General features: G+C 39.7%; 2 protein-coding genes, 1 long non-coding RNA gene, 1 other non-coding gene and 1 pseudogene across 4 annotated transcripts; 3 read left to right on the forward strand and 2 right to left on the reverse strand.

Annotated features, from left to right (window-relative positions):
- Nucleotides 1-38,644: 38,644 nt before the first annotated feature.
- Nucleotides 38,645-189,048, reverse strand: LOC139180918 (uncharacterized). Its single transcript, XR_011565112.1, has 8 exons — nt 188,867-189,048; nt 183,146-183,266; nt 118,367-118,428; nt 110,216-110,288; nt 109,596-109,667; nt 106,725-106,788; nt 105,786-105,875; nt 38,645-38,950 (listed from the first exon to the last, which is right to left on the reverse strand). It is a non-coding gene; the product is annotated as an uncharacterized lncRNA (long non-coding RNA).
- TRNAG-UCC (transfer RNA glycine (anticodon UCC)) lies at nt 84,100-84,171 on the forward strand. Its single transcript has one exon. It is a non-coding gene; the product is annotated as a tRNA-Gly (tRNA).
- LOC139181194 (BAG family molecular chaperone regulator 4 pseudogene) lies at nt 123,660-125,166 on the forward strand (annotated as a pseudogene).
- Nucleotides 189,049-189,131: 83 nt separating the features above from the next.
- Nucleotides 189,132-194,965, forward strand: NR0B1 (nuclear receptor subfamily 0 group B member 1). The gene is made up of 2 exons (XM_070783527.1): nt 189,132-190,324; nt 194,399-194,965. The coding sequence occupies exons 1-2, from the start codon at nt 189,154-189,156 to the stop codon at nt 194,641-194,643; spliced, it is 1,416 nt and encodes a 471-aa protein (XP_070639628.1). The 5' UTR covers nt 189,132-189,153; the 3' UTR covers nt 194,644-194,965.
- Nucleotides 194,966-247,655: 52,690 nt separating this feature from the next.
- MAGEB1 (MAGE family member B1) lies at nt 247,656-252,995 on the reverse strand. The gene is made up of 2 exons (XM_070783878.1): nt 252,917-252,995; nt 247,656-249,173 (listed from the first exon to the last, which is right to left on the reverse strand). Exon 2 carries the CDS (start codon nt 249,113-249,115, stop codon nt 248,102-248,104), a length of 1,014 nt encoding a protein of 337 aa, XP_070639979.1. The 5' UTR covers nt 249,116-249,173; nt 252,917-252,995; the 3' UTR covers nt 247,656-248,101.
- Nucleotides 252,996-256,234: the final 3,239 nt, after the last annotated feature.

Below are 256,234 nucleotides of genomic sequence, written 5' to 3' on the forward strand. Positions count from 1 at the left end.
CTCATACATTCTGTTTCCCTATGGGCACATGAAATTATTCATATTGAGTTATCCACATCAGGAAGACTTATATTAAAAACATGGATAACATATGTGAAAAGGGTTTAAAGTGATGAATATTAAGTTCAAAAATGGTAGTACAGAGAATCTCTTTCTTTGCAAAAAGATCAGTTCAGTTGCTCAGTCATGTCTGACTCTATATGACCCCATGGACTGTGGCACTCCAGGGTTCTCTGTCCATCACCAACTCCCGGAGCTTGCTCAAACTCATGTCCATCGAATTGGTGATGACATCCAATCATTTCATCCTCTGCTATCCCCTTCTCCTCTGCCTTCAATCTTTCCCAGCATCAGGGTCTTTTCTAATGAGTCAGCTCTTTACATCAGGTGGCCAAAGTATCGGAGCTTCAGTTTCAGCATCAGTCCTTCCAGTGAATATTCAGGGCTGATTTCCTTTAGAATTGACTGGTTTGATCTCCTTGCTGTTCAACGGACTCTCAAGAGTCTTCAGTACCACAAATTGAAAGCAACAATACTTTGGCACTCAGCCTTCCTTCTGGTCCAACTCTCACATCTGTACATGACTACAAGGAAAAACCATAGCTGTTAATATGGGATACCTTTCCATTTATTTGCATCTTCTTCTTTCATCAATGTCTTGTAGTCTTCAGTGTAGAGATCCTTCACCTCTTTGGTTAAATTTATTCCTAAGTATTTTGTTGTTTTCAATGCTGCAGTAAATGGGACTGTTTCCTTTACTTCTTTTTCAGATAAAACAATGTCTTTTGCCATCAGTGTGTGATTCAATCCACCAGGCACACAAATCTCACACCATGATGCACACAGAGATTCTTAGAGCCATTGCCACTGTATGGAATAAGGAAACTTCAAATAGATGTTACAGCAGTTTTGATTAGGCCTGTGGGGGAAATATGTCATTAAGTAATAATGATTGCTAATACTAGGTGCTTGGCACTCTTCTCAGCACTATATATATGTCATTTCATTTAACTGTCACAGCAATCCTGTAAGATAGGTACTATTATTATTCCCATTTAACAGGTGAAGAAACTGGGGCAAAACAAGATTAGGAAACTTGCCCAAGGTCACACAGCTAGTAGTGATTAAGCCAGATTCAAACCCAGTCTGATGCCATCCTCTCTGTGCTTAATCTCTATTTCCTACTGCCTTCACAGTAACATGAACCCAAAGACAGCTATTTAATCAACATAAGGAAGGACCGTACTCAAAACATGGCTAATAGAAATATGTGCTCTTAATATTAAGTGCACATACTCTATACTTATATTAAGTGCTCTTAACATTTAAGTTGCTTAATAGCCATTTGAAAGGGGAAAAAAGGCAAGTTTTATCCTATACTGCCTCTCAGAAGCCTGAAGGAGTTCAATGTTGACCTAAAAATGACTGATTAAATTCCTATCATCTGGACTTACTGGTGGCACAGAGGATAAGAATCCACCTGCCAATTCAGGGGTCATGGGCTTGATCCCTGGTCTAGGAAGATCCCACATGCTGTGGAGTAACTATGCCCGTGTGCCACAACTACTGAGCCTGTGCTCTAGAGCCCAGGAGCCACAACTACTGAAGCCTATGTGTGCCTAGAGCCCGTGCTCCAGAAGGAGAGAAGCCACCACAGTGAGAAGCCTGCACACCACAACTAGAGAGTAACCCTTGCTCTCCGCAACTAGAGGAAGTCCGTGCAGCAGTGAAGACCCAGCACAGCCAAAAATAAACACAGCAGTGCTTATGTGTCAAAAAAATGGTGCTTTGTTTAAAAAAATTCCTATCATCCTGTAAGTGAAGAGCCCATTCTATTACTAGTGAAATGGCTAACACCAAGAGTAGTGGCTAAGAAGGCATGAATGCTTACACAATTCAGTGAAAAATTGCTCTGAAGTATGTAGAAGGAACCAATTCTAGTGTTAAATCAAGAAACTAAGATTAATTGGAAGCCACACATTTTGACAGAATCTCAAATGATCTCATTTCCAAGACCTGAAATATTCTTCTATGGATGATTAAACAGAGCTTGCACTTTCATCTTTAAGGCATGATTATTACCTTTTATTTGATTAGTATATATCAAGGACATGATGCTTTTCATGTTACTATGGAGCTGGGGTAGAAAACTTGTAGACATATCTCCAGATTATCTGGTTCAATTCTTGACATTTTTTTTTTCTGTTTCACTAATGCTCTTATGAGTAAACGTTCTCCAATGTGAGTTCTTCACTCACTCACTATTAATAAAACATCATGCTATTCTTCCCCCTCTCTGGGAAATTTGGCATGCTATTGTAGGAGAGTGCTGTTACTGTAGGAATAAACTTAAATGCCTTCTTATTTTTCTAAGAAAATTTATCACTCATGGGCAGTATTTTTTGTTGGTGTATACACTATGCCCTTTAATGCTCTCTCATGTATCCCAAGGGTGCAATCTTGGAAACTATTTCTCACACTCTTGTGAACAGGGCTTCAATTAGACTTCATCAGAGAGAAACAACTGCATGATATTTGGACACTGAAAGAGAAGAGGAAGCAGTTCACAGCCATCTGGCTGTCCCGGATCATCCTTGCTGATGAGATGAGAATGCTGAGGGCCCCAGATCAACTGTTCATTGTCTCAGCCCACAAATAACCATTTCTGCTCACAGCCCATTGTCCAGCTGTAGTTGGTTGTGACTCTGTCCAGTTAGAAAGTGGTCAGGAAATAGAAGTGAAAACATGTGGTAAGAATTCCATATCAGTGCCACAGGGGTGGTATTTTATATATTGGAAAGATTTACATTCGGTTCCATCTGGATCACCATTGGGCCCCCAAAGAAGTAGAAGGGTGTGGGCTGGAATGCATGTGAGCTCTTGAATTGAACCAGTCAGGTAAGAACAGTGAGTGAAAGGAATGAAGACTTCACAGTTAAGAAACAACAGGAAGCAGGACACCATGGCACGGGGAGCACACGAGCCAGCATGGTGTCTCAGTGCTCCAGGGAGGTGCAAGAAGTCAACGAGAGTTGACTGGGAAGAAGCCAAAATGGGAGGAATGATTCTTGTGAATAAATCTTAGCTGATGATCTGGACCAAGGGGAATATCTGTCAGTGTTCCTGATTTATGTGAGGTTGTTAAAGAAGATATGTTTTTAAATGGCCATGATGAATTGAAACAATGATCCTTAAAGAATACATTTTTTTTCCAAAAGGAGAGGCCTATTTTTAACAGTATAGAAGCTGATGATCGTTTTAGTAAACATTTGAGCAACATATAAGCATATGAGGTAGAAAGTGACAATTGCCCACATAATCCTAAGCCCAAGTAGAGCTATTAGTAATGGATGTTATCTACTGTATATATAAATAAATACATGGATATATCAATATTTATCTAAATATAGACCATATATGCTGTTCTATCAGAGAAGGCGATGGCACCCCACTCCAGTACTCTTGGGAGCCTGTTGGGCTGCTGTCTATGGGGTCACACAGAGTCGGACACGACTGAAGTGACTTAGCAGCAGCAGCATGCTGCTCTATGCTGCTGTGCTGTGCTCAGTCATGTCCAACTCTTTGCGACGTTATGGACTGTAGCCCAGCAGGCTTCTGTGTCCATGGGATTTTCCAGGCAAGAATACTGGAGTGGGTTGTCATTTCCTACTCCAGGGGATATTCCTGACCCAGGGATCGAACCCGAGTCTCTTCCATCTCCTGCATTGGCAGGCAGGTTCTTTACCACTGCACCACGTGGGAAGCCCCCATGCTGTTCTATAATCTATTTTAAAACATTACCTCTTTCCTTGCCATCATATATGGCTCCACCTAATGCTTTTCAAAGATGACAGGATATTATACTCTATGACGGTTTACTTGCTAAGTCATGTCTGACTCTTTGCGACCCCATGGACTGTAGCCTGCCAGGCTCCTCTGTCCATGGGACTTTCCAGGCGAGAATATTGGAGTGGTTTGCCATTTCCTTCTCCAGGGGATCTTCCCAATCCAAGGATTGAACTCAGGTCTTCTGCACTGCAAGCAGATTCTTTACTGATTGAGCTATCAGGGAAGATTCCTATTATACCCTAAGGATTACCAAAATCAATTCAGCCAATCTTCTGAAAACAGACAGGTGTCTTGTTTTGTTCTCTTGCTACTAAAGAAATGCTTTAGTAGCAATTTAGCAAAACATTTCTGAATGTACAGCTTTGTGTACATATGAAAGTTTATCTGTAGGATAAATTTTTAGAACTAGAATTGTGGGGTCAAAGAGTACATGCATATAAATTTTTATGTGTATTAACTATTGCTTTTCAGAAATAGTGCACTCATTTCTATTTCTACCACTGGTATATAAAAGTGAATTGCATTTTTTCAGAATATATTCTACAAGGTTCTCAGATAAGAACTCATGCAATCAACAAAATCAAGGGACTTCCCTGGTGGTTCAGTGGCTAAGACCCCACGCTCCTAATGCAGGGGGCCTGGGTTCAATCCCTGGTCAGGGAACTAGATCCCACATGCTGCAACTAAAGATCTTGCATACTGCAATAAACAATGAATATCCTGCGTGCTGCAACTAAGACTCAGTACAGCCAAATAAATAATTTTAAAACATCAAATCTTGTAGAAGTTTTGAGCAATTAATAGAGAATACAAGTGGGAATTCAGCAATATTTATGATACATCACACTGACATTTTCCACAGCCCACATATACAGGTGGGCTATGATTGGCACAGAAATTCCAAGAGCCTGAGGGGTTGGTAAGGGTAGGTTTGAATCTGCGCTTTGCTGCAGTTCTTTCATCTTCAGATGAAGAATGTACCTACCACCTTCAGAATTTCCATTTAGGTCACTGGAGATAGGGACTGGAGTCCTGAGCTTTAGGAGTGCATTAGTAGCTTTTATTTGTTAAATGAGTATGATATTGTAACATTACCACCTTCACCTTTTGAATAAGGACAACAGTTGTTGAGTCAATTAAAAACATGGCAGGGAATTCCCTGGCGCCTTGGTAGTAAAGAATATGCCTGCCCATATGGGAGACATGAGTTCAATCCCTGGTCTGGGAAGATCTCACATGCTATGGAGTAACTAAGCCCATGCACCACAACTGAAGCCCATGTGCCTAGAGCCTGTGCTCTACAACATGAGAAACCACCGAAATGAGAAGCCCGCACACCACAACTAGAGAGTAGCCCCTGCTCACTGCAACTAGAGAACAGCCCACGCAGCAATGAAGACCCAGCACAGCCAAAATAAGTAAAATTATATATATTTATATAAAAATGTATATATATTATATAATTTATATATAATATATACAATAGACCCAGCACAGCCAAAAATAAGTAAAATTATATATATTTATATAAAAATTTATATATAATATATAATTTATATATAATATATACTATAGACCCAGCACAGCCAAAAATAAGTAAAATTATATATATTTATATAAAAATTTATATATAATATATAATTTATATATAATATATACTATAGACCCAGCAGCCAAAAATAAGTAAAATTATATATATTTATATAAAAATTTATATATAATATATAATTTATATATAATATATAATATAGACCCAGCACAGCCAAAAATAAGTAAAATTATATATATTTATATAAAAATTTATATATATTATATATAGTTTATATATAATTATATATATTAATATATAGTTTATATATATTATATAATTTATATTTTATATTATATACAATTATATATATAATTTTATATACAATTATATATATATATAAAAATAAAACATGACAACCGTTTGAGACAGTATGCCTGTTTCAGAGACAACACATCACAAACTTAGCTCAAGTTCCTTAAAGTCTAGTGTTAGAACAAAAATCCAACCTAAAGACTTCTAATGATATATCCCGTGCTCTTTCTGGGCTGTCCAAACCTGCTTTTTAACTTATTATAAATTTTGGTTAGACCCTAAATACATTCTGTTGGAATCCTTTGTCTTAAGCATGAAAGTCATGTACTTATTAACTTGGGTTTTAAAAATTATACTTTACTTCTATACTTCTACTGCATTTCTTAGAGGGGAAGGTACAAAGGTCCCTAAGAGAGAAAACTCTGTGCTAGGCTGTAAGCAACTTAAAGCAACAGACTGCAGTTTAGTTATCATTGAATCCCTAGTCTAAAACAATGTCAGGAACTGTATAGGACATCTATGAATACTGGTTAAGTGAATGCAGTTATTAGGCAGGTTAATTAACCTCCATGGCCATGATTGCTACACAGCAGATAACTGACTACATATGTCCGGAGACATATGTGCATGACAATTCTGCTGTGATCTTAGTCACTATGTTATAATGTTTTTAGTGTACTTACTAAAATCTTGCACATTTTCGTCTTTCTTCTATTGACCCAGAATTTCCAATTGTAGGACTTATTGAAGAGAAACATACTTATGTACATGTATGAGAATGCTTATTACTCTCCAAGTAAAAATGACCAAAATGTCATCAATATGGTAGATTACAATGGAATAATGCATAGCCATGCAAATGAACAGCTATATACAGTAGCATGGATACTTAGTCATTTTGAGAAAGTTCAGTTCAGTCGCTCAGCTGTGTCCGACTCTTTGCAACCCCATGGACTGCAGCACATCAGGCTTCCTTGTCCATCACCAACTCCCAGAGTTTATTCAAACTCATGTCCATTGCATTGATGATGCCATCCAACCATCTCATCCTCTGTCATCCCCTTCTCCTCCCACCTTCAATCTTTACCAGCAACAGCATTTTTTCCAGTGCGTCAGTTTTTGCGTCAGGTGGCCAAAGTATTGGCGTTTCAGCTTCAGCAGCAGTCCTTCCAATGAATATTCAGCACTGATTTCCTTTAGGATTGACTGGTTTGCTCTTGCAGTCCAAGGGACTCTCAAGAGTTTTCTCCAACACCACAGTTCAAAAGCATCAATTCTTTGGTGCTCAGCTTTCTTTATAGTCCAACTCTCACATCCATATACGACCACTGGAAAAAGCACAGCCTTGACTAGATGGACCTTTGTTGGTAAAGTAATGTCTGTGCTTTTCAACACTGTCCAGACTGGTCATAGCCTTTCTTCCAAGGAGCAAGTGTCTTTTAATTTCATGGCTGCAGTCACCATCTGCAGTGATTCTGGAGCCTCCCAAAATAAAGTCTGTTCCTATTTCCATTGTTTCCCCATCTACTTGCCATGAAGTGATGGGACCGGATGCCATAATCTTAGTTTTCTGAATGTTGAGTTTTAAGCCAACATTTTCACTCTCCTCTTGTGACACTTTCATCAAGAGGCTCTTTAGTTCTTCACTTTCTGCCATAAGGGTAGTGTCACCTGCGTATCTGAAGTTATTGATATTTCTCCTGGCAATCTTGATTCCAGCTTGTGCTTCATCCAGCCTGGCACTTCACATGATATACTCTGCATATGAGTTAAATAAGCTGGGTGAAAATATACAGCCTTGGCTGGTCCTTTCCTGATTTGGAACCAGTCTGTTGTTCCATGTCCAGTTCTGTTTCTTCTTAACCTGCATACAGATTTCTTAGGAGGTCAGGTGGTCTGGTATTCCCATCTCTTGAAGAATTTTCCACAGTTTGTTGTGATCCACACAGTCAAAGGCTTTGGCATAATTAATAAAGCAGAAGTAGATGTTTTTCTGGAACTCTCTTGCTTTTTTGATGATCCAGTGAATGTTGGCAATTTGATCTCTGGTTCCTCTGCCTTTTCTAAAACCAGGTTGAACATCTGGAACTTCACAGTTCACGTACTAGTGAAGCCTACCTTGGAGAATTTTGAGCATTACTGTGCTAGCATGTGAGCTGAGTGCAATTGTGTAGTAGTTTGAACATTCTTTGGCATTGCCCTTCTTTAGGATTGGAATGAAAACTGACCTTTTCCAGTCCTGTGGCCACTGCTCAGTTTTCCAAATTTGCTGGCATATTGAGTGCAGCACTTTCACAGCATCATCTTTCAGGATGTGAAATAGCTCAACTGCAATTCCATCCCCTCCATTAGCTTTGTTCACAGTCATGCTTCCTAAGGCCCACTTGACTTCGCATTCCAGGATGTCTGGGCTCTAGGTGAGTGATCACACCATCGTGGTTATCTGGGTCATGAAGATCTTTTCTGTATAGTTGTTCTATGTATTCTTGCCACCTCTTCTTAATATCTTCTGCTTCTGTTAGGTCTATACCATTTCTGTCCTTTATTGAGCCCATATTTGCATGAAATATTCCCTTGGTATCACTCCTTTTCTTGGAGAGATCTCTAGTCTTTCCCATTCTCTTTCTTCCCTCTGTTTCTTTGCATTGATAACTGAAGAAGGCTTTCTTATCTCTCCTTGCTATTCTTTGGAACTCTGCATTCAAATGAGTATATCGTTCCTTTTCTCCTTTGCCTTTACCTTCTCTTCTTTTCTCAGCTATTTGTAAGCTCTCCTCAGACAAGCATTTTGCCTTTTTGCATTTCTTTTTCTTGGGGATGGTCTTGATCACTGCCTCCTGTACAATGTCATGAACCTCTGTCCATAGTTCTTCAGGCACTCTGTCTATCAGATACAATCCCTTGAATCTATGAATCTATTTGTCACTTCCACTGTATAATCATAAGGGATTTGATTTAGGTCATACCTGAATCGTCTAGTGGTTTTCCCTACTTTCTTCAATTTAAGTCTGATTTTGGCAATAAGGAGTTTATGATCAGAGCCACAGTCAGCTCCTGGTCTTGTTTTTGGTGACTGTATAGAGCTTCTCCATCTTTGGCTGCAAAGAATATAATGAATCTGATTTTGGTATTGACCATCTGGTGATGTCCACGTGTAGAGTCTTCTCTTGTGTTGTTGGAAGAGGGTGTTTGTTATGACCAGTGCGTCTTCTTGGCAAAACTCTGTTAGCCTTTGACCTGCTTCATTTTGTACTCCAAGGCCAAATTTGCTTGTTACTCCATGTAGCTCTTAATTTCTTACTTTTGCATTCCAGTCCTCCATGAAAAGGACATCTTTTGGGGGTGTTAGTTCTAGAAAGTCTTATAGGTCTTTATAAAACCATTCAACTTCAGCTTCTTCAGCATTAGTGGTCGGGGCATAGCCTTGGATTACTGTGATTATGAATGCTTTGCCTTGGAAACGAACAGAGGTCATTCTGTCTTTTCTGAGATTGCATCCAAGTACTGCATTTTGGACTCTTTTGTTGACTATGATGGCTACTCCATCTCTTCTAAGGGATTCTTGCCCACAGTAATAGATATAATGGTCATCTGAGTTAAATTCACCCATTCCAGTCCATTTTGGTTCACTGATTCCTAAAATGTTGATGTTCACTCTTGCCATCTCCTATTTGACCACTTTCAATTTGCCTTCATTCATGGACCTAAAACAACACAAATGATTAACTACTGAAAGTGTGCATATATGTATAAAGTTTAAAAGGTAAAACCAAGCTACTGTGTTAGAAAACAGGATACTGGTTACTTTGGGGAAAAAGCTTAGGCTTAGGCTAAGTACTGTAAGGCCGCATGGAGGGGGCTTCTGATATGCTGGTAATGATTTATTTCTTGATTTGGGTGGTAGTTAACATGGGTGTGTTTTATGTCTATATATCAATTGTATAATAACTATGATTTGTACCTTTTCTCTGCATATGTGGAAATGCAAATTTGTGCAGCCACTATGGATAATAGTATGGAGGTTCCTTAAAAAATCAAAAGTAGAGCTACCGCATGATCCAGCAATCATACTCCTGGGAATATGTCTAGAAAAGACAAAAACTCCAATTCAAAAAGATACATGAACCCCCCAGTGTTTATAGCAGCGCTATTTATAATAGCCAAGACATGGAAGAAACCTATATGTCCACTGACAAATGCATGGTTAAAGAATATTGTGTGTATAACACACACACACACACACACACACACAATAGAATATTATTCAATCACAAAAAGGAACGAAATAATTCCACTTTGAGCAACATGCATGGACCCAGTGATGATCATATTAGGTCAAGTAAGTCAGAGAAAGCAAATATCATATAATATCCCTCATATGTGGAATCTAAAAAAATGATACAAGTGAGCTTATGTACAACACAGAAACAGACACAGAGACATAGAAAACAAACTCATAGTTACCAAAGGGGAAGGCGGGAAGAGACATATTAGGAGTTTGGGATTAACAGATACACACTACTATATGTAAAGTAGGTAATCAACAAGGAAGGAACTACTGTATAGCACAGGGAACTATATTTAATATCTTATAATAACCTATCATGGAAAAGAATATGAATAATAATATATATGTGTGTATGTGTGTGTGTATATATATATCATTGAATCATTTTGATGTACACCTGAAACTAACACAACATTGTAAATCAACTATGTATTTCAATTTAAAAAATCAACTGTATTTCTTATACAACCAGAAGATTATTTGTAGTAGCAACTAAAATAAAAATAAAAAGAGGGACTTACCTGATGGCCCCAGTGGCTAAGACTCTGTGCTCCCAATGCAGGGGATTTGGGTTCAATCCCTGGTCAGGGAACTAGATCCCATATGCTTCAACTAAGAGTTGGCATGCCACAATGAAGACTCAGCACAGCCAAATAGATAGATTAAAATAAATATTAAAAAGATAACATAATTAAAGATTATGTAGCACATAAGAATAAATCTAAAACTCCATTCCCCAATTTTAAGGAAAAAAACCAAAGATGATCCAAACAAAACGATATATATATATCATTCATGAACTGACTCAATATTATGTATATGTAAATATATATAAAGAAATTTTGAAAAGAATATAAATATATAAAATTATCCCAAATTGATTGACAGATTCAATAAAATGCCAGTGAAATAGTCAACAAATTTTCTGTGTAATGTTACAAGATGATTCTCAAATCTATATAGGAACACAAAGAGCTGAAAATAGACAAAATTATCTTGATGGTTATTAGCAAGAAGAAAAGGCTTGTACTACTGGATATCAAAACATTATAGACATACAATAATTATTATCTTGCTAATCAGATAGATAAGTTGGAAAATGAAACAGATTAGAAAACCCAGGCATAGATTCAACAAAAATGGACACTTGATTCATGACAAACAAGGCAAGGTAGTGGAGAAATAGTAGTCTTATCAACAAGTAAATGGGACAACTTGGTAATCATGTGACAAAAAAAGGAAATGGGAATCTCTTACTTCAAACCATACATAAAAATAATTTCCAGGTGTATCATGGGTTAAATGTAAAAAACAAAATAAAAAAAACATTAGATATTAATATAGAAAAATATCTTCATGACTTTAGAGAAAGGCATATACAGTAAAACATAACACTAAAAGCACTAACCATAAGGAAAAGACTGAATAAAAATTTTATCAAAAATTATTGCACACATGGAAGAAGAAGAACACAGTGGGAGAGATCTGTAACACATACAACCAATGAACAATTCATATTGAGAACATATAACAAACTCCTACAAATAAATAAGAAAACTACAAATAATCATAAAATAGTCAAAAGTCGTGAATAGGCACTGAACAAAGAAGAAATCGAATGATATAAGCATGTGAAAAATTGTTTAATTTTACTTATAATCAGGGAAAAGCAAATTTAGACTGCAATAGGACACCAGAATACAGCCATGAGGTTGAGGGGAAAATCAACAATGACAATACCAAGTGTTGGTGAGATGTAGAGCAGTTCTAATTCTCATATACTGCTGGGGAGAGTGTGGCCTCTTGTTGTTGTGTAATTTTGATTGCTTAGCCAAATCCCCAAACCATCAAGAGCGAGCGTGACAAAAACTGATAGTCAAGTTTTGAGCATGGGGGGAGTGGTGGGGGTGGTGGGTGATGGTATTTTGATAGAAGCAGCCAGAGTTCTTGATGAGTACTGAGTGGCCATACCAGCACTGGACTGGTAGATGAGCAGTCATTATACTATACTTTGGGACTTTCTTTACCTGAAAGTGATATAACCTTCTTTTCAAATTTAAGCTACTGTTAGTTTGCGTTTTCAGTCTCTTGAAGCTTTAACTAACTCTAAGAAAATGCCTTTTTATTGTGTAATATTTCTGAGTGCTTTGTTCAGTTGCTCAGTCATGTCTGACTCTTTGCAGCCCCATGGACTGTAGCCTGCCAGGCTCCTCTGTCCATGGGAATTCTCTAGGCAAGAATACTGGAGTGGGTTGCCACTTCTTACTCCAGGGGATCTTTCCCGACCCAAGGATAGAACCTGTGTCTCCTACCTGCATTGGTGGGCAGATTTTTTTTCTTTTTTGTTTTTAACCACCGAGCCACCTCAGAAGCTATGTGCCATGAACCATGTTAAAAAGAATACTGCAGTGGGCTGTCATGCCCTCCTCCAGGGGATCCTCCCAACCCAGGGACTGAACCCATGTCTTTCACATCTCCTACACGGGCAGGCAGGTTCTTTACCACTAGCACCACCTGGGAAGCCCAAAAGGTTCACATAAGTTACCACATTCAATTAACTCAGCAACTGTACTAGGGTTCTCCAGAGAAACAGAACCAAAAGGAAACAGATATAGATGAAAAGATATCCATTATAGCAATGGTTCATGTGATTATGGAAGCTGACTCAGGAGAGCCCATGATATAGTTCCGGGTCAAGTTCAATAGCATGTGAAGTTAAGAGAGCCAAGGCTGTAAGTTCTAGTCCAGGTCTGAGTTTGAAGGCAGGAAAGACTGATGTCCCAGTCTTTGGGACTGAGCTGGTGTCTGACCACCAGCCAGAGAGAACAAACTCTCCCTTCCTCAGCCTTCTTGTTCTATTCAGGCCTTCGATGGACTAGATAAAGAAGGCAATCTGCTTTAATCAGTCTACTGATTCAAATGTAAATCTCATCCAGAATCACCCTGACAGAGACACTCAGAATAATGTTTACTTCTGGGTACCCTGTAGCCCAGTCAAGCTGACACAAAATCTACCATCACAACAGTCATGAGGTAAGCACTGAGACACAGGGGGCTTCCCTGGTGGCTCAGACTATAAAGCATCTGCCTGCAGTGCAGGAGACTCGGGTTCGATCCCTGGGTTGGGAAGATCTCCCGGAGAAGGGAATGGTCACCTGCTCCAGTATTCTTGCCTGGAGAATTCCACACCCCTGACTGATTGACTGGAGATCCACTGATGGGTCCAACCCAAAATCAAGTACTCCAGATGACAATCTTTGGAAGGGAGCAACAGAGGACGAGATGGTTGGATGGCATCATCGACTCAATGGACATGAGTCTGAACAAAGTCCAGGAGATGATGAAGGACAGGGAAGCCTGGTGTGCTGCAGTCCACAGGGTCAAAAAGAGTCAGACACGACTGAGTGACTGAACAACACTGAGACACAGAGAGGTTAGCAACTGCATGAGGAAGTCACATGGGAAGTTTAACAGCAGAACACACAATCTTCATTATACTTTATGCTACTGCCTGTCCACCCACATATGAACCTTACTTATCTTTGAGTTCCTCATAATACCTAAGAATACTCTGCACACAGCTCTTGACTTGTATACCATCATACTGACTTGGATTAATCAGATCAAATAAAGTACTCAGAGGCTTCTGATCTAAGGACACTTTTGTTTGTAGTCATTCTAGATGGGTCCTGAATAAGCTTTCAATTCTCAGTTTTATATAGCAAAGTGAATTTTCAGTACAGCCTGAGATGTTTGTTTGTAGAAACTATTAAAAACATATCTTGATGGTAAGTTTTGCATTTCAGTAGTTGATCTTCATGACGCAAACAAAAATATAATAAAGCTTATACAGAAAACCATCCCAAAGGAACTCAGTAATTCCGATATGAAGTATTTTCTAAAGTTTTTTTTTTTTTTTCCCCTTTCTCAATGAATGTAAATTTAGGGCAAAGACCAAAAGTACATCTGTTAATGGAATTAAAATTGTTAAATGTCAACTACTTTTCCAAAAGAGGTAGTTGAAATCATTACCATTTCTAATAATTCATTTCCTAGTTATCATAGGTGGGAAAAATGATGACATAATTCCTAATAATCAGAGGTGAATGTGTATCTCATTAGTAAGGTGGTACAAAAGTAAATTTGAAATACAGGTTTTCCCTGCATTAAATACAAAACCATTCCTTTTCTATTTTGAAAAACAGTTACTGAGTACTTACACATACCAGGTACCACTCTAGGATCTGGCATATATGACCACAGGTACATCTTTGTTGGAAGAGACGGACAAAAAGCAGATAAATGGAAAGTACATTTCAGAATGTCAGGTAGTGATAAGCACTGCAGAGAAACATGAAGCAGAGGAAAAGAGACTGAAGAGTGGGTGAAGATGTGGGATTTGGGCAGAGAATTGAATGAAGTAAGGGGACAGTCAGTCCTATACATATAGGAGGTATGTTTTAGATAGCTAAGATCAGGTCCTGGGGCAGGCTGGCAAGCCTTAAATGAGGGGAGTGTCCGGCAATATAGTAAGTGAGATAGCCAGGATTCAGAGCTCTAGAATGACAACCATGTGTGGAATACAATGCACATGTATATGCATCAAATTATAGAAAAATTAGAGTATTTGATGATAAACTTCCAGTGATAATATTAATCCAAGATGGCGAACAGAATAATTGTTACACAAGTGCCAACATTTCTGCTGAACTTTCCAAATACGGCTTTAGGACTTGCGGTAGGCAGCTTCTGAATATGGCTCCCAAAGGCCCCGTGCCTCCTGGTATTCACACATCTGTATAATCTTCTCCCCTTGAGTACAGACTGAAGCCAGTGACATGATTCTAACAAGGAGAATATGGCAAAAAACATGGAATGATATTTTGGCAACTAGGTTCCAAGATGGACTTGTGTCTTCCAAGCATGCCTTCTCTTGCTGGCACTCTCTCTTGCCCTTTCACTCACGTGCTCTGATGAAACCTGCTGCCATACTGTGAAATGCCCTTACACAGAGGCCCATGTGGCAAGGAACCAAGGGGGACCTCTAGCCAACAGCTCATGAGAAACCAAGACCTAAGTTCAAGAGTCCATGAGGAATTGAATCCCGCTACCAACATAGCAAACACCCTCTTTCAACAACACAAGAGAAGACTGTACACATGGACATCACCAGATGGTCAACACCGAAATCAGGTTGATTATATTCTTTGCAGCCAAAGATGGAGAAGCTCTATACAGTCCCCTAAAACAAGACCAGGAGCTGACTGTGGCTCAGATCATGAATTCCTTATTACCAAATTCAGACTGAAACTGAAGAAAGTAGGGAAAACCACTAGACCATTCAGGTATGATCTAAATCAAATCCCTTATGATTATACAGTGGAAGTGAGAAATAGATTTAAGGACCTAGATCTGATATATAGAGTGCCTAATGAACTATGGAATGAGGTTCGTGACATTGTACAGGAGACAGGGATCAAGACTATCCCCATGGAAAAGAAATGCAAAAAAGCAAAATGGCTGTCTGAGGAGGCCTTACAAATAGCTGTGAAAAGAAGAGAAGTGAAAAGCAAAGGAGAAAAGGAAAGATATAAGCATCTGAATGCAGAGTTCCAAAGAACAGCAAGAAGAGATAAGAAAGCCTTCCTCAGAGATCAATGCAAAGAAACAGAGGAAAACAACAGAATGGGAAAGACTAGAGATCTCTTCAAGAAAATTAGAGATACCAAGGGAATATTTCATGCAAAGATGGGCTCGATAAAGGACAGAAATGGTATGGACCTAACAGAAGCAGAAGATATTAAGAAGACGTGGCAAGAATACACAGAAGAACCGTACAAAAAAGATCTTCACGACCCAGATAATCACGATGGCATAATCACTCATCTAGAGCCAGACATCCTGGAATGTGAAGACAAGTGGGCCTTAGAAAGCATCACTATGAACAAAGCTAGGGGAGGTGATGGAATTCCAGTTGAGCTATTTCACATCCTGAAAGATGATGCTGTGAAAGTGCTGCACTCAATATGCCAGCAAATTTGGAAAACTCAGCAGTGGCCACAGGACTGGAAAAGCTCAGTTTTCATTCCAATCCCAAAGAAATGCAATGCCAAAGAATGCTCAAATTACCACACAATTGCACTCATCTCACACGCTAGTAAAGTAATGCTCAAAATTCTCCAAGCCAGGCTTCAGCAACACGTGAACCATGAACTTCCTGATGTTCAAGCTGGTTTTAGAAAAGGCAGAGGAACCAGAGATCAAATTGCCAACATCTGCTGGATCATGGAAAAAGCAAGAGAGTTCCAGAAAAACATTTATTTCCGCTTTATTGACTATGCCAAAGCCTTTGACTATGGCAAAGGCTTTTTATTGCTTGCTGTTCTAGTTTATTGTGGATCACAATAAACTGTGGACAATTCTGAAAGAGATCGGAATACCAGACCACCTGACTTGCCTCTTGAGAAATCTGTATGCAGGTCAGGAAGCAACTGTTAGAACTGGACATGGAACAACAGACTGGTTCCAAATAGGAAAAGGAGTACGTCAAGGCTGTATATTGTCACCCTGCTTATTTAACTTATATGCAGAGTACATCATGAGAAACGCTGGACTGGAAGAAGCACAAGCTGGAATCAAGATTGCCAGGAGAAATATTAATAACCTCAGATATGCAGATGACACCACCCTTATGGCAGAAAGTGAAGAGGAACTCAAAAGCCTCTTGGTGAAAGTGAAAGTGGAGAGTGAAAAAGTTGGCTTAAAGCTCAACATTCAGAAAACGAAGATTATGGCATCCGGTCCCATCACTTCATGGGAAATAGATGGGGAAACAGTGGAAACAGTGTCAGACTTTATTTTTTTTGGGCTCCAAAATCACTGCAGATGGTGACTGCCGCTATGAGATTAAAAGACGCTTACTCCTTGGAAGGAAAGTTATGACCAACCTAGATAGCATATTCAAAAGCAGAGACATTACTTTGCCAACAAAGGTCCGTCTAGTCAAGGCTATGGTTTTTCCTGTGGTCATGTATGGATGTGAGAGTTGGACTGTGAAGAAGGCTGAGCGCCGAAGAATTGATGCTTTTGAACTGTGGTGTTGGAGAAGACTCTTGAGAGTCCCTTGGACTGCAAGGAGATCCAACCAGTCCATTCTGAAGGAGATCAGCCCTGGGATTTCTTTGGAAGGAATGATGCTAAAGCTGAAACTCCAGTACTTTGGCCACCTCATGTGAAGAGTTGACTCATTGGCAAAGACTCTGATGCTGGGAGGGACTGGGGGCAGGAGGAGAAGGGGACGACAGAGGATGAGATGGCTGGATGGCATCACTGACTCGATGGACGTGAGTCTGAGTGAAATCTGGGAGTTGGTGATGGACAGGGAGGCCTGGCGTGCTGCGATTCATGGGGTTGCAAAGAGTAGGACATGACTGAGCGAGTGAACTGAACCAACCTTGTGAGTGAATCAGGAAGCTGCTCCTTCTCAATCAGCGCCTTGAGGTGACTTTAACTTTTGGAGAAACCCAGAGCCAGAGGACCCAGCTAAAACATGCCTGGATTCCTTCCCCATAAAAGCTATGATATGATAAATGTTGTGTAAGCCACCAATTTTTTACATACTTTATTATGCAGTAAAATATAATATAGGGCTGCAATTTTGTTTCTATGTTGAGCACTCAGGGGTAAGTTTTCCCTGCAAGTTTAGCATTCGTGTGCATGTTATAGAGACAGAAGAGGGTATTAAAGATCCTTTGGGATTTCTCTGACAGTCCAGTGGTTAACACTCCACACTGCCAATGCAGCGGGTGCAAGTTTGATATCTGGTCAGGGAGCTAAGATCCAACATGTCACATGGTGCAGCCAAAAGATAAAAAAGAAAAAGACCCTTTGGTGAGGACATTATTTGCTACTTAGAGTACAAGCTATTTAGTTTTCCCAATAGGGAGATATTTGATAATAATGTTAAGTTATTTTGTCCTTTGTTCCACCTGCTTACACGTTTCTGTTAAATCTTATCATGCCCAATGCCCTGGGACTCACAAATTACAAGAGAGGGCTTAAGAAAATCCTTCCAAATATATGTACATTTATTATAAATTACATATACAGTTGTGCTAATATGTAATATATAATATAATGCAGTCACAAATTCAGATGTTACAAGAGAATGAGGTGAAAATAAATACTACCTTGAAGAACACTGGCTTAGCTGACGCCTATTAGATCCTTCAGTTCTCAGCTCAACAGTTACTCCTCTGGAAGTCCTCCTTTTCCCCTGAGAACTTACTGCAACTTGTAAACTACCAGAGTTATTATCTCTGTCTTCCCTCCAAAATTAAAAGTTCCATGGTTGCAGGGAGCACCTGCACTATTTCTCTCAAGTATAATTCCCATAAAGGGACAAAGTGCCTGGCACAGAACTAGAATTCCATTCAGTTTGTGGAACGAATGGACAAAAATGTCTCATGACTTTCTTTTTTCATTTCCTAGATCTGAGTCCCAGGCAGTCAAACTGGGAGACTAGAACTTCCCATGAGTATTCTGCTGAGCCATTCAGCACATTTGGGCTCTTCTCTGACCTCTTCTATCATTTCAGTTGACAGTTCAGACTATGGACTTAATCAGGTTACCTCCACTGGAATCCTGGGTGTTGATACTCTATCTGAACTGGACTGTGAACCCCAATGTAAATGGGTTACAGTGGAGCTCATTCCCACTTCCTAAGCCAACTGCTCTTAGCTCCAGTCTTATGTCTACCTTTTCACCCATTCCTGATTCTACTTAGAAGTATTTAGCTATGGAGAAAGTCACAGTGTTAAACTACTTCCTAGGGATCCCAGGAGAATTAAATGACAAAACACACATGAAAACACCTTGGAAACCATAAAACATTACTCAAATATTTGTTCTTTTGTTTGTAACACAAAGAGATTTTCTTCCTTAAGAAGAAAATACAATTAAATGATTAGGAAATACACTGTTGGAAGTTTTGCAATTCACGGCCATTAAAAACTGATAAAGAAATATGGCCAACAGGTAAGCTTACTTACACAAGCTCTCCAGTGTGCGTGTTAGACGCTCAGCCATGTCAGACTTTTTGCGAAACCATGCACTGTAGCTTGCCAGGCTCCTCTGTCCATGCAATTCTCCAGGCAAGAGTACTTCAGTTGGTTGCCATTCCCTTCTCCAGGGGATCTTCCCCACCCAGGGATCGAACTTGGATCTCCTGCATTGCAAGCAGATTCTTTATTACCATCTGAGATACCAGGGAGTGATTTTTTTTTTCCTTCTGAGCCAGATTAAAGTAAACCAAGCTTTACTGATTCAGCTGTTGCTGCTGCTGCTGCTGCTGCTAAGTCACTTCGGATCAGTCAGATCAGATCAGTCGCTAAGTCATGTCTGACTCCTTGCGACCCCATGAATCGCAGCACGCCAGGCCTCCCTGTCCAGCACCAACTCCTGGAGTTCACTGAGACTCACGTCCATCGAGTCAGTGATGCCATCCAGCCATCTCATTCTCTGTCATCCCCTTCTCCTCCTGCCCCCAATCCCTCCCAGCATCAGAGTCTTTGCCAATGAGTCAACTCTTCACATGAGGTGGCCAAAGTACTGGAGTTTCAGCTTTAGCATCATTCCTTCCAAAGAAATCCCAGGGCTGATCTCCTTCAGAATGGACTGGTTGGACCTCCTTGCAGTCCAAGGGACTCTCAAGAGTCTTCTCCAACACCACAGTTCAAAAGCATCAATTCTTCGGCGCTCAGCCTTCTTCACAGTCCAACTCTCACATCCATACATGACCACAGGAAAAACCATAGCCTTGACTAGACGGACCTTTGTTGGCAAAGTAATGTCTCTGCTTTTGAATATGCTATCTAGGTTGGTCATAACTTTCCTTCCAAGGAGTAAGCGTCTTTTAATTTCATGGCTGCAGTCACCATCTGCAGTGATTTTTCTGTGTGACCCCATAGACGGCAGCCCACCAGGCTCCCCGGTCCCTGGGATTCTCCAGGCAAGAACACTGGAGTGGGTTGCCATTTCCTTGTCCAATGCATGAAAGTGAAAAGTGAAAGTGAAGTTGCTCAGTCGTGTCCGACTCTTAGAGACTCCATGGACTGCAGCCTACCAGGCTCCTCCATCCATGGAATTTTCCAGGCACAGCTGTTACTACTAGACACCATCTGTCTGACATGGATTTTCAGCTGCTAAACTAAGCACATTTAGCTCCAACTTTTTTAATATTATGTATTTATTTTGCACTTCCCAGGTGGCTCAGCGGTAAAGAATCTGCCCACAATGCAGGAGATGCGGGTTTCATCCCTGGGTCAGGAAGATCCCCTAGAGAAGGAAATGGCAACCCACTCCAGGGTTCTTGCCTGGGAAATCTCCTGGACAGAGGAGCCTGGTGGGCTACAGTCTGTGGGGTTGCAAAGAATTAGACACAACTTTGGGACTAAACAGCAGCAGCAGCATTTCTTTATTTATGGTTGCACTGGGTCCTTGTTGCTGCATGTGGGCTTTCTCTAGTTGCAATGCCTGGGCTCTTCACTGTGGTGGCTTCTCTTGCTATGGCGCATAACCTTAGTTGTCCCTCGGCATGTGGGATCTTCCTGGACTGGGGATCGAACCCCTGTCCCCTGCACTGGCAGGTGAATTCCTAACCACTGGACCACCAGGGAAGTCTTCAGCTCCAACTTCTTCATGAAAGACAATAAGGTGAAGCCTAGATCTTCTGTTTCAAAATTGATGAGAAATTAAATCTAGAAACAACAAGTTCTGTACACCATGATCTAGGATGGAAGATTGCAATGCATAGTCTGAAGCAGATTTTAAGAGTTTAGTGTGAATAGGTTTCACTCAGAGATCTTGTTACAGCTCAGATTGCTGGGCTCCACCTCCAGAGATTCTGACTCACGGGGCCTGTGAATTCTCATTTATAACACACTATCACATGATGTCAATGCTGGTCATCTGTGACCCAGCCACTGAGTAGGAGGGAGCTACTGAACTGCTTTCCTGCTGAGTGCAACATATTCAAAATGGGCATCTTTATAACCCAATTTGAAGATATTCTTTCAAAAGGCATGTGTCCAAAAAGATATGTGAAATGCTTCTAGTTTACGGTAATTTTCTATGTTGAAGTAGCAGCACATGGTCTACCTAAGGGAAAAATGAAATAAGCAACAAGAGGTGATCTTTGGCTTTCTATAGAAATTAGATATAATCTGGAGATAAAAATCATATCCTGCTTCTTTGTCAGTCAAAATATTGAATGTGAGTGAAATAGTTTGTAGGATTAAACAAAGAATGTTACATCACTTTAAATTCTCTGGGTTGGAGTTGAGGGTTAGGTAACAGGTAATTCAATTCCCTTAGTTTCTAGACAGTGACAGGGGAACTGTACCCACTGAAGATGAATGACACAAGGTCCCATAGATAATGAAAGGGAGGGCCAAGACATAACCCAAGTCTTCTGGCTGTGAGCACAGTAAGCTTTTCCATCCAATATTTTCCTTTCCTGGTAGAAAAAGGGCTTCTCAGGTTGCTCTAGTGGTAAAGAATCCACCTGCCAATGCAGGAGATGCAGGAGACACAGGTTCGATCCCTGAGTCTTCAGGAAGATACATGGAAAAGGAAATGACAACCCACTCCAGTATTCTTGTCTGGAGAATGAATCCCCATGGACAGAGGAGCCTGGCAAGTTACAGCCCATGGGGTCACAAAGTCAGACACGACTGAGCACACACACACATTGCTAGAAAAGAGCAGTTTATGCAGCTGGTTCGAACTTTTTCTTGGCTTCATCAATGGCAAAGATTGCAGTGATTTGTGTAAAGCTTTTCTGCCACTTTAGAAAACATTCTGGCAGTTCATTAAATGATCAAACACAGAGTTACCACGTGACCCAGTAATTCAACTCTTACATTTATATACCCAATGGAAATGAAAACATATGTCCTCCACACAAAACTTGTACATGAATGAACACAGCAACATTACTCATTAAGGCCAAAAGTGGAAACCCAATTGTCTATCAATAGGTGAATGGATAAACAAAATACAGTCTACTCCTACAATGAAATATTGTTCATAATATTGTTTATATAAAACGGAATGAAGTACTGATACATGCTACAACATGGATGAGCTTTGAAAATATTATGCTCAATGAAAGCAGTAAGTTACAAAGTTACCACATCCTATATGATTTCATTCACATGAAAGACCAGCAGTAGGGAAAGCTAGAGAGACAGAAACAGTAGATTAGTGGTTTCTCAGGGCTAGGTTGTTGAGGGACAAGGGAATAGGGGAATGGCAGCTAAACAATATGGGGTTTTTGGAGAAGGTACAAGATGGTGGCATAGGAAGATCCAAAATTCATCTCCTCTCATCAACACAACAAACCTACAACTACATATACAATAGCTCCCTTAGAAAAATACCTGAAATTTGGAGAACAAATTCTCCACAACAAAGGGTAAAAGGACAACACTGAGATGCATAGGAGAGGGAGAAATTACTTTAACAACACTTACTTTAAATGTAAATAGACTAAATATTCCAATCAAAAAACTTTACTTTTTTTAAATTACTTTAACAACAATTATTTTAAATGTAAATAGACTAAATATTCCAATCAAAAAACACAGAGTGGCATAATGGAATAAATAAAAGACTCTTCGAATCTTATTGCACTGTCGGTGGGAATGTAAATTGGTACAGCCACTATGGAGAACAGTATGCAGGTTCATTAAAAAATTAAAAATAGAGCTACCATATGACCCTGCAATCCCACTCCTAGGCATATATCCAGAGGAAAAACTAGACCCCCCAAAGATACATGCACCTCAATGTTCATTACAGCACTGTTTACAATAGTCAAGACACGGAAGCAACCTAAATGTCCATCAACAGAGGAATGGATAAGAATATGTGGTACATACATACAATGGAATATTTCCCAGCCATTAAAAAGAATGAAATCAGGCCATTTGCAGCAACATAGATGGGCCTAGAGAGTGTAATACTGAGTGAAGTAAGCCAGACAGAGAAAGAGAAGTATCATATGACATCCCTTATATGTGGAATCTAAAAAGAAGTGATACAAATAAGCTTACTTACAAAACACAAAGAGACTCACAGAAAACAAACTATAATCGAAAAATACTATTGCCACTTTTATTCAACATAGTACTGACAGTCCTAGCCATGGCAATAAGGTAAGGGAAAAAAGGTATTCAAACTGTAAAAGAATAAGTAAAACTGTCACTATTTGTAGATGACACGATACGATATACAGAAAACCCTTAAAATGGATGAAAGACCTCAACATAAGACCTGAAACCATATAAAACTCCAATAAGAAAACAGAGGAACATTTTTTGATATTAGTCCTGGAAATGATTTCTTGGCTTTAACACCAAAGGCCCAGGCAATAAAAGAAAAAACAGACAAACTAAACAGCTTCCACACAGCAATGGTAACAATCATCAAAATGAAAAGGCAACATGGAGAATGGGAGAAAATATTTGCAGACCATATATCTGAAAAACAGTTTACGTCCAAAATATGTAAGAAAGTCCTACAATTCAATAGTAAATAACCAAATAACCCATGTAAATAATGTGCAAAAATTAACTACTGTTTTTCATCTACATTCAATTCCCAGTCACACCGGTGAACTCCATGATGGTTTCAATGTTACGTGAGGACAGTAGTATACAACTGGGAATAGAGTGCACAGATAAGCAGTTTAATGGGTTTCTTGTCACACTCTCAGTTCTTTCTTTAATCTGGCTCCTTTCAATTCACCTTCCTTAGCTCTCCCAATTCACATTAATTCTCCATTGCCCTCTCACTTTCTAAACCTTTGCTTCTATTGGATTATACTGTCATCCTACCTGAGCAATAAGCAGTACGTACGTTTGCAAATAACTGATGACTTCATTGGGTATCTCCTATAATAATCAAAAAAATTGATTCACATCAAACAGAAACACCAAAATTTGATGGCTTCAAGTTGATAAAAATGAATAAATTATATACTGTGGTAATCTCAAAATTCTGTTTTGAAAAAACTCCTGTATATATGCTGCATATTATTTTTTTGTATCTTTTCTAAGAGATATTTATACTACATTCTGTTGGCAATATACTTTAGGAAACTGCATAGCTTGTTACTATCTAAAATAAAATATTTGAAAGAAATCTTCAGTCTTAAGAACCCAACATAATAAGCCACACAAATGATTCTAACATTTTATAATTCTTACCTACAGGAAAACACTTATGCCATGATAGCCAGAAAGCTATGGGCTCTACATTATATCTGGTTTGACATAATAAAGAACAAACATTAGGTAGAGAGCAGGGACAATAAGCCTGTTTTTATTTTTAGCAGCTTTAAATACTTTATTAGAAATGTCAGAAGCTTGGTGATAGACACTAGGAAAAAATAGCCCAGTTTGGTATTTACATAACATAAACATTAACAGGTCAAGTAAACAGGGATCAGTAACATACACACACATACACACGTTTATTACATATATAACATATTATGTATGTATGTAATATATTGTTGTTCAGCTGCTAAGTCATGTCCGACTATTTGGGACCCCATGGATTGTAGCCTTCCAGGCTTCTCTGTCCATTGGGATTCTCCAGGCAGGAATACTGGAGTGGGTTGCCATTTCCTTCTCCAGGGACTGAACCCAGGTCTTCCACATTACAGGTGGATTCTCTACCATCTGAGCCACCAGGGAAGCCCAACCCTGTCCTTCATTGTCTCCCAGAGTTTGCTCAGATTCATGTCCATGTGAGTATAACATGTTATATATGTAGAATTATTCATGGTATTACGCTTAACATTTTTCATAGAAGTAAAGCTGTTGTGTTCCTTTTTGCTTTGATATGATTGATGAAACAAAAGTATTTAGATACTAAGAGTCAATTGTCAAGTAAGATTTTACTTTTCTATTATTTTTATTATCCTTAGCAGTATGGATAGCATTAAAGATAGTGATTTAACAAATATCTTAACTTAAAGCTAATGAACATGGTGACAGACACTAGGAAATGGTATAGTAATGTGAATGGTATAGTAATGTGAATAAGAAATATATGCCTTTCAGTGCAATTTGTTTACTTAAATACTTTGTCATTTCCTTTTTCCATGTAAGTGTACAAGTGCTGTTTTCTAGCTAGTGTTATAGATTTTATTAATGCACTACTGTCACCAAGTAATTTTTGAAATGGTTCTTGTGATTAGCTAAAATGATCAGCTAAAATTACACAAGGTAAAGGGTACTTTTTTAGCCCTCAAATCTTATCATTAATCATCAGATTCTTTACACATAACATTATATAAAAGAGAATAATACAGCCACACTCATACTGAATTATATGTTAATGTATAATCATGCATAGTTGTGTATGACATGACATTTTATGTGTCTGACTGTATGTAATTATCTGAAAACAGAGGGCAAAATCAATAGAAATTATCAGATGTCAATCAAGTAATTATATTTAAAATTGAAGAGAACTAAAAATATGCTATTTTGAAACATCTTTAATTTTCATTTTCCACATGTAGACTAAATAGCAATGTTTCCCCAAATCTGATGTTCATTAAAACCACTTGGGACATTTTATAGATGGGGATGTCCAAGTTGCCTGTCTTAATAATTAAATCAGAATGCCTGAAGGTAGGTGCATTTTTTTTCTCAAAGGCTGCCTGGTGATTTCAACATACAGCAAAGTTTGAAAAAAGCTGATAAAAATATATAAAATTTTAGCACATGAATTTTATTAGTGTCAGTTTTCTTTAGATGATAATAAAGGCTACTGATTTTTTTTCCCTTTCAAATAGACTTTGTAAAGGTGATAGTTTGGGAGAAGTTCCACATGGAAATCCTTCAAGTGTCTTCAAGAAATCTTTGTACTGTGAGCCAGTAAAGAGGACTTGACACATAAATGCATGTTTGAAAATTTATATAAGCCATTGCTTTTCAGATTATTTAGGTAAACTGTTAGATTTCCACTTCTGACAGAAGACTTCAAATCAGAGAAAAGACTATTATGCAATAGTCAATATTTACAGCAGGGGTGAGGATCATAAGCCTTGAGAAACATTCTCATGTAAGAGGGAGGATGGTATGGAGGAGAAAAAAATGTATTCTGAGTCCAAGTTATTGGAGTAGTGCTCTTTGCCCCCTGCCATTACTACATATGTTGCTGGGCAATTTATAATCTTGAACTTCAGTTTTTTTCTCATCTATAAAATGAGAGACTAATATCACTTTTGCTCTCCGGGATCAGCACTGGGAGAATCATGTAAGATTATACGTGGGCTGGAACTATAAAACAAAACATACAGACTAGTTATTTTCATCACTGAACTAGTCTGATGATTCATGCAGCTAACAGATTTAGGGTACACATTACCTGGTCAATACTATTATTCTGCTCCTCACATTAGTTTTAAAAACACCCTTCTCTTGATTATGAGTCTCAGCTGGGTAAGGATACAGTATTAAACATCAATACTCTGGCCTAAGAGATGAAAAATGACAGAAAATAAAGGGAAAGTTAATTACATTGTTGTGTGCTGCTAAGCAATGTCTAAATTGTAAACCAATCTCTGAGGTGAAATGCAGGCCTGAGAAATATCTCTTAGAGGAAAATACGTGACTGTAAAATCCAAGCTTCAATCATGAGAGCTATAAATATTAATTATATCAAACACTCCTTGAACACTCCAAATCTCTGCAAATGGCACTATTTCGTTCCTTTTTATGACTGAGTAATATTCATATATATACTACTACATATAAAATACGCTTCCCTGGTAGCTCAGACTGTAAAGAATCTGCCTGCAATGCAGGATACCCAGGTTTGATCCCTGGATTGGGAAGATCCCCTGGAGTAGGAAACGGCAACCCACTCCAGTGTTCTTGCCTGGAAAATTCCATGGGCAGAGGAGCCTGGCAGGCTACAGACCATGGGGTTGCAAAGAGTTGGACACAACTGAGTAACTAACACACACACATATAAAATAGGTAACTAATGAAAACCTACTGTATACCACAGTTCAGTAATTCTTGGCTGATGCTTATATACACGTGACACTGGCACTACAGTGTTGGCCAATAGCCCCGCACATGTGGGTAGAGTTTATTGAGCGGTGGTCTCTCTATGCTCACCAGGCGGAGATGCTATGGGTCATTTTTCCTTTGTTTTCAGTGCATCTGCCTGGTACCCCAACAGTGGTTTTCAACCATAGCTGCCTACTGTAATCATCTGGGTAGCTTTAAAAATAGTAATTCATAGGGAAGCATCTTCAGATACACTGATTTAATTGGTTTTGAGGTCAGCCTGGGTATTGGGATTGTTTTAAACTCCCAAGATGATTCCAGTGTGCAGTCAAGGTTAAGAATCACAGCAATAGGAAGTCCTTCTGGTTCAACATCGCCAGGGAGTACAACTCCTGTCTTCCAGGGGTCCTGGCTGCACGGAGTATGAAGGGGATCAAGGTGTCTGTAGAGCTTCACATATCTTTTGGTTTTCAGTCTTACCTGTATCTATGCCTCAATTAGTACCCCTAACTCTATAGTTTCTGAACCTTTATGGATGGTATTTTTGTATAGCTCTTATTTTTTTTTAACTCTAAACTTAAAAATATTTTGGAATAGACAAAGCAAAGATTCAGGAGTATGAAATGGAAAGCTTTGCTGTCCTTGAACCACTCAGATTCCTTCTCTAGAGTCAACAAGTAAGATCAATTTCTTCTAGAGACATTTAAACTTACAAATGTTTATACTTATTAAACACAAGTGGTGGCATACTACACACATATAGTATAGTATTGGGGGGGCTTTACCTTTTATACTTTACAATATATCTTAGAATCCATCCCACATTCTTACAAAGTTGATTCATTTTTCTAATGGCTGCATCAAATTCCACTGGGTGGCTGTACCATGATTTCCTTAGCTGATCCTTTATTAATATACACATTTGGAAACACTGCTTACAATACAGCTACTACAAATGACATGGCAATAATAAAGCTGAATAAGATATTTCATATATGTAAGACAAATTTTCATTTTCATTAATCTCATTTACTCTGTAATATACCTTATGAAAGGAACGATGACATTCTTTTTTTAAAAATCGCTATGGCTACAACATGGTGAATAGATGGTGGAAAGTCAGGGATAAGCAGAGAAATGAGTTAGGAGGTTAGTCCAAATGAGAGAATGATGGTGACCTCTTCCAGCTTGATAACAGAGGGGTTAAGTTGGACATTTTGTTTGAGATGGGTTAATTTCCCAAGGCCACTGGATATACAAAACTAGAGCTAAAAGGTGAAACCTGTGTTGGAATTGCATATTTTGAAGTCATTGGCAAGTATTGGGTTGGCCAAAAAGTTCATTCAGGTTTTCTATACGATGTCATGGAAAAATTCAAACAAACTTTTTGGGCAACCCAACAGATGGAAACTGAACCTGGGCAGTGGATGAGATCATAACATGAGGTGAGACAGGAAGAGGCCCTAAGACTAGGCTCAGAGAAAGGACATTATTTGTAATACGTGTAATAGAGAATACATTATCTAAGGAGTATAGATATATTTTGAAAAGTAGGAATAAAAAAATAAATAAATAAAAGTAGGAATAAAATCATGAACTACTGTCATGAACTCCAATGGAAGAGTTCAAAAAGAAGGAAATAGTCAACTTTTTTCTTTTTTTTACATTTCCCAAAAACTGCTAAGAGAAAGACCTCTACTGTACTTATTTTCAAGGTTTTCATGGTACACTTAAATTTTTCTTTCATATCACTTTATTTTGGTTTGTACCTCTAATTTAAACATATTATTTAAGTAATTCTGTTTCCCCACAGAATATAAGTTCCATAAAGGCAATAACAGTAAGTGTTTTATTCACCAGTACCTAGCTGATGATGAGTATCTGTCTGATAAGCATTTCTCAGCAGTACCTGGAAGACCTTGGCAAAAAGTAGGTATTAAAATATTTATGGAAGAAATGCTAGATCTAGATGAGGGTAGAAACAATGTCAGTGGATGTAATCATGGAAGTCATTGGAGGGATTCTGGTAGAGAGGTTAGGATGACAGACAGGTAGAATAGATGAAGGAGAAAATGAGAGATGAGGACACAGGAAGCAGGTACAGACAACTGTAATGAGAAGTTTGGCTGAGAACAAAGAGAGATGGGGCAGGAGCTAGAAAGTGAAGCAGAATTAACAAAAGAGTAAAGCAATCATTTTCAAAAAAAAAGAAAGTAAAATAGAGCTGAAGGAGGCAGAATGGTATTTTCACATCAAAATTTGATATCAATTCACAGAGCAACTTGTTCTGTCCTAGAAATGATGTTTTCCACTTCCAAAGTAGGAAGAACCTGATGGCTTATGTTAAGTTTCAGAAATCCTGCCACTTTGAGTTTCCCTTCACGTCAGTTATAACAATTACTTAAAATGTGAACTTGCATCCTTTCCCAGTAGAGACATTGCAATCAGATGTAGTCAGACATTAGAGGCTCTGGAATAGTGCTAGTGTAGTTCTCTCTGGCCCCTGGAGGCGGGCATGGCAACCTACTCCAGTATTCTTGCCTAGAAAATCCCATGGACATAGGAGCCTGGAATGCTACAGTCCACGGGGTTGCAGAGTTGGACACAACTGAAGCAACTTAGCACACACACAAATTCTGGATGTTCAACCTGAATTTAGAAGAGGCAGAGGAACCAGAGATCAAATTGCCAACATTCGTTGGATCATAGAAAAGACGAGGGAATTCTAGAAAAACATCCACTCCTGTTTCATTGACTATGAGAAAGCTTTTGACTGTGAGGATCACAACCGAACTGGAAAATTCTTGAAGAGTTGGGAATGCCAGACCTGTCTCCCAAGAAATCTCTATGCGGGTCAAGAAGCAACAGTTAGAACCGGACATGGAATAATGGACTGGTTCCAAATTGGGAAAGGAGTACTTCAAGGCTATATGTTGTCACCTTGCTTATTTAACTTATATGCAGAGTACATCATACGAAATGCCAGTTTGGATGAAGCACAAGCTGGAATCAAGATTTCTGGGAGAAATATCAGCAACCTCAGATATGCAGATGACACTACCCTAATGGCAGAAAGCAAAGATGAACTAAAGAGCCTCTTCATGAAGGTGAAAGAGGAGAGTGAAAAAGCTGGCTTAAAATTCAGCATTCAAAAAACTAAGATCATGGAATCTGGTCCCATCACTTCATGGCAAATACATGGGGAAACAATGGAAACAGTGACAGACTTTATTTTCTTGGGCTCCAAAATCACTATGGACAGTGACTACAGCCATGAAATTAAAAGATGCTTGCTCCTTGGAAGAAAAGCTATGACAGACAGCGTATTAAAAAGCACAGACGTCATTTTGCCAACAAATGTCTGTATAGTCAAAGCTATGGTTTTTCCAGTAGTCATGTATGGATGTAAGAGTTGGACCATAAAGAAGGCTGAGCACCGAAGAATTGATGCCTTCTAACTGTGGTGTTGGAGAAGACTCTTGAGAGTCTCTTGGACCGCAAGGAGATGAAACCAGTCCATCCTAAGATCAATCCTGAATATTCACTGGAGGAACTGATGCTGAAGTTCCAATACTTTGGCCACCCGATGCGAAGAACCGACTCATTAGAAAAGACCCTGATGCTGGGAAAGATTGAAGGCAGGAGGAGAAGGGGATGACAGAGGATGAGATGGTTGGATGGCACCACCAACTGGATGTACATGACTTTGAGCAAGCTCTGGAGTTGGTGAAGGACAGGGAAGCCTGGCATGCTGCAGTCCATGGAGTCGCAAGGAGTCGGACACGACTGAGCCACACAACAACAGTTGTCTCTGGAGGAGTATATTAAATATCCTCAGGCTATACCATTTACTTTCATTTTTCTATAATTTAACTATCCAACAGTTCTAAATGCTTTTTCTTTTCATTTGTAGTAGATAGGCTCTAAGTTAATGCACTTGAGATTGTTTTACATTCACTAATAGTATACTAAAAGACTCGAACTTTCAATAAATTTGAAGGTAACTGATTACATTTATGTGAATCATTTTCCTGAGTCTCAGACTGAAATCATCACTATACAGTAAGGAAGAAAGGAGACCATCTCAGAGTTATTTTCTCTTTCTATTGTAATGTCTAATTTTGAAGCTAAAATCTATTTTGTGATTTCCTTGGTTGTTACACATTCAGTTTGAAACACTCATAAGGGTGCAAGGAATTATCTCTGGGACTATAAGAATACCTGAACATAGCTAATACCTCATCAGGTATTAAGTTTGTGTCTGTGATAGTTATAAATTAAGCAGGTAGGACCCAGATGCAATAGTATCTGACCTATTTGGAATGAATCAAATTCTTGGAGGATCATGAGAATTATATATTCCAGTAACATGAATCATCTTTAGCTCTCTTTTGAGTTAATTCACCTTTACCCACTTTTTTCAAAGGATACGTTCTTCAAATATTTTCCTCTCCAATTAATCATGACTAGCACAATGGCAACCCACTCCAGTACTCTTGCCTGGAAAATCCCATGGGCAGAGGAGCCTGGTAGGCTGCAGTCCATGGGGTTGCTAAGAGTCAGACATGACTGAGTGACTTCACTTTCACTTTTCACTTTCATGCATTGGAGATGGAAATGGCAACCCACTCCAGTGTTCTTGCCTGGAGAATCCCAGGGACGGGGGAGCCTGGTGGGCTGCCGTCTATGGGGTCACACAGAGTCGGACACAACTGAAGCAACTTAGCAGCAGCAGCAGCAAACTTTAAGGTGAATACCATAATAGCTAAATGCTCAAGCAGGTTTCAACTTCACTTATTTTCTGAATTGCTTATGTATCCTGCCAGCCATGACTGTTTCCGTTCAGATACCATTACTATTAGACTTCCTGCTTTCAGGGGATGGAGATACATATTAAAGCTATAGATATGATTGTTAACAACTTTTGCAAACATATTCAACCTTCATTTCCAGATCTGTCAACAATGAATCTGAATTTTATCATTTTATTTTTTTCTTCTACTTTCTCTGATGTTATACAGTTCAAAGACAGAGATTATGGAACTCGCTACACATATGTCCTCGAATGAGTTATTCTAATGAATCTCATTCTCTAAAAATTAAGATATAATATCAACCTCAAGGAATTTCTAAATGAAATAATGTGTACAAAATAATTAGAACTTGGCTCCTAAAAAGTATCAGGAATTTCACAAACACTTAACTCAAGATGGATTATTTCCTGGGAAATAAACATATGTTCAACAGTTTTACTGATCTTAAAGTAATATATACTCAATGTAGAAAACTTGATAAATACAAAAGCATACATTTGTATCACCTGTAGAACCACCAGACAAAATCATTATTAAGATATAGGTGTGTTGAAGTGAAGTCAAGTGAAGTGAAAGTCACTCAGTTGTGTCTGACTCTTTGTGACCTCATGGACTATACAGTCCATGGAATTCTCCAAGCCAGAATACTGGAGTGGGTAGCCTTTCCCTTCTCCAGGGGATCTTCCCAACCCAGGGAGCAAACCTAGGTCTCCCGCATTGCATGTGGATTCTTTACCAGCTGAGCCACAAAAAAAAAAAAAAAAAAAGGTTAAGCCCTGAGCTCCAGAATCTAGTACTTAAGTGTTAAATATATATACACATATCTATCTATAAAATAGATAACAGATACACACACACACAGTAGAATAAGGTGATAAAATCAGCCCATTACAATATCTACATATTATCTAGGCCTTTCCTGATGGCTCAGATGGTAAAGAATCTGCCTGCAATGCAGGAGATGCAGGTTCAACTCCTGGGTTGGGAAGATCCCCTGGAGAAGGGAATGGTAACCCACTCCAGTATTCTCACGTGGAGAATCCCACGGGCATAACATCTATACATACATTTCTGTAACTATAAATATATCTACATCTTTACCTACATCTTTAGAGATAATATGATTTAAACTGCCAGGAAAGCCTTTTTTTGTTTGTTTGTTTGTTTGGTTTTTGAGATTGAAGGTTTACTCCTACCAGTGCACGCATGCTAAGTCGCTTCAGTCATGTCCAACTCTTTGTGACCCCATGGACTGTAGCCTACCAGGTTCCTCTGTCTATGGGATTCTCCAGGTAAGAATACTGGAGTGGGTTGCCATGCCCTCCTCCAGGGGATCTTCCTGATCCAGAGATCCAATCCACCTCTCTTACCTCTCCTGCATTGGCAGGTGAGTTCTTTACCACAAGCACCACCTGGGAAGCTCCTCTTCTACCAGGAGTACTGATTTCTTCAAGCTAACACTGGCAGGTACAACTCATAGCATCATTCAAGGCGACTAATGGGCCAGCATTTGAGTAACAGGCATATTCTCCTCTCCAGTGTTCCTTGACAATTTAGAGAAATGAAAGTGCTACCTGACAATAGCGTTTTTGCCTACAAGTATTTTGTGAAGGCTATAATACTGGAGGTAGGCAGGATAGTATGAGTGTAACTTTGTGGGGACCTTAAGTCTGCAGTGATGTAAAGGGACCATAAACAGAAGTAGATGTCGGCATGGCAGACAGTACTGTATTTTCCACATCCAGTGGGCTTGCTTTGACCAGTAGTAACTGAATAGGCTTCTGCCATTTGTAGGATCCTTGAGTCTCAACAATCTATCCAAGGACCCCAGAATCATGACATCAGTCATCTGCGTTTCTAGAGATATCTGCCACTCATTTTGCTGTATGGTATCAGGCAGGTTAAGTCATCTCTCTGGGCTGCAATTTCTTTAAATCAAGATTTTTACTTGCAAGTAATGGAAATATAGGACAGGGAAATGGCAACCCACTCCAGTATTATTGCCTGGAGAATCCCATGGACAGAAGAGCCTGGTGGGCTGCCATCTATGGGGTCACACAGAGTCGGGCACGACTGAAGCGACTTAGCAGCAGCAGCAATGGCAATATAAAAATGCGTTTTAAAAAAAGGAAATGTATGCCTCTAGGATAATATGAGGAAACTAACATCTGTTGAGAACTTTCTGTTTGCTGAAGCCTATTTCAAATACATTTGCTTATTTAATATGTCCACAGTTTATGCAACACTGTCAAACTCACGTTATGAAGCCACCAATACCCTGATACCAAAACCAGACAAAGATACCAGAAAAAAGAAAATTACAGGCCAACATTACTAATGAAGATAGACATAAAACTCCTCCACAAAATATCAGCAAGCAGAATCCAACAAGACATTAAAAGCATCATACACCTATGATCAAGAGGGATTTATCCTAGGGAGTTAAGGATTTTTCAGTATCAATCAGTGTGATATACCACATCAACAAACTGAAGAATAAAAACCACATGACCATCTCAATATATGTAGAAAAAGCTTTTGACAAAATTCAACACTCATTTATGATAAAAAAATTATCCAGAAAGTGGGTATAGAAGGAACATACCTCAACATACTAAAGGTCATATACAACAAAGCTGCAGCTGCAGCTTTTCCATGGTGAAAAGCTAATATGTCCACAGTTTTACATATCAGGTATTGTCATTTCCATTTTACAGATAAGGAAATTGAGGCACAAAGGAGCACTCAAGGACATGCAGTTATTAAGTGTGAAGCTGGGACTCACATTGATAGCAGATGCTCAACAAATAGCATGAAGAGCCAAAAAGTGACAAATGTAAGTAGATCAATTAGCTGGAAGTAATAAAACATTTATGAAGCCAAAAGCAGATTTTATTTCCACGTGATTCACTTAGTTTCTCTCTCATGGTTAATAGTGGCACCCTTATCCTCACTTATCTCTGGCTTCTGGTCACCTGATAAGCCAATGCATGAAGAGTTCTATGTCATTTCTGGGATAAACACCTTAGGCAGGTGTTAAATAGGCTACGGGGATCCATAGCCTATTTCATACATGAGATGGTCAGCACACAAATTATCCAATCGCTATGTAATTTTCTTTCAGAATGTATTCTAACAGTGACAAAAATATGTACTCAGTTAAAAATAGCTAGGAGGATCTGCCTCTACCCGTAAAATGATCTCTATATTTCATTCAACATATCCTCACGTATTTATGCTTTGTCTTCTTTTAAAAGGAAACTGAAGTGATTGAGACATCTTTTTAAAGTTCCAAGTCTCTCCAAAAGTCCACTTTATAGATAACCCATCTAGAATACAAAATAACAGAAACTTATTATAAAGTCAAGCTTAAAAGTGTACATAATAAAAGTACGAAAGAGTAACAACAAAAAGCAACCACAGTAAAGACATTTCATTTCAAACAAACCAGATTAACCTATCCAAAGGGGAGAGAAAAACTTATCTATATTATAATAATTAACAAGAGTAAAGTATTCCCTGGGGCTCAGTACTGCTACAATTGATTGAATGACTCCTGTATCTTAGGTACTTTTCATTTCTCCAATTTTTCTTCATGTCTTTTATGTGCCAGGCCCAGTTCTGGGTGCTAGGAATACAAGAGTGAACCAAAGAAGGTAAAATTTCTTATCCTCATAGAACATTTTACTGGGATGTAGAAAATAAACAAGCTAAAAAGGTTAGATACTTATATGCTAGGTAGCAATAATCCTCAAAACACTCATAAGAAGTGAGAGTTATCTTTTAATTTTTATTTTACATTGGAGTATAGTTAGTTTCAAGTGTCTAACAGAGTGATTCAGTTAAACACACACACACACACACATATATATATTATTTTTCAAATTATTTTCCCATTCAGGTTATTACAGAGTATTGGCCAGAATTCCCTGTGCCATACAGTAGGTCCTTGTTGATAATGCTTTTTAAACATAGCAGGGGATTTTTTCAGACTTTTTTTGGACATTACATGTCCAATTCAAACTTTTAATCTATCCCTTCTTCCTACCCTTCCCACTGGTAACCATAAGCTCCTTCTCTATGAGTCTGTTTCTGTTTCAGAAATAAGTTCATTTGTATCCTTTTTATTTTTAGATTCCACATATAAGTGATATCATATGATATGTCTCTGTCTGACTTACAAAGTGAGTCATTACCTAACATTTCAGAAGAGGAACACATGAACAAGCTTAGCTATAATTTCTGTCATCTCTTCCCTTCCCCAAAAGGCTCTGCTCATCACTTTGACAATGCAGTGAGTATAAAACATGTCCTACTGGAAGGGATTAGAGCTGCTACAAGGCTGTGGCAGGTCATGACATTGTGGCACCTTCTATCCCCCCATGGTAGAACAACTTGAGGCCCAGAGAGTAGACCTAATGTCCAAATGGTATACAATAACAAGTCTGAAACTGAGTCCTCACTCAAAGGACTGGGCAGAAGATGGCAAGAGAACCTTTAAATGAGGGAGTGGTAAGCGTATCATAGGGATTGAAAAAAATTTCTGCTGGAGTTTTCAAGTAGGAAAAAGGGAGTATTTTTTGAAGGCCAGGCTCAGTGATGTGGAAGAGGCAGAAACCAGAATGCAACAGCTTGAGCATCGGCAGAAAAGCATGTAAAGCTAGGTAATATCTAATAAGAGTAAATACATGGACATAGGGTGAAAACATGTAAATTTGATTATGATGGGAAGAACCATGGAACCTCTCATGAAAGAGTAGGCACTGAAAAACAGGATTCAAATGATAGAGAAGGGAGAGGAAGAAAAAAAAATGAGATGATAGGAACAGAGTATGTAAAGATGAAGAAGCAGAAGTGAAGAGAGTCAGTACTTTGACTGTAGGGTAGAGAATACATTTGGGATCAGAGGCCAGTAAGAATGGGGAAGTAGGCTAGGGACCAGTCGTGAAACTCCTAGAATACCACAGAAATTTTAACAAAATAATTAAATTCAGTCCTTAAGAATTATAGTGCGGCAAATTTTATTTATTTTGAAAACACTATTATTTCAAAATGTTAATATGTTTTAACACAACATATTAGCTTTGGAGTAATACATATTTGGTTAACAATCCCCCAAATAAGAATGACATTTCAATGGAAAACTTGATGAATTGTAAAGCATTTTTACAGGGAACACGAAGTGTCTGGTGGTGTTATTAGCACCAATTATACTGTCTATCACAAGATATTACTATATATGTTTCTGTGACTCTGGCTTCCAATTTCATTTTCAATTATAGTATTTTAACACATACACATTATTCCCTAAACATTTCCTTGGAACTTAAATGAAAGGATGCCTTATTTATATTGGAAATGTCACCTATACATCATTCAATAGGATTCTTTTATTCCAAAGGGCACTGAGAACTCATTAACTAATCAAGCATAGATCATTAAGTATAAACCAGCACATCATATCTTATTCAGGATTTCACCTTCATCTAACAACAGGATTGACCCTCAGTACATGGAAAGTACAGCACTCAACTGAACAACTGCTAGACTTCCTGTAAGTTCTAGAAAGTTAAATAACTTTTTATACTTTTTCAAACATCCAGTGGCTTTATTCAATTTGTGGAAAAGATCACTGTAAACATAGGCCATAATGTTAACTTTAAGGGTACTTAAGGCCTGAAAATATTTCCCAACAACATTCTTAATGTTTTCACAATGGCAAATACTACTGCTGGCCTACCCGATCCCCACCACCCTCCCCAGTGTTCCTTGATGGCAAAGCACGACTTAGGTAACAGAGCTTCAGAGATTTCATTAATGCTATTTATTGACCACAGAATACAGTCTGTGTCTCATGTCTTGTTTCTTCTTATTTTGCCTATATTCTAGCCATAATGAACCTTTTGAACTTATCTTCTCTCATGTCTCTTTGTGGTTTCAAATGCTGTTTCCTCTACAAGGAATACATTTTCTTCTACATCTTAAGTGGGCTATATCATAATCATCTTCAAGACCCAGTTCAGGCTTTCAGTACTTCAGGTTGGGTTGGGTGGTCTTAGTATGTACTCCTACAATTCACAGTGCCTAACTCTCTTCTGGTATGTAAATTATTTAATGCATGTGTTCATGCTCAGTTGCTAAGTCATGTCCCACTCTTCCATGACCCCATGGACTATAGCTCACCAGGTGCCTTTATTCATGGGATTTTCCAGGCAAGAATACTGCAGTGGGTTGCCATTTCCTCCTCTAGGGAACCTTCCTGACCCAGAGATCAAACCCTCAACTCTTGCATCTTCTGCACTGACTGGCAGGCAGATTCTTTACCACTGAACCACCTGAGAAGCCCTTGACATCTCTACCCCACTATTATCATGCTGTTTTATAATCACTGGTCTTTGCTTACAATCTTCTCCATTCTACTACAGGGCCTGGATTATGGTAAGAGTCATCTATGAGCCTAGCACAGTGTCTAACCCATAGTGAAAGTGAAAGTCACTCAGTTGTGTCCGACTCTTTGTGACCCCATGGACTATACAGTCCATGGAATTCTCCAGGCCAGAATACTGGAGTGAGTAGCCTTTCCCTTCTCCAGGGGATCTTCCCAACCCAGGTATCAAACCCAGGTCTCCCGCATTGCAGGCGGATTCTTTACCAGCTGAGCCACAAGGGAAGCCCATAGTAAATATTGAATATATAGTAAATATTCAATATAATCTTTAAAAATTAATATATTTGTTCATTGTCTATGGAAAGAGTTGTTCAGAGTTAAGTTTGGATGGGATTAGAGTAGAGCATCGAGAGAAGGCTAGCATGTGTTTCTGAGGGGGAAAGGAAGACCCTTGTCAGAAGACCTTTTGCAAACAGGTGGTCTTGTGCAGGCACTGGCTCCCCCAAAGGTCAAGAAACAAGATGAGGGAGCAGCAAATAAGAACAACAAAAGAAACAAAAGCATGACCTACTTCATAGTTTTGTCCAGCATTGTTGCCAAGGACAAGGCTGAGGAATTCAAGGCCAGGGAGTTATATTTCCTAGGTTGCCAGGGAATCCAAAGACCTTCAGTCTGTAACAAACAAAGAGTTATCAGGTTGAGGGAATTAGATGCCACTTTCACCCTTTGGTAAGATGGTAGCTTATCTGCTGAAGAACTGAACATCTTTCCCATCATTAAAGACTTCTGTGAAGGGCAGTGTACCACTTCCCTTAAGGGACTGTTTCAAAATCTCTTCTTACTAGTAGCTAACCTAGGTTTCTGATAAATTTCTGGGCTCCTTTCTTTTAGTAACTTTTGTAGAGATGGAAAACAGATGATTGATATATTCGATAAATCTTCCATAGTTGCAGAGGATGTTTCCCTGAGCTCTTAGTATAGGTAAAACCTCTGCTATTCACCTGTAAATTAGTATTAGCTAATATTTATTTTCAGTTAGGCACTGCATTTACATGGAAAAAGATTTCATTTAATCCTTATATAATTGTGTGAGTTAGGTACTGTTATTAACCTCAGTTTTGTAGATGAGAAAACTTAGCCACAGAGAAGACAAGCAACTTGAACAACTTGCCAAATAAACACACAATTAACTTTTCCCTAATTCTTACTGCCTTCACCTTTAATAAAAACGGAATCGCTGATTAGGGTTAAAGCTGACTGGTTTTGGGAATTTAATTATTTGAAATGATTGATTTCTTTTTTTTTTAATTTTATTTTTAAACTTTACATAATTGTATTAGTTTTGCCAAATATCAAAATGAATCCATCACAGGTATACATGTGCTCCCCATTCTGAACCCTCCTCCCTCCTCCCTCCCCATACCATCCCTCTGGGTAGTCCCAGTGCACTAGCCCCAAGCATCCAGTATCGTGCATTGAACCTGGACTGGCATCTCGTTTCATACATGATATTTTACATGTTTCAATGCCATTCTCCCAAATCTTCCCACCCTCTCCCTCTCCCACAGAGTCCATAAGACTGTTCCATACATCAGTGTCTCTTTTGCTGTCTCGTACACAGGGTTATTGTTATCATCTTTCTAAATTCCATATATATGCGTTAGTATGATTGATTTCTGAATCCTAAACCCAGATATTCTCTTGTGTAATGAAATGTCTTCTTATGAAGACTGGGGATTAGATAGTGTTATTAAAATTTTTAGCAGCCTCTCCAAACATGGTCTACCCAGGAATTAATGGAACTTACACCCTCACTTTTTACATGTGGGTGAGTTAGAGATATTTTAAGAGTGCTTATCCTTAGAAATACAAATCGAAACCATGGAGACATACTACTTCAAACCCACTAAGATGGCTATAATTGAAATATGGATAATACCAAGTATTGATGAGAATGTGGAGAAATGGAAATCCTCAAATATTGCTTATGGGAATGTAAAATTGTGCAGCCATTTTGGAAAACAGTTCAGTGGCTGCTCAAGCAGTTAAGCATCGAGTTATGATATGACCAATCAATTTCACTTCTAGTTATATACCCAAGAGAATTGAAAACACATGGGAACAGAAAATGAGTCCATGAAAAGTTCATCACAGAATGATTCAAAATAGCTGAAGAATGGAAACTAGTATCTATCAACTGATGAACTGACAAAAAAATGTAGAATATCTGTACAGTGGAATACTATTCATCTGCAAAAAACCTAAAGTATGATATATGCTACCATACACAGATAAACATTGAAAATATTATGCTAAATGAAAGAAGCTTGTCACATAAGATCGCATATTGTATGATTCCATGTATATGAAATGTCCAGAATAGGCAAATCTAGATATATGGAAACTAGATTTTGAGCTTGCCTAGGGTGGGAGAAATGGTAGGAGACTAGTGATGGGTATGGGGTTTCTTTTTGGGAGTGATGAAAATATTCAAAGATTGATCATGACGATGGAGGCACCGCTCTCTGAATATACCAAAAACCAATGAATTGAACAATTCAGTGAATTTATGGTATGCAAAAAAATTGTTTTAAATAAAAAGAGCATTTATTCTCTTTTACTCCAAACATAACTTACTATCATTAAGTCATTTGATAGGTTACTATGGCACTGATATGAGAGTTTAATTGTATTCTGTTTTCAGTACGACTCACTCACTTCAGTGAGTTGTTGCACATGAAGCAAAACAATAAAAATAATTCTCCAAAGGGAGCAGAAGGCCTGATGTCCTGCTTGAATTGTAGAATCATCAACCGGTCCCCCAGTAACGCAGAGGGCTGACCTGTCTATAACTGAATTGTTATTAAGAATTCACACAAAGGGGAAGAAGTTCAGACATGTGCTTTCTTCCACCTTCCTGCTCATGAGACAGCTGCATGCCTTAGATTCTAAAGCTTAGAAGCTTAAGTTGCTTTTCCTTGACCCAATAGCAGCAAAGTAGTAAGTAACGCCAAGAACTGGTTTTAAGAAGGAAACTTCATCTCCAGGGAATTAGATCACAGAACTGGCCCGACAACTCCCTTGCCCCTCAACATACATCCCATTTCCCAAAGGATAGGAAACTATTTCACGACTTTATCTTATCAGCCTGCAGATATCCCCTTGAATACCAAGTTCTCTTCTTGTTCTTAAGAATGCAAGCCATTCCGAAAGTCAAAAAGATATGGGAACTGTGTTTACACTCACACTTGTATTTAACCCAACTTCAATCAGTGGAGCCCCAAAGGAGAATATACATCAGTCCAGGGATGGTTCTCAATTACATTTCACATCACAGCTTGATAGTTGAGTGGTCTTTCTCCAACTCAACAGCTGACAATGTGGGAGGCATAGTCTGAAATGAACAACAGGAGTAGTTATCCAGCTCCAGGTGGGCAGAATGGAAAGCATGAGAAAAGAAATATTCTTTATATTTTCAGAGTGTGTAGAAAATTCCAGATTTTCCAGAGAGATGAGTGAGAAGCCAGGGAGATAGGCAACAGTTTGACAAGCAATGGGTAGCACCTCTTTGAGCATCCGTGCCTCCTGAGGTCAAAACAATAGTGCTTTCTTAACAATATGTACCCAGACTGTCAGGTTTTTTTTTTCTTCTCCAGAATGTGGCTTAAGTGTCTCATTAAATGAATGCAGTGCACGTTGAATTTTTTTGCCAAGACTTTCTACGTTTATTGATCGTTCCTCCCTTGCCCTAGGATTGTTGGATGCTAATTTGAGAAATGCTTAATTGGAAGAATAGTTGGAATGTGAATTCATTGGAATTGCTGATGGTTTAGGTGTAGAGTGAGAGAGAAGGTGAAGAGTCACAAAGATTCCTCTATTTTCAGTTGAGAGCCTGCCCAATGCAAAGAAGCTTAAATGAATTGTACATGAAGATCAGCTCACTGGAACATAGTCTAATGCCAGTGGGTGGTGCTTTTGTGTGAAAGAAATAAGATTTATCATCTGTGGGATGCTGTTTCTGTGTTGGTCTCCAAGCTGATACTTTACATACCAATTTCTACTTAATACAAGAAAAATCCTTCTGTACAGCACAATTGTTTGAAAATAAAATGTGCCACTCTGGGAAGAAGAAAACATCTTACCAGAAAAAGGGTATGAGGAAAGGCTTACTATTTGACCGCCCTTGGGGATGATGTAGTAGACTATGCTTTTCAAACTTTAAGGTGCTGGGAAGCACCTGGGGATCTTGGTAAAATGTGTATGCTGGACTTCCCTGGTGACCCAGGAGTTAAGAATTCGCCCACCAATGCAGGGGACACAGATTCAATCCCAGGCTGGGGAGGATCCCACATGCCAAGGGGCAACTAAGCCTGTGGGCCAAAGCCACTGAGCCTGTGTTCTAGAGCCAGGGCTCTGCAACAAGAGAAGCTGCCACAATGAGATGTCCACACACCAAAAGCTGCAAAATGCAACAAAGATCCAGTGCAGTCAAAAATAAATATATTTTTTAAAAAATAAGATGCTTATGCTGATTCAGTAGTTCTGGGCTGGGGCCTGAGACTACACTTCTAAAAAACTCCTAGGTGTTGCTGCTGTGGCAGGTCCACGGGCCACAGTATACCAAGGTTGTAGAGCAAGTCTCAATCTATTTGTGGTCATGAATCTATGTAATGGATTGTTATGAAGATTAAAAACATAAAATGGGAATTCCCAGGTGGTCCACTGGTTAGGACTCCATGCTCTCACTGCTGAAGGCCGTTGTTCAGTTGCTGGTTGGGGAACTAAAATCCCACAAGCTGCATGGGATAGTCAAAAAAAAAAAAAAAAGAAAGCAAAAACAAAAACTCCACCACATACAAAATAGAAAAAGGAGGAAACATCTGAGTTCACTGCACACATACTGCTTCATGAGAATTTTGTTTCAGTTATGATCCAGCTTGTATGTACTGTATTATGATGTAGTCTATGTACTTCTTGTTTTTTTAATACAGGGTCACAAATGAAAAGATTGGAAAGCTATGACTGTGGAGGAAACTTGTATGAACAGATTGAATTAGAGAACTGCTTAGGTTTCTCCTTACTTTGAAATTCTAAGATTTGGTGCAATCTTATGCCTCTTATCCAAATCTCTCATTCCACAGTTCAGAGAATATTCAAAGAGACTTGAGCATCAGTGAATCCATTAACTTCATCTTCATACTGGCAACCCAAAATGTTGAACGCAGGCCAAGCATCACGTAAAGGTGTGTCATTTCCCTGTGGTTATCAGTGCTTTGATTAAAAACAAACAAACAAAAAACCAAACCTGAGATAGTACCTTCTTTCAGGGTGGGTTTCTGTAACCGAGCAGGACCCCATGGGGCCTTCCCTGGGACAGGCCTTCCCCCATATCCTCTGCTTTAGCTCCTCTCAAGTTCCTTGGGGCTTCACAAGTGGCTCAGTGGTAAAGAAGCTGCCTGGCAATGCAGGAGGTGCTGGTTTGATCCCTGGGTCGGGAAGAACCCCTGGAGAAGGAAATGGCAACCCACTCCAGTATTCTTGCCTGGAAAATCCCATGGACAAAGGAGCCTGGGGCTACGCTCCATAGGGTTGCAAAGAGTCAGATAGGACTGAGCACACATGTTTAAAGCAGAAGTACCTAGATAACGGGATCTGATGCACATTTCCTAAGTTGTTTTCCAGATGTAAAAAACCTCCCCCTATTCAACAAACTGAAGATGTTAAGCACTTGATGACTGGAAACACATAACCCCAGCCCTCCCAGAATCTAAGGATGTTAACCCCAGGACACCACCCTGCTGTACCTCACCATCAGCCAAACAGTGAATTGTGCCACGATGATCACAGACCCTGGGGACACCTCTCCCTCACTTGTCTATTAAAAATGCTTTGCCATCAGCAGATGAATGGATAAGAAAGCTGTGGTACATATACACAATGGAGTATTACTCAGCCATTAAAAAGAATACATTTGAATCAGTTCTAATGAGGTGGACGAAACTGGAGCCTATTATACAGAGTGAAGTAAGCCAGAAAGAAAAACACCAATACAGTATACTAATGCATATATATGGAATTTAGAAAGATGGTAATAATAACTCTGTATACGAGACAGCAAAAGAGACACTGATGTATAGAACAGTCTTTTGGACTCTGTGGGAGAGGGAGAGGGTGGGATGATTTGGGAGAATGGCACTGAAACATGTATAATATCATATATGAAACAAGTCGCCAGTCCAGGTTCGATGCACAGTACTGGATGCTTGGGGCTGGTGCACTGGGACGACCCAGAGGGATGGTACGGGGAGGGAGGAGGGAGGAGGGTTCAGGACGGGGAACACGTGTACACCTGTGGTGGATTCATGTTGATATATGGCAAAACCAATACAATATTGTAAAGTTAAAAATACAATAAAATAATAATAAAAAGAAAAAAAAAGCTTTGCCAAAACCTTTCATGGAGCTAGGGGCTTTTTAGGGCAAGAGTTACCTCTCTGCTTGCACGGTCTTGCAATACACCTTTCTGCTCAAAACTCTGACGTTGTGGTTTGTTTGGCCTCACTGTACATTGGGCACACAAACTTGTGCTAACATTTTCAGTTATTTCTGTTAATTGTTTTGATGCTGGGTCATTTGCCTAATTACAAGGGACTGTTAAATACCAATTTGTGAATTATAGGCAAAGCTATTTGAAAGTAAAATAAGAACCTAAGAGAGTTAATGTTATTTTCAAATCTACCTTATTTACAAGGTCATAATTCAAATTCTAAATAAACCCAGTTCATTATTTTTTAATTGAAGAAAGATTGCATTTGAAATTCAGTCCACATACAGTGTCACTTGTTGCTGTAATTTATAATTTGTACCCAAAAGATCTTACTTAGAAAGACTGTAGACTTCCCAAGGGTGCCAATGTGTCTATGAACATACAGATTCATATACACACTGTTTGCAAATTAAGTTTTGGAGCAGAGTAGCCAAAGGCAAGCGAAAACAGCTGAAAGTATTTTAATGAGATATTTCAGTTTAGAGTTTTACTACAGCAAGAGTCAGAAGGGTAAGTTTGCTCTCTGAGTCATTAATATGACTTTTCTTGTTAACATTTGCATTGAAGGAGTTAGATCCTATCATATTAATTCACATGACTTCTCTAATACATGCATAATGCTATGCAAATTACTTTAATTATGAAAGTAGTGGATACTGCATTTTAAAAACCTGTAAGATATCCACATTTTTGTATTTTACAGTTGTTTTCCTGCATTACCAGATAATTTTCATTTAAAAACATGAGCTGTTGTTGCAAATAACCCATTGGGTAAAATCAACACAGTATTTCCTTCTTAGTTAAAAAATAACTTAAGTCCAAGTCCATTCCAAGTAATGACTACCAATACTAGAAACAGCTAATTTGATCTTAAGGCATTTCAACGATATTTGAATGTTGTGAAGCAGAAAATGGAGCTTGGGACTTCTAGCCACTGAAGCTCAAAATGAAGCAACTTTGGGGAGAAATACAAATAAGTGAATGCCCTCAACAATATCTGAACAGAACTCAGAAAACTTCTCTTCATTTTTTCTCAAGCATGAAATTAAATTTTTATTTTTAATACATCCTTTTTTCTTTTTTATTTACTTTTTTAAAAAAACCTTTTATTCTATATTGTGGTATAGCTGATTAACAAACAATGCTGTGATAATTTCAGATGAATACCAAAGGGACTCATCCACACATATACATGTATCCATTCTCCCCCAAACTCCCCTCCCATCCAGGCTGCCACATAACACTGAGCAGAGTTCCATGTGCTATACAGTGGGTCCTTGTTGGTTATCCATTTTAAATACAGTAGTGTGTACATGTCCATCCAAAACTCCCTAACTATCCCCTTCAGCCCATCCTTCTCTCCAACAAGCATAAGTTTGTTCTGTAAGTCTGTGATCCACTGCATTCTTACCTTCATCTACTAAGCCCATACTCAGCTGGGTACTAGATGTGTTAGGAAATACAGCATAAACACAAACTAAGCCCTGTCTAGAAATCCTTTTCAGTTGGTTTTTCTAAATTGCTAGAATTCAGAGATGCAAAGTCAAATGGATATGCATTCAATTGAACAAATCTGCATTTAGCTCATGGTAGATCTTGACATTCTCTTCTTATTGAGTTAAATTACTATTTGGCATATTTTTAATGTGGCTAAAAAATCAAATTAAGTGCAGTCCATGTTCTCAGGGATCAACAATTAGCAAGCTAATAAACTGTTTTCTACTGACATTTCAAATGCTCAAGTTAACTGTTTACATGCCAAGCTATGTCTTGATTACAGGTCAGCAAGAACACATAACAAAAAAAAATGGGACTGCCATTGTATGCTTGAATTTCACAAGTTTCACCTTTTATATCAGTGAGATAAACTGAATTGGTATTTTCATATTGAAACATCAGATAACACATGGAACACACAGTTTCATTTGAACATACAGCATGAGAACTACTTGGAGTCTGGATGACAACTACTTGGACTTTGGATGGAAGGAAACTTTATGTATATCTTAACTGTACTACCCTACTTCAGGCAATGGCTAGTCCTTGGATGCAGTACGTGTACCTGTTCCATAGTTGTACTATTTACCTTCAGATAATACAGTATTTTGAATTTCACTTGTTACTTTGAATTATAGAAAGAAATGAAAGCAGCAAGTAAATTTAGATTTATCACTAATAGCACTTCTTCTATCAATGTACTACTAAAGATGATTTGATGATTATGCATGGACCAGGCCTAATCCCATTTTTCAAAAAACAGACTGGTTCAAAATTGGGAAAGGAGTGTGACAAGGTTGTATATTGTCACTCTGCTTATTTAACTTATATGCAGAGTACATCATTTGAAATGCTGGGCTGGATGAAGCACAAGCTGGAATCAAGATTGCCAGGAGAAATATCAATAACCCTGGATACACAGATGACACCACCCTTATAGCAGAAAGTGAAGAGGAATTAAAGAGCCTCTTGAGGAAAGTGAAAGAGGAGAGTGAAAAAGCTGGCTTAAAACTCAACATTCAAAAAACTAAGATCATGGCATCTGGTCCCATCACTTCATGGCAAATAGATGGGGTAACAATGGAAACAGTAAGAGACTTTATTTTGGGGGGCTCCAAAATCACTGCAGATGGTGACTGAATCCATGAAATTAAAAGACACTTAGTCCTTGGAAGAAAAACAACGACAAACCTAGATAGTGTATTAAAGCAGAGACATTACTTTACCTTCAAAGGTCTGTCTAGTCAAAGCTATGGTTTTTCCAATATTCATGTATGGAGATAAGAGTTGGACTATAAAGAAAACTGAGTGCCGAAGAATTGATGCTTTTGAACTGTGGTTCTGGAGAAGACTCTTGAGAGGCTCTTGGATAGCAGAAATCAAACCAGTTAATCCTAAAGGAAATCAACCCTGAATATTCATTGGAAGGACTGACGCTTCAAAGGTCTGTCTAGTCAAAGCTATGGTTTTTCCAATATTCATGTATGGAGATAAGAGTTGGACTATAAAGAAAACTGAGTGCCGAAGAATTGATGCTTTTGAACTGTGGTTCTGGAGAAGACTCTTGAGAGGCTCTTGGATAGCAGAAATCAAACCAGTTAATCCTAAAGGAAATCAACCCTGAATATTCATTGGAAGGACTGACGCTGAAGCTGAAGCTCCAATACTTTGGTCACCTGATGTGAAGACCTGACTTACTGGAAAAGACCCTGATGCTGTGAAAGATAGAAGGCAGGAAGAGAAGGGGACAACAGAGGATGAGATGGTTGGATGGCATCACTGACTCAATGGACATAGGTTTGAACAAACTCCGGGAGATGGTGAAGACAGGGAAACCTGGCATGCTGCAGTCCATGGGGTTGCAGAGAGTCAGACACAACTGAGTGACTGAACAACAAAGGCCTCATCCCAAGAAGCATGGTGGTCAGTAAAATTAAGCTTTCACTTCTGCTGGGGGTACAAAAATAATATTAGATCAACTGGGTCTTAATTACCATATCTAAGACTCTATGAAGATGAATAACCAAAGAAATGTCACACATTTTTAGCTAATTCATGCTAGAGTTGTTGATGAATAATAATGAAATATTAAACTCAAATATCATTTACAGTATGACCTAGCACAAAGGTATAAAGTACTAAAAATTTTAATTACTAGAAGATACCATTGGTGAAGATATTTGGGGCAGGAAATCTTTTCAAATAACATATGTATATATGTTTAAGTAATAGATTGCCTGGAATTGTATGTAAAGGAATATTTGTTAATTGAAAACATTCAAAGCTAGGAAGGAGAAATCCGTATTTAACATTTCACTGCCAAGATCCAATCACTTGACATAAATGTTAGATTAAACTCTGCAATATGTTATGTGTTTATGTAGATGATCGCTAAATATATAGAAAATATATTTCTTTTTATTCTGCTTTTTCTTTCTCTTTTCTGTCATCTAGGTGAATGAGAATGACACATGCCCCATGTATGTAAAAATCATTTTTTTCTCTTCTCCAAAATTAGTTTCTAAGGTATTTTTCAGTTTCAAGTCATATAAGAGGTAGAAAGGAAACCATGCAGAATTCTTTTTATTTTCAATTTTTCCCATTCTTAATTGGAGAAGCACCACTTTATCATCTTTCACAAATAAAAGGCAATAAGAAAAATGACTTCTGTTTATCATTACAATTTTCCAGGTGCTATAAAAGAAACATTTTTCCCCAGATAAAGGGTGTACACATACTTGTATACACACACTGAATTGTAACTCTGACTTCCATTCAGGACAATAGTTCAATATAGCTGAACAAAATGTTCACAATGAAAGTCCCTTAGCAGATTCAGAGTACTAAGCCACTATGGACTTAGCTACGGTTCATTCATCTTTCAGGGAAGCACAAGAGCAAAAGATAAATCAGGAGCCATTAAAGACCATAAAGTTTCACTTTTTTTAAAAAGCTTCAAAATGACACCAAATTTAAAAATGACATGTTCAATGGCATCCAAATCCCCAGTTGACGAGTGGATTTATTATTTGGTCATTTGTTACAGATGAAGAAACTGAGGCACTGAGACTATGAACTAGGTCACAGGGCTTGAGAAGTGCCAACTCCTGACTTCAAGGTTAGTGCTATTTCCTCCAGGATCATGGAAGAAATGACCAGAACTTAGGAACTGAAGCTGCGAGGAGAATGAATGGCTTTTAAATAGTACTGGAGCATATATTAATGTCTTTTGCAGAAATAGGAAGATCATGTTGGGATTAAAATTATGGTTTTAAAGGCTGAAATGCTCCCTGTAAGATGAGGGGTGGGGATATGAGGGGGGTAATAAAGGCCAAAATCAAACTTGGCAACATCTCTGTGTGTTGAAATAGTCTCCTGTAATGTGAAGTAAATAAAACAGAAAATAGAAAGACCTTGATCATCCTTGGCCTGTTATCTGAAATGAGTTCATTACTAGTTATCATTTATACAAATTAATTCACATCCCTAACTTTTCTGGATAATGAAGGTTATTACACACTTATTACACTTTTGCAGAGATCTGGCAACACAAAGAATATAGCTTTATGCCACTTTCCATTAAAAGAAGGTGATTATGAACTCTGTACATCCCTTTCCATTTGTATTCTTTTAAAAGTTAACCTTAGCCTTGTACATGTTGTTTTGTTTAATGTCCTTGTGCCTGGTTTTAATCTTAAATAAAGGGACAAGAAATGCGACTTTTTTTCCTCCAAAGTGGGAAAAATCTGAAAAGCCATTTCATCAAACCCAAATACTGCAAGTTTCATTCCACTTCAACTAACCTCTCCTACTTGTTAGGCGCTTTGATTTGAGCTAACAAGGTTATCAGACTGTCTGTCTATTGTCCTGTTATGACTTCCTTGGCTGGGTTCCTGTGGTAAACAGTGCGGATGTGATGTTTTGTTCAGGCGGCAGCACAAGAGGGAGGGGAGGAGGAGGGTCTAGGAAGGGGGGCAGGGTCACCCAGCTGTCAAGGCCTTTCCAGTGGTGAGGTTGTAGCAACTGCTACCTCCGGTCAACTCTAATCAGAGCTTCACTGTGCTGACCTTAGGGGCAGGTCCAACTCTGGCGGCCTGGAAACAGGGACTGAAACTCTGTATGCTTCATTCTTTTGAAGTGAATGCAGACAGCAGGCAGGAGAGGAAATAGAATGAAAGAGCATGAGGAAGAAGGAGCAAGACAAACACTGAATCTGCTCAAGGCAAAGGGAGCTCAGGCCTCAACTCAGCACTGACCTATTTTTCTATTAATTCCCTACTCACACAATCACTCACCACATTGCTCTAGATAAATCCTTCAAGGGATGAAGGAGATTGTGTTTAGCAAAGGACGTTTAACAGAACATTGCATGAAACCTTAAATAATTAGCTAATGAAAAATTTTAAAAATGTGTTTGTCCAAATCTCCCCAAGGTTCTTGGTTGTCCTATTGTGTCCCTGTTGCCTTTGTCAGAAGTGAAGTCTTTGCAGTATGAATAAAACAGGTGGTTAAGTAGAGGCAAAGTGTTTTAGACACCTCTTTAGGTGTCAGTGTCTGGTTTTACTAACAGTCTTAAGTGACCATGGTCACATACATGATGTGTAACTTTCCTATGGCTTCTACAACAACTTGCTATGAAACTTTGCAGCTTAAATCAACATACGTTTATTTTCTTACAATTCTGGAGGTCAGAAGTCCAGACTGGGTCTCACCGGACTAAAATCAAGGTGTCGGCAGGGCTGTGTTTCTTCTGGAGGTCCCAGGGAAGAAACTGATTTCATGCTTTTTCCAGACTCCAGAGGTTGCCTGTATTTCTTAGCTGATGGTACCCTTCCATCTTTAAAATCAGAAAGGTTCAGTGGATTTTTTTCATGTTGCCATCCTTTGGGTTTTGACTTTTCTATTTCCCACTTTCACATTACACTGGTCCTTGTGATTACATTGGGTCCACCTATGAATCCAGGATAATCTCTTTATCTTAAAGTTTGATGGTTGTAAACCTTAACTCCACCTGTAACCTTAATTATCTGCTGTCAAGTAACATAATGGGCTTCCCTGGTAGTTCAGCTGGTAAAGAATCTGCCTACAATGCAGGAGATCCCAGTTTGATTCCTAGGTCAGGAAGTTCCCCTGGAGAAGGGATAGGCTACCCATTACAGTATTCTTGGGCTTCCCTGGTGGCTCAAACAGTAAAGAATCCACCTGCAATGCGAGAGACCTGGGTTCAATCCCTGGGTTGGGAAGATCCCCTGGAGGAGGGCATGGTGACCCACTTTAGTATTCTTGCCTGGAGAATCAATCCCATGGACAGAGGAGCCTGGCGGGCTGCAGCCCATGGGGTCTCAAACAGACTAAGCACAGCACAGTACATGTAACATAACATATTCACAGATTCTAGGGATTCAGATGTAGACATCTTTGGGAGGCGGTCAGTATTTTCCTTACCATTCATGAATATTTACAGAATTAAGAAGTAACGAGTACTATTAGGCAATTTGTATAGGATAAATATTAATTAAATTAATGCTATGAAACAAACCTCCTAGAGCAGATGTGGACAAATAAAATTAGGTCATTTTCAAACATTCATGTATATTATTCCAGACATTCATACATTATCCCCTGTCTGGTTCTTTAGGATTCTCATAAGATGCAGTTTTCATACAACTAGTTGACTACTGTTAAGTTCAACTATGTCGTTGTTTATCATGCTAAATAGCTATTGGTAAGGAAGAAGTCATTTACAGAAATCAGTTTCAAAGTTGAAAGAGAACCTACTGTGTACCACTGAACTGCTTGGTATGGGGCATGTGATATGATCATGGCAAACAGATGCCCTCACAAGATTGATGTGTCTATTCACGACTAGAAAGGTAAGCCTCTGTTGAAACCTATGTTACTTAAATCTTTATTCAAATATCTAGGATGGAAGAGGCAGCCTTTTGTCCAAAGGCAGTCTTCTTTCTAGGATATACTGTATAATCAAAGGGTTTGGTTATATAACCAAGGTGCTTGATTCTTCTTTTATTCCATCAACTATTTCAAAGCATAGTGGAGTTTATCTACTTATTGAATTATTGGTACAAAATTTTACCTCAGATTAATTAAAGACTAAATTCCAATGCAATATGTTTATCTTCATTTTTGAGATAGCTCATTAAAACTGTCATTCAGAAATAGATTTATGCTGACAATTTTGAGGTAGAAGCTTCTGCCTGGACTAGAGTGATAGACGCCTAAGAAACAATCCTGATTCTTGTCTCATAGGCTTCCAACTTCTCTTCTATACTGAGTGACTTAGCAAAATACAACTTTTTAGCACAATATACATCTGCATGACCTGGTCCTTGCTGGGAATTTCTCTGCAGACATTATTTCCCACCACTTCTCACTTCACACGTGATGCTTCCTAAGTTCATATCAGACTTCCTATAACTCTCTGTACAAGTCAAGTCATGCTGTGTCAAGTCTTTGAGCCTTTGCTTTGTTGTTTCTTCTCTTTGGAACACCTTCTCTAGTTTTTCATTTGGCCCATCCCCTGGACAGATATGACGGCTTTACTTAGGTATGACTTTTTTTTTTTTTTTTTTGTCTTTTTCTTAGGTATGGCTGCTTCTTAAAAAATTTCCCCTAACTCCACACAACCCTTCTTGGGTGGTGGTGCCCCTCTTGACTTCATGAATGATGTCATAATCTCTTGTTTTCCCAACAATTAGGGAGGAAGTCTACAAGGTATTTAAGACATCAGGGATGATTTACATGGGAAACTCTATATTTTCCATCAGAGTAACACGCAATAAAAGAGATTTGGCAAATGGACCTGAGCTATAACTGTGCAATCTGACCTTCAGTCTCGAAGGGACCAGAGAGATCATGCCTGTTTTCCTGACATCAGAAAGGTCAGGGATCCAATCTTTAGATTTTTAGCTTGTACTTTCTCTTTAAGATTGTTGTGTGCTTTTTCACAAAAACAGACATATGGATCAGTGGAACAGAACAGAGGGCCCAGAAACAAATCCACACACCTATGGTCAATTAATATTAAACAAAGGAGGCAAGAATATACAATGGAAAAAAGACAGTCTCTTTAGCAAGGGTTATTGAGAAAGCTGGACAGTCGCATGTAAATTAATGAAGTGAGAATACACCCTCACACCATACACAAAAATAAACCCCAAATGGCATAAAGACCTAAATATAAGACATGATTCATAAAACTCCTAGAATACAGGCAAAACATTCTCTGATATAAATCACACCAATGTTTTCTTAGGTCAGTCTCCCAAGGCAATAGAAATAAAAGCAAAAATAAACAAATAAAACCTAATCAAATTTACAGGCCTTTGTGCAGCAAAGGAAACCATTAACAAAATGAAATAACCACCTATGGATTAGGAGAAAATATCTGCAAATGATGCAACCAATAAGGGCTTAATTTCCAAGATATACAGAACAACAAAAAACAAACAGCTGAATCCAAAAATGGGCAGAAGACCTAAATAGACATTTCTCCAGAAGACCTACAGGCACATGAAAAGATGCTCAAAACTGCTCATTATTAGAGAAATGCAAATTAAAACGACAGTGAGGTACCACCTCACATTGGTAAGAATGGTCATCATTAAATATCATATATGAAACGAATCGCCAATCCAGGTTCGATGCATGATACAGGATGCTTGGGGCTGGTGCACTGGCATGACCCAGAGGGATGGTATGGGGAGGGAGGTGGAAGGGGGGTTCAGGATGGGGAACATGTGTACATCCGTGGTGGATTCATGTTGATGTATGGCAAAACCAATACAATATTGTAAAGTAATTAGCCTCCAATGAAAATAAATAAATTTATATTAAAAATAAAAAAAAATAAATACTCTACAAATAATAAATGATGGAGAGGGTGTGGAGAAAAGGGAACCCTCCTGTACTGTGGTTGGAAATGTAACTTGGTGCAGCCACTATGGAGAACAGTAGGGAGGTTCCTCAAAACAACTAAAAATAGAATTACCATATGATCCAGCAATTTCACTCTTGGGCATATATCTGGACAAAACTTAATTCAGAAAGATACATGCATCCCTGTGCTAACAGTAGCACTATTCACAATAGCTAAGACATGAAAGCAACCTGAATATCCACCAAAGATGAATGGATAAAGATGCAGTACATACATCCAATGGAATACTACTCAGCCATAAAAAAGAATGACATAATGCCATTTACAGCAACATGGATGCAACTTGAGATTATCATACTCAATGAAATAGAAAAAGACAAATATCACACAATATCACTTGTATGCAGACTCTAAAACATGACACAAATGAACTAATCTATGAAACAGACTCAGAGACATAAAATTTTGGTTGCTGAGGGGAAGGGGAAGTGGGAGAAGGATGCAGTGTGAGTGTGGGGTTAGCAGATGCAAACTAGTATTTATATATAGAGAGAGAGAGAATGGATAAGCAACAAAGTCCTACTGTGTAGCATGGTGAACTATATTCAATATCTTGTACTAAACCATAATGTAAAAGAATATGAAAAAGAATGCATATATATAAATGAATCACTTTGCTGTACAGCAGAAATTAATACAACATTGTAAATCAACTATACTTTAATGAAATAAAATTTTTTTAATTTAATTTAATTTTATTTTTAAACTTTACATAATTGTATTAGTTTTGCCAAATATCAAAATGAATCGCCACAGGTATACATGTGTTCCCCATCCTGAACCCTCCTCCCTCCTCCCTCCCCATACCATCCCTCTGGGTCGTCCCAGTGCACTAGCCCCAAGCATCCAGTATCGTGCATCGAACCTGGACTGGCATCTCGTTTCTTACATGAATTTTAAAAATATAAAGTATGGCCTGGACAAAAAGAAAAACAGACTGTTGTGTGCTTTTATCGCTGAACTCTATCCTTCAACTTTCAAGTGGGTTCTGCTATATTACCACTGGGTCAACAGATTCATCTTCATAGTCAATTAAAAACTGGGGTCCTATGTGCTTCTCTCAGCCTTAATTTTTTTTTTTTAAGTTGATAATACGAATCATAGACTTGCTGACAAGGTGTAAGTAGGAGGTTCCAAATTCTTCTATCTAAACTCACCTCTTTCATTAAACGGTATGTTCAACTAGAGAAAAATCCCTGCAACAGATTTTCGGTTTTGGATTTTCCCGATGGCGATTAACATGAATCTTATAATGAGCCTGCCTTTATAGGATCACGAGGCTACTAGCTAAATTAGACGATAATTTAAGTGTTTGTGTGAAGGCTGGGACTGAGTGGAAAGTGGAGAATCTGGATATATAACTGGTGACAACTGATAAAAGCCATAGTTGCTCTTAGCTTCATTAAAATTCTCTCTTTTGGCTAAACATACACTCCCACACTTGCTGAGGCCAACTGACAGAATTTCTATCTCATGGCCACAGAGAACACACAGTTCTTCCAGTAACTAAGGTACTGGAGAGAGTACTAATTCACTTCCATCAGTAATGCATCAACCCATGTTAGCAAGACTGTGGGACAAAATTTGACCAGGGTCTTCTCTTTTCCACTTTCTAAACCAAGCAGTGGAAAGAACAACTATTTAGAAGTGTGTGTATGTAAATTCTTCTGTTTTGCAAAGGCACATCTGATCTAAGAGAATCTGAAAGAGATATAACCAGAACTGCAATCCAAATAATGGTTATTTTTTAAAGACTTTTTTGATGCAGACCATTTTTAAAGTCTTTATTGAACTTGTTACATTATTGATGGTTTTATTTTTTGTTTTTTTGGTCATGCATCATGTGGGATCTTAATTCCCCAACCAGGGATCAAACCTGCACCTCCTGCCTCTGGAAGGTGAAGTCTTAACCACTGGACTACCAAGGAAGTCCCCAGATAATAGTTTTTAATTACATAATAATAGGAAATGAAATCATGAAAACTGATTTCTGAAAACTGATTTATGTTAGTGGTGTATACAGAAAAATATTTTGTGCTGAAAGAAATGAATAAAAAGTACAGGAAGCTGAAACCATTTTTAAGAAACTGAATTTCATAGAATTTTTCCTCAAGCTTAGATGTATGTGAAAATAAAGGTTGTAGGAAATTTCTTCGATTATTAATAGCATGATTCATTTTTGTTCATTCAAATGTATTTTGTCTGCTGCAATCATATGAGGAATTTTATAGTCTTGCAACATAATCATGAATAATGGGAACATTTCACCTAAATTAAAAATAAAAGTTTTTATTTAATGGAAGCATTAAATTCTGTGGGACAGCTGAATGTTACTAAGCCTTATTTTTAGCCCTTGGCAGTGAAAAAGGCTATCTTTAGAAGGACTGAAATGGTCACTATGGACCTAAGAGATGTCTCTTTTGCACAAACCTGGGGTTCAACTTCAGTCATCCTGGGAAAATTTAAAGACTTTTCCCCTCTTTATAGAATGGACTAAGGGGAGCAGGTTGAGGCAAGGAATTCTGAATACCAAGAATGAATTTCATGCAATATAATCATAGTTGTTTAATAGAAAGGTCACTAGGCAAATTTCCAGTCACTTCTATGAAAATCAACCATAATAAAATACAGCAAAGTCCAGCTTTTATGGTATCCTATCAACTAGAAATTCCCATTCATGGGTTCTCCTACACAGATCACTGAAACCAATATTCTCATTAGTGACCCTCAGGCCCTGAAACATTCTGGAAGATTTCCCAAGTTATCAAAGAAAGATGGAATGACTTCAGCATCATTTGGATGCTAAACATATTTTGTAGTATTTAAATGCTTTTAAAATTGAGGATTCAAGCATGCACAAAAATATAGTACCTTCAATTCCACGTATTATTTGATGAATGAGAAATATAATTTTTAAGTAATATACAGATTTTATATAGAAGCTCCTCTTGGCATTTAATATACATTTACTGGGCATCTACAATATGCTAGAAAATGTACTAGGTTAGGTAAAAGCTAACAAAAGAAGAGTTCAAGGCCCTTCAGACCTTTAAACTCTGGTAAGAAAGAAAGATATGTACATAGGGAACTGCAATAAAGCATATTTTTAAAAACATGCATGAAGATATGTGTAAACCACTGCTGCAGAATCTCAGAAATGAATAAAGAAAATTTTAAAGTATCACTGGTCAGTATAGCCAATGGTTGTAACATTGCAATATTTGATATATTTGATGAGAACACTATCACATCCACCACAGTGGTTCAGTTTTGCCCTGACACATAGGCTAATAAAATCCTTAGATTTACAATTTAACATCTGATATTTGATAAGTGTTAGCTCCATGAAGGAGAAGGCAATGGCACCCCACTCCAGTACTCTTGCCTGGAAAATCCCATGGACAGAGGAGCCTGGTAGGCTGCAGTCCACGGGATCGCAAAGAGTCGGACACGACTGAGCGACTTCACTTTCACTTTTCACTTTCATGCATTGGAGAAGGGAATGGCAACCCACTCCAGTGGTCTTGCCTGGAGAATCCCAGGGAAGAGGGAGCCTAGTGGGCTGCCGTCTATGGGGTCGCACAGAGTCGGACACGACTGAAGCGACTTAGCAGCAGTAGCAGCAGCCAGCAGGTCTGTGAAAGGAGGGACTAAATGTTTTAACATGGGGATACCTGTAGTTGAGGGCTTCCCTGGTGGCTCAGAGGTTAAAGCATCTGCCTGCAATACGGGAGACCTGGGTTCGATCCCTGGGTCGGGAAGATCCCCTGGAGAAGGAAATGGAAACCCACTTCAGTATTCTTGCCTGGAGAATCCCATGGACAGAGGAGCCTGGTGGGCTACAGTCCAAAAGAGTCCGACACGACTGAGTGACGTCACTTTCACCTGTAGTTTAATCATATCCAATTTCCAGAGCTGATTTTCTGATTGTTTATCTACATAGGTATTCTCTTTCTCTGTGAACCAGTGAACCCTTTCAAAGCTGTTAGCTGCTTAGAAGAGGCCAGTATTTCCAGTTGGAGGAAAGACCATCTTCAGTCATTGGCAAAGAGGACCTATGTGCCCCTTTTAGAATGTTACTATGCACACTCCAAGAGCATCTCTTAGTTAACTCTATATACTTGACATCTGACATATCATACTTACATAGTCATATTTCTTATGACTTATCATACTCATATTTCTTATGAGTTCTTGATTTTGCTGTACTTTAGACTGGAAATGAATAAGGGTTTAAGTAGGTATAGAACATTTTAATACCTGAGCTATAGCTACATTCTAATTTTAGCTTTTAATTAAAATGTCCTCAATTTGTCAACTGATAATTTTTTCCCCAATAAAAATCCTTATTAGCTGTCAGGAATTTCCTGGTAGTCTGGTTCATGGAAAGAAGGTTCCTCTTTTATTGCCAATAGATATGTTATACAGTCTATCACAATTTTCATTAGATGTCTATTCAAAATAGTGATGGATAATATTATGTCTCAGATTATTTCAGCTATGATATCATGTTCATCGGTAGACTGGTTATTCTCTGTTGGCCCACAGATACATACTCTGCCCTTTTCTGACCTATTACTAACTTATGGCCCCCAGAATCTGACTGCTGTGAGTGCAAATGAATTTCCTAGACTCCTTTAATGGATGGCTTTAGGCTGGTTTTGCCAATGGGTGTCATCAGCAGATCAGAGATGGGGAGAAGAAAAAGAACAAGATCATAGTATTACTTTTTTGCTTCATCCCTGCTTTGGCAGGGATGCTTTGGTTCTAGCAGTACTGTATCCCTCTGCATCTGTTTGGCCAGACCTCTTCCTTAATCCCAATCCCTTTGGGTTCTGTTTCCTTCTCTTACCCCTTTAGCCCTAGAAGTGGTAATGGCTTTCCACTGTTGCTAGCTTCTGGTGCCTCATCATGCCTAATTTCCTCCCTTAACTCTGTATTAAAATATCTTAATTTGGGGACTTCTCTGGTGGTCAGTGGCTAAGACTCCCCACTCCCAGTGCAGAGGCCCAGGTTTAATCCCTGGTCAGGGAACAAGATCCTACATACCACAACTAAGAGTTCACATGCCACAACTAAGACTCAGTGTAGTCAAATAAATAAATAAATACTTTTAAAAAATCTCTTAATTTTGAATCTTGTGGGGGTAAATTATATTTCCTACTGGGATCCTGAATAATAAAACTTCTTTTAAAAATGTTACAATCCCTTGGAAGAAAATATTAGGCTTTTGTAAGAATCTTGTTTTCTACAAAATAGAACAAAACTTTAACATGATTGTTTAGTATTCAAACACAAGTTATTATAATAAGATTAATAACCATAAACAAAATGAACAGACAATCTACAAAATGGGAGGAAATATTTGCAAACAATGCAACTGACAAGGGCTTAATTTCCAAAATGTACAAACAGATCATACAGCTCAACAACAACAACCCAATGCAAAAATGGGCAGAAGACCCAAACAGACATTTCTACAAAGAAGACCAACAGGCACATGAAAAGATGCTGAAGACTGTTCATTATTAGAGAAATGGAAATCAAAACTACAATAAGGTATCATCTCACACCGGTCAGAATGGACATAGCTATGCTGCTGCTAAGTCACTTCAGTTGTGTCCGACTCTGTGCCATTCCATAGACGGCAGCCCACCAGGCTCCCCCGTCCCTGGGATTCTCCAGGCAAGAACACTAGAGTGGGTTGCTATTTCCTTCTCCAACGCATGAAAGTGAAAAGTGAAAGTGAAGTTGCTCAGTCATGTCCAACCCTCAGCGACCCCATGGACTGCATCCTTCCAGACTCCTCCATCCATGGGATTTTCCAGGCAAGAGTATTGGAGTGGGGTGCCATTGCCTTCTCCGGGACATAGCTATAAACTCTACAAATAACAAATGCTGGAGAGGGTGTGGAGAAAAGGGAACTCCCTTACACTGTTGGTGGGAATGTAAGTTGGTGCAACCACTGTGGAAAACAGTATGGAGGTTCCTACGAAAACTAAAAACTGAGTTACCATATGACCTAGCAATCTCACTCCTGGGCATATATCTGGGCGAAACTATAATGCAAAAAAACACACGCACTCTTATGTTCACAGCAGCACTCTTCACAATAGCCAAGATGTGGAAACAACCTAAAAGTCCATTGACAGAAGATGTGGTGCATATATACAATGGAATACTGCTCAACCATAAAAAAGAATGAAATAATGCCATTTGCAGCAACATGGATGCAACTAGAGATTATCATGCTAAGTGAACTAAGTCAGAGAAAGACAAATACCATATGATATCACTTAAATATGGAATCTAAAATATGACAAAAATGAACCTATCTATGAAACAGAAATGGAATCATGAACATAAAGAACAGACTAGTAGTTGCCAAGGAGGGGGGTGGGAAAGAGATGGTGTAAGAAGTTGGGGTTAGCAGATGTAAGCTTTTATACATAGAATGCATAAACAATAAGGTTCTACTGTATAGCAAAGTACATACAATATCCTATGATAAGAACATTTAAAGAGAATATATATATATATATATGTATAACTGAATCACTTTGCGGTATGCAGTAATTAATACAACATTGTAAATCAACTAAAAAAATTTAAAAAATGAACCACCACAACAGATTAATGGATAAAGGTGTGATAAACACACACACATACATACACACAATGGAGTATCATTCAGCCATAAAAAGAGTGAAATAATACCATTTGCAGCAACATGGATAGCCCTAGTGATTATCACACTAAGTAAGCCAGAGAGAGAAAAATAAATATCATGTGATATTGCTTATATGCAGAATCTAAAAAACAAAGATACAAATAAACTTATTTATTTACAAAACAGTAAGAGACTCACAGACATAGAAAACAAACTTCTAGTTACCAAGGGGAAAGGGGCAGGGGATATATTAGGAGGTTGGGATTAATATATACACTCTACTATATATAAAATCACCAACAAGACCTACTATAGCACAGGGAATTATATCCAATATTTTGTAATAACCTGTAAGGAAAAAGAATATAAAAAATAATATATACACATACGCTGCTGCTTAGTCACTCAGTCGTGTCTGACTCTCTGTAGTCCCACAGACTATAGCCTGCCAGGCTCCTCTGTCCATGGAATTTTCCAGGCAAGAATACTGGAGCAGATTGCCATTTCCTTCTCCAGGGGACCTTCCTGATCCAGGGATCAAATCAGCGTCTCTTGCATCTCCTGCATTGTCAGGTGGATTCCTTACCACTATGCCACCTGGAAAGCTATATACACACATATATAAAATTGAATCACTGTGTTGTACACCTGAAACTAACATGATATTGCAAATCTACTCTAAAAAAAAAGCAAACAACAATGAACCACTAGGAGACTGTGGGAGTCACAACAGTCAGACTTGTTCTCTTAAAATTTGTTATAGACTTCATTCTAGTCTTGGTACATCTAGTCTCATCTACGCCTTTAAATACACACTGATGTCAGAGGCAAGGATTAGACATGGAAGTAATGTCATTTCTCTGCTCAGCACTTTTCAAGGACTGCCCATCATTCCCAGTTAATGATACACAATCCTTCAGGATGTGCTTGCTACCTACACGGCCAGTATTATCTCCAGACACTTCCTCTGTCACACTCAGCGGAACCACTTAGGGCTTTCTGAGCATTCTCTACTTCCCTCTACAACTTGAATGCTCATCATATTTATTGCTGTTCAGTCACTCAGTCATGTTCGATTCTTTGTGACCCCATGGACTGCAGCACGCCAGGTTTCCCTGTTTCACCATCTCCTGGAGCTTGTTCAAACTCATGTCCATTGAGTCGGTGATGCCATCCAACCATCTCATCCTCTGTCATCCCCTCCTCCTCCTGCCTTCAATTTTTCCCAGCATCAGGTCTTTTCCAATGAGTCAGCTCTTTGCATCAGGTAGCCAAGGTATTGGAGCTTTGGTTTCAGCATCAGTCCTTCCAATGAATATTCAGGGTTAATTTCCTTTAGGATTGATTGGTTTGATCTCCTTGCAGTCCAAGGGACTCTCAAGAGTCTTCTCCAACACCATGGTTCAAAAGCATTAATTCTTTGGCGCTCAGCCTTCTTTATGGTCCAACTCTCACATCCGTACATGACTACTGGAAAAACCATAGCTTTGACCTTTGCTGCCTAATTCCCTGAGATGTTTTTCCTGATCTCTCAGGGCAAACTTAAAGAGTTCCTTTTCCTAGCTTACATAGTTATTTATAGACTCTTCATTACAATATTTATTTTAGGTTACTGTAATTGTCAGTTTATTTGCCTGTCCCTCCACAAGACTATAAGATTCTTGAGGGAACTTATATTGGTTTGTCATTGAATTGCCACGCCTAGTACTGTCTTGCACTCACTGAAATCTAATTAATCAGTGATTCTGAATTTTGGTTGCATATTACAATCACCCAGAGGGAATCTGAAAAATCTCTATGTCCAGGCCTTACTTCATCCAGTTGAATGAGAATCCATGAGGATGGGGTCACCACATTAGCATTTTTAAAATTCCCCAGGTGAGTCCAATGTGCAGCTGATTGAGAACTATGCTAAATGGCTGTTGAATGAATGAGTCAGTAAATGTTAATAGAATTTTAGAACAAAGAAAGGAATACACTGGAGTGTTAACAGTGATTTTCTCTAGTTAATGGGATAATTTGCTAGCTTTGCATTCTTTATTTATTTTCTAGACTTACTACAAAGAATATACATCATTTTCTTACTAGAAAAAATTTTACTGTTGACTTTATTAGCACCATAAAGGCCAAAGGTTTCATAAATCATGATATTTAGGGATTAAGACAGAGATTTTACTTATAAACCTTAGTCCCATTACCTGTGTGTGTCTGTGTGCTCAAGAGGTTAAAAGGATAAGTTCATGCAATCAGTGACCTAGTGTTGCTCCATCGTTCATATTTACTGTTCAGTTCCATTGATCCTTCACAAAGAAAATTATTCCAGAAATGAAGAGACAGTTCTAAGTAATGAATATGATCTCATTGCTTTCACATTTTATTTCACTAACAGTAAATGGTAAGCAAATGTCCTTTGCTAGGCAGGACTGTGGGATTTGCCTTTCTCAGCGATCAATGCAAAGAAATAGAGGAAAACAACAGAATGGGAAAGACTAGAGATCTCTTCAAGAAAATTAGAGATACCAAGGGAACATTTCATGCAAAGATGGGCTCGATAAAGGACAGAAATGGTATGGACCTAACAGAAGCAGAAGATATTAAGAAGAGGTGGCAAGAATACACAGAAGAACTGTACAAAAAAGATGTTCATGGCCCAGATAATCACGATGATGTGATCACTGACCTAGAGCCAGACATCCTGGAATGTGAAGTCAAGTGGGCCTTAGAAAGCATCACTACAAACAAAGCTAGTGGAGGTGATGGAATTCCAGTTGAGCTATTTCAAATCCTGGAATATGATGCTGTGAAAGTGCTGCACTTAATATGCCAGCAAATTTGGAAAACTCAGCAGTGGCCACAGGACTGGAAAAGCTCAGTTTTCATTCCAATCCCAAAGAAAGGCAATGCCAAAGAATGCTCAAACTACCGCACAATTGCACTCATCTCACATGCTAGTAAAGTCATGCTCAAAATTCTCAAAGCCAGGCTTCAGCAACACGTGAACCGTGAACTTCCAGATGTTCAAGCTGGGTTCAGAAAAGGCAGAGGAACCAGAGATCAAATTGCCAACATCTGCTGGATCATGTAAAAAGCAAGAGAGTTCCAGAAACACATCTATTTCTGCTTTATTGACTATGCCAAAGCCTTTGACTGTGTGGATCACAATAAACTGGAAAATTCTGAAAGAGATGGGAATACCAGACCACCTGACCTGCCCCTTGAGAAATCTGTATGCAGGTCAGGAAGCAACAGTTAGAACTGGACATGGAACAACAGACTGGTTCCAAATAGGAAAAGGAGTACATCAAGGCTGTATATTGTCACCATGCTTATTTAACTTATATGCAGAGTACATCATGAGAAATGCGGGGCTGGAAGAAGCACAAGCTGGAATCAAGATTGCCAGGAGAAATATTAATAACCTCAGATATACAGATGACACCACCCTTATGGCAGAAAGTGAAGAGGAACTAAAAAGCCTCTAGATGAAAGTGAAAGAGGAGAGTGAAAAGGTTGGCTTAAAGCTCAACATTTAGAAAACGAAGATCATGGCATCCAGTCCCATCACTTCATGGGAAATAGATGGGGAAACCGTGGAAACATTGGTGGACTTTATTTTTTGGGGCTCCAAAATCACTGCAGATGGTGACTGCAGCCATGAAATTAAAAGACACTTACTCCTTGGAAGAAAAGTTATGACCAACCTAGATAGCATATTCAAAAGCAGAGACATTACTTTGCCAACAAAGGTCCGTCTAGTCAAGGCTATGGTTTTTCCTGTGGTCATGTATGGATGTGAGAGTTGGACTGTGAAGAAGGCTGAGCGCCGAAGAATTGATGCTTTTGAACTGTGGTGTTGGAGAAGACTCTTGAGAGTCCCTTGGTCTGCAAAGAGATCCAACCAGTCCATTCTGAAGATCAGCCCTGGGATTTCTTTGGAAGGAATGATGCTAAAGCTGAAACTCCAATACTTTGGCCACCTCATGCGAAGAGTTGACTCATTGGGAAAGACTCTGATGCTGGGAGGGATTGGGGGCAGGAGGAGAAGGGGACAACAGAGGATGAGATGGCTGGATGGCATCACTGACTTGATGGACATGAGTTTGAGTGAACTCCGGGAGTTGGTGATGGACAGGGAGGCCTGGCGTGCTGCGATTCATGGGGTCGCAAAGAGTCCGACACGACTGAGCGACTGAACTGAACTGAACTCACATGCTAAATAAAGACGAGAGGAAAACCCTGTAATGACACTGATGTAGTTTCATCAGCATTTACACCACAAACAGTATTTTTTCTCATCGGAATTAAAAATAGACATTGTAAGAGGTAGTCAGGCGTGAAGACTGCTATGCCTTCATAGGATGAAGGTGGCTGATCTCTTGACGCTTTGTTTTAGGTACTGGGCACACTCACTGCTCAACTTCTGGAGAAGGGGTGTGTGGTTTGATTCCTGGAGCACACTCCTTGGATACAGGATACAGGTGTAGAGTGCAGGGCCACCTTTTGTGTTCTCAAATATGCCTTTATTGGGGACTTCCCTGGTGGTCCAGTGGTTAAGACTCTGTGCTGCCAATACAGGGGACATGGGTTCACTTCCTGGTTGGGGAACTAGATCTCACATGCTACACGGTGTGGCCAAAAAGATTTTTTAAAAATTAAAAACACCTTCATTATTAACTCTGTAGTGTGCTATCCTTTTTCTGGATTAGCTTAGAGGTATGGTGTTAGTAGGGATGGTGAATGTAGTAAAACAATTTTTCTGAGTTCTACTCTCAGATTTGTTTAAAGAAAAGCACAGCCCAGTCCTTTTGTTTTGTATGAAGAAACCATGGCTCTGGGAGAAGGAGCCAACTTCCCAAGGTTGCCCGGCTTGTGACAGTATCCTGGATGCCAAAACACCAGATCAGGCTCAGATGCCACTGAGGTCACATGCCACTTAGGATGCTCTGGGAGGTACTCAGGTGGTATGTGAGCATGCCCTCTTTCACTCAGTGGACTGTGTGAAGAAGGAAGATATCCATGGAGGTCCCAGGGTGGAGATTTTACTTAACAGTAACTCTTGCTTCATTTTCAATTTTACAATCTTGATGTGTATACCTTTCATAGGGTACCATCTTAGAGCTAGAATAAAGAATAAAACCAAGGCCTAAAGCCACTGGTGAGAGCATGTGGAGACTTGCTTTCCGTTCTGTATTTGTGGGATATGTGTGTGCATCATTGGAGAAGCAAAGAAAATGAATTACAGAGGTAATTCTCAAGTATTTGAGGTAAATCTCAAGTATTTGAAGAGTTTCATAGCCTTGGCCAGATAACCTATTGCAGAAGTATTATCTGCATACTTATACTGAAAGAAAAATTTTTCTGTATCATTAAAAGACATGCACAAAAATGCCTAACATTATACCTAGAACAAACTGGGAATGTGACAATTGTAACTACTCTTATTTTACAATGAATCAGTTACCTTTCAAAGAGTGGGCACAGTAGAAGTGAACCAGTGCCTGTTATCAACTACATATTGAAAACATTATTTAAATGATGATTTACAAGCATTTCAAGTAAAACCCAGAAAATCTGGGGGGTGGACTTCAAGGATGGCCACCAATAGAGAAAAGTTGTGGTGAAGGGTTTTGCCAGAATATCGATAAGAAATACTTAAATCAGTCCACAGGCTTCAAGATAAAAGGTCAACTAGACTCTTTAGGGATCAGAAATCCAAGGATAAAGTGGGGCTATAGGTCAAATACAAACATTTTTCTGGAGCTCTGAGTTGAGCATGTTGTTTGAACAGCTCCCCCCGCCAGAACATTAGGGAATCACAGTTTCTGTTTTTCTTTATAATTTTTTTATAATTGATTGCAACTAGACACATCAACATTTTTCTTCTCTCCTCCTCATCTTTCTCAAACATTTGAAATACTTTACAGGTTAAAGTGTATGTTGTCCCAAGTAAAATTCTTTAGTGGTCAAAACTGAAATCATGACCTTTACTATAAAACTGGTCAACTAAGAAAACTTTTGGAGGAAAACATAGGCAGGACACTCTGACATAAATCGCAGCAAGATCTTTTTTGATTCACTTCCTAGAGTAATAAAAATAAAACCAAAAATAAACAAATAGGATCTAATTAAAGGTAAAAGCTTTTGCACAGCAAAGGAAACCAGAAAATCAAAAGACAAACCACAAAATGGGAGAAGATACTTGCAAACAAAAGCAACCAACAAGACATTAATCTCCAAAATATACAAATAGCTTGTTGCAGCTCAGTATCAAAAGAAAACAAACAACCCAATTAAAAAACGGGTAGATCTAAACAGATATTTCTCCAAAGACGACACACAGATGGCCAAGAAGCACATGAAAAGATGATCAAAAGTACTAATTATTAGAGAAATACAAATCAAAACTACATTGAGGTACCACCTCACAACAGTCAGAATGGCCATCATCAAAATGTCTACAAACATTAAATGCTGGGGAGGGTGTGCAGAAAACGGAACCCTCCAACACTGTTGGTGGGAATGTCAATTGGTATAGCCAATATGGAGAACAGTAAGGTTTCCTAAAAGAAACTCAAATAGAGATACCACATGACCCTGCAATCCCACTCCTGGGGAAAAACATGCACCCCAATGGTCACTGTAGCACTGTTATCAATAGCCAGGATATGGAAGTGACTGTAATGTCCATCAAAAGAGGAATAGATAAAGAAGATGTGTTATATATACACAATGGAGTATTACTCAGCCTTTAAAAAGAATAAAATAATGCCATTTGCAGCAACATGAATGAACCTCGAGATTGTCAAACTGAGTGAAGTAAATCAGACAGAGGAGACATATTGTATGATATTTCTTATATGTGGAGTCTAAAAGAAATTATTCAAATGAACTCATTTACAAAACAGAAATAGAGTCACAGAGATATAGGAAATATATTTATGGTTACCAAGGGAGAAGGGAGGTATGGGGTAAATTGGGAGATCAAGACTGACACATACACATTACTATATAAGAATCTACGGTTTAGCACAGGGAACTCTACTCAATACCCTAATACTATACAGGAGTAGAATCTAAAAAAGAGTGGACATATGTATATATATATAACTGATTCACCTTGCTGTACAGCAGAAACTAATACAACATTGTAAATCAACTATACTCCAGGAAAGAGGAAGAGTGCTTTTGTATATATAAAATTTGAACCAGAGTCTTGATTACTGAAACTATTAATAGCATCAGGCAGAAACTAACTAGAGCGCTTTTACATATTCAGAATGCTTCCATGACAATTATTTTAAAGGAAATGATGTGTATGTGTGGGTAAAGCTCACCAAAGCTAAAAAGAGCTAGAAAATTATGAGAGGGCACTGCATGAGTAAGATACTTCTTTATAAAATTATACAGATGAAGGTCAGTCTATTCTTTTGTTTGTTACACGTGTAACAACTTAGGTGATCATGCTGACCAGTAGAAACAAGAAGGGTAGTTAGATAAATCATAATCCCTAGGGTCTTCTTAACCAGAATTTAGACTAAATTGTCAAGAAGAAAAAGTCTGGTTGGGGTTCCTAACTATTCACATTCTGAATTGGGGGTTTAATGATATGAAATGTGGAGGATACAAAAGTGAAAAATAACCAGTCTCTGATCCTAAGTTCTTTACTGTTTAGAAGGAAAGATTAAGACATGATTATGCCATCAATATATCCCACTTGATTAGCTTGGTTATAAAATGAGGTTTTTTTTTTTAAAAGTCTAACATAACTGTCTTGTATTCATTAACTTCTGAGACAGTGCAAGGCATTGAGTAAATGATAAGAAGTTTGTGACTCAGTTATTATCTGTTTCAAAGATCTTACAGTTGGCTATACAGGACTAGGTCTTCTCAGACAGTATGAAATGAGTTTAAAGGTTTGTCCTCTACCTTCTAATACACTGTACACTATTTATTCTTCTTGAGGAAAGCAATGGTAGTGAAATACTTAGGGGGAAATTTTTTTTCATTTAAAAAGAATCAGACCAAGATATGGAAACAACCTAATGCCTATTAACAGATGGACAGATAAAGATGTCGCATATAAATACACAGTGGAATTATTCAGCCATGAGAAAGAAATTCTGCCATTTGTGATAATGCAGATGGACCTGGAGGAAATTATGTTAAGTGAGATGAGTCAGACAGAGAAAGACAAGTACTGTATGATGTCACTTGTATGTGGAATCTAAAAAGGTCAAACTTGTAAAAAGAGTAAAATTACCAGAGGATGGGGGGTGGGAGGGATAAGACTGACATATTCAAGAGTACATACTTGCAATGAGTGGAAAATAAGCAATAGAGATCTAATGTAGAGTATAATGAATATAGACAACAGTATTTTACTGTAATTATGTAATGTGAAAAATATCACTACAATGAGAATCATTACAATGCACAAATGTATCAAACACATTGTACACCTTAAATTTACAATGTTATATGTCAAAAATATGCAACAAAAAAAATAAGAAAAGTGTCTTACATGTAGCTGAAAAAGAGAAAACAAAATTCTCTGCATATTAAATTTTACAAACTCCAACAAGAAAATGGCAACCTTTTTTACTGTCTGACACTATAATCTCAATTTTATGATAAGACTTTATCTTTTCCCTTAAGTTTTAGAATTCTTCCAAGCAACTTCTCCTTTCCAAATGTTTTTATATCTTCCTGTGTTTTATTCTATTTAAGGCAGCAAATTTGTGAACTGTCTATGTGATCTTAATAGAATTTTGAACCCAGAGTTAATTGATAAAAATAAAGCTCCATGTCACTTGAACATGCCTTTTCAGAATTTAATTGACCTAGTGAGACAAAACAAACTCTGAACAAGCACAGAAAACAATCAAAACAGAGAGAAAGACCAAGTTATTTCTCCTGAGACAAATTCGTATACACAACTCTACAAAATGCACACAATTCTTTGTCTTACAGCTTTCTATTCAGTTTTCAAACTGCATTTTCTTCACAATGCATTTCAATGAAGAAACTTTCTTTTCTCCAGCTTTCTTGAAATATAAATGATATAAAGCATTGTATACATTTAAGGTGTAGGTGTTGATTTGATATTTAACTTATATGCAGAGTACATCATGAGAAACGCTGGGCTGGAGGAAGCACAAGCTGGAGTCACGATTGCGGGGAGAAATGTCAATAACCTCAGATATGCAGATGATACCACTCTTATGGCAGAAAGTGAAGAAGAACTAAAGAGCCTCTTGATGAAAGTGAAAGAGGAGAGTGAAAAAGTTGGCTTAAAGTTCAACATTCAGAAAACTAAGATCATGGCATCTGGTCCCATCACTTCATGGGAAACAGATGGGCAAACAGTGGAAACTGTCAGATTTTATTTTTGGGGGCTCCAAAATCACTGCAAATGGTGATTGCAGCCATGAAATTAAAAGACGCTTACTCCTTGGAAGGAAAGTTATGCCCAACCTAGACAACATATTGAAAAGCAGAGACACTACTTTGCCAACAAAGGTCCATCTAGTCAAGGCTATGGTTTTTCCAGTGGTCATGTATGGATGTAAGAGTTGGACTATAAAGAAAGCTGAGCACCGAAGAATTGATGCTTTTGAACTGTGGTGTTGGAGAAGACTCTTGAGAGTCCCTTGGACTGCAAGATCCAACCAGTCCATCCTAAAGGAGATCAGTCCTGGGTGTTCATTGGAAGGACTGATGTTGAAGCTGAAACTCCAATACTTTGGCCACCTGATGCGAAGAGCTGACTCATTTGAAAAGACCTTGATGCTGGGAAAGATTGAGGGCAGGAGAAGGGGATGACAGAGGATGAGATGGTTGGATGGCATCACCGACTCGATGGACATGGGTTTGGGTGAACTCCGGGAGTTGGTGATGGACAGGGAGGCCTGGAGAGCTGCAGTTCATGGGGTCACAAAGAGTCGGACACAACTGAGCGACTGAACTGACTGATGGACTGCAAAATGATTAGCATGCCATGGCTTAGTCAACAGCTTCATCATGTCACATAATTGTCATTTCTTCTTTGTGGTGAGTTCATTTAAGATTTACTCTTAGCAACTTTCAAGTGTACATAATACTGGATTATTAGCTATAAAATATTTCCTGAGAAATATTATAACATAAAGCAACCCCCAACTACTAATTTCACACTGTTCATTGGTTATCATAAAACTGCCATGCAAATTTGTATTCTTATATTCATGAATAAAGAAATGGGATATTTATAAATTTTGCATTTTTAGTGACAGAGTTTTCTTTGGTAAGCAAAATATGTAATTTGTTTTCTAACACCTTCAAATTAACTAGAACATAATTGGATGCTAATAATCTAGTACAAAATACGATGGATAGTTTCCCCACTCTTTAGACAAAGGATAGGTTGCCACAGGGAAGTAATAAAAATTAGCTTTAATAAAACAAATTTTAAATAGGCAATTACACAAGTATTATGAATAAAATAAACCACTGAGTTAATTGAAGTCTTTAGCAATTTAAGTATTATGGGGTGGTAGTAAATATTTGCTAAATTGAATAGAATGCTATCACTTTAGATAATATTTTATTCAGTCATTTTATTAACCCCTTTGATCAATATGATCTTGATATAATTGACCAAGTCCAGAAATAATTTTTTTTTTTTTACAGAATCTAGGTGAATAAGGTGAAGTTTAAAGATGTCTGAAAAGTACATAAATTTAAATCCTCCCAAGGACTGTTGAATAATAACCTAAAGAACTTTAGAAAAGCAAGGAATTCACCACTCACAAATGTGAGTGCTTGATTTGTTGAGAGGGTCTGCAAATAGTTGAACATTACCATGATTTTAGATCCAGGCATTTTCTTGGATCAGATTTGTTATATATCAATGATCTCAATTTTTTCTTAAGTGTATAATTGTTTGATTGTTCAGAACTGCTGTCAGTATTGATTTTGTTAATATTTACTGCATCTACTTCAATGTACATTTATCTAAATCTATCACTACTTTGGATTATTTGGAGAAGACTAATGAACTCTCAGCACTGTTTGACTTTGGAAAAGTAGCTGATTCTTAGATACAACTGGTAGCACATCTACATTCACATTCTAAGGATGGGCTATGGGGGAAATACACTTGATTCCTAGCTACAATTCTCATTTATAACATGAGGACAGAAAATCTTACTTCTCTTACCTGAGTTTATGCACTGCAGTTAATGACAAAAAATATCATCTGTTTTTATCTTTTATCCTTATTACATCCTTTTTGCCTTAATTTTCATTAGGCATATCCTTATCCAGCTCATTGGAAAAGGCCCTGAGGCTGGAAAAGATGGAAGGCAAAAGGAGAAGGGGGTAGCAGAGAATAAGATGGTTGGATGGCATCACTGACACTATGGACATGAATTTGAGCAGACTCCAGGACATAGTGGAAGATGGGAAAGCCTGGCATGCTACAGTTCATGAGGTCGCAGAGTCAGACATGACTGACTGACTGAACGACAACAATATAAGGGGCTTGTAAGGGGAGATCAAAGGAGGTCCTCTCTTGAGGACCATCTGGATGACTACCTGGATTCTGACCCAGGCTATGTATAATCCATACAAGGAACAAATGAGTGGTTTAATGCAGGAATCAACAGAGATATTTGACTTCTACTTCTGCATAATTTTAAAAACAGAATAGTATTCAAGCTGAAGGAAAGTGCAGCAAGAAGTCCCTAGACAACAACAACAAAAAATCCAAAGAATAAAATTACAACAGATTCATTCAAATAATTATCGTTCTTTTATAAAAAGGACGAGTTTGAGGTTAATGTGACATTATCTATGAAATACTGCAAAATCTCTCGTCCTTGAAAGGTATGTCAACATGCTGCCAGCTTTGGGTTACCTTAGTAACTAATAGAATAAGGCCTTGTGAGTATTTAGTGACCAAGGAAAGTGGAAAGCCATTTAGACGTTCTAAGTGGAACTGAAAGATATTTTTTCATTGTGTTAAACTAGTTTGTTTTTCCCTTTCCTCATTTCTGAGCTTTCAGGACAGTTAAAGAGTTTTTGAAAATAATTTGGTTAAAAGAGCAAAATTAGTATCAGGAAACCCAAGGCAAATAATTGTGCTTCAGATATAAATGGCAGTTTGGATACAATCTTGATCTTAAATTCACATTAAAATAGAGAATAATTAACACAGAAAAAGGTGACATGAAATTCTTGAGCTCTTTCTTGGCTACATGTATTAATTTTAATAAATTCTCTGGTTTAAAACAGTCAAGATAGCATTTTTCAGTGATATCTTGGTATAATCAGATACCTTGAATGCCATTTCCATGATTATCTTTGTATACAGCATCAGGTTGAATAAAATAGTTAGAACTGTTAGTGATTGGGAATTTGTCTAGTTCAATCCCTCCTCATTTTCCCCTAAGCCATAGTGAGGTTAGAGAGATCACCTAGTTCTTAGGAAGAAAGCAAGGATAAGAAGAGTCATGACTTGGCTCAGTGGTAAAGAATCTGCCTGCCAATGTAAGGGACAAGGGTTCAACCCCTGTTCCCAAAAGATTCCACATGCCGCAGGACAATTAAACCCATGTGCCACAACTACTGAGCCCAGGCACTGCATGTTCTGAAGCCCATGTGCCTAGTCCATGCTCTGCAACAAGAGAAGGACCACAACCAGAAGTCCACGCACCACAACTAGAGAAAAGCCTGGGTAGCAAAGAAGACCTCAGTACAACCAAAAAGAAATAAATAAAATCTTAAAAAAAAAAACCCCTCACAACTTGACAATGGATGCTTCTCCCTCTGCCACATGACCTTTCTAACACCATGAAATGTATCAGATCTGGCCTCTGAGTTATGCCAAACAGAGGACTCATTTTTTTTTTTTTTTGGGGGGTCTACTTTCTATAGAACACTTGGTTTCCTAGCATGGCTCGAGCAAAACAGAAGAGAAACTAGGCTTAAAAAACAAACAAACAAAAAAAAAAAACAGGTTAAGCAAATAGTCTTCATCCTGTAAAAATTCACCTATCTTACATGTACAGTTCAACAGTTTTCAGTGTATTTACAGAGTTGTGCAACCACCACACTACCATTTCCCTCAGAAGAATCCCTGTGCTACTAGCAGCCACACCCCATTTCTACTTCCCAACCCAAGTAAACACTAATCTACTGTCTCTTCATATAGATCTTCTGACGCTGGACCTTTAATATAAATGGCATAATACAGTATGTGGTCTTTGGGGATAGGCATCTTTCACCTGTTGTAGCATGTATCAGTACTTCTTTCTTTTTTACTGCTGAGTATCATTTCATTACATGGATGTACCACAATTTACTTATCTATTTGTCAACTGACGGACATTTGGATTATTCCCACTTTTGGCTTTTATGAATGATGTTGCCATGAACATTTATGCACAAGTTTTTGTGTGGGTATGTCTTCATTTCTCCTGGGTAAGAGGGAAATTGCTGGGCATTATGGTAACCCCATGTTTAATCACTTGAGGACCTATCAGACTGCTGCACCATTGTACATTTCCATCAGCAACGAATGAGGGTTCAGATGTCTCTGCATACAGCCATCCTAGTGAATTTAAAGTGGAATTTCACCATAGTTTTGATTTGCGTCTCCCTGATGACTAATAATGTTGAGCATCTATTTTTTTTTGTACTTATTGGCCATTTATCTATCTTCTTTGGAGAAGTATCTATTCAGAATCTTTGCATTTTTGGGTTACTAGTCTATTATTGACTTTTAAAAGCTCTGGAAGTATTCTGGATACAAGTTTCTTATAAGACATACAATTTACAAATGTTTTCTCTCAGTTTATAGGTTGTATTTTCACTTACTTGATAGTGTCTTTTGAGGTGCAAGGTTTCTGTAGAGGATTGTCAACCTTGAATGTAATAGGTTGGCCATGGTATGCTATTTCCTTGGAAATTTTGTGTATTAGTTTTATCCCCATGTTTAACAAATCACAAACTTAGAAGTCTAGAGCAACACAAACTTATCTCATAGTTTCCAAGAGTCAGGAATTGGACACATCTTAGCTGGGGTCCTCTGCTCAGGGTTTTAAAAGGCTGAAATCAATATGTTGGCCAGCTGTGTCCCTATTTGGTGACTTGGCTAAGGAAATAGCCCCTTTCAATCTTCCTCAAGTAGTTGGAAAAATTCATTTCCTTGAGGTTGTATGATTGAGATCCCAGTTTTCTTGCTGTCAGCCAGGGGTAGCTCTCAGCTCCTAGAGGCCACTTTCAGTTCCTTACCATGTGGATCCTTAGTTTGAATAGGCTAGTTTGAAACGTGAATATTTGCTCCTTCGATGCCAGAAGAATCTTTCTCACACCATCAATCTCTCTGATTTCAAGAAGGGGCAAAACTCTCTTTTAAACACTCACCTGATTAGGTACAACCCACCCAATTAAAAACCAACTGATTAACAACCTAGCCATGGGAGTTATTTCTCATTATATTCACAGGTTTCACCCCATACTCAAGGATTGTAAAGGGTGCAACCACCAGTGGGCAGGAATCTTGGGGGCCATTTTAGTATTCTGCCTACCATACCCTGAAAAGGTAACTTTTCTATCTCTATATGGGGAGAGATTTATTGGGTTGGCCAAAATATGAGAAGTATTTTAGTTTTTTGTGATTTTCACTTTTTCAGAATAAAAAATACAGTAACATGGAGTTTTTGTACCTGAATTATGTTATATTCACTTATTTTTGTCTTTGAGTAAACAAAAGGTTAACAGTGAACAGGTAAATGAAAGATTTGTCAAATATACCATATTTCTATTCCCACTCCCACCCCTTCCCTCTTTCTCATACCTGCTAAGCAAGAAATGGAGTAGTTTGCTTATACAGCCTCAATATAAATAAGGCAGAAAATATTAATGGAAATAATCATCTTAGATAATGCACAATATGATTTCTATTATTATTGCCTTATGTTGTATATTATTTTTAATTTCACCATGCTCTGTGGCTTCAAACTATGGAAGCTTCTGATAACAATCTTCATGGCAAAATCCCTCTGCTATTTCTGGGTTAGAGCAATTTGGCTGATAACACTAAATTTTATAGTTGAAATATGCTAAGAGAGTAGAACTTAAATATTCTCACCAAAAAGGGAAAAGAAAAATAATTGTGTGAGGTGATAGATGTGTTAATTAACTAGATGGGGGGGGGGATTCTTTCACAATGTATGCATGCGTGCTCACTCATTCATGTTCAACTCTGTGAGATCCCATGGACTGTAGCCTGCCAGGCTCCTCTGTCCATGGGATTCTCCAGGTAAGAATACTGAGTGGGTTGCCATTTTCTCCAGGGCATCTTCCCAATCCAGGGATGGAACTCGAGTCTCTAGCATCTCCTGCACAGACAGATGGATTCTTTACCACTGAACCACCTGGGAAGCCCTTCACAATGTATTAATGTAAATCACCATGATGTACACTTTAAATACCTTACAATTTTATTTATCAATTATACCTCAGTACAGCTGAAATTAAAAAAAAAAGTAATTTGGGCTGCAGCATGGGTACAGGAGGATGGACAGTGTGAGTCAAAGCAGAATTCTATCATGACTGGTGAACTGGTGGAGTGATCCTGCCAGATGAGGGCATGTCCACAGACATATCTGAATGCTTCTGATGAGCATGCAACATGACCAAAGAAGAGTCTACTTGTAGGGGCTACTAGAAGCTTCTTGGAGAGAGCTCATTTGAAGGTGTTTGGCTTAATCCACCCCCCGCCCCCCGCAAGATTTGAATCCTGAAGTAAGAATTCAAGTTTAAGTAGCTCAGTCGGTAAGTAAGGGCAGGTAACAATGGTAGAGGAATTGGTGTCATGAGACAGGGCAGGGAGGGTAGCTAAGACATTAAGCCAATGACCCTGGTGGGCACTTGGGAGCTGGAATCCTCTGGCAAACAATGTATAACACCCACTCAGAGGTGACAGAGCGGGGAGGTTTACACACCTATCCTGAGACTCAATGGTTGCAGATGCTCCCAAGAGATGTTACATAAATTCCTCAGCATTTCCTTGTACAGGGAAGATCCTAAGGCATCTATATCCTAAGGGATACAGATTTAGGTAGTTGGATGTCTATACACATAAAATTTCAGGGACATAGACAGGACATTGACAAGATCTGTCTTAAGAACTAGGCTGAACCTAGTCTTATGTACTCAAAGGGAAGAGAAATATTCTGCATTTAGTTGGAATCCATTTCTCCAGTCAGTTGGCTACTTATGTAAGTGCTAATATATAAGGACATTTTAAGACTGAGGAAGATATTTCATTAAATGTCCCTAACCACGTATGGACTAGAAGCAACCCTGCTTCAGAACCCAACTTAACAGAAGGAAAGGGTCTACTCTCTCTTCTCCACTCAGAATAGCATGGTCCTGGGAGAGCCTTGTCACAACCTGAGAGTGAACTTGCTCTTGAGCACAGCCCTCTTGGGGTTTCCTAAATGTCCTGGAAAAGTGGATCAGGCCTAGAAAATGTTACTATTGTCAAGGTAACCACATTTCCATAGCTTCCCAGGTGGCTCAGTGGGTAGAGTCTGCCTGTAATGCAGGAGATGCAGGCAATGTGGGTTCAATCCCTGGGTCAGGAAGATCCCCTGGAGGAGGAAATGGCAACCCACTCCAGTATTCTTGCCTGGGAAATCCCATGGACAGAGGAGCCAGGTGGGCTACAGTCCATGGGGTCACAAAGGGTTGGACACGACTGAGCACACACACATGAATAAGGCCTGGGAACATGATCTAAGCAATGAAACATTTACAGCAGCCTTAGTTGTCACCCAATTCAAAAGCAGAGACATTACTTTGCCAACAAAGGTCCGTCTAGTCAAGGCTATGGTTTTTCCAGGGGTCATGTATGGATGTGAGAGTTGGACTGTGAAGAAAGCTGAGTGCCTAAGAATTGATGTTTTTGAACTGTGGTGTTGGAGAAGACTCTTGAGAGTCCCTTGGATTGAAAGGAGATCCAACCAGTCCATTCTAAAGGAGATCAGCCTTGGATGTTCTTTGGAAGGAATGATGCTGAAGCTGAAACTCCAGTACTTTGGCCACCTCATGCTAAGAGTTGACTCACTGGAAAAGACTCTGATGCTGGGAGGGATTGGGGGCAGGAGGAAAAGGGGATGACAGAGGATGAGATGGCTGGATGGCATCACCAACTCGATGGACGTGAGTTTGAGTGAACTTCCGGAGTTGGTGATGGACAGGGAGGCCTGGCGTGCTGCAATTCATGGGGTTGCAGAGTCGGACATGACTGAGCAACTGAACTGAACTGAACTGAATTCTCTCCTAGGTCTACTGCTCCATGTATCTCCATGTATCTCTGTTTTGGTTTGGGTTCATGTTGTTCTTTCTGCTCCATTTCATCTCCTGTGGACCATTTTTGGTGAGAATGTATAGCTGTATCAAATCACCATGAGGTACATTTTAAACACCTTACAATTTTATTTGTCAATCATACCTGAAACCTTCTGGTTGTATTACGACATCTGGGATAAGAGACTCATCCAACAGTCCTTTCAGGAACACACAATCCGGGGTTTAATCACACCTACAATTTTTGTTCCTTTTGAGCTTTTGGTATCCTGTGGCTCAATTAGAGAGAACCAGGCAGATCTCAGTCTTGCAGTTCATTTATCTGCACGAGTACATAGGATTATATTCCATGCTATATACAAATATGTCATCTCCATGTGCTCTTGCCACTGCCCTCCCCTTTTTTAAGACTGATTCTTTGTCCTCTATTCTCACATATTCCACCATTACAGGCCTTCAATTAGAGAGTACAGTCCTTCTACTGCAATGTCCCTCCCAGCAGGCTCTGCCACTCAAGGCCCTTGCTGATACTCATGTCCTTGGCATTTACTGTCTAGCTTCCATAGATTCCGATAGTCATCCTCTCTGTCTGGGCCACTGTGGAGAACAACCCAGGGGGCCAACATTTTGCAAAGCAATGCCTGTTATTCTCATCTGGGGAAGGTGAACCCAAATCTGAAGGAGATCAGACTTTACTACTCTCTTTATGGTGAGGGGAGACTGGAAAAGGGAAAATCCTACTTGTTTATCCCTGATGAGTCCTTCATGGGAATGAGACTTGGGTTATTCCTTGGAAAGCTAATCTGCCCTGTGATGCATAACTGAGTTCACTGACTTCTCACCAAGGCCAAATTTAAGCTTTCCTTCTGGATTAGGAAAATGAGACCAAGAGAGGTGAGACAACTCAATCCAGTCTGCCCATCCAGGAAGAAAGAGGGCTAAGATGAGAAACAAAGACTGAGACAGAGGCACATGTGCTCTGCATTGTTCTACCCCAGTTCTCCCAAAAAAAGAGCCAGCCATATCTTTTAAAAGTTTTTATTTTTTTCTTCATACAAGTCTATACTGCATTCTGAAGGATTTTTACAGTTTACGGGTTGGATACATTACCAACTTAAGAAAAAAATAAAGTGAAACTATTAAGAACTAATTCTTAGGAATAAAGATGTAAAAATGGACTGTATAAGAGCTAAAGCAAAAAAAAAAAAAAAAAGATAAAAATATTTTTACCACTATGAGTAGGAAACAGATCCATAAGGAGCCATATCCCTGACTTTTTGGGTCCGAGACATTGCTGGTCAATTGCTACTGAAAGTCAGATCATTTGTTGACGATACCCTTCAGCCCACAAGAAAGATTACATTGACAATGACTGCTTTTGGGACACAGAGTAAAATTAACTTCTAGGTTATCCCCGTCAAGGACCATTAAGTCCTGAACTATGAGGGACATCGTGAACAAGTCATATTTTAACCTCCCATGAGCACAGAGCCGGCAGATTTCGCCCCCTCTCCTCCCTTCAACAAATCTGACCTTCACTAAAATTTATGGGAAAATGAAAAGAGAAAAGAAAGCTGTGGCCCTGCCAAATTCTGACGATGTTACTCATTTTAATTACTGGTATTTGGAAATTAAATGGCCTAGGGCTTGTTCGGCAATTTGTTTCAGGAAAAAAATGATTTAAGCAAGCCACAGAGTCCCAGCATCTTTTTATAGCAGGTGTTGAACAAGGCGTTCATTTTTCTTTTTACAGAGTGTCCTTGTAAGCATAATAACAATTAGGAAGTGAGGCCTTCACATGGAAACCTCAGGCTCGCTCTGACATTCTTTCTTCGGCTACTTCATTGCTTATAGTTTCCTTCAGCCAGCTTTGTAAATGCCTGCACTTGAACATTTCCTTTACATAATGTCACACTTAGAGGACTTTTTTTGTAGAGGTAAAGATTTTAAAGGATAATATGAAGAGTACTTTAAAGTTAATTCAGCTGCTTTTTCTGTCCTCAGGTTCTGTTCTCTAGCTCTGGATTTAGTTAAATGCCACTAATACAAATAAACTGAAGCAGTTTAAAATCAAGGAAGGGGGGCTATAAATGAAATCTGATTTGAATACATGTTTCTATCCATCGAAAGGGGCCATCCGCTCATATTTTCCTGTGTTATAGGTTGCATGTGGACTCTACTGCAAAAATAGATTCGTTAAAAAAGCTTGGAAAGTCATTTGTGAAATCCTCCCAAAGACCAACTGGTTTTTCAGATCCCTTTTACCTTTAATCAACTCTTCTCATTCACTCTAAAAATGTGCTCAATCAAATGTGAAGTGCTGTGTTTTCTGCTACCCTGTTTGGTTTAAGACCTGCTAATAAACAACTGTGTATTTCTGAAATGAACCATGAACATTAGCTAAAACTGAATCTTTTAATACCAGCATGTATTTACTTACAAAAATACTTAAGGTAAGATGAAAATAGTTTATTTTGTGCATGTATATGCATGGTATAGTAAACTATTAGGTATTATACAGTAGCTATCATGAACTATAGTCTTTTATGAAATTATGACACAGTGGTGGAGGCTGATGAGAATCAGCCAGGAAGAAGTATTAAAACAATGTGGCACACTCCTTTATTTAAAATGGATAACCAACAAGGATAATCACAGGGCACTGTGTTCAATGTTATGTGGCAGGCTGGATGGGAAGGGAGCTTGGGGGAGAATGGATACATGTATATGTATGGCTGAGTCCCTTTGCTGTCCACCTGAAACTATCACAACATTGTTAATCAGCTATACCCCAGTAGAAAATAAAAAGTTTTCAAACAAAACAATATGGTAACCCCACTGCCCCAAAAACCCCAAACTAGTGGAGGCTGATGAGAATCAGTCAGGAAGAAGTATTAAAACAATGTGGCAGGACTTCCCTGGTGGTCGGGAATCCACCTGCCAGTGTGGGGGACACAGGTTTGATCCCTGGTCCAGGAAGATTCCACATGCTGCAGGGCAACTACTGAGCCAGTGCTCCACAACAAGAGAAGTCACTGCAATGAGAAGCCTGGGAACCACAACTAGAGGAAGCTCGTGCACAGCAATGAAGACCCAGCACAGACAAAAACTATTTTTTTGAATGTGGCACCCCCTCAAAAAAAACCCAAAACAAACAAAACAATGTGGCATCCAATCAGGTGGTAAGAGTACTGACTATGTTGAATCAGGTCAGAGAGAGCCAATACTACAAGAGAGGGCTCCTGTGTCCTGGCTTTGACTTCTCTGACAACAAATTGAAATTATGGCCTCAAGTCTTAGAAACTTTAGTTGCATTTTGCAGCTATACGAGAAAAAAAATAACTAAAATCAAAACCATAGCAATATTACTTTGTATTAACTTTGGGATTATCTTTTGTCAGTTCAGTGTATTCTATGTTTTAAGATGCTTATTGGCACATTTAAAAGGATGCTTAGGGCTGGTGCACTGGGACGACCCAGAGGGACGATACAGCGAAGGAGGAGGGAGGGGGGGTTCAGGATGGGGAACACATGTACACCCGTGGTGGACTCATGTTGATGTATGGCAAAACCAATACAATACTGTAAAGTAATTAACCTCCAATTAAAATAAATAAATTTATATTTAAAAAAAATTAAAAAAATCTGATGTACTGGAGAATCTGACATGTGAGCTGATTTTAATTTGAAATGGTTAATTAATATTAGACTTGTGACTTTGACTTGAAAGGTGTAAGACAATCTCATGGAGTTTAAAGATTATTTAAATATGTAAGTGCTCCTGCTCTATTAATGTTTCTGCTTTATTTGATTCAGAGGAGTTGCTTAAGTGAACAGGAAGATTTTGTTTCTACTCTTATCCTGGGAGGCTTTTGAAGAACTTGTGAGAATCAGATATATTAAATTTGTAAATGGAGATTCTTAGACACTTTAAATAAAATTGAGGTTAATTGTTTAACATAATTTAATCTGTTAAGTGTGAGCTAGAGAACACCCATCAAAGAATATGTACCATGACTACTGATCTGCAACAGTACAACAAGTATAAATTAAATGCCTAAGAAAAATCAGGGTTTTAAATTTAACTTTACAAAAATATTCATTAAAACATGCAGCAACAAAAATTTTCTTTTATAAATGAAAAACCCTGCCCTCAGATGTTTAAAAAAAATCAGAGTCCCTATGTGATGAGCATTAATTTTTATATTCATAATTACATTCTAAATTTTGTGACAACATGGATTTTATATAAATTTTTTCTTCATTCTCCCCCTTTGTTCCAAATACTCACCATCTCCTACAAGGACATAAGAAATATTCAAGGTGAATGTTTGTTGAGACAAACTGTCAAATAACTAAATGATAATTATCACTTTTTGTAGCATGTAATGGAGAAAATCAATTCAGTTCAAGAGCTATGTTTGTTGAAAATCAGTTTTGAGATGAAATCAAGACCATTGAAGTTTTCCGTGTAGGAGTTGTATAAAAAGGGCCACACACAAGACACTAATAACTCCAAAAGTAACTCTCTGTTCTCACCATTATGAGATTTTTGAGTAACAAGAAAAAGATACAATTATGAAAGAATACAGGGATACAGAACAGGAAGAGAGCTGTTGCCTTGGATGGAAAACTGCAGTAAATATTCTCTGAAGTTCTTTCTAACATGGATATATCTTAATGCTAAGGGAGAAGATGGGCCAACAGCACTATGATGTGGATACTGAGGGAACTAAAAGTTAAGTAACCTGCCCAAAGTCACCCAATCAGTAAGGCATAGCACTGGGACTCAAATCCAGGCAGTCTACTCTAATCCATCTCAATATGTTACTAATAAAGGATTTACTGAATAATTTTGCTCTTATGTTTAGTTGCTAAGTCCTGTCCAACTGTTTTGCCATCCTATGGACTTAGCCCGCCAGGCTCCTCTGTCCATGGGATTCTCCAGGCAAGAATACTAGAGTGGGTTTTCATTTCCTACTCCAGGGGATCATCCCAACCCATGGATCGAACCTGTGTCTCCTGCACTGGCAGGCAGAGTCTTTATCACTGAGCCACCAGGGAAGCCGTACTGAATAATTACTATGGAGTAAATGGCAGGCGGCAGTTCTTTGAAGAACAAATTTTTGGACAAAGTGGGAAAAGGAGAGGGTGGGATGATTTGAGAGAAGAGCATGGAAACATATACATTACTGTACATAAAACAGATAGCCAGTGGGAGTTTAATGTATGACACAGGGAATGCAAAGCTGGTGCTCTGTGACAGCCTGGAGGGATAAGGTGGGGAGGGAGATGGGAGGGGAGTACACGAGGGAGGGGTCACATGTATGCCTATGGACGATTCATGCTGATGTATGGCAGAGGCCATCACAACATTGTAAAATAATTATCCTCCAAATGCGGAGGGAGGTGGGAGGAGGGTTCAGAATGGGGAACACACGTATACCTGTGGCAGATTCATTTTGATATATGGCAAAACCAATACAATAAAGTTAAAAAATAAAATAAAATTAAATTAAAAAAAAAAAAAAAAGGCCAGCTAAAGGGTACAGAGAATGACAGAGTGAAAGGAAACACATTTAGATACACTGGTCCTAAAAGATCTCTCTGAGGGGATGAGTGGAGTTCTGAAAGAAAAGAAGAATGTGACAATCAGGAATAACAAGATCCAGGTAGGTGGGTTTGCCAGGGCAAGGCCCCCTGAAGGACCTGGCAGAAGGCAGTTTCAGGGACTACAAGGAAGCCAGTGAAACTAAGAGAAGGGAGCAGTTAAAGAGTAGGAAATTGGGGCTTCCCTGGTGGTCCAGTAGCTAAGACTCTGTGCTTCCAATGCAGGGGTCCAGGTTCGATCCCTGGTCAGGGAACTAGATCCCACATGCCGCAACTAAGGATCCTGAGTCTAAGACCTAGCATAACCAAATAATGTTTTTTTTTTTTTTTTTTTTTTTTAACAAAGAAGTAGGAAATGAAGTCTCAGAGATAGCCAGGTACCAAATCACACTGAACCTATAGGCCATAATAAAGATTCTATTTCAAAACAGTGATGGTATTTGTAGCTATAAGCTCTTGACTGTATTTTACGGAAAGTAAATGACATTTATTTGCCAGTCAATAAATATCTGGAGAAGAATTCAACAGGAAACTTCTTGGAGTCAATGCCATGTGAGGACAGGGTGATGTATATTAGTAACTGTGACAGCAGAGCTGGCATTCTTGGCGGGGTGGGGGGGACTTAGTGCAATTTGTCCAGACGGAGAAAATTCAAGTCAGTGATAGGAAACTGTCAATTAATAAGTCAAATTAATTCACAGAATTCATAAAATTCATTTGTAAACTGTATTTTATCATAAATAACAGAAAGTGATTAATATTTAAAAGTTGGTTTCAACAGAAGCTACTCATCTGTAAATGTAATAATCAAGTACAACTAAAATTGCTTTCTCCACTATAATTAAAATTATCTTCAAAATTCAATTTATCTGTCATTTCAAAATTATTCTGTGTGTTTCTAATGTCCACTGTCTGACAAAAACCTAGATCTTATTCCAACTTTAACATGTAGAATTTTTATTCCAGTGGTTCTCAATAGTGGGTGATTTCTAGTCCTAAAAAAAAAGCTGTTTGTTACAATGACAGTGGGTAGGGTCATTAGATGGCAAGGCAGGTGTGGCTACTAAATATCCTGCCCTCTGAGAGAGAGGGTTCCTCACAATGAAGTGTTCTTTCCCAAATGACAATACTACCCTAGTTGAAAGCACTGCACACATTTGTGATTCCTTTTATCAAGGGATATGAATTTTTACACCTGATGTATTTCTCATGATGAAGATTTCCTGTCCAACTTTTTACTAATTTTAAACATTTTCCCACTGCCCATTTTAAGCTGCCTCACATCAGTAGCTTCTTTTAGTCTTCTATCGAATCCATTAGAAAATGGAATGGTTTTTCTAGAGCAGATTATACAGAAAATACTACTGGAAGTATTTATTTGATCTGACTGAACAGCTATTTGTGGCTCAGATGGTAAAGTGCCTGCCTACAATGCGGGAGACCCGGGTTCAATCCCTGGGTCGGGAAGATCCCCTGGAGAAGGATATGGCAACCCACTCCAGTACTCTTGCCTGGAATATCCCATGGATGGAGGAGCATTGTAGGCTACAGTCCATGGGGTTGCAAAGAGTTGGACATGACTGAGCGACTTCACTTTTCACTTTCATATATTACACAGCTCTATAGAGAACAGCAAATCCATTCCACTTGAAAAGGTCAAGCAAATATTTACAATATAATTTCATCACAGGCAATATATTTTCATCAAAGATGAAGGATCCAGGCACATTGGTAGTTAAGTATGTGTGGACATTTGTTTTCTAATGGCTGGAGTTCTGTGCTTTCTGCCTAAGTGTTTAGTAGTTGGAACAGATTGGCAGGTAAAAAATGGATGATGAGACAAACTCTATATAGGAATTAATCTTCAACATCCTCCAGCATCTAACTATTAACATAATTAGCCAACATGGCTCCCCCAGGTTTTATAACTTATAGGGCAATACTGGGGACCATTTCCACTTATTAATATGCAGAAGAATAACCCATGAGCATATTTTCTTGACCTTGATTTTTTTTCCATTTCACAAATTGCCAATGGCAGACAAAGTAATTTATAGAGAGACATTCCACGCCAAGAGAAGCAGAAAGGCTGAAATGCAGCTACATCTATTCCAGCTTGCTAGTTATCACAATAGTACTTTTTATTTGGGGGTTTTAGATTTCAGAAAGCATTTTCATCCACATTGCCTCCACTCCTTCTTACTAATGCCCTGTAAACAAGGCAAGCCAAGTGTTACTGCTTTTCAGTATTGGTTCTGAGAGGTAATGTACAACTAATGTACTACTATATTTCCTGGAGGTCACTTGGCTGGTAAGGGTGAGCTCGAAATAAGATTTTTTTGATTCCCAACCCATTCTTTCTGTGTTTTTTAGATCACTGAAATAAAAAAAAAATAAAACTGGGACTGGGAACAGTATGAGACAGTATGCACCCAAGACTATAGATTATTGACAATTTACTAGCATGAGTTAAAAATATAGGTGGATGTTCTCAGTTGATCATTTAATGCCTTAAGCTTATCTTAAATGAAAACTAAGAAACTTAAATGAAAAACTAAATGAAACTTAAATGAAAACTAAACAAGTCCAAAGTGCATTTGGACTTATTTCAGAAAATAAAAAGGACCTTTTAAGTTTTGTGACTGGAAGAGATTTAAAAATTAAAAGCCATGAAAAGAGTGAACGATTTCAGATAGGCTGACAAATTACAAAAAGGCCAATAATAGTCCACAGAAGGTTTCTCTGGATGAAAAAGGAAGGTCTGCAGAAGAAAAAGCCTCATATTCAGTCCAAGTCAGTCAATCCATTAAACAAGAGGGCAACAAAACAAAGTTATGTTATTTTCCTCAGTGGATGGTATCTTTTTTCTTTTTTTCAGATGGTGGTTTTGCATCCCAGTAATCCTAGTAGACCCATCAGATATAAATATATAGTTTGACTAAAGCTACTTGTTACAGATACCCCTTTTCAGAATACCATGCTTAATTCCTGTATTTAAGGGAATACATAAATGTGTCCCTTGAAAATGAACATGAGTTTCTAGGTGTGGGACTCAATATATAAAAAGAAAACAAAATTTAAGTTTTAAAGAAATATATAAGAAGAGTGTAACAATGTATTTGAGGAATGAAGACACAGCAAAAAGGCAAGGACAGGCATAATTTTAAGAATGAACAGCTTACAATGATGTTTAATTTTTCTGAACATTAAAACATGGGTTTTATTAGTAATAAAGTCTCAGAAGAGGGCATTACCCAGGGAAATTATTGACCATGTGAAGTTAATGGACCTCTCCCTTGCCTTGGGCTATGAAACCTTTTAGCTAGTTATCCATCAATCTTAGAAAATGCCTATACCAGAATCATTAATGTGCAAAAAGTTAAGAAAAGAGTGATGTGGAAATTTTAAAAAAGATCCAAAAAGGATACAAAGATTACATATAAGTATTTATCATGAGGAATTTGTACAGAATGTTATATCAAGTTAGTATGGAGATTCCCTGGGCCTGCCTGTTTCTATTTCTCTCTCTCTGGCTCTGAGACTCATACTAAATCAGAAAAATGCAAAGACAATTATTTAGACTATATGAGTCCTAAGAATGGTCAGATATTTGGCAGGGCAGGGAAAGAGGAGGTGGAGAGGGTACAAGGGATGAGGATGAATTGGGAGAGAAATACGGTTCTTGATAAAGGAATAAGCACCAAGCTGGGGTATACACTGCAGCCAGCACCTTATTAGGACTTGTTTCCTCATCAGTATGTTGTTTAGACAGTGTGAAGTGACACTAGGAAATAGAGGGTCTAATCTTACCTTGCCTACTACATTCTTTAGATCTGTGTTTGTTTTTAATAAATAATGAAATAAATATTTACAGAAAAACCTGAACAAACCGTTTGGCTAATCCATTTTAATAGACCATTTGGCAGTGGAGGGGTGAGCGCTATAAAAGTATAGTGTATAAAAGACACGACATGGATGTCGTGTAAAAGACACGACATGGACTTCCCTGGTGGCTCAGTGGTCAAGAATCCACCGGCCAATGCAGGAGACACAGATTCAATCCCTGGTCTGGGAAGATCCCCCATGCTGCAGGGCAACTGAGCCCGTGAGCCACAAATACGGAGCCAGCACCCTAGAACCCAGGAGCCACGACTACTGAAGGCCGTGTGCTCTAGAGCCTGTGCTGCACAAACAGAGAAGCCACCACAGTGAGAAGCCCATGCAGCACAACTAGAGAGTAGCCCCATTCGCCACAACTAGAGAAAGCCCACACGCAACAACCAAGATCAAGCGCAGCCAAAAATAAATAAATATTTTTAAATGCATGACACCAGCATTTTCAAATTATTTCTTCAGCTCAACCTGAAAATTCCAAATGGCATCTGAAATGTCTTAAAGCAACTTGTTATTTCCCCATGTTTTACATTTACTGTTTTGAATAGGGAAATTAACCTAATAAGAATTACTGTTATTATATTATAAAACTGAAATGTAGAATGACTGATGGCTAACATTCAGTTTCAGTCTGTGAACAAATCCTCATTGGGAAAAGGTCAAAAAAAGGAAAGGCTCATTTAAAGCAAAAATAACGGTTAAACAGCCAGCATTTATTGTCATTTACAATGGGCTTATGACTGTGCTAAGAATTATCAAAGGCATATAAAATATGGTACTCGCCCTCAGGCAGCTCACAATATGTTTTGGTAAGAATGATTAACATCCATCAAATAATGATGACAATATGCTAATACTGGGAACTGTATGACAGAAAAATTGACAGGAGAGGAAGGGCAGTGAGGATAGAGTGAAGGGGGCTTGTGGGACCCCTGAAGATGAGTGGGATCTGAATCTCCAAGGAGACAGGGGTATTCCAATAAAGGGCTAGGGTGAACAAACGTACCAGTGTGTTGTATTTGTGGAGATACTGTGGATATCAGAATGACCAGCACCAATCTTATGTGTAGAAAAGCAAGAAGAAGTAAGGTTAGAAAACTAAACATAGGCATATGACGCAGCTGAAAGAGCACGTGATGAGTAAGGTTAGAAAACTAAACATAGGCATATGACGCAGCTGAAAGAGCACGTGATGGGGCTTACACAGGGACAACCTGAAGTCATACCCCTTCTCTGCCAGACACAGGTTGGTTGTAATGTCTTGCATGTCACTTTCCACTCTGTGTCTCAGTTTTCCTATCTGTAAAATGGTACCTTTGCTGAGGATTAAATACACATATGTGAGCTCGTACGCGCCAGCAGAATTCTTCTGATGATGGAAAACTGGCATCAGCCCAGAAGGACTGAGCCTCCGTGTGGTAAGACATTTGTTGAGCAGGAAAGAAGCAAAATTATAGTAGCCCATAAGAAAAGTTATTTCTGCTATTGACAAAACAAACTGGCTGGCTGGAGACCAGACTTATGAAAGCGTGCCATAAAACTACTGCAGAAGTCCCAGGCTGAGATATCAAATTCTGGATTATGGCAATAGCAAAGGAATAATGAAGAAGGGTCTGGAGTGTTGGCCATCATTTTGGCTTTCCTCATCATAGGTATTTCAATAGCATAGGAAATCAACCTTGTACAAAAACTGTATTTGAAAGTAGATGGATAGGAACCTTCTCTGGGGCTGTAGGTTGATGATCTTATTCTAGCCTTAAATTGTAGACAGTAATAATTCCAATTAAATAAATGCACCTTATTGAGCTTGCATATACAAGATATAATGACAGGCACTAACTTGCACAGAGTACCGGGAGGATATATTTTCTAATCTCAGGGTCAGCAGTAAGCGCTTAGTTTATATCAACACACACATACTCACAGTGTGTTAATAATATTGTCAGATCCAAAGTCTAGTAGCTAATATGAAAGACAAAATTCTCAGACAGAAAATATTAAATGGTGTGATATAATACACATTAGAGTTAGTTGTCGAAGAAGGCAATGGCACCCCACTCCAGTACTCTTGCCTGGAAAATCCCATGGACAGAGGAGCCTGGTAAGGCTGCAATCCATGGGGTCGCAAAGAGTCGGGCACGACTGAGCGACTTCACTTTCACTTTCATGCACTGGAGAAGGAAATGGCAACCCACTCCAGTGTTCTTGCCTGGAGAATCCCATTGACGGAGGAGCCTGGTGGGCTGCCATCTATGGGGCTGCAGAGTCGGACATGACTGAAGCGACTTAGCAGCAGCAGAGTTAGTTGTGAATAATTTTCCTTTATTTTGTTGACAAACAGCTGAAATCATTTCACTAATCATCTATGATCAACCAGAACATCAGTTACTGTCCAGTGAAATTACAGAACGCAGTGACCACCTACCTTCATGGAAATACACAGTTGTAAAGAATATTTAAAGCAACACCCAATTTTATACTGAGTAATGAAATCCTTTTAGATATATAAGAACAACTAGCTACACTAGAGAATATTTATGTTCTAATTCCCATTTAGCACTCCCAACTTTGGTCAAGAGTAGAAAAGTGCAGTGGATACTTATGATACATTTTGGGGGTTTGACTCTTTAAAACACCATCAGATTTGGAATCAAAACACCTAGCTCCACTACTTACTGGCCCTGTGACTCTAGATGAGAGTTTTGTGGTTCCCACAAAGCAAATATATTTAAGAGTTCTAGGTTTTCTGCATAAAGACCACTCATAACCATGGAACTAGTCCTCATTTTTCTTATTCTAAGTATCTAGGTATTTATCCCAATTTCATGACAAAGTAGCTTCCAGGGATGAATGGGGCAGATATATGAACAAAATAACTTCATGGAGGAACAGAAATGTCTTTTAAGAAATTTTGTTTGGCAGAAAGCCACCAGTGACCCACAGTTCTTTTTAGACAAAGCTGCCTATAGCATCTCTGAACAGACATCTCTCTGAAGACATACAAATAGCCAACAAATAAATGAAAAGGTTCTTAACACCACTCATCATCAGGGAAATGCAAATTGAAACCACAAGGAGGAATCACCTCACCACTGTCAGGATGACTATCATCAAAAAAGAGATAATGAAACGAAAATAAAAAGACACAAGTGTTGGCAAAGATGTTGAGATAAGGCAACCCCTGTATACTGTTGGTGGAAATGTAAATTGGTGCAGCTGCCATGGAAAACAGTATAGAGTTTCCTCAAAAAATTAAAACTTTAACTGCTGAATGAGTGATTTTACTTCTGGGTAGAATTATAGGACCAAAGCAATCAGTATGACCCATACCTTGAATACACCTGTACTCCCATGCTTACTGCAGCATTACTCACAATAGCCAACGTATGGAAACAACTTAAGCAGATGGATAAGGAAACTGTAGAATACACATGTGATGGAGTAGTTTTCAGCCCTGAGAAAAAAAGGAAATCTTGTCATTTGTGACAACATGGATGAACCCAGAGGACATTATGCTCAGTGAAATAAATGCAGAAAAACCAATAGTGTATGATCTCACTAATATGTGGAATCTACAAAAGTCAAACTCACAGAAGCAGAGAGTAGAATAGTGGTAGCTGAGGGCTACGTGGTGGAAATGGGAAGATACTGGTTAGTGGGGATCAACTCTAAGTTATAAGATGTGTAAGTTGTAAGGATCTAATATAGAGCATGGTGACTATAGTTATAGTGTATTGTATACTTGAAATTTGCTAACAGAAACTCTGCAAATATGACTTTGTTAATTGTTCCTTATTGCCTCATCAGATGTATAGAAGGTATCATTATATACAACTTACAAAGTAAACTCTGCAAAAATGACTCTTAGTTACAGAAGGTAGATCTTAAGTGTTTGATGGTAATTATGTGGGGTGATTCATGTGCTAATCAGCTTGACTGCAGTAATCATATATACACATACTGAATCATCTAGTTGTATACCTCGAATATATATAATTTGATCGGTAAATTATATTTCAATAAAGGTTTCTGAGATTTCTAAAAAAGAAATTTATTTATGAATACAAGACAGATATGAGGCCTACAGATATTTTAAAGATTAAATCTGAGCAATGCTACCCATGCAGACCATTTCTTTCCAATCCAACTGAAAGAAAAAAAGGTAAAACAAAGCCTTCAATTCCTCTGAGAATTACTAATTATTATAGTAAGAAAACGTCATAAAATGCAATTGCATAGCGTATATAAAACTCACATAAGTCATCTACAGTAAAGCTGTCTTCTTTAACAAGAGATCCTAACCTGTTTCATTTCCTTTTTTAGGTTTTTAAAAAATGTTTCCTTTTATTTTTACCAGTTCTTACTTTTCGCAGATTGACTGAAACATCACTTCTCACTGACACAGTTTGTAATTCCTATCATTTCCTTTAAATTGTGTTTAAAACGTGAATGCCCAGCCTTCTCCAACCTCCAAGTAATTTAGACACACACACACAGACACACGCCTCAAGTCACGCAATAGCTGCCTTTGTCTCATAGCAGTTTGTCCATTTGTCATAAATGAATATAAACATAGGGCTCTGAATAAAACGGCTGCCCTTCTGAGAAAGGTTGGCCTGCTTGTGAGAAAACACCAAAGAAGTCCCATTGGAATAGGTGCAACTTCACAATTTCTCTCATTAAAGGGAAGACACTAGGCTGATGCCTTGACTGGATCATTTATAAAGAGTGTGACTGAGTGGGAGAGAGAAAAAGCCTGTCATACTTGCCTTCTATATTATACACTGCCATCCTGTCAAGTCAAATCTAATATAAATGAATCACATTAATCAGAAAATGTGAATTTTTACATGACAAGCTAAAGGGGCATGCCATTTCCAATTAGATTAGTGATCTAAAATTAGCTACTGACACAAGCAAGTATACATGGTCAATTTGCCTGCCTGAAACCAAAAATTAAATAAGACATATTGGATAATAGATAGCCCTAGAGGAGACATGCAGCTGTAATTCACTCATGTTGCTCAGCTGATGTCACAAGCCACCAAAGAATAGTCAATCTTGTGCTCATTTTGAGATGGATTTAACTCAAGAAAATACTTGGATCAATTGTCCATTGATTGGGCTCTGTGGAATGTTAGGGGGTGAGTACAAGAAAGAACATTCTCTATCATTTCCGTAGTGAAGTAAATTGAGGTGGCCGATCAATAGCTCATTGTTGATATGTAGCAGTACTTTTGAAATTGAGAAACATGTCTTTGTACACACACCGAAGCTTTCTCTTCCTCAGTGTTCAATTTTACATGGTACAGAATATACCCACCTCACCCTTCTCACAGGTTGTCACCAGTCTTGGTGAAAATAATGCATGTAAATAGGGTTTGAAAAATCAAAAGTGTTTTTTTTTTTCTTTCAGTTACTACCATTTGTTACTTCAAAATGTAACTAAGTCATTTTTGCAAAGTTTACTTTATAAATTGTGTATCGTTATACCTTCTATCCTGAATATTCATTGGAAGGACTGGTGCTGAAGTTCCAACACTTTGGGCACCTGACGCAAAGTGCAGACTCATTAGAAAAGACCCCAATGCTGGGAAAGATTGAAGGTAGAAGGAGACGACAGAGGATGAGACGGTTGGGTGGCATCACCAACTCAATGGACATGAATTTGAGCAAGGTCCGGGAGATGGTGAAGGACAGGGAAGCCTGGCGTGCTGCAGTCCATGGGGTCACAAAGTGTCAGACATGACTGAGCAACTGAACACCACCACCTTCTATAAATCTGATGAGGCAAGAATGCAATTAACAAAGTTATATTAGCAGAGCTTCTGTTAGTTGTTCTGATGTGAATAATGACTATCAAATTAAGGTTCTATGTCTTGATATCAGGCTCTAGAAGCAAAATGCAAGGCAGGAAAGTCTGGAAGACTTTGGTTCATCTTTTCAGACTATTTTTAGACCAGTTTTATGTTTACAATGAAACTGGAAGGAAAGTATAGCTAGTTCATACATAGCTGCTGTCCCCACACGTGCACAGGCTCCCCTACTATCAACATCACTGACTGCTAACTGGAATGGTACACTATTTTAAAACAAGGTTGAACCAACAATGACACATCATAATCACACACAGTCCATAGTTTATCTTAGGATTCATTCTCGGTGTTATATAGCCTATGACTTTGGATAAAAGTACAATGATATATAGGTCCATCATTATATATCATACAGAAAATTTTGACTGTGCTAAAAACCCACTGTTCTCTATTCATCTCTCCCATACCATCTTCTACTCCTGGCAACTACTAATTTGTTTATTGTCTCCATAGTTTTTTTTTCCAGGATGTCAAATAGTTGGAATCATATAGTATGACAACACCCAGTATTGGCCAAGATATGGAACAACTGGAACTCTCAAACACTGCTTCCAGGAATGCAAATTGGTACAACCACTTTGGAAAAATGTTTGTCAATATCTACTATAGCTAGACATAAGGTTGACCCTATGACTTAGCAACCATACATTTAGATTTATTCTTAAGAAACTGAGGGTGAAAGTCAGGTATGCAAATGTTCTTAGCAGCTTTGTTCTTAATAGCATCAAACCACAAACTCAAATACCTATCGACAGTAAAACGAATAAACTATGGTATATTCATTCAGTGGAATACTACTCTGCAATAAAAAAGAATGAACTACTGCTATACTCAAAACAACATGCATTTGTGTCACAGACATAATGATGAAAACAAAAAGTCAGACATAGAAGAGTAGATTCCATTTGTCTAAGTTTCAGTAATGGGCAAACAAAATGTACAGTGATAAAGTGAGAGGAGTGGTTAGCTCTGGGCATATGCTATGAATGACAAGGTCATGAGGGAACCTTTCGAGGTATTGGGAATGTTCTCTATCTTGATCTGAGTGGTGGTTATCCTAGTGTGTGTGTGTACGTGTAGTGTGTCAGAGCAAAAGGTCATGCAGCTGAAAATTTGAGATTTGTGTGCTTTACTGGAATATTTTATACCTCAGCAAAAATTTTTAAAAGAATGAGCAAATCTTTTTTTTAATTTAAATTTATTTTAATTAGAGGCTAATTACTTTACAATATTGTATTGGTTTTGCCATACATCAACATGAATCTGCCACGGGTGAGCAAATCTTTAAGACCAATTAAAGAAAAAGAAGTTAATTGCTGACAATGTACAAAATATTAACAAAGAATTGAAATTCCCAGCACTATCTATGAGCCATACTAAAAACTGTCAAAGTAATACTCAAAATGATAAGGTAGTTTTTAAACCTCTGCCAGTATCACTATTCCATCTTCACATGTACTTTCCCACAAAAAGCTTCATCAATTCAAACAGGCTTGCCAACTGTTTCTGATGTCCTTGAAGCATTTCAGTTCCCATTCAACATCATTTAAAAAATATCTTCATGCACGTTTTATTGATGAGTGTACTGGTTTCTCTCCAAACATATGTTTATGTATGCATGCCATATTCAATTATGTAAAACCTGGGTGATTATTTGCAGCATTGTTGAATGGAAAAAGAGAGCTATGAACAGACCTACAAGGTGGAAAATTTCTCTTTGTTCTTGGGAGTCCTAATGTAATTAGGACATAGAGTTCTCTGAAAACACAGCTAATGTCCAAATGCTCAATAAGGATTATTAATTTGTAAATGGTGCTAATTATTTGCCTCCATACGTATGGTTATATCAACTGACGTCTGAAAAACAAAAATAATGCATACAGACCTTTCCAAAGTATAGGCTATTCCTTGAGTTCCATTAAAAAATAGATTATTAAGACATTAACCCTCCAGGGACTTCCCTGTAGGTACAGTGGCTAAGACTTCATACTCCCAATGCAGGGGGCCCAGGTTCCATCCCTGACTGGGAAACTAGATCCTGCATGCCACAACTAAGTAAATAAATATTAATTAAATTATTATTTTAAATATTACAAATAAATAAATATTACAAAAAGAGACACTATCCCTCTGACTCTGATAGCACTGAAGACCAAATCTCACAGAAAAATAAAGCCAAGAGCCCTTCCAAATACTGTTTATGGGCAGATTGTTTTATTTTACTCCATCTATTCATTCATTATATTTAGAATTCTGTTAAGACATTTCTCCTACAAAAGGCATAAGTTATTTCACATAACTTACTCTCTTTCATTATAAACATATTAAGGCCCTACTGGCCAGTCTCTGAACATTTTAAAATTTGATCACACACACAAATTTTAGGCCCAGAGCAACACCCTTTGAAAGTGGCAGGGGCTCTTCACGTTGTGGATAACATGTTTGGGAGATCTGGAATGAGGAGGGATTAGACAGGGCCATTGGTGGGTGTGTTCACTTAGGAAAGAGACAGAAAGCAAAGGATCATGTTCTAGTGAGATGTCATGTGGGAGAAGCACTTTTAATCATAAAAAAAAAAACTGTAGTTTTTACGCCACTGACCTTCCAAAAGTGCCAAGAAGGAGCTAACACACAATCTCACTTCATTATAAGATTAAGAACCTGAGATACAAGGAAAATAAGTGTTCACCCAAAATGAAGATGTAAACCGAGTCCCAGAAAATCCTGAGTTCCTGATCTCTAAGTACTGTTCATTCATTACCCTGGGGAGCTTTAACTTTGGTTGCAGGCAGAATTAAGATTTTTAAATGATTTTTTAATACATAGTATATTCCCATGTTTCAAAATTGAAATGATTTAAAGGGTCAACAAGTAAAATTCTCTCTTCTATTTCTGTCCCTCAGCCACCTTGCTCACCTTCCCAGAGGCAATTTAGTGTTACCACTTTCTTGGGGATCCTTCCAGAGATATTTAGGAGAGAAAATACACAAATGCATATACAAAGATTTTCAAATTTGACACAAATTGCAGCATACCATACACGAGACTCTGTACCCTGTTGGTTTGATTTCATTTAAGTATACCATGGACATCATTCCAGATCAGCAGTATGGTTTCTATATGTGCTATTTGTATGACACCAGTATCATCTATTTTTCCCATTTTCGGGAGAATTATGTGGTGAACTAAAATCACATAGAGGGACATCCCTGGCGTTCCCGTGGTTAAGACTTGGCACTTCCAATGCAGGTGATATGGGTTCCATCTCTTTTTCTGGGGGGGGGTGGGGCGGAGCAGAACTAAGATCCCACATGATATGTGGCAAAATGAAATAAAAGCACACAGAAACTGGGTTTATACAGATCATGGCTCCATCACTTACCAACTAGCTTTGAGATTGGGCAAGGCACCTAATTCTCTGAACCTCAGATTCTTCACTCAACGATGTTGATAATGCCTTCCTCACAGGATAGTTGTGGGAATTCTAAGAGCTTGAAACTGGAGTCAGGCAGCCTGGCTAACTGAACATTTATATGATCTTGGGCAGTTAATGTGATCTCTTGCAGCCTCAGTTTTATTTGTTCCATGTGCACTTCCACAGACAACCATAAACAGAAAAGTTCACTGATCTTAAGAGTACTGTCCAAATTATCAAAAAAGAAACAGATTCACATGATCCTGACATAGGTGAAACAATACATGACCAGAAACACAGAAGCACAATCTTTGTGTTATTACTATTACCTCTCCAAAGGTAACAGCATCCTGACTTCTAATATAATCTTACATGCTTTTAAATTTTATATAAATAGAATGAATAGGTATATAATTTTTACTGTCTTTTGATCAACATTTGGCTTGATACTCATCCATATTGTTGAAATAGTGGTAGTTCTTCAATAGTTCTTCAATGTCATTGTTGTAGAGTTGTAAGAATTTTCCAGAAATTATTCATTTTACATAATTAACAAATATTGATTTACTTTTACAAACACAGACTTATAGATCAATGGAAAAGGACAGAAAGCCCACATACCTATGGTCAATTAATTGATGACAAAGGAGGCAAAAAGATACAATGGAGAAGAGACAATCTTCAATAAGTGGTGCTGGGAAAACTGGACAGTTCCATGTAAAAGAACGAAACTAGAACATTATCCAACACTGTACATAAAAATAAACTCGAAAATGAATTAAAGATCTAAATGTAGGACCTGATAGTCTAAAACTCCTAGAGGAAAACATAGGTAGAACACTCTTTGACATAAGTTGCAGCAGTCTATTTTGATCCACTTCCTAGAGTAATGAAAATAAAACAAAAATAAACAAATGGGATCTAGTTCAAATTAAAAGCTTTTACACAGCAAAGGAAACCAACGAAAAGACAACCTACAGAAAGGGAGAGAATATTTGCAAACAAAATAACAGACAAGGGATTAATTTCCAAAATATACAAACAGCTCATGAAGTTCAATATCAAAAACACAAACAATCCTATAAAACATGGGAAGATCTAAACAGACATTTCTCCAAATAAGATCAGTTGCTCAGTGGTGTCCAACTCTTTGCGACCCCATGAATCGCAGCATGCCAGGCCTCCCTGTCCATCTCCAACTCCCAGAGTTCACTCAGACTCACGTCCATTGAGTCAGTGATGCCATCCAGCCATCTCATCCTCTGTCGTCTCCTTCTCATCCTACCCCCAATCCCTCCTAGCATCAGAGTCTTTTCCAATGAGTCAACTCTTCCCATGAGGGGGCCAAAGTACTGGAGTTTCAGCTTTAGCATCATTCCTTCCAAAGAAATCCCAGGGCTGATCTCCTTCAGAATGGACTGGTTGGATATCCTTGCAGACCAAGGGACTCTCAAGAGTCTTCTCCAACACCACAGTTCAAAAGCATCAATTCTTCGGCGCTCAGCCTTCTTCACAGTCCAACTCTCACATCCATACATGACCACAGGAAAAACCATAGCCTTGACTAGACGAACCTTTGTTGGCAAAGTAATAGCTCTGCTTTTGAATATGCTATCTAGTTTGGTCATAACTTTCCTTCCAAGGAGTAAGCGTCTTTTAATTTCGTGGCTGCAGTCACCATCTGTAGTGATTTTGGAGCCCAAAAAACTAAAGTCTGACACTGTTTCCACTGTTTCCCCATCTATTTCCCATGAAGTGGTGGGACCGGATGCCATGATCTTCGTTTTCTGAATGTGGAGCTTTAAGCCAACTTTTTCACTCTCCACTTTCACTTTCATCAAGAGGCTTTTGAGTTCCTCTTCACTTTCTGCCATAAGGGTGGTGTCTGTATATCTGAGGTTATTGATATTTCTCCCAGCAACCTTGATTCCAGTTTGTGTTTCTTTCAGTCCAGCATTTCTCATGATGTACTCTGCATATAAGTTAAATAAACAGGGTGACAATATACAGCCTTGACGAACTCCTTTTCCTATTTGGAACCAGTCTGTTGTTCCATGTCCAGTTCTAACTGTTGCTTCCTGACCTGCATACAAATTTCTCAAGAGGCAGATCAGGTGGTCTGGTATTCCCATCTCTTTCAGAATTTTCCACAGTTTATTGTGATCCACACAGTCAAAGGCTTTGGCATAGTCAATAAAGCAGAAATAGATGTTTTTCTGGAACTCTCTTGCTTTTTCCATGATCCAGTGGATGTTGGCAATTTGATCTCTGGTTCCTCTGCCTTTTCTAAAACCAACTTGAACATCAGGAAGTTCACGGTTCACATATTGCTGAAGTCTGGCTTGGAGAATTTTGAGCATTACTTTACTAGCGTGTGAGATAAGTGCAGTTGTGCAGTAGTTGACATACATGTGGCCAAAAAGCACATGAAAAGATTCTCAACATTGCTAATGATTAAAGAAATGAAAATCAAAACTACAATGAGGTTATCACCTTACACCAGTCAGAATGGCTATTATTAAAAAATCCACAACCAATAAATGCTGGAGAGGGTATGGAGGAAAGAGAAGCCTCTTACACTATTGGTGAGAATGTTAATTGGTATAGTCACTATGGACAATACTATGGAGGATCCTGAAAAACTAAAAATAGAGTTACCATATGATCTAGCAATCCCACTCCTAGGCATATATCTGGAAAAAAGCATACTTTGAAAAGATACGTGCAACCCGATGTTCATAGCAGAACTATCTACTATAGTCAAGATATGGAAACAACCTAAATGTACATCAACAGAGGAATAATAATGAATATGTGGTACATATATACATAGCGGAATATTACTCAGCCATAAAGAAGATCTTTAGTCTTTCCCATTCTATTGTTTTCCTCTATTTCTTTGTATTGTTCACTTAAGAAGGCCTTCTCATTTCTCTGATATTCTGTGGAGCCCTGCATTCATTGGGTATATCTTTCCCATTCTCCCTTGCCTTTTACTTCTCTTCTTTCCTCAACTATTTGTAAAGCTTCCTCAGACAACCACTTTGCCTTCTTGTATTTCTTTTTCTTTGGGATGGTTTTGGTCACTGCCTCCTACACAATGTTTCAAACTTCCATCCATAGTTCTTCATCTGTCTTGGATGGCCTTGCACAGCATGGCTTATAGCTTCATAGAGTTACCCAAGAAAGGATGGGCATGATATAAGACAAAAACAGTAAGGACCTAACAGAAGCAGAAGAGATTAAGAAGAGGTAGCAAGAATACACTGAAGAACTATATAAAAAAGGTCTTAATGACCTGGATAACCATGATTGTGTGGTCACTCACATAGAGTCAGATATACTGGAGTGTGAAGTCAAATGGGCCTTAAGGAAGCATTACTATGAACAAAGCTAGTGGAGGTGATGGAATTCCAACTGAGATATTTAAAATTCTAAAAGATGATGCTGTTAAAGTGCTGCACTCAATATGCCAGCAAATTTGGAAAATCCTGCAGTGGCTATAGGATTGGAAAAGGTCAGTTTTCATTCCAATCCCCCCAAAAAGGCAATGCCAAAGAATATTCAAACTACTCTGCAACTGCACTTATTTCACATGCTAGCAAGTTTATGCTCAAAATTCTTCAACTAGGCTTCAGCAGTACATGAACTGAGAACTTCCAGATGTACAAGCTGGGTTTTAAAGAGGCAGAGGAATCAGAGATCAAGCTGCCAACATATGTGGAGATAATGGAGAAAGCAAGGTAATTCAAGAAAAACATCTACTTGTGCTTCATTGACTATGCTAAAGCTTTTGACTGTGTGGATCACAACAAACTGTGGAACATTCTTAAAGAGATGGGATGACCAGATCATCTCACCTGTCTCCTGAGAAACCTGTACGCAGGTCAAGAAGCAACAGTTAGAACTGGACACAGAACAACTGAGTGGTTCAAAATTGAGAAAGGAGTATGACAAGGCTGTATACTGTCACCATGTTTATTTAACTTCTATGCAGAACACATCATGTGAAATACCAGGCTGGATGAAGCACAAGCTGGAATCAAGACTGCTGGGAGAAATATCAACAACCTCAGATATGCAGATGATACCACTCTAATGTCAGAAAGCGAAGAGGTACTAAAGAGCCTCTTGATGAGAGTGAAAGAGGAGAGTGAAAAAGCTGGCTTGAAACTCAACCTTCAGAAAACTAAGATCATGGCATCAGGTCCTGTCATTTTGTGACAAACAGAAGGGGAAAAGTGGAAGCAGTGACAGATTTTCTTTTCTTGGGCTTCACAATCACTGCAGACATTACTGCAGCCATGATATTAAGATACTTGCTCCTTGAAAGAAGAGCTATGACAAACCTAGACATCATATTCAAAAGCAGAGACATCTCTTTGCCAACAAAGGTCTGTATAATCAAAGCTATGGTTTTTCCAGAAGTCATGTGCAGACAATAGAGCTGGATCAGGAAGAAGTCTGAGTGCCAAAGAATTGACGCTTTCAAACTGTGGTGTTGGAGAAGACTCTCGAGAGTCCCTTGGACTGCAAGGAGATCCAACCAGTCAATCCTAAAGGAAATCAGTCCTGAATATTCACTGGAAGGACTGATGCTGAAGCTGTAATACTTTGGGCAGCTGATGAGAAGAACTGACTCACTGGAAAAGACCCTGATGCTGACAAAGATTGAAGGTAAAAGGAGGAGGTGGTGGCAGAGGATGAGATGTTTAGATAGCACCACCGACTCGACGGTCATGAATTTGAGCAAATTCAAGGAGACAGTGGAGGACAGAGAAGCCTGGTATGCTCCAGTTCATGGATTCACAAAGAGTTGGATATGACTTAGTGACTGAAGAACAACATTAAAAAGAATGAAATACATTTGCAGCAACATGGATGGACCTACAAATTATTATGCTCAGTGACGTAACTCATCCAGAGAAAGACAAATATCATGTGATATCACTTACATGTGGAATCTAAAAGATGATACAAATGAACTCATTTACCAAATAGAAACAGACTCAGATTTTGAAAACAAATTTGTGGTTATCAAAGGGAAAAGGTCGGGGGAGGGATAGATCAGGAGTCTGAAATTAACATATACACACTACTATATTTAAAATAAATAATCAACAAGGACCTACTGTGTAGCATAGGGAAGTCTACTAAATACTCTGTAATAATCTATATGGGAAAAGAATCTGAAAAAAAAAGAGATTATGTATAACAGAATCACTTTGCTATACATCTGGAAAAACAAGACTGTAAATCTTTATACCCCTGTATAAAATACAAAAATTTAAATGTAGATGTTTTTGCATTGCTTTCAGTTTTTATCTTTTATTATAATGACGCTATAAACATTCCAGTACAATAAATGTATGCATTTCTGTTCAACTTATACCTAGGAGTGGGACTGCTGGGTGACAGGGTAAGCTTGCATTCAGAATACTCAGAATTGGTGGTAGGAATTTAAGCTTCAACCAAGGTTTACAGTTCAAAGTACCAGAAGCCAATTCTGGCAGATTTAAGAAGAAAGGAATTTATTGAAAGACCATTTAGTAGGCCATAAAATCACTGGGAGGATTTGAGTAATAGGCTCAGGAAAAGGCAAGTAGAATGGAGGGCCACATGGGTTGAAATGCAGCCTACATCACACTACGGAACTAGTACCAGAACACTGTTTCGGTCATGCTGTATACCAGACCCCACAGTTCGCACAGTCAACACTGAACTCTTGCCAACAGACTCATAACGCTGCATCCCCCTATTACTGCCAGAGAGAAATGCCTTAGTCTCAGCTTCTTCACATCTCTAGCTACTGATTTGAAGTCTGGTGTGTTCACAGCTCATAGGCCAGGCCCAGGTCACATGTCCAGGTCACAGCTGCAAGGGAGCCTGGAAAAGTGAGGCAGGCACTTTCCAAACAGAAGAATAGAATAGGGTGCAGCCATTGGGCATAAAAACCTGTTTATAATACTGATTATTTCTTCCTAAGTTAAATATCTTGGGAAAAAACAAACAGGTATTGATTTCAGTCCATTAGGAAATAAAACCACCACCTAAATTCAGCTCTTCAAAAATCATGAGTATTTTCCTTGATTACATATTTAATAAATATGACCTCAGTACCAATCCTGAACATACGTTTGAGGTTTCTAAACTAACTTAATGATTCTGTAGCTCCTAGTAAGCAGATATCTAGTATTAGACTATACAAGAATTCTTTTTGGGTTTCCCAGGTGGCTCAGTGGAAAAGAACCCACCTGCCATGCAGAAGACATGGGTGTGATTCCTGGGTTGGGAAGATCCCCTGGAGGAAGAAATGGCAACCCACTCTTGTTTTCTTGCCTGGAAAATTCCATGGACAGAGGAGCCTGGTGGACTACAGTCCATGGGGTTGCAAAGAGTTGGATGAAACTGAGCATGAACACACACACAGAGCCTTTTTTATAATGAAGAGAAACACTTTCTTCCTCCCATGTTTATCATAGTTTTTTAATATATGCATATGTGGCTTTATTAACCATCTCACTGAGGCAGATATTGCCTGGGAGTCACCTAGTTCTGGCCCCCAAACCACTTGGTACAAATTCAGAGCATCTAAGGCCAGTTCTTTGCCCCTATATACTCCTTGGTCAACTTCCGAACAATAGGCCTCTTTTGTTCTCTCCTATATCTTTACCTTCTTGCCATTACCTGTTTTACTTTCCTGATTCCTGTAACTACTGACCCCATTCAACTGTGGGTCCTTTTGAAAACTTGATTCTATTGTTATCAAACTCCTATCCATCTTAAATTTGGAGGAAACAAGCTCTCTCTCTTTTTGCCTTAATTATATCTAGCCCCTTCCCAAGCACCTTACTTTCTCCTGTTTAGTTCATTTTAGTAGAGGCTGCCAGGTCTCTTGGCAGAAGGCAATGGTACCCCACTCCAGTACTCTTGCCTGGAAAATCCCATGGGCGGAGGAGCCTGGTGGGCTGCAGTCCTGGGGTCGCTAGGAGTCGGACACAACTGAGCGACTTCACTTTGACTTTTCACTCTCACGCACTGGAGAAGGAAATGGCAACCCACTCCAGTGTTCTTGCCTGGAGAATCCCAGGGACAGGGGAGCCTGGTGGGCTGCCGTCTCTGGGGTCGCACAGAGTCGGACACGACTGAGGTGACTTAGCAGCAGCAGCAGCAGCAGCCAGGTCTCTCACCCCGTGAGCAGTGAATCCAAAGGTGAGCTGGCATTACAACAGATTGTCAATGTTGCTTCTGAACACGATTTTCCCATCCTCTTATAAAATCACATTCTATGCTTGTTTGTTTGTTTTAACTTTACTGGAGTATATGCTTTACAATGTTGTGTTAGTTCCTGCTCTGCAGCTTTACATATATATACGTCCCTCCTTTTTGGACCTCCGTCCACACTCCCCCCCACCCACTGCAATCCTACCCATCTAGGTCATCAGAGAGCACTCAGCTGAGCACCCTGAAAATTGCATTCTCTTTAGAGATTCACTACAATTCATATTCCATCCTCGAGCCATTCTAATTTGTGGCCAATCCACTTGCCAACTGGTTATCCATTTACTCACCAAAGGCCCAACTCACAGTCTTCCTCTCCTCACATAATTCTAGGAGATTTTAACATTCATGGACATAGATCATCCAACTTAAAGGCCTTGCAATGCCTTTAGCTCCTTATTCAAAAACCCACACCCTCAATCTTTTCAGGGCTTAGTAACTGCTCCACTTGAACACAACTTTCCGATTTCTATCTTCCTCATCAACTTATTCCCATCTGGTAGCTTCACTCTGTTCAATTTTTAAATTTTCACACATGATGGCTCCACACACATTTACTGTCTGCAAAAGGGGTGGCTTCCCAGGGAACCTTCCAGTCACTTTACTCAGTCTCGGCCAGCTCCCTTTTCGATTCCCATCAGCAAACATCCCCAAACTTACCCTAAGTCCTTCCTCCAAACAACTGCTGATTTCATTCCCAGCAGGTGACCTTGCCTTTACATCAGTGGAAAAATTGAGGTCATCAGGGAGGTCTCACTCAATTTCTCTGTAAACATATCTATATTCATTGCTTTTTACTTTCTTTCCTTCACTCTGGAAGTCGGCAATGTCCCTTACCGGTTCAAGGCCAACCCATGCCACTGGCCCACCTCAATCTCCCTCTGTATCCGCCTCGTCCTTGCCCTGTCAGTCATCTCTTCCTCGGCCTCTTTACTGGATCCTCCCCTCAGCTCATAAACACCTGAAGACCTTTTCATTTTAAAAGGCCCTCACACCTGCGTCCTAGTCAACACTCATCAAGCTTCTGTTCCTCCATTTTCTGCTCTTTTGAAATCACAGAAAAACTGGCTTTTTTAAAAAAAAAAATCTTTTCACCTCACTTTTACCCCTTGAGCTCTGAAATCCTCCTTCCTTCCACATTCCTCTACTGAAACTTTTCCCTAAGATGCATAATGACCTAATTGCCAAATCTAACACACATCTTCCAGCTTTATGTAACCAGACTTCGCTCTTTGACTCTAATTGCTTTCTCCTTTCAAAGCGTAATCTTGTGTGTGTGTGTGTGTGTGTTTTTTCCTGATAATAAAAGCAGTGCTTGTTCATTACTGTTTTATTCTATTCAGGGCTATAACAAAATACCACAGTCTAGGTCAACTCTGAACAACAGAAATTCATTACTCACTGTGCTGGAGGCTGAAAGTCTGAGATCAAGGTGCCCAGTGGTCAGGTGAAGACCCTTTTCCAGGCTGTAGACTTGTCACTGGATCCTCCCCTGGTGAAAGCGGCAGGGAGAGCTCTGAAACTTCTTTTATTATATAAAGCTTTTATCCCATTCTCAAGGGCTCCACCCTTGGGACTTGACCACCTCCCAAATCGCCCCAACTTCTAACACCATCACTTTGGGGGTTAGAATTTCAACATATGAATTTTGGAGGGACACATCATTCATACCATAGCAATTACAGTATATGTGGAAAATCTAGGAGAGTACAAAGAAGAAAAATAACATCATCTGTAATGGCACTAATTGGTGATAACCACTGTTAATATTTTGAAGTATATAAATATACAAAGATACAGATATAAATACATAAATATAGATATATACAGGCACAATTCTGTATAGGAGCTTTTACCTGCTTTTTATATAACCCATATCCTTAAATATTTTTGAAAATGATTATAAACTGCTGCATAATATTCTATAAAGTGGATGAATTGCCATATATTAGCCATTTCTCTGCTACTAGATATTTCACTCATATTTTAAATCTTTTCTATTGTAACTAAAATTACTATATACCTCCTAGTACCTAAGTCTTTGACCATTTCTTTTGGATTATCTCATTAGAATTATTGAAAAAGAATTACTGTGTGCAAGCATATAAATATTCTCTAGGCTTGGCTGCACAATGCTGAGCTGCCTCCCAAAAAAGTTGGAGTGACTCATGTCTCACTTGCAGTGAGTATAAGGGCTTGTTTTCAAACTTTCTGCTCTATGTACATTATAATGTTCTTTGTTTATAATCTTTGGAGCTGTGCTTGCCCAGCTTCCAGACCAAAGAAAGGGCCTGAAGTCAGCAACAGAGACATCACTGGCTTAATGGATGGGGGAGCTTACCTGTCTGAAGCAAGGTCCTAGAGTGACACCCCAGCGAGCGCAGGAGACAGGATCACCAAGCAGACTTTGTTCCCAGGGGTGGGAGAGAGGAGATTATCAGTTATAAGGGAATTGACCTCAGATGGACTCATTAGTTACCAGGGAAACCAGTAGATGGCACGCCCCTCACCACCTCATCTCAAACGGGAAGAGAACAATCTCCAGCTGGGGCCTGGGGCAAATATGTAAGATGGTCAGAACTTTGCAGTTAGATACAGGTGAAGAAGGCACTAGTCGGGCAGGGGGTGGTTGGTGGTGGACAGAGAACAAGACAACACCCATCTTGAGGGGCCTGACCACACAAATATCCTCTGTTCTATTTCCTGATAATATCCTCTTCTAGTTTTCCTTGTATTTATCTGCTTTGTGTGTGTGTGTGTTTTAATCTCACATTTAGGACTTTATTTTCCTATAACTACCCCTTAAAGTTGACGTTCCCTACACTTATATCCTAAATTCATTACCTTTCCCTCTTATTCCCTAGGAATTTTCTTATTCTACTCCTAGTTTGAACTACTTCCACTAGGCAAGAGATTCCCAAATAGAAGACACCAGACCTGACCTCTCTCCTGAATTTTAGACTCATGCGTTGAACCATAGGGCTTCTCTGGTGACTCGGACAGTAAAGAATCTACCTGTAATGCAGGAAACTCAGGTTCGATCCCTGGTTGGGAAGATTCCCTGGAGGAGGGCATGGTGACCCACTCCAGTATTCTTGCCTGGAGAATCCCATGGATAGGGAAGCCTGGCAGGCTGCAGTCCATAGGGTCACAAACAGTCAGACACAACTGAAGCAACTTAGCATGCAAACAATCATCTGTTCTCCATCTCTTTTTTGTTATTTGAAAAAAACCCAAAATTCAACCTGTCAAAATGATAAGTTGGGGGCTTCCCTGGTGGCTCAGTGGTAAAGAATCCGCCTACCAATGCAGGGGACACGGGTTCAGTCCCTGGGTCGGAAAGATCCCACGCCGCAGGGCAACTAAGCATGCATGTAGTGCATGCACTACAACTGCTGCTCTAGAGTCCATGGGCTGCAACTACTGAAGCCCGCAGGCCTAGAAGCTCTGAAATGAGAAGCCTGTGCACTGCAACTAAAGTAGCCCCCACTCACCACAACTGGAGAAAAACTCTTGCAACAGCAAAGACCCAGCACAGCCAAAAATAAATAAAATTGAAAAAAAAATGATAAGTTGGTAGTACAACCAGCCAAGGAGTCACACAAACTTGAAACAAGACGAATTTGCCTTTTCTCTCTTGGTCAACCTCCCTACCACAGGCCCCATCACAAGAAGAGAAGATTCTCAATTTAATTGCCATGTACCTGAGGAGAAAACATACTAAAGATAGAAACATTCTCAAATTTCTTATTCTTTTTCTTGTTTAAGAGACAAACCTTTGAAGGATTTTGTTATTGGTAGAAGTGATATAAGGCCAAAAGTAGGGCTAAAGCTTTTATTTCTAACTTTCAATCCAGAATAGTACTCTTTTCTTTGAAAGTTGTGGGTTCTAACCCATGTGTGTAAGCTTTTAAAAAATCAGCAAACCATACTATACAAATAATATAGAATCATATTCCTTCTGAGCTGGAAGGCATAGTTGACACATCCAGTTGAATACCATCACTTTGTCTCTTAACAGTCTAGGATGAATGTCCCTGGTGGGCAGTGGCTAAAATTCCATGAAACCAAAGAAGGGGACCCAGGTTCAATCCCTGGTCAAGGAACTAGATCCCACATGCTGCAACTAAGACCCAGTGCAGATGGACAGACAGATAAGTAGGTAGATATTAAAAAAGTCTAGGACCCAGAGATGTTTCATGGCTTACTCAAAGTAGCATGGTTACTTAGTAGCAGATATCGCTAAAATTAATTCTTGTAACTTTTGTTCCAGTGTTTCAGTACATACATATTTCTACGTGTTAACCCTTGTCCTCTGAGAAACTCTACAAATAGATACTCATGCACGAGTAACTGTTGGAAAATCCTGCACATCACATCTTTTAGAGAATCTTAACCAGGGCTACAGTATGATATTTGTGGATTCTAGACACTTTTGCCTTTGTGGGCTACTTTCTCCATAGAAAATTACTAAAATATTGCTTATGACTGTGGGCTTCCCTTGTGGCTCAGCTGGTAAAGAATCGGCCTGCAATGTGGGAGACCTGAGTTTGATCCCTGGGTTGGGAAGATCCCCTGGGGAAGGGAAAGGCTACCCACTCCACTATTCTGGCCTGGAGAATTATAGTCCCCCTGTATAATCCATGGGGTCGCAAAGAGTTGGACACAACTGAGCGACTTTCACTTCACTTTACTTCACTTCATTGTAAAGTAATCCAGGCTGGATTCATTATTATCTTTTCATTTTTCTTCTTATTTGAAAAGACATAAAAAGATTTTTGTGTACTCCTAAAAGTATTGTGGATCTTAGGCACTGTGCCTATAGTGCCTAGTGGATAAATCTTCAGTCATGTCCAGTTCTTTGCGACCTCGTGGCTCCTCTGTCCAGGGATTCTCCGGACAAAAATACTGGAGTGGGTTGCCACTGCCTTCTCCAGGGGATCTTCCCGACCCGTGAATTAACCCTGGTTTTCTGCATTGCAGGCAGATTCTTTACCGTCTCAGCCACCAGGGAAGCAGTGCATAAATCAGCCCTGTACATAATACATGGTAAAGACTCGCAGAAGTCTTGCAAAGAGAAAACCTAATTACCTAGAATTTCCAAAATTGTTGTTCACAGGGTCCCATTAACATCTCAAAGATCAGTAATGTCCTATAAAACACAGTTTAGAAAAAAAAATGTTCTCTGCTCTCAAACTGCAATAATACTCACTTTGCAGAAAGGAAGATGGTGATGCAAAAATCAAGTTATCCTTCTTGGCTGTGGTTGAGATCTCTGAATTGGCTGTAAAATATCCATAAAGGCCTGTTTAAAATGTTTTATAGACCAGACAAGCACATCAAATTTTCACATATGGTTCATATTAATGTATGGAATACATGACAATTATATTTCATTAACACATCTTTCTAGTACATGGGAATGGTAGTACACCATTAACTCGTGCTTTTGCTTCTTATACTAATCAAATAAAATTAGGATGTCTATAAAACTTGATTTCCAATTCATTTTCAGAAGATGGATAATAGAAATTTCCCGAATTAGCAATCAGACTGTATTTATTGCATATGGTGACTGCTTTAAAATGTGACTGCATTCTCTATACTTTTATGAATATTTTGACACATTGCTCTGGAGCAATCAACCAGGATCACTTGTCTTTAACAACTGCTAATATTCCTTTTAAGAACAAGAGTATCTTATGAATATCACCAGGGAAACTTGGGGCTTTATCTGACGTCTGGAATGAGAGCTGCCCCTGAGAATCCAGAGAAGTTATCTCTTTTCTCAAGGGTATGAGTTGGAGATTGGGATTGACATATATACCTTACCATGGGTAAGACAGATCGCTGGTGGGAAGCTTCTGTATAGAACAAGGAGCTGAGGTTAGTGCTGTGTGATAACCTAGAGGGGTGGGATAGGAAGAGGGAAAGGATATATGTATACTTATGGCTTATCACTTCAATGTACAGCAGAAACTAACACAATATTGTAAAACAACTATATCTCAATTTTAAAAATTTAATCATGCAATCTAGGGTATGAGTTAGAAACAGATGCCATTTGGGGAGCTGCATACAACCTTTATACATGTGATTCAAGCAGTTAGGTTCAGTTCAACAATATTCATTGAGTGCCTTTAGTGTGCGAGGTAACAGGCATAAATGAGACATGAGTTATGCATACCTCTCACCATGGGGTATTAAAACTTGCTGTCTACATATTAGATTTGAGCCTTAAGTCACAGAGGCTGTGTAAAGGAGAAAAGGAAAGATATACCCATCTGAATGCAGAGTTCCAAAGAACAGCAAGGAGAGATAAGAAAGCCTTCCTCAATGATCAATGCAAAGAAATAGAGGAAAACAATAGAATGGGAAAGACTAGAGATCTCTTCAAGAAAATTAGAGATACCAAGGGAACATTTCATGCAAAGATGGGCTCAATAAAGGACAGAAATGGTATGGACCTAACAGAAGCAGAAGATATTAAGAAGATGTGGCAGGAATACAAAGAACTCTACAAAAAGATCTTAATGACCCAGATAACCTCAATGGTGTGATCACTCACCTTGAGCCAGACATCCTGGAATGTGAAGTCAAGTGGGTCTTAGGAAGTATCACTATGAACAAAACTAGTGGAGCTGATGGAATTCCAGCTGAGCTATTTCAAATCCTAAAAGATGATGCTGTTAAAGCACTGCACTCAATATGCCAGCAGATTTGGAAAACTCGGCAGTGGCCACAGGACTGGAAAAGGTCAGTTTTCATTCCAATCCCCCCAAAAGGGCAATGCCAAAGAATGTTCAAACTACTGCACAATTGCACTCATCTCATAAGCTAGCAAAGCAATGCTCAAAATTCTCCAAGGCAGGCTTCATTATGTGAACATTATGTGAACCAAGAACTTCCAGATGTATAAGGTGGATTTAGAAAAGGCAGAGGAACCAGAGATCAAATTGCCAACATCCGTTGGATCTGAGAAAAAGCACGAGTTCCAGAAAAGCATCTACTTCTGCTTTACTGACTACACCAAAGCCTTTAACTGTGTGGATCACAACAAATTGTGGAAAATTCTTCAAGAGATGGGACTATCAGACCACCTCACCTGCCTCTTGAGAAATCTGTATGCAGGTCAGGAAGCAACAGTTAGAACTGGACATGGAACAACAGACTGGTTCCAAATCAGGAAAGGAGTATGTCAAGGCTGTATATTGTCACCCTGCTTATTTAACTTACATGCAGAGTACATCAGGCAAAATGCCAGGCTGGATGAAGCACAAGCTGGAATCAAGATTGCCAGGAGAAGTATCAATAACCTCAGATATTTAGATGACACCATCCTTATGGCAGAAAGAGAAGAAGAACTAAAGAGCCTCTTGATGAAAGTGAAAGAGGAGAGTGAAAGAGGAGAGTGAAAAAGCTGGCTTAAAACTTAACATTCAGAAAACAAAGATCCTGGCACCCAGTCCCATCACTTCATGGCAAATAGATGGGGAAACAATGGAAACAGTGATAGACTTTATTTTCTTGGGCTTCAAAATCACTGCAGATGGTGACTTCAACCATGATATTAAAAAAATGCTTGCTTCTTGGAAGAAAAGCTATGACCAGCCTAGACAGCATATTAAAAAGCAGAGACATTACTTTGCTGACAAAGATCTGTCTAGGCAAAGCTATGGTTTTTCCAGTAGTCTTGTACGGATGTGAGAGTTGGACCATAAAGAAAGCTCAGAGCTGAAAAATTGATGCTTTTGAACTGTGGTGTTATAGAAGACTCTTGAGAACCCCCTGGACTGCAAGGATATCAAACCAATCCATCCTAAAGGAAATCAGTCCTGAATATTCATTGGAAGGACCAATGCTAAAGCTGAAACTCAAATACATTGGCCACCTGATGTGAAGAACTGACTCACTAGAAAAGTCCCTGATGCTGGGAAAGATTGAAGGCAGGAGGAGAAGGGGACGACAGAGGATGAGATGGTTGGATGGCCTCACTGACTCTATGGACATGAGTTTGAGCAAGCTCCAGGAGTTGGTGAAGGACAGGAAAGCCTGGCATGCTGCAGTCCATGGGGTCACAAAGAGTCGGACATGACTGAGTGACTGAACTGAACTGAACTGATATGGGGGCAGCAAAGGAAGATGTTTTACAGTCCAGTCTGTGCAAAACGGAAAGTAGGAAAGAAGGTGAGGAGGTGGATGGGCTTACTGAGGGGTGGAGGAGGAGAATATGTCAGGAAAGAACTCCTAAAGAAAGTAGTGTCTGAAAAATGTGATGCACTCTGTTTCTATTTTGTAATATACATAAAGTAGAATTTTTGGAACATGCATGCAGCCAAGTTTCCCTTTATATTTAGAGAATAATTTGAAATTGCAGACTTGAGCGAGATGAGTTGTTGCACGAGAGTTGAGTTACTTGTTTCTATAGCAAGAAGGCACTTCAATATGGGGTAAGAAGTCTGAAAATCAGAGTTAGAAACTTGCAGTGATCAAATCTCTTCCAGTTCTATACTTTTATAGAGACCCTATGATATACTCGCAGGTGATGAGTCAGGATAGGATAAGCTTAGGCCATGGTAACAAACAAATAAAGATAAATCTCAGTGGCTTAACACAAAATTTATTTTCAGTCACAAAATCTGATGAGGATCCGGAGACTCTCCATGGTAAACAATGCCATGAGATGAGCAGAGATGCAGGCTGTTTTGATCTTCCATCTCCATCAATTCAACATGAGACCTTCTCTACAACTGCTGTGGTGAGGAAGAAAATCCTAGAAAGTCAAACACTGGCTGTGAAATACTTTGGTCTGAAAATGACAACTAATATGCCTGCTCACAATTCATTGGCCAAAACTAATTGGTCAAAACCCAAGGTGGAATATTCCCCTATATTTGAAGGAGAGGAAATTTAGATATGGAAGAACAGAGATGTCTCTACCACAACAGTCTTTAGACAGGAACTACACGCTCCAAGACTCTCTGAAAATAATAGTGGATATTTTTTCAAAAGATTAAAAAAATAATAGAGTCAGAGTATTTAAGTTTTCTATGTGGATTTTCAAGCAGCTTCTTAACTGGTTCTGTACAGTTTGAAGCTTAAAGATCTATGACAGCTTTTAGGAAGTAACCATGGAATCACCAGAAAGCTAAGGTCAATAGCCTCTATGAATATTTAAGCTTTCTAGAGTAAAAGAATGTTTAGTATTTTTTATGCTGATTTAGCTTTCTCAACATGGAGCACGCTCATTAATTTCAGCACTTGCTAAGAATGAAGATTTCTAGCTTCACCTACAGAATGAAACTCTCTGGAGGTAAGCAAGTCCAAGCTTTCCTGGGGATTATTATGTACACTAAGGCCTGAGAACCTATACAGAGGAAGCAGATGGCCCATGCTGGGGAAAGGAAAGAGTAGGCTTTCTTGAAATCCAATTGTGAAGCAGAGCTTACCTTGAGGCTTCCCTAGTTGAAGGCAAGGAGTTCTAATTTAAGTCATCTTGATGCTGGTGAAAAGAAATCTCAACAAGCAGGACCCTCCTCCTAGGAGCAGCCCAGCTATCCATTCGGCAGGAAAGGGCTCCCATGCTCCTAGTCACTGGACCTAGTTTGAGCACAGAGCTGATTGAAGACTTGTGCTTTTCACTCTGATGCTTTTATTTTCACCTCTTGTATTTTCTGTGTACCTTCATCTAGTCTTATTGCTTTATCTTCTGTATGCTAACTCCTTGCAAATATATATTCCTAGAGTGAACTTCTTTTCCAGAAGTTCAGACTTCTGGAGTCCAAAAAGTCCAGAATTTCAGACTATTGCTGTTCAGCATTTCCATTCAGATGGCTAGTAGGCTTTTCAGAGTTAACATGTCTAAAATGGAGCCCCTAAGTGATCTTCCCCTAAACATGCTCCTTCCATGGACTGACTGGCTCCATCTCAGTTTATGGCAACTTTGTTGGTTCAGGCCAGGTTCTTGGGAGTCATACTTGACTTCCCTTTCTCCAACGTATACCATTTAATTCCAATCTTCTAACAAATATTAACTTTGCTTTCAAAATAAACCCAAGATCTCATCACTTCTTCACTTCCACTGTTACTGCTCCAGTCTGAGTCCCCAGCATCTCTTATCTGGCTTAAATGGTCTGTCTTCTTTCAAGTCCCCGTTAAGTCTATTCTCTACATGGCAGTCAACACAACCCTGTTAAAATATGATAGATCATATCCACTTTTGTGTTCAATATTCTCCAAAGGGCTCCCCACATCACTCAGAGGGAAAAACAGATAGAAGTTCTGACAACGTTCTGCAAGGCCTTGAAGGATCTGGCCCTTCTTTCCAATCTTATCTCTTTATCCATTTTCCCCTTTTCACTCATTTCAGATACACTAAACTTTTTTATGTCCTTTAACACACCAGTCCTGGTCTCTCCTTTGTTCCTGCTCTTTCACCTTCCTGGATAATCTTCCTGGGATATGTGCAGGTCATCCTTCAGGTCTTTTTCAAAGGGCATCTTCTCAATGAGAATAGAGTGATATGTGCTCAGGAGAAAAATGGAAGGGATATAATTTGCTGTATTGGAAGAAGTGTGGTCTAGGGTAGCTAACATGTCACCCTCCTCTCAACCTAGCACATTAGATCCCCTTTCTTTCACCCTAACACTTACCATGTCTTGTTACTATCTTCATTCTATTTGGGTTGGCCAAAAAGTTCATTCAGCTTTAACCAGAAGCTGGTACAGAAAACCCCAAATGAACTTGTTGGCCAACCCAATACATCAATTTATAAAGGTTCTTGAAAGCAAGCTTTTCTGTTCGTTTGTTTCCTACACTGATGTGTCTTAACATCTAGGACAGTGCCTAGCACACAGTCACTCAAAAAATACTTCTTTTTTTTAAATTTTATTTTATTTTTAAACTTTACATAATTGTATTAGTTTTGCCAAAAAATACTTCTTGAAAGAATGAAATAATATTTGCCTTTTAATGACAACCAGCTCTTGGTACACACTGTTCTGATATCAATATTTTATTGAAGTTTTGTGACTGGGGTATTTTTCCCAACTTCCTATATATCTTAAACACTTTTCCCTCAAAATTTCTAAGTTGGAAAGAATAAACTCAGACAAGTGACACAAAGTGAGCATGATGACCAGTGCTTTGGCTCCCAAGAGAAAATTCCAGGAAAATAAGACAGAGTAAAAGGAATGGGACAAAAATGTACACAAACATGGAGGCATGGACCTGTGGTAGGCAGCTGCTAAAATGGCTTCCAGTGATCCTTGCCTCCTCGGATTCAAGAGAAATCTCCTTCCCCTCAATTTGGGCTGGACCTAGTGACTCACTCGTAACAAACAGAATAGAGCAAAAGTGATGGCATGTCATTTCCAAGATTTGGCTACCAGATGATATACTGTCTATGTTGCTCAACCTGTCTTCTCTCTCATCTTCTCACTCTGCTGAAGCAAATTGCCACGTGATGAGCTGTTGCATGGAAAGGCCCAGATGACAAGGAACTAAGCCTCCACCAATAGGCAGTCCATCTGGAATCTAGAAAAATGGTACTGAGGAACCTATTTGCAGGGCTGGAAGTAGAGACACAAATGTAAAAAATGGATTTATGGACACAGTTGAGGGGGAAGGAGAGAGTGGGATGAATTGAGAGACGAGCATTGATATATACACACTACAATGAATAAACTAGACAGCTAGTAGGAAGCTTCTGTAGAGCACAGGGAGCTCAGCTCAGTGCTCTGCGATGACCTAGAGGGGTGGGTTGGGGGGAGGGAAGGAGGCTCAAGAGGGAAGGGACATACGTATATTCATAACGTAAACATATGGGATATATATATACACACACACACACACTCACACACACCCCCCCCATGATTCACTTTGTTGCACAGCAGAAACTAACACAACATTATAAAACAATTTTACTCCAATAAATAAATAAATACTAATAAATAGGCAGTCTGATATGGCTTTCATTCTGACTGCCTATGAGAAGGTGAATCCTTCCAATAGCCAGAGGAAGTCTGGAAGCACACACTTACACTTTGGAGGAGCCTTGAGAAGATGGCTGCCCTGGCCAATACCTTGGCTGGTTGCAGCCTGAGAGACCCTGAGCCTAAGGACCTAGCTAAGCCATTCCTAGTTTTCTGATCCACAGAAACTGAGATAACTATTAAAATGCTATTTTAAACCATAAGTTTTGAGGGCATTCTGTTACTGATCCATAAATAATAAATACAATGGACATATAGTAAAAGGTATGATTGTGTATATGACTACCTTTTTAAGGAAATGTGAAGCATTGATAATAAACTAGTGATACTTTTGAGTGAGGAACTATATCCAGAGTGAAGAAGAGATGTGAAGTGAAAGTCGCTCAGTCGTGTCCAACTCTTTGTGACCCCATGGACTATACAGTCCATGGAATTCTCCAGGCCAGAATACTGGAGTGGGTAGCCATTCCCTTCTCCAGGGGATCTTCCGAATCCAGGGATTGAACCCAGGTCTCCCACATTGCAGGCGGAAGAGCATTTATCAAACTAGTTGTATTTATTCATTCATACCAGAACTATTTTATTTAAAATAAACAGGCAGAATTCAAGATGAAAAAAATACCTACTTTAATAGAATTTATAATCTAGCATTGGGTGAGAATGATGACGGCAAACATCAAGTCCAGAAACACGTGATTAATAATTTCAGGAAAAATAAAACTGAGTTACAATCTGTGGACACCCTGGCCATGGGAGTGAAGCATCTCCTTTGAAAGCCTCTTGCAATCTGTAACCACTGAGTTGAACTGACACTGATATGGCCATGGTAAAATCTGTGGGCCAAGCACTGCAGGCAGAAAGAATGGCCAGTGCTAAGCTAGGAATAAGAAGATTATGAGCTAGAGGGTGGATCATGTAGAGTGTTTGATTCTAAAGGCAGTAGAAAGCCTTTTATAGAGTTTAAACAGAGTAGAACATTGCATTTTACATGTTTAGATGGTCACTCCGGCTTCTGTAAAAAAAAAAAAAAAAATGAGTTGTGGTGGATAGGAGGTTAGGGAAAGGGAGAAAGTTAGGAGACAATACAGGGTTAGGTACTTTATTGGCAATGGAGCACCGAGCCAACAAGTTGTTGTACGAGAGGAGGCTGTGAGGCTGTAGCAGATTCATAAGCCAGTCTTAACGTCCTGTCAATATAATCTTCTGCTGCTGCTGCTGCTAAGTCACTTCAGTCATGTCCGACTCTGTGCAACCCCATAGACAGCAGCCCACCAGGCTCCTCCGTCCCTGGGATTCTCCAGGCAAGAACACTGGAGTGGGTTGCCATTTCCTTCTCCAATGCAGGAAAGTGAAAAGTAAAAGTGAAGTCACTTAGTCATGTCTGACTCGTAATTACCCCATGGACTGCAGCCTACCAGGCTCCTCCATCCATGGGATTTTCCAGGCAAGAGTACTGGAGTGGGGTGCCATTGCCTTCTCCCAATATAATCTGAATAACTGGCAAATTGGTTCCTGCATGGGGTGATGTTAGGGGAATAAAAAGAAGTCACATTTGCAGGCAACTCATTTGTTCTTGAGGACAGGGTCAAGTTTACTTCTGCTAATCAAAAGAACACTTAAAAATATATTACACTTGGTATTTTGTGCAAGTAACAACTCCTCATCGCTCAAGAAGAAAATGCAACTTTGATGTTTTTAAAACAGCTGTTAGCATTTTTATGGATATGTTCATAAGTAAGATTTTTATGACCTTGAAGACTAGCCTCACAGCACTATAAACCAATTAAATGTTAAACATAGTGTCTCTCAACCTTGGTAGTAAGTATTCCACATAGAAACGACTTTTTAACTGCCTTTATGCTAATTAGGATTCTAAGTAAAAAACAAATTACAAGAAGAGATATACTCTGTTGACTGGCCTTATCAACTGCCATGAAAAAGAAAGAAAATGATCAAATGTGTCATGGGATGGGAAAGTTGAAATACTTACAGCTGTTACTTTGACAAACTGCTAGCTTGATGCTGACTCATAGTCCAATGGGTTATGGAAAACTAAAGTGACACAAAAGACAGGCAAATTAGGAAGTGGGTACAAACTTTACAAAGAAAGTTACAAAGAAGAGAATAAAAGATGTAATTTAATTAAAAACTATTTGGGAGAACTTCCCTGGTGCTCCAGTGGCTATGGCTCTGTGCTCCCAATGCAGGGGGCCCTGGTTCAATTCCTGGTCAGGGAGCTAGATTCCACATGCCACAACTAAGACTTGGTGTAGACAAACAAAAAGATATCTTTAAAATTATTTTTGAACCCGATAGAGAATAAGCCACTTAGATTTGACCACTAAAAGAACCATTTTAAGGAGTACGAAATTGCAACTCACTCCAGTATTCTTGCCTGGGAAATCCCATAGACAGAGGAGCCTGGTGGGCTACAGTCCACAGGATTGCAGAGTCGGACACAACTGAGTGACTAAACAACAACAATCCTAGTTACTACCTGAATCCCTGAGGGCAAGCACAATGCTGACTTCTAACACTCTGATTTCTTCCTGTCTTATAAATGAGTCATAGAGTATATTACTGTTTTATATCTGTCTTCTTTTATTCAGTATTATTTATGTGTTGCAAACAGCAACAATTCTCATTGTTGTATAGTATTTTATTTTATGAATGTATCACAATGTATTAATTCATTCCACTGTTGATAGATATTTGGATTACCTCCAGATTTGGGTATTATAAATGACAACACCTTCCCTACCCCAGCCTGCATGCTTAGTCACTCAGTCATGTCTGGGTCTTTGCAACCCCATGGACTGTAGCCTGCCAGGTTCCTCTGTCAATGGGATTCTCCAGGCAAGAATACTGGAGTGGGTTGCCACTTCCTCCTCCAGGGGGTCTTCCTGACCCAGGGATCGAACTCCAGTCTCCTACATTACAGGCAGATTCTTTACTGTCTGAGCTATCAGGGAAGCTCAGACACTTCCAGATTTGGTTATTATAAATAGTGCTGTGATGGATATTCTTATACTTAGTCTTCTCTGGAGCATATATGTGAAAGTGGAGGAGTTGGATCACTGAGTGCACATATGTTCAGTTTTAATAGACAATGCTAAACTATTTTCTCAAGTACCTATACCAACGAACACTCTGGCCAGCAGTATCTGAAAATTCTAGTTGCTCCACATTCTTGACATTATTAGGTTATTTTTTAAATGAACTTAAATTAAATGGAATATAACTGCTTTACAATACTGTGCTAGTTTCTGCCACACATCAACATGAATCACCCATAGGTATACATATGTCCCCTCCTTCTTGAAGCTCCCTCCATACCTCCTCACCCTTCTAGGTTGTCACAGAGCAGGAGGTTGAGCTCCCTGTGTTATACAGCAACTCCCCACTGGCTATCTATTTCACATACAGTAATGCATATGTTTCCATACTACTCTCTCAATTCATCCCTCCCCCTCCTTCAAAATAGTTGTGAATAGAAGAGAAGCAAAAGGCAAACGGAAAAGGAAAGACAGACCCATGTGAATGCAGAGTTCCAAAGAATAGCAAGGAGAGATAAGAAAGCCTTCCTCAGCGATCAATGCAAAGAAATAGAGGAAAACAATAGAATGGGAAAGACTAGAGATCTCTTCAAGAAAATTAGAGATACCAGGGAACATTTCATGCAAAGATGGGCTCAATAAAGGACAGAAATGGTATGGACCTAACAGAAGCAGAAGATATTAAGAAAAGGTGGCAAGAATACACAGAACAACTATACAAAAAAGATCTTCATGACCCAGATAATCACGATGGTGTGATCACACACCTAGAGCCAGACATCCTGGAATGCAAAGTCAAGTGGGCTTTAGGAAGTATCACTACAAACAAAGCAAGTGGAGGTGATGGAATTCCAGCTGAGCTATTTCAAATCCTAAAAGATGATGCTGTGAAAGTGCTGCATTCAATATGCCAGCAAACTTGGAAAACTCAGCAGTGGCCACAGGACTGGAAAAGGTCGGTTTTCATTCCAATCCCCCCAAAAGGGCAATGCCAAAGAATGTTAAAACTACTGCCCAATTGCACTCATCTCATACGCTAGCAAAGCAATGCTCAAAATTCTCCAAGGCAGGCTTCAACATTATGTGAACCAAGAACTTCCAGATGTATAAGCTGGATTTAGAAAAGGCAGAGGAACCAGAGATCAAATTGCCAACATCCTTTGGATCCTAGAAAAAGCAAGAGCGTTCCAGAAAAGCATCTACTTCTGCTTTATTGACTATGCCAAAGCCTTTGACTGTGTGGATCACAACAAACTGGAAAATTCTTCAAGAGATGGGACTACCAGACCACCTCACCTGCCTCTTGAGAAATCTGTATGCAGGTCAAGAAGCAACAGTTAGAACTGGACAGGGAACAACAGACTGGTTCCAAATCAGGAAAGGAGTATGTCAAGGCTGTATATTGTCACCCTGCTTATTTAACTTATATGCAGAGTACATCATGCAAAATGCTGGGCTGGATGAAGCATAAGCTGGAATCAAGATTGCTGGGAGAAATATCAATAACCTCAGATATGCAGATGACACCACCCTTAAGGCACAAAGTGTAGAAGAACTAAAGAGCCTCTTAATGAAAGTGAAAGAGGAGAGTGAAAAAGTTGTCTTAAAACTCAACATTCAGAAAACTAAGATCATGGCACCTGGTCCCATCACTTCATGGCAAATAGATGGGGAAACAGTGATAGACTTTATTTTGGGGGGCTCTAAAATCACTGCAGATGATGACTGCAGCCATGAAATTAAAAGACATTTGCTCCTTGGAAGAAAAGTGATGACCAACCAAGACAGCATATTAAAAAGCAGAGACATTACTTTGCCAACAAAGGTCCATCTAGTCAAAGCTATGGTTTTTCCTGTAGTCATGTATGGATGTGAGAGTTGAACTATAAAGACAGCTGAGTGCCAAAGAATTGATGCTTCTCCAACTGTGGTGTTGGAGAAGACTCTTGAGAGTCCCTTGTACTGCAAGGAGATCAAACCAGTCCATCCTAAAGGAGATCAGTCCTGAATATTCATTGGAAGGACTAATGCTAAAGCTGAAACTCCAATACTTTTGCCACCTGATGTGAAGAACTGACTCATGCCACCTGATGCGAAGGCCCTGATGCTGGGAAAGATTGAAGGAGGGAGGAGAAGGGGACAACAGAGGACAAGATGGTTGGATGGCATCACCGACTCAATGGACATGAGTTAGCGTAAACTCCGGGAGTTGGCGATGGACAGGGAGGCCTGGCGTGCTGCAGTCCATGGGGTCACAAAGAGTCGGACACGACTGAGGGACTGAACTGAACTGAATGCTCCTTCCCCCACTGTTCGCACAAGTCTGTTATGCCTGTCTCTTTCCTGTTATGCCTGTCTCTTTCCTGCCCTGCAAATAGCTTCATCAGTACTGTCTTTCTAGATTCCACATATATGCATTAATATATGATACTTGTTTCTCTCTTTCTGACTTACTTCACTCTGTGTAATAGGCTCTAGGATCCTCCACTAGGTTTTTAAATTTTAGTCAAGCTAATAGGAAACTTAAAAATGTTTTTATATGTTTTGAAGCAACTGATGAACTGTAAGAAATGAGACTAGAGTTTACCTTGCTCCTAGAACACTTCTCTTTAAGGGATCCAAGACTGATGGCATTCAGTCCATGGAAAAGTAAATATTAGTTGATGGAAGAGTTAATAACATTTTCATCACCATGAAAAAGTTTTTGCTATTTACCTTTTACAATCTTTACATGAAGCATGAAATACTTAAATAGGACTACAAATTGGACTTAAATAGGACTACAAATTGGACTTAAATAGGACTACAAATTTAGCAGCCTTGACAATGTAAAATAAAGGAAAAGCTGATGATAGGTGAGAAGTGGAAGGAAGAAACAGAAAAAAGGGGGGGATATATTATAATCTCACAATGTAGAAAGTAGAAGGATGACAGTTAAAACTTAATAGGGCATGACAGAGTTTAAGGTGCATTATTTAAAGTTGCAAAAGCAAACAATAAAAACAATAATAATAACATGGGGAATATATGGAGTATGTGGAGTTTTATGTATATTATTGAAAGTTATAATAACAATCAATTGTAAATCGTACAGTTTGCATAATTAATAAAAAACAGAAGTAAGAGATGGGGAGTTAGGGTTAATAGTATTGAATAAAATCTATACTTTTTCATAGAAAGTTGTAAATAGACATAATTTAAAGTTGATAAGACAATAGATGCATAAGCATATTATTTAGACTTACTAAGATAAACACCCAAAGAACTAAAAAAGGTTAAAGAGGTTGCACCTGGAAAATGCCCCTGAAGGTATGACAAGCAAGGCCTAGAGATGGTTGCTTTTTATTATAAACTTTTCTGTACTACTTAACTGTTCACTACCATCTATATGTATTGGGTTGGCCAAAAAGTTCATTCAGGTTTCCATAAGCTGTTCCCCAGTGAACTTTTTGGCCAACCCAATGTTACTTAGCTATAAAAGAATGAAGTTTCAAAAGTAAGATTTATTTGGGGAAATGATCAAGTATAATCCTCTTGCTGTGAGTGATTTCAGCTTTTACTTTGGAGAGAGAAGAAATAAAAGAGAGAATCTTAAATGAGAATGAATATGCATATGGGATCCAGAAATTGGGAAGCCAGAAAAGAAAATTGAGGAAGATAAGTTAAGGGGACAAAAAGGATCATTACCAGGTTGAAAATAAATGGTAAACAAAGACTCTTATTTTACTTAGAATGTTTCCTTCAAAATTCCTTCTGATTTGAAATAATTCATGGTTTGAAAACTTGGGTAACATATTCAGAAATGCTGGTATTAATAGAATGGGCTGACTTTCCAATCTCTCAACTTCCTAGGTCAATTTATGGTTTACACTATTTCCAAATAAATTCTAATGTCAATCTGATCTCATCACATCCTCCTCAAACTCTCCAGTGGCTCCTCAATACCTATTCAGTTAACTATTACATCCTCACCTTGATATTCTGGGCCCTGAATAATATGGATTCAACATCTAAGTTGCCTATGGTTACACTACTGGTAAGTGTTAACGTGGAAATTTAAACAGAAGCAGCATAGCCTTTGAAGCCTGCGCTCTTTCATCAAATACATACAGCTTCTCATGTGAAACTCACATGTGCACATATAAAGCCATGTAAGAACGGTCATGGCAGGCCGACCATGGGGGACGTGGGGGGCAGGGCAGGAAACGCCTGGGGGCAGTAGAGCCCATGTCGGCCTTGAGGCGCTCTGGCTACAACCCTAGTGACAGCCTGTCTTATGGCCACTACTACGGGCCTGGGGGTGGAGATGTGCCAGTGCACCCGCCTCCGCCCATCTACCACCGGCCCTGAGCCTCCCCAGCCTCCCATTTCCTGGCGGGGCCGTGGGGGTGGCCCGGCGGAGACCACCTGGCCGGGGGAATGAGGAGGAGGCAATGGCTACTAGGTGTCTGGAAGTGCCTGGTCAGAGCCAGGTCGTGCTGGCAGAGGCCACCAGGAGCAGCCACCATATCCTAGTTACAATTCTAACTATTGGAATTCTACTGTCCGACCTCGGGCTCCTTACCCAAGTACATACCCTAGAAGACCGGAAATGCAAAGCCAGAGTTTGAATTCTTATACAAATGAGGAATATGACCTACCATACCCCACTGGCCCGGAGACAAATACTGCCTCATACCCTGGGGCCTATTACACACCTGGGTATGCTCAGACCAATTACTCCACAGAGGTTCCAAGCACTTAGCATTCATCTAGCAACAGCCCAACCCCAGTCTCCAGTTGGATGTACCCCCAGCAGGACTGCCAGACTGAAGCACCCCCTCTTAGGGGGCAGGTTCCAGGATATCCTGCTTCACAGAATTCTGGAATGAGAGTACCCTATTACCCTTACGGGGATGGTGATCATAGTGTTCCACAACCAGGACCAACCATATGACCCCAGGAGGACTCATGGGCACCTCCAGGTGCTTATGGAATGGGAACCTGGTACCCCTGGCCTTCAGCTGCGCCCTCGGCACCACCGGGGAGTCTCTACATGAACGAAAGCACTTCATCATGGCCTAGCAGTGGCTCTCCTCAGCCACCTCCTTCACCACCAACCCCACAGCCTAAGGACTCCTCCTATGCCTACAGCCAAGCAGATCAAGGAATGAGCCGGCACAACTTTCCTTGCGGTGTCCATCAGTACGAGTCCTGGGGATCAGTGGACGATGACAGTTCGGAGCTTTTGGATTCCCAGGTCCAGTATAGTGTTGAGCCTCATCTGTATGGTAATGCCACTCACAAACATCCCAGCACTCAAGACCAGGGTATTCATCTTGCTGAAGAGTGTTTATCTTCAGATGAAGGGACTCCCTCAAGCATTAAAAAAACCATACATGTGCTAGAGAAGGTCCAGTATCTTGAGCAAGAAGTATAAGAGTTCATAGGAAAAAAGACAGACAAAGCATACTGGCTTCTGGAAGAGATGCTAACCAAGGAACTTCTGGAACTGGATTCAGTTGAAACTGGGGGCCAGGACTCCATCCGGCAGGCCAGGAAAGAGGGTAAAGAGGCGGTTTGTAAAATCCAGGCCACACTGGAAAAACTGGGGAAAAAAAGTATGATGAAGGGATTTAGAACAAAGGGGAAGCCTATTACTAACTTGACCAAAGAACTCTTGATTTTGGTTAATTACCCTCTTTTTGAAATGCCTGTTGATGACAAGAAGCAATACATTCCAACTATCCTTTGATAGAAAGCTTGAAAAACTGGTACAGGACTTGGAAAAACAGTTGGGTTATGAGTTGTTTTCAGACCAGTGAATATAATAGGGAGCTCTCGAGTTATGGATATTGCCAAGTAGACTTGCCCAGTAAGAAATACGTGGGTGTTGGCAAGCTGCTGCTTATCAGCAGGAGGCGAATTCATCTTATTGAACAGGCTTCTCAGAAACCTACAGGATAAGACTGGATGTTCTTTGGACAGGGTCTGTTTTTTGTAAACATCTGGATTACTTGTCACATTTTTATACATTGTAACTGCTTTCACCATACACTTTGTGTGCAAATTACAGCTTGGACTTTAGCATCCTTGGACCTCTGTTTTGTTTTGTTATTTGCAGTTCACAAATATAGTATGATTCTCTAAAAAATAAATGGTCATGGCAGCATTGCCCCAAAACTGGAAGCAATCTAGATGTGCATTAATAGAGAAAGGGATCAGCAAGTTAGGTAAGGTCACATAGTTCAAAGATCAGAAATAGTTAAATGAATCAGATGTATACGTTTCCATATGAATAAATCGTTAAAGAAAAACGTAGATTGAGAATAGCAACTTGTTGAAGATTAAGTACTATATAATTCTGCTCAGGTGATGTTTAATAATATACCTATCTTATAAAGAAGTAACAAAAAGAGTATCAGCAAAAATACAAATAAAAATCAGGATGGTGATTATCTTTATGGAGTGAGGGTAAAGAACTGAGAAGGGTCAAAAGAGCCATCAACCAGTTTGGCCCCAAGCGACAAGAGCTCTTATTGGCCCTGGCTTTTTCATTTCATCTCTTAGCTTCTCTTGGCGTAGGTGGGGTATGGGGTGAATTCACTCTGCCTGAGACAGAGTGGCTTTGGGTTGTATGAATTAGCATGAAAGCTCTGATCTATGTCTAGATCTACTTATTGATGCCCTCAATAAGTTCATGTCTGCACTGCTATATTTAAAATGGATAACTAGCAAGTACCTACTGTACAACACAGGGAACTCAGCTCACTCTGCTCATTATTATGTAACAACCTAAATGAGGAAAGAGTTTGAAAAAGAATAGACACATGTGTATATGTATAACTGAATCATTTTGCTGTACACCTGAAACTAACACAACACTGTTAATCAGCTATACTCCAAAATAAAAGTAAAAGTTAAAAAAAAAAAAAAAGAGCCATCAACCAGAAAACAACGGGACAAATAATTAACATGGGTATACAGGTAATTATAGTATTCTGTGTTTTATCTGAATGTTTATAAAACAATTATATAGGTATAAAAATAATTGGAAAGATATTTAACATTATTCTAACTTTTTAATCTCACAGTGATGAGAGTATGGGTGATTTTATTCTTCTCATTGTTTCTTTAATTTTCAAAAATAAACACTTCTGACTTCTGGTTTCTAGTCCAACGTATAAAGAGCTTGGAAGTCATCACTTCCATCTTTATAACAGGAAAAATGCTCATAAACAAACTAAAACACTACAACTCTTCTTAGATCCATCAGGGAATGGTAAACTGCTGCCCCCAGAAACTAGAAACACACGTGATACACAGAATAACAGTTTACCAGGAACAGAAGCTGCTACAAGAGTATCGTAAGTTTAAAGAGTTCCCTGATAATGAGTGATGTTGAGCATATTTTCATGTGTTTGTTAGCCATCTGTATGTCTTCTTTGGAGAAATGTCTATTTAGTTCTTTGGCCCATTTTTTGATTGGGTCATTTATTTTTCTGGAACTGAGCTGCAGGAGTTGCTTTTATATTTTTGAGATTAGTTGTTTGTCAGTTGCTTCATTTGCTATTATTTTCTCCCATTTTGAAGGCTGTCTTTTCACCTTGCTTTTATAGTTTCCTTTGTTGTGCAAAAGCTTTTAATTTTAATTAGGTCCCATTTGTTTATTTTTGCTTTTATTTCCAGTATTTTGGGAGGTGGGTCATAGAGGATCCTGCTGTGATTTATGTCAGAGAGTGTTTTGCCTATGTTCTCCTCTAGGAGTTTTATAGTTTCTGGTCTTAGAGAAATGCAAATCAAAACCACAATGAGGTACCATGTCACGCCAGTCAGAATGGCTGTGATCCAAAAGTCTATAAGCAATAAATGCTGGAGAGGGTGTGGAGAAAGGGAACCCTCTTACACTGTTGGTGGGAATGCAAACTAGTACAGGCACTATGGAGAACAGTGTGGAGATTCCTTAAAAAACTGGAAATAGAACTGCCTTATGACCCAGCAATCCCACTGCTGGGCTTACACACCAAGGAAACCAGAATTGAAAGAGACACGTGTACCCCAATGTTCATTGCAGCACTGTTTATAATAGCCAGGACATGGAAGCCACCTAGATGTCCATCAGCAGATGAATGGATAAGAAAGCTGTGGTACATAAACACAATGGAGTATTACTCAGCCATTAAAAAGAATACATTTGAATCAGTTCTAATGAAGTGGATGAAACTGGAGCCTATTATATTGAGTGAAGTAAGCCAGAAAGAAAAACACCAATATGGTATACTAATGCATATATATGGAATTTAGAAAGATGTTAATGATAACCCTGTATGCGAGACAGCAAAAGAGACACAGATGTATAGAACAGTCTTTTGGACTCTGTGGGAGAGGGAGAGGGGGGATGATTTGGGAGAATGGCATTGAAACATGTATAATATCATATAAGAAACGAACTGCCAGTCCAGGTTCGATGCAGGATACAGGATGCTTGGGGCTGGTGCACTGGGACGACCCAGAGGGATGGTATGGGGAGGGAGGTGGGAGGGGGGTTCAGGACGGGGAGCACGTGTATAACCGTGGCAGATTCATGTTGATGTATGGCAAAACCAATACAATATCATAAAGTAATTAGCCTCCAATTAAAATAAATAAATTTAAAAAAATAAAGGGTTCCTATTGAAAGAATAACTATATAATTGCTAGAAACTCTGTGTATGTGTACTCCCTCACTCAGTTGTATTCAACTCTTTGCGACCCAATGGATTGTAGCCTGTCAGGCTCCTCTGTCCATGGGATTCTCCAGGAAGTAATAATGCCTGAAAATTTTCCAAAATTAATGACAGGCACTAAGCCATAGATGCATGAAGCTCCATGACCATGAAGGAGGAAAAATATAAAAAAATCTACATCTACACATACGTGTTAAGTTTCCAAGGGCTGCCACAGCAAAGGGCTCCCTGGTGGCTCAGATGGTAAAGAATGTGCCTGCAATACAGGAGACCTGGGTTCAATCCCTGGGTTGGGAAGATCCCCTGGAGGAGGGCATGGCAACCCACTCTAGTATTCTTGCCTGGAGAAACCCCATGGACAGAGGAGCCTGGCGGGCTACAATCCATGGGGTCACAGAGGGTTGGACACGACTGAGCAACTAAGCACAGCACAGTACAGCCATAACAAAACCACCATAAACTGAGTGGCTTAAAACAACAAATTTATTGTCTCACAGTTCTAGGGGCTAAAAGACTGAAGGTGTCAGCAGGGCTATGCTCTCTCTGAAACCTATAGAAAAAAACTTTCCTTACCTCTTCCTCATTTCTGGTGGTTTCTTGGCAATCTTTGGCATTCTGTGGCCTACAACTGGATAACTCTAACATTCACCTTTATTACCACATGGCATGGTACCTGTGCATCTCTGTGTCTTCACATAATTAACTTTTTATAAGAACACCAGTTATATTGGATTAGGGCCTCACCCTGCTCCAATATGATCTCATCAAAACTTAACTGATGTAATAACTAATTATATCTGCAATGATCTTATTTCCAAATAAGATCACATTCTGAGGTGTTGGGAATCAGGACTTCAATATATCTTTACTGAGGGGTGGGAGGAATGACATAATTCCATTTATAATAGCATATTATATCCAAATTACAAAAAAGCAAAGACAAAGAAAAGTTTGAAGGAAGCCAGATGGGAGGAGGTCCAACTTATACAAAGAGAATCAAGAATAAGAATTTTATCAAACTTTCCTTTAAAGCCATGCAAGTGAGAGAGTGAGATGAAATATTTAGTTTTGAAAGAAAAAACCAATCAGCCAAACTAAAAATCTGTACTTTGCAAAATTATGATTTTCTCAATCAAGTAAAAATTGAGGGAATTTGTCACCACTAGACCTACTTTGCAAGAAATGTTACAAGAAATTATTCACAGAAAAGAAAATTATAGAGGGCAGGAACAAAGAAAGGAATTTGTTGTTATTTAGTCGCTAAATTGTGTCTGACTCTCTGTGACCACGTGGACTGGCGCCTGCCAGACTCCTCTGTCCATGGGATTATCCCAGGAAGAATACTGGAGCGAGTTGTCATTTCCTCCTCCAGGGGATCTTCCCAACCCAGGGACTGAATTCATGTTTCCTGCACTGGCAGGTGGATTCTTTATTACTGAGCCACCAGGGAACCCCCAAAAGAAAGGAATATATGAAGGCAAAATAAAATCTTTTAGTTCTCTTAATATTAATTAATCTAACATACAATAGTTTGTTCAAAATACTAATAATAACAATGTATTTGGTGACTATAGCTTATGGATAAGTGAAATGAACAACAGCAGTATAGAAAGGGACAGGGTGGAGAAACTGAGCATACTGTGTTATAAGATATCTGCACTACCCGTGAAGTAATACAGTGTTATTTGAAAGTGTACTCTATTAGTTATAAATGTATACAGCAAACTCTACAGCAACCACTAAAAATAAATTTTTTTAAGGAAGTACAATTGACACACCATGGGAAGAGATTAATGGAATGATATAAATGCTCAATTAAAACCCAAGAGTGCAGGAAATAAAAGTGGAACACATACCCATGCAAAGAAACAGACAATTAAAATAGTTAAAATATGATCATTATTAATCTATATCAATAATCACTTTAAATGCTACTGAACTAAATACATCAACTGAAAGAGAATGTTAGAATGGAGCAAGAAAAAATAAGGCCCAACTAGATTTTGTCTATATGAAACCCACTTTAAATATAAAGACATAGATTAACAGTGAAGGGAAGAGAAGATACACAATTGGAACACTAATCAAAAGAAAGCTGGACTAGCTACATTCAGTTCAGTTCAGTCACTCAGCAGTGTCCAACTCTTTGCGACCCCATGGACTGCAGCACGCCAGGCCTCCCTGTCCATCACCAACTCCCAATCTTGCTCAAACTCATGCCCATAGAGTCAGTGATACCATCCAACCATCTCATCCTCTGTCATCCCCTTCTCCTGCCTTCAATCTTTCCCAGCATCAGGGTCTTTTCAAATGAGTCAGTTCTTCACATCAGGTGGCCAAAGTATTGGAGTTTCAGTTTCAGCATCAGTCCTTCCAACGAATATTCAGGACTGATTTCCTTTAGGATTGACTAGTTGGATCTCCTTGCAGTCCAAGGCACTCTCAAGAGTTTTTTCCAACACCACAGTTTAAAAGCATCAGTTCTTTGGCATTTAGCTTTCTTTATGGTCCAACTCTCACATCTATACATGACTACTGGAAAAAACATAGCTTTGACTGGATGGACCTTTGAAGGCAAAGTAGTATCTCTGCTTTTTAATATGCTGTCTCAGTTGGTCATAGCTTTTCTTCCAAGGAGCAAGTATCTTAATTTCATGGCTGCAGTCATCATCTGCAGTGATTCTGGAGCCCAAGAAAATAAAATCTGTCACTGTTTCCACTGTAACTACATTAGTGTCAAACAAAGCAGACCTTAGAGCAAGGAAATTTATCAAAGATAATGAGGGGCATTGTGTGTGTGTGTGTGTGTGCACGGGTGCTTAGTCACGTCCAACTCTTTGCAAACTGCTGGACTGTAGCCTGTCAGGCGGCTCTGTCCATGGAATTTCCCAGGCAAAAATACTGGAGTGGATTTACATTTCCTTTTCCAAGGCTAACCCAGGGATTTAACCTGCATCTCTTGTATCTCCTGTATTGGCAAGTAGATTCTTTACCACTGCAGCACCTGGGAAGCCCCAAAAGAGGGGCATTACTTAACTGTAAAGGGGTCAATTCTCCAAAAAGACATAACAATCATTAATATGTATGTACCTAACAACAGAGCATCAAAATGCATGAGGCAAAAAATGACTGAGTGATTAAGAGAAATCCACAAACCAATAATTATAGTTGGAGATTTCAATACTCCTCCATCAGTAACTGACAGATGAATCAGCTAGAAAATCTGTAAGAATATAATTGAACTGAATAGCACTGTCAATCAACTGGATTTAATTGACATTTACAGAATACCTGACCCAAAGACAGCAGAATACACATCCTTCTCAAGCTCACATGGAACATTCATCAAGGCAGACCACATTCTGGGTCATAAAACACAACTTGACAAATTTTAAAAATAGAAATCATACAAAGTATACTTTCAGATCACAGTGGAATTAAACTAACAATCAATAATAGAAACATAGAAAACCCCCAATATTTAGAGACTCAACAACACACTCCTAAGAATAAACATTCTCATTTTATAACAAGAAAATAAATAGTAAGCCCATTTAAGTATATAAACTCATGCATCAATTTTTTTAGGAATAAAACACACTTTATTCTAACAATTAAGAAATATTCCCCCCCTTTCCAGAAGAAGTTAAAAGCCATAATTTAAGTTTCTCCAGGGTACTAGTATAAAACACTATTTTCAGTTTCCCATAATTTTATTGAAATTTCTTCTTTGAGGCTTAGCTACATCCATTTGACCTTGAACCAAAGGTAATACACAGTTTAGAAGAGCTCACATTATCAGGGCAACACTAATTTTTAAACTTATATGTAAATTGGTAATCTGCCCTAGTGAATCTATATTTTAAATACTTTCCTATGTGCCTCTGGATGAAAGGTAAGACATTATCTTTAAAAATACGTAGTGGTTCTTTAATCTTTTCTTTCTCTGCTCACCTATAAATGTATTAGCAGTATAGGGACATGAATCCCGGAGCTAAGTTTCAGTCCATGTTAACACATGTCCCAAATCTAACCATTTCAAAATCTGACTATATGGTCAAATCAGTTGTTAACATGAATTATGGTTTAGGTCCTTAATTTAGAAGGAAACCAAACCATGCAGAATAATTACTGGCTGGTTAATTACAGAATGAAGGGGAGTATATTATTTAGAATAAGTCCAAGTGCTATGGTGGTTTAGTCACTAAGTCGTGCCTGACTCTTGCGACCCCATGGACTGTAGCCCACCAGGCTCCTCTGCCCGTGAGATTCTCCAGGCAAGAATACTGGAGTGGGTTGCCATTTCCTTCTCCAGGGGATCTTCCCAACTCAGGAATCAAACCCGGGTCTCCTGCATTGCAGGCAGATTCTTTCCCAACTGAGCTATAAGGGAAGCCCTCCAAGTGCTATAAGAATCAACATTAAACCTTAAAGACAGTATGTTCAGTTCTTATCAATACAAGCTTCAGAATAGCTATTTCTAACTATGCGGTTACTCTGGGACCAAGGCATCTTCTTTCATAGACCATCTTTGGAATCCTCCACTGAATGCTCTCTATCCATGTAGGAGACAAGAGAAGAGAGTTTAGAGGATCTCACTGAAGATTTAAGGGGCCTTGTCTCCAATGAGGATATATAACCTTGCTTACAACCCATTGTACAGAACTGGTCATATGTCTTCATCTACATATAAACATGATAAGAAAATATAGTCTTTCTGTGTGCCCAGGAAATAATGAAGTAGCTTGATGAACACATAGGATTGTTTCTGCCACAGTAGGCAAATACTACAGAACTGAAATGACGACTTATAGCCTATGTCTCTTCCATGGTCAATTGGTTGCAGAATCCCAAATTATAGTCAGCCATGTTTTACTTCTTTTGAGTTAAAAGTAGCCTGTCAGAGGCCTATAAGGTCTCTAGAGAGAAAGTCAAGAAAGAACAAGCAATGGCCTCTTTCACTGACAGCAATGTGATAACAATCTAATGAAAGTCATTATTCATTCTATATTTATTACAGTTAAAGAATCAGAAGTCAGAGGCACCATAGGACAAAACTCCACTGAACCAGAGTACCAGCCTTCTAGTCTCCTAGCCCAATAACTGACTTTTCACTGACTTAGTGGACAAAGGTCAATAAACATCTGTGGAAGTTGGGAAAAGAGATGCTGCTTTCCAGTGTATTTCTGAGAAAACCTAAATTTAAGTCACTACTGACCAAGATAATCATGATGGTGTGATCACACACCTAGAGCCAGACATCCTGGAATGTGAAGTCAAGTGGGCCTTAGAAAGCATCACTACGAACAAAGCTAGTGGAGGCGATGGAATTCCAGTGGAGCTATTTCAAATCCTGAAAGATGATGCTATGAAAGTGCTGCACTCAATATGCCAGCAAATTTGGAAAACTCAGCAGGGGCCACAGGACTGGAAAAGCTCAGTGTTCATTCCAATCCCAAAGAAAGGCAATGCCAAAGAATGCTCAAACTACCGCACAATTGCACTCACCTCACACACTAGTAAAGTAATGCTCAAAATTCTCCAAGCCAGGCTTCAGCAATATGTGAACCGTGAACTTCCAGATGTTCAAGCTGGTTTTATAAAAGGCAGAGGAAACCTATATGCAGGTCAGGAAGCAACAGTTAGAACTGGACATGGAACAACAGACTGGGTCCAAATAGGAAAAGGAGTATGTCAAGGCTATATATTGTCACCCTGCTTATTTAACTTCTATGCAGAGTACATCATGAGAAATGCTGGGCTGGAAGAAGCACAAGCTGGAATCAAGATTACCAGGAGAAATATCAATAACCTCAGATATGCAGATGACACCAGCCTTATGGCAGAAAGTGAAGAGGAACTAAAAAGCCTCTTGATGAAAGTGAAAGAGGAGAGTGAAAAAGTTGGTTTAAAGCTCAACATTCAGAAAACTAAGATCATGGCATCTGGTCCCATCACTTCATGGGAAATAGATGAGGAAACAGTGGAAACAGTGTCAGACTTTATTTTTTGGGCTCCAAAATCACTGCAGATGGTGACTGCAGCCATGAAATTAAAAGATGCTTACTCCTTGTAAGGAAAGTTATGACCAAACTAGATAGCATATTGAAAAGCAGAGACATTACTTTGCCAACAAAGGTCCGTCTAGTCAAGGCTATGGTTTTTCCAGTGGTCATGTATGGATGTGAGAGTTGGACTGTGAAGAAAGCCGAGTGCTGAAGAATTGATGCTTTTGAACTGTGGTGTTGGAGAAGACTCTTGAGAGTCCCTTGGTCTGCAGGGAGATCCAACTGGTCCATCCTCAAGGAGATCAGTACTGGGTGTTCATTGGACGGACTGATGCTGAAGCTGAAACTCCAATATTTTGGCCACCTGATGCGAAGTGCTGACTCATTTGAAAAGATCCTGATGTTGGGAAAGATTGAAGGCGGAAGGAGAAGGGGAAGACAGAGGATGAGATAGTTAGATGGCATCACTGACTCAATGGACATGAGATGACATGGGAGTTGGTGATGGACACGGAGGCCTGGCGTGCTGTGATTCATGGGGTCACAAAGAGTCCGACATGACTGAGCGACTAAATTGAACTGAACTGTATGACTATACCACCAATGCTAAAATTGACTGTAATTCCTGAAGCAAGGACTCCACAGAAACAAACTAAACTTTAGGATCAAATAATTAAAATGAGAGTGTTTAAATTTTGTCCTAAAAAACCCATAAGTACACCTGGCATTTTACTGTCATAATTTAAGCTTCTATCCATTATGTAGTAAATGAAATTTAAATAAAAGATGGTGTCACCAACTTAATGGGCATGAGTTTGAGCAAACTCCAGGAGATAGTGAAGGACAGGGAAGCCTGGAGTGCTACAGTTCATGGAGTAACAAAGTGTCAGACAGGGCTCAGCCATTGAACAATGACAACAAAATAAAAGAAGCCAAAGTAAATAATTTCTTAAAAAAACACTGAATTGTTATCTTTATCACATTTCTGAGGAGTACATAAAAATTTCCCATCTTCCTCTCATAATTTAATAATCACATTGGGTTATTTAGGTTGTTTTTCTTTTCCCCTCAGAGTCTTCAGAGTTTTCCCAATTTTCAAAGAATAAACTCGAAATGGCAACCCATTCCAGTGTTCTTGCCTGGAGAATCCCAGGGACAGAGGAGCCTAGCGGGCTACTGTCTATGGGGTCGCACAGAGTCAGACACGACTGATGCGACTTAGCAGCAGCAGCTAATTAAACATGACACTATTAAAGGACATATTTGTATTTACTGGTCTCATTTTTAAAATCATGTAGAATGTCATTATTGGTGAAGTTAGCTCTTCTAGTAACACAGACCTAAAATCTTTTTAAACATAGGTTAACATTGGAACAAAATAGAAATTGGAAGCATTTGCTATGGAATGGTAGAACTGATAAGGACAATTAAAATTCTCTTACTCCAGCCTCTCAAGTTACACACTAACATATACATTCATTCACTCGACAAAACTTTTAATGCCTCCCATGTACGGGGCACTGCTCTAGATCCTCAATAGAGAAGGGAACACAATAAACAAAACCCCGGCTCTTATGGTGTTTATTAAAGAGGGGAGAAAATATATACTACACAAAAAAGTAAGATAAACAGCATGGCAGGTGGTGATAAGTAACCTAGAGAACCAGAGAAGAAAAGAGTTGCAGATTTAAGCACATGTTCTAAAAAGTCCTCACTGAAAAGTCTTCAATAAAGATTTGAAGGATAAGTGAGCCATGCAGCTTGAGGAAAAAAGCGTCCCAGGGAGGAAGAACTCAATATTAAAGAGAATAAGGAACTCTTTTAAGGTCAAAGAGTAGCGAAGCTGGAACCCAGATATCCTAAAGCCTGGATTCATCTTTAAAATAATAGACTATGATATTGATGCCAAATCACTTATCATCTAACAATCATTTCTTTAATTACTGAGCTCATATTTATGTATCACCATCTGTGTGCAGAGCATGGTTCTAGATGTTTCGGCAGCCGGAGAACATTCCTCTTTTTTGAGTTTTGATGTATAGATTCTCATTTAATTTCTACAGTGGCCCTTTGAGGTAGCAATTATTGGGTTGGCCAAAAGATCATTTGGAGTTTTCTGTAACACCTTGCTGAAAAACCCAAATAAACTTTTTGAATTATCACTTATTGAACTTATTTGCATTATCACTTACAGACAAGAAAATGGGCTCAATTAGGATAACTAACCTGCCCCTCAAGCCAACAGCTATTATGTGATACAACTAGGATCTTAACTCAGTTGACTCATTCCAAAACCCATGCACTTTCCACCATATCATGCTGCTTAAACTGAACTTTAACTTCCCCATGTACATATGTGTTTTAAATTTATTTTTGTTGTTGCTGTTTTACATGGAAACATAGAAGATAACTTCAAGTAATTTCATATTTACATCACTGACAAAATAAAATTAAACATCAATTATTCACTGATTGCTATATACAGATGGAATTAAATGAGACTCAGAATTAGTCAATTTGGCCTGGAAAATTAGATGCAGAATTCAAAAATGCAGTTCAGCCTGTTTCATCTGGGTTCTTTCCTCCTTCCTAGCTTCTTTTTTTTTTTCTCTTGCTTATTAAATTTAAATGATATTATTAATTTTTGCATTGATGATACATTCACATTGTTCAAAATTCAAAAGTTCCAAAGGCCATATGATTAACTATCTCCCCAGCACTTTGTTCTCTAGCCAAGCAGTTCTCCCAAAAGGAATTTTTTTGGGGGGCCCAATTCCTCATATTTCCTTCTAGTGGTATATTATGCAAGTACATCCAGCTTCTAGAGTATAGGTGAATTTTCAAAGATCAAATCAGAGTGAGGCCAAGAAAAACAGGGTGTGACTGATACTGCTGCCAGCCCACTAGATGAAAGTTCCCCAAAGAGAAAATAATTTACACTGATTTACTTTGGGACTTCTCTGTTCTAGATTTTACACACCTCCCTCCGGATCAATCTTCCTCAAGTGCGTCTCCAATCACATCAACCACCACTCAGTCTTCCAATGATCTCTTACTTATCTAGTCCAACAATCCAAATGCCCAGTTTGGAATTCGTTGCCTTGTGTTTCTTATTTATCTGTAGTTTTTCATTTTTACTCTACCCTCCAGCAGCTATAGTAAAGTTTTATTGGCATTCGACATGTATTAGTACTATAATGCCTAAAAGGATTCCAGATTTGAATGCAATCCATTGGCTCTTTTACTTTGGAGACCATCTGGGGCATGAAAATCCTCACCCCTGGGAAACCATTTAGTGGTTCCTAGAGTTTCCCAGTGGTACTGGTTTGCATAGGACTGGGGTCTTCCAGGATGTGGGGCCTTTTGTTGTTGTTGTTGCTAAAACCAGGAGACTCCCAAGCAAACTAGAGCAAGTTGGCCACCCAACCTGGGACACTGGCAAAAATGCTGCTTCCAGGATTTTCCAAGACACTGAAAGAACATAATAAACTCTTTTTGCTCTTACTCTTACACAGTGAGGACAGAGACACACCAAGGGTGGAGTGGAGAGTTATGGTGCTTGTGGAGATGACATCACCATTCTTTCTCCACAAAAGAATATGGTGGGTTTGCTGCCCTAAGAGCAAACCCCCCCTCTGTTCTTACTCCTGATCTGGTCACCAAGAACTACCTGCTCTTCCGAAGCATGCCTTCTCTTTGGTACTAAGTGATACAAATCTTGTGTTATCCTCTACCACTCTCCCTGGAGTCACTGTTATGCACAGAGTGTGGGTGTGAACACCTGGGCTCCTCTCATATTTCTTTCACTGGGTAACTGCACCCAGCTTCTCTGAGGGTGAGCCCACACCACTGCCCCCTTTTCAGGAGAACTGCCTGCACTGCTGTTTGCCTAAAGAGCTCTGTCACATCCAGGAAGTTCTGCATCCTCCATGCCCCAGTGGTCAATGACTGATTGATACAAGGTTACAGAAACCGAGGCCCTTACCTCAAGATGGGATGAACCAATCCATGCCTCACAGTTCCCCATGGACTGGGCTAAAACAATTCTCCAGCTGAGCTTACTTCCTTGCTTAGCTTACTTCCCTTACCCCATCCTGTTTCCCTTACTTTCTTTGTCCTGAAAAATCCTGCAATATGTCACTTGAGAGTGTGGTCAAATCACTGTGATTTGCTCAAGACTCTCCCAGTCTGGGGACTGAAAGCTCCACCTTCTGGGCAATCCCTCAGTCCTGGACAACCAACAATGCTCAGTCATTCTACACTTAAACAAGAAGCTCTGTTTCAGGCTCTGCCTCTAAAGAATCTGATCTAAGGCGTCCCCTTGCATCCTGTATAACCCAGGGTTGTAAGGGTACTGTAACCCTATTAGACAGCAGAATTGGTGGTCTGATGTAAAGAACATGTGCATGATGTGGCAAGAGAAGTACAGGCTTGATTTCTGGGCTTGGTGCCCTTGGGCAGCGCTGAATGTATGAATGGTGTGTGTATGGCCACACATACCAGCCCTGGAGTAAAGCAGCTACTGCCTGACCCATGTTCCATCTCCTCTATATCTTCCCTCTCCCTGTCACGTAACTGGTATCAGATTCACATGTGCAAGAATAGTGAACTTGGCTCTGGTCTACAGAAAAGGTAGCATGGAGACGTAGGCAAATCATTAAGTCTGGAGAAAACCAGTCTAGGAACATCAAGGTAACCACCTGCGTTCTATACATCAGAGCATGAATTCTGTTCCAGAGTTTTCCAGGGAAGCTCAAAACTTACAAACTCTCTTTGCTCCAACTTCTGTAAAAGAACTGAGTTAGAACCACTTCTTTGACACAATTACTTGGAGTCGAATTACCATCGTTAGTTGGAAGGGACTTTTTGAAAACTACAATCTACTTTATAACATCATTGCCATTAAATAGACACACAAACCTACTAGAATTCTCAGACAATGTCTGGCTAGCAAGGAGAAATAAGAGATGCTTTTAAACTCCAGTTTTCAAGTACCAAATAACCCTAACGTGATGAGGTCTGTAGGTCACTCCTGGAGTGGAATCAGTTTGAGAACCATCTCACTGCAACATACCAACTTGTTTCATGAAATCTTCCCCTTTGCCATATATTCCAGCATCAGACTCTTAAGTTATAGAGAAAAGTGCTTTTTTTCTTTTCTACTTTTTTTTGGGATGCTGCCTATAGGAATAGAACCATATCAGCCACAACAAAAGACATCCTTTAAAGTATCAAAATGTTTAATGATCCAGGAGTGAACAAGGCCGTGGGAGAAGTGACTGCTGCTTTATTTCCAGTTGAGCTCTATCTACACAAACAGTTGGTCTTTGCCAAATGTCTTTCAAATACTTAGTGTTAAAACCATATCCAGTAATACTGTAACTGGGTCATTACCCACACATTGCCAGGCTAGTGTTTCAAAGAGGGCTGATACAATCTCATGGTCAGTTAAAGTCAGAACTCCTCCCCTGACATCTCCAAAATCCATACTGGCTGACAGGCATTATTTAACTTGTGGAGGTAGATGGAAGAGAATTGACTGAAAGAATCACTGTCCAGTATATCAGGAAAGAATGGCAGGATTAGACCTGTTGGAGAAATCTACAGGAAGTACAAAGGGAGTGAGTTCTTGGCTCCTGAACTTGGTAAACAGGGCACAGGAAATCAGAGAGAGTGCAGCTACTGCTTATGCGATATCCAGGTGAATACTGGACACACCATGTCCCCCTGTCTCCAGGTAGTGTAATATTCCAAAAAATTTGCCAAGAAAATAAACTACAGGGAAAACTAAACGCGAAGCAGAGCTGCAATCATTGTAGCTCCTTATATTGCTTTCTTACCCCCAAGGATGCTTACTCTGCCTCACACTGTCTCCTTTTCTAGTACAGAACACTGTCCCTTTCAGACAGACTTCCCAATTGGTAAATGTTTTCCAGTGTGATTTTGCTTGAGATCATTTCCTTGACAAGAACTTACAAGCTGTCATCTATAATTGCACTCAATCCAGGAGTAGAGAGCAGTTGCTCACTCACCCAGCTGCTTGCCTCATGAGTAGAGTCCCTCTTCCCAGTTGGCCAGTCACACAGCGGTTCATTTCAGACAACTGGATCTATCCGGTCCCAGCCCCGTCAATCAGCCCAGATCACCATCAAATGCAAAGACAAATACCGACAACCCTCTCAGTCTCTCTGTAGTTCCACTGATTATAAATCTGCTCCTGGGATCTTGTATAACAGGGTCCAAAACCAGAGACGTGGTTCTGCTGATATTTTTAAAACATTAAAAAAATTTTTTTGGCCATGCCACACAGCATGTGGGATCTTAGTTCCCTGGCCAGGGATCAAATCCCTGTCCCCTGTAGCGGAAGCATGGAGTCTTAACCACTGGATGACCAGGGAAGTCCCTGCAGATTTTTAATAGGCTACTACTGTTTTGTTTTGTTTGTTTTTTTTTTTTTTTAATTCTGAGGTTCTTTCAGAGAAAGGTCTACAGTTATAATGTCTCGGGGCCTCTCCAGTCAAAACATCTGGATACAAATCCTGACTGTCACATTGGCGAATTCTTCAGTTTCCCTGTGTTTCCGCTTCTTCAAATGTCATATGGGGTAGGGAACAGGAAGTGCTTACCACTAACGCCTGACTTACAGCAAGTGCTTCAGGTATATTTTCCAAGATTTTTTAAAAAAAAACTTTGGCTGCACTATGCGGCATGTGGGGGTCTTGGTTCCCTGATCAGGGATCAAACTCATGCCCCTTGAATTAGAAGCACAGAGTCTTAACCACTAGACCAACAAGGAAGTCCCTTCCAGGGAGATCTCAATCACCACCTTATATTGGCCAATTTTTACCAATCCTTGCTAACGAAGCTCAGATATGTTCTCAGAGAAGGCATCCCCATGCCCCTAATGTGGTTAGTGATCTCTCTGATACGTCTGTACTGCATCATGTGTTGAATTATTGAGTATCTTATGTCAGACCCTGTATCAGGCATGAGGAATATAGCAGTGAACTCAATAGACTTTCTCCCTGTTCTTACAGAATGTAAGGTCAAACCGGGGAGGTCACAGTTAAATAGCTAATTGTAATTATGTATTTAATTGTAATTATAAGTGACTGTGTGAGAAGAGGGAAAGGAACCTGATAATATAGAGGAGAGCAGGGGAGGCTGCCTTTGGGTATGATGTTTCTGCTGAGACAAAACTGGGAGAGCCATTTCCAGGGAGTGAACAGCCCTGATATAGCATGGAACACATTCAAGAAACAGGCCAGGGAGATGAAGCCATGGAGAGAGACTAGTGTGACATGGGAGTGGTGAGGTAGACAGGGGCCAGAAAATTCAAGGATTCTGGAATTGTTAAGGATTTTATTTTCATCAATTTAAAATGAGATGTCATTGAAAGGTATTCAATTAAGAAGATACATAGTCATATTTCTGCTTTTTAAATGTCATTCTGAATGTAATTTAGGTAACAGATAAAAGATATATTGCAATATACATGGGGCAGCTAGTTTGGTGGCATCTGCTACCACCCAGGCTTAGATAAGAATGAAGGCCAAGATGGAGAAGAGTAGAGGATTAGGGAAATAGAAGGTAAAATTGACAGGACTCTGTGGTTGAGAGGAGATAAAAAATAAGGAAAAGGAAGGAGTCAAGAATGATTTGCAAACTTGCTCCCTTTCCTGCACAAGTGTGTAGGGGGAATGGTGGTGCCATTTTTTGTGTGTGTTGAGAACCAGGTTTGGGGAGGGTCCATTATGAGTTCCAATTTTTATGTACTGACTTCAAGATGTTTGTGAGACATCCAACTGAGATGTCGGATAAGCAGCTGAATCTCGAAGGAAGTGGTTGTGGGGGAGGGCTGTACATTGAAAGCTGTCAGTATACAGATGATAAAGCCACAGGAAGATGGTCGGGAGAGAGTACAGAGAAGAGAAAAGAGAAAGGATTGCATGAGCACGAGTCATGATACAGAGGTATAAGTTTCTACCTTTTCTCCTCTTCTCCCCACCAGAATACAAGTTCCCTGAGGGCATGAATTTTGTTTTTTCTCTTTTTATCCTTTGGGAGCTGGCCTAACTTATATATGTAGAGGCAAATGATTTTCAGATTTCCATGATGTCTCTCCCAAGTGGTTCCTCTGAGCACACTTTACACAACTGTCATAAAAATCTTTTGTATTTTCCAACTACCCAATGATTTCCTAAAAGGCTTTTCAAATGGGAAAGACAAAGATACAAACCGAGAACCCCTTAATGACGAGAGTGCTCCTTCATTCTTTTATTTGTTTCTCTATACTAGTTAAGGTAAATAAACCTAGCTTCTGCAACCTATGAACCAGAAAATTCTGGCTTAACACAATGAAATATGATTTGTCTCCCATTTTGCACGCCAATGAGGGTTGACCAGGACAGGTGGCTATGTTCCATTCAGGGACTAAAGCTCTTCCCATCTTATAGGCCTTCTTTCCTTGAGGTCATTGGAGTCCTCTGGATTCAACTTATGGATTGGGGAGGAGAGAGGGGAAGGTCTCCATGGGCCAGTCCTGGAAGAGTTACTTATCTTGTCTGCTTACACTCCATTGGCCATTACTTAGACACGTGTTCAAGGGAGGCTGGAAAAATAAGTCTAGCTATGTGTTCAGGAAGAATGCAGACACGGTGAGCTTTACCTCTCTGTCAGCCAGTGTGTACCAAATATTCTATTCAGTTCAGTTCAGTTGCTCACTCGTGTCTGACTCTTTGCGACCCCATGGACTGCAGCACGCCAGTCTTCCCTGTCCATCACCAACTCATTAGGCACTTGTGATTATATACTGCACAGAGTAGATGTTCTTCCTGCAATCACTGTGTCTGGTAGGAAATAAGACAAACTATCAGAAAATTAAAATACCTTCCCTGGTGGCTCAGATGGTAGAAGAATCTGACTGCAATGCAGGAGACCTGGGTTGGATCCCTGGGTCAGGCAGATTCCCTGGAGAAGGGAATGGCAACCCACTCCAGTATTCTTGCTTGGGAAATCCCATGGACAGAGGAGCCTGGAGGGTTATAGTCCATGGGGTCTCAAAGAGTCAGTGTGAATTTCTAAAGCATCAGGGAAGAAAAGGAAAGGAAAATAATTTTCAATTATCACTTTTTATACTGTTTTCAGCCATTTTATCTTTTATTTCCTCAAATGAATGGGAAGCTCCCCAAAGGTCCTCTCTAGTATAATCCTGTATCTACACAGGAGGCATGACCAGCTAATAAATGACTGGGATGATAATGATTTTTGTAGCTTACCAGTAACTATGGACACAGGAGGGGCTTCCCAGGTGTCACAATGGTAAAGAATCCTCCTGCCAATGTAGGAGCCATAGGTTTGATCCCTGGTTGGGAAGATCCACTGAGGAGGAAATAGCAACCTATTCCAGTATTCTTGCCTAGAAAATCCCATGGACAGAGGAGCATGGCAGGCTACAGTCCATGGGGTTGCAGAGTCAGATGTGACTTACTGACTCAACAACAACAGGCACTGGAAGCTGTGAAACCAGTGCCCAAACACCTAGATTTTGGGATCAAGTGGCCTGACTCTGACCCTGACCCACTGCTAGCTAGATCTCTGATCCTAAAAGGCTGAAATGAAAGAACACAAGTACAGTATTAGTGTACATGTACTACCGGCATGCAGTGAGTGTATGCTAATGTTAGATACCCATTATCATTATTAGCTTCATGAATCGTGAAGAAAGACAAATGGGACTCCTTTGACCACTAGGTGTTTCCATCTATAACACGAGGGTCAAATCTTTCATCTAACTGTGATTTCTGGGTGTGTTAGGATCCTTCAAGAAGCCACAGACTGTACAGTAATAAAATAACGGGCACTATATACAGCCAAGCTCAGATAATTCATAATCTCAACAATCACTACTTTCCACTTGTATTTTTATTTTTACTTCCAGCTAAGTGCTGTTTTCTTTCCTGGCTCATATCCAAATAAACACTTAAATTAAAATAAATGAGAGAGAAATCCCCTGGGCATGATTAATGCGGTCTTGGGTTCACCCTTTAACATAGGTGAAGACATCTCAGAAAGCCAGGATTGATGGCAGCAAGGAGCAGAAGATGCACTTCAACTGTACACACTTCCTGAATGATCAGCGCAGCATGACCTTCATATAAAACCCAAAGGTGTTTACTGGCCTTGTGCACAAGCATATTGCGAGCAAAAACAGCCGCCTTTCCTCACGGTACAAATGAAAGGTTTTAGATTAGGAAGCAGATGAGGTTAAATTACTTCATTATTTACTCATTGGGGGAAAAATCAATTTCTGGAATATAATCCTACTGACCTGACTGGCACTGACCAGGCACAACCCTAAAATAAACATCCGTTCATACCCTGAAAAGGCACCTACACTAACCATTCTCCTTTAGGTGTTAAGGGCATCAAATAACCATGCAAACAAGACTCAAGGTTAACAGGCCTCTTTTTTGAATATGTCACTAAAATGGGATGGTGAAAATTCTGCTTATTTTGTTCTGACCTTGTGAAATTTACACATTACATGATCATGGCTATGTATTTCCTATCTCCAGTTAATACCAAGAGTATTCTGTTGCCAGACACTGGTGAAACAAGCAAACGTCACTGAAACAAAAAAGTAATCAAATTACATCAAAGAATAGTGTGTTCACATCCAATCAGCAACAAATTATGGTACCGTATAATACGTGTAAGAAATTTTAACCCTAAATCCCAAAGAGGGACTGACACGGACCCGATCCTATTTTCTTTCTCATAGAAATTTGAAGATACTTTTCCTTCCAGGTTTGTCCTTTAGCAAGGATGTCCTAAGCTTCCATCATGGTGAATTTAGCCTTGCAAGGATTTTTAATTAACAGTGATGATCCACAAGCCATGATTTATATGCAAGAAAGATGCCCTATTTTATCTTCTTTCCCCAGGCTATGATATATGGATGCTTCTAATAAGCCAAAGATAAAAGTGTTTTGGACCAAAAAGCACCTATTTTCTCAAAGATGCACATTAAGACCGCAGCTGTCAGCAAGGGAATAAAGTAGTGCCCAGGCAACAGAAAATATAAAGGAAGTAGAAAATGATCAAGGTTTAATTTATGTATTTATGATGAGATCCTAATTCTTTTTCTAGAAATACTTAATTGTTACTCCAAGTAAAGCACTATATTTAAAAACTGTAGTTTGGTGAGAGGGGTTATCTGAAGTCCTTCTAATGTACTCATTCAAGTTCATGCTGTTCATTAGGATATACACTTATTTCAATGATGAGGCTGTAGCTGAAAATACGTGAGCATCTCTTATCTGGTATAACTCTGACAGACAGTGGTGTAGGGCTTCCCTGGTGGTTCAGATGGTAAAGCATCCATCTGCAGTGCAAGAGATCCAGGTTCGATCCCTGGATCAGGAAGATTCCCTGAAAAAGGGAATGGCTACTCACTCCAGTATTCTTGCCTGGAGAACCCCATGGACAGAGAAGCCTGGTGGGCTATACTCCACAGGGTTGCAAAGAGTCGAACATGACTGAGCCATTAAGAGTGTTAAAAATCATGTTTTGTACTTGGATTGAGACTCCCTAGTCCTCTAGCTCTGCTGTAAATTAGTTGGTTGACCTTGTACTGTCACTTAATCTCTCTGGGTCATGGTTTACTTATATACATACAGGCATGATTATGCTACATTACTGTCAATGGCCTTTCCAACTATAAAATTACCCAATTTAGTGACTTGATATTTGGAAACAGCCAGAAATCAGTGTTGAAACTGGAGAGCTATCGTTTTATGTATTTAGAAAGAGATACGCTCATGAAGTCACTTATTCATTCAACAAATATTTTTTGAGTAATTCCTGTGTTCCAGGCATTCTCCTTAGCGTTAGAGATACAATTAACAAAATAAGGAGTTCTGTCTTTGTGGCACTTGAATTCTAGACAGATGAGACAGATAACGGACAATGAAGGTAAGAAATCAATCAATTATACAGCACTACAATATACTATAGGGTAAGTGCAATGGGCTTCCCTGATAGCTCAGCTGATAAAGAATCAGCCTGCAATGCAGAAGACGTGGGTTTGATCCCTGGGTTGGGAAGATCCCCTGTAGAAGGGAAAGGCTACCCACTCTAGTATTCTGGCCTGGAGAATTCCATGGACTGTATAGTCTACGGGGTCACAAAGAGTCAGACACAACCGAGCGACTTTCACTCACTCAAGTGCAATGAGAAAAATAGCAGTAGAGTGAGGTATGGAATATGGAGCATGCAGTGGTTAGGGGGCTGGGAAAGGGTGGGCAGGTGGCAGTATTAAATACAGTAATTAGAGACCATCTCATTTAAAAGGTGAGGATTATACAAAAACCTAAAGGAGAATTTGAAGGAGTCAACTAAACAATGTCTTGTATGAGAATGGGTTAGACACACAGCCCAGCTAAAGCAGAGGCCCTGAGGAAGGATCATATACGTTTTGTTTGACAAAGAGCAGAGATGCCAGTGCGGCTGGTGCTGCTGAGCCTAGAAAGCTGTAGGAGAGGAGGCGAGAGAGGTAACAGGGTACTACTTCAGTACTTATTCCAAGTGAGATGGCAGCCATTGTGAAACTGTGCTGTGTTCTTACATTTACAGAGGATCACCTATGTTAAGAATATTTATAGGGGAACAAAGGTAGAAGCAGTGAGACCATGCTTTCTTTCCTTATGTAGTTTGTAAAATGCCTATGAAGCTAATACCAAAAGGGCTGAAACAGTGTTTTTCCAGCAATGTGTGGGAAGAAGTGAATAATTTCAATTATCTAGGTTTATGAATTCTGAGCTTATAACAAAATCAGTTGCCAAAGATCATCATTTTCTATATTCCCAAAATATTTTGCTGAGGCTGATAATAAAACTTTCATAAGTGAAGATAATGATCACCGTTCAAAACTATTATTAGGTATATAGTCAATCTTCAAGCTCATAGCATTTCAAGGGGCAGGAGGCTATTTGTTCATAACTGAAAAATAATTGTTCATTGCATTCTCATAACTCTGAACAACTATAGAGCATCCTCCCCAACTCTTTAAAGTGTTTCCTATTGTCCTACCTTCATCTTTTTATTACTATACACTGCCTTTCTCCAGCCTGGTTCAATTAAGCATTAAGCCCACTACCACTCCTTCTGTTTTGGGAGGAAATTAGTAAGACCTCTGCATTGCCTATTAAAGCTATTGTTCTGGCCTTAACAATGTGATATTGGTGCCGTACTAGTGGCTGTGATACTATAACCGTAAACTCACAATTGCTCAATGACTATCACAAGTAGCTTGTCTGTAAAAACAAATATCATATATTAACAAATATATGTGGAATCTAGAAAAATGTTACAGATGATCTTATTTGCAAAGCAGAACTAGAGACATGGACATAGAGAACAAACGTATGGAGGCCAAGAGGGGAAGATGAATTAGGAGATTGGGACTGACATACATGCACTATTGATATGATGTGTAAAATAGATAACTGATGAGAACCTACTGTATAGCTCAGGGACCTCTCTACTCAGTGCTCTGTGGTGACCCAAATGGGAAGGAAATTCAAAAAAGAGGGGATATATGTATACATATAACTAATTCACTTTGCTGTACAGTAGAAACTAACACTGTAAAAAAAAGGTTATACTTCAGTGAAAAATTATCTTTAAAAAAAATGAGTAGCTTGTCTGAAAACTATTTGGTACATTATTTTTTATAAGCCTAAACCAGCACTGTCCAATAGAACTTTCTACAAAGATGGACATATTTTTTATCTGCATTGTCCAACACTGTGGGACCAGCCACAAATGGCCACTTGAGGATGTGAAATGGGGTTAGTGTGACTGAGGAATGAAGTTATTAACTGCATTTAATGTTAATTCATTGAAATTTAAAGACCGGGAGCTGACTGTGGCTCAGATCATGAACTCCTTATTGCCAAATTCAGACTTAAATTGAAGAAAGTAGGGAAAACCACTCCAGTACTCTTGCCTGGAAAATCCCATGGACGGAGGAGCCTGGTAGGCTGCAGTCCATTGTGTCGCGAAGAGTTGGACACGATTGAGTGACTTCACTTTCACTGTTCACTTTCATGCATTGGAGAAGGAAATGGCAACCCACTCCAGTGTTCTTGCCTGGAGAATCCCAGGGATGGGGGAGCCTGGCAGGCTGCTGTCTATGGGGTCGCACAGAGTCGGACACAACTGAAGAGACTTAGCAGCAGCAGCAGCAGCAGGGAAAACCACTATGCCATTGAGGTATGACCTAAATCAAATCCCTTATGATTATACAGTGGAAGTGAGAAATAGATTTAAGGGACTAGATTTGATAGAGTGCCTGATGAACTATGGACGGAGGTTTGTGACACTGTACAGGAGACAGGGATCAAGACCATCCCCATGGAAAAGAAATGCAAAAAAGCAAAATGGCTGTCTGGGGAGGCCTTACAAATAGCTGTGAAAAGAAGAAAAGTGAAAAGCAAAGGAGAAAAGGAAAGATATAACTCTGTATCTGAACGCAGAGTTCCAAAGAATAGCAAGGAGAGATAAGAAAGCCTTCCTCAGCAATCAGTGCAAAGAAACAGAGGAAAACAACAGAATGAGAAAGACTAGAGATCTCCTCAAGAAAATTAGAGATACCAAGGGAACATTTCATGCAAAGATGGGCTCGATAAAGGACAGAAATGGTATGGACCTAACAGAAGTAGAATATATCAAGAAGAGGTGGCAAGAATACACAAAAGAACTGTACAAAAAAAGATCTTCACGACCAAGATAATCACACTGGTGTGATCACTCACCTAGAGCCAGACATCCTGGGATGTGAAGTCAAGTGGGCCTTAGAAAGAATCACTACAAACAAAGCTAGTGGAGGTGATGGAATTCCAGTTGAGCTATTTCAAATCCTGAAAGATGATGCTGTGAAAGTGCTGCACTCAGTATGCCAGCAAATGTGGAAAACTCAGCAGTGGCCACAGGACTGGAAAAGGTCAGTTTTCATTCCAATCCCAAAGAAAGGCAATGCCAAAGAATGCTCAAATTACCGCACAATTGCACTCATCTCACACGCTAGTAAAGTAATGCTCAAAATTCTCCAAGCCAGGCTTCAGCAACACGTGAACTGTGAACCTCCAGATGTTCCAGCTGGTTTTAGAAAAGGCAGAGGAACCAGAGATCAAATTGCCAACATCTGCTGGATAATCTAAAAAGCAAAAGAGTTCCAGAAAAACATCTATTTCTGCTTTATTCACTATGCCAAAGCCTTTGTGGGGATCACCACAAACTGTGGAAAATTCTGAAAGAGATGGGAATACCAGACCACCTGACCTGCCTCTTGAGAAACCTGTATGCAGGTCAGGAAGCAACAGTTAGAACTGGACATGGGACAACAGACTGGTTCCAAATAGGAAAAGGAGTACGTCAAGGCTGTATATGGTCACCCTGCTTGTTTAACTTATATGCAGAGAACATCATGAGAAACGCTGGGCTGGAAGAAGCACAAGCTGGAATCAAGATTACCAGGAGAAATATCAATAACCTCAGATATGCAGATGATACCACCCTTATGGCAGAAAGTGAAAAGGAACTAAAGAGCCTCTTGATGAAAGTGAAAGAGGAGAGTGGAAAAGTTGGTTTAAAGCTCAACATTCAGAAAACTAACATCATGGCATCTGGTCCCATCACTTCATGGGAAATAGATGGGGAAACAGTAGAAACAGTGTCAGACTTTATTTTTTTGGGCTCCAAAAATCACTGCAGATGGTGACTGCAGCCATGAAATTAAAAGATGCTTACTCCTTGGAAGGGAAGTTATGAATACCTAGATAGCATATTCAAAAGCAGAGACATTACTTTGCCAACAAAGGTCTGTCTAGTCAAGGCTATGGTTTTTCCAGTGGTCATGTATGGATGTGAGAGTTGGACTGTGAAGAAAGCTGAGCGCCAAAGAATTGATGCTTTTGAACTGTGGTGTTGGAGAAAACTCTTGAGAGTCCCTTGGACTGCAAGGAGATCCAACCGGTCCATCCTAAAGGAGATCAGTCCTGGGTGTTCATTGGAAGGACTGATGCTAAAGCTGCAAGTCCAATACTTTGGCCAGCTCATGTGAACAGTTGACTCATTGGAAAAGACTCTGATGCTGGGAGGATTGCGGGCAGGAGGAGAAGGGGACCACCGACTCTATAGACATGAGTTTGAGTGAACTCCAGGAGTTGGTGATGGACAGGGAGGTCTGGCGTGCTGTGATTCATGGGGTTGCAAAGAGTTGGACATGACTGAGCAACTGAACTGAACTGACTGAATTTAAATTTAAATCTAAGTAGCCTCATATAGCTAGTGGCTACTGTATTCAACAGCTCAGCACTAAAGTCTTACTCTATATGATGTCAGACTGACCATGTGACACCCCTGGGCATACTGTCTTACTATCTCCTAGAAATGCTTCTCTTGAATATTCTTTGATATTACACTAGTCATTCATTAAGGAAATCTTCAACAAGCAGTCCTATGAAATACATTGCTGTATCATTGAAAGGCAGTTTTTGAGGGTGCTGGTAATTGTGTAAGGTAATAGCTTTTTTGTCTGGTCTTAGTACTAGGAAAAGGTGTGGTTGTTCTAAAAATTTTCTCTGGATGATGATGTAATTTACTCTGTTAACATTTTTACATTTGCTTTAGGGGAAGCACGGAATCAAATAGGTGGTCCACCTCTTGCAAGCACATAAGATATAGAGACTCTTGGGCTGTGTCCTGTGTGCTTATTTTACGTTAATCTCTTTGTCTTATTTTTTCTGTTTTTATACCCTCTTTGCTGATTTTCTTGCTTATTTTAAACACTAACTGTTGGTACTATAATCTTGTTTCTTTTCTATAAACAAGCAGAACAAAAATTAATTAAAACCCTGTCTTTTTTTTTTTTGGAAAAACACATTCACTCTCTGTTCAGACTGTTGACTTCCCAAGACCACATTCTTATCATTATTTTTGCTTTTCTCTAAATTATTTCTAAATTCTATATATTTCATATCAATTGTTCATCTCTTATGGATCCTATAACACTCAGGACAGCACAGGGAACTCTACTCGATGCTCTGTGGTGTCCAAAATGGGAAGGAAATTTAAAGAAGAGTGGATATATGTATACATTTAGCTGATTCACTTTTCTGTACAGCAGAAACACAACACTGTAATCATACCCCAATAAAAATTAAAAAAAAATCTAAATATGAACACAAGAATATAAAGATGATAATATTAAACATAATTTGTTAGATTTTTATTCATTTCAATATTATACTTGCTATGTTACTAAGAAATTTTGATATTATAAAACTTTCGTATAAATGTATGCTTATAAAGACCTTGAGTTTTACCAAGAAATTATGTCCCACAGGGATGAGATTGTGGGTGTTTGTTTTAGAAAAGGAACCACTTAGGAAAATGTACAAGAGTGGTTTAAAATGTGAATATTCACAACATCTGTGAGTCTGTGACATGGTGGTCATAAATTAACTATTGTTCACCTGTCCTGGGTTGAGTTTTAAAGATTCTTTTCTTTTTTTTTTGATATGGACCATTTTAAAAGTCTTAACCACTGGATCTCCAGAGAAGTATGGGTTTGTTTGCTTTTTAATGATTTTTTTTAAAAAAAACAACATATATCTACTTAGCTTTGTCTTCAGAGCCAAACTGGAAACAACTTTCTAAAGTTTGTTATGTGGTTTCTATCATCAGTGTTCCTGGTGGTTTGCAAAAGTTTGAATCTGTTCCTTTATTCCTGGCTTCTAGCAAAACTCTGTTTCTCACTGCGAATAATATCCATCACTCATTATGCTAATTTGTGAGTCAGAGTCAGTGTTGGGCAGAGGGAAAGAGGAGGCTTGTGGTTCTAGTGGGACTCTTGCTCTAGACCCAGTGTGGCAGTTTGGGCAATGCTTTTGTCATAACCTACCAGTGAATTAAGAGGTGTATAATTTTGAGTAGAAGAGGAAAGTAATCAGGCTTTTAAATATGGAAATCATAACACCTAATATCATACAGGAGATTTACCATATTTGGACAGGTAACACAGTCTTGCTGTTCACCCCCATAAACCCACTTTTTATTTACTGAGGAAAAGTAAAAAAAGAAACATCTCAGTCTTTAAAACTGCCTATGCATCTACGAGATGTAAATTACTACTCAAGTAAATAACTTGGAAGTCAATTTGTCTAACGTCAAAAAGAAATGGGAACAAATGGTAATCAAATGCTAATATAAATTCCTCATACTGAAAAACCATTGTTTTTAAAAACAAGTTCAGTATCCTATAATTTATTTTGCATTTACTTGTAACGGATCCTTTTGTTATATGAACTCCGTAATTTTGACTAAAAAATGTACAACACATTACAGTCCTTTTCTTCACATTGCAAGGACAAGATTCGACTGAACAGCTAACTCTTAAATAATTAAAGAGGAAAGTAGGTCAAGGCCATGTATTAAATGACCAGCTCCGAAGATAGCTTTATCAGCTATGGTGATTTTAGAGATGCCTCTCAAAGATGTAAAGTTATTAAGCTATCTTCAGAGTTAGTCTTTTGCTTCATTTAAATGTATGGAATTGACCTCAAAGATTATCCTCATATTGAATTAAATATTAACTTGGTTCTGCTCCATCATTTAATATACAACATTTATATTTTAAGATAGAAAACTTTTATTGATTTAAAAAAAAAACTCTAATTACAATAGAGCTCCCTAACAATGTGTCCTTGAAACATGGTAATTATTCAGACACTCTTATCAACCGTGAACTAGATTACATTTGGACCCATTTAAAAATCATCCACTTGAAGTCATGCCCCTCTTACTCCACTCCTTAAAAAAGAGAACTAGCATGCAAGAGTTAGTCTCCACATTCTTACCTCCCACTCTCAGACTTTTATTCCCTCTACTCTGAAAAGGTTCTTATCAAGGTCACCAGTAACCAACCTACTTAACACCAAGCCCCATGATCGGTTTTCTGTCCCCACTTTCCTTGACCTCTCAGCAACACTTTACAGTTGATGATACTCTCCTCCTTGAAATCTTTCCTTCACTTGGGTTTCCAGATTTTCCTCCTACCTCATCAGCTTGCTCCTTCTCAATTTCATCCGCTAATGCACCCTTCCTTTCCCAATGTCTAAATAATACAATGACCTAGGGCACAGTGTTTGTCCCTCTTTTTTGTGTACACTCTATCCCTACGTGATCTCATCTAGTCCTGTGACATTTACATAATACCCAGGCGGTGATAATTCCAAAATTTACATCTCCTGCCCTGATTTCGTTCCCAAACACCAGATTCATACATGGAACCATTTGCCATTGCTTGCCATTTTCACTTGGATTAAGAAGCATGATTTTCAGTTCCCTCCCTAAGCTATTGCTTCCTTGGTATTTCCTATCTTATTATATAAGTAACTCATTTTAGCCATTTTCTCAGTCTTCAAACTTAGGAGTCAACTTTCATTCTTCCCTTTTCCTTTGACCCTTCCTCCAGTCAATTATCATGTGCTATGTGTCTTTCTTCAAAAATACATCCTCCATCTGACCACTTCTCATTGATTCCACTGCACTGAGATAAAACTTCTACAGTGCTTACCCCAGAACCTACATAACATCTCTCTCTCTCTTAGACACCTATCTGGCAGTGTGTCCTGAATCTCACTGCTTGCTCACTCTCTGTTACCACTCCAGCTGGAATAACCCTCATTTCTACGCTGGAATACAGCTATAATCTCCTGACTGATCCTCCTCCATTCCACTCTCATGCTTGCTCCCCCAGAGTGAAGAGTAATATTTCAAAAACATAAATCAGATGAATCACTTCCTTATTTATAACTCTTCATTGGTTTTCCAGTATACTGGGTTGGCCAAAAAGTTTGTTCAGGTTTTACTGACCTCTGTTACAGAGAAACTCGAATGACCTTTTTGGCCAACCCAATACCTACATTAAAATCCAGTCTCCACGATGACTTGTAAAACTCTACATGATTTGGGCAATGTCTACTTCTCTGAGTGTTTATCCTACTATTCCCCTTTTCACTCTCTCTACCCGAGTCACAATGACCTTCTACCTGAGTCATAACGACCTTCTTACTACTAGTTGAACACATGGATCTGATCTTGTTTCAAATGCTGCCTTGATGTTTCCTATACTTGTAAAGGACATTACCATTGAAATTTACATGGTTTACTTCCTCCTTTCATTCAGGCCTGAAATATTAACTCCCCAGAAAGGTCCTCTCTGCCCACCCTATCTTGGAACTTGTTGATAACTTTCAGCAAAAAGGATGACCTGATGTAATCAGACCGACTGCATAGAGGCAGCTCACCTGGTGAACAGCCATCTGATGAAGGCTGTATAATCTTATACACAAAGCTCAACCTTTGCATTTGGAACTCATAGGTTCAGTGCTTAGCACAACCACCAATAACTAAATAACTACGGGCCTCAGTTTTCTCATCTGTAAATGAGGAATACAATTAGGGGTCAATATTACTGTTGTGAAAGAGTCGACAAGTAGGTTGACCAAATAATTTATCATCCAAGATGGGGACTTCCTTGGTGGTCCAGTGGTTAAGACTCTGTCCTTCCAATGCAGGGGGCATGGGTTTAATCCCTGGTTGGGGAACTAGGATCCCATTAAGAGAGGAAGGGTACACTTTTAATTTTCTCTGCAATTTAAAAAGTTACCATAAAGTAAAACTGACTTTTTTTCTAAAAAGTTTAACATGTTAAAAGTTCTCTGAACTTAAATATACACATAAATTTGTGTTAATAACATTGCAAGCAGTATAGAGAACACCTTAATAAACTCCCTGTGCCTTTATAATTACTTTGGCCCCCAAAACCCCTTGTCAATAACTGACCTGTTCTCCACCACTATAGTTTTGTGTTTTGGAATGTCATATAAATGGAATCATGAAGTATGTAACGTTGATACTGACTTTTTATAGTCAGTGTAATTCCCTTGAGATCCATCCAACTTGTGTTTATCGATGGTTATTTTATTACTCAGTAGTAAGCCACTGAACGACTGCACTACAGTTTGCTTACCCATTCACATACTGAAAGACATTTAGGTTCTTTGAATGTTTGGCAATTATGAATAAAGCTGCATTAAACAGTAGTGTACAGGTTCTGTGTGAACTTAAGTTTTAATTTCTTTAGGGTAGGGGTCAGCAAACTACACAGAACATTCATATCACATCTGTTCTACCACCTGTTTTCATTAGATTTCATTGGAACACATTTGTACCCATTAAAAAAAAAAAAAAAAAAAACATAATGGACAGCAAGGAGATCAAACCAGTCAACACTAAAGGAAATCAAACCTGAATTTCATTAGAAGGACTGATGCTGAAGCTGAAGCTCCAATACTTTGGCTACCTGATGCAAAGAGCTGACTCATTAGAAAAGACCCTGATGCTGGGAAAGACTGAAGGCAGGCAAAGAAGGGGATGACAGAGGATGAGATGGTTGGGTGGCATCACCAACTCAATGGACACGAGTTTGAGGAAGCTCTGGGAAATGATGAAGGACAGGGAAGTCTGGCGTGCTGCAGTCCATGGGGTCGCAAAGAGTCAGACACGATGAGGAACTGAACAACAAACTTTTTTAAAAAGTATCAAGTCACTTTTTCAGAGCAGCTATACCTTTTTGTATTCCCATCAGAATTATGTGAGAATTCTCATTACTTTGCATCCTCATCAGCACTTGATAATGTCACTATTCTTTATTTTGGCCATTCTAAGGGTTGTGGTGAAATACCATGAGTGGTATCTCATGGTGGTTGTAACTTGCACTTCCCTAATGACTAATGACATTGAACAACTTACTATATACTTATATCCTATGATATACTTATTAGCCATCCTTACATCCTCTTTGGTGAATTGTCTGCTCGAGTTCTCTCCCATTTTTAATAAAATTTTCCATTTTCTTATTGCTGAGTTTTGAAAGTTCTTTATGTGCTCTAGATACATATCCTTGTATACATATATCCTAGATAAATGATTTGAAAATGTGCTCTCATAGTCGGTAACTTTCTTTCCCTCTTAAAAGTGTTTTTCACAGAGCATAACATTTTAATTTTGATAAACTTTGATTTATCAATTTGTTGTAATAGATTCTATCTTTGGTATCATATCTAAGAACTTTTCACCTAAATTCATGTCATGAAGATGTTCTATGTTTCCTTTTAAAAGTTTTATAATTTTAGGTATATATTTAAATCTATGATCCATTTTGAAGTAAGCCTTGTATAAAGTGTGAAGCAGGTTAAAAGTTCTTTGTGTTGGTCTGTTTTTGCATTTGAATGATCAATTATTCTAAAAACATTTGCTGAGAAGACTATCCTTTCTCCACTGGATTCTTTTACACCTTTATAAAAACTAAATAGCTACATTTGTCTTTTTCTGGACTCTATATTCTATTGTTCTATGTGTGTATCTCTCCTTTTCTGATTATCCTGGTTATACAGTAAGTTTTAATATCTATTAAAATAATTCCTCCCATTTTATTATTCTTTTTCAAAATATTTCATCTATTTTAGTTTATTTTCACTCCCATAGAAACTTTAGAATCAGTTTGCCTATATTTACCAAAAATACTGCTGGAATTTTTATTTATTTATTTATTTTTAATTTATTTTATTTTTTAACTTTACAATATTGTATTGGTTTTGCCATGTATCAACATGAATCCGCCACAGGTATACACGTGTTCCCCATCCTGAACCCTCCTCCCTCCTCCCTCCCCGTACCATCCTTCTAGGTCGTCCCAGTGCACACAGTATGTCTTCCATACTGTCTTACTCTCTGCTACTGCCCTAGTACCCCTAGTACCTTCTGATTCCCTGAAGCTCCATAAGAAGGCAGTTTTAATAATTTTGCCAGGAGAACAGGCATAACTGGGACTAATTCATCAAACTGAGTCATATGGTCACCACATTAAAAAGAACATGGGGGTGGGAAGCAACAGATCTACTTTATGGCTAACAGGGAGAAAAGACTTCCAGGTGTAAACCAGCTAAAATTTGCTTTGCCTAAATAATGTGGGATCAAGAGCTACAGCAAGACATTTCTGGGACATAAGTGAAGCACACAGACCAGCACAACATTAAGAAAGTGAAGGGTACTCCTACACTGAGTGGAAGTGTAAACTGGTGCAGCCACTATGGTAAATAGTATGAAGGTTCCTTCAAAAATAAAAATAGAACTACCATTGTTGTTTAGTCACTAAGTCACCTCTAATTCTTTTGTGACCCTGTGGGCTATAGCCCACCAGGTTCCTCTGTCCATGGGATTTCCCAGGCAAGAATACTAGAGAGGGTTGCCATTTCCTTCTCCAGGGAATCTTCGTAATCCAGGGATCAAAACTGTGTCTTCTGTATTGTAGGTAGATTCTTTACAGCTAAGCCACCAGAGAAGCCCATAGAACTACCATATGATCCAGCAATCCCACTCCTGGGCATATATACATGGAGAAAACTCTAATTCAAAAAGAAACAAGCACCCCAATATTCACTGCAGCACTATCTATAATAGCCAAGACATGGAAACAACCTAAAAGACCATCAACAGATGAACAGATAAAGAAAATGTACACATACACAATGGACTATTACACAGTCTTAAAAAAGAACAAAACAATGTCATTTGCAACAACATGGATGAACATAGAGATTATCATATTAATACTAAGTGGAGGAAGTCAGACCGAGAAAGACAAATATCATATGATATAACTCATGTGGAATCTAAAAAAGTGATACAAATGAGCTTATTTACAAAATAGAAACAGATTCACAGACATAGAGATCAGGCATCTTTGACATTCTTGCGTGATGTGTTTGGTCATGTGTCAGCATTTGTTGGTGACTGAATTTTCCACTTATTTCTGAGAGTTTTAAAACTCTGATGGGAAAAAAGTAGCCATTACAGGTGTTTACAGCAGGAAAATGATACAATTAGAAGGGTTTTTCAAGAGTGTTCAAGTAATGAGTGTAGGATGGTTTGGTAGAGGAAAGAGTTGGAAGACACGGATGAAAGTTGATAATTTAGTCTAACTATATGGCAAGAGACAGTGAGGGTCTGTGGCAGACAGAATAAATTCCTGAACCTGAATAATATGTATTCTTTGCAGGCTTAAGGCACTTAGAATTTTTTTTCATTTTCAAGAAATCTCATTATCACAATACTATAGGATAGATGAACATGTTTGTTAAAGAGTAAGAATTATTCTCATAAAAAGAGTTGAAGTGATATTAGTGTTTTGAAATCATATGACTTAGATTCTGTTGCTAAGATTAAATTCTATAGATTGTTTCCTCAAGAAATGACTTGCTACTGAATGATCAGTCACAAAGTAGTGCAGTTACTTTTCAACAATTTGACTGCTTTGTCAGCCCCCTGGAAGAGTACAGAAAAAGAAACCATGAGAAATGTGGCTAAACTGTTTTGAGTGAAGTCCTAGGGAATTTGGAATTCACCTCCAAGCTCAACTGCCTCAGTGGTAGAGGTAATGAGCAGTTGTCAGGGCTGCATCCCTATTTCAACCAGAGTGGCATGCCTTCTACTAGTCTTATATATTGGGTTCCCTTATAAGATTTTATTTGAACAAGGGGATTAATGGATAAATTAACTTGAAAATTATGAACATAAAGAAATTCTTAATAATTGACCCATTTGTAGTTAAGTATGAATAGTTTTCACATATCTAAAATCTATTTTTACACAAATGGAAACAATCTACAGTTATTTAATTTGGATATAGTACCTGCTTTGAACAAAAAAAAAAAAAAAAAACAGAAGGATGGATATTTTCTAGGATGTTCTTGATAAAATATATTCTATCATGCTGTTTTGGTCTCTGTTCTAGTACAGAAATGAAAATATTCATTGTGGAAATTTATATTTATTTTATATCAAGATGTTTACATAATTGATAAATGTTATTAAAATAAGTGCATACAATGAAGAAATGAACAAAAAATATGGTAACATAAAATGTGAAAACTGTAAAAGAAAAAAATATATGGCTATTATGTTGGTACCACTTTATTTTCTGTTTCCTAAGAAGAATTTCTTTGACATAAAAAGGACTATAGATATTAATGGTTATAGTTTAAAATTTTCTCTAAATTACCTCCACTGAGTCATTGAGCCTTTGAGGGGGAATTCACATGATCACAACGCAACTCATTATACCTATACATTTGGCTCTATTTCTATACTGTTAATCCAACAGAATTATAATCACTTTTACTCATTAATTTACTGATTCATTTAAGCAGTCTTTATCATTTCCCACATACCATGTATTGTTCTGGGTGCCAGGGATAACAGTGCGGAACATGAGGGACAGAGACTCTACTGTTAGGAATTTATAGAAATTCTGGGCAAAGGTCATTTAGAAATATATCAGATGTTAGAAAATCACAACCATGTCTCATTTCCTCACATGCACAATGAACTGAACGACCTCTCAGCCTGCACCCCTCACATCTCCCTCCACACTCCTTTCTCAATCAACCTGTGCTGTGCTGACTTAGTCGCTCAGTTGTGTCCAACTCTTTGCGACCCCATGGAGTGCAGACCACCAGGCTCAATCAATCTAGAGAGGTGGAATCTGAAAGAATTCATTTGAGGCTGACACCACCCATTCAGGGTAAGTGTGATGGAGCCATTCACAGCTAATGTGAGACAGCAGGAGACAGGAGATGTGGATCCTATTATATAAATTAAGTTCTAGAAGGATCAAATGCTGTTAAGTACTATTTTATCACTATTATTATTCTGCTAGGAACAGAGTCATAGTAACAGGAAGAAAATACTTTCCTTCTAAGACATTTGCCTTGTCTTCAGAGGGCAAAAACATTAGCACTTCTTTAGTGAGATAAGTTTTCTTCTAAGGTAAGTAGCCAGGTGGCACAGTGGTAAAGGATCTGCCTGCAATGCAGGAGACATGGGTTGGATTCCTGGGTCGGGAAGATCCCTTGAAGAAGGAAATGGCAACCCACTCCAGTATTCTTACTGGGAAATTTCATGGATAGAGGATCCTTTCAGGCCACACTTCATGGGGTTGCAAAAAGAGCTGGACATGACAGAATGACTGAGCACACATGCGCAGTGAGGTTCTCACTGGTGGGGATGTTGAACTGAGGAGACACCTGCTCCTGTCACTCACCTCATGTAAACAGAAACACATCTCTTCTCTAAAGTATGAGCTACTGGAGAAGATAAGAGACAAGAAAGGTCTGAAGCATATAATGTTTTCCTTATATAAAAAAGTTTCCTTTAAGTTTCCTTGAGGTCTTAGAAGGATAATGGGGGCATTTGTAGAAACATAGAGGTGAAGTTAAAAAAAATATTCACCAGGCCACTTCCTAATGAGGGAATGCAAGAATTCACAATAAGTGAACTGTTTTGTTTTTTCTCTTACCTAAGTGCTTCTGCCACTCAAATCTTCCCTGCAATCTGAAGCAGAGCACAACTCCACTTCCAACAATGGCAGTGGGTTGACTTGTAATTGGCATCAGATAACATAAGGCAAGAGATATCAAGAGATATTTCCCTGGAGTCTCCATGGTGTAAGTCACAAAAGCAGATGTTTACAACATGGACTGTGGCAGTCCCAGAACTCCTGAGTGCTCTGTCTCTAGTGAAACAGGCATACATGTGTTCTTTAATTGTGTGTGTGTATGTGTGTGTGTGTGTGTGTATGTGTGCCTGTCTGTTGTACATCATGCTTGCTCAGTTGTGTCTGGCTCTTTTGCGACCCCATGGACTGTAGCCTGCCAGGCTCCTCTGTCCATGGGATTTCCCAGACAAGAATATTGGAGTGGGTTACCATTTCTTTCTCCAGGGGATCTTCCTAGATCAGGGATCAAACCCATGTCTCCTGTGTTGGCAGGCAGATTCTTTACCACTGAGCCACCTGGGAAGCCCATGTGTTAAACATGGCTCAAGGCAAGTACCCTCTGCTGCCTGGGATAAGGGCAGTACTGCCCTCAAGCCATCTGTTAAGATGAAGCTAGTTAGCTTATTATGAAGCTATGCCCAATCATGTAGCATGTTCTTTATGCTGAGTTGGCCAAAAAGTTTGTTCTAGAACAGCTTACAGAAAAGCCTGAACGAACTTTTGGGCCAACCCAATATTTGCTGTCACTTTCTGCCTTGGCACTCCTTTCTCTTGCTCTTGATTCTTGCGAGTGCATGCCTCTATAAAGTATTCGCAATAAATATTTGATTTGCTTGTGCTTGCTTCGGCAAGATTGATTTTCTGTGGAACCCAGGCTAAATTAAGTTTCTCTCCAAAGATTACTAGAAAGTGTTCCGTGATCACATTGAGAGATCTTGTTTTTCAACTCCCTGTAAAGAATTTATTATTTGGACTTGGTGACTAGAAAGAATTTCAGTATCTACTCTCACTTTTCAATGTTTGAAAATCAAGCCAACTCTCATATCATTATGGCCCTGTTCTCAAAGCCAATGTCTATGTTTTGGAGTTTTTTTGTTTGTTTGTTTCTGTATGTATTTGGCTGTGCCAGGTCTCAGTTGTGGCATGTGGGATCTAGTTCCCTGATCAGGGATCTAACTCGAGCCTCCTGCATTGGGGGCATGAAGTCTTAACCACTGGACCACGAGGCAAGTCCCTGTCTATGTGTTTTAGATAACAATTACTGAAAGCTTAATCTATGTTAGCCACCATATGTTAAGCACCTTGCTTGCATTATCTCATTTAATCCAGATAACAACCTTATTAGACAGATACTATTATCTCTGTTTTACAGATGATGATACTTAGACTTGGCTAGGTCAAAAACTTTGCCCAAGGTCACTTACTGAGGGTCATATAGTTGGTAAATGATAGAAGTTTGTGTTAAACTTCAGTTCTGAATCCACAGTCTGCACTTCTAATCACTGGGCCATACTACCTCTCAGGGATAGAAACTTCTCTCACTTTCTTTGGCATTTGGATCACAGTGTTCTTCCCTATCCCTATTGCCCCTGTTTCCTACCACTTCGTATCACAGACCTTTGCCCTACCTCGTCTCCTCACAGCTTTAACTGACTCTGGAATAGTCACTCTCCTCACTCAAGATTAGAAACTCTGAAGTTTCCCTTCTGATCACAGCCTGCTATCTTACGACCTATCCCATACGTGTTTCTACAAGATGTATATTTTTATCTATCATTGGAATCCAATCCATCTTCTTTAAAAAGATCCCTTTTGGTTTTACTTCATCACCTTCCATTGGGCCTACCTTGCAAATGATCAACCAGCGCATGTACCCACCACCCTATTTTTCTCCTCTTGCTACTGAACTTCTGAAGGCTATATAGATTGAAAAGTACAAACATCTCATTAGCTGGGCACTAAGGGCTTTTGAGTCATTCCTTTGTTTTCAAAATTTTGTTTGTATTTAAATGATCAGGTAGTGCATTAGATGTTAGCAATTCAGAGATGAAAGAACAAGTTCTGTCTTCAAGTAACTCACAAATAAACAGTAAATTATAATATATTTCATTCTTGTCTTCAGTCTTCTTTAAATAGCTGTGAGTTAGTGTGATTCAGAAAAACTTCAAGATTGGAAATAGTGACTTAAAAGTCATTACATTCGATTCAAAAAAATGTTCTCACTTGTACTGAACCTAAACAGAGAACTTTGCATCTCTTCATCATGGGTCATGCTAGCATCATTCTCTTACCACTTCCTTAATTAATATCTTGGAAGTTAACTTTCTTTCCATTCAGCTCAGTCACACAGTCATGTCTGACTCTTTGTGACCTCATAGACTGCAGCACGTCAGGTTTAACTGCCCTTCACCATCGTCCAGAGCCTGCCCAAACTCATGTTCATTGAGTCAGTGATGCCATCCAACCATCTCGTTCTTTCCATTACACATGGCCTTTCTCCATCATACCAGGCATGAGGATGCTACTTAACTGTTAACTATACCACATCAGAATCTGGAGTAATACCAAGATCTTTACAAAGCAAGTTGGAAAGAGAGAAGTGTGTAAAAAAGAGAGAAGAGGGACTTACCTGGGGTCCAGTGGCTAAGACTCCACGCTCCCAATGTCGGGGGGGTGGGGGCTGGGTTCGATCCCTGCTTAGGGAACTAGATCCCACATGATGCAATTAAGAGTTTTCATGCTGCAACTAAAGATCCCACGTGCTGCAATGAAGATGGGAGATCCTACATGGCACAGCTAAGACGCAGAGTAGCAAATAAATAAAATAAATACTTTTTTAAAAAAGAGAGAGAAGAAATGTTGAGAGAGAAGTATATGCCACAGGAGACTACAGAACCCTGGAAGTCAAAATGATGTTTTAAGGAGAGAATGTCAATTGGACTTTTCAACTAGGAGAGCATTAGAGATTTTTTCCCAAGCATGTTCAACAGAGTGGTAGATGTAGTAGCCAGGGGCAAAAGCTTGAGAACTAACAGGATGAATTTGAAGTGTTTGTGGTACATGCAAAAGGAGGTTGAAAACACAGACCTGGAATTTGGACGAGATATTTGTGTGGGATATAAAGATCCTGGAATTCACAATATGCAAGAATTGTTCAGTTGTCCAGTCATATCCAACTCTTTGCAATCCCAGGGACTGCAGCACACCAGGCCTCCCTGTCCCCCATCATCTCCCAGAGTTTGCCCAAGTTCATGTTCATTGCATTGGTGATGCCATCCAGCCATCTCATCCTCTAATACCCTCTTCTCCTTCTGCCTTCAATCTTTCCCAGCATCAGGGACTTTTCCAATGAGCCAGCTGTTTGCATCAGGTGACCAAAATACTGGAGTTTCAGCTTCAGCATCAGTCCTTCCAATGAGTATTCAAGGTTGATTTCCCTTAAGACTGACTGGTTTGATCTCCTTGCAGTCCAAGGGACTTTCAGGAGTCTTCTCCAGCACCACAGTTCGAAGTCATCAATTCTTTGGCACTCTGCCTCGTTTACAAGAACATTAACATGAGTTAATGCAAGAATTAACTCATGGAAAATATATAAAGTCTAGAAGAGTATGAAGATTGGGACTGTATTAAAAAAAGAATGTTTAAGGCCAGAGTAGAGCTAAGCCTGTAAAAGAGGCTGATATAGAGTGGCTAGAGAGGCAAGAAAATGATGTCACTCCATGTGGTGGAATAGGTTTCAAAGGGAGAGAAAGTGAAACTATTAACTTCTGTCAGGAGGACATCAGATAGAGAAACATTTAGTTTTAGCAACTGGGTGGTCACTGGGAACCTCTGCAAAGCAGTTTCAGTAAAGAAGAGCTGTCATAGGTCAGACCATTAAGTAAATGTACGTAGTGTAGACTACTTTTTAAACTATTTTTGGCAGTGAAGGGAAGGAGAAAGGCTAAGATTGACAAGAGGAAAACTTAGGACCCAAAAGAGATGACTTGTTTGATTGCTTTCCATTTGTTTGTTGTTTTAGAAGACAAAAATAGTCTTTTAGAGATCTAAGTAACTGGAGGAAGAAGGGAATTAAATAAAGTAAGATCACTAAGGAAGAAGGAAAATATAAAATCCATAGCACAAGGGTGTGGATTAGATTGGAGAAAGACAGAAACATCTCATAAATAGACACTAGAGGGAACAGGTAGGGTTGATACAGATACAAGATAAGTAGATACATGTGTTGAATAATGACATTGTGGAAGGCCAAGACATTGGGGTTCAATACCTTCTGATATTGAACACGGCAGGAGCAGGCTAGAAGAGGTGGTTGGCCTGATCAACTGGCTTCAATTTCTTGGTAGTGAGTATACTATACTCACTAAATTTAGGTGTAAAATTTAAATTTTACATTCCCCAAAATCTAAAGTTTCACTCAGCCCATACAGAAAAGGAAAACATAATGGATTCTTATAACATGACAGAAAAAAAATACATGATTTTAAAAATCAGGAGAAACAAAGTTTAGCTGTGAATTCTGGAGGAATTTTACCTATATTAGAGATTGGGACAGTACATGGGACTGTGATGAACACATTCAAGCTGGCAGGCTATCTATTGGCATTAGGAAAGCCTGCCAACAAAGCTTTACCCTTAGGACTAAAGTTCAGATATTATTCAAGGCTGGAGAAGTTTGGCAAAAAAAAAAAAAAAAAAAATAGAGGATTTGGATGCTAGTAATGTCATCAAGGTAGCAGGGTACAGTTACCACAGCGGTTGAATAAGAAATTTAAGGCTTTCCAAAAAAAAAAAAAAAGGAACCCATTTATAAGAGAAAATCAGAATTAGAACTGATGACTTGATGTTGAGGATTAAAATAGAATTTATTAAATACTTGATGACAATAACCCAGTGGTTCTCCCTTGTGGAGTAATCTGGGGAGCTGTAAAAACCACTAAAGCCTGAGTGTCACTCCTGGAGTCTAACTGGCCTGGGAAGAGGCCTGGACACGATTTTTACAAGCTTTGTTAGATAATTCTAGTGGATAGTGAAACTGAGAGCTATGGCTCAAACGAGGTGGAAATGAGACTGGATGGAATCAGAAATTTCTTAATGTTCCTAAGATTCTGAATTGACTGGACAAAAATTAATTTTGTCATTTCTCTGCATTCCCTCCCCACTTCTAGTGCACATTCTTTGGCTTTCTATGAATCTCGAAATGATTTAGGCTCAAAAAAGTTCTCTACTCCTCACAGAAAGTTTCTAAGTTTGTATTCCTTCTCAGCTCTCTCTCTTATAACCCCAGGAATGATCATTTGACATCTTTTCTCCAAACTTTACCCAGAATATTTTTTTTAACTTTCACTTCACTTTATTTTTATTTATTTTTTAAATTAATTTTTTTATTGAAGGATAATTGTTTTACAGAATTTTGTTGTTTTCTTTCAAACCTCAACATGAATCAGCTACCCAGAATATTTCTTCTCTTCATTCCCACTGACTCATTCTCATTCTACCTACACCATGTGTAATTCAAAGTCTGATTAACTATTACTACATAAATCATATCCCCATATCTGGTTGCTTTGCCCTGCAGTGTTTATTCTCCAAGCAATTCACTGTGTCTTCCTGATACACTTGTCTTCTTATTTCTCAGCTAATCTCAAGAGTTCCATCATCTGTTGAAAAAGCCTCACCCTGGGACTTCCCCAGCAATCCAGGGGTTAAGACGTTGCACTTTCAATGCAAAGGGCACAGCTTTAATCCCTGGTTGGGGAACTTAGATTCCACATGTCACACAGTGTGGTCAAAAAAAGAAAAGAAAGCCTTACCTTAGCATTCAAGGTCTTTGAAGTAGACTCTGTTGATGCCCTTTCCCATACCCTCTCAGCTATCATGAGTATAACTGAAGCTATAGATAGACACAATTCCCAACCTGCTGTCAAATTTTCATCTCAAGCTCCTGTGTTTCTCCTCTCTCTGAGGCATTTCCCCAACAACTAGGGAGTTCGACTTGCTGCCTACAGTAGCAACCCAGACAAGGGTTGACGTAGTTACCTTACTCCTTAATCCTCAACCAATGCAGAATGAGACTTCAAAGATAAATGACCCAAGTTCCCCCTCTTCCAGTGGAATAATGTGTCCCACATGGTTTACTAGGGGGCTCCCTAAAGGGACTGGGCCCCAGGTGCCCACAGAGGTAACTCGCTCATCAATGAACCCTGTGTTGGTGCTTTTCTCCCTTTACTGTCTCACTTCCTCATTTATACTTCTTGAAAGTAATTCCCAAATAAACAACCTGCAGGCACCCAAATCTTTGTCTCAGAGTCAAGTTTGAAGGGAATCCAAATCAAAATCACCTGACCCAAATTAACCTTAAAAAACAGTCCACACCAAACTGGAAAACCTGAAATTCTCGGAGGGTTTTCTCAACCACATCCAGTACTCGTATCATCCCCTTCCTTAGAAAAGCCTTGCTGTCCATTAAAAGAACATTCCCTTCCTCAATATCCAGCTCACATTCAGCCTCTCTGAAATTATGCCCAGTGTTCCCAAGATCAAAGAGATGTCTGGATCATCTTAACTCTCATAGCTCTTTGTATAGTCTCCCCTTACTGGACACACACATATATACATACATACATTATAAGTGAAATCATAATATAAATGCACTGTTCAAACTGTAAATATAGGCTCAATTTGAAACAAAGCAAGCCTTTTCCCACTTTTTCAAACAAGCAGGTTTGAAGAAAAATGGATTTTTCAAAAAAATGAAATAAAACAAACTATTATCCAATGTTCTGCAGAGCACAGATATGGACTGTTAAGAGAAAAAATTACAAAGGTTGCCATTATTACCAATAGACTTCATTGTGTTCAGGGAGAATTTTGTTTCTAAAAGAATCACTAAGTTACAGGTTGCATGTAGTTACTGTAATTATAATGGTTAATATGCTAACTAGTAAGAATGAACATCATTACTATAATTCTATGTTTCGGTAGATACTTCTATATTAAATGCATTTTAGATAGATTGGTAGAAAAATAAAACATGACAAAGATGATTTGAAGGCATTCAGTAAAGGATAGGACACTGCTTCACTATATCAATGTGGAAACTCACTTTCCTTTTGGAAAAAAGAACATGGTTTTGTCTCTTGAGATTGATTATTCTTAGCCTTTGGGAAAGCATTAAAATGACATACACACTTCCAGGTACAGTTAAGATCAACATTTCTTTCTCATCTTATAATATACTCAATATTTTATGTAGTGCTCTCAAAGTTCTTTTTCAAATAGGATTCAACCCAGCAAATATTTATTGAGAGTCACATATACAAGGCCCTGTGTTAAGCTGTGAGGGGGTACAAATGTGAACATAATAAGATCTTGGCCCTCAAGGAGTTTTCAGATACCCTGAGCCAATTTATTTATGACTGAGCTTTGTATGAAACTAGCTCTTTTAGTAGTATGAAAAATTTAAAAAACTATGGCATTGCTGCTGGAGGCAGTACTTGATTAACCCTCCTGTTTTATATCCCCTAAGAGTCAATAATCAAGACAGAGAGGAGGAGGTCCTAAAGACATACTTCCTAATCAATTTTTAAAAGATAATTGAAATTTAACCAAAGGAAATTACTTTATCATGATGCTTTTGTAGCAAAGAGTACCTCTAAAGACTTAATGTCATTTACAACTAAACAAGCTCTTGATTATACATGACATTCACCAGATGACTAGAATATAGACATTAAAATAATGAAAATCTGTCTGAGATTGAAAAAAAAACCGCCTCAGGCTAAAACAGAAAAAAAGCAACTCTGTTGTTAATCATGCTGGGAGGACAGAAACAGACAACAGTTGCAAAATTAACAGGAAATGCTGGTTCACTCAAGGCTATGCAATCACTCTCCCTACTCCTTGTCCTGATTTGAATTTTTACTACTTTTCTTAACCAATAATGCTTCCCTGATAGTTCAGCTGGTAAAGAATCCGCCTGCAGTGCAGGAGACCCCAGTTCGATTCCTGGGACGGGAAGATCGCTAGAGAAGGGATAGGCTACCCACTCCAGCATTCTTGAGCTTCCCTTGTGGCTCAGATGGTAAAGAATCTACCTGCAATGTGGGAGACCTGGGTTCAATCCCTGGGTTGGGAAGATCCCCTGGAGAAGGGAAAGGCTACTCACTCCAGTATTGTGGCCTGGAGAATTCCATGGACTGTACAGTCTATGGGGTTGCAAAGAGTTGGAGACGACTGAGTGACCTTCACTTTCACTTCACCAATAATGCTCCCAGGTACACTGTACTATTTCTATCTATCACTGAGGATACCCAACTGTTAAACTGCCCCTGAGTCATGACAACACTAACCTTTAGTTAATCCCTGCTTTCCCTGATCCCACCTCAGAAACACCAACCAGTTCAGAACTGATCCCCACTTAACTGACTTCACTGAATCTTTTAACAGGAAGCTAAACCTTACAAAAGATGCCTCCATCTTTCTTCTCATTGACAGCAGCAATTCAGTCTCTCCGGGGTGTACTTCTATCACTTCACTGAGACAGCACATAAGATTATGTCAGACTAGGCTTGTCTCTGGTGATCTTTGACTCATTAGGCTTTAATAGCGTGCACACACAGGCACAGAGAGAGTAACAAATATTTAAGTAACACCACCAATAACAAACCTCAACATATTTTTCATAGTTGAGCTGGGAGGTCAAACATTTATTTAAATTATTTAAAAACTTGGTGTGATTTATCCCTTGGAATTGACTTTAAGGATGAGAGTTCATTTATTCCCTTCCTCCTTTCCTCTTTTTCCTTTCCTCCTCTTTCCTTCCTCCCAGCAGTCTTTAATGGTAAACACACTGATTATGAGACTTCCCCAATGGCTCAATGGTAAAGAACCCACCTGCCAATACAGGAGACTTGGGTTCAATCCCTGGGTTGGGAAGATCCCTGGAGAAGGGAATGGCAACCCACTCCACGATTCTTGCCTGGAGAATTTCCTGAACAGAGGAGCCTGGCAGGCTACAGTTCATAGGGTCACAAAGAGTCGGACATGACTGAGTGACAAATGCTTTCAATACTTTTTCACAGTGATTATATATCTGTGTTCTGGAACTAATCAGATATCACCTGGATACATGGTTGCTTTGCACCCCCCTTCCATCCTTGTAAGATACCTGTTTAAAACTCAAATCAGTGACCTAAGTCTATACCTTAAGGAATCAGAAAAAGAGCAAACTAAACACAAAACTAGTAGAAAAAGGAAATAATAGAGATTAGAGTGGAAATAAATAAAATAGAGACTAGAAAAAATAATGAAAAGAATCACTGAAACCAAAACTCGGTTCCTTCAAAAGATGAACAAAATTGACAAGCATTAGCTAGACTGACCAAGGACAAAAGAGACTAGACTCAAATTACTAAAATCAGGAAGAACAGTAGGGACTTCACTGGAACCTTGCAGAAATAAAAAGGATTGTAAGACAACACTATGAACAGCTACGTACCAACAAATTAGATAACCTAAAGTAGATGGACAAATTCTTAAACACACAAACTACCAAATCTGACTCAGTAAGAAATATAAAATCTGAATAGATCTATAACAAGCAAAGGGATTGAATCAGTAAGCAAACAACTTCCAAGAAAGAAAAATCTTGGACCAAATGACCTCACTAATAAATTCAACCAAATGTTTAAAGACCAATTAACATTGATCCTTCCCAAACTCTTCCAAAAAACAGAAGAGGAGGAATTACTTCTAATCTCATTTTATGAGTATTATCCTGATATCAAAACTATACAAAGACATCACAAGAAAAGAAAACTAAAGACCAATATCCCTTAGGAATATAGATGCAAAAATCTTCAACAAAGCATTAGCAAAGGTTAATGTTTGTTAACATTAGCAGCATGTTAAAAGGATTATATACTATGCCCAGTGGAACATATACCAGAAACATAAGGGTGGTTCAACATATAAAATTCAACTGATGTAATACATATTTATAGAAATGAAGGAAAAAGACACATGATCACCTCAATTGATGAGAGAAAACATTTACAAGAGATTAATATCTAGAATATAAAAAGAACTCTTACTGCTATTATAAACAACTAAGTTAAAAAGTGGGCAGATTCAGACAGACAGTTCTCTACAGAAGATATGCAAATGACTGGTCAATAAACACACAAAAGATTACCAGCATCATTAGGAAATTTTAAATAAAAAACGCAGTGAAATACCACTTCACACTCACTAAGATTCTATAATTAAAACAGAAACAAACAGAAAATAAGCAGTGTTGGTAAGGACATGGAGAAGTTTTAATCTTCATAAATTGCTGGTTCTATGAAAAACAGTTTGACTGTTCCTCAGAAAGTTAAATATAGCATTATCATATAAGCAAGCAATTTCACTCCTAGGTATATACCCAAAAGAAATCAAAACATATACCCAAACAAACATTTGTACATGAATGTTGATAGCAGCATTATTCATAATAGCCCAAAGCAGAAAAAAACCCAGTTTCTGTATAACACAGAAAACTCTACTCAATATTCTGTAATAAACTATATGGGAAAATAATCTGAAAAAGAATGAACATATATGTGTGTATATATATAACTGAATCACTTTGCTGTACACCTGAAACTAACACATTGTAAATCAACTATACTTTAATATATCAGTAAAATAAAAATTAAACATCCAGTATCCATCAACTAGTGAGTAGATAGATAATATGTGGTACATTCACACAATGAGACAAATTTGGCCATAAAAAGGAAAGAAGTATTGATATATACTACAACATGGATGAATCTTGCAAACACAACACTAAGTGAAACAAGCTATACACAAAAGGTCACATATTGTGAGCTCATTTATATCACCTTTTTAGATTCCACATATGGGTGATATCACATGCTATTTGTCTTTTTCTGTCTGGCTTACTTCACTTAGTAAGATAATCTCTAGGTCCATCCATGTTGCTACAAATGGCAGCACTTTATTGTTTTTTAGGGCCGAGTAATATTCCATTGTGTATATGAATCACATTTTCGTTATCCATTCCTCTGTCAATGGACACAGGTTGCTTCCATGTCTTGGCTATTGTAGATAGTGCTGCTATGAACATTGGGGTGCATGTATCTTTTCAAATTAGAGTTTTCATCTTTTCCAGATATATGACCAGGAGTGGGATTGCTGGATCATATGGTCATTGCTATATTTACTTTTTTAAGGAACCTCCAGAGTGTTTTCCATAGTGGCTGCACCTATTTACAACCCCACCAACAGTGTAGGAGGATTCTCTTTTCTCCAAAGCCAAGTGAGGTTTCTTTTTAAATAAATACAAATTGACACTCATACGTTAGATACAGAAAATATACATTAGCTCAACATCTCCACACATGGTGACACTACTGTCAACTTACCCACTTGTTACCACTTATCCTCTGTCCCAGCCACACTTGTCTCTTTTCAGTTCCTTGAATATGCAAAGATGTATTGCATTTTAGGGTTTTGTCCAGCTGTACCTTCCACCTGAAAGGTTCTTTCTTCCCCTGGCAAACCCCAAATACTCTTCAGGGCTTGACTTCAGTATGATTTTCAAAGAAAGTATTTCCTGACACTCTTATATTGAACGAAATAATCGACAGAAAATGCTTAGCACAGTATGTGTAATATACTAACTGTTCAATAAAAATCTGCTGAATGAAAAGACTCTCACTGATCAATAATGCAAAATGGGTCAAATATGCAGGACACATCGAAAAATATCCTGGTATGACATAGAGTTTGAATATTTTGGACATCTGTATATGCATACTGTCACAATGATTTCAGTTAAGATTTAAATCAAGTACTTAGGCATAAAACATATTTTAGTTACCTCACATGAGTTAAATGCTCATATTTGGGCAAAAAGCCTTTGTCTAATTTATCTTCAAAATTATTGCTACAGAAAATTCCCTGTCATCACTCTATGTTTCAAAGGCATATCATGCTATTTGCAGGAGCAACATGGCATGTGAATAACTGCGTGGAGCAGGAATAAGGTCGGCTTTCATGGTAATAAAAACACATCTACATTTTTACAGATTAACTGAAGTAACAGACCTTGGGATAATGTCTCCATGATACTGATAAATTGAATACAAAAGGCTTGATAGGGAAAAAATCCTCTTCTTACTTTTTTATTTATCTCATTTACATTTTTATAGCAGTTGTTAAGTAAAGTTTAACTTTAATTTTCTTCAACCAAGTTTTGGCTTGGTGAATATTGACAAAGAAGGAAAAAAGTTTCTGAGCCCCTGTATTATAATTGGTTTGTTAATTGGCTAGATAATGGAAAACAGAATTGAGACTTCACTGTTCCTTTGTATTAATTTGGAGAATCTAAAATAGGATGTTGCTGCTATGGCTGTGGCTGCTAAGTCGCTTCAGTCATGTCTAACTCTGTGCGACCCCAAAGACGGCAGCCCACCAGGCTCCCCCGTCCCTGGGATTCTCCAGGCAAGAACACTGGAGTGGGTTGCCATTTCCTTCTCCAATGCATGAAAGTGAAAAGTGAAAGTGAAGTCGCTCAGTCGTGTCTGACTCCTAGTGACCCCATGGACTGCAGCCTACCAGGCTCCTCTGTCCATGGGATTTTCCAGGCAAGAGTACTGGAGTGGGTTGCCATTGCCTTCTCCTAAATAGGATGTTGTGACCCATCTAATCTGCAACACTGAATCTTAGTGTTATATTCTTAGTCATCACAAAAATGCAGAGGAAAAGCAATCTGACTTGCTTTGAAATCTGTGGAAGTGGTTGAGTGGTTGTATCAGGGATAAAATTGGGAATTACATTTGTCATAGTGGAAGAGTGGTGAATGGGTTGAAATATGTATTGTTTGCCTGTAATAGGTGAAGCTTCATATAAAAAATGTGTTCCCTCGTACCTGGTATCGGAGAAGGCAATGACAACCCACTCCAGTACTCTTGCCTGGAAAATCCCATGGACGGAGGAGCCTGGTAGGCTGCAGTCCATGGGGTCGCTAAGAGTCAGACATGACTGAACAACTTCACTTTCACTTTTCACTTTCATGCATTGGAGAAGGAAAATGGCAACCCACTCCAGTGTTCTTGCCTGGAGAATCCCAGGGGCGGCAGAGCCTGGTGGGCTGCCATCTATGGGGTCACACAGAGTCGGACACGACTGAAGCGACTTAGCAGCAGCAGCAGCTTTAATATTTAAAAGGAACACAATGCAAGTTCATATAAAGTGCAACTTACTGACAAATGGGGAACGTTCCTGGCATGTAGATGGCCCTGTGGTAGACGGGACTATTCACCACCTCCTCTCATTGGAGAGAGGCTTACAAACCCCTGTCTCATTGACATCGGATTTGGCCATGTAACTTGAAATGTTCACTCCTGCTGTAAAATTATATATCATGACACTACTGAAATTAGAAGTAGCCATATGACTTGCTTTAGCCAAAGAAATATGGCTACGTGAGGTGTGTTTCATTTCTAAGCAGAAAATTTATAATCTCATGGATCAAATTCTCTCCTTTCTGTCACAAAACCAGCCACATTCCAGATGGAATCTGCCCTGTCAACCTGGATTTTGGAGAGAAGACAGCATGAAACAGCACAACCTACTCATATCATAAGCAAGAAACACACCTTTGCTCTTTTAGGAGACTCAGTTTTAAGGGGTTGTTATATGGCATAACTTAGCCCAAGTGGACTGATACAGATCCCAAGATGAAGATGTTGCTTACAAAAATGAGTAAGACATGATTTGCATCCTCAAGAACCTCACTGTATAAGAGAGAAATAAAGAGACCAAAATAATTACAAAACAAGATGTTGAAAGCTTACAGGATATGAGGAAATTACTATAATTACACTGAAGAAAGAGAGACACATTCTATTGAGGGGGTTTGGGGAATACTTTATGTGGGAAATAACACTGAATTTGAATTTGGAAGGCCACAGAAGGGTTCAAAGATTCTTTTTTTTAAAGGGGTACATTATAGAAACAAATATTGTGTTCAAAAGTTTAAAGGAAATTAATTTTAAAGAAATAAGAAGAAGCATGATGTGTTTTGAGGATGTGTAATGCCTGTGTGGGCATCTATAACACGGGGAAAAGTTGAAAGATGAATCCACAAAAGGTGTGAGATTATGAAAGATCTTCTATACCATGCTAGACAGGGAAGCTCCAGGCACATGAGAATTCTAATTTCACCTCTGACATTAAATATTCTACCCATGAAAAAGGACATTAGTTTCTTAATCTGTACAATGGGATCAATAACACCTACCTCGCAGATCTTGTTTCGAGAACAAAAGCAGTACCTAATGCTCAATAAATCTTAATTTCCTCCTAGACCCACTATGGGATGGAGGTGATGTTTAATGTAAGGGGGATGTGTTTGGAGGGTTTTTAAGCAATGGATTGATGGGATCAAAATCTTATTTTAGAAAGATCACTCTGGAAGCACTTGGAAGATGAAGTTAGGAGGATGATGAGAGGCAGGGAAGCCATTTAGGAGTTCAGTGACATGAAATAAAAGATGAGGACTCTAGCAAAGGCAGTAATAATACCTGGCTTTCCCCGTTCCTTCTTATGAACTTCTTATATGTCATGGGCATATATCAATGCTCGTGACAGGACAGGGAAGCGGTTTCCTTGGGTCCCAATTTTCCAAAGGTGAATGATGGTTACCCTTTGCTAGCCACCCGAGTATAGGTACTGAACCCTCGCTATTGAAGGCCATGTATTTAGGAACTGACACTTTTCAATGTCTAGGTTACTATGCCTTACCCTGTGTTTCAAGTCCTACCCTTCACTATCATTTCTCTCCCATCCCCTTATCACTCTGCTAACCTGATGAACTGATCAGTATTAATGTGATAATGGGACAAAACCTTTTCATTAATTACAGTTTCCATGTTTGCTTTCATCTGGGTTTTCTGAAGACTTTATTGTCCTCCAATACTACTACTATTATTTATTATGACATAATGAATATGATGTTGAGTTTCATTTTTAAGATCGATTCTCAATCTCAGCTGCTCATTAGAATTACCTGGGGAGTTTTTCCAAACTCTTTATGCCTAGGTTACTAGCCATGCCTCATACTAATTAAACCAGAATCTCTGGGAGTGGGATCCAGTCCTAAGTAAGTAATTTTTCAAACTTGCCAGGTGATATCAAAGAGCAGCCACATTTGAGAAGCAGAGATTTATGGAGTGACTTAGATGGAACTAAGGGGTCGCCTTTCCCCTGGAGAAGGAAATGGCAACCACTACAGTATTCTTGCCTGCAGAATTCCACAGGCAGAGGAGCCTGGCAGGCTACAGTCTACAAGGTTGCAAAGAGTCAGACACGACTGAGCACACACACATTTGCAAGCTTTAAGGTGCATACAAATCACCATGGGGATCTTGCTCAACTGCAGATTCTGATTCAATAGATCCGGGGCCAGGCCTGAGCTTTTGCATTCCTAACAAGCTCCCCAGTGATGCTGGTGCTCTGCTCTGAAGACACACTTCACATAGTCAGGACTTAGCGAACATTAATACCTTTATGATGAAACCATTTTAGGATATTTCAAGGGAAACATTATTATTTGTGATTATCAAGGAACAATTTTTTTCCTTCCCCTTTCCTCCTAGAGGTATATTTGGAATTTTAACTAAGTATGTGCCCCTGTTTAGTCATCCCTTTTATAAGTAATCGATGGACTGGTGATCAAAAGCCAACATGCTTTGCTTAACTAAAACTCAGCAGAGATTTGCACATAGTGAAACACTGCACTATACAGTGAAGCCTTTTAATAGGACTTGCTGGTACTGACCCTTACTCAAAGAACACTGAAACGATACCAAGCAAAAACAAAAAAAGATACCAAGTAAACTAATACATTTAGAATTATCTTTTCTGTCTGAAAAGGAAGTACTTATTATGAGGTTAAAATTTACCTGCTGAATTAAAAGATGTCAATAACACAAAAGTTACTTCACTCACCTTATGCACAGCAAAGGAAACCATCAAGAAATGAAAAGACCACCTATTGAATGGGAGAAGACATCTGCAAATTGTATAACCCATAATGGATGAATATCCAAAATATATAAACAGCTCATATACCTCTAACAACAACAACAAAACCCTGATTTTTAAATGGGGAGAAACCTGAATAAACTTTTTTCCAAAGAGGACATACAGATGGCTAAGAGGCACATGAAAAACTCCTCAACATCACTAATTAGTAGAGAAATGTAAATCAAAACTACGATGACGTATCACCTCACACCTATCAGAATGTTGTCATTGTTCAGTCACTAAGTCATGTCTGACTCTTTGTGACCCTGTGAACTGTAGCCCACCAGGCTCCTCGTCCATACGATTTCCCAGGCAAGAATAGTAGAATGGGTTGCCATTTCCGTCTCCAGGGGATCTTCCTGGATCAGGGATTGAACCTGTGTTTCCTGCATTGGTAGGCAAATTCTTAACCACTAAGCTACTAGGGGAGCCCACCTGTTAGAATGGTTAACATCAAAAAGTCTACAAACGATAAATGTTAGCCAGGATGTGGAGAAATGGGAATGCTTCAGCACTGTTGGTGGGAATGTAAATTGGTATAGTCATTGCAGAAAATAGTATAGCGGTGGCACTAAAAACAGAACTACCATATTCTCCAGCAATTCCATTCCTGGGTATATATTTGAAAAAAGTGAAAACACTAACTTGAAAAGATACATGTACCCCAATGCTCACAGAAGCATCATTTACAATACCCAAGATATGGAAGCAACCCAAGTGTCCACCAACAGATGGTGAGGGTGTTAGGCTCAGTGAAATAAGTCAGGCAGAGAAAAACAAATACTGTACGTTATCACTTATATGTGGAATCTAAAAAATAAAACAAATGAATGTATATAACAAAAGAGAAATGGACTCATAAAGAACAAACTAGTGGTCACCAGTGGGGAAAGAAAGGGAGAAGGGGCAAGAGAAGGGTGGGGGATTAAGAGATACAAACAATTAGGTATAAAAACATAACAACATGAATGTATTATACAACACAGGGAAATATGGCCATTATTTTGTAATAACTTGAAATAGAGTATAATCTATAAAAATATTGAATCACTGTACTGTATATCTGAAACTACTATTAAAAATCAGCTATACTCCAAAAAATACATACAAAATTTTTCAAAAGTTACTTCACTCACACACAGAGTTATAGATTTGAGAGAAATGTCAAATCATATTTTATTTATACATTTCTGTACTCCCTGGTGGCTCAGACGGGTAAGAATATACCTGCAATGCGGGAGACTTGAATTTGATCCCTGGGTTGGGGAGGTCTCCTAGAGGAGGGCATGACAACCCACTCCAGTAGTCTTGCCTGGAGAATCCTCATAGACAGAGGAGCCTGGCGGGCTACAGTCCATGAGGTTGCGAAGAGTCGGACACAACTGAGTGACTAAGCACAGCACAACACTTCTAGTACTGGTGTATGCTGGCAGAATTTTTGTGAAAAGTTTAACTTCTTATTTGTGTGTCCTTTCTTATATGTGGAAAGTAAGTAAGTAAAGTCGCTCAGTCGTGCCTGACTCTTAGCGACCCCATGGACTGGAGCCTACCAGGCTCCTCCATCCATGGGATTTTCCAGGCAAGAGTACTGGAGTGGGGTGCCATTGCCTTCTCTGACTGTATAGCATAGGGAACTCTTATCTACTCAATGCTCTGTGGTAACCTAAATGGGAAGGAAATCTAAAAAAGAGGGGATATATGTATATGTATAACTAGTTCACTTTGCAGCAGAAACTAACACAAACATTGTAAAGCAACTATACTCCAATAGACATTTTTTAAAAAAGAATGTGTAATTCTCACGGGAGAAGCAAGCAATAAACAGACAAAGAGATTAGGTAGATAGAGCCCAAAAAGAAAAGTAAAGAAAGCAACAAGTATAAAGAATGACAGATGTTCTATTTTAGACACGGCAGTCAGGCAGGGCGGGTCTCTCTGAGGACATGACATTTGAACAAAGTCTAATGGAAGTTAAAAGAATGAACCGTGTGATTATCTGCAGGAAGAGGTGTAAAGGATGAGGGAAGCTACAGGCTTGAGGAACATCAAGGGAGCCATGTAGCTAGAGCATACAAGTGACAGGTAGGAGCTGGAAAGAGCCAGGGCCAGCTCCTGCAAGATTTTAAAAACAAGGTCCTAGACCGCTAGGCTTTTCTAAGTGTGACAGAAAGGCATGCAATCTCACTTATATTTTTATGGGTTTTAGGGGCTTTTTTCTGCTTGTTTGTTTTGGATGTGCTATGCAGCATGTGGGATCTTAGTTCCGCAACCAGGGATCAAACCCATGCCCCCTGTATTGGAAGTACAGAGTCTTTACCTCTGCCATGCCAGCGAAGTCCCAATTTCACTTATATTTAAGCATAACTCTTGGAGAACTAGCTGTAGGCAGAGAATGAGCAGAAACAGGAGATCAGTTAGGAGGTTACTACAGGAATTGAGATCAGAAAAGATGGGAGGCGTGAGCCAGGTATAGTGATGACAGTCATGGGAAAGTGCTGGATCCGAGATACCTTTTGAAGGGAGAGTTGAGAAAATTGACTATTGGGTTGGATACAGGCTCTGAATCAAGGATAACTCACACTGGAATGAGAGGCCAGAAGCTTCAGAAACACGTCCAAGCAATGTAGTTTGAGGACCTGGATCAAGCCACACCTCAAAAAGAAGTCTGTGCAAATGTTCAGGTTTTGTTTAAACTTCTTGGAATAGACTGAAAAAATCTTAAGAACCTGTGAATAATGTCAAAGTATTTAAAAATTCCCCCAATACACATGCAAGGCTATGACCCCTACTTTTGCAGAAAGTTGTGGCTATCTGGTGAAACTGTGCTGTTTTATTGGTAAATAGTACAGGCTGTTTTTTTTTTCCTCCTAATATATCTATGAAGATAGCTGATAATACTGTTGAATAAAGGCCCAGTCAGGACCAACACGTATTCAATTGCTAGCTGAATGTTCTTGCCTACTTCTCCCACTCAAGCCTTACTTATCTAAAGAAATGGACATCTTGGGACATAATGGTAACATGGTCTTCAGAGATGAACAAACTCAGCAGAAGAGTGAGGATGTAGTCATTCTTTCACCTCAACTCATTCCCGTTATCAAGTGAGACTGACATAAGGCCAGTAAATTTAGGATGCTGAGCTATGAACTTCTCTCTCAGAGGTCTCTTATCCCCTGCCCTGTATCCTCTTGCCTGCACCTCTGATTTAAGCACAAGTGGGTGGATGGTTGGTTCCATATGGCCTGTGGCCTTTTTTCATATTAACTGTGTTTTGCAACACTATGGATACTGGTGGAATCTTGGGGCAATATTCAACCTTGGAAAATGGAAACTAACAAATAATGACTGCTGGCTCATTCCTGGGTGGACAATTCTGGGAGGCAGTCTGTATCTCTCTCTGGAGGCCCTGGTAAACTTACTCCTGGTGCCCAGAGCAGTGACCTCAGTTATGCACCTTGATGTTGGATTCCCCTCATTCCCAGCTTCATTTTTCCTGCATTCTCATCACTGTTTTCTGGGGCCATCTCCCCAGGACACGTGGGTGGTACTCATAGAGGGTTCTGCTCCAGAGAATTCAAGCTAACACAGCTTCTTTTTAATAACACAGACACACCCATCATGGCAAAAGCATCAGTTTGGAAATGAAAATCTTGGTTTTCTTTGTCACCAGCATTTGGCTTGGCTCCAAAGAAATTCACCTACATCCATTCACATATTTTTGGTTCTTCATATGTTTGTCATTCCAGCCTCAGAGAAAGCAATTAGGTTTTACAGCACTACTAATGTTAGGTGCATTTAACTCCAAACTTGAATAACTTATTATCAAATGTAGAATCTCTTATTTCAAATGCATTTTAGACATATATGTACAGAGAATTCCAAATGCACATATTTGATTTAGTTAAGCAATATATCACTTCACAAAGACTGATGCTTCAGATTTAAAGAAATCACAATCTAACCATAATAACTCACATTTATGATGCATTTGTTAATCATTTCATACATTTGACAATGTTGTAAAGCAAACACAGATAATATATTTATTATAATTTTTGAGACTATCAAGTTAGAAATCAGAGTGGTTACAACAGGTAGCTATTTACCAATGGCATTTTTCACAGAACTAGAACAAAACATTTTTTAATTTGTATGAAAACACAAAAGACCCCTAAAAGCCAAAGCAATCCCGAAAAAGAAAAACAGAGCTGGAGGAATCAGGCTCCCTGACTTCAGACTATTCTAAAAAGCTACAACGGCCAAAACAGTTTGGTGCTGGCACAATGACAGAAATATAGATCAATAGAACAGGACAGAAAGCCCAGAAATAAACTCATGCATTTATGGTCAATTAATCTTTGACAAAGGAGGCAAGAATACACAATGGAGAAAACACTTTTCAATAAGACGTGCTTGGAAAACTGGACAACTACATGTAAAAATATAACATCAGAACATTCTCTAATACCATACACACCAAAAAAACTCTAAACATATCAAAGAACTAAATGTAAGGCTAGATACTATAAAACTCTTAGAGGAAAACATAGGCAGAACACTCTCTAACATAAACCTTTTTTGACCCACCTCCTAAAGTAATGAAAATAAAAACAAAAATAAACATATGGGACCAAACTAAATTTAAAAGCATTTGCATAAGAAAGGAAACCAGAAACAAAATGAAAAGACAACCCACAGAATGGGAGAAAATATTTGCAACTGAAGCAACTGACCAGGGATTCACCTTCAAAATATATAAACAGCTCATGCAGCTCTATGTTAAGAAAAACAACCCAATCAAAAAATGGGCAGAAGATCTAAATAGTCATTTTTCCAAAGAAGACACAAAGATGGCCAAGAGGCACATGAAAAGATGCTCAACACTGCTAATTATCAGAGAAATGCAAATCAAAACTACATTGAGGTATCACTTCACACAGTCAGAATAATCATCATCAAAAAGTCTACGAACTATAAATGTTGGAGAGGTTATGGAAAAAGGGAACCCTCCTACACTGCTTGTAGGAATATAAGTTGGTACAACCATTATGGAGAACAGTACAGAGGTTCCTTAAGAAACTAAAACTAGTACTACTATATGACCCAACAATCCTACTCCTGGGCATATATCTGGATAAACTATAACTCAAAAAGATAATGCACCCCAATGTTCACTGTAGCACTATTTACAACGGCCAAGACATGAATATATCCTAGATGTCCATCAACAGAGGAATGATTAAAGAACATGTGGAACATAAACACAATGGAATACTACTCAGTCACAAAAAAGAATGAAATAATGCCATTTGCGGCAACATAGATGGACCTAGAGATTGTCATACTAAATGAAGTAAGTCAAAGACAAAATATCATATGATATCACTCGTGTGGAATCTAGTTTGTTTTTTTTTTTAATGAGACAAATGAATTTATTTTCAAAACAGAAACATACTCACAGATTTGGAAATAAACTGATGGTTACCAAAGGGGAAATGTGATTTGGGAGAAGGGATAAGGAGAAGGATAAGAGATAAGGATTAACACACATACACTGCTATATATAAAATAATCAACAAGGACCTACTTTATAGCACAGGGAACTCTACTCAATATTCTGTAATAACTTAGATCGGAAAACAATCTGAAAAAAATGAATATATATGTAACTGAATTACTATGCTATGCCCCTGAAATTAACACAACATTGTAAATCAACTATACTCCCACAAAATTTAAAAAATAAAACAGGTAGCTAGTATTTGGCAAAATAGAACAGGGCCTTTCTACCAGGGCTGGCAAGGTTGTTGAAACCTATACAGAGATGGGAAGGAAGAAAAGGTTGGGCAATCTAATGAAGTTAAAAGATGTGCAGTTGTGAAGAAACTTCACTCTGTTTCATTAAGTGGGTGTTTGTTGAGTGCCTTTAATATGCCAGGGAATATACAAGGCACTCTATATATAAGGGTTGTGGGAAGAAGTTGTTAGGAAAAATTGCAGGAGAAAACAAAGCTATTTCCAGGGAGAAAGGTATAACTCCACTTCCAGACCCCAGTATAGGGGGAGGCTGTAACTAAAACTACCATCACCATTGGGGACATAGCTGTGTGGACCAACAGAGTAATGATTTTCCAACCTGCCAGTGAAATCAATTTTAATAGCTTGATAACCAATGGGGCAATCATCCTGAAAGCTGCCAGTCAACTGAATTTATTAATTGGATCACTTGATCAACATCCCCTATTGGGATGTCTTCAAAATTGGTAGATACAGTAAAATAAATTGATTTGAGGAACGTTTTTTTTTTTTTTTCCTTGCACAGAATGGCTGTTTGATTTAGAAAGCTGATTTTAGAACATTCCAGAATTACAGTGAGCAGATGAGTCATTATTCTAGCTCAGCAACCATGTGACCCCTCAGGCAACAGATTACCTTCTTCGTAGCTCATCTGAAGGAAATAAATAATGATGACTTGATCTTCTTTAGGGGTTTCATGAGTCAGCAGCTAGAGCCTATTAATTCTTCCATCAAGAGAGCTTTCAACATTCTGGTCCTGGAAAAGAAGAGGAGGGAGGTTATCTCTTGGATTTTATCAGCCACTATCTTCCTACATGGTGTTTACCCCATATTTACATTGAAAAGTAAGGAAAACACTACTGTTACTCCCTGGCACCTGTTTACTGAAGGAACTGAGCTCCAAGGCATTTCAGCTCTTTTCAGTCTGTATTGAAAATTCCTATCATGTTTCAGATCACCATGCCTTCCCAGGTCAAGAGCTGCTCACTGTGCAAAGGTCAGTTTACAATTTTACCCAGCTTTATCCCCACCTGTACTTCCCTCCTCCATCCTTTAGTGAACACTGCATTACTTTGAAGTTGAAGGTTGCACTGGGGCAGGCAGAGTAGCTTTACTCCCACCCTGAGTTGAAACAGATAAAAGGATTCTACAGAGCAGGTGTTCAATGGACCAAGGTCATCGAACAATGACTCAGTGTAAATACTCAAACTGCAGTTGCAGACAAACTCAGTACATGACAGTTGCAGCTGATGAGTGTCCTTTTGTCTAGCTGTCACCGTGGCCTGAGGACATAGAACAAATCAAATGAAGACGCCTGTGCCTGCCTTGGAAGGTTATGTCTTCACTAACGCTGTAGCAAGCGGCCGGCTGGCATAACTTGATGGGGGTCTCTGCAATTGTTTGGATGATTTTGTTTCTTAGAAACTATTTGTTCAGGGGGAAAAAAATGGAAAGTGGAGAGATAAAGTCAGTTTTCTTCTGACATTTCCAAGGATGAATACGTATGAAGGACAAGCAGGCAATCTCTCCTTTTTGCCGTCAATCCCAAGAACCGAGAAAGTCCTTCAGAGTTGGTGAACAAGTGAGAAAGTCAGAAGACTGATCCCGGGAAAGAAGAGGAATTATCACCAATAGATTACAAGTTCATGGTTCTCAGAACTGCACTGGAGTTTCAATTTGAGACAAAGCCTCAAAGTCAAAGTCAAAGGCATCAAATACCGGCAGGGTGCAGATGATTAAAGTCACAAATAATGGGTTTAAGTTACTAGGATTTAAAAAATAAATAGGTGATCAGATGAAAAAGTTTTAGAAAACTCTTGAATTATATGTGGCTAGGATATATATATAAAAGAGTTTATAGCATTTTTTCTGGTTTCATAGCTGAAAAGGCTAACAAAATGTTAAATGCTTTCCTCAATGTGAAATCATTAGGAAATGAATAAGTGTAAAGTTCTCATAACTCTGAACTTAATGAGGGTTAAGTTACTTTATATTTTCAATGTAGTGAAAAGGTCAGCAAACATTTCTGTAAAGGGCTATACTGAGACAGAAATAAGAAGAACCCTTGAAGGACTTACACCAGCTAGGCACATTAATAGTGGTTTACAGAACTGATCACCATTTCACAATGGTGAAGGCTGAAATTAAATGATTTGTTCAATGTTATATCTTTAGGGTGGAAGGGCCCAAATAAAGTCATGTCTTTCGGCTGTTAACTCAGTTCTGTTTTAACTTTACCACAGCATGTGTAGCACTCTGTGTACCAAAATTGGGAGAGGGGTCCAAATAGGAACATGAAAAGATGCTCAACATCATCAATTATTAGAGAAATGCAAACCACAGCTACTCTGATAAATCTCACATCAGTCAGAATGGACATCATCAAAAAGTCTGCAAATAACAAATGCTGGAGAGGATATTGAGAAAAGGGAACCCTCCTTCACTGTGGTGGGATTTTAAAGTTGGTGCAGCCACTGTGGAAAACAGTATGGAGGTTTGTCAAAAAATGTAAAAACAGAATTACTGTATGATCCAGCAATCCCACTCTTGGGCACATATCCAGACAAAACTATAATTCAAACAGATACAGCAACCCTATTTATAATCAGCACTATTTATAACAGCCAAGACATGGAAGCAACCTAAATGTCTACCAACAGAGGAATGGATAAAGAAGATGTGGTACATATATACATTGGAATACTACTCAACCAATAAAAAGAACAAAATAATGGCATTTGCAGCAATGTGGAGGGACCTAGAGATTGTTGCACGGAGGGAATTCAGACAGAGAAAGACAAATACCATGTGATACCAGTTGTATGTAGAACCTCAAATATGACACAAATGGACATATCTCTGAAACAGAAACAGAATCACGAACATAGAGACTAGACTGATGGCTGCCAAGTGGGAGGGGAAAAGGGAGGGAAGGATTGGGAGTTTGTGATTAGCAGATGCAAACCGTTACACATGGAATGGATCAACAACAAGGTCCCACTGTATAGCACAGGGAACTGTATTCAGTATCTACTGACAAACTATAATGGAAAAGAATATGAAAAAGAAATGTGTGTGTATATATATATACACACACACATACAAACATACGAGTCACTTAGCTGTACAGCAGTAATTAACACAATATTGGAAATCAACAATATTTGAATAAAGATTTTTTTTTTTTTTACAATTTTAGGAAGGCCTCCAGAAAGCTCTGAGTCCAGTGGGGCTCCTCCTAACCTTTCCTCCCTCCAGGCTGAGTGCAGCCACAGTTGTGTGGGAATGCTTGCCCTCTGTGTTGAGAGCAGGAGCTGCAGCCTTCTCCTTGTTCTCTCAAGATACAGTTCGCCAACACATATAATTTCAAGCACCTACTGTCTGCCAGACGTTCTAGTTGCTGGGATACAGTGTGGCTGACTCCTTTCCCTCAAGAGAGGTTCATACTAGTTGAGGGAGGCAATCAACAAGCATCAAATAACTAAATCAATCAATCACATCCAATTTTGATCACTGTTAGGAAGAAAATAAAATAGAACACCATAAAAAGTAACTAGCATTGGTAATGTAAGGAGGAGATGGAAGCAGGCTGGGTTATTCAGAGAGGCTGGTTGGTGCATTCGTCAGGCAGGAAGATCACTGAAGCAGCAGTAACAATACCCCAAACAGTAACTTGAATATTGGAAACATGTGATGAGGTAATATTTCCAATATATGTTATTGTGGTGGACCAGGTGATCCACCCAGTGTTTTGAATCTGGGCCAAGAAATGTGGACAGGCAGAAAAGAAGGAGACAATCTCAGGGTTTGGGGTCAGGGTGGGCTTCCCTGGGACACAGAGAATAAGGACGGCACTGGGATGGTATTACCTCTTAACCCTGAAGAAGTGAAGTGAAAGTCACTCAGTCATGTTTGACTCTTTGCTACTCCATGGACTATACAGGCCATTGGAATTCTCCAGGCCAGAATACTGGAGTGGGTAGCCTCTCCCTTCTCCAGGGGATCTTCCCAACCCAGGGATCAAACCCAGGTCTCCTGCATTGCAGGCTATTCTTTACCAGCTGAGCCACAAGGGAAGCCCAAGAATACTGGAGTGGGTAGCCTATCCCTTCTCCAGGGGATCTTCCCAACCCAGGGATCGAACCCAGGTCTCCTGCATTGCAGGCTATTCTTTACCAGCTGAGCCACAAGGGAAGCCCAAGAATACTGGAGTGGGTAGCCTATCCCTTCTCCAGCGGATCTTCCCAACCCAGGGATCGAACCCAGGTCTCCTGCATTGCAGGCTATTCTTTACCAGCTGAGCCACAAGGGAAGCCCAAGAATACTGGAGTGGGTAGCCTATCCCTTCTCCAGCGGATCTTCCCCACCCAGGAATCAAACTGGGGTCTCCTGCATTGCAGGTGGATTCTTTACCAACTGAGCTATCAGGGAAGCCATAAACTTCTCTCATATTATCTTAAAAAGGGAGAGGCAATACATCCAAGACTTAGGTACCAAGCAAATATTTTATATGAATTAACTCACATAGGAGGATTACTTGACAGAGACTACTGCCCACATTTTACAAATAAGGAAATTGAGGCAGAGGTGGCTTGAGTAACTGTCCTGTGAATGACTAAATAATGCCTCCAATGATGTTCATGTCCTAATCCTCAGCACCTGTGAAGATGTTAGCTAACATGATAAAAGGATGTTCTTCAAATGTGATTTAATCACGAACTTTGCTATGGAGAGATTATTCGGGATTTTCTGGATTTGCCCAATGTAATTATAAGGTTCCTTATAAGAGTCAGAAAGGAAATGGAAGCCAGAGGTAGGAGTGATGTGGCCAGGAGCCAAAGAATATAAGGAGCTTCTAGAAGCTGGAAAAGGCAAGAAAACAGATTCTCTCCTCTGGCCTCTACAAGGAATTTCACCTTGATTTTAGTCCAGTGAAACTGATTTCAGACTTCCGGCCTCCAGAACTGTGTGTATGTGTGTGTGAAAGTCTCAGTCGTGTCCGACTCTTTGCAACTCCACGGACTGTAGCCTGCCATGCTCCTCTGTCCATGGAATTCTCCAGGCCAGAATACTGGAGTGAGTAGCCATTCCTTTCTCTAGGGGATCTTCCCAACCCAAGGATCAAACCCAGGTCTCCTGCATTGCAGGCAGATTCTTTACCATCTGAGCCACCAGGGAAATTGCTTTAAGTCAACTAAATTGGTGATAATTTGTTTCAGCAACAGTAGGAAACTAATACATCGCCCAAGGCCACCAGAGCTTCAGAGTGTCAGGGCCAGAGTTAAAATCAAGGCTATCTGGTGCCAGTGTGAAGATTTAAGCACTGTGTTATATGGCTGCTCACAGGCAGAGTAAAATTTCAGGTTGAATGTAAAATAAGCGTCCCCGAGATTTTCCTCTTATGCTCAGAATTTCACGTCTCAGAGAAACTAAAACCAACCAGCCAACCAAACACACACAGAGAGAGCGAGAGAGAGAGACAGAGAGAGAGAGACAGAGAGAGAGAAACATGGGATCCAATGTTCACCTGTCCCCTTACTTCATGTTTTCAGTCATGGACCCAAGAGATCACTAAACAAACTTCCCATTTCAGCAATAAGGAATTTGAGGACTAAGGGATTGTGATTTCAAGTTAACCAGATGGCTGGTGAAGCAATCAGGGGCAGGAGGTGATGTGGGGCTGCCCATCCCATTGCCTCTAAGGGGCTCAAGCAGAGTCCAGTGGCAAGTGAGGACCAAAGGATCCAGGCTTCCTGTGTTTCTCATTATTTGCTCAGAAAAGGTGGGAGGAGAAATGTGCATTGCACATCTACCCAATATAATATCGCTAGAAGAACTCAAAGTTCTCTCTGTAGCAACTTTTTAGCCCCTTTTGATTATTATATTCCAAAATATTAGCCACTTTTATGCCCTGGTCGCGTGGTCCCCAGCTAACACAACAGCTACGACTGAGTGGGAACTCATGAATATTACTTGAACAAGAAGCTTATGATAGCATCCTTAGACCAGTGCTTTTTCAGAATTTAACAGCCACACAAATCCTTTGAGAATCTTGTTAAAATGCAGATTCAGAGTCAGAAGGTCTGGTTGGGGCCTGAGATTGGGCATTTCTACCAAGTTCCCCTTCGACGCTGATACTGCTGGTCCATGGTCTGTATTTTTCCAAGTCCCTGAAAATGAGACCTCCCTATCCATAAACAAAATGTAAGTCCTGCAAAGTTTGGTCATTTAATGTAAGTTTGCAAAGAATGCATGGAAATAGATTTTTCCCCTTTTTGGTAACCCTGTCCTCCCAGTAAAGGGAGTCAATGAGACGCCAGAGTTGAATGGAAAGAGTTGGAAGCGTGCCCCCAATACCTGCTCCCTGCGCTCAGCTGTCTTCCAGAGGCGGGGAAGGGTGTAATGAGAGGAAGGGGGCAAGTGTCCAGGAGCGCCCACGCCTCTTCTCCTCTTCCATTTTCAGCCTGTGAGGTGCATCTGCCCCCTCTGAACCGCCGAGGTCACAGGCGAACACACCCAGCGCCGCGCCCCGCTCTGCGCCTTTGCCCGGGCGGAGACGGCCGACGCGCGTGCGTGCGCGCTCGGTATAAATAGATCGCAGGCGGCGGCCACTGGACAGAGCCAGGCTGCGGGCACCGCGGGCCATGGCGGGCGAGGACCACCAGTGGCAGGGCAGCATCCTGTACAACATGCTCATGAGCGCCAAGCAAGTGCAAGCGACCCCGGAGCCGCCCAAGGCACGGGTGGGGGCCGCGTGCTGGGGCTGCTCCTGTGGCTCTGAGCCCCCGGTGGGCAGAGAGGGACTGACCGGTGCGCCGGCCACGGTGCTCCTGTACCGCTGCTGCTTTTGCGGGGAAGACCACCCGCGGCAGGGCAGCATCCTCTACAACCTGCTCATGAACGCCAAACAAGCGCAGGAGACTCCGGAGGCGCCCGAGGAAGGATTAGGGGGCGCGTGCTGGGGCTGTTCCTGTGGCTCTGAGCCCCCGGCGGGCAGAGAGGGGCTGACCGGTGTGCGGACCACGGTGCTCCTGTACCGCTGCTGCTTCTGCGGGGAAGACCACCCGCGGCAGGGCAGCATTCTGTACAGCTTGCTCACCAGCGCCAAGCAGACGCACGTGGAGCCGGAAGCTCCCGAGGCGCGGCCGGGGGGCGCGTGGTGGGACAGCTCTTACAGCGCGCGGAGGCTAGGGGGCCGAGAGGAACTGCAGGGCGGGCAGGCTGGTGCGCTCCCGTGCCGCTGCTGCTTTTGCGGCGAAGACCACCCGCGGCTGGGCAGCCTCCCCTGCCACGTGCCCCCGGGCGTCAAGCCGACGGACTTGGGTCGAGAGGCACCGCCGGGGACCCCCTGGTGGGACCCCGCGCGCGGCGTGCGGCGGCGGGTGACCCTCAAGAGCCCACAGGTGGTCTGCGAGGCCGCCTCGGCGGGCCTGTTGAAGACGCTGCGTTTCGTCAAGTACTTGCCCTGCTTCCAGGTGCTCCCCCTGGACCAGCAGCTAGTGCTGCTGCGCAGCTGCTGGGCGCCGCTGCTCCTGCTGGAGCTGGCCCAGGACCGCTTGAACTTTGAGACGGTGGAGACCTCTGAGCCCAGCCTGCTGCAGAGCATCCTCGCCACCAGGCGGCGGGAGACCGCGGGCAACGAGCCACCGCCCCAACCCCCACTGCTGCCGCACTCGGTCCTGCCGCTGGAGGCCGAGTATTTGCCGTCGGCCGCCGAGGTCCAAACCATCAAGGGCTTCCTTGCCAAGTGCCGGAGCCTGGATATAACTACCAAGGAGTACGCCTACCTCAAGGGGACCGTACTCTTCAACCCGGGTAAGGGCGCCGTCCTCGGCTCTGGCTTTTCTCCGCAGTACCTACCCTGGGGCGCAGACGAAGAGCTTTCAGTTAGGGGAGTTTGAGGGTGCACAAGTGAGGAATCATGACTAACTCAGCAGAGATAGGGGAGTTCCGGAAACCCATTCCTTGTGAGGGGCAGCCGAGAGGAGGAGGGGAGCTGTTTGCTAAGGTTTGTACTTGATCTCTCGACACCTTTTTGTTACCACAGAAAAGTTTGTGGCTTGGGGGACTTACTTGGCTATATTCCTTGTCAAATCTTCTAAATCCAGTAGCGTACTTTTAAAAAAGAAAATAAAGTTTGTGTTCGCTGCAAATTCTGCAACGTCTGTTTGTGAAACTCAGCTCTGAAATTTACCAGAGGCTTTTTTTTGTCGGCGGAAGTCTGTTAAGGCTGACAAGAAAAGAAACATTTGTTAAGGATCCATAGAGAGACCATCCCCTGGGGGGAACTGGCAGGAAGGACACTGGACTCAATGTTTCGTGGGTCTGCCTCTGAGCGGTCATTTTAATGGTCCTAAGTAGTTGAACTATCTCATCGTGTGAATGTGACAGGTTAGCAAAGGGATAGGAAAAAGACATGTTCAGGACTGCAAGCAGGAGTGCTGTTTTAGAGCCTTTAGATACCTTGTGGCTGTTTAGTCACTAAGTCATTCGGACTCCTGCGACCTGCCAGGCTCCTCTGTCCATGGGATTTCCCAGGCCAGAATACTGGAAGGGGTTGCCATCTCTTTCTCTTAGATACCCTAGAGACCTCCTTGTCAACCCTGGGCCTCTCCCTCTTCCTCCATCCCTTTGGCAGATTAGGTAGTCCAGTTGCAAGCGACCTTACTCCAAAGTAAATGGCCACTGAGTTGTGGCACATGAGTCTCCTGGGCCCAAGGGGATGTCCACTGCCCCACACTCTCAGGGTGCCTGTAGGGTGCTGAACACTGCCCCGCTAAGCACAACCAAATCATCCAAGAACATCTCCCTGGACAGCCCAGCACTCTGTCTCGAGTGTGTCCTACTACTAGAGTCATCTTTGACCAGCATCCTTCCAAGAGGTTGGTGGGTGGGCAGGAAATTTTCAGATAGCTTGAGACGGTATAGTTTTCACCATGCTCCCACTACATCCTTTTTCCTGACACCAGGTGTCTTGCTGTCATGTCCTTGGGGTTATGTCCTTGCTTCCTACCTAGCATGTTTGAAGTGGTCAGGAACAGTATTTAATGGGATGATAATTCAGACCTCACATTTCAGGACTTAGAGACCTCAGCTTTATCCCAGTGATCATTATAGGTTACCTTTTGCTTATACCACTGTTTTCCAAACTTGCCTGTGCTCTTGGGGGTGGGAGTCATTCAAAATCTTTCCAGGTTCTTCCTCTGGAAGTTCTGATTCAGTAGCTCTGGTAGAAGGTTTGCAAATGTGCATCCATAGTAATGGATTCTCACGTGGTTCTTAAGATCGTTGGGAAGACTGTTTTCTTGCTCCTTCAGACATGTTATTAGACATGTGCTTTGTTCTGCTGGAATAAAAAGGTAAGACAAGCCCTAAGCTTTCAGAAGTTTACATCCCACTGCCTTACCTTTTCCTCCACCCTGTTTTGCATCCCTTATTCTTCCCCTGCTTTTCAGAATTCTCTCTCAAATCCACCCAAGTTGGGTATGCTTTAAATACAAATATACTTTATCTGGGAAAAAGTACTGCCTGCTAAGTGTGTGGCCTTTCTTTGGTGTTTATCATTTTGTATCCCCTGATCTTTATGTTTAAAAATGTCCCTCCCCCCTCCCATGGAGTCCATCAATCTGCTTTTCTTTCCTCAAATTACTTTCAAGGCAGGTCTTGGTGGGGCAGCGGGGGCAGGGGGGAGTACTTTTAGAGGAGGATGGAGGAAGAGCAGTGTGGTATGAAAGCAGAGAAGAGTAGAGTTCACAAGATGAAGTTTTAATAAACCATGAATTTAGACCTGGTGGAGCTTCCAATTTTTGGTGGTTTCATGCAAGCTTCTGAAGCTAGAGGAACCCAGTGGGCTACAGTCCATGGGGTCGCAAGAGAGTCAGACATGACTTAGCAACTAAACAACAGAACAACATGAATGGAATCCCAGTGCAGTAAAATTGGGTCTCAAGCCTGGATAATGAACTGTAGGTAGTAGGGGATGGTAATGCATGGGCTGGGGTAATCAGAATTGGAATATGGATTATAGATGTTGCACTATTTTTGTTCTCATCGATCAGATTTGATACTTGCCTATAATAGAAATAACTTGCCTATTGCCAGTATGTTTTTTTTTTTTTTTTTTTAAAGAACACTGGCTGGTTCTGTTACGCTGACAATGAGCATGATGCTTTTAAAATACTTTGCCATTGGATTCATAGAAAATGGGAAGGAAAATGATTACAATAATCAACACCATTTACACTGAACGGTAAATTGGTACTTACTTAAATACAAGTTAAAGAGTTTACAGTAATAGTCCAGTAATAGTACCATTGTGTAGGATTAAAGGACTTTGAAAAGCAGCCTCCTCTTACCACCCTCTTTGTAAAACCTAACAGGCATTTAATCTTCCCTGTATTGTATTTCATTCTATTTTACTTGGGTCGCAATGGCAACCCACTCCAGTACTCTTGCCTGGAAAATCCCATGGATGGAGGAGCCTGGCGGGCTGCAGTCCATGGGGTTGCGACAAGTCCGACAGGACTGAAGTGACTTAGCAGCAGCAGCAGGTTGTATTTGAAAAGTTACTCTTGTACCATGTTGCAATCAATGATGTTTTCATGCTTACTCTTTAACCCTTTAAAGACTGCTTAAAAGCCTTTTGGAATGCTCATTAGAATCCATTTTTAAAAGATTTTTTTGATGTGGACCATTTTTAAAGTCTTTATTGAATTTGTTGCAATACTGTTTCTGTTTTATGTTTTTGTTTTTTGGCCAGGAAGCATGTGAGATCTTAGCTCCCCAGCCAGGGGAGCACACCCACAAACCCCTGCACTGAAAGGCAAAGTCTTAATCACTGGACTGCCAGGGAAGTCCCTGGAATCACTTTTTTAAAAACCTTCCCCAATACAGAAATCATGGTACAATGAACTAAGTGGCCAGTATTAACTCTTAAATTATTATGGGACTCCAGACTAAAATCAGCTTGCAGGCAAATAATTAAAATGAGACTGTCAGTCACAGTTGACAGCTGTGAAGTCCACCACCATGTGCTGTAATCATTACAGTGGTGGGAAATTCAAGGGAGGATGGTGAAATATTAGGGGCAAAACTTCTCACTTTATACTAAGGCCCATTTCCTACAGGTAAAATGTAAGGTGCACACTTCTTGAAATAATTTTAATGTCTTTGTATGTGCATAGAGAGTGAACTGGAGCAGTGCTATTCATTAAACTATATTCAACTGTCCTCCTGAGTTAAATATGCATTTGGCTTAGGACCAGCAGTTTTTGAATATGAGCATACAAACATAGTGACTATTAAATAAGTCACATGATACTTTCTTCTTGGAGGCTTTGCTCCTAAAACCTTAGAACTGGTTTGGCACTTTCTTTGTTGAAAAGAACTTTTAACCAGGAAGCTTGAGCATTGTTTTAGTTGGTGTGTGTATGTGCTCAGTTACGTCAGTTGTGTACAACTGTTTGTAACCCCACGACTGTAGCCCGCCAGGCTCCTCTGTCCATGGGATTTCCCAGGCAAGAACATTGGAGTGGGTTGTCATGTCCTTCTCTAGGGGATCTTCCCAACCTGGGAATCTTCCCAACCCAGGGATCAAACTCGAGTCTCCTGCACTGTTAGGCGGATTCTTTACCACTGAGCCACCTGAGAAGTCCCCCCACCCCCATCCCTAAATATCATTTGTTGTTCAGTCACTTAGTCATGTCCAACTCTCTGTGACCCCATGGACTGCAGCATGCCAGGCTCCTCTGTCCATGGGATTTCCCAGGTGAGAATATTAGAGTGGTTGTCATTTCCTCAAGGAGGCAAAAGGATCTATTGAAAAATCTAGTCAAGGGTTCTGAGTGAGTGTTTCTAAACAAGATATTTTCTGCCGTTTTTCTCCTGCAGACCTGCCAGGCCTGCAGTGCGTGAAGTACATCCAGGGACTTCAGTGGGGAACTCAACAGATACTGAGTGAACACGTCAGGATGACACATGGGGTGTACCGGGCCAGGTTTGCCGAACTGAACAGTGCCCTCTTCCTTCTGAGATTCATCAGTGCCAACACCCTGGCTGAACTGTTCTTCAGGCCCATCATTGGCACCGTCAGTATGGATGATATGATGCTGGAGATGCTCTGTGCAAAGTTGTGAAGGCACGCAGGCCACACATGTGCTGTTCACCATGAAGCACGATGGAGCAGCTATGGGCAGAAGTATAAAATAGTGTAAAATAAAGTTTCTTATTATTTTTACACACAGTATTTTTGTAGTCCGTTAAAGAAAAACTCCAGTTACAGACGATTAGAAAATCCTCTGTTCCAGGCTGCATCACTGCAAAGGAGTGTTTCCCAACAGGAAATGCATCTCTGTACATCATTTAAAGACAGAGCAGGGGGTTTGCACTCATACACTATTTTTATCATAGTCTCTCCATTGAACCTGCTGAAATAAAATTTGGAACATTAAGTTATAATGTTAAGTTGTTAACCACTCATTTGGTTGCGAAAAGATTCATCAGGGTTTAAGGACAGCTTCAAAAAATACTAAAGACCTAGGCATTGTAAACAAAAATTACTTTTGTAGGTTTGCTCTCTCTGCCACTCCCATTAGCTGTGGGGAAGACTGTCTTTGTACAAAGTCAAGTGGAAATCTCTGATCAGAGAGGTACCTGAAAGTGAAATAGGAGGTTTTTCAGAGTTTTAGTGTGGGATTTTTCTGTACACAGTAAATAAAGTTCAGGAAACTTATATTCTATAAGGAGGCTCTATGGTTCCAGAAAATCAACATCATTCTAAATCCCCAATTGTACCTCGCCTTTTAGATGCATTACATAAATAACCGTCACATTGAATGAGCATGGTATGAAATATAAAGTGACTTTATCGTTGGCTCCTGCTGCCCCTTTAAATGCAATCAATGAAGCTAGTTCTTCCTTGTCCCTGGATAAAATTTAGGGCACTGAATGTTTATTCACATAGGTAATAAATGGCTCATCAGTGATTAATACATCTAGTCCAGGTTAATAACCCATTGCAAAGACTCTTGAAATTTCTTTTGTGCAAACTTCTTTGGCAGTGTGATAAATCTATGGACATCTTCTCAGAATGAGGCTCTTGATAATGCAGCAAATAAAATAGTTAGGATTCCAAAGAAAATGAGTTATGTCAAAAGATAGTATTAAGAATGTTAAACTTTCTGCTGTACAGCAGAGTGACTCAGGTATACACAGATACATTCCTTTTTATACTCTTCTCCATTATGGTTTATCCCATTATTAAATACAGCTCCCTGTGGTATTTAATAGAAACTTGTTGTCCATCCATCCTATAAATCAACTACACTTCAATAGAAACATTATATTTTAAAAAATATTTTGAAATGTATGAAATGTATGTTCTTTACACATTAAAAAACTATCTGGTGGCAGGTCTCATATCTAAATTTTAGGGCAGTGATCAATACAATTGAAATTTGAAAATAATCTACATCTATAATGTGATAAGAAAATATTTGAGACATCCTTTGGTGGCTGTGTTGGGAGGCCCCAAGATCACCATCCCACTCAGGGATCTGCCAGGTCTCTTGGGCCTCTGCCTAGAGTTGTCTTTAGGGCTAAGACTTACACAGAGATGTGGTAAGGATATACAGGCAGATCATAAGGGGAAAAGACACAGGAAGAGCCTGGGGGAATCCACATGTAGGGTTCCTTTTGCTCTCCCCCTCCCTTGGGGGATCACAAGCATGCTTTTCCTAGCAATAAAAATTCAGCAATGTGTGTGTGGTATCTCTGCCCACAGAAGCCCTTTGAGACTCAGAATTTAGGGTTTCTCTTGAGGGCTAGTCACATGGTCACCCTTGACCTAAGAGGGACCAAAATCCCAAATACACAGAAAAGAAGCAGGGGCTCAGCATAAACCCCATTGTTGGCATCAACTGTCTAGGCCCAGAGAGCCACTCCTACGAGTTAGGGAAAGGAGGGAAGAGAATGCTCCCTAAACCAAAGTTCCCAGATGTCAGCCAAGGGCCAACCCTGCAAGCAGGTCCTTCTAGATGGCAGTCTCACTCTTGCTCTGTGAACTTGTCTTCACAATTCACTCCCTTGGCTGAGGAGTCTTTACAGAATTATGATCAGTAGAACCCAACACATCAGGGAGAGGCCAACCTGTAGAAGTGATCTCTACAAAGCCAGTTAAAGCACACCCCATTACCCAAAAAGGTCTATCTTAGAAAGCCAAGGCCCTTCCTCTATAACTTTCTGTCTGAACCTTTTTTTTTTTTTAAAGCTGGCCAGAGACATCAATTCAGGGCCTCGCATAGCTCTGACCAGGAAGAAGAGACTAACCCCAAAGCCCTGCAGTGTCACAATCATCAGGGCACACATCCAAGACATTGAATCCCTGACTGCACATGTGTCCCCTGGAAACAGAATTTCTGATGTTCTGGCACACCACAGAGGACATGCAGGGGACAGGCAGGACAAGCTCATAGTGTCCCCAGAGTGGCTTCCCACCATGGTTCCTCTTGTCCTCTGGTTCTCAAACTGTATGATTCAGAAGTCATTCAGTTCAGTCCTTGCTCTCAGAGGGACTGCCTGAGGCGGTCTATTCCAAAGTTTTTCCGGTGATGCCAGTTCATCACCTGCCAAAGGGTGAACTGCATTTGGAAGTAGAGAGTGGGGATGGCAAAAGAGGTGGGCCCTCTCAAGTCAGTCATAAGCCATCTGGGCATGGCCGCCCATGGGAATCTGACTCACTCCCACAGCAGCTTGCTAGGTAGCCCGAAGGAATGTTTTTTCTTCAGAAAGAGCATAAAGCTCCCAGAAGCAGTTCTGAAAAGCAAAGATCCTGAATGCCTCACCCCAACCCTGTGCCTACTTAGGTGTTGAAGGTTTCTTGTTGTTCTACATCTCTACTGTTAGATCTGTGAGCCCAATCACCAATCCTAACTTTACACTTTTTCCTAACTAGTTCTTTTTGCTCCAGACCTTTCGCTTGCAAGAGGGACACAAGCATTTTCACAGAACATTTTTACAACTGAAACAAAAAGACACATCATATTCAGGAACTAATCAGGGTGAAATGGAAACCAAGTCTGACTAAAACCAAGTGCCCTTACCAAGTTTATGATTACTCTCTCCATCCAAAACTTTATTTCCTTTCTTGTCCCCAATCCTGTGAACACTAATCAACCAGTTAGATGACTAAAATTGCTGTTAATAACATCATTAATGTAATAAAACTACTATTATAAATATTATCATTAATGTACAAATTCAGCTTATTTCTCCAGGGCAAAATGAACTCACAGACCCCTGAGCCATGGTCCACCTGGCCAGTGATTCATAAACCAGAGACATCCTGACTCCCAAAACCATGGTTCATAAATGGTCATAGGACAATGATTAATCCCAGCCTTTGTTTCTCCCCTTTAAAACATCCCTAAAGATGTAGTACATATATGCAATGGAACACTACTCATTCATAAAAAAAATGAAATAATGCCATTTGCAGCAATATGGATGGAACTAGAGATTATCATACTAAGTGAAGTAAGTCAGACAGAGAAAGACAAATACCATATGATATCACTTACATGTGGAATCCAAAATATGACACAAAAAATATCTTATCAAAGAAATAGACTCACAACATAGAGAACAGACTTGTTGCCAAAGTGGGTGGGGATGGATTGGGAGTTTGGGATTAATAGATACAAATTGTTATATATAGAATGGATAAACAAGGTCCTACTGTGTAGCACAGAAAACAATATTCCATATCCTGTGATAAACCATAGTAGAAAAGAATATGAAAATACGTGTGTGTATATGTATATATACACCCTGGTGGCTCAGACAATAAAGAAGCAATGCAGGAGACCTGGGTTCGATTCCTGGGTTGAGAAGATCCCCTGGAGGAGGGCATGCCAACCCACTTCAGTATTCTTGCCTGGAGAATCCCCATGGACAGAGGAGTCTTGTGGGCTACAGTCCATGGGGTCAACAAAGAGTTGGATGTGACTGAGCACAGCACAGTGGATAGCTGAATCACTTTGCTATACAGCAGAAATTAACACAACATTGTAAATCAACTATACTACAATAAAATAAATTTAAAAATAAAAAATAAAAATATCCCTAGCTCAAAGACAAAGTTGGACAGGATCTGATGCTTGTCTCCTACTCCCTTGTTTGTGTTGTGTGTGTGTGAGTCACTCACTCGTGTCCAAGTCTTTGCAACCCCATGGACTATAGTCCACTAGGCTCCTCTGTCTAGACAAGAATACTGGAGTGGGTTGCCATTCCCTTCTCCAGGGGATCCTCCTAACCCAGGGATCGAATCTCAGTCTCCTGCATTGCAGGTAGATTCTTTACCATCTGAGCCACCAGGAAAGGCCACTCCCTTGATTGGCATCCTACAAATAAACTCTTACTTTCCTGCAAACACCCACTATCAGAGTTTGGGTTTCTGTGCCATCATGGGCACATGAGCCTTTGCTTGATAACAAAAGTCTGGTTTTTTAACATTTGAAAAAATGGATTTATATACCTCCCCCTTCCCCCATTCCTCTTGCCCTGATCATTTATCTGGTGAGCAGCCTAGAAAAGATCAAACCCTTTGTGAAGACTGCTGCACTGAATGGTCCAAGGGCCTTCTTAAAGCCTGGGCAGCAGGAGAAAAGTGAGGGAAGTGCAGTCAGCTTGTCAGTCCACTGCTGCAAATTGCACCAAATCTGGGAAAGCAGAACACAAGTCGATAGCGGTGAGACCTCTCTCCTTACCACCCTGCCCTGCACAGGGCTTCCAGAGTTGGATCTGCCAGCTGGGCAGAGGGGTCCCCCTGAGTGCCCTCGCACAATCTGCAGCTTTCAGCAGGAAGCACAATTGAGGAATGCCATCAAGCTGTGCATCTGAACTACAGAGCACCTACAGCTCTATTTCAAATGGGCCCCTTGAAGAATCACCCTCACTCTGGGGCATCTGGAAGTTACCCAGCTGGTCCAGCCAGCATCCAGATGTTTACAGAACTAAGACTGCACAGAGTGGTGTCCTACTGTTAGGACCCCACAGAGTAGAGTCCTTCTGTTTTGATGTCTATAGCTTTGTAGAGTAGTCTGAAGTCAGGGCACCTGATTCTTCCAGCCTTGTTTTTCTTTCTCAAAATTGCTGTGGCAATTTGTGGTCTTTTGTGTCTCCATACAAAGTTTCAGATATTTTGTTCTAGTTCTGTGAAAAATCCCATTGGTAATTTGATAGGGATTGCAATGAATCTGTAGATGGCTTTGGGTAGTATAGACATTTTGACAATATTGGTCTTCCAATCCCAAAGAAAGGCAATGCCAAAGAATGCTCAAACTACTGCACAATTGCACTCATCTCACATGCTAGTAAAGTAATGCTTAAAATTCTCCAGCTAGGCTTCAGCAATACGTGAACTGTGAACTTCCAGATGTTCAAGCTGGTTTTAGAAAAGGCAGAGGAACCAGAGATCAAATTGCCAACATCTGTTGGATCATTGAAAAAGCAAGAGAGTTCCAGAAAAACATCTATTTCTGCTTTATTGACTATGCCAAAGCCTTTGACTGTGTGGATCACAACAAACTGTGGAAAATTCTTCAAGAGATGGGAATACCAGACCACCTGACCTGCCTCTTGAAAAATATATATGCAGGTCAGGAAGCAACAGTTAGAACTGGACATGGAACAACAGACTGGTTCCAAATCTGGAAAGGAATATGTCAAGGCTGTATATTGTCACCCGGCTTATTTAACTTCTATGCAGAGTACATCATGAGAAACACTGGGCTGGAGGAAGCACAGCTGGAATCAAGATTGCCAGGAGAAATATCAATAACCTCAGATATGCAGATGACACCACCCTTATGGCAGAAAGTGAAGAGGAACTAAAAAGCCTCTTGATGAAAGTGAAAGAGGAGAGTGAAAAAGTTGGCTTAAAGCTCAACATTCAGAAAACGAAGATCATGGCATCTGGTCCCATCACTTAATGGCAAATAGATGGGGAAACAGTTGAAACAGTGGCTGACTTTATTTTTCTGGGCTCCAAAATCACTGCAGATGGTGATTGCAGCCATGAAATTAAAAGACACTTACTCCTTGGAAGGAAAGTTATGACCAACCTAGACAGCATATTGAAAAGCAGAGACATTACTTTGCCAACAAAGGTCCATCTAGTCAAGGCTATGGTTTTTCCAGTGGTCATGTATGGATGTGAGAGTTGGACTGTGAAGAAAGCTGAGCACTGAAGAATTGATGCTTTTGAACTGTGGTGTTGGAGAAGACTCTTGAGAGTCCCTTGGACTGCAAGGAGATCCAATTAGTCCATCCTAAAGATCAGTCCTGGGTGTTCATCGGTAGGACTGATATTGAAGCTGAAACTCCAATCCTTTGGCCACCTGATGAAAAGAGCTGACTAATTTGAAAAGACCCTGATGCTGGGAAAGTTTGAGGGCAGGAGGAGAAGGGGATGACAGAGGATGAGATGGTTGGATGGCATCACTGACTCAATGGACATGGGTTTGGATGGACTCTGGGAGTTGGTGATGGACAGGGAGGCCTGGCATGCTGTGGTTCATGGGGTCGCAAAGAGTTGGACACAACTGAGCGACTGAACTGAACTGAACCCAGGAACATGGGTTCTTTCCATTTGTTTGTGTTATCTTTGATTTATTTCATTAGTACCTTATAGTTTTTGGAGTACAAGATCAAATTGCCAACATCTGCTGGATCATCGAAAAAGCAAGAGAGTTCCAGAAAAACATCTATTTCTGCTTTATTGACTATGCCAAAGCCTTTGACTGTGTGGATCACAACAAACTATGGAAAATTCTGAAAGAGATGGGAATACCAGACCACCTGACCTGCCTCTTGAGAAACCTGTATGCAGGTCAAGAAGCAACAGTTAGAACTGGACATGGGACAACAGACTGGTTCCAAATCGGGAAAGGAGTATGTCAAGGCTGTATATTGTCACCCTGCTTATTTAACTTATATGCAGAATACATCATGCAAAATTCTGGGCTGAATGAAGCACAAACTGGAAGCAAGATTGCCAGGAGAAATATCAATAACCTCAGATATACAGATGACACCACACTTATGGAAGAAAACGAAGAACTAAAGAGCCTCTTGATGAAAGTGAAAGAGGAGAGTGAAAATATTGGCTTAAAACTCAACATTCAGAAAACTAAGATCACGGCATTTAGTCCCATCATTTCATGGCAAACAGATGGGGAAACAATGGAAACAGTGACAGACTTTATTTTCTTGGGCTCCGAAATCACTGCAGATGGTGACTGCAGCCATGAAATTAAAAGATGCTTGCTCCTTGGAAGAGAAGCTATGGCCAACTGAGACAGCATATTAAAAAGCAGAGACATTATTTTGCCAACAATGGTCCATCTAGTCAAAGCTATCATTTTTCCAGTGGTCACGTATGGATGCGAGAGTTGGACTATTAAGAAAACTGAGTGTCGAAGAATTGATGCTTTTGAACTGTGGTGCTGAAGAAGACTCTTGAGAGTCCCTTGGTCTGCAAGGAGATCCAACCAGTCCATCCTAAAGGAGATCAATCCTGAGTATTCATTGCTGAAGCTGAAGCTCCAATATTTTGGCCACCTGATAAGAAGAACTGACTCATTCAAAAAGACCCTGATGCTGGGAAAGACTGAAGGGGAAAGGATAAGGGGATGACAGAAGATGAGATGGTTGGATCGCATCACTGACTCAATGGACATGAGTTTGAGTAAACTTTGGGAGTTGGTGATGGACAGGGAAGCCTGGCATGCTGTAGTCCATGAGGTCGCAAAGAGTTAGACATGACTGAGTGACTGAGCTGAGTGACTTTCTTTGTTCCTCAGCAGAAACTTGCCACAGATTCATATCTTAACATCCAGTTAGTAATGTGCATCCATTAAAGTTCTTTTCCTAAACAGCTGAATTTATGATCTGCATATAAGTCAGTCCAATGAGAGCCTTTTCTTGGTACACATGATTTCAATCTTTGTCTCAATTGTAGTAAATTTGACCCTCATCTTCTTCCTTTTCATTTTCCTATTTTAAAATTCATTTTTATAAAAGAATAAGGCCAAAGTGGAAGAAACTCTTTAGATACTTCACAAACACTGTGATGGGGGCACTAAGATGGCAAAACGTTAGAAATGCAAGTGTTGGTTGGCAAGCAGCACTGTCATGGGAAAGTTGCAAATGTTCTCTCATCAGAGGATGGATGAAGGTCCACATTCGGAACAAGAAAGGTAGTTCTGAGGTTCAAGTGTATATTTCACTAAGGTGCTGATACCATCTGTAAAGATTAGTTTGGTTTATAATATTCTTCTTCTAAATTACTAATACCAGAAGTTCACACCTTAGAATTAAATTAGATTTTCTTCCTTCTTTCGTTTCTCCTTCCTTCCTCCCTTCATTCCTCTGTTCCAGATATTACTAATCACTAAGAAGAGGTGCATTTAATAAATGACAGTTTGTCTCTACTGAAAAACAACAGACCTTTAAGATTAATTTTTTTTAGATAATTTAGATCTGGATATGAGGTTAGTAGAATAATTGGGGTGGGGGGCAAGTGAGAAGGCCTGACAATAGGTAGAAGAAGGTCCTTGGATAGAAGCTGTCAGAACCTGAATGCCTACTTAGAAATTCTGTCTGAGTGGCTGCAGTGACCTCATTCTTTTGTTGCCCTTTTTTTCTTACATTGGTTGATGGTGTCCCCTGTAGTGCTATAATTTCTTTTCATTTTGACTTATCTTCATCTTGCAGTTAGATAAGGTATGATGAAATATGGCCACTAAAGTGAAGGTGAATGAGATACTGCTCCAAAGAGAAATATATCAATAAACAGAGTCATCTCCAAATTCCTTAGAATTATAAACTCAGGCATTGTAACATCAGTTACTAAGTTATGTGTATGGGTTTAAGAAGCTACCATTTAATGTTTTAAAGTAACAATATCTGAGAGTTGGGTAGGGTTGTTCATTTCTTTTTATGGAAGTCTTACTGATGAATAGTGCTGAATTCAGCTTTTTTTCTATTCTTTTCTGGTCTTTATAAGTAATCGATGAAGTCTAACCCTGAACCTAATGTTTTAGGTCAGAATTTCTGATCAAACCATATGTCCAAATTTTTTTCATATGCCCAATTTTGGGGGAGAAGACCAAATGTTCTGGGAGATATTTTAAGAGTGCTTTAAGTCATTAGACAAAGATACAAAAGGGGCTATAGGAAATAAAATGTATAAATAAAGAGAACAGAAATAGGAAGGTAACCAATAGCAGAGGGTGGGAGACAAAATAAGCAGGAAAGAGGCGGGGAATAAATTCATAATATAAAATGTCAGATTTACCTAAACTATTCTTTATTACTAAGTTTGTACAAAAGTAATTGCTGTTTTGCAATGTTGAACTTTGCCATTTGATATTGGAATACATTCTAAATAATTGTGGTTATGTCATATATCATTTTAATACACATTTCACGCTTTATGTTTTTTTCCTAATGACTTATTACTTGCTGTCTAAGTGTATTTTAAACTACAGAAATGATATTAGACAAAAAGGAAATTTGAGCAATTTTCTTATTCGAGTTCAAAATGGGTTGTAAAGAAGCAGAGAAAACTTGCGTCATCAACAATGCATTTGGTGTGGGAACTGTTAATGAACCTATAGTGCAGTGGTGATTCAAGAAGTTTTGCAAAGCAGAGGAGAGCCTTGAAGATGAGAAATGCAGTGACCGGCCATTGGAAATTGACAATGACAATTTAGAGGCTTAATCGAAGCTGATCCTCTTACAACTACGTGAGAAGTTGCCAAAGAACTCAATGTCGACCATACTATGGTCATTCAGCATCTGAAGCAAACTGGAAAGGTGAAAAAGCTCAATAAGTGGGTGCCTCATGAGCTGACCACAAATCAAAAAAAATCGTCATTTTGAAGTGTCGTCTTTTCTTATTCTATACAACAACAATGAACCATTTCTCGATCAGAATCTGACATGTGAAGAAGAGTGGATTTTATAGACAACCAGCAACCACCAGCTCAGCGGTTGGAGTGAGAAGAAGCTCCAAAGCGCTTCCCAAAGCCAAAGTTGCACCAAAAAAATGTCACAGTCACTGGCGGTCTGCTGCCAGTCTGATCCAATACAGCTTTTTGAATCCTGGCAAAACCATTACATCTGAGAAGTATGTTCAGCAGAAGAGATGCACCAAAAACTGCAATGCCTGCAGCCAGCATTGGTCAACAGAAAGGGCCCAATTCTTCTCTACAACAATGCCCCACCACATGTCACATAATGAATGCTTCAAAAGTTGAACAAATTGGGCTACAAAGTTTTACTTCATCCTCCATATTCACCTGACCTCTTGCCAACCAACTACCACTTCTTCAACCATCTCGACAAAGTTTTTGCATAGAACCAGCAGGAGGCAGAAAATGCTTTCAAGAGTTTTTTGAATCCTGAAGCACGGATATTTATGCTGCAGGAATAAACTTATTTCTCATTGGCAAAAATGTGTTGATTGTAATGGTTCCTATTTTGATGAATAAAGATGTATTTGAGCCTAGTTATAATGATTTAAAATTCATGGTCCAAAACCGCAATTGCTTTTGTACCAACCTAATATTAAATTGTTTTACTCCTCATGCATGGATACAAAAAACTATGGCATAGTTCTTTTTTTTAATATAAATTTATTTATTTTAACTGGAGGCTAATTACTTTACAATATTGTATTGGTTTTGCCATACATCAACATGAATCTGCCACGGGTGTACACATGTTCCCCATCCTGAACCCCCCTCCCACCTCCCTCCCCGTACCATCCCTCTGGGTCATCCCAGTGCACCAGCTCCAAGCATCCTGTATCCTGCATCGAACCTGGACTGTAGCATATTTCAAGTAAAACAGCTAATACTTATCACATCAAGCTCTGTTTTGAGTGCTTTTTGAGAAGTAGATCTTTCAGTCCTTACAATAAATAGCTCTACAAGCTCAATCCATACTATCTTCCCAAATGAGTTAAGCTGAGCCTCAGTGATCGGGTATCTTTCTCAGGCCCCCATCACCAGCATAAGGCATGGCTGGAACTTGAAAGAAGTAAGTCCTGTATGATGACCATATCTGAATTTCTACCATCATACCACACTGTCTCCAATTTAGCTGAAGAAGCTCAATGGTAGTAAATATATCTGCGACACTTTATAGAATACAGCTAATACACCTTATTTTAAAATTCAGATATCTAAGACTACTTTTGTTTTTTGGCTGTGGCTAAATCTGCTGGTTCCTATGATGTCATTGTACAGTTCCTAATGGACCCATTTTTCCAAACCAGAAATTGGGACCAGAGGTATGATAGAGAGTTGTCAGTTGGTATACACGTTTATATGAAAAATCTTATATAAAATGTAAAGTACATTTAAGTCTGTGTTTGACAAGTCACCTTAATTGAAAAGAAAAATAAAATCACATTAAATATGGTCCATTTGGAAAATACCAAACATATGGTTCTGTAACACATACTTTTTTCCTTTATAGCCAAATCTTTTTTCTGCTGTCAGGACCAGACTTTACCTTTCCTAATTTAGTCACAATCTTTGTTTAGCTAAGGACTTTGAAGCTATTTCATGCTTCAGTGCAGAAAGGTAATTAATGTTAGGATTTTGATATTTAAAAACACACATAGAGGTTTTAATAACATTGATGTAATTACAGTGCTTTAAGTGGTTATTGCTTTCTTACCTCCATGATGCAATTGTAATAGAATCTGATGCTACTATTATCATTGCTTTTTAAATTATAAACAAGGGAATTGCCACTGTGGAAAATGAATCCTAATTCAAATTAGGCATAACCTATAGAATATGAAATACAAGGAAACTTGCTTCCTTGGCTTCCTTTCTTCCTGATACAAAATAAAAATGATTATTTTTAATTAGTCCCTAAGCCACTCATGCATATATCTGGTTAAATACTAGAAATTATTTATTTGGGCATCATAGAGGAGACATTTAAACAGTAGATGAATGATAGATAAATCCTTCTAATCAATTGGAGGACTGATTGAATCTGTGGTTTCATAATCAGAGAATGGCGTTTTTCACTGTTCATACCCAAAACACCAAAAGTGAAAAGTGAAAGTGTTAGTTGCTCAGTCGTGTCTGATTCTTTGTGACCCTACGGGCTGTAGCCCACCAGGTTTCTCTGTTCATGGAATTCTCCAGGCAAGAATACTGGAGTGGGTTGTCATTCCCTTCTCCAGAGGATCTTCCTAACCCAGGGATTGAACCTGGGTCTCCCACATTGCAGGTCAATTCTTTATCGTCTCAGCCACCAAGGAAGCCCACCAAAAAATAACAAAGTGAAAATAAATCCACTGGTTTGTAGACAGTTTAACTACTTTTATAAATATTAACACAGTACTTTGCCAACAAAGGTCTGTATAGTCAAGGCTATGGTTTTTCCAGTGGTCATGTATGGATGTGAGAGTTGAACTGTGAAGAAAGCTGAGCACAGAAGAATTGATGCTTTTGAACTGTGGTGTTGGAGAAGACTCTTGTGAGTCCCTTGGACTGCAAGGAGATCCAACCAGTCCATTCTAAAGGAGATCAGTCCTGGGTGTTCTTTGGAAGGAATGATGCTAAAGCTGAAACTCCAGTACTTTGGCTACCTCATGCGAAGAGTTGACTCATTGGAAAAGACCCTGATGCTGGGAGGGATTGGGGGCAGGAGGAGAAGGGGATGACAGAGGATGAGATGGCTTGATGGCATCACTGACTTGATGGACATGAGTTTGAGTGAACTCTGGAAGTTGGTGATGGACAGGGAGGCCTGGCGTGCTGCAATTCATGGGGTCGCAAAGAGTCAGACATGACTGAGCGACTGAACTGAACTGAACTGATGGGGTCTGTATGCAGACTAAAAATACTTACATTTATATGAATTGGATCTCTTTTAGGAGATAAGGCATATTCTCTTTGCTTTACCATAATTCATGCAACTACTTATTATCTTATTAGTTTGTGTTAGTGCTAATTGCTCAATCGTGTCCAACTCTTTGTGATCCCAAGGACTGTAGCCCACCAGGATCCTCTGTTCATGGGATTCTCCGGGCAAGGACACTGGAGTGAGTTGCCATTTCCTTCTCCAGGGGATCTTCCCTACCCAGGGATTGAACCTGGGTCTCCTGCATTGCAGGCAGATTATTTACCTTCTGAGCTACCAGGGAAGCCTATTGTCTTAAAGTGTTCCTATTTTCTTCATGTGGGTTATTTCTGGGCATCTAAGATTTTGGGAAGTATTACTCGAGTGAGAGGATGACAGAAAGCATATACATGTTATATTGGCCATTATATTAAAAATAAACAGTTGGACACCTAAATTAGATTCATCATATATGTGAGTGTGCCAGTTAATCACTTCTTGACACAACCCCAACTTCCTTGCCTTTGTTTGTAATATAAGAGGCACACTCTCTAAATTTTTCTTTTTGGCCAGTGACACAGTGTTTATTTCAACAGTAGAAAAAGCTTAAGGGACACTGCGAAGCAACAGCAGGTGGAAGGCATTTTCCTTCCAGCTCTGACACTTTATTATTGATCACTGGAGCCTAGGGACTCTCACAGATCAGCTCCAGTCAGCTTCACTCTCAAGCCACACTCTCCCCACTCAGTGGCCCACTAGCTGTGCTATGTGCCCTCTGGCAAGTTTCTTTGACCATGGAGGATACCTGTTCCTGCCTTCTTCCAGGAGATCTGAACCTCAGTCTTGGGAGGGCCCTCTGCTAAATTACTGTTCTTATATTCTTAACTCTTCTCACTCTAGATATTGTCATCATTGGTTTCAAAACTTGCTATCCCAAGATCCCTTCGAGAGTCTTCTTTTACCCCATTTAGGGTTTGACTCCTTTGTATTCATGATTAATTTGTTATGCTAATATTCCCTATTCAAATTACTGGTGCTGTTTCTGCTTCCTCCCTAGAATCACACATATATAATGAGCAACTAAGGTCTAGAAAATTTGATTCCCTAAGATGCACCAAAAATTGTTATAGGCAAGTTAGAGTGTTCTAGAAAATATAAATTGAAGCATGATCTATTGTGTGCCAAGTCTCAATTCTGTGTGCATGAATTGAGGCCTGCTTCTTTATATTATTTAATATCAATAGACTTTAATGAATCGTAAAACGCAACTTTCTCATAAGGAGAAAGCTGAAAACCAGAACCATGGATTTTCAGCCTAAGATATCTGAAGTTATGCTGAGCAATGACTTGAAGAAAAGTCAGTCTCCAAGGATGCACACAAAATACATAGAAAACCATGTAGGCAGGACCTTTCCCTCAGTCATCATTTAGCCAACACAATGCCAGGAAGTTACAACTGGGTGGATTGGGTGTCCTTTGTTCTTAAAAAAAAAAAAAAAACCAACATTTGTTTTCTCTTTGTATATATGTAAGGATTTGCAGATCAATAAGCATTTTGATTTCAGCATGCAATTACATTCTCTGCTTGAATTCCTCTGAGTTATGCACAAGGCTTCCTGCTCTGACGCCACCGTGTATTTGTTTTTCTGCTCTGATTTCAATGCATGCTGATGGCAAGTTAAACTATGAAAAACCTTAGTCTTTAATTCCATCAAGATGTGGATGTCAAAGAAAGGTAAAGATACAAATTAAGATGGTGCTAGGAAACTTGAACCTCCCTCTACAGGAAAGTCCTCTTATAATTTTGGGGGAGGATTGGGGCCAGGATATAAGTTGAGTGTACAATACAAGGATGCATGTAAGACAGCACTGTAAACTCATCTGCTGACAGTTCATATGAAGACTTGACTAGAAAAATTCCATTAATTGGATCACCGATATAAACAAATTTTAACAAATGGTAAAACTGCTCTCCATATTAAGGTGGCCATGTATACCAGGTATTTCCAACTTCAAAATGGTAGGGGTTTTGTGAGCTCAGGCAAGGGCTTTAAGGTCAGCAAGTAATGAAAGCAAGTAACATCAGAGTTCAACTCAATCCAAATAATATATACTGATTCTCTATAATGTGCAACCTACTGTGCCCTCAAGAAGATTAATATTTGGGAAATCTACGGTGGTCCAATGGTTAAACATCTGCTTGCCAATACAGGAAACGTAGCTTCAATCCCTAATTTTGGAAGATCCCACATGCCGCAGGGCAACTAAGCCCATGTGCCACACTATTGAGCCTGTGCTCTACAGCCCGGGAGCCACAACTACTGAGCCCACACACCTAGAGCCTTTTTTCCACAACAAGAGAAGCCATCACAATGGGAAGCCCATGCACTGCAATTAGAGAAAAGCCCAAGCAGCAATGAAGACCCAGCACAGCCAAAAATATATCAATAAAATCGTTTTTTAAAAAGAAGATTAGTATTTGATGGGCAGACAAATGGTTCATCTTGAAGTATTTCACTATTGACGCTTTACACCTACACAATAATCCACAACTACTGCATTTTGAGTGATTGAGCTATAAATAAATTATTTTCCTTTCAGTTCAGTTCAGTTCAGTTGCTTAGTCATGTCCGACTCTTGGCAGCCCCATGAACCACAGCATGCCAGGCCTCCCTGTCCATCACCAACTCCTGGAGTCCACCCAAACCCACGTCCATTGAGTTGGTGATGCTATCCAACCATCTCATCCTCTGTCGTCCCCTTCTAATCCTGCCCTCAGTCTTTCCCAGCATCAGGGTCTTTTCCAATGAGTCAGCCCTTCACATCAGGTGGCCAAAGTATTGGAGTTTCAGCTTCAGCATCAGTCCTTCCAAAGAAATCCCAGGGCTGATCTCCTTCAGAATGGACTGGCTGGATCTCCTTGCAGACCAAGGGACTCTCAAGAGTCTTCTCCAACACCACAGTTCAAAAGCATTAATTCTTCGGCGCTCAGCCTTCTTCACAGTCCAACTCTCACATCCATACATGACCACTGGAAAAACCATAGCCTTGACTAGACGGACCTTTGTTGGCAAAATAATGTCTCTGCTTTTTAATATGCTGTCTAGGTTGGTCATAACTTTCCTTCCAAGGAGCAAGCGTCTTTTAATTTCATGGCTGCATTTTGGAGCCGAGAAAAATAAAGTCAGCCACTGTTTCCACTGTTCCCCCATCTATTTTCCCTTAGACTTGCCTTATTTTTCCCTTTGCTGTGCACCTCCAATTTTTATCAATGATTTTACTCTAGCCAAGGGCAAAGTAGAACAGGAAGTTCAATAATTCTGAAAAACATATATTTCAAAGTTTGTTCATTTGCAAATATTCAGATACTTTTCGTACTCCCATTTTTGTTTCACCAGTTAATGCTCTTTGTCAACAGCAAACTGGTAATTGGTGAAAGATGTAAACCCAAGTGCTAGGCCATTTAGATTGAATAATTTTGACCATGCTGTGTTGATGGCATTTTTACCACCATCAGCTCCTTATGAAAATTCTTTTACTCTGAAAAAACATTTTGGCCATGCTGTGCAGCATGTGGAATCTTAGTTCTCCAACCAGGGATCAAACCCCTGACACTGGGAGCAAAGAGTCTTAACCACTGGAGCACCAGGGAAGTTCCATCAGCTCCATCTTAGTAAAGGACATTTATTTACTTAACAAACACTTACTTAGCATGTATATGCCACACAGCAGTATTCTCAAGGCTAGATTATTTGCCCAAATTTTAGGATGAAAAATCCTACGAGAGGCCTTTCACTGATTAATACCTCTTTCCTTCAAGATACAGATGTGTGAAAGGTTAAGTGAAATTCTTTCCTGGAGGCACCCCAGACTGCCTCCACATTATTCCAGAGGTATTCATTTCATTTAACAAATTAAACTATAAATTAGAGGATTTAAAGTAGTTTTTAAAGACTTTGGGAATGGCAAGGCTTTAAGGTCTCTTCTGTTACCCTGGAAAAGTACAAGTCACCAATTCAGATCATCAGATATAATTTGGCCTCATTTTTGGGCTTCCCTTGTGGCTCAGCTGGTAAAGAATCTGCCTGCAATGCAGGAGACCTGGGTTCGATCCCTGGGTTGGGAAGATCCCCTGGAAAAGGAAAAGTCTACTCACTCCAGTATTCTGGCCTAGAGAACTCTATGGACTATATAGTCCATGGGGTCACAAAGAGTCAGACACGACTGACTGACTTTCACTTCACTTCACCTTGGGGATATCTAAACCCACTTATTAAAAAAACAAGAGTCTCATGCTTTATCTACAGAGCTAGCCAGGCAACTGTCCATTAACAGATGAATGGATGAAGAAATGCATACAATTGAATATTATTCAGCTTCAAAAAAGAGGGTAATCCTGCCATTTGAGACAATGTGAATGAACCTGAAGGACAGAATGGTAAGTGAAATAAGCCAGTCACAAAAGGGCAAATATTGCAGGAGGTTCCACTTGTATGAGGTATCGAATATAATTAAACTCATAAGAATGGAGTAGAACAGTAGTTACCAGGAGACGGTAGGGAGGAGGTAATAGGGACTTGTCATTTAATTGGTGTAAAGTTTCAGTTAGGCAAATTAGTTCTGGAGGTCTTCTCTACAGAACAGTGCCTATAGTCAATACTAGATTTTTCATGTAGACATATGCTGAGGATAGTTGTTCAGTTGCTAAGTCATATCCAACTCTTTGAGACCCCGTGGACTGTAGCATGCCAGGCTCCTCTGTCCTCTATTATCTCACGGAGTTTGCTCAAGTTCATATCCATTGAGTCGGTGATGCCATCCAACCATCTCATCCTCTGCTGTCCCCTTCTCCTTTTGCCTTCAATCTTTCCCAGCATCAGGGTCTTTTCCAATGAGTTGGCTCTTCCCATCAGGTGGTCAAATTATTGGAGCTTCAGCTTTAGAAACAGTCCTTCCAATGAATATTCAGGGTTGATTTCCTTTATGATTGACTGGTTGGATCTCCTTTCTGTCCAAGGGACTCTCAAGAGTCTTCTCCAGCACGACAGTTTGAAAAGCATCAATTCTTCAATGCTCAGCCTTCTTTCTGGTCCAATTCTCATATCTGTACATAACTACCAGAAAAACCACAGCTTTGATTATATGGACCTTTGTCGGCAAAGTGATGTCTCTGCTTTTTAACACATTGTCTAGGTTTGTCATAGCTTTCCTTTCAAGCAGCAATTATCTTTTAATTTCATGGCTGCAGTCACCATCTGCAGTGATTTTGGAGCCTAAGAAAATAAAATCCGTTACTGTTTCCACTTTTCCCCCTTCTATTTGCCATGAAGTGATGGGATCAAATGTCATGGTATTAGTTTTTTGAATGTTGAGCTTCAAGCCAACTTGAAGCCACTCTCCTCTTTCACCTTCATCAAGAGGCTTTTTAGTTTCTCTTCACTTTCTGCCATTAGAGTGATATCATCTGCATATCTGGAGAAGGACATGGCACCCCACTCCAGTACTCTTGCCTGGAAAATCCCATGGATGGAGGGGCCTAGTAGGCTACAGTCCATGGGGTCTTGAAGAGTCAGATACGACTGAGCAACTTCACTTTCACTTTTTACTTTCATGCATTGGAGCAGGAAATGGCAACCCACTCCAGTAGTCTTGCCTGGAGAATCCCAGGGACAGAGAAACCTGGTGGGCTGCCGTCTATGGGGTTGCACAGAGTTGGACATGACTGAAGCAACTTAGCAGCAGCAGCAGCAGCATCTGCATATCTGAGGTTGTTGATATTTCTCCCAGAAATCTCAATTCCAGCTTGTGATTCACTCAGCCTGGCATTTCGCATGATGTACTCTGCATATAGGGCTTTCCAGGTGGCTCAGTGGTAAAGAATCCTCCTGCCAATGCAGGAGACGTGGGTTCAATCCCTAGTTCGAGAAGATCCCCTGGAGTATGGAAACCCACTCCGGTATTCTCGCCTGGAAAATTCCAGGGACAGAGGAGCTTGGCAGGCTACAGTCCCTAGCATTGCAAAGAGTATTGGATTTGGTAGGCCAGAATCAATTCTCTCTCCCTAAAAGCATGCAATAGTTATTTTGAGGAATTACTTCTTCTTTATTGAATATAGTCTGGTGGGCTATGAACAATGGCTCTGTCCTCCCCCAGCTAAGGGGTGGGCACGTGACTCACTCCAAACCAGTGTAAATCTTGAGCAAAGAAATAAAGATCGACAGTGGTTGTGGTGACTTCCTTGGCCGTCCAGTGGTTAAGGCTCCATACTTTCAATGAAGGGCTGTGGGTTCAATCCCTGGTCGGGGAACTAAGATCCAACATGCTATGAGGCATGGACAAAAACAAAGAAACAAAAAACAACGCTTTTAATTTCATTCCTCCCTGGTGTGGGAGATGGGGGCAGGGGTATTCTGGCTGTCCCAACTGCCGATTCCTGCTTGGCAGCCTTAAAGACAACCCTGGTTCTGGCCCATTTGAAAACCTAGCCCCTGATAAGTTTTCCACATTAAACTGTTTAACTTCAGCAACATGGAATTATTTTGGTTGCTTAAAACCAAAGAAACTTCATTATATAATGGGCTAACTCAGAAAAATAAGCCAAAGAATGAGCACTGGTATCTCAAACATATTAAGCTCTTATTACCTGATCCGTAGTTTGTCTGACAATGTAATAAGATTAAGCACCAAATATATCAACATTGAGTGCATAAGGGAATCTGCTTGCTTTGTAGACTTCAGAGAAAAAAATCTGCAGCATTTGAAAATATTTTGTTCATTTCAAAGAGATCTGACAAACAGTGCTTTGGAGTGGTTCTAAACCTCAGGCATAAACAAACTAAATGATGAAAACATTAATTCTTCCTTTCCCCTTTTAGATAAGATTGCTTGCAGTAATAAACACTAGTGTAACCAGGGAGAGAGTCAAACATACACTGAATGGAAGGCCAAAACAATTTGTTCCATATAAAATTTATGCCATTAGTTGGAAAATTTGTAGTAGTGTAAAAAGATAATTTCCTTTCAAACTTTTATAGGTGAGAAAAACACATAAGTTAACAATTTGGGAACAGATTCACTTATTAATGTACTTTATCATGTAGAAGTTGGAATGACAGTGTGCTTTTCTATACATGGCTCAAGTGTTTTATGACTGAAGTTTCTTGGCTCTTTCAAGAAAATGAAAGGCCTAAATGAGCAGGATACATAAGTAAATAAATGAACCATATTAAGAGTATGGTAACATCACACCATGAGCCCATAGAATGAAAATCAACTCTAGCAAATGTTCCTCTTGAAGATTTCTGAGGGGAGACACCTCTTTGGAGATCATCACGATCTTGCTGTCCCTACAAGGAGTCGGTCCAACACTAGTTTGCTCTTTCTTAGGTGAGATCCAGATTAAACAGTTTTCCCTTGCTTCAGGTTCATGTTTCCAAAAAAGGAAGCTTTTATCAAATACTAGATCCACACCCAATGTGGCAAGAAGCTCCCAACTGTTAAAGCTACAGGGAATAGAGACCAAGAAAGAAGATTCAACTCTCCCATCTCAGCCCACACTGAAGATAGCTAGAATTTTCTACATGCTGACATTTTGGTGAGCTGACTGCTCAGAAGTCACACATGTGATTGATGGGCCTCCACTAGTGAATGATCCTTATGGCACATCTGAAGTTGCAGCCTGCTTCAGTTGTACTTGACTTTGGTTTATAACCCCATCTTGTAGTTTACCTTATTAGCTGGTAATGAGCTGGTAATTTGCCATCCAAAATTAGTTGATTAAATAATAGCTACCCATATAGCACATGTGCGGGGTTCTCAACAAACTATCAAATTTAACCCTTAAAGGTAAGTATTATTATCTCCATTGTATAGAATTTTTTTAAAGGAAGGTTTAAACAATAACAGCAAAAATAAACGACAAACCAAACCCAACAAAAACAAACACGTAGATTCAGAGATCAGAGTAGTAATGGTTACCAGAGGGGAAGGGGTGGGAGCGGGAGGTGCCAAATGGGTAGAGGGGCTCAACTGTATGGTGATGGATGGAAACTAAATTCTTGGTGGTAAGCACTCAGTGTATACATTAGTAGAATGTAATGTTTTAGAAAAGGCAGAGGAACCAGAGATCAAATTGCCAACATCCGCTGGATCATGGAAAAAGCAAGAGAGTTCCAGAAAAACATCTATTTCTGCTTTATTGACTATGCCAAAGCCTTTGACTGTGTGGATCACAGCAAACTGTGGAAAATTCTGAAAGAGATGGGAATACCAGACCACCTGATCTGCCTCTTGAGAAACCTGTATGCAGGTCAGGAAGCAACAGTTAGAACTGGACATGGAACAACAGACTGGTTCCAAATAGGAAAAGGAATACGTCAAGGCTGTATATTGTCACCCTGCTTATTTAACTTCTATGCAGAGTACATCATGAGAAACGCTGGACTGGAAGAAACACAAACTGGAATCAAGATTGCTGGGAGAAATATCAATAACCTCAGATATGCAGATGACACCACCCTTATGGCAGAAAGTGAAGAGGAACTAAAAAGCCTCTTGATGAAAGTGAAAGAGGAGAGTGAAAAAGTTGGCTTAAAGCTCAACATTCAGAAAACGAAGATCATGGCATCTGGTCCCATCACTTCATGGGAAATAGATGGGGAAACAGTGGAAACAGTGTCAGACTTTATTTTTTTGGGCTCCAAAATTACTGTAGATGGTGACTGCAGCAATGAAATTAAAAGACGCTTACTCCTTGGAAGGAAAGTTATGACCAACCTAGATAGCATATTCAAAAGCAGAGACATTACTTTGCCAACAAAGGTCCATCTAGTCAAGGCTATGGTTTTTCCAGTGGTCATGTATGGTTGTGAGAGTTGGACTGTGAAGAAGGCTGAGTGCTGAAGAATTGATGCTTTTGAACTGTGGTGTTGAAGAAGACTCTTAAAGTCCCTTGGACTGTAAGGAGATCCAACCAGTCCATTCTGAAGGAGATCAGCCCTGGGATTTCTTTAGAAGGAATGATACTAAAGCTGAAACTCCAGTACTTTGGCCACCTCATATGAAGAGTTTACTCATTGGAAAAGACTCTGATGCTGGGAGGGATTGGAGGCAGGAGGAGAAGGGGACGACAGAGGATGAGATGGCTGGATGGCATCACTGACTCAATGGACGTGAGTCTGAGTGAACTCCAGGACTTGGTGATGGACAGGGAGGCCTGGTGTGCTGTGATTCATGGGGTCGCAAAGAGTCGGACACAACTGAGCGACTGAACTGAACTGAATGTTGTACCCATGGAACTTATGTTATAAACCAACGTTACCTCAATCAAAACAACAACAAAAAAGGAGGGCCCAGAAGAACTACTGTGAGGTAATACAGACAGTAAGAAACTGAGAAATCTTTTTATTTATAATAAATAAATACATTTATTTATAAATTATAAATATATTTAAATAAATTTTTGCTTATAAATAAATTTAAATAAATTATTTTATTTATAAATACAATCTTATTTGTTTGTAAATTCTTTTTATTTATAAATAAAATCTTTTAAAATTTATTTATAAATTCTTTTATTTATAAATAAATACATTTAAATAAATTCTTTTTATTTATCTATAAATAAATTCTTTTCATTTATTTAATGACTTTATTTATAAATGAATTCTTTTTATTTATTTAATGAATTTATTGGCTATGCCAGGCTATGCTAGGTTGCAGCAAATGGGATCTTAGTTCCCTGATCAGGGGTCGAACCCAGGCCCCCTACATTGGGAACATGGAGTCTTAGCCACTGGATCACCAGAGAAGTCCTTGAATATTTCTTCTCACCTTATAGTTAGGTGTGGATATAGCTGGAGTTCTAGCCAATGAGATGTGAATAGAAGTGATATATGCCACTTCCAGGCTGATACATACAAAAATGGTATCTTGAGGTCCTTCAAGCCTTTCCTCCTCTGCCAGCTTGATGCAGATGAGCACAGTTGTCTTGGAAGCCACTTTTGAAAGTTGGAGATTATAGTCAGCCCAGGATGAAGTTATATTCAACATGAGTGTTCTTAGCAGTTTCAGATGAAAACTGTGTAGTAGGTAGGAACTCATTCAACTCAGATGTGTAAGAAATATTCATTTGCTATCTTATTTAAATAAAATTAAACCTGAATCCAAGCTCCATCCCACCAGGCTGTTGGAAAATGCAATTTTAACTTTTATTAAGGCTTCTACACAGTCTTATCAGGTCTGGCAGTTCTGCTGCTTCCAATCCCATTTGTGACTCACTTGGTGAGTCTGAGAGCCCCTCTGCAGGAGGCCCAGACTCCCTGAACCCATTACAAGCCATCCCTCAAAGGGCTGTCATGTCCCTGCTCTCACCAGGACCCTCAATGTCTTCTTTGTCCAACGTCATTCCCAATCTCAACCTTTCTCTTTCTTCTTCTCCCCCCTTCAAAAGTCAACTCTCTCTCTCTCATGTGTATTGTGGGAGGACAGACAAAATTATCATTTAACAAAGGAAAGGCAGGCAAGGGGGTGGGGAGGGGACTTCCCTGGTGGTCCAGTGGCTAAGATTCCATGCTCCCAATGCAGGGGGCCCAGATTCGATCCCTGGTCAGGGAACTAGACCCCACATGCCACAACTAAAGATCCCGCATGCCACAATGAAGACCTGGTGCAGCCAAATAAATAAATATTTTTTAAACCCCCAAACACAAAGGGAAGGCAGAACCAATGATTTTAACCAAACAATCTCTATGTGTTCTGTAAACATCTATCAGGAAATTATAAAACCAATACAATATTGTAAAGTAAAATAAATAAATAAATAAATAAAATATACAATTGAGAAAACCTGACCAATTGTTTGAAATGAAGGAAGAAAAAAATGTGCAGAAAAGATTATTGTCTCAAAAGAACCCATGGCTGATTCATGTCAGTCAGTCAGTTCAGTCGCTCAGTCATGTCTGACTCTTTGCGACCCCATGAACTGCAGCACGCCAGGCCTCCCTGTCCATCACCAACTCCCGGAGTTCACTGAGACTCACGTCCATTGAGTCAGTGATGCCATCCAGCCATCTAATCCTCTGTCGTCCCCTTCTCCTCCTGCCCCCAATCCCTCCCAGCATCAGAGTCTTTTCCAATGAGTCAACTCTTTGTACAGCAAAAATCACAATATTGTAAAGTAATTATCCTCCAATTAAAATAAATAAATTAATTTAAAAAAAGAACCATCTTGGTACCCTTATATAAAACACTAGAGTCTTCCCCCAGGTGCAGCTAGGGTTAGTTTTCATGGGCACACTCCAGCTAATCATATAATGATCACATAAAAACAATGACCTTTATAAATGAGATGTGGCTATTATTCATATGGATTGAATATAATTTAGTATATTAACTTAATCAAACAATTTATATAAGTTCTTGGATATTTATTTACTCAAAGGTTGACAAGTTTCAAGAAACATGACAATGATTGAATTTGGTGTAAGGATTCTGTGAAGCCTAAGAACAAATTTTTAAAGACATATGAAAAGAGAAATCCAATAAACCATGAGCTGAAAATAAACTCTGTGAAAACAGAGATGGGCAAAAAGCACTACGGAAAAAAAAAAAAGATCACAAAGAATTAGATAAAAGTAAGAGTCCAACAAATATCAATAATTAATAGACCATCATCAATAGAGATCAAGCTTCCCAAGTGGCTCAGTGGTAAAGAATATGCCTGTCAATGCAGGAAATGCCAGAGATGCCTTGATCCCTGGATTGGGAACTTCCTCTGGAGGAGGAAATGGTAACCCATTTCAGTATTCTTACCTGGAAAATCTCATGGACAGAGGAGCCTGGTGGGTGACAGTCCATAGGGTTGCAAAGAGTTGGACACGACTGGAGCGACTTATGCAAACATGGTGGATATATGACAACTGTGACCACTGAGATGCAGAATCCTGGGGACCTGAGTTACCCACGAAGAGTAAATACACAGAATTCGGTACTGAAGGAAAATGTTTCACTTCATTCACTCTGAGATACCTGCTCTGTAATGAGAGTCGCTGCTTAGGAGACATCAGAAGCAAAACTCCACCAAGATGAATGACTGCATAATTCAGTGCTGGAACTTGTCTCATTGAATCTCTAGGTCAAATCTCTGCCTGGAAATGGCTCCCAGTTCTTTGAATGCTCAATCAGAGAGAAAATGTGTTCCTATTAAATTAACAATTCTTAAAAAATGCTGAAATGATGTATGCTGACGTAGAACATCTAGGTTTTTCTTATACTTTAATTCTCAGGATGATCCATGAATCTTACCCACCCCACCTTCATGCACTGATGATATATATTAAACAATGAGAGAATAACACAATACATTATATAGTTTAGTGAGAGTACAGGATGCTATAGATTTATTTTAATTTTATTTATTTATTTACTTTTGGTTGCACTGGGTCTACATTGTTGTGTGTGGGCTTTTTCTAGTTATGGTGAGCAGGGGGTACTCTCTAATTGCAGTGTGTAGGCTTCTCACTGCAGTGGCTTCTCTTGTTTTGGAACACAGGCTCTAGGGCACGTGGGCTTCAGTGGTTTCTGCTCTCAGGCTCTAGACCCAAAAGCTCAATAGTTATGCTCAATAGTTATAGCACACAGGTTTAGTTGCTCTGTGGCATGTAGGATCTTCCCAGATCAGGGATCATACCCAGGTCTCCTGCATTGGCAGGCGGTTTTTTTTGGTTTTTTTTTTTTTTTTAACCACTGAGCTACCAGGGAAGCACCAAGGTGTTATTTATTAATGACTTGTATTTATTTATGATTAAATAATTATACAATAATTGCTGTTTGAAAACTATCAGAACAGTTGATTTTAGAGTACGATCTTCATGTATGAGATCTCGGCCCATCAGGGATGGCATTAGAGAAAATGTAGACCTTGGTGAGGGACTTGAAGGTGCTACAGAATATATAAATATGGGAAGGAAAGGAGAACATACTAGAATTCCACTAATCATTCTGAGTTCGATTTGCATTTAGAATTCTATACACATCATTCATAAACTTATAAATTTTGATTAGTACTGAAAAGAAGGAGAGTTTTCTGGAGCATGTTGAAGGCATCTTTTAATCCTCACATAATTTAATCATACTATCTCAGGCACTACAACTAATTATTACATTTCCCTAGAACTTCTTACTTGACACACCTGCTTTTGGATTAAAACAAAGATTAGCTAAAGTTGGATATTATATTTATCTAGATTTTGATACAAAACTTGGCTAAGCACAAAAAATAAAATATACTTTATCTTATGGTCTTTGAGGTAATGCACTAAGTATGTAAATACTCAAAAGTGAAAGTGTCAGGAAAAAAAAAATAAAAGCAGTATAAGGGCAAAATAAATAGTTATACTAGTTTGACAGAAATTTATAAAATGACAATAGCCCAGGGACTTCCCTGGTGGCCCAGTGATTAAGGCTTCATGCTCCCAATGCAGGGGACCCAGGTCAATTCCTGGTCAGAGATCTAGATTCCACGTGCTACAACTAAGAGCCGATGCAGCAAAATAAATAAATACATAAAAATAATAAATAAATATTTTTAAAAATGCTATAGCCCATAGAGATTACATTTACCATTTTGGTGTACTAGTATAAACTGAGTATGAGGCAATTCAAAGTATTAGGTTAGTACAAAAGTAACTGTGGTTTTTGCATTATTGAAATTTGCTGTTTGACATTGGAATATATTCTAAATAAATGCAGTTATGCTAGACATCATTTTAATGTGCATTTCTCGCTTTATATTTTTTTGCTAATGACTTATTACTTGCTACTTATCTTATATTTATTTTAGACTATGGAAATGATGTTAGACAAAAAACAAATTTGAGCAATTTTCTTATTTGAGTTCAAAATGGGTTGTAAAACAGCAGAGACAACTCACAATATCAACAACGCATTTGGCCCAGGAACTGCTAATGAACATACAGTGCAGTGGTGGTTCAAGAAGTTTTGCAAAGGAGATGAGAGCCGTGAAGATGAGGAGCACAGTGGCCGGCCAATGGACATTGACAATTAACAACTGAGATCAATCACCGAAGCTGATCCTCTTAGAACTACACGAGAAGTTACTGAAGAACTCAACATCAACCATTCTATGATCATTTGGCATTTGAAGCAAATTGGAAAGGTGAAAAAGCTCAGTAAGTGGGTGCCTTATGCTGCTGCTGCTGCTAAATCACTCCAGTCATGTCTGAGTCTGTGCAACCCCATAGACAGCAGCCCACCAGGCTCCACCGTCCCTGGCCTTCTCCAGGCAAGAGCTGACCACAAATAAAAAAAAAAAAATGTTGTTTTGAAGTGTTGTCTTCTCTAATTCTATGCATCAATGAGCCATTTCTTGATTGGTTTGTGACGTGTGCTGAAAAGTGGATTTTATACAACAGCTGGTGATGACCAGCTCAGTGGTTGGACCAAGAAGAAACTCCAAAGCACTTCCCAAAGCCAAACTTGCAACAAAAAAAGGTCATGGTCACTGTTTGGTAGTTCGTTGCTGGTCTGATCCACTACAGCTTTCTGAATCCTGGTGAGAGCATTACCTCTGAGAAGTACACTCAGCAAATCAATGAGATGCACCAAAAACTGCAACGCCTGCAGCCGACATTGGTCAACAGAAAGGGCCCAGTTCTTCTCTATGACAATACCCAACCACGTGTTGCACAACCAACACTTCAAAAGTTGAATGAATTGGGCTGTGAAGTTTTGCTTCATCCGCCATATTCACCTGACCTGCCACCAACCAAGTACCACTTCTTCAAGCATCTCAACAACTTTTTGCAGGGAAAATGCTTCCACAACCAGAGGTAGAAAATGCTTTCCAAGAGTTCACTGAATCCCGAACCATGGATTTTTATGGTACAGGAATAAACAAACTTATTTCTTGTTTGCAAAAATGTGTTGATTGTAATGGTTTCTACTTTGATGAAATGAATAAAGATGTTTGAGCCTGCTGCTGCTGCTGCTGCCAAGTCACTTCGTGTCCAACTCTGTGCAACCCCATAGATGGCAGCCCACCAGGTTCCCCCATCCCTGGGATTCTCCAGTGTTTGAGCCTAGTTGTAATGATTTAAAATTCATGGTCTGAAACCATAATTACATTTGCACCAACCTAATACTTCAAGACACATATATTACCACTGTTTTGAAGACGTACTTCCCTAATAATCATGAGAAAATGAGGAAAATGAGTAGGTTTCTATGACTGTCTATGATTTAAAATTTTAGAAATTATATAATGGAAAATTACAAATACAATGATATACTTATATAATATATGTGACCTACAATAATGACAACCAAAGAGACAAACTTATTGATATTTAAAAGTATTAAAACTCACAGCAGGGTCCTCTATGGCTCACCTCCCAGAATATTGGAAATAAAAGCAAAAATAAACAAATGGGACCTAATTAAAATTAAAAGCTTTTGCACAACAAAGGAAACTATAAACAAGGTGAAAAGACAGCCTTCAGAATGGGAGAAAATAATAGCAAATGAAGCAACTGACAAAGAATTAATCTCAAAAATATACAAGCAACTCCTGCAGTTCAATTCCAGAAAAATAAATGACCCAATCAAAAAATGGGCCAAAGAACTAAACAGACATTTCTCCAAAGAAGACACAGATGGCTAACAAACACATGAAAAGATGCTCAACATCACTCATTATCAGAGAAATGCAAATCAAAACCACAATGAGCTACCATCTCATGTTGATCAGAATGGCTGCTATCCAAAAACCTACAAACAATAAATGCTGGAGAGGGTGTGGAGAAAAGGGAACCCTCTGACACTGTTGGTGGGAATGCAAACTAGTACAGCCACTATGGAGAACAGTGTGGAGATTCCTTAAAAAACTGGAAATAGAACTGCCATACGACCCAGCAATCCCACTGCTGGGCATACACACCGAGGAAACCAGAATTAAAAGAGCCACGTGTACCCTAATGTTCATGGCAGCACTGTTTATAATAGCCAGGACATGGAAGCAACCTAGATGTCCATCAGCAGATGAATGGATAAGAAAGCTGTGGTACATATACACAATGGAATATTACTCAGCCATTAAGAAATACATTTGAATCAATTCTAATGAGGTGGATGAAACTGGAACCTATTATACAGAATGAAGTAAGCCAGAAAGAAAAACACCAATACAGTATACTAACACATATATATGGAATTTAGAAAGATGGTAATGATAACGCTATATACGAGATAGCAAAAGAGACTCAGATGTATAGAACAGTCTTTTGGACTCTGTGAGAGAGGGCAAGGGTGGGATGGTTTGGGAGAATGGCATTGAAACATGTATATTATCATATGTGAAATTAATTGCCAGTCCAGGTTCGATGCATGATACAGGGTGCTCAGGACTGGTGCACTGGGATGACCCAGAGGGATGGGATGGGGAGGGAGGTGGGAGGGGTTTCAGGATGGGGAACTCATGTACACCCATGGCGGATTCATGTCCATGCATGGCAAAACCAATACAATATTGTAAAGTAATTAACCTCCAATTAAAATAAATAAATTAAAAAATAAATAAATAAAAGTATTACTAGAATCCATATAAAATAGCTTTGGCATCTTAGAAATAGCAGAGATGAAACATTAATGGATTAGTCCTTAATCCTAACCAATGTAAAAATTGTCTTTACAGTATCGTTCACAAATGCCCAGACACTTTCTGCCTGGACAGGTGTAGTATCTCACTGTTTCCCTTAGAAGTCTATTTTGTACAGCTGTAATTCATGGTAAGCTTTGCCTTCTGTTTAACTAAAATTTACCTCCCTGTGACTTTCATTTTTAATCCAAGTTTTATTCTCTGAAGCTTCAAAGGCACAGTTTAATGCAAATCAGTTCAATTAATAAATATCATAGGATAGCTCTGCCAGGAACTGAGGTAGGTGTTGGCATACAACAATGAATAAAACACATTTTTTTTTTACCTCTCTTCTGACTTGACAGCAATTCAAATTCCAGAAGATAAATTTTACTCTTCTTTGATTCTGCTCTATAAATCAAAGATCTCCAGGTCCCTGAACCATATTAAGATCCTTTACAACACCGATCACTTAGTTTCTAAATTTGCACAATTAAATTGCTAGTCTAATTAAAATTTTAATGTAAAACTTTTAAGTGGAGAGTTTCCTGCTGTAATATTTTGCATGTGAGAGAAGACTATCTATTTTAGACTTGCAACAGAAGTGGGAGCAAAAAATGGTTGAATGGTCCTATAGCTGACAGTATGTCAAGGACGTCTGAGAAGTGGGAGGGACAAGAGAGAAAAATGATTAGTGGTGACTTCATTGGAGAGGTTTGATAGGGTACTAGGCATTTCTCTACTGCCACTGGCATTTCTGTTATTTTCATCTCCACAACTGAAGCCAGGGAAGGGGGAGAGTTGTTAGGGACCACACAGAGAAGCTTGAAATGTTTTCCTTGGGGTCAGAACAAAAACTTTTACCTGAGAAAGTACAGAAATAAGAGACTCAACGTATCTGTTTCTGGTTGGGGAGAGAGGACTCCAGGGATTAAAACTATATTTCCACTGATGGTGATGCAAAAAGGCAAAGTGTCCCATGGACTAGAAGAGACGCACAACACTGAGCTGAACTTGAGATATTCTGAAAGGTGTGTGCCTCAGGGGTCTGGCTACTATGGCTAAGTACAAGATACTACTAGAGGCCAGAGTTGAGGAAACAGTGGTAAACTGCCAGCTGGAAGGGACGTCTCCCATAAGAAATATGGCAGTGGATTTGGGAGAGTTGTCTACAAAGAAGGAGCAAAAGCCACTGTAGTAGATTGATTGCAATCATGTCCCCAATTCCTTATCCTCCATGTATCCAAGCCATTTGCAAATAGTATTGCTGCAATAGAGAAGCACTGACTTCCTCAACCCTTGAATACATCTGGCCTAATTATTCACCAAGAGAATGCAGTGTAAGTGACAGTGTGTCAGTTTCAAGCCTAGGCATCAAGACCCCTGACATGCTGCTACTGGTGGTTCTGATACTGTTGCTTTGCCTCCCTCCCCCTCCCCACTCCCCCTTCCTTCCCCCTATCTCCCCCTGCTTCTCTTTTTAGCCCAACCTGGAGAACAAAAGAACCTATAAACTGAGAGGCTCAGGTTTTTATTTTAGATTGGAGCGGACTTATAATGCCTGAACTTGAGATTGTTCATAACTAAGAGTAACTAAAAAAAACCTTTCAGATGTGCTCAAGTGGGAAAACCCCTGAAATTCAAGCAAAAATGATATAATACAGGGTATGTGAATGACTCATACATGGGAAAAATGAAGTTATTTAATAATTTCACCCCATTAAATCCAACTCATTCAAGAAACTACCTGATTATTTTTAGTTATAAACATCTGTCTTAATACAGTATTTTCTCAACATGTTCTAGCTAATCCATTTCTTATTAGCAATATAATATCATTTCAAAAAATATCAGGTTTTGTAGGGCTAAAATTTGATTATATTTATCACATTATTTTTATTAATAACTTTTTAATGATAATCAGTCTATTCAACCACATTCCACATGAAATAACTAATTAGGTATCTTCAATCAAAAACCACAGTACCATACTTCCACATCTTCTTTTTTTTTTCCTTGAAATCACACAAGACAATAACAGAAACATTTGTGGTAAAACCAGGAAACAAATGGAATTCGTCAACTCCAAAATTAAAGGCTCACAAAAGTGGTTGAGATTAGGCATAAGCTATGGGGGAAGAGCCATGAGGGAGGATGAAGGGGCCATGTGACAGGAGACCTCAGAAAGTGGGAGAAGAACATTCTGAAGGTGCGAGGCTCATGTTAAAAGGCAAAAGTTAAATTTCTGTGTATAGCAATCCAAGCAGAAGCCAGGTTGAAACTGGCTAGAAGCCATGAGAGGTGATGAACAGAGAGGAATGTGTTGATGGGGCATAGGGGCTATAAATCTCACAGAAATTTCAAAGAATGTATACCCTAAAGTTCAAGGATGAGACACTAGATTTTTGTAGTTTTTACCTAACCTACTTTGGTGACAGAAGCTGGATTTTTAAAGCTAACATTTCTAAGAGAAATTTAAACTTCTAAATAAAAAGCCAGAGCCTGACCTCAAAAATAAAGTACTTTTTTAATTGTAAACGTCTTCAGCATAAATGGCTAAAATTAATTCCATCACTTCAATATTTCTATGGGAACTAAATGTAACTGACAGAAAGGAATTCAGCCACTGAAGCACATTATTTCATTGCCACAGTGGATTCCATAATACTGCTTATCATAAGGGCATAGATTTATTTTTTTGCAAATTGCTCCAATGTGTAGTTATTTTTCCCCTCTTTTAGTATCAGATATACTTAAAGGTAGAATAGAATGACTTCAAACCATCAATTACTTTACATTATCATCTCTCCACAAGTGGTTAGTAGAGAGAAAAAATTTTTTAATGTATATTAACATGTCATTAATAATTAATTAATATGTCATAATCCAAAAAGATTATGACATATAAAGTATGGCCTACTTTTAAATATCTAACTTCCTTAAGCTAATATCACTATAGGGAAAAATAATTTAAGCCTCATTATGATTATCACATTTATTTGAAACTTCTTCATATATTACCCTACCATTGTGAAATTAAACAGCATCCTTTTATAAAAGTTTTTTCTCTCTTTGAAATGGAATCAAAGTTCCTTTTCCAGGAAGACAAATGTTTGAATTAATATTTGAACTGAATTACATTCCTTTTTTCCTTTGTCATGTTTTATTACTTTATCATAGCCCCTAAATATGGCCATCTTTTTGATTCTGTGGGTTATCACTAACACTCAGGAAAAGACACATTGGTCTCTTGATCACTAGGACTACAGCCTTGTCTAACTCAATGAAACTAAGCCATTCCCGTGGGGCAACCCGAGACAGGCGGGTCATGGTGGAGAGATCTGACAGAATGTGGTCCACTGGAGAAGGGAATGGCAAACCACTTCAGTATTCTTGCCTTGAGAACCCCATGAACAGTATGAAAAGGCAAAATGATAGGATACTGAAAGAGAAACTCCCCAGGTCAGTAGGTGCCCAATATGCTACTGGAGATCAGTGGAGAAATAACTCCAGAAAGAATGAAGGGATGGAGCCAAAGCAAAAACAATACCCAGCTGTGGATGTGACTGGTGATAGAAGCAAGGTCCGATGTTGTAAAGAACAATATTGCATAGGAACCTGGAATGTCAGGTCCATGAATCAAGGCAAATTGGAAGTGGTCAAACAAGAGATGTCAAGAGTGAATGTCGACATTCTAGGAATCAGCGAACTGAAATGGACTGGAATGGGTGAATTTAACTCAGATGACCATTATCAAAGATAGAGAATCATAAAATTATACCCTAAATATTCTATAATTTTTTAAACCAGGAAAATCATCTCTTCTTTGGTTTTAGATAGAGAAGTTCGGAGAACCGGGGAGAGCACAGTAGCATACTGTCCATTGCAAATGGTAGGCAGTGGCTGGTGGTGACCCTGCCAGAGGTTCATGTGGGGGGCAGTTTTAAGATATTGATCCCAAACTCCAATTCATGTTGCCACCAATTGCCACAGGACTGTGCTTGGCTCAAGAAATTTTAAAAAAATGCTAAATTGTTAGTATTTTAGAAATAAATATGCTGAGGAATGCCTATGATTTAAGCAAGCATAACAGGAAAATGCAGATATTGGATGAGAGAATAAATGTGGGCATATATAGAAATAAGGGCATTTCCTGAAATGAACAGAGTTCATATCCTATCCCTGTCTCATACTATCTGTATAAGCTTTAGCAGTTCCCTTAAACTCTATAATCCTTATCTTTTTCATTTTTTCAAAAATTGAGGTAATAATTGTACTGCTGTGTAGACTTGTAAGGAGCATGAAAAGTGAGGATGTATGCTAAGGGTTTAGCTTAGTACTTGGTATACAGTAAGCACTCAACAAATATTTGCTATTATCATCGCTATTCTTACAAAGAATCCATAGATGTATGCAAACTCTATATCAAGATACACATGGAGTCAAAATTTTGATGTTTAATTCCCCATAAAATGGTCCTCTGCCAACTGGGTTTCCTGTTATCTTACATCTTTTTGTCCAGTGTGACTGGTTAATAATTTCCTCTATACATTGTCAGTCTTACGTCTATTCTGATGGGAATAATTCATTTTCTGCCTATAAATACTACCCAATCTGCAGGGAAGTGAAAACTTTCCTTATATACAGAGTACATCATGCAAAATGCCAGGATGGGGGAATCACAAGCTGGAATCAAGGTTTCTGGGAGAAATATCAATAACCTCAGATATGTAGATGATACCACTCTTATGGCAGAAAATGAAGAGGAACTGAAGAACCTCTTGATGAGGGTTAAAGAGGAGAGTAAAAAAGCTGACTTATAATGCAATATTAAAAAAAAAAAAAAAACAAAGATTATGGCATCTTGTCCCATCACTTCATGGCAAATAGATGGGGAAATGTGGAAACAGTGACAGATTTTATTTTCTTGGGCTCCAAAATCACTGTGCATGGTGACTGCAGCCATGAAATTAAAGACATTTGCTCCTTGGAAGGAAAGCTATGACAAACCTAGACAGTATATTAAAAAGCAGAGACATCACTTTGCTGACAAAGATCCATATAGTCAAAGCTATGGCTTTTCCAGTAGTCATGTATGGATGTGAGTGTTGGACCATAAAGAAGACTGAGCACCCAAAAACTAATGCTTTTGAACTGTGGTGCTTGAGAGTCCCTTGGACAGAAAGGAGATGCAACCAGTCAATCATAAAGGAAATCAACCCTGAATATTCATTGGGAGGACTGATGCTAAAGCTGAAGCTCTAATACTTTGGACACCTGATGCAAACAGCCAATTCACTGGAAAAGACCCTGATGCTGGGGAAGATTGAGGGCAGGGGGAGAAGGGAATGACAGATGAGATGTTTCGATGGCATCACTGACTCAATGGACATGAGTTTGAGCAAACTCCAGGAGATAGTGAAGGACAGGGAAGCCTGGCGTGCTGCAGTCCATGGGATCGCAGAGTCAGACAGGACTTAGCAACTGAACAACAACCACAAGAGTGGTAAAGATTTCACCTGCCAATGCAGGAGATGCAGGTTTGATCCTTGGGTTGAGAAGATCCCCTGGAGAAGGGAATGGCTACTCATTCTAGTATTTTTGCCCAGAGAATTCCATGAACAGAGGGGCCTGGCAGGCTTAAGTCCTTGGGGTCACCAAGAGTTGGACATGACTAACACTTTCACTACTTTTCTTTCACTTTAAATAGAGGCATAGGTGCATAAGAAAATACAAAGACTTGTAAGTAAAAATGTCTTAGTTCAAATCCAAGCCCTGAAATTTACAAGTACGTAAACATGAGCAACTGATTAAAAATCTTCAAACCTCAGTTTTCCCTATCTGCAAAATGGGATAATCCTAACTTCAAAAGTTCTTGTAGCAATTAATCAAAATTTTATATATTTTAATAAGTTTATACCTAATATATATGTACAATACAAATATATAATATTTTATTATGATTAGCATTTCATTTAGCACTTCTCTTCATACTTCTTCATTCTTTTTTCCCTTTTAATACCATAGATTTATGCAAAACTTCATGGACAGAGGAGCCTAGTGGGCTACAGTCCATGGGGTTGCAAAGAGTTGGACATGACTGAGTGACTAATACATTATTGTTTTTAAAGCCTATCCATATATAAGTAACTCCTTGAAGCAAGCTATTGTCTAGTTTTATGAATGAAAATAAAGGGTCCCAGGATATCAAGTAAATTTCTCAGATCAAGGTATAAACCAAAATGTTCTGATTCATAGTCTAGTGCCTTTTAATTTTATTATCTCTCTGTAGCTTTTTTTCTCCTTACATGCATGACTTTGTCTTCACTCCTATGAGGCCAAGGCCTTTGATGGCAGAACCATTCATTGAGCATCAGTGTGGTTAAATCGATGTTTGAGTTTGGCAGTATGCTTAATAGTCTCCGCCATAAATTGCCAGAGTAATTTCTGGTCCACTTATCTTGTGGAGAAATTATGAGGATGCATAGAGAATATAAACATGCATGTGTTTTTTGTAACCTCTTAAATGCTACACGAATACAGGGCATCTCCCACATGACTGGCATTCAATCACTTCTCCCTGACTGCATTATATGGTTTATAGTTAAGATTGGAGAGATGAGAGTGGAGTCACATTATCTTTATATCTTTGTTTTAGTGCTAAGAAATAGATAACAGTTTTCAATTTCTATCCATCCTCTTTTGAAATATTAAATTCTAACCTCAGAACAATGCCCATGTGACCCAAATCACAAATAAACATTAAGGAAAAAAAGGCAAACAACAGTCTCTTGTATTGCTGGGCTCGAGCACATCTCCGCTCTGTCATCAGACATTTCACACCTGCAGTGTGTCACTTCAGACAGTTAGGTGTGGTTTTACACAAACACATGTGTTATCCTTCAAGGTAAATTCTAAACTTCTTGAGGATAAACAGTGTTATTTTTTTTTTCCCATTTCTATTGCTCACGTCACCCAGTATAACGCCTTGCTATTCCTAAGGAATACATTTTATTATTATTGCTATTGCTTTTGATTTTTTTCTACTTGGTAATTCCTCATGGGGAAGTTGAACTAAACTTTGTTTGTCTCAAAGCCTAGAAATTTGCTTTCTGTCTCTATGTTTTTTCTTTTGCCAAATGTCTCAGCCATTCATTTGGTCTAGCATCCTCATGCCGCCCTATAAGGACTATATAATCTACTGGGGCTTCCCTGGTGCTTCAGTGGCTATGACTTCACACTGCCAATGAAGGGGGCCTGGGTTCGATTCTTGGTCATGCCAGAACTGAGATCTGGTGCAGTCAAATAAATGGGTAAAAATTTTTTTAAGTCTCCTTAAAAAAAAAAAAAAAAAAAAAAGGACTATACCATCTATCTTTAGTTCTGTCAATGCAGTCCCTCTCTTGGGAAAATTACAATGGTAGGGACAGAGATCTATTTGAATCAGAGAAGGACAAGAAGCCATCTGACTGCTTCCTGAATCTCGCCACATAGGTAGACACTGACTTCCCTCATGCTTAAGGCTAACTCTTCTTGTCACAGTTCATAAGCAGTGGATGATGTTTGCACTTATTTATCTCTGAGAACTTCACCCGGACAAAAACGTGCTCATATCATTCACAAAGCTGATGATCTGCCTAATAATATGGGCATGGAATTTCCCACTCTCCCCAAGCAAAACTAGAGAGAGGATTTTGCAGCTGCAGCTTGGGTATAGATAACTGGTGACTTCCAGAGCATCACTAATGAAAGAATTCTTGTCTTTCCATCTGTGGGTAACTACATTCCAATCTCACATTTCACATTTTGGAGCTTCAAGTTCATCACCTATAAAAAAGTGAGAGTGAGAACTATTCTTCCTGCTTGAGACAGGATTTATTTTTTATGAGGGTCAGATAAGACGATGTGTGATGAAGTCCTAGAGTAACACAGAGCACCTCCTCCACCTCTGATGATGGATATCAGATTGGGCCTGGAGTTTCCTAAAATATTCCCATCTCTAATTCTGCCTTTCAATCTTTAGTCCACGGGGTGCACAAAATGGAATCAGATAGGAAAGATACAATATATTTCCAGTTGTAAAGATCTCTTGTCCATAAGATACAGCATCTGTCTAGACTATGGGTTTCTTTACAATCCCAGGAGCAGTCTACCATATTATAGTCAGATCCACTTCATTACCCAGTTATTTTGTACCTTCCCAGGCTGTTAATCAAATCACACTGGTGCCTAGCAAGTTTCTGATTAATCTGGATTTCATTAATTGCCCTGCAGTCACGTGGAATGGACTGAAATGTTTAAAGTATCTTGTGCTGCAGTTTTCGCAGAATCTTCTGTAATGACACTGCAATTGCTTCCCTGAAAATGAGCCTTTCCATAGGAAGAACAGTCAGGAACTATATTTTAATTCTTCCTTCCACAATCTTTCTTTCAGAGAAATATTTTTCATTGAGGCTATCAGAGGTGTTAAACAAAATAAAGCTATTTGAAAAAGTTAAGGAATTAGGCTTGTGTTGCTGCTCCAGCAACATGACTGGGAAGGAATAAGGAGCCAGTAGATCGGATTCAACAGAATAATAAAATAAATGCTAAGGCTCAAGCCCTAAACCTACAGACCTACAAACCTCTGATGACTATCTTCCAAGAAGCAACACTGCCACCTGGCTGTGTAAGGCTGAGAAATGATGCTGCTGTTTTCCTTTTCTACCCAAATCCTCCAGACATTGAATCTACTCCAGGATTCTCTAAGTAGGACTGTGGAAGATTCTTACACTAATCCCAAGAATTCAAAGTGCTAGAGCAAAAATCAGAACGGGATCATTGGAAAATATCTCAAGGACTATGTAATTTTCAGTTTTTCAGTTCAGTCGCTCAGTCATGTCACGCTTTGCAACCCCATGGACTGTAGCACGCCAGGCTTCCCTGTCCATCACCAACTCCTGAAACTTGCTCAAATTCATGTCCATCAAGTTGATGATGCCATCTAACCATCTCATCCTCTGTCCCATTTAAAATTCATGAAATCAAAACTCAAAATTGAATAAAAATATTAGTGCTGTAATAGAAGCCTCAAAAGTTGAGAAAGGGGCTTCCCTGGTGTTCTAGTGGTTGAGAATCCACCTGACAATGTAGAGGACAAGGGTTCAATCCCTGGTCTGGGAGGATCCCATATGCCGCAGGACAACTAAGCCTGTGTGCCACTACTGACCTGCACTCTAGAAACCACGCACCACAACTACTGAAGCTGTACACCTAGAACCTGTGCTCTGCAACAAGAGAAGCCACTGCAATGAGAAGCTTGCACACTGCAACAAAGAGTAGCCCTCGTTCACCACAACTAGAGAAAAGCCCATGCTCAGCAGTGAAGACCCAGTGTAGTCATAAATAAATCAATACATAAATATTTTAAAACACTGAGGAAGAAAAGATTGGAAAGGGTGCATAAAAGCAAATACAGGGAAATCATTAACCACAAGACTAATGAAGAAATCAAAGAGAGATAATGGTGAGGACAGTTTAGTGAAATTTAAGAGAACTGGGAAGATTTTAAATAATATAACAGAAGAATCAACAGATCTTCATTCTTGGTTATAGTTTGGGGAATAATGAGGAAGAGGGATGATGCCTATGTTAGTGACATTAGCTACAGGGTAGACAGTAGGGCTACTTACTGAAATGAACCTGAAGGACACTCTGGTTTGGGGGTGAGCCCATAAGTTGTTTTGACATATTGGGTTTCAAGAACCTGTGGTGATTCGAGGAGACTATTCTTTGAAAGTTTGTCTAAAAGATCTTAAAAATGATCAGTTTAAAATTAGTTAAGGTCAGTTTTCAGCAATGGGTAGAAGTGAATTATTTTCCTGTAGCTCATTGAAAAGATAATGCATCATCTTCTGGCCCAAGGCTAAGGGTGGCCGCTGAAAGAGATTGAGAAGGATGGACAGACATCTAGGAACTTTCTGGGAAATGCCAAAGAAATAGTTTGTCAGAAACCAATTAGGAGATTATGAGAAAAAAAACTAGTATTTATTAAGTTGTTGCTATCACCAACTCTATGGACATGAGTTTGAGTAAGCTCCGGGATTTGGTGATGGATAGGGAAGCCTGGTGTGCTGCAGTCCATGGGATCACAAAGAGTTGGACAGGACTGAGTGACTGAACTGACTGACTTTCTGTATCTGTCAGGTTAGTATTTGTTACAGTGTTGTAACAAACATTCCCCAAATCGTAGAGGCTTTAAATTGATTTTTTTTTCCCTTACACTATATGTATTCAAAGCAGAGTAGCAAGAAGGTACTGCTCATGGGAATTACTGATGGATTCCTGCTGACAGCAGTTCCAATACTGTTGCTTTCTCAATCAATATGTATTTCTAGGATTGCTACACTGAGGGAAGTTATGGCTTGAGACTTGAGCACTGACAACTAAATGCCTCTCCATGTAGGTGACACATACCCATATTTCATCTGAACAAAGCAAGTCACAGGGCAAAATCTAACTTCGAAAGAAGAAGGAAACTGAACTTTTTCTATTTGCATAAGGTAGAGAAAATGAACAGGAAACATAAGAGATGCCAATTTGATCCTGGTTGGGAAGGATCTTTCTGCCCTGCCCTGGAGGAGGGCATCACAACCCACTCCAGTATTCTTGCCTTGAGAATCCCCATAGACAGAGGAGCCTGGTGGGCTACAGTCCATAGGATCGCAAAGAGTCAGACATGACTGAAGAAACTGAGCACACAGCACAGAGAAAATGAATACTGGCAAATCTATCATATTCAATTTTCCCATTGGATTATAAGAGTATGTATGTTTTGTTCACCTTGGTATCCACTAGTATACTGGCATTTAGGAGGTACTTCCACACTATTTATTAGATGAATGAAAGTGCCAAAGCTGGTACACAGATTCCAGACTGTCTCCAGAGATGATGTGCTTTCCATTCTACCATGTAGAGCCACAGATAAACACGGTAGTGTTTTATTTCCATAAATTCCCTAATGGATAGTTGGCTCCCAATGCTACTTTGGGGTTTTTAAACCCTTACTCCCCCAAAGTATGTATGTTCATTACTATGTGATGATAGAAACATCCATTTTCATTCCCTTTGAATTTGTTCTAATTTAACAGGTCATCTGAGATGAGATTTTCAGGATAATAAGCTGAATATAAATGATGCAAGATATTAGAATTAAGATAACTAAATGAGAAGAGATGTGACACACAGACAGCAAAGGCCACAAAAAGAAAAAATGCTATTTTGTCAGGGTTTCAGAAAGAGCTCAGAGGCCAAGTTGGTCAGTTTGTTACTTAATTAATTAGGCTAACAAAGTCTAGTAAGTGAGAAAATGATGTTGTCAGGATGTTGTCTTTTACAATTATTATTTTATCAAACATTTATTTTTAGCATCAATTTTATGTCAGACATTTTGGGCCACTGGCAGTATGATCTTCCAAGTGCAGAATTCTCTCTCGAATTTGTTTAGTGAATGGTAAGTAGTTCATTATAACCAGATGGTGTGTGGGTTCAGAGTTGTGCAAAGGAGACTAGCCTAGGGTCAGGAGAACAGCGGTCTTACATGACATGCAAAGGAACATATACATTGTCCTGATTCACAGTGATTTTAAGTGTTAGCGTCACAATCTAACTTGTGCTGTATAAAGATGATTCTGACGTGTGTCTGAAATATTCATTGAATGGAGGCAAAGATGGAATCATAGATAATAGTTGAAAGTATTCACTAATGTGGGGGAGAAATTAAGAGATACAAATTAAGGCATTAGCAGTGGAATGTGGAGGATGGGATGAATTTGGCCAATATTATCAGGTTGTGGTAGGTTGAATAATTGATCTCAATTCTTTTGTTGTTGTTTAGTCACTAAGTCATGTCCAACTCTTTGGTGACCCCATGGACTGTAGCCCGCCAGGTTCCTCTTCCATGGGATTCTCCAGGCAAGAATACTGGAGTAGATTGCTATTTCCATCTCCAGGGGATCTTCCCAACCCAGGGATCAAACTTGCGTCTTCTGCTTGGCAGGCATATTGTTTACCACTGAGCCATCTGGGAAGCCCTTAATTCTCTACTTCCCCCAAATAACTACATATATACATCCATCCTATGGCTTTGTGTTGGGCACTGTGTACTTAGGTGCCACTTTGACATTACGGTTGGTGGCTTTGGCCAATATAATATTAGTGGATATTATGTGAGCAGAGCCTTGATATAGATTGGACTGGCCAAAAAGTTTGTTCAGGTTTTTCTGTATGACGTTATGAAAAACCCAAATGAACTTTTTTGCCAATGCAATACTTGCTTCTTTTGGCTTGACCCTCCTGGGCTCCAGTGATCTGCCATGAGAAAAACTACCTATGGGGTGTTGCTGTCCCTTCATCTTGGACCTCAGAATGAACACATTGGGGAAGACCTCAATCAAATCTGCAGACCTCAGCCTGAAGCAGAGTTGTCCCCAAACCCCACAGACCTGTGCTTCCAAGAATATGTGTATTGTTGGATGCCAATACATTTTGGGGTGGTATACTGTGCAGCATTAGTTTGGTGGTAGATTACTAAGACATCTATATTTATAGATATGTTAGATCTCAGTGAAAGACTAAAAGTCTGAAGGAGATGGACTTACTGGTGATTGCCAGCTTTCTGGAATGGGTAACATAGTGTGGTGGTGGGACTCTCATAGGTAAAAGAAAAGAGAATAGGAAGAACTGGTTGGTGAAGATAAGACTGTGAGTCTAGACTTGGGGACAGATTCCATTTTAAGTATCTGACAGACATCTAAGTCAATATGTCTTATAGGATTCTACCTAGAACATCTCAGTTGAGGAGGTAATTATGCAAGGCATTTAAGCAGCCAAGGTCCCAGTATTACAGGACTAGTTGACAGGACATGAAGTCTAGAAACTCTGGAAATTTTGAGTTAAGAGATTAGCATCCAGATAGTGGCTGAAGCCATAGGAAAGAATTAGATCTTCCAGGAGTGTTTATATGATGAAAACAGAGGAGAGATAAAAGACATTAATGCTTAAGGATGAGACTCCAAAATGGAAGACCACAAGAAGAATGAGAAGAAAGATCCAAAAAGATGAGAATAAAACTGATGATGAATAAAATTCCAAAAGCAACCTGGAAGAATATTTCAGGCACAGACAAGTAGCCAACCATGTCAAATGCTCTAAAGTAGGATAAATCTCAAAATGTTCTTGGAGTTAAAAACACTTTTAAATAGCATAAAGAAGCTATTTTTAAGTATGTAGGATTAACTTAAACCCACTCTAAATCCAACTGAATTTTCACTTGGAATTTGACAAAGCAATTTTAAAAGCCACCTGAAAGAATAAATTTAGCAAATAGCTGAAAAACATTGAAAAGAAGGGCATTTAGAAGGAACTTTACCTACTGCATTTTGAAATATATTTTAAATATTTAATCATTAAAACAGTACTATATTAGTGTAACAGACATATAAATAAAGAGGTTCTCATAGATGTAAAATTTTTGATTAAGGTAGAGAAATAGCTTTACTCATAAAGTTATCTATAAAATGCATAATTCAATGTACAGAGTATTCATTGATATTAGAAAAATAATACATGGTAATATATGTATTATGATTTTAAAAGTATTACTTTTAAAAAAGAAAGATACCTATCTGCTTTATGGCACTTTATTGCAATTCTGTAATATATATTATTGTCATAAATGTATGTATTTCTGAAAGAAAATGCATCATATTATTAACAATGATTCAATTGGACTGTTCATTGTTATCTTTATGGGATGGAATTATAGGTGATAGTTCAGTATCTGTATCAAACTTTTAAAAAATGTCAACTGTACTGTAGTGGACACATAACACTTGTGTTAAAAATAGAAAATGGTAACTATGTGAGGTGGTAGACATGCTAATTAGATTTATTGTGATTATTATTTCACAGTCTATACTATATCAAAACATCATTGTACATCTTAAATATATACAATTCCTATGTGTCAATTATACCTTAATAAAGCTGAAAAAATAAACACTATATTTTAAAGTGCTTGATGAATTTATTACCCAGGAGATACCTAGTGATGATAGTGAAAGGTGTTTCAGTACAGAAGTAAGAAAGATCAACAGATGTGTTGAGAAGTAAAAATGAAGGAGTTGTAGACTACTGATTTAAGGTAACTCAGTTTGCCGGTCAAAGACAAACTTTAAAAATTTGGTGGCACGATCAAGAGTAAATGTAACAGCATCCCAAACATTCCAGCTGGAATGTCTCAGTAGAGCAGGTAATTAGGCATGGCTTTTGAGCAGCCAGTGACCCTGTATTGAAACAAATGTACTCAATTCACAGGACAACCATTCAGGTCATTCACAAGAAAACTCTTGATTTTAACTCAATATGCTAGAAAACCCTAAAGACTCCACCAGAAAATTACTAGAACTAATCAATGACTATAGTAAAGTTGCAGGATATAAAATCAACACACAGAAATCCCTTGCATTCCTATACACTAATAATGAGAAAACAGAAAGAGAAATTAAGGAAACAATTCCATTCACCATTGCAACGGAAAGAATAAAATACTTAGGAATATATCTACCTAAAGAAACTAAAGACCTATATATAGAAAACTATAAAACACTGGTGAAAGAAATCAAAGAGGACATAGATGGAGAAATATACCATGTTCATGGATTGGAAGAATCAATATAGTGAAAATGAGTATACTACCCAAAGCAATTTATAGATTCAACGCAATCCCTATCAAGCTACCAACAGTATTCTTCACAGAGCTAGAACAAATAATTTCACAATTTGTATGGAAATACAAAAAACCTCGAATAGCCAAAGCGATCTTGAGAAAGAAGAATGGAACTGGAGGAATCAACCTACCTGACTTCAGGCTCTACTACAAAGCCACAGTTATCAAGACAGTATGGTACTGGCACAAAGACAGAAATATAGATCAATGGAACAAAATAGAAAGCCCAGAGATAAATCCATGCACATATGGACACCTTATCTTTGACAAAGGAGGCAAGAATATACAATGGATTAAAGACAATCTCTTTAACAAGTGGTGCTGGGAAAACTGGTCAACCACTTGTAAAAGAATGAAACTAGACCACTTTCTAACACCATACACAAAAATAAACTCAAAATGGATTAAAGATCTAAACATAAGACCAGAAACTATAAAACTCCTAGAGGAGAACATAGGCAAAACACTCTCTGACATACATCACAGCAGGATCCTCTATGACCCACCTCCCAGAATATCGGAAATAAAAGCAAAAATAAACAAATGGGACCTAATTAACCTTAAAAGCTTCTGCACATCAAAGGAAACTATCAACAAGGTGAAAAGACAGCCTTCAGAATGGGAGAAAATAATAGCAAATGAAGCAACTGACAAACAACTAATCTCAAAAATATACAAGCAACTCCTACAGCTCAACTCCAGAAAAATAAATGACTCAATCAAAAAATGGGCCAAAGAACTAAACAGACATTTCTCCAAAGAAGACATACAGATGGCTAACAAACACATGAAAAGATGCTCAACATCACTCATTATCAGAGAAATGCAAATCAAGACCACTATGAGGTACCATTTCACACCAGTCAGAATGGCTGCAATCCAAATAAATGTTGGAGAGGGTGTGGAGAAAAGGGAACCCTCTTACACTGTTGGTGGGAATGCAAACTAGTACAGCCACTATGGAGAACAGTGTGGAGATTCCTTAAAAAAACTGGAAATAGAACTGCCTTATGATCCAGCAATCCCACTGCTGGGCATACACACTGAGGAAACCAGAAGGGAAAGAGACACGTGTACCCCAATGTTCATCGCAGCACTGTTTATAATAGCCAGGACATGGAAGCCACCTAGATGCCCATCAGCAGATGAATGGATAAGAAAGCTGTGGTACATATACACAATGGAGTATTACTCAGCCATTAAAAAGAATTCATTTGAATCAGTTCTAATGAGGTGGATGAAACTGGAGCCTATTATACAGAGTGAAGTAAGCCAGAAGGAAAAACACCAATACAGTATACTAACGCATATATATGGAATTTAGAAAGATGATAACAATAACCCTGTATACGAGACAGCAAAAGAGACACTGATGTATAGAACAGTCTTATGGACTCTGTGGGAGAGGGAGAGGGTGGGGAGATCTGGGAGAATGGCATTGAAACATGTAAAATATCATGTATGAAACGAGATGCCAGTCCAGCTTCAATGCACGATACTGGATGCTTGGGGCTAGTGCACTGGGACGACCCAGAGGGATGGTATGGGGAGGGAGGAGGGAGGAGGGTTCAGGATGGGGAGCACATGTATACCTGTGATGGATTCATTTTGATATTTGGCAAAACTAATACAATTATATAAAGTTTAAAAACAAAATAAAATTTAAAATTTGAAATTAAAAAAAAATAAAAAAAAAATAAAAAAAATAAAAAAATATTGGCTGATCACTTAGAAAAGAAGGGCATTAGAAGCAGCAAACAGAAAGGAATGGATATAACTGTGAGAAACATAAAGCTAAACAACAAATGAGGGGACAAAGAAACTATGACTACCATGAAAATAATGAATAATTTCAAGATACTGTTGCTGGTTAATATCAGAGTTGTTAGCTCAGTTAATTAGGATGGAAATGGCAAGAGCTCCAAATAAGAGTATTGGCAATAGGTATGGACAGGATGAAGAAATATTTAGGAAGCATATTTGGTGGGACTTTTCCATTTGTGTATGGTGGTACATTTGAAAAGACCCTGATTCTGGGAAAGACTGAAGGTGGGAGGGGAAGGGGATGACAGAGGATGAGATGGTTGGGTGGCATCACCAATGTGATGGACATGAGTTTGAGTAGGCTTCAGAAGTTGGTGATGGACAGGGAAGCCTGGCATGCTGCAGTCCATGGGGTTGCAAAAAGTCGGACATGATTGAGTGACTGAACTGAACTGATGGTAGTATATTAGTTAGGGTTCTCCAAAGAAATAGACCAATAGACTATACACACACATGCACAGACACACACACATGTGTGTGTATAGTCAATTATACATACATATTTATATATATACACACAATTATATATAAACACAATTATACGTGTGTGTGTGTGTGTGTGTGTGTGTATGTATATATATATATATATATATATATATATATGCATGTATAATTTTTATAAATTCCTTCAGGAAACTCAGTTCTTGTTCTTGGAGCCCTCAACTGATTGCATGGGGCCCAGTCACTATGGATGGTAATCTGCCTACAGATTTAACTATTAATCAGTCACATCTATGAAAGATCTTCACAGTGGATATCTAGACTGATACTTGACTAAACAACTGAGCACCGTAGCCTAGCTAAATGGCATACAAAATTAAAAGGTGGGAATGATAGGGAGGAATCTAGACTTGGAAATATGATGCTGCCACTAACTGGGACAAAGGAAACAGGAAGAGGAATGAGGTTTGGAAAACAATCATGTGTTTATACTTTTTCACATTGAGTTGGAAATACCCTTGAATCAATCAGAGCTGGATTTCTGTTTCAGGCTTTGTGGGTAGGTCAGAACTTGGGATAATAGATCTGGAAGTTAGCAGCAGATAGTTCATATAACTGGAGGAACAGAGGAAGTTACCTGGGGATAGTTGTAGGGAGAAAAAAAATAGTGGGCTAGATATGGTAACTTGGGGAACACTAGTTTCCCAAGAGGTGACATGGAAAAGGATAAGTCCATTGAGGAGTTGGAGAAAACAATAGATTGAGAGGTAGAAGAGCCAGGATAGGTCAGTGTCTTAAAAACTGTAGCAGAGACAGTGCTACGCTCACCAAACCCAATCCTATACTCTTTCTTCTTAGGCACATGGAAAGCCACAATTTTCAGACCCCTTGTTAACCAAGGATATATGACTAGCTTTAGCCAATGAAATGGGAGAAAAGTGATGGGTTTTGCTGAGTCAGAGAAAAGCCCTTTAAAGACTCCCTGGCCACTCTCCTCTGCTTCAATGAATAGGGAAGTCTCAGAGAAAATCTCCAAATGCCCCTCCCTACCCCATGCCCACTGAACATGTAGTGTTGTTGGGAAAGAAAGCTTTGTTGAGGTAAAACACTGAGATTTCAGGACTAATTTGACACTCCAACATAACCTTTTAATACTGTCCATGAGGTTCTTGAGGCAAGAATACTGAAGTGATTTGCCTTTCGCTTCTCCAATAAAAGCTGAAGCTCTAATACTTTGGACACCTAATGCAAAGAGCCAACTCATTGGAAAAGATCCTGATTCTGGGAAAGACTGAGAGGAGGAGGAGAAGCGGGTAACAGATGACAAAATGATTAGACAGAATCACTGACTCAATGGACACGAGTTTGAGCAAACTCCAGGAGATAGTGAAGGACAGGGAAGCCTGGCATCCTGCAGTCCATGGAGTTACAAAGAGTCAGACATGACTTAATGACTGAACAACAGCATAATCTAGCTTATCTTGACTAATGCAGAAGCCAAGGCTGTAGAATATTTTACAAAGGAGAGAATAGTCACAACAGTTTCGTATGCATCAGTGTTCTAAAAAGAGACCTTCCCACAGTTTCCCAAATGTGGAATTATTAAACCAGTAAATCCAAACAATTTAGGGGGTATATCAATCATAACTGTCAAACAGAAAATCTGCATTTTCTTTGGCTTTAGCTAACAAATGCACTCATCAGATCAATAAAATGTACAATTAATTTAAATTGGAATTGGCATCACAACACATATATACATTACAGTGTACTATTCTTGTAGTCTGGCTTGATAGCTTGAGGTGATGTTATAAATTCTAATTATCCTTGCCTTAGTTCTCTATATTTTTCAAAAAGGGTTATCTTAATATCTCCCCTTAGTACAAGAGACCCCAACTTACAAACAACTTATTTTGTTTATATGTATATGGTTATGAAGTTGATTTTAGAGTTCTGGGTGCCCTTTCTCAAGTGGAAAGAAATGATAGAGGATATTTACCTTTCTAGGCTAGTTCTCATTGCCTATTTAACTTACAATATGGGCAGACTAGAAATACATATGATTCCAGGACATAATTATGACTTACGTCATTGATTCTAATCAATGGGAAGCAAACTCAATGTCATTTTACATAATATACAACAATAGAGTCAAACAGGAAGCTGTGCCAGATATACATCATACTGGGTTGGCCAAAAATATTCATTTGGGTTTTTCCACACAGTTACAATATAATTATACAATTATGGAAAAACCTGAATGAAATTTTTGGCCAACCCAGTACTTGAAAAAAGATAATGCATATCCAAAAGTACCAAATTCCAAAACTATTTATTGATGTAAAATAGAGTAAGTCCATCTGGTTCAAGTGCACACATCTAATCATAAATTCTAAATATTTGTATAAATAAAAATTTAATTTGTTATGAAGCTAGTTATCATCACATAAAATGTTTCAGCTAGAAAAAATTGAGTTTAAAAACCACTTAAAGGAATTTCTCTGGTGGTCCAGTGGCTAAGACTCAGTGCTCCCAATGTAGAGGGCCCGGGTTTGATTCCTGATCAGGGAACTAGATCCCACATACTACAACTAAGAAGTGCAGTCAAATAAATAAATAAAGTAAATAAATAATTATTTCTAAAAATCACTTAAAAACTATTTCTAAAAATCACTTAAAAACTATCAAGTATACATGAAAACAATGCTATGATTATGCAGCATTTCCAATGTATTCCAGTCCTTCTTCCACATGTTACTCTCAAAAGAGGTCATCACAACCTCTTTTCTTCTCAAATTTATAAAAATTATATTAAGAGGTATCTTTTGATACCAAGGGCTTCCCTGATAGCTTAGTTGGTAAAGAATCTGCCCACAATGCAGGAGACCCCAGTTCGATTCCTGGGTTGGGAAGATCTGCTGGAGAAGGGATAGGCTACCCACTCCAGTGTTCTTGGGCTTCCCTTGTAGCTCAGCTGGTAAAGAATTCACCTGCAGTGTGGGAGACCTGGGCTCAATCCCTGGGTTGGGAAGATCCACTGGAGAAGGGAAAGGCTACCCATTCCAGTATTCTGGCCTGGAGAATTCCATGGACTGTATAGTCCACGGGGTCACAAAGAGTGGGGCACAACTGAGTGACTTTCACTTTTCGATACCAAACAATCCTTAAATTTCACTTAGTCCAAGATGTAGTCAAAGCTGAGTTCCTCAGTCCATCACAGCTTAGTTATTTACTAATGACACAAAATAAAATCTGTTTAATTACCTCATTTATCCTATACAAGGTGCTTCTCAGGTGGCACCAGTGGTAAAGAATCCACCTGTCAGTGCAGGAGACATTAGAGACATGGGTTTGTTTGATCCCTGGGTCAGGAAGATCTCCTGGAGGAGGAAATGGCACTCCACTCCAATATTCTTGCCTGGGGAATCCCATAGACAGAGGAGCCTGGAGGGCTACAACTCATGGGGTTGCAGAGTTAGACACGACTGAGCATTTGAGCACATCCTATACAAATGGGGAATGAAGTGTTAAGGCTAATAAAGTTTTCTGATAACCATGGCTAATATTTAAACATTAACACTTTTTATTGACTTAATTAATATTAATCATCCTATAGTGCTTTAGGCACTACCAATGTGACAAATTCCCTCTCAGAAGGTTATTATTTCTACATTTTAAGTGTTAAGGTTATCTATAGGGCCCACATTCTTGCTGTATTAAATGTCAATTAATTCTTCAACATGCAAAATGAAATCTCAATGGAATGCTTTGATAATAAAATAATAGTTAACACATATATAAAATGTTTATGAATTCATGGGCACTACACTGACTACCTTACATGCAATTCTCAAAATATTTTGTAGTTAGGTATCATTCATGGAAATTTTACAGGTAAGAGGCACAAAGGGGTTAAGGATGTTACCCAGGATCACACCACTAGTAAATGTTAGAGTTAGTTGCTCACTTGTGTCTGACTCTTTATGACCCTATGGACTGGATCACGCCCGGCTCCTCTGTCCATGGAATTCTCCAGGCAAGAATACTGCAGTGGGTTGCCATTTCCTTCTCCAGGGAATCTTCCCAACCCAGGGATCGAACCAGGGTCTCCTGCATTGCAGGTGGATTCTTTACTATCTGAGCCACCTGGGTCTAAAAAAAAAATAGTGATGTAATAATAGATGCACTTTCAGCTGAGCCACTGGGGAAGCCCAACACCAGTAGTTTCTGTGCTAAATCAGACCCTAGTCACCAGCAGATTGGAAAACACCAAGAACGTGGTGGGGGCAGCCAGTGGGGATGAGGAAGTGTCTGAACCTCCCTGCCGGAAGTGACCCCTCATGGGGAAAGGGCAGCTGTGGTCCTGGTGTTTTGGGTGAGGAACCTGCGGAGAGTTGGGATGCTCTGAGTCAGGCAGGGTGGGGCATCTGACTGGTCCGTTCCTCTGCGAGCAGAGGCCACCGTCCAGAGGAGATTCAGAGAACAGCTGGCTGGAAGTCAGGTTCCAGTCTGGAGACAAGGGCACAGGGCTCATCAGGGAAGACCCAGGGAAGGGCGCTGTCACTGGGAACAGACTGGGACTGGACACCCGTGCTGTGACCCAGGTGGTCAGTTCTCCAAGATCCCTGGGGTGAGGGATGGAAGGATCCCAGGGAAACAAGGCCCCAGACAACCCCTAAATGGGGTTTCATTCTCATTTTCACCTTCAGGCTGCTTTTAGTACTCTGGCTACAAGTTCTTCTTTCCTATTGCCTGAGAGACACCATGGAGCAGTGTGAAGAGAAATGAATAGACACAAAGTCAGCCTCAGACTGGGAGGACTGAAACAGTATGGACTCTAGAGCAATTCAGACCAGACTCTACACTCAGTTCTGTCACTTTATCAGCCTTGAGAATACTGCAAGTTGTGTCCTAAGGGAGTTTGATAAGCCTTGTCTTACAGAAGTATCGGGACATATGGAACATATAAACCACGTCGCACTGCGGCTGGCAATGTTTAGGTATTTCATGCCTGGTAGTTATGATGATGATTATTTTCGTTGCATAAGAAACTACCCTCATCTATGGAAATTGTTCTTTATCCAGCAGAAGCTAGAGACTATGCAGTCTTCTAAACAAAGAAAGCTGAGTCAATCAAACTGCTGCTTAGCAAGTAATCATTGGGCTTCCCCGGGTGGCTCAGTGGTAAAGAATCCAGCTGCCAAGCAGGAGATGCGGGTTCAATCCCTGGGTTGTGAAGATCCCCTGGAGAAGGAAATGGCAACCCACTCTAGGATTCTTGCCTGGAAAGTTCCATGGACACAGGAGCCTGGTGGACTACAGACCATGGGGTGACAGAGAGTCAGACACAACTTAGCAACTAAACAAGTAATCCTAAGTAAATTTTCTCTATCTGAGAACATGTTATTGAATTTAGAGGCAAGTGTTTTACCAGGATGCAATGCAAAACCTTATAGAATTTGTGTCAAGGACCAGTAATTCCCCTACCTCCCAAAGCCCTCCCGACAAAACACCCCGATTTTCATGTATTTCACCACCACTAAAATCTAGCCCCGCTCAGGAGGTCTACTAGATTACACTCGAGATACCCTCATGTTTGGAGTGTGCTGGGGCTTCTTCCGTTCAGGGCCCAGAGTGCCAGTACGGTGATGTCTCAACATCCCATCACAAAGGAGAGAGTAATATGCATCAAACATCTGGTTTGTGGACCGTGTTCACCTGCACTGGGGCAGGAGCACTCGACACCTTCTGTTCTTTCCCCCAGGTGGCGATTCCCTCTGGTTGACTAACAATCTCAGGGTAACTGTTCAGGGAAGCTTCTCATTTCAGTCTCAGCCTCCCAAATCTGAGGCCCACCATCTGGGGATCTGGGCCGGGCTCACCATTATCACAGGTTCATCCAGCCCACCACGCAGCCAACTTAAAATGACCTCCCAGGAAGGAACAGGAAGACAACGAAGATGTATATTATGATTAGCTTTCCAGCCCCACCTTAGCCTCTCACAACTTAAAAGGTTGGGAGTGTTGGTCGAACACAGTCAAATAGTTGCCTCAGACCTGACTAGGGGCTGGAGGGACTGCTAGACGTGACTTTGGAGCACACACTGGCCTTGGCAGGACTATAAACCCTGACTGCAGCTCGGGCTCTCTCGTCATCCTCTCTCAGAGCCTTTTCATAATCGGGTGGGAAGGCACTGGGGATGTTACCATTGACCTTGGCCAAAATACCAAAGCTCAAAGTTTTGGTTTAAGAGAATAAAGGCTGAGAGAATTTATACCTCACTGCTCTCATCCCAACTCCCTCCCCAGCATCCTCCCTGATTTTTGTCACTTGTCTTAGATCATCACACCACCTTCCTTATGGAATCACTGCTCATATACACAAGACATCTACAGGCAGGTACAGGGTCCTTTATCTTTGCATCACCCCACCAGCACAGAACCTTCTGAAGAGCAGATGCTCAAGTAAAGATGGGAATAAAGGAGCCACCAAGCAAGGAATGTATTCTTATTGTTTATTTTTATTGGCATTATTGAATACGCTAACAACATCTAAGTGTATTGCTAAGGGTACTACTGAATGTTATAGAGAGAGAGACAAAGGTGAATAACATAAATCAAAACTTGACTACAGCTTACTTCATTTTCATCTGTTTTAAAACCACAGCATTCTTTCACATTTCCAAGAAAATTCCTATTCCAAAGCTATGTTATCTTGTTGATGCAAGGATTTTTTGAATTACACTACAAACTCTTACTCTTAGATCTGACAGACAACAACAAAACTGTGATCCGTTTCATTCGTAAACTTGGATTCTGAATCTAAACAAACATTATAGGAAAACAAACATTTGAAAGGTAACAGGGTAAAACAGGAGCACAAAAAAGATGTATATTATGACCTTTCCAGCCACACTTTATCCTCTCACTACTAAAAAGGTTGGCAGTATTGGTCAAAGTGAAGAAGCTGCCTGAGACCTCATTGGGGGCTAGATGGATCGCTGAGTGGGACCGTGGAGTGGGCAGTGGCCTTGGCAGCACCACGAGCCTTGCTTGCAGATTTGGCTTTGGCTCTCTCTTCCTCTTCTCTCAAAGCCTCCTCATAATGGAACGGGAAAGCACTGGGGACGGTACTATTGATCTTGGCCACAAACTCCAGCACCTTCATCTTGCTGGTTTCAGCATGGGCTCTTGGGCCCCACAGGAACTCATAGCTCAGGGGATCACTGTCAGGAATCTGACGATACACCAGGTACTTCTCCTGCACCAACTCTTCAGTGATGAACTTCCTGGGCTCCCCAAAGATTATGTGCATCTTTCCATCATAGATGCCCAGAGCATTCAGGAAGTCCCAGACCTCTGCCTCAGAGGCACAATTGCCATTCAGGAAGATCACACCCAGCAGAGGCATCAGAAGCCCATTCTTCAGCACCTCCAAGGTACTGCCCAGCACCCCATCTTTGGCGAGGCGCTCCTTGCTGACAAGGGTATAGGAGTAACCATTCGGCTTGATTTCCTTCAATTCAAGGCCAAACACCAGCTCTATGCGATCAGTGGCTTTCTTGAGGATTTCAGGGAACTGTGCCTTGAACGCTTTGTGGACAATCTTCAGCATATCTATCTTCTTAATGGGCTGTTTCAGCTTAAACTTCTGTAGCATGAAGTGAATCAACATTCCTGCCTTCTTGGCCAGAAGACCTAGAGGAGCAATCATGGCAGAGGTTGAGGCCTGGGAAGAATTTTTACGTTCCTTAACTTGGCGCCTGCCACGTGCTTTAGATCTTGGGCGTGAAGCCCCTGCAACAAGAGAGCTAGTGGCTGCAGCTCCCTGAGGCTTCTGGCCCGCACCGGCAGGGGGGGAGCCTGGGGGCGTACTCCCAGAAGTAGGGGTGGGGGTGGCAGCAGCCTGAGCATTCCCGAGATCCTTGGTCTCCATGCGTGCCTGGCGGCGTTTCTCACGTGCACGGCGCTTGCTCTTCTGCCCCCGAGGCATGACTATCAGCAGGCACAGCGGGCAGGGGAGCAGGCAGGAAAGTAGGTAATGCTGGAACCTGGAGAAGGGAAGATGAGTGGATGAGCTCCTTCAGCATGGAGGGAATAAGGCTGTTCTGCCTGTTTCCTTGAGAGCCCTACTACAGGAACCACTGGCCTCTTGTTCTTGGTCAGCCTATCCCCTGAGAACCCTGTGTAAGAAGTGAGAGCGAGCCAGCCTCAGGCCACAGCCTGCCTGTGGCTGCCTCCAGTGACAGAAGATCCTGGGAGTGGGGCCCTCTCTGGGTCCCTTCGTTCACACACACAACTGTCACATCAGCTCTTAGTGGGGCCGGGACCCCTGCCATGTGCCGCTTGAAAGGTGATGCCTCTAAGCTCCCTGGGACCCATGAGAAGGAACCAAGTCGTGGACACTGTAGGGGTGGAAGGCACTGGCAGTTCTGGGGGCCTGCTCTGTCCTGAACTCAGTTCTCCACCATTCAGGGTCCTCATCTTGTCAACACCAAGGGTGTGGGCCCTTCCCTCCTGCCTCTGGTGCTGCCCCTTCAGGTGAAGAACCTCATCTCCCTTAGAAATGACACAAAGAAATGAGGGGCCTCAGCGGAGGATCAGGCAAGACTCTAGTGTTCGTTTGATTAGCTGCAAGGGGGAGCGTGCTACCTTCAGTCCTCATTTGCAGTCCCCACTTTGACTCCTGGGAGGATCTGGGGGCTCCTTTCTCTCCTGGCTTGAGGACCTTTCCTCACAGCAAGGCCAACAGCTCCCTAAGATCGAATGGGGAAAGCCAGGGTGGCCTTACCTGGCCCTACCGCCCACGGTCTCTGGGGCCTGAAGAGCTGCAGCAGGAGATTGAGGCCCTGTAATGGGTGCTACTCATGCAAGGTCCCCAAATTTTACTCAGGGGAGAGTCTAAGACTCCTTCTTCTGCTGACTCATTAGACTAAGACGCTCACTTCCCTGTTAGCTGTGAGTGAGGCACACTTCTGCCTGCCATGTATGCCTGGGGGCACCAAGGAGTGACAGTGCGAGGAATTCTGGGAGTTTCCCACAGTCCTCAGCATCTTCTCTGTGAGTCCTAGCAAATGTTAGAAATTCTCCCTCTGCTGACCTGAGCACACTGAGGTTCCCAAGGTGAAATAAAGTGTGAGCCACCTCTAGTCACCCCTGTCCCTGACCTCCCTGGGATGGCAGCAGGGGCTGGACTCTGTGGGACTTCACTGTTCTGTCATCACTGGCCCCTTTCGTCCTCACTTGGATGTGATTTATGTTCCTCCCTTAGTCCACCCTGAGTTTTCTGGCCTCAGATCAAGGCCCACATCTCCCTGAGTTCCTGGGGCTGAAAGTGAGGAGTGACATCTGGCAATCTCTGCCTGAGGTGCCCCAGGGCAGACAGGGACTGGGACTTTGCAGGCCCCCACTGCTTTGGGTAGGTGCTCATCTAAGTCATCTCTCTGGGTCCTTACCGTGACTCTGTGACTCCTGGCAAGACCAGGAAATCTCTGTCTGGACTTGAGATCTCTCTCCTCCTACTAAGGCCCCCATCTCCCTGAGACCCACTAGAAAGCAGTGACATTTTCCCGATCTCTAGCTACAGCTGTGTGTGGACTCCTCATGCGGACAGTCAGGAAGAGATTTTGCACTGCCCTCTGTTGTCGTGGGGTAGCTGGATGGTCCCTCAATTCTTAGGTCCTCTTCTGGGCTCCTGGTACTAGCTGCAAATGCTCCAGTGGCGGACCTGAACCCATACCCCCATCAACGAGGTTCCTCACCTCCCTGCGAGGCTCTGAGCAGAAGCAAGTGGGGGTCATCTGGTCCCCATGCCTGGGTCTCCCAGGTCTGAGAGGAGTGATGCGACTATATGGTTCACTTCCTTCTGGGTGGGGTTCTCGCATGTTCATTCAGTGTTACCACTGTGACTCCTTTTAGAAACTGGGCTTCCTCCCTATGTTGAATGAGGCTTCACCCATCAGACTCAAACCCTAATGTCCCTGAAACCATCCTTGGAGAAAATGAGAGGGCGTCTCTGCCTGAGAGCTCTAACCCGGCTTCCCAGGGTGACGGCAGAGGTGGCACTCTGTGTGGGCTCCTCTGTTCTGGGGGAGTCAGTTGTCTCCTTCCTCACATAGAATTGGTGCCTCAACATCTGTCATGGCCTAGAACTCCTCGTTTTCTGCTGACCCGGGCAAGCAGACCTGAAACCAAGGCCCTCATCTCCCTCAGACCCCACAGGCAGAAGTCAGGGGCACCAGAACTGGCCAGCTCTTCCCTGGGACCCCTGGGGCTGACAGCTGAGGCGGCATCAGATGTGGCTCTCTCTACCATGTATGGATCTTCCCCTCGACTCCACATCCTTCCTGGGACTCTGCCTTCTGAAGACCTGAGCCCAAAACCCTGTGAAAGGTCTTCACCTTTCCCGGACCCAAGCTGACCGAGTGAGCCACATTCCACCAAAAATGATTTGGGGCTATGCTGCTAACCAAAAGGGCAGCACTCTCGACCCCCACCCCCTGCCCCAGTTCTGGAGTCAGGGGCTCCCTCAGTCCTCACTCAGGATTCTGGCCTCCAGTTTGGGTAGGGTTTGGGGTCTTCCCTCTGCTGACCCGAGTCTGCATGCCCCAGAGCAAAGCTCTCACCTCCCTGAGTGGCTAGAGGAGATGCTGGGGGCTCCATATCCAGCTACCTTGTTTGGGGATGCCCAGATCTGAGAGTGGGGCTGCTCCTTAGTGCAGCAATCCGCTTGGATGCCAGCCTGCTGACTAGCACTGAAGGTCCTAGCTTGACTCCTTCTAAGGCTGAGACTCCTCCCTATGCCTAATGGGGTTACCTTATCTATCATTCTATGTCTTTATTTATTTACCTTTCACACCCATTGCTTTTTATTATGTAACTGGTAGTTACATCTTAACCTTTCTCACCTATTTCTCTTCTCCCCCACACCCCTAACCCTAACCCCCATCAACCACCTGTTTTTTCTCTCTTGCTTCTACAATTGTTTCTGTGTTACAGATTCCTCACAGAAGTGAAATCATACAGTATTTCGTTTTTTCTGACTCATTTCACTTAACATACATAATACCCTCTAGGTCCATATCCTTTTATATAAAGGCCTTTCTCTACCTGAACGTCCCTTATCCACAACGCCCGCCAGCCCCCGCACACCATGCAAAAATGACGGGTTCTCTCAGCCTGAATTACTCTATGGTAATTTGGACCCCTATGGTAGGGGTCCAAACCTTCCCATTCTAATGCCCAATGAGCTGAGCAGGAGGGGATGTAATAATAACAGAAATAAAGTAAACAATGTAATGTGCTTGAAGCATCCTGAAACCATCCCTTTAGCCTACCCTACCCTACCCTCATGCCACCCCACCCTCCTTTGTCCACTGAATCACACCCCATCCCACACTGCACCCCACCCCATGCAAAAACTGTCTTCCAAGAAACTGGTACCCCGGTGCCAAAAAGATTGGGGGCCACTACTGCGCGGCACTGCAGCATTGGTGGCAGGAATGGCTTCTGTGCAGCCACCACTTTGGAAGGAGATAGCCCTGTGAGCACTGAAAGCCCCATCTTTTCACCTGTTGAGGGCAAATACCACTTCCAACGCATAAAGAGTCCATCCTCTTTCAACAAAGCCGCCCGAGCCGCCACCGACCCTCCACGTGGCAACAAGATGGCTCCTCGGCCCGCAACTCGGGACAGGCCATGTTACACTGCAGATTGCAGGGGTGGGATGCAGTTGGGTCACTTTTCTTACAGGGAGGGGTTGGAAAATTCACTTCAGCTACATTCAGGTCCTCACCTTGGCTCCGGACGAGTCCAGTACACAATCTCCGCTGAACAGACGCTGCAGCTACCAGTCGTGCTCCTCGCCTTGGAAGCGGAAAAGAGGGGCCTTGCATACGTTCATACGTGGGGTCTCCTAGGGGCGGGACAGGGGCAGGGGGCAGGGGCGGAGCGCTACGGAAACCCGGTAGCTCAATATTCATCCGTCCCTGGGTCCTCCTTGTGCAGTGTATCAGAGCCCAGGACACCTCCTTCTATGAACCCGAGTCCTCCAGCTCCCAAACGAAGCTCTCGCCTTCCCAAGTCCCTAGTGTCGGGAGTCAGGGTGCTGCTCTGAGCATCTCTGCTTGTCAGGAGGGGGCGCCACTCTGTGAGCCTCCCTCGTAGGGGGAGAGACCCTCTCACTAGCACTGATGGTCCTCACCTTAAGTCCGGTTATGGTCAAGATGCCCCCCTCTGCAGATCTGGGGTCTGATTCTGCTAGAGGAGGCCCTGTCCTCCTAAGATCACACAGGTTGAATGAGGGGACCACTCAGAAGTAGCTCTTCTGGGTCTCTCAGGGCTAAGAATTTACAGAAATCTGTTTGGCTCCCTCTCCAGGGGTCCTGTCTAACACTCAGCATCGCATGTGAGGTCCTCCTTGGATTCAGGTCTGTCCCTCTGCGAAACAGGCTGATCCTATTAGACAAATGACTCACCTCGCTGAGACTTTCCAGACTGAAATCAACCTGACATCTGTGCCCAGTGCTTCCTGGGGACCACAGCATCAGCGATTTTCCAGGGCCTCCTTTTATAGTGTGTGCTACCATGCATTCACTTTCAGGTCCTCACATTGACTCATGACGAATCCTGTAACTCCACTCTCTGCTTTATGAAGCTGCTTGTCTTACATCAAGGTCCTAGTCTCCTGAGAATTCCAAGTGGGAAGTCAGTGTGATCCTCATGTGATCGTAGTCCATCAGGGCCTCTGAGAACAGACAGTGGGGATGCAACTCTAGTCCTTTCGGATTCCTTTTGCTCAACAATCTACATCTACTACAACCTGGGTCTCTGCCTTCTACTGATCTAACATTCCTCTTCTTAGTCTTTGGATGACCACTATATTCAGCGGTGATTGTCTCCTCAGCCCTCCTTCATGGAGGTTCCCATATCAGCATCTGTCACTTGATTAAAGGCTTCCTGGGAAATGCATATTCCTACAGACATTGAACAGTTAACCTGTAGCAAATGTTGGAGAAAACAGGTCTTGGTCCCAAAAGTAATCTAAGATTAGGAACATGCAGCAGAAATCAAGGAACTCGGGAAAGATGTTATGCTGTCAGAGAAAAAGAGCTGATATATTCCTTCTCTTCAGCCAGATTAGGGTGTCTGCTTATTTGCTCAGTCATATCTGACACTTTACAACACCATGGACTGCAGCCTGCCAGGCTCCTGTGTTCATGGGGATTCTCCAGGCAAGAATACTGGAGTGGGTTGCCCTCCTTCAGGGGATCTCCCCAACCCAGTGATTGAACTCAGGTCTCCCGCATTGCAGGCAGATTCTTTACCATCTGAGCCACCAGATTTAGGGTAGTTTAAAAATCTTTACTTTCAGTACCCTCCTGTTGTTGGTCGAGTGGTTAAGACTCTGTGCTCCCAATGCAGGGGGCCTGGGTTCAATCCCTGGTCAGGTAACTGGATCCCACATGTCACAACCAAGAGTTCATGTGCCACAACTAAAAATCTCTCATGCCACAACTAAAGAGCCTGCAGACATGTCAGCAAAGGTCCTGAGTGTCACAACTAAGACCCAGCACAGCCAAAGAATAAATTGAAAAAAATATTTTTAGTCCAAATAATAAAATATTTACTTTCTACATAGAAGGATAGCACCAGATAATCTTGTAAGCCCTTGATCACTTGAGGGTGTCTGATTTTGCACATGCAGATTATCATATGGTTACTGAGCATTATCTATTTGTCTCCTTTATTTATCACTCTTAATTATTTTGGTTATGTGTTATGTGGCAGTATTGATGGGAAGGGAGTTTGGGGGAGAGTGGATATGTGCATATGATGGCTGAGTACTTTCACTGTCCACCTGAAACTGTCACAATATTGTTAATTTACTATTCCTCAACACACACACACACACACACACACACACAAACTGTGTTTCCAGTGCAAGGGGTGTCAGTTCAAACCCTGGATAAGATCCCATGTGCCGCATAGCAAATCAATCGATCAACAAAAGATCATCAAAGAAAAAAGTGATGGGGATCCATGAAAGAAATAATTGATAAGCTAGATTCCATTCCCTTTAAACCTCTGCTCTGTAAAAATACACCATCAAGAGAACAAGATGAGCCATAGTCTGGGAGAAAATATTTTCAAAGGATACATCTGATGAAAGCTCTAATCTAAAATATACAATGAATTCTTAAAATTCATAAGAAGAAAACTAACATCTAATAAAAAATGGACGAAAGATATGAATAGATACCTCACCAAGGAAGATACAGAGATGGCAAACAAGCATATGGAAAGATGCTCCACATCATATACCATTATGGAACTGCAAATTAAGAAAACAAGCAGATACCACGACATGCCTTTCAGAATGGCCAGCATTCAAAGGACTGAAAACACCAAATGCTGGTAAGGATGCGAATCAACAAGAACTCTCATTCCTTGGTGGTGGTGATGCAAAATGGTAGAGCCACTTTGGAAGACTGTTTGCAAGTTTCTTAGTAAACTATACATATTCAACACTGCTGGTAGGAATGTAAATTGGTACAGCCAGTATGGAAAACAGTATAGGGGTTCGTCAAAAAATCAAAGATAACACATAATACTTTCCGCAATTCCACTACTATCCACAGGAACTGAAATCAGGACCTTGAAGAGAGCTCTGCACTCCCATGTTCACTGCAGCACTACTCACAATAGTCATGACAGGGAAGTTGCCTACCTGTCCAGTGACAGATGAATGGATAAATAAGTAAAATATACATACAATGGAATATCATTCAGCCTTAAAAAGAAGCTAACCTCTCTAGTCATGACAGCGTGGATAAATCTAGAGGACATTATGGTACAGTGAAATAAGCCAGACACAGAAGGACAAATACTGCATGTCCTTTACATGAGGAATCTAAAATGGTCTAAGTCAAAGAAACAGACAGTAGAGTGGTGGTTGCCAGGGGCTATGGGAGGGTGAATGAGAAGGAACTGTAGATTTAAAAAATATTCACAACCTAAAAGCTGACAGTTATGCCCAGAGAGGAAAGAGTGTACCATTCTATCGGATTCTGGGCATCATCCCACCTCAGGGGAGTGTCACCCTGATTTTTTT

Source organism: Bos indicus, chromosome X, assembly GCF_029378745.1.
Source record: "Bos indicus isolate NIAB-ARS_2022 breed Sahiwal x Tharparkar chromosome X, NIAB-ARS_B.indTharparkar_mat_pri_1.0, whole genome shotgun sequence".
NCBI classification, from domain to species: domain Eukaryota; kingdom Metazoa; phylum Chordata; class Mammalia; order Artiodactyla; family Bovidae; genus Bos; species Bos indicus.

What these genes read in the sequence shown, in the direction of transcription:
- NR0B1 (XM_070783527.1), top strand. Translation starts at nt 189,154, where the DNA reads ATGGCGGGCGAGGACCACCAGTGGCAGGGCAGCATCCTGTACAACATG. An exon ending in GACCGTACTCTTCAACCCGG is followed by an intron (nt 190,325 to 194,398) that starts GTAAGGGCGCCG and finishes TTTCTCCTGCAG; the next exon opens with ACCTGCCAGGCCTGCAGTGC.
- MAGEB1 (XM_070783878.1), bottom strand. Translation starts at nt 249,115, where the DNA reads ATGCCTCGGGGGCAGAAGAGCAAGCGCCGTGCACGTGAGAAACGCCGC.